Below are 258982 nucleotides of genomic sequence, written 5' to 3' on the forward strand. Positions count from 1 at the left end.
GGAGATCCAGAACATGCTACAGATGGGTATAATCCGCTCATCTACCAGTGCATGGGCATCTCCAGTGGTTCTGGTACCCAAACCAGATGGGGAAATACGCTTTTGCGTGGACTACCGTAAGCTAAATGCGGTAACTCGTCCGGACAACTATCCAATGCCTCGCACCGATGAGCTATTGGAAAAGTTGGGACGGGCCCAGTTCATCTCTACAATAGACTTAACCAAGAGGTACTGGCAAGTACCGCTAGATGAACCTGCCAAGGAGAGGTCAGCATTTGTCACCCATGCGGGGGTGTATAAATTTAATGTCCTTCCTTTTGGCCTTCAAAATGCACCCGCCACCTTCCAGAGGCTGGTAGATGGTCTACTAGCAGGACTGGGAAAATATACAGTTGCCTACCTCGATGATGTGGCCATTTTTTCAGACTCCTGGCCCGAACAGCTACTACACCTGGAAAAGGTCTTTGAGCGCATCAGGCAGGCCGGACTAACTGTTAAGGCCAAAAAGTGTCAAATAGGCCAAAACAGAGTGACTTACCTGGGGCACCAGGTGGGTCGAGGAACCATAAACCCCCTACAGGCCAAGGTGGATGCTATCCAAAAGTGGCCTGTCCCAAGGTCAAAGAAACAGGTCCAATCCTTCTTAGGCTTGGCCGGGTACTACAGGCGATTTGTACCACACTACAGCCAAATCGCTGCCCCACTGACCGACCTGACCAAAAAGACTCAGCCAAATGCAGTTAACTGGACTGATAAGTGTCAAAAGGCCTTTACCCAGCTTAAGGCGACGCTCACGTCTGACCCTGTGCTCAGGGCCCCGGACTTTGACAAGCTATTCCTAGTAACCACGAATGCATCTGAGCGTGGTATAGGAGCAGTACTCATGCAGGAAGCTACGGATCACAACTTCCGTCCTGTTGTGTTTCTCAGCAAGAAACTGTCTGAGAGGGAAAGTCACTGGTCAGTCAGTGAAAAGAAATGCTACGCCATTGTGTACGCCCTGGAAAAGCTACGCCCATATGTTTGGGGACGGCGGTTCCAGCTACAAACTGACCATGCTGCGCTAAAGTGGCTTCATACTGCCAAGGGAAACAACAAGAAACTTCTTCGTTGGAGTTTAGCTCTCCAAAATTTTGATTTTGAAATTCAGCACATCTCAGGAGCTTCTAACAAAGTAGCTGATGCACTATCCCGTGAGAGTTTCCCAGAATCCAGTAGTTAAAAAGTGTTCTTAAACTGTAGAAGTCTGTTAGTTATACACTTAGTGGTATATGTAACGGTGCATGTGTTGTATTAATCTGTTTAGTTTAAAGTTCTAGGAGGAAATCGCCGCCAGTGAGCTTCCCCACTGTCTGCAATTTGGGGGGCATGTCATAAACAGATAGCTAAGGGTTAATGTCTCTTTCACCTGAAAAAAAGTAACCTGAAGCATCTGACCAGAGGACCAATCAGGAAACCAGACTTTTTTCAGGTCTGGGTGGAGGGAAGTTTGTGTCTGAGTTCTTTGTCTTCTGCCTGTCCCTCTCGGCTATGGGAAGGATTTTTCTATTTCCTGCTTTCTAATCTTCTGTTTCCAAGTTGTGAGTACAAAGATAGGTTTGTTTTTTTGTATTTACACGTATGTAGTTGCTGGAATGTGTTAACTTGTATTCTTTTTAAATAAGGCTGTTTATTCATATTTCTTTTAAGCAATTGACCCTGTATTTGTCACCTTAATACAGAGAGACCATTTTTATGTAATTTTTTTTCTTTTTACATAAAGCTTTCTTTTTAAGACCTGTTGGAGTTTTTCTTTAGTGGGGAACTCCAGGGAATTGAGTCTGTGCTCACCAGGGAATTGGTGGGAGGAAGAAGTCAGGGGGAAATCTGTATGTGTGTTAGATTTACTAGCCTGACTTTGCATTCCCTCTGGGTGAGGGGGGAAGAGAGATTAGCTCTCGGTACTTCTGTTTTCCAAGGCTGGAAACGGGGAGGGTGGAATCCCTCTGTTTAGATTCATGGAGCTTGTTTCTGTGTATCTCTCTAGGAACACCTGGAGGGGGGAAGGGAAAAGGTTTATTTCCCTTTGTTGTGAGACTCAAGGGATTTGGGTCTCGAGGTCCCCAGGGAAGGTTTGGGGGGACCAAAGTGCCCCAAAACACTCTAATTTTTTGGGTGGTGGCAGCTTTACCAGGTCCAAGCTGGTAACTAAGCTTGGAGGTTTTCATGCTAACCCCCATATTTTGGACGCTAAGGTCCAAATCTGGGACTAGGTTATGACAGGAGCAGAACAAGAAAACTGAGGAAGTTAGCTTTCTGCTATATGTAACGAGGAAAGACTGAATATATTACGTGATGGTGGCCAGTAAAATAATATGATCATCTAATAAGGAAGTTTGACATAGAATCGTATTGTTAGAACACAACTGGGTCAGTATTACTCGAATCGGTAGAGAGGTGTTTGTTGGAACTTTGTATGAAGTCATTGAGCACTGTGATTCTGGGACAGACAAGGACATGTTAATTAGAAGAACATTTGTAATTGGCATTGCTAATGAAGTAGCCTTGCTAAAATTACAGATAAAGTCAGAGCTGGCACTGGAGAGAGCTATTTTAATAGTGTGGTCAGAAATTCCTTCTGGGACAAAGCTGACATTCGTACCACACGATATACTTCACAGCCCAAAAGATGAAGGAGATGCATTTGCACTTTCATGTGAACTTGAAGTTAATCCAAAGGTTTCTACCTTTTTGCCACCATCTCCCCTTCCATAGCTTTTATTAGTGTATTGGCAAATTATATGGGCTTCATCTACTAACCATATTCATGAGAGCAGCGCCTCACTACCCATTACTCCATTTGAGTATGGATGGCAGAATCAAGCCCCTGGTAATGCACATAGAAGAGCTCATGTTATACCTACTCAGGAAAGTCTGTGTAGGGGCCATGACACTCCATGTATTTCCTTACGGACATTTCCTTAAATAATACTCCGGGGGCACGGGAACAGGACTTAGTTCAGAAAGTTGTCCCTTTCTGTTAATATTACGCTGTGCTGCATACCAGATACTAAAGGGTGGCATACAACCTAGAGCTCTTCCATGTATTAGTCACGGTCAGTACACTCACATCCCATCTATGACAATGGCACTTTAGATAACTTTAATACCCTGTCTATTCTTTGTAACCAGTATAAGTTACTTTACTTGTATGTGGATGGATGTTCAAGACATACAATCAAGCAGAGTCTAAGCTTTTGAAAACCCATTGAGGTTCATCAGTTTCAGATTCACTTGGTAGGTTTGATTCATAGTTGTTTCTCCTCTTTCTTTGTAGTTTCACCAGGTGTTCAGCTCAGTTATTCATGCGCAAAGCTCTGTGCTGTAAAACAGGTTTTGAGCTTGTTGTGAGGGGTATCCTACCCATCTGGTACATGAGAGGCTTCCATATTCTTTGGCTGGGGCTGTCCAGGTAGGGCTTTCAGGATAGGAAACCAAAGCAGCATGGTTGAAAGGGCTGGAGAACTGATTCAGATGGGGCTTATCTAAACTACAGAGCTCAGCTGCCAGAGAAATAAAAAAAAAGAAGAGGATATGTATGGCTGATCATGGGAAAACTGTAATAGGGCAGTGGTTCTCAACCTGGTTATCATTGTTGGCTGCATATGCGGCCCACAATGTGTTAAGTGGGCCACAGGATGAGAACCACAGTGCTCCATACCCTAAAATAGCCCACTGTCCCCTATGCCTAGTGCCTCTGCCCAGAGCGGGGCCAGGAGTGGAGTCCAGGGCATAGGCCAGGCAGCCGGACCCCCAATCCAATATGCCATCTATTCCAGAGCCCCTCATAAAAGAAGGAAGGGGAAGAAATATTTCTAGTCTCTTACAATACATTTCCCTACCAAGAACATCCAGTTTTGGGGCTAATCATTCTAGATATCTGGGTTATTTAATTCCGATATCATTTCTTCCAAAGCAAGGATATTTTTGGTGCATCAGTAGTCTTCTCTGCTTTCTGCTCCTACCTTAGTCCAAATGACCTGTACCCTTGGACACTAATGCAATATTATAGTATATGTTCTATATTATCCTCAGTTACCTTTTCACCAGCACTATTTCTCTATATTAGTTTCCATGGCATACAGGTATATAACAAAACCAGTGAAGAGTGTTGTACTGAGCTTCCATTATGTTGCTGGCCATTGCTTTAACTTGGGTCTAATTTAAAATATTGGCCCAGTCCTCCAAATCATTGTAAATGTTGAATACTTTCCCCCCATTTATAAAAAAAAAGAGATCCTAGAATTGTTTTTTTTTTTGTTCTCCCACTGTTAAAATCATTCTTATGGGTATGTGAAAGGCAAATCATGCAAGGAGCCCTGTAAAAGTGGCTTATTGATATTCACGTCTCCTCCACTGTCAAGTCAGTGAAGTTCAGAGGAGTTTTCATTAAATCTGTCTTTCTCCCTTAAAAAAAAAAGGGGGTAGGGTGGGGGTAGAACAGATGGTTTAAATGCCCAGTGTTTAGTGGATGGGAGTAGAACAGATGGTTTAAATGCCCAGTGTTTAGTGAATGGGAGTAGAACAGATGGTTTAAATGCCCAGTGTTTAGTGGATACATTTTTACATCACAAAACCACGACCACAGTTTTAATTACTCAATTCCTCTTGTACACGTGGATGGTGGGATTTATGCTTTATCCAATAACTTCCACTAGCATTAACTGAAATGTGCTGTATAAATCTCCCATGCAACAAGGGGAGAGAGACTATTCTTCAGACTGACTTTTTATTAGAGCCATTACTTTATATATATGTAAGCTTGTAAAGTGACATCAAAAGGTTTTAGTTTAAACCACATCTTAGGAGAGCCAGCCATTAAGCATCTGGTGCCTCTAACGACAGAAGGTTCCCCATAAAGGGTCATAGATGTCAGAGTTTTACCTTGGACCACCTCTGACACTACAATATTTAATGCAAGTGTATAATTTTGATAGTCCCAAGGATCATACTGTGAATTTTAACAGTAGACGCTGAATTTAAAAAAATGAAACCACTAGAATTTTTAAGGGGGACCACCCTGTCAGAGGGTAGCTAGCCCTTTGAAGGAGTAGAGGCCAGTCTACCTCAGGCAGGCTCCACATAGAGGGAATGAGGCAGCTCAGGTTCACTTGGGAATAGTTAATGCACTGAGTAACCGAAAGGCAGTTAATTACCTGAGAAGAAAGGTAGCTACTAGAGAGAATGTAGAGGGAGAAGATCCCTCCCGCAGACTAGTGAGAAGCTGCCTGAGAAGTCAACCTTCCAAAGAGGAAGAAACAAAAAGGCTGCAAAAGCCCACAGAAGGGAGGTAGGAGGTATCTCAAGGAGTGGCCAGGGACTGAGAAGGATTGGTTCTGGCTGTTCCAAAGAAAGACCCTGAAACTGGAACCCAGTAGAGTGGATGGGCCTGGGTTCTCCTACCTCCTCCAGCCAAGGACTTTGGAGAAGAAGCCTCTAAACCCAGAAGACCTAGTGCTGTCTAGAGCCATGGAACTTCCAACTCCTCATTGTCCCGAGGGTCGGATGATGAACTTGACGAACACAGAATTGAGTGTGACAGCATACAGGCGATGGAGTCAGCTGGTATAGCTCCCCATCCTTTTGCAAGGCGGCACTAACAGATACAGGCTCCTTCCTATACCCACAAACATTTATGATCCAGTGGAGTAGGATTCCACCACTTTCCTGTTTCTTTTGTTTTTTGTTCCGTTATCTGCAATTTCTCAATGAAGGGACAGTGACAGTGAGATACACAAAAATGAGAGCAACCTGCAAACCACTTAAGAATATCCAGAAAGGTTTGCTTTAGAGTATGTGCTAATGAGGCTGCCAAATGCTTGCCAAATTTCAGATGTTTTTGTTGAAAACTCTGGTAATAAGTGCTGCCAACAGATTGTTAAAAATAAAACCAGGAACACACTCATTCTAGGTGATAGCTGACTGTCAGGCTGAGTGCACTGTAATTATAGTGCAGTCAACGAATTACAGTTTGAGCTAATAATACCCTACTGAGCTGAAGAGCTATAATTACACAGAGATATAATATAAAATTGGCAGGATTTTCTGTGGTGGTCAGACAGCATCTGTTAAAGTTAAAAGTCCAACTTGGTGGTCACTGCAAGCCAAGGCTCAGATGGGCCAGTTTAAAATTTAGTAGGTAAAACAAACCACATTCTGTGTTCATTGAAGAGCAAAACAATGGGATTTTCCCTGAAGGAGGAGCCCTCCATTGCTATGTTTGATGTAAAGAAAAGTCTAGATGGCAAGTGCATATTAAAATTTCTAACTAAAAAAAGTTTTTTTCAGCAAAGCTTTTAACAAGATCATTATTTAACAATAAATAAGTAAATAATAATCCATGGACCAGCTTTATGCCAGTAAAACACTCATTCAAATGGAGTTATACCAGTGCATAATAGGTATAACTGTATGGAGAATCCGACCCCTTACAGTTTTCTAGCAATGTGGCCACATTGCATCTTCTAGAGTTAAAGATGCCTAACCTTGAGTCTTGATAAGTTGAACTTGGCACAGGACTTGGGAAGGGTTTAGCACCTTTATACCCCGAGATTCTTTGGGGTGCCAAGGGCTGGTTCTCCCATGTAAGTGTGTAAATTTAGGTCACCTCTACCTGTGCTAGCATGTGTAGATATAACAGGCTGGGGCACAAGCAAAGCTTGTGAAGGAATCATTGAGCTGATCCTGAGGAAAGTCTTGGAGTAGGATTTGGTTGTTTTGTTAGAAAGCATGGTCTGTAGAAGAGCCAGATCTTGAGGATGAACATATATACTGTCAAGGAGCCAATTGGGCCCAGTGAGGCTGTTCCAAAAGAATCTACCACCTGCTGGGGTATATACTCATGAGGGAGGAAGAAGCCTATGTTATGAAGAGCTTAAGGAATTGTCTGGAAAGCAGGAAGACAGGTGAGTCTATTTATAAGGGATTGTCCCTCGTGATATTACTCAGACCCTCAGCATAAATGTTGCATTTTCTTAGCTGGGGTGATGTTGAAGGCAGTGGGGGATGCTGGAGATGTGCTTGAGGCCTGGAGAGGAAGAATATTTGCAAGGGGGTTGTGGCATAATTCCTGTTATGCCATAGTGTTACTAATATCATTCTTGACTCAGCAGCTGAATATGAAGGTAAGATCAAAGAAAATGTCTTCATAATAACCCAGTAAAGGAAAGAAAAGGTAAAGTGATCACCATAAGAATGAAAAAATGACATCCAGGCATAGGTGGCGAGTTCCATACCCATGTGGTGCTCAGGCACCAGCAATATTCAGAGTTAGGGGCCCAGCTCCACCAAAATTTGGGGCTGGGCCCCCCCCATCCCCACCTGCAGCCCCCTCAAGTGTCCCAAGGCCCCGACTTACTGCCCCCACTCCTAACTCGCCTTTCCCGGGCCCCAGAGCAGACCATCTCTGTCTTTGTCTCCTTTATGCTGCTTCCCTGCAGCAACTGCTGCCTCAGAGTCCTAGTGCCTCCCTCCTCCACTCCCAGGGCACACTGACTCTGAGCCTGCCCTTCCCCCTCAAACCCTTCCCTTTTCCGGCAGGACCCTCCAGCAGCACAGCCCCCCACCCCCCAGTCATTGCTCCTGCCCCATGCTGGGCAAGGAGGCAGCCCCATCCCTCACCCCCAGTGAGGCAACATCAGGGGAGGAGGCGCACGCACTCAGCACCCCCCGGCACCCCTGGAGGGAAGGGAGATTCCTAGTCTTAGGAGCAAATGCAGTGACAGTGGTGGAGGTGAGTGAGCTGCTGGGAGGGCAGGAAAGGGGGCTCCTCCCCCACAGTTTGCTGCTGCTAGCAGGGAAAGGGCTGGGGGGAGTCTTCCTCTCTGACCCCTGTCCCGGAGCAGCCTGCCTGCACCCCAAACTCATGCCCAGCCCTGTCCTATCCCAGAGCCCACACCCCTAGTCAGAGATTTCACCCCCCCACCACACCCTCAATCCCATGCCTGAGCCCTGAGCCTCTCCAGCACCCCAAACACCTTATCCCCAGTCCCAGCCAGAGCCCTCATCCCCCACACTCCCACTCTCGCCCTGATCCCCTCCCACACCCCAACCCCCCCACTGCCAGCCCCAAACTGAACCCTCATCCCCTACACCTCTACTCTTGCCCTGAGCCCCTCCCACACTCCAACCTGCTCATCTGAAGCCACACCCCACAGCCCTCACCCCTGCACTCCATCCCTCTGCACCCCTCCCTCACCCAAACTCCCTCACAGAGCCTTGGGCAGGTGGGGGGGGGGCGGTGTTGAGGGGGTGGAGTTTGGGCAGGGGTGGGTTCTGGACACCAACAAAATTTCTACAAACATGCCACCCCTGCATCCAGGAGGAAACTTATATGGGGGAAGAGGTTTCAAACTCAGAGGGAGGATTTGTCCTCAAGAAGGTGGATGCTTTACTTATTCCTCAGTAGAGAATATGAAAGTCAGCCCCCTAGGAGAGAGGCTTACAGCAGCTTCCTGCTAAGGGAGAGACATTAGTGTAAGCACAAACACCAATCAACAGTGGCAACCAACACATAGGCATCAAAACCAATGCAAACAGGCTGTGCCAATGAAGCACGCCTGCGTTGGCCCCACCAGTTCATGCTCAGTGACCCTGCATGTGGCCTCAACAGCTCATATCTAGTGACCCTGATAGGACAGTGGGGTGGAAGACAGTGACCATTTCTACCCAGCAGTCATGATACTATCTGCTCTACAAGGAACAGTAACCCCTAGGAAATGTCAACTACAAATGGACTCAGGTATCAGAGGGTAGCTGTGTTAGTCTGGATCTGTAAAAGCAGCAAAGAATCCTGTGGCACCTTATAGACTAACAGACGTTTTGGAGCATGAGCTTTCGTGGGTGAATACCCACTTCGTCAGATGCATGCATCTGAGGAAGTGGGTATTCACCCACGAAAGCTCATGCTCCAAAACGTCTGTTAGTCTATAAGGTGCCACAGGATTCTTTGCTACAAATGGACTGTGGTGCAGTAAATGTGGACGGTCACCTGATCTGTTTCTATCAACAATATTTAATATTTCTTGGGTAATTGTTTAATCTTCTCTCTGTACTTAACTTTTTATTTTTACTGGTGACATTGGTTCTTCAAGCTGCTAATGTTTATCACTTTCCCTTTGTGCCCCAATCTGGTTCATATTCAAAATATTCCTGACTGAAAAACCTGCACCTGAACACCCTCAAACATTGTGGAAATTCAGAACTGGATTCAGACCTGAATCTGTAGCTCAGATAATTCTCTAGTTCCTCTAGAGTAGCAGTCTCAACCAGCAGCCTGTGGGCCACATGCAGTGTTGCCAACCCTCCAGGATTGTCCTGGAGTCTATAGGAATTAAAGATTAATCTTTAATTCAAGATTATTTGAAACCTCCAGGAATACATCGAACCAAAGTTGGCAACCTTAGCTGCATGCAGCCCAATTAGCACATAGCTGTGCGCCAGCTCAGCTGCATGCTAAATGCCAGCCTGCATGGTAGGGTCCAGGTCCCTGGCTGTCCAGCATGGTGGGTGCCAGGCTGCCCCGCCACCCCATGCAGCGGGGTCAGGGCTGCCGGTCCACCCCATGTGTGGGGGAGTGTTTCAGGGGTGAGGCTCCCACCTGGCCCAGTGGGATTGAGAGTTGGGGGTTTAGGGTTGCCGGCCAGCCCCGCACTGTCTAGAGGTCTGGGGCTGCTGGCCAGCCCCGCGGGGTTGGTCTGGGGCTGCCAGCCGGCCCCACAAGCTCCTTTTTCGTGTTTTTTATCTTCACTCTTTGTACATTTCAGTCTTGGCAGCTAACTTGATGTAAAACTATCACACATAATACAGACCCAGAGAAGTGCTAAACGTCTTTGTTTCACAGACACAAGGTGGGTGAGAGTGACAAGATTCCAAGCCACACAGAGCTCTTCTTCAGGTCACAGTTTGTTTCACAGTTTGCTCTTGCTTGTGGTAGTTTGTTCTTGGAAGACTGACTTTACAATGGGCGGGCCAAAGTCTGATCTTTGTTACCTTAGTGGAAAGCCATCAATTGCACAAGTTTAAAGGAAAGTAAAATGTAACCCTGCCAAGTTAGGAAACTTTTGTTTCTTTCAAAATTCTTTATAGATCCATATTTTGGAGTCTCACGCCCTTATATCAGGGGAAAAACCACTTTGATTAACAGCAGCAAAGAATCCTGTGGCACTTTATAGACTAACAGAGGTTTTGGAGTATGAGCTTTCGTAGGTGAATACCTACTTCGTCAGATGCATGTCAACAGGTTATTCTTAAAACCCATCAGAATGATTCAGTTGTCATATTCTTTAAAGGGTACAGAAAGGACATCCTAGACTTCAATTGCAATTTTCTCTTTGAAGACACTGAAGGACCTTGCTTTGCTTTAATGTCCTCTAGTGCTGAGTGACAGACACTATTTAGAGTCAGTCCCTTCTTGTCACTGACAATGCTATTTAGTTTCCATTTTTGGGTGCTCGCTTTTCGCTGTGCTTTTTATAACTTCATTTGATATCAGTCTCTTAGGAATTCAGTCAGATGCTGGTACCCTGGCTCACACTAAATGATACTGTAATCATTGCGCCTCATGGGGAGGTAATCTGGCCATCAAACTCTGCCTTGAAACAGTCCCTAGTAGTGTGCCAGGTGTATCATGTTCCAGACGAACACTGTAGGCACTTCAGCTGCTAAAGCTCTAGCACCTGGTGGATCACATATAGCACCCAAACAGTCTGCAACCCCACACTTCTCCCAGGGGCCCCTGCCTGCCCGGACTCTGAGCCCCACTCCTCCCCAGCCCCTTTCCAACAGCCACAGAACCTTCCCTGATGGTGAGCTTTGTCCTCTCAGAACAGGATTAAGAGCGCACCAGCTGATTCACCCAGTGCAGATTCCTTGCAGTAACTTGTCCCATGAGTGGTCCCCATTGACTTCAGCAGGACTACTCATAGAGTAAGGTGCTTCTCATGGGGAGTAACATCAAATGCACAGAGGCCTCAACATCAGAGTAAAGGGAGGTGACTAAAAGATCTGCTAGCTTAGAGCTTTTGTAGTTCTCCCCTGGGGGTCCCCTACCAGCCTGTCTGCATAGGCACTTCAGGCAGCCACGGCTATCCCTGCATGGAATCTTGCCCACATTGATGTTGGTAGATTTGGTTCTCCCATGAGACAATGTTTCTCAGTGTTGGCATCTCTGTGTTTTTAGAAACCTATGTCCTGTAAGCCTCTTCGTGCCCCACTCAGTTCTTGATCCTGTTTAATGATACGTGTTCAGGGACAAGAGTCAAATCAATCAGGGATAGATGATCTCTTGGCCTATGTGCTATTGCCAGGGTGTAAGGGACAGTAAGACTGTCCTGAATCCATCAGCCCTTGCATGGGTTACCTTGGATTAGGTTGCACAGGGGTAAACAGGCACTGTGCATCTTCTACTCTCTCCTCTCCTCACAGAGTGGGTGAACTGGGAGTAGGCCGGATCATGGCTGTCCCACCTTGTAACATGCCAGCAAGCAGAGTGGAGCAAAGATAGAAATCTGCTCTGGAACAGGCAAACAGAAAACTGCACCCTTGGAGGAGGGGTGGAACAAGGCAGTGAACTAGTGCCACAAGCTAGCCCTGAGATGCAGCTTGAGAGTCTCTAGGCATTCCATTGCCTTAGAGTAAACTATAAAATGTTCTCCCCTCACCGTCCCACAAACCAAAACAGTTGCTGAATGTTTTGTTGACCTAATGTGCTGCTGACTGTTCTGCTTGCAGAGTAGTGCCACCCTGGCACAAGCTGGCATGTGTTGTAATGCAACAAAAGACACGAGTATGAAATTTACAAGAATCCAGATCTCCATGATGTTGTGTTCAGATTAATGACCATATGTTTCCATTTGCATGGAGTGTCTGAGTAGGTGGCAGAGATTTGTTTTTTGTTTGTCTGTTTTGTTTTAAAAAAAGACAAATTAGAAGTGCAACCTCATGCTTATACCACTGAGATACAAAGGAAACCAAACTGTAATAACGTATCACAGAATGAGAAACAAAATGATTGGAAGGAACACATTACAGGTTCAGGGAAAAGCATGAAATGCATCAGAATAAATACACAGCAGTGCAGTTAGAGTTGCCAGTTTTGGTTGGATATATTCCTGGAAGTTTCATCACATGACATAAAGATTAATCTCTAATTACAGATTAATTCCTGTAGACTCCAGGACAATCCTGGAAGGTTGGCAACCCCAGAGGGTTGGCAGTCTGAAGCATGAACTAGTAATGGGTAGGACACTGTTATGCTTCTGTCCACTTCAGACACATGTATGGGGCATTTGAAGCAGTACAACAAAAACAAAGAGAAATCTCACAAGCATATAGCCATTGGAACATCGCTATTTGCACCTACTCTATCTAGGTTTTTATACTGCACACATCCCCATAGTATTTGAGCACCTGCACTGTGCACTTACTGAGCCCTACATGTGGTTACTATACAAGTCCCTGCATTGTGGTCCCTTACATTTGCATTTAGTTGACCTGGTCTAACTGTATTTTTCTTTAAAAAGTCAGGGGGCCCTGATTTTTGCTGATGCTTGTCACTGCACTGTACTTTTGTTACTGTGCCTCTTCAACTGTGTCTGGGGTGCAACATTGCTTGGAGTTGATTGTATTCCTTCTGGGCTCTGTCTCTGATACTGACAAACTTCCTATTCTGGTTGTCACTTACTGTGCTGCTTTTAAGGAGATGATACCAAACTTTTGGTTTCTTGTCTGACTTCATGTAGTAGTCTTTTGGCTACACTCCCTTTTCCCACCCCTCCTGGACAAATGTGGCTCGACTGCTTAATGGCTCTTGCAATGCCATCTTGAACATGGTATTATATCCTCAGCCTGTTAGAAAATGTGGGGAGACTTGTTCCTTTGGTGCTACCTTGTTCCATTTGCCTCACAAGACACAGGAATATATGGCCCAAAGCTTCTAGAAAGTATTATGCAGTATGTATTCACCACACCCACTTCAAATGCATTGAACATGGGACGTTAATACAGCTGTTAATACAGCTGGTTAACATACCCTTTTACCTTGTCAAATTTTGTATGGAAGTGGTTGATTAGTAATTTGATCTACTTTACTAAAAACTTTTTCTTGTCAGTATGCCACAGGATTAATTAGCTAGATTTTAAGCTCTTTGAAGATGAACAGCACTATATAAATGCTTAGTGTAATTATTTACAAAACTGGCAATGCCTTTTCTAACATATGTTTTCGTTTTATAGGAAAAATGTGGAGGGAGGAGTGTCCTTTTTATTTAAAGATTTTAAGATCTTTTTAAAATCCGCCAGTGGTTTTATTAGTTTTTATATAATCTCACTCTATATAGAATCAGTTACAAATATCAGGCTCCATTCTTCTGGCTGGCTGAGCTCTGCTCAGTGCAGACCCCAAGGATGGAACAAAGGTGGCTTTACATCATATCTGCATTCCCCCAGTCCTGAGGCTTAGAGCAGCTCTAAAATGTGTTCAGTGACCCATAACCTCAATGATACCAGTCAGCTCTGTGTTCTTGGGGAATCGGCGCAGCATCCAGCCTGTCTGACTCATGAAGGACACCCTCTCCCCGCCCCCCCAGCCTCTGCTTGGACAAAAACCGATCAGAGGAAAGACTTACAGAAAGCAATGAAAAGGCAGTGAGAGACAAACCTAGACCCCTCCTGACAAGGGTGATAGGATTAAGGCAAGTTCCCTAGCCTCATCTGCATCAAAGATGGGACAGGGAGGCATCTCAATTAGCATACAGAATGGAAAACAGAGATTCCAAGGCAAGAACCGCACTGAAGTCTGGGACCAGAAAAGCAGAGAAGCACTGCATCATGGGGGATCTCTGCTCCAGATGTTAATGAACCTACGCCTGCACACATCCAGATCAGCAATTATCAGACCAATTCTAGTAATGAATCTTTGACGGATATCCAAAATACTGAAGCTGCCTAATTGCATTGTGAGCTCCCATGAAGGAACACCACCTATAGCCAGGAATGATCAGTTCCTATTGTCTAGACTAAAGAAAACCCATAAGTCATCAGCTTGCCATAATCAAATCTAGTGTTCTCCCTTGAACCATTGTTGTTTCCCTACAAAAACCCCTACCCATGCTCAAGTAAGTGTTCTGATGCCTGGATCTAAACTCTGCATCAGTTCCACTGGGACTTCAACTCCTGACTGATTGTGCTGGGGCTCTGCCTGTCTCCAGCACTCAGGACTCTGAGCTACCATCGTCACCTAGGAACCCTGACCAGTTCAAGCTTCATGGAGTGGTGACACCCCAGCACACTCGTGCGCTCTCTCTCCCTCTCTCTGTTTCCTTTTCTACCTCAGGTACAACTTTTTAACCCTGACTTGTTTGATCAGGCATAGTTTTCTATATATGACGTTTGTAACCTTTAATAATGTAACTGTTATGTTTGTTTAGGCTCTCCTTGTGTGGTTATCACTATTATTCAATAAATTACTTTTATGGTTAAGCTGGTTGCTTCCCTTCTTCTCTCTCTGAACTTTACTCTTTTGTATTTTTGGCTCCTAAATGGGACAACACTCCTCTTATCTAAGCTAAAGATCCCTGTAGCGCCCAAAAATACTGTGGGGTTTGCTCATCAAGTGAGCTGCTACCAGAACAATTGTAACATGAAAGTGGGGATACGGACGTGCCAAACCTGGGAGGGTGGCAGCTTGAAAGTGCTGCTTGACCCAGTCGACTGAGTCCAGGGGCATATAAGGATGGCAGCCTGGAAGTGCTGTTCGACCCAGCCTGCTCAGGCTTACTCTATCCCAGTGACCGCACTGTATTGTGTGTACTGTACTGTATCTGTGGCACATAAGGGTGGCAGCTTGGAAGTACTGTTTGGCCCAGCCTATTGAGTCCAGGGGCATATAAGGGGTCAGTTTGAGAGTGCTGGCTGACCTGATCCACTCAGACTTGCTCTGTTTGTGTGTGTGTGCGCGTGTGTGTGTGTGTGTGTGTATTCATCAGATTCTGGGGCTGGAGGAACCCAGTCCTGGGGAACCTAGGTCCTGCAGGATAGCTCCATTGCATTGGGAGGGGACTTGCAGAAGAGAAAAGGAGATGGAGACATAAGTGACATAAATAGTACATTGATGAAATTACAGAACCCCCATCCCTCCAGAAGAGTAACCCTAATAAATGAGCGTACCCCAAAGTAACAGGCAAATCTGGTAACACCAAAGGACTGTTCCAAAACAGAGCACTGCAGAGGAAGGGGGCATAGGACTTTAGAGTTAGATGTGCTGGCTCTACGTCAACTGAGGATTGTTCTGCGCTGGGGGAATCTTTAGGAAGCCATTTAAACTGGTTTTACAATCCCTTTGTGCTGCTAGAGTGGTGCAAAGGGGCTGTAATAAGCCAGAGAATCAGTCCCAGCATTTGAAAGGTCTGAGTTTGAGCTTTAAAATTACACTCTTCTTATCTTGATATTCCAAATAGGTAAATAGATTTAAATTATTGGTATATATTTAATAAGAGATCTTGTAAGTGTTTCATTATTTTGAAATACAAGTGAGCTCTGTACAATTCCACCCCCTAGAATTGCTGTTTGATGTGCTTGCATGATCAGTGCTTCATCTTTGGTACACTCAGTAGCAGTGGCTTGACTCAGCTCAGAATCAGTGACTGTGTAAACATGGCTTTGGTTAGAACACCAGGAAGAGATTTCTAATTCTTAGGGATGAATTTCACCCCTGTGCAGAGAGCCAAAATAGGGCTGAAGTGCGGCTCAAGAGGCACATTGGTTCTTAACACCAGGGTGAATTTCATTCTAAGAACAGGTGTAATTCTGTATTTTCAAGGATCGGTGTATTTTGTTTGACACTCCAATGGAAGTTTTACAGTGATGTCTACTTGGAAAACGTTCCTGTATTTGTACTAACTTAACCCTTTCACTGCAGATCCTCTACAGCATGGTGCCTGCTGCTCTGATATCATCCATTAGTATTTAATGGAAATCAGTGGGGTGTTTAGAGACCAGATATATTCAGCAGCACAGCAGACAGGTTCACAAGGAAATATCTAGAATATTCAACAGCAGCAGTCAAACGGATAATAAGATAAAGGATTCAGTGGAAAGGTTTTATCAATATACATAACATACAGTGTCTAGGATCAGTGTGACTCTCAGTTGTATAGCTTTAAAATCCTGTCTATAGTTTGAGCTCATATACTTTTTATATTAATCAAAATGATCTGTTTGCAATTGGTTCAAGTACAGGAAGAAAATTAGACCAGATTCTCTGTGCATTGATGTCAATTTGGCCCTCTGTCTTCTGCTGTCACGTGGGGAGTATACCAAAAACAATATCCCAATTAGGTATGCAGTATTAATGAGCTATGTTTTTGTTTAAAGGATTGTTCTACATTAATAAACCTGATTTTGTATTGCATGGTTAATGATTGTCAACACAATTACCATAACCGGGTTGGATGGGTGATTCTGAATTACAATGACAGTTTCCAAGAATTGACAGAATGGCCTTAATGGATCATTAAATCTTAATTCCAGTTTTCAATGAGTACATTTACACCCCTTCCCCTCAAGTGTGCAATTTAAGAGATCATAAATAGCAAACTGGAGGACTGGGAGACTCGAAATTGATTCAGGGGCTATTTCTAGTAGGCCCAATGTCTCTGCTTCATCATTACTGCACAAGTTAGGGCAAAACTCCTAACACTAGCAAGCTGTGTAAAAAGTGCTTTTTTATGTATAAAAGGTGAATAGTGTGACAAGTACATATGTAATTATATAGTTCAGCTAGGGTAAATCAGTGTAGCTGCATTGATGTAAAGGACCCCTACCCCTTTCTTTGGCCATGTCCATTGTGTCAGTGGCTGGGACAGTGGTCCCCAACGTGGTGCCCATGGGCACCATGGTGCCCACCGGGGCATTTATGTGTGCCCGCCTAGTGCCCAGCAGGGGAGAGAAGCTGTGGCCCTGCGCCTGCCGGGGACAGAGTGCTGCGGGCTCCAGTGTTCTCTGTCCTCAGGGCTTCTCTTCAGCTTCTCTCTGGATTCATATATTATGTAATATTAAATATGAGGTTTTTCATATTATTTAATGTACAAATACAAAATAAGCCTTAAAAAATTGTTGGTGCCCGCCACACTCTTCTGAAAACATGAATGTGCTACTGGCTACAAAAAGGTTGGGGACCACTGGGCTGGGAGGAGTAGCATAGGAGACACTACAGTAGAATTATGCCACCCACCAATTCCCCCATGTAGGGGGATGTTTCTATCAGCAAGACAGACTGGCATTTTGGCTGCCTGGTTGTGCCCTAGGAAGGGCCTTCAGATTACAGTATAAGAACCATTAGTGTCTGATACGTGTTGTGCTTAAAACTAGTTTAGAGGGAATAGGCTTTGGACACTTTTTCTTCTATAACTAGATTAATCACTTTTCTCATTAATTACATACAGAATTGCAGGAAGTATGTACATTTTCATAGCATTTATTTTGCCTTATAGACTAAGGTTTTATTGTTTTCTTATCTACCTACCAGAGGTTTAATTTATTGTTTATTGGGCCTATGTTGAACTAAGCTGTATTTTTTTTGTTTATTGTTCAACACTACCATCTAGGCATTTTAAACTCTCAGGGCGCAGTTTAATTTTCCATTTGCTCAAATTGATTTTTTGGATACTGAAAACTAGTTATATTTCTAATTTCTCCCCAACTTATTTTATAATTGGACAGAAAGCCACTTTTGTGACTAGCAGGAATGAGGTAGGAATGGTTTGTTGTAGTTTAGTCAACAGTATTAATGTGTCTACCAAGTGCTTTCACTCTGTGCACTGAATGTCCCTAATTTTGAATTCCTCAATTTGTAATGTCTATCAGCCTAATAATTGAACTTCCACAGTGATTTCCATCTGAGGATATCAAAGTGCTTCACATATATTAATCAAAGAAGCCCCCGAAAAGCTTTCCCTTAGGTCACACCCTGAGTCAGTATCAGAGCTAGGATTAGAGTCTCCTGACTCCCACCCCTATGATTTATTATTATTATTTGGTTTTTAAGCACCAAAGCATTCTCAAAACTGTACAAGCCTCAGAGGAAGACAGAGTGTTCCCAGGGGCTGGCAATCAGTAAAGCTGGACCACACAGATTGGACTCACAATACCCAGAAGATCGTTCTGTCTCATTTTTAAGAAAAAATATTATTATACTTAGTAGAAGTTTGATATTATTGGAGGAAACCAGTCTTGAATCTTACTCCAAAATAGGCTTGTTTGTTCGGGCTCAGCCTACTAGTATTATTAAAACATGGGCCAGTGGCTCTGCAATTATGTTGGCTCTCTAAATTTGTAGGGCTGGCAGCTGGGGGCCACCAATGAGCCTTTTGAGGCTTGCATTAGAGTAAAGGTTTGGGAAAGTTTCCAGTGATGTTCCTAAGGCTCACCAGAATAGCTGGAGGGGACCGTCATGAGGCAGGATTGAGCCCTATTGTGTACTGTTACATGTCGAGATTTAGGAATCTAGTATAAATCTAATCCAAGAGATATTATGGACAGTTCTGTTAACTAAAGGAACTAGACTTGCTCTTCCAATTATTTTATTGTTTAATATTTATACTGAGGTAGCACCTAAAGGCCACAACCAAATTGGGCCCCATTGTAGTAAGTGCCACAATAGTCATAAATTATAGTCCCTTTCCCAAACACCTTACAGTTTAAAAGGCAAGATATAAGAGGTGGATGAGATGAGGTAACAAGTATAATAGGTTGTGCAAATTCTTAGCCATTCAAAGGTAGTGATCACAATTCTCCACCTGCCTAGTCATTATCAGGTTGCACATTACCATAATCATTATATCCCAGGTGAGCTGTGAGGAAGGACTTGGAGGAGAAGGTAATGGCCCTATGGATTTTGTCTGGGAGCTTTTCCATCTTGTAAGTAGTGGCATGGAAGTAGGTATAGCCGTGCTTCTCAGAGATATGAAGGGTGATTGAGGCTGGTATCATTGGAATCTTATGATAAGATAATAGATAGGCAAAATTGTCCTTTCTTTCAAAGTCCTCCATGATAAGCTTGTGTTTTCTACATAGCAAGAAAGAGAGCCAATGGAGAGACTTAAAGAGCAGAGTGATGTAGTCAATGGTGACCCAAGAAGAGACTTTTAGCAGCAGCATTTTGAATGGATCTGATGGAGGGATGTGAGATTGCAGGGATTAAGGCCAAAGAGATGGAGATGACAGCAGGCAAGATAAGAGATGATCAGGACTTGGACAAGTTTAGTAGCATGGGTAAAGGGGATCGGTTGGCTCTTGAAGATGTTGGGCAGGAAGAAGCAACAGGATTTAGACACAGTCTGGTTCTTGGGGTCTGAGAAGAGGGATAAATCAAAGATGAACCCAAGATTACAAGCCTGAGTGACCGGGAGGATGGTTTTGTTGTCCAGCATGATAGAAATAGGTGAGGAGAGGGCTTGGGGAAAAATGAGTTAAGTTTCATTTGACACTCTATGAGGAGATGTCAGAAAGACAGGACAAGGTTTTAAATTTGGATGGAGAAGAGGTCCAGAGTAGAGCGGTAGATTTGTGATAACACAGATCAGCATAAAGATTGTATTTGAAACATATTTCTGCCAGAGATAGGATACAGAGAGAGAAGAGGAAGGTGCCAAGAATGGAGCTCTGAGAGATCATTCCCTGAAAGCAGGAAAGGGGAGGAAGATGACCCATTGAATGAGACAATAAAGGAGTGAATTGAGGAGAACCAAGAGAGGATGGAGTAACAAAAGCCCAGAGATGATAGACTTCTGAAAGAAGAATATGGTTGATGCTGTCAAAGGCAGCCAGTAGGTCAAAGAGGTTTTGAATGGAGTACCACCCCTGAAATTTGTCCAGAAAAAAGTCAAAAGGGGTTGTTTTGGTGGAGTTTAGGGAGCAGAATTTAAAGTGGTCTAGAAAGGAATTAGAGGAGAGGAATTTAAGACCCCAATTGTAGACTACACGCTCAGTAACTTTGGAAAAGAAGGGGAGAACAGAGATGAGGCAGACATTTGAGGGAGAGATGGAATTGAGGTTCATTATTTTTTAAGATGGGTAAAACCAAAGCATATTTGTATTGTGAGAAGAAGGAACATGATGAGAGTGAGAGATTAAGGAAAAAAATTAGGATGGGTGAGGCAGATTAAGATCCTTAGACAGAAACAAGAATTCTGTAACAGTTCCTGAAGCTCTTAAACATCTTGCCATAAAATAAAGAGACAGTTGATGTGTAAATGATTTTTATTTTGCAAGTCATGTTATTGTTCCCTAGAAAGTTGCAGGAAAGCATCATCTCTACCAAATTTAGGAGAAAGGGGAAGTGGCAGTATATGGAATTAAAAGCATCCTAACTTTATCCAGTCTATGTGGGCCACATTCTTCCCTGACCTGTAGTTGTCATGGGGTACAAGTCAGGATAGTATATGGCATATTATGTTTAATGGTAATCATTAAGAAGATGTAGCAATTATTTTATTCAGAAACGGCTAATACCCCATCCCACAGAGGATGGTGTTCCATGTAGAGTGGGTAGGATGAAATCCTTTTTAGGCTGCACAGCATGTGCTACTGCAGCACTAATACTTCCGTTCTCACTTGTAAGGACAATGGTTGATGGATCCAGAAACTAGTCCTACTCATTCCCCGACCTGCGTCTACCCCACAAACCCTATTGTGTAATAAGGACATACAGAGACATCCCTGTAGACTCCCTATGAGGGTTCTCTATATCTTTGACTCTCCTATCCCTCACTGTGAAGTAGAACCACACGTATTCTGCTACATGTAGGGCTTTCTGCACTGCAGAAAAAGAAGCAGGATTTGCTTCTTAGTAGTTTTCATTTAAATAAATGTTAGTGCAAGATGAAAATATCAGTGCTTTGTGTGCTCAATTTCAATGGGAAGGAGGAAAAGTGGACTGGAAAAGTATATTAATTTAAGCGCAAAGCTTCTGATTTTGTCTACTTCATTTGGTAACCAGTGATTTCAGAAAAGCTTTTATATAAACGAGAATATCTATGCAAAACTAATCCAGACTCTTCTCTCTCCTATTAAGAAATCATTGACATAAAGTGAAATGGGGATAAGTGACCTGAAAATTTTGTCAGAATCCAGTTAAATAACATTTGAACTGGCGTGTGCTTTTAAAAGGCATAAAAAGGCAACTTTGCTCCTCTCTGCTTTGGAAAGGAGTAGGATAACACACTAGCCTCCAAAATTATTTATCTCTGGGGAAATTCGGTACCAAGAAAAATAAAAATTCTGTGAACAATATTTAAAAATTCTGCAAAATTCTGCATATTTTAGTTGTCAAAAGAACACAGTATAGTCCTGACAGTTTCAATTATTTTGGTCATTTTTTAAAAACTTTCTGTCAGCAAATATGTCTGTAACAATATAGCCAACAACAAAAATTCAGGAAATGTTTTTTGACAAATAGATTCCTTACTAGGCATATTAATACAGAACTTTGAATAATAATTCATTTAAACTACAACACAGACATGTATTTCCTGCACCCCTCAGAAGCAGCGCAAAGACCAGGGGGAGTTGGGGGAACAGAGGAGCTGAGGGAGAGGGAAGTAATTGTTGGGAAGAAGCCCGGGAGTGAACTTGGAGGGTTGTTGGGTATGGAGAAATATGGACCAGGATTTTATGGGGGGAGGGGGAGAGGGATTGTTAGGGAACCTTCTCCATGCAGCCCCTGGCTCACCCCTAGCCTCTCTCATTCCCCTGTTCCCATGTGTCCCTGCACCCCTACTCAGCCAGCCTCCTCCCCACCCTCATGTGTCCCTGTGCCCCCACACCCATTCAGCCCCTGTCCCAGTCTGTCCCCCCAACTAGCTCTTCTGAACCCCAGTCTGTGATCCCCCAGCAGCCTCATGTGCCCCATGCTGTCTATCCCTCCATATCCCGTGCCTCCTGACCTGGCCCCAGACTCTTCTCTTCCCTATCCACAACTGGGGCTACTCCTGCCCAGGACTGGGTGCTTGCTGTTCTGGCACTACAGCAGACCCTGGTGGGCAAAAGGCATAACTGCAGCACCTGTCTGGCAGAATATATTTTCTGCAGAGAAAAAAAATTCTATGCAGGACATAAATGCTGTACATGCGCAGTTATGCAAAATTCCTCCAGGAGTAAAAATTAGGCATATGAAAGCGTAGACTGGAAGATAATCCCAACTGATGAAGAAAAATTTCAAACACACTAACTTTTCCAAACTGACCTTTGGAGTGGGAAAGAGGCAAAATCAAAGCCACTGGAGAGGAGACGTGAACACAAAAGAGATTTAGAAGTTTTTTTATTCTTTCTTTGCAGCCAAATTTATTGTATTTTACTAAAGAGATAAATTTTTCATTCATATAACTGCATTTTCTGCATAAGTACCCAATCAAGGCAATTTTAATGCTGCATCAAATGTACCTTAACTCTGTGTTTAAAAGTAAATTAGGGAATGTCTGTGGAACTCATTTTATGTTGAATAGAGTACTCTGTAATTATTTGCACAGAGCAAATTTATAATTCATTTGCTGGAGTGATATAATCAGCATGTGTGCAGAAAGAACTTTAACTGAACCAAAAAGATTAACCCCCTAAAACATGGCTGTTGGCAGGTCTAGATGGTTCACACTGGAGACCTTTTAATAAAGAGACATCACTGTACTTGTGTAGATAGCCGTAAATGTCAAGTGAAATACAAGCCAATAAGTAACTTCTACTTCTAGTTCTCCAGATTATATTTAAAATGGAGAACTTCACTTTCATACTACAACATATTAGAGCCTGCATGACACATTTTCCTGGCTCACTTTATATTCAGAAATGTTCTTTACTCTAAGTTTGCTGTATTTTCAAGAGACTTTATTCTTCTTCTTTGTTGCTTTATTTCATCATTCAATGGCAGGCCAAAAAAAGAATGTTAAGTGCAACTAGGAAAAGACTAACAGCAAACTTTTAAGTACTTCTGAAGCAGGAAGCCTGCCAAACAATCAGTGGGGCCACTGGACGATCGAGGTGCTGAAGGTAGACAAGGTTGTTGTGGAGAAGCTAAATGAATTCTTTGCATTTGTCTTCATTGCAGAAGATGGGAGGGAGATTCCCACACCTGAGTCATTCTTTTTTTTTATGACCAATCTGAGGAACTGTCCCAGGTTGAGGTGTTAATAGATGAGGTTTAGGAACAAGCTGATAAATTGAATAGAGCTGTTGATTAAACACAGTTATCTCATGCGATTAAAAAAAATTAATCACGGTTAAAAAAATTAATCACAATTAATTAATTGCAGTTTTAATTGCACTGTTAAATAGAATACCAATTGAAATTTATTAAATATTTTTGGATGTTCTACATTTTCAAATATATTGATTTCAATTACAACACAGAATACAAAGTGTACAGTGCTCACTTTATATTATTATATTATTATAAATATTTGCACTGTAAAATGATAAACAAAATAAATTGTATTTTTCAATTCACCTCCTACAAGTACTGTAATGCAATCTCTTTAACATGAAAGTGCAACTTACAATGTAGATTTTTGTTTTGTCACACAACTGCACTCAAAAACAAAACAATGTAAAACTTTAGAGACAATAAGTCCACTTAGTCCTACTTCTTGTTCAGCCAATCACTAAGACAAACAAGCTTGTTTACATTTATGGGAGATAATGCTGGTTGCTTCTTATTTACAATGTCAACTGAAATTGAGAACAGGCATTTGCATGGCACATTTGTAGACAGCGTTGCAAGCTATTTACATGCCAGATACGCTAAACATTCATATGCCCCTGAATGCTTCGGCCACCATGCCAGAGGACATGCTTCCATGCTGATGATGCTCAAAATGCATTAATTACATTTTGACTGAACTCCTTGGGGGAGAATAGTGTGTCTCCTGCTCCATTTTACCTGCATTCTGCCATATATTTCATATTATAGCAGTCTCGAATGATGACATAGCACATGTTTTTCGTTTTAAGATCACTTTCACTGCAGATTTGAGAACATGCAAAGAAGGTACCAACGTGAGATTTTTAAAGATAGCTACAGCACTCGACCCAAGGTTTAAGAATCTGTAGTGCCCTCCAAAATCTGAGAGGTACAAGGTGTGGAACATGTTTTCAGAATTCTTAAAAGAGCAACACTCTGATGCAGAAACTACAGAACTCGAGCCACCAAAAAAGAAAATCAACCTTCTGCTGGTGGCATCTGACTCGGATGATGAAAATAAACGGGTCCATCTGCACTGCTTTGGATCGTTATCAAGCAGAATCCATCATCAGCATGGAAGCGTGTCCTCTGGAATGGTGGATAAAGTATGAAGGGATATATGAATCTTTAGTGCATCTGGCACTTAAATACCTTGCAACATCAGCTACAACAGCGCCATACGAACACCTGTTCTCACTTTCAGGTGACACTGTAGACAAGAGGTGGGCAGAATTATCTCCTGAAAATGTAAACAAACTTGTTTGTCTGAGCGACTGGCTGAACAAGAGGTAGGACTGAGTGGATTTGTAAGCTCTGAAGTTTTACATTGTTTTATTATTGAATGCAGCTATTTTTTGTAGTAATTCTGCATTTGTAAATTCAACTTTCATGAGAAAGAGACTGCATTGCAGTACTTGTATGAGGTAAACTGAAAAATAGTATTTCTTTTGTTTTTACAGCACATTATTTGTAATGAAAAATATAAATTGAGCACTTTACACTTTGTATTCTGTGTTGTAATTGAAATCAATGTATTTGAAAATGTAGAAAACATCCAAAAATATTTAAATAATTGTTTAATTTTTGTAACTGTGCGATTAATCATGATTAATTTTTTCAATCACTTGACAGCCCCAAAATGAAACTGTAGTAAGTCACCAGGATCAGATGGTGTTCACCCAAGAGTTCTGCAGAAACTCAAATATGAAATTGCAGAACTAACTATGGAACATGTCCTATCACTTAAACAACCTCCGTACCACATGACTGATGGATAGCTAATGTAACCGTGTCTCTTTTAAAAGACTCTAAAGATGATGCTGGCCATTACAGGTACTAAGCCTAACTTCAGTACCAGCCAAATTGGCTGAAACTATAGTAAAGAACAGAATTATCAGACACATGGATATAATATGTTGGGGAAGAGTCAATACAGCTTTCGTAAAGGTAATTATGCCTTCCCAGTCTATTAGAATTCTTTGAGGGGGTCAACCAATGTGTAGACAAGGATGATCCAGGAGATGTACTATGCTTGGACTTTCAAAAAGCCTTTTGCTAGATCCCTCACCAAAGGCTTTTAAGCAAAGTAGTCAGTCATGGGATGAGAGGGAAGGTCCTCTCATAGATCAGTAACTGGTTAAAAGATAGGGTTGGAATAACCGGTCAGTTTTCACAGTGCAGAGATGTAAATAGCAGGATCTTCCAATGATCTGTAATGGTAATACATTATCTGGAAAAAGGAGTAGACTCCGAGGTGGCAAAGTTTGCAGATGATACCAAATTACTGAAGATAGTTAAGTCCAAAGCCAACTGTGAAGAGTTACAAAAGGATCTCACAAAACTGGATGACTGGGTAGATGAAATTCAATGCTTAAAAAATGCAAAGTAGTTCACAATGGGAAACATAATCCCAGCTATACATATAAAATGATGGGGTTTAAATTAGTTGTTACCACTCAACAAAGAGATCTTGGAGTCTTTGTGAATAGTTCTCTGAAAACATCTACTCCACGTACAGCAGCAGTAAAAAAGCTAACAATGTCTGAAACCATTAGGAAAAGGATAGATAATAAGGCAGAAAATATCATAATGCCACTATATAAATTCATAGGTGCTGACTCCATGGGTGCTCTGGGGCTGGAGTACTCACAAGGAAAAATTGGTGAGTGCTCTGCACCCACCGGCAGCTCCTGGTCCCTGCCCCAGCTTGCCTCCGCCTCCGCTCTGCCTCCTCCCCTGAGCACGCAGCAGCTCTGCTTCTCCCACTAGCTCCCGGCGCTTGCCACACAAAACAGCTGTTTCATGGTGGCAATCACTGGGGGGGAGGGGGAGAAGAGGGGGAACGCGGTGAGCTCAGGGAAGAGGTGGGACTGGGGCGGGAATTTGGGGAAGGGGTCCAATAGCAGTAGGGAGGGAGCAGAGTTGGAGTGGGGACTTTGGGGAAGGGGTTGGAATGGGGGCATGGCAGGAGTGGGAGGGGGCGTGGCAGGGTGGAGTCAGGGCGGGGTAGGGGTTGAGCTTCCCTGGCGCCGGGAAAAGTTGCTGCCGATGTATAAATCCATGGTACACTACACTTATAATACTGCGTGCAGTTCTGCTCTCCCCGTTTCAGAGATGCATTAGAACTGGAAAAAGTACTGAGAAGGGCAACAAGAATGTTTAGAGGTATGGAGAGGTTTAAAAGATTGGGACTGTTCATTTCAGAAAAGAGATGACTAAGGGAAGATATGAGAGAGAGCTCTATAAAATTATGACTGGTGTGGAGAAAGTGAATAAGGAAGTGTTATTTACCCCTTCACATAACACAAGAACCAGGGGTCACCCAGTGAAATTAATAGGCAGCTGTCTTAAAACAAACATAAGGAAGAACTTCTTCATACAACACACAGTTAACCTATGGAACTCATTGCCAGGGAATGTTGTGAGGGCCAAAAATATAACTGGATTCATAAAAGAATTAGGTAAGTTCATGTAGGATAGGCTTTTAGCTAAGATGGTCAGGGACATAACCCTATACTCTGGGAGTTCCAACACCTCTGACGGTCAGAAGCTAGGACTGGATGACAGAGGATGGATCACTCAATACATTGCCCTGTTCTGTTCATTCCCTCTGAAGCATCTGATTCTGACCATTGCCGGAAGACTGGATACTGGGCTAGATGGACCATAGATAAGGCTATGTTTTAGTCATGGAATTTTTAGTAAAAGTCATAGGTCACAGGCAGTAAACAAAAATTCTTCTTCAAGTGCTTGTTCATGTCCATTCCAATCAGGTATGTGCGTGTGCATGAGCATGGTAGCTGGAAGATTTTTCCCATAGCAACATCCATCGGATCGGCCTGGGTGCCCCCAGAAATCGTGCCTTCATGGCACGCAATATAGAGCCCTGCTGATCTGCCACCCTCAGTTCCTTCTTACCACCAGTGACGGTTAGATGGAACGTCCCATAGCCCTTGCTTAGCAAGTGCCTTTATCTCAGTTTTTTGTATATAGTTCTCTCTAGTTAGTTGTATAGTAGTTAGTTAGTTGGGGGTTTCCCCACCATTCCGACTCCCTGAACCAGGGTATGCCTTAGTCCCCGGCTTTCAAAACCTATGAGGTCTGCACTAAGCACATGCCAAAGTGTGACCCCCCCACACTTCTTGTCTAAGGTGCCTAGGGGAAAGTCACCAAAAGGACCAATGTAGGATCTGCCATGAGTTCCATCCCAGAACGATTAAAGAAAGGGAACAGCAGCTTAAGGTTTTCCTAATGGAGGCAACACTTCACCCCAACTCAGAACCCGGGGTGGGGAACCCCGCACCCAGCACATCTTCGTCGGTGCAAAGTGCCCCTGCACTGCCATCCTGGGGATCGGTGCCGAAAAAGGACTTTTACTGAGATGCTCGGCACCAGTGCAGCTCCTCCTGCGGCCAATCGGCCAGGCACCAGTCTCAGTCACCAGTGTCTCAGAAGAAGAAGCTGGAGAGGGAGCATTCTCCAATGGCTAAGTCTAGGAAGCCAACGGCTGTGAGACCCCAGTGAGGCCACAGCACCAGGTCCCTGGTCAGGGCCACGTCGACTCCTGCCTAGGCGAGGCAGTTGAGTCTGGGCCCACCATGATCACTGCACCCTTGATACCGGAGGCTTTTGACATGATTCAAGACTTGCTGTGTCTCATGGCGCTGTTCTTGCCCCCTAGCACAGAGATGGCTCCGGCCCTATCTGCGCCACCACAACCCCAGGTGCAAACAAGAGGGAAGCCGGCGATGATATCCCGACGCTCTCCTTCACAGCAACCTCCAGCACCGACACCTCCAGAGACCGATATCAACACCATTGGCTGCAGCACCATCACTTCAGTGGCACCGATAGCGACCCTGGCAATGACAGTGGCATCAACAGCAGCTCCGTCACCAATAGCACTGCCAGTGGCACCACCGATGCTGACACCGGCACCAAGTTTGGTGCTGACAGCCCCAGCACCAAACACGGCACTGTCCATGTCTGCTCCTGCATTGGACTCCTGAGAGTCACAGGATCCCTTGGGTGATGATGACAGGGAGCAGCTGCCATTATTTGGAGCTTTCTCCTTGTCATCGCTGGATAAGGCACTAGGTGGTAACGCCACGGCGCTCGAGGACAATTGGGTGTTGCAGCAGTTGCTGCACTAAGTTGCCCAGGGTCTGAGCATTAAGGCAGAGGAGGTAGTAGAGGACTCCGATCCCATGGTGCATATCCTCACGCCCTCTGGACCTTCCTGTATTGCTCTACTGCTCACAAAAACTATTATAAACACCAACAAAACACCCACTGCCAAGTGCAATGAACGGCGATACTTTGTGCCCTCTAAGGGTTATGAATACCTTCATTCTCACCCACAACCTGATTCCCTTGTTGTGAATGCTGCTAACCAGCGTGAGGAGCAAGGTTTCCAAGGTCCCTCCCCCAAAAACAAGGAGGCTAAAAAAATCGACCTTTTTGGGAGGAAGGTCTATTCCATGGGTGGGTTGCAGCTCTATATTTGCAACCAACAGGCCATTGTCAGTTGGTACTCTTTTAATACCTCTACTGTAATGGAAAAATTTGCGAAGCTGCTCCCTCTTGACTTCTGTGCCAAGGTTTTGGCTTTGGTTGAGTAGGGAAAGCTAATCTTCTGAGCTTCCCTCCAGGCGGTGCTGGATGCTTCTGATGCCACCAAAAGAGTCATGGCTACGGGGGTGGCTATTAGAAGGGGCTCCTGGCTCCAGGTCTCTGGCCTTCCATACAAGGTTCAGCAGACCATACAGGATTTCCCCTTTGAGGGTGTGACTCTGTTTTTGGAGAAGATATACAAAAGGCTACACAGCCTAAAAGACTCTAGAGCCACTCTCAAATCTTTGGGCCTACATACTCCTTCCACGCAGTGGAAACCTTTCAGGCTTCAACCTCCTCTGTGGTTCCACCAACAGGATGGCTCCCAGAGGAGGAATAGGAACGGCAGAAAAAGGCTGCACCTGTCCTCAAGCCAGGGCTCTGGCCAAACCAAAGCACCTTCCAGCCCCAAACCAGCCTTTTAAAGGTGCGGTCGAGGACGGCTCACCAGAACAAAAACTGGATCTACCCTGCCTTACCTTTTCCTCCCGACTGTTCCCTTTCCCTGTTCCTCCCATGCATGGTCCCGTATCACTTTGGACAGCTGGGTACTCCGCACAGTAGAGAGGGAATACTCCATCCAATTCTGTGCCCTCCATCATCCCGTCATTGGATCCAGGAGACTGGTATGCGACTTGAAGGACGCGTATTTTCACATAGCAATAACTCTGTCCCACAGGAAATACCTTAGTTTTGTGGTAAACAATACCCACTACCAGTTCACAGTGCCTCCCGTTCAGCCTGGCAACGGCACCTTGTGTCTTTACCAAGTGCATGGCAGTCATGGCTGCGTTCCTGCACAGACGGTGGGTACAGGTGTTCCCATACTTCGACGACTGGCTCGTCAAGGGTCGCTCCAGGTCTCAAGTGGAGGCACAAGTTGACTTCATAAGAGCGATGTTTGATGAACTGGGTCTTCTTCTGAACAAGGGGAAATCAACACAGTCCCCGGTTCAGAGGATAGAGTTTATAGGGGCAGAACTGGACTTGACACAAACCAGGGCATACCTCCCAGAAGCAAGGTTTTGGTCCCTCGGCGACATCATAGGAGGTCTCAGGCAGTTCCCCACCACCTCAGCAAGGAATTGCCTGAAACTCCTGGAATACATGGTGGCTTGTACCTAAGTAGTACAGCATGCCAGATTCAGACTTCAACGTCTTCAATTGTGGCTAGCTTTAGTGTATTGGCCAGTCCGGGACAGCTTGGACAGGATTGTAATCCTGCCTCACATGGTACGTGACTCCATCCCGTGGTGGCTTGACCCACAAATAGTATGTGCAGGGGTCCCCTTCACCAGCCCTCAGCCATCCCTCTTGCTAGTGAAGGATGCATCAGCTCTGGGCTGGGGAGCACATTTGGGTGAGCTCAGAGCACAAGGCCCCTGGTCTCAGGTGGAACTCACTTTCCACATCAATGTCAGAGAGCTGAGAGTGGTATGCCTTGCGTGCCAGACTTTCCGAGGTCACTTGATAGGGAGATGTGTATCAGTTATGGCAGACAATGTTCAGACAAAGAACCATAGCAATGTTCTATAACAACAGACAGAGGGGTGCACGTTCCTCTCCCCTATGCCAGGAAGCCCTCGTGTTGTGGGACTTCTGTGTAGAGCACTCCATATATCTGCAAGCATCATATCTTCCTGGAGTACAGAACAAGTTGGCGGACTATCTCAGCAGGTTGTTCCACAGCCACAAGTGGTCCCTTTGCCTCGATATGGTGACCTCAATCTTCCATCAGTGGGGCTTTCCCCAGATAGACCTGTTCGCCGCATGATGCAACAGGAAGTGCCAGCAGTTTTGCTCCTTCTGAATCACAGCACGGTCTCCATTGCATTCCTCCTCCCATGGGGAGGCCATCTCCTATCGCATTTCCACCTATCTCTCTTGTTCACAAGATACTCCTCAAGATACAGAGGGAACAAAATTCGGTGATATTGATAGCTCTAGCCTGCCAGCACTGGTATATATCACTCCGGGAAATGTCCATGGAAGTGCCAGTCACCTTGTTGCGCTTCCGGGATTTACTAACTCAAGATCATAGTCGTCTCCTACACCCGAACCTCAAATCTCTGTACCTCATGGAGTGGAAGCTCCATGGCTGAACCTGATGAAGCTTTCTTGCTTGGATCAGATTAGACAAGTCTTTCTTGGGAGCAGGAAATCCACCACCAGAGCCACCTATCTTGCCAAGTGGAAGAGATTTTCAGTCTGGTCGGCGCAGCACTGGTCGTCCCTGACAGTCGCCTCTGGGACATTTATATTAGACTATCTTCTCCATCTCAAGCTGCAGGGGCTGTCCATGTCATCAATAAGGCACCATCTCTGCCTTCCACCCAGGCGCAGAGGGTCACTTTGTAGAACTGATAAATGAAACTGTTTTTAATTGTTCACTTTATTAATGTAACTTCTGTTCACCATTCACTACACTTGCCTACACTGTAACTTCTGTTTCATATTGTAATTCAAACCCCATTTTAAAACACTCACTCCATTTTGTAAAAGCTTCCTCCAACCTTCATTTCTGCAAACCCTGCTGTAATCTTATTAGTTTAGTTTAGATGTGTAAATGAGGTATGTATGAATGACGGAATCAACCTCCAGCCCCAGCCTGTCCTGATGAGATAAAGTTCAAATACCAATGGCTGAAGACCTAGACAACAGCCCTAACCAAAGTAAGAAGCATCCACCCTAAAAAGAAAAGGACAACAGAACAACAGAAGGAAGATCAAAGCCAGGTTCAAGGCTGAAAGTCACGCTTGCAATTGATGGGTGATCAATCTAAACCCAGAGGCAGCGTGACACAGCAAGACCTATAGTCTTTGAATCCAAACTAAAAGCCTATAAAAAAAGAAGGGTGAGATGAGAGACTCTGGGTAACATTCTGCTGCCAACATGGAAGGACATCAGTGCCTGCCCAACAGAGATCCAGCTTGTCCTTGTGCCTGGCTTTCCTGGCCAGTTAGCCGCCACAAGCTACGAACCCAAGCTACAAAATCAAGCTATGAACTTAAGCTATCTTCAGGACTGGTAACTATGCAGCAGCTGCAGAACATCTGATGGATGTGTGTGTGTGTGTGTGTGTATGTGTGTGTGAATGTGTGTGTGTGTGTGTGTGTCGTATATAGGTATTAGGTATAATGTGTGTGTATAAGAATTAAGATATTAGTTATTAGTCATAAATCAAATTGTTATCATAATAAATGTGGCATCTTTGCCTTGTCCCCTTTAATAAAATCCTGCTGGTTTTCACTGGTCTAATATAATTGGTATAACAACTTGGTCTTTGCTAACCCTATGGTCAGTCGCTTCCTTAAAGGTCTCGACGGGCTAAGCCAAGATGTCCAACAGCATGTCCCAGCTTGGGACCTCAATCTGGTCCTTTCCAGACTCATGGGACTACCCTTTGAACCTTTGGTGATGTGCTCCCTGCTCTCTCTCTCATACAAGGTAGCAATAACCTCAGCCAGGAGGGTGTCTGAGCTCAAGGCACTGACATCAGAGCCCCCTTACACAGTGTTCTATAAGGACAAGGTTCAGCTCACGCCTCCCAAAGGTTGTCTCCCAGTTTCACATCAACCAGGACATCTTCCTCCCAGTGTTCTATTCTAAGCTTCACTCAAGCGGCAGGGTGCAGAGGCTTCACTCGTTGGATGTCCAGAAAGCACTAGCCTTCTACATCAGGAGAATGAAGCCATTCCAAAAGTCTGTCCAGTTATTCATGGAAGCAGTGGACAGAATGAAAGGTTTTCCTGTCTCCTCTCGATGTATCTCGTCATGGATCACATCCTACATCCATGAGTGCTACAACTTGGCAAAGGTACCTGCTCCTCCCATCACTGTGCACTCCACTAGGGCCCAGGCCTCTTCAGTGGCATTCCTGGCACAGGTTCCCGCCCAGGAAATCTGCAGACTGGCGACATGGTGCTCCATACACACATTCACCATGTGTTAGGTGATCACCCAGCAGGCCAGAGACAATGCGGCCTTTGGAAGGGAAGTGCTGCAGTCAGTGGAAGACTCCAACCCCACCTCCGGAACTTAGGTTTGTGATTCACCTGATTGGAATTGACATGAACAAATACTCAAAGAAGAAAGAACGGTTACTCACTTTGTCATAACTATTGTTCTTCGAGATGTATTGTTCATGTCCATTCCAATACTCACTCCCCTATCCCTCTGTTGGAGACGCCGGCAAGAAGAAACTGAGGGGGTGGCGGGTTTGCAGGGCTCTATATTGAGCACTATGAAGGTGCTACTCCAGTGGGCGCCCGGACCGACCCGACGGAGGCTACTATGGGATAAATCTTCCGGCTACCGTGCACGTGCGTGCGCACAAACTGATCGGAATGGACATGAACAACACATCTCAAAGAACAACAGTTACAAGAAGGTGAGTAACCGTTTTTTCACGGTCCATGACCTGTTCATGACTTGTACTGTATATCTTGACTAAATCTTGGGTTCTCTGTGGCAGGGGGTGGCCCAGGGGTGCTGTGGGTCCTCTGGGCAGGGCGGTGGCCCGGAACCCCAACTGGTGCTGAGGGGTGGGCGGTTGGCAGGGCTGGCAGGCTCCCTACTTGGTTCTGCACAGCTCCCTACAAGTGGCAACATGTCCCTTGGCTCCTAGGCTGAGGTGTGGCCAAGGCTCCATGCTCTGCCCTCACCCTGAGTGCCAGCTCCACAGCTTCTATTGGCCAGAAACCATGGGACTAGAAACTGGGAAACTGGGACTAAAAACAACCTGCCATATGTCTTTGGAAGACTGGGATTCTCAGTTTTCCCGTGGCCTTTAAGTAGTCAATGATCCGTCAGACTGGACAAAAGTACAGGTCTTTTACTAAACAGAGCATGAGGCTTTCAAACATCTTGTGCCAGTTACCTAATTCTATCCCAACCCTAGTGAAACGAGGATTAGCCAGAAGGAGCAAATAGACTCTTAAATTAATATATATTGTTTATGCAGATATGCATGAGATGTGTAAAGCTTTTTATGCACACACACACCCCTTCTTGGAACTGCAATAACCACACACTGTGCACACAGTCCTTGGATTTAATAACAGCTGCTTGGGTGAAATGGAGGCTCTGCTGTCTGCTTTTCTAATTCTATTTGCATTTCTTTGTAAAAGATCTTTTTTCCATCCCGAGCCATTTGGAAGAAGACCAGCTACTTTTCATTAGTGAGTGCTGTGAGTTTCTGGAGAGGATGGACAGACCAAAGCCACAGACACTATTCGTAGGATTTCAAAGTCAGTTAAGTTAAAACTCAAATATTGTGTAGCCAGCAAAAGAAAAAGGGATTCTGACTCATACTCCACATAAAATTAATGAGAACTCGTTATCTCCCCTGGATACATACATTTCTATGTGAGAAGATAGAAAGCGTATCAGAAAAATGGCAGTGGCTTTCTGACAGGAGAGCAACTGATGAAAATTAAAGGTTTGCATCATAACACATACTCTGACATGGAATATTTGTTTTCCTCTATGCACCACTGTGCTCTCTTTTAATTATTTCCTCTCCATATCTCTTTTACTGTCTGTCTTCTTTTCCTTTGGCTTTCTTTCACTTCATCTTTACTCATTTATTCCCTGTCTGACCACTGCTCTTCTGGTTTCTTCTCTGCTCACCTATAGCTCCGTCTCTTCCAGCTTACCTTATCCTTTTCTGGCTTTACTTCTTGGCAAATTCATTGAGACAGAGCCAATACAATGGCAGGCTATTAGCATAGTGCAAGATCTGACTCCACACCACAGGATGGACTCTTGAATGCTCTCAGCTCAGTACAGCTAGTAGACTTAAGTACTCTGCACTGTGCCCTTGTAGACAGAAAACTAGGCAAGTAACACAAGCATTTTGGACCTTATCACAGAATCATAAAATCATAGGACTGGAAGGGACCTCGCGAGGTCCTCTAGTCCAGTCCCCTGCACTCACGGTAGGACTAAGTATTATCTAAAACATGACCTATGAGGGAAGATTGAAAAAAATTGGCTTTGTTTAGTCTGGAAAAAGAAGACTGAGAGGGGACATGATAACAGTTTTCAAGTATGTAAAAGATTGTTACAAGAAGGAAGGAGAAAATTTGTTTTTCTTAACTGCTGAGAATAGGACAAGGTGCAATGGGCTTAAATTTCAGCAAGGGACGTTTAGGTTGGAAATTAGGAAAAACTTCCTAACTGTCAGGGAGATTAAGTACTAGGATAAATTGCCTAGTCCCAGGGCCGTCCTTAGGCATAGGCAACATAGGCAGCTGCGTAGGGCACCTGAAAATTTGGGGCACCACTGGGTCTTAGTGTCCACCCTCTTGTTTTCCTATCCCTCTTCTGACCCTTCCTGCAGGCTCCCACAGATGGCTGCTCTAGCCTGGTGAGTCTTCCTTGGGAGGTAATCTAGTAGTTAAAAGTGAAAAAACCTCCAGCCTGCCAGACCTATTAGCACAACATTGAAACTGTTAAAGAGACATTCAAGGGGTAATAAAGCCATTTAACAGGTATTTGCCAACCCCAAGGTATATACTGATAGGTTTCAGAGTGGTAGTCCTGTTAGTCTGTATCAGCAAAAACAAGGACTTGTGTCACCTCAAAGATTAACAAATTAGTTGGGCATAAGCTTTTGTGGGCTAGAACCCATTTCATCAGATGTCCACGAAAGCTTATTCCCAAATAAATTTTTATACTGTCAGTTTCTGACTTTACTGACAAAAACAGTTGTGCATTAATGTAATATTTACACAGAACATGTCAGTCTACAGGACCTTAGTTTAAAATTTGCTTTAAAAATATTTCATTAGTGAGCTGATGAAGATTATAAAATCACATTTCTAAAAAATGCTTGCATAGAGTTTTAGATGCACAATCATCTTTAGCCTTAAATGTGTGGATCTTCACACATAGTTTTTTAAATCAATCCTTCAAAAGACCTCCCTTATCTAAAATACACATTTTAATTACTATAGTTAAAAAAAAAGTGCTTCCAAGTCGTCCTGTCCTTTCTGTCCATCCCTTCACCACCTCTCCCCCCACTCCCCACTGAAGAGAGCCCTTAAAGGGACAACAGTCCTTCCCTTCCAGATAGCTGGATAAAGAGTTCCCTTTCTTTACTTTTGACTATCCGACAAACTAGTTTTAAAAGAACCCTCCAGTAAAATCAGTACCTTAGTAAGACAAAATCCTTGTTATACCTAAAATCTTTGAAAACATATTTTTTTAAAGTTGGTGAAATTTCATAACCATGTCTCTTGTTATGGAGATCACACAAAGTAAATTACTGTTCCCTTTTTCTAAAAGCAGTGAACATTGTTATGAACACACTAAATCTCTCTGATTAATTTAAAAGAATGTCTTTGTTTCAGTGAGTTAAATATGTAGTAATCTGTAATGCTGGCTTAAGATTTGAGTACATTTAAAATATAAATTCAATTTAGAAATACTGATGAAGAAAATGTAAAACAGAGAAGAGCTGCATCATCTATTCCATTATATGTAATGTTGTATTCAGCAGGAGAGCTGACTCACCCTTACTATGAAGTTTTTGCAAATAAATCTCTGACAAACTTCAGGGCATATCAAAAAACCTGTGACTGACATTTTTTATTCCCAAATTTTAGTGCTTTTAATTAGGTACTTTCTTCATGTCCATTCTGCATGAGGGAGAGTGCATGGAAGTCTCTGCGGGGAACTGTGACTCTCCGCCACCATGAGGCAGGCTGGGCATCTCATTATCCTTTGCTGTCAAGTCCCTCCTCCCCCTCCCCCACCAGGCTGTGAGCTTGGGCTGCCATCCGGCATAGAGGCACCAGTTTAATAATACTGCCTAGGACCCCATAAATCCTAAGGATGGCCCTGCCTAGTCCCCAATCTTTTTTGTCTGGTGAGTGCTGGACGATGAGCCACTGAGGACTGTGGCCGGCAGACGAGCATCCGCCGAAATGCTGAGAAGCGGCAACGTCAATAGGCATTGCTGCCAAAATGCTGCCGACAAACAGCGTCATCCAGAGGCGTCGCTGCCGAAATGCTGCCAAAAATCAGCGGCATTTCGGCTGTGACGCCTCTGGATGACGTTGCTTCTTGGTGGTATTTAGATGGATGCTCGTCCACCAAACAGTACGTGGGTGCACATAGATGCGCTGGTGGGCGCTATGGCACCCATGGGCACCACACTGGGGACCACTGAAATAGACCATTCCTGACAAGTGTTTGTCTAACCTGCTCTTTAAAACCTCCAATGATGGAGATTCTACAACCTCCCTAGGCAATTTATCCTAGTACTTAATCTCCCTGACAGTTAGGAAGTTTTTCCTAATTTCCAACCTAAACGTCCCTTGCTGAAATTTAAGCCCATTGCACCTTGTCCTATTCTCAGCGGTTAAGAAAAACAATTTTTCTCCTTCCTTCTTGTAACAATCTTTTACATACTTGAAAACTGTTATCATGTCCCCTCTCAGTCTTCTTTTTCCAGACTAAACAAAGCCAATTTTTTCAATCTTCCCTCATAGGTCATGTTTTCTATACCTTTAATAATTTTTGTTGCTTTTCTCTGGACTCTCTCTAATTTGTCCACATCCTTCCTGAAATGTGGCAACTACAACTGGACACAATACTCCAGTTGAGGTGTAATCACCTTGAGAATGTTCTCCTTCCCTCCCTTCCCCCAACCTGTTCAGAATCAGTCTTACACCATCATAGCTCTTAAGGTTGGAATTATTTATTAGTGTCTAATCTATTAAGCATAGATACCTAATAATGGTATTCCACTGGAGTGGAGGGGCAATAGGCAGCAGGTTCTGATCTCAGTACACCAATGTGAATCTGGAATAACTTCATTCATGCCAGGGGAGTCTCACTGGATTTGTAGTCCATCGTCATGTGGAATATTGGTGTAAAGAGCTTCTACATCCATGGTGGCCAGGATGGTGTTTTCTGGAAGATCACCAATGCATTGTAGTTTCCTCAGGAAGTCGGTGGTGTCTCAAAGATAGCTAGAAGTTCTGGTAGTGTAGGGTCTGAGGAGAGAGTCCAAATAACCAGACAATTCTGCTGTAAGAGTGCCAATGCCTGAGATGATGGGGCATCCAGGGTTTCCAGACTTATGGATCTTGGGTAGCAGATAGAATACCCCTATTCGGGACTCTAGGGGTGTGTCTGAGTAGATTTGTTCCTGTGCTATAGCAGGGAGTTTCTTGAGCAGATGGTGTAGTTTCTTTTGGTACTCCTCAGTGGGATCGTAGGATAGTGGCCTGTAGAATGTGGTCTTGGAGAGTTGCCTGGCAGCCTCCCGATCATAATCCGACCTGCTCATTATGACTACAACACCTCCTTTGTCAGCTCCTTTGATTATAATGTCAGAGTTGTTCCTGGGGCTGTGGATAGCATTACGTTCTGTACAGGTGAGGTTATGTGGCAAGTGATGCTGTTTGTTCACAACTTCAGCCTGTGCATGTCTGTGGAAGCACTTTACGTAGAGGTCTGTAGCAGAGTAGATCTCTGCTCCTGCCCTGAAGGGGTTAAAACAGCCCTGGCAAGGGGCCGTAGCTGGAGCCAGAAGCCTGGGCTGATGGCGGGAGTGGTTGCAGCTGGGGGCCATGCCCCAAACTGAGCCACAGGGCCTAATAAGAAGGCCAAGGAGCTAGAAGTAAAAAAGAGTCTCTCTCTGACTGGAGAGAGAGACAGGCCTGGCTGCTCGGGGACTCACCCAGGGGACCTAAAGGAAGACAGAGCTGGGGGAAAAGCCTTAGGAGCTGGGAAGCGCTAGGCCAGCAACTCCCCAGGCTGCAGGTCCTAATTCTAGGCCTCCAAGGTACTGGGCTTGCAGAGGGGCAGCTGGAGGGTGGGTAAAGGCAGCCAGGCCAAACCCCCTTTGCCTATGATGAGTGGCTGATACTGCAGTCTGCCCCAGGGTGTGGGGGCTAGACAATGACTGGGCAGTAGCCAATACGGAGGCAAAGTGGGGATAGTGGGGTGGGGTTCCCCTGGGAGAGGGGAGACCCAGTTAAAGGGGCACCAAGGTTCAAGGAGGGGCCCGTGGCCAGCAGAGGACAGGTGGCTCACCGGCCTGCAGAGGCGCTCCGTAGCTGGAATAGAGCTAATTCCCTGAAGTAACCAGCAGGAGGCACCGCGGGGGTGAGTCCACACATTTACAAAGTCCAGTCTGTTATTTGAACCATCAGGAGGAGTCCATGCAGAATTCTTCTTCTTGTAGTGTTGGTAGGGGGGTTCCTGTGGGTCAGTGCACTGTTCAGTGGTATGTTGAAAATATTCCTTGAGTCGCAGACGATGAAAGTAGGCTTCCAGATCACTGCAGAACCGTATCATGTTTGTGGGGATGATGGGGCTGAAAGAGAGTCCCCAAGATAGAACAGACTCTTCCGCTGGGCTAAGCGTGTGGTTGGATAGATTAACAATATTGTTGGGTGAGTTAAGGGTACCACTGTTGTAGCCCACTGTGGCATGTAGAAGTTTAGATAGTTTACTGTCCTTTTTCCCTCTGTAGAGAAGTGAAGTTACAGAAACACTAACCCAGGAACCAATCCCTGTAACAAACCTCGTTGCCTACTCTGTCCCCATATCTATTCTAGCGACACGATCAGAGAACCCAACCACATCAGTCACACCATCAGGGACTCATTCACCTGCACACCTACTGATATGATATATGCCATCATGTGCCAGCAATGCCCCTCTGCCATGTTGTAACGAGGAGGTGTGGCTCCCCTCCTCATCCGGGAGGGTCGAGCCCCGTCAATCATCCCTAGGGGCGGGGCCTCTAAGTGGAAGTCCCGCCTTCCAGAGGGTCAAGCGGCGACCGGGAAGAATAAAAGCCGGCCCTCAGCCCTCAATTGGAGCCCAGCCACCGTCAGGAGCAGACCTGTCCGTGGGAGCTCCTGACTGGGAAGCTGCTGAGGCTGCAGGCCGGTGTCTGGACTGGCCAGAACCTCCCCGCTACGACGAGGAGCTGCCGGAGCTGCCCCGCGCCCGCTACGACGAGGAGTTGCCGGAGCCGCCCCGCCTCTGTTGCGGCCCCGAGGACCCCCTGGAACAGGCCTGGCTGGACTTCCCAGAAGAGCTGCCGGACCTGCCGCCCAGCCCTGGCCGTGAGAAGCCGATGTGGTGGGACGTCCCTGAAGCTGATCCCACAAACCAGGTAGGTTTGGAGGGGGATACAGGAAGTAGCCCGGGGGAGCCTGACGCCAGTCAGGCTGTAGAGCTAACCTTGCCGATGTCGGTGTGTTTCGGTCAGGATCCCCACTGACCACCGGTAGCGGTGACGGCCGCTACCAGGGCCCTGGGCTGGAACGCAGAGGAGTGGGTGGGCCTGCGTTTCCCCTGCCACCTGTAACCAGGTGGCAGATTCCCCCTCTTCCCAGCCGAAGAGGCTAGAGCTGTTATCACTGTGTTTGGTGCCTCGCCCGAACCAAGGGCTGGGCCCCCTCTGACTTTGCCACTGCTCTGCCCTGCTCCAAAGGGCCAGAGCTGCTATAACTGTGTAACTGGTGCCCCGCCCGAACCAAGGGCCGGGCTCCCTTTGCCTGTGCCACTGCTCGGCCCTGTCCCAAAGGGCCTGAGCAACCCGCACTCCTGCCAGCCCGCCCTGAACCAAAGGGCTGGAGCTGGGATAACTGTGTATTGTTACTCAGCCCCGCAGCAGAGGGTCTGAGCCCCGAACTGACTGTATATTGTTGCTCAGCCTTGCAGCAGGCGGCCTGAGCTCCTAATTAACTGTTGGTGCCTGCCCGAACCAAGGGCCAGGCTCCCGTTTACTGTGCCACTGCCCGGTCCTATCCACAGGGACCGACTACCCGTGCGGTGGGCGACAGTCCCGAGAACTGAGACCCGCAGACGACAAGTCGAGGCCGGTGTGGCTCCCCTCCTCATCCGGGAGGGTCGAGCCCCGGCGAGTCTCGCTTACACATGTACATTGGCCAGATGGGACAGTTTCTACATAAAAGAATAAATGGATACAAGTCAGACATCAGGAATGGTAACATACAAAAGCCAGTAGGAGAAAACTTCAGTCGTCTTGGCCATTCTATAACACATTTCAAAGTAGGCATACTTGAACAAAAATACTTCAGAAACAGACTTCAAAGAGAAACTGCAGAATTAAAATTCATTTGCAAATTTAACACCATTAATTTGGGCTTGAATAGGGACTGAGTGTGGCTGACTCACTACAAAAGCAACTTTACCTCTCCTGGAATTGACACCTCCTCATCTATTATTGGGAGTGAACTACATCCACTCTGATTGTATTGACCCTGTCAACACTGGTTCTCCAATTCTGAGGTAACTCCCTTCTCTTCATGTGTCAGTATATTTATGCCTGCATCTGTAATTTTCACTCCATGCATCTGAAGTGGGTTTTTTACCCACGAAAACTTATGCCCAAATAGATCTGTTAGTCTTTAAGGTGCCACTGGACTCCTTGTTGTTTAAGTCACTTAGCTGCTTTTGAAAATTGTATCCTATATCTACAACGGTATTATAACAGCATTATTATTAATACTTGAAAGTTTGGTTCTAACGTGAACCTGTCAGCATCACTCAATGGTGCAGCTAAGCAGCCAAGCAACTTTGCTTTGCTTTAGGGAAAATGGCATCTTTAGAATGGTTTATGGTTATTTTATTAAAGAGATATAGATTATTCTAAAATAAACTGAATTGCAGTTTATTTTTATCTCAATTTAACTTTGGGTAACTTAAACATAACTGAATATTTTCCATGCACTTTGAGGAAGAAAAGTGGAGCATCAAGTGGACCCTGCAATATCCAGTCAGACTCATCAAGCCTGTCTGTTCATTTGCCAAGCAAGAAGAGAAGCTACAAGATTTAGGAACTGAAGATTCTAGTCATAGGGAGACTGAGATTATAGAGGAAAATGAAGATATTTCTAAGATCTAAGAACTTGAATAACATGGGACAGATGTTGGCCTTTCCTGAGATGGACATTGAAATTCTTCATACTGAGTATGTTTCATGGGGGAGTTTGTATCTGTATGAGACCTGTGTCATGGCTGACACTGGCCCTTTTAAGAGGCAACAGCGTCAATGCACCTGTGCCTAGTTAGCTGACCGCAATTAAGTTTAAAAGAGAGCACCTGGGCTTGGAAGAAAAGGGAAATCCAGTGAGTCAGAGATAGGAAGTTAGAGCACCAGAATTCCCTGGGAAGAGCTATCCTGAAAAGGGCCCTTACTGGAGAAAAGCAGGGAGTGCTGTTGCCATAAGAACACAGCATAGAAGCAGGATTACCAGAGTTGCCTGTGAGGGGAAGTAATGAGAGCCTGAGAGGTAAAGGGGTAATATCCTTTGGGGTTTGTAGCTTAGCTTAAACTGGTTTTGTTTAAGTTTGGACAATAAAACTGCTCAAAAGAGACTCTGGGTATGGCAGTGGGTTATTGGAAGCTGGGGAGAAGGCTGACCTTGTTACAACCTGGAGCATTTTAAATATGTTGATCTGCAGCTTTGTAAATGTCACTGATTGTTTTTGCTGTCAACCGTCTTCTCATTAACATTCAATTTTCCAGTGCAGCTTTCCTTGCAGACATTTTTGAAAGCATATGTATAAGCTACCAGAAATTGCTAAGCCTAAGATAAATAGGGAACAAACTAACAGGAGCAGGCTATGGTAGAAAATAATTGCACTGGTAGTTTATTATATTACTACACTATATATCCATTTGTAACAGCTAAAAGTGCAATTATACTTTCCTCTGTTCAATGCTTGTGCTCTATTCATTCAACATGCTAAACCTTCCAGTTACACTATATGAAAGCCTCAGTGGGGGAAGCAAGGCACAGGCTAAAAATAAAAGATTTAAAAGGTACCTACAACACAAAATGAGCGAGGGCCTGATCCTGCAAGATTGAGTGTTGTGAACTCCTATATCTACACTGCATTCTTCCTTCAGTGGCATGTAGAATACATACATGTCTAGCCCCCTTAGCCATGTAGACCATGAGGCATGGTTTAGGTGAGTAAAGAGACGCCTGAAGGGTGCAGGTATGAATTCAAGTACATACCCTACATGGCTTTTTACTCACCCACAGTGTGGCTCCCCATCTACACTGCTATTTTTAGCAGCATAATGTCCTGCTGCCTCCCTGCTTCTGGAGCCTTTCCCTGTCACAGGGTAAGACTCTCTGGTAGCGAGGAATCCAATGCCTTCCCCCCCACAGCCTTTCCTCACTGCAGTGAAAGGCTCCACAGCAGGGTACTGCTGAAGCCTTTGCCTGCTGCCTCCCCTCTGCCAAAGCCTTTCAGTGACACATGTAGCGACACATGCTGCTGCCAGTGGTGTGTAGTGTAGACATAGCCTTTGTGATCTGAGAACAGCTAGCACATCTCAGGGGGTGTTGACTTACAGCATTGGAACCTAAGAATATTAAACTTGCCAGTGGTGCAGATTCACTATTGAATAAAAACTTTCTTTCAAAATGTTTTGTTATAGTAGAATACAGAAATAGTACAAGACAGACACTTTATTCTAAGCATATTGTTGTAACACATAGGCACACTTTCAGAAAAGCAGTGAAAGATAAGACAATTTAAACGACTGGTATTTGTTTCTGGGATCCAATATTTTTTCTGCATAGCTTTTAATGTTTCTGATCATAGATATTGTCTTGTTATAATTTGAAACCTCAGTGATCCAGTCTTGGAACATGAAGTTTATGGATTTCCATCATCTTGTTGCACTGATCTTTGCCCTAAAGATTAGAATGTGGATATGTATTGTCAGCTGTAAAGTGATAGTCGAGTTTTCTTGTGTAATTCCAAAATGTGAGCCTGACGCAAAAGGTTCATTTTCTGCCATTTCTAGTATGGAGTTGATTATCCTATGTGCCAGCTAAACTTAACATTTTAGTGAATTCAGTCTTTAGAGATCCAGAATACATCATATGCACACTGTACTATTTTTGTTTGTTTTACAGATGACATATAGGAGTTGCATCATGCAAATATGCCATTTTGTATCATATGTTAATGGTAATTGATTATGTTAAAGAGCTTGGACTGAAGCATATGCTCTAACTGGAGATGCCTTTTAAAATAAGTTTTTTTTTTATTTATTTTTTCTTAATTTAGCATTTTATGCACTCTCCAAAGGGCAAAAAGATCATTTAGCTACCAACCTTCCCTGTTGAAGCACAGCCCCACTGACTGTGTTAGGGCCTACACATATTGTACTTGCCTGCATGCAAACATTTTAAAGAACAATTCTTTAAATAAACTGGGAATCTATGCGACACTTGGCTGCCCGTTCTTGAAAGGGTTTTGTAAGTAGTGTTGGCTTATTTTCTTTTTGTCCAGCAATCTAAATAATCCAGAAGTTTTAATATAACAAATGCTCAACATAGCCAGCCCATCACTTTTTCCAAAACTTAGGACATCTGAATGTAGGACATACTAATGGATGTACAAAATAAAAAGAAGAAACATAGCTATTTTAGTATATAATCTAAACTAAATTTTTTCTAATCCTTTTTTCCATTTCTTTATTTGTTTTTCCCTTTCCATGTGTGATGCATTCTATCCATGTTAATACTATTTTATATTTTTTCACGTTTATTTTTCACATTTATTTCCTTCGTCTCCTCTTCTCTGTGAAGCACACAGGAATTTCCATTCCCTGTCAGACCAGTGGTCCATCTTCTCCAGTAGCTGAGAGTCCATGGGCCATTTCATAGCAAGCCATTCCTTTTGTCATGGTGTTTGCCTGCTTGTGAGGAAACAGTATGCAACCCAAATATAGGGTGTTCCTCTTTATTTGGTTTCTTGGACAACACTGTGCCTACTCCCACTTCTAAGGTGTTGCTTTGCTAAATGAATTCTTTATACAAGTGGTCTTTCAACTTCTGAAACTCCTTTTTGCAGCCTCAGATCAGTAAACCTTGGGGCCACTATCCTTAATTAGGTCTGCAAGGCAGGAGCTGCTATCATTGAAAACCGTCACACAAATTGGCAATGGTAACTTTTGAGTCCCAAAACATTTTGGATTTCGTGGTTGGTGTAAGACACACTTGGAGAGTCTGGACTTCATACAGGAGGGGCTGGATTTGGTCCTTCCCCAAAGTATATCCCAGGTAAGTGATCTCTTCTTTCCCAAACCTACACTTTGCGGATTTGCAGTTATTCCAGCTCCCTCCCCGGTAGGGCCTGAAGTAACTTGTGCTAGATGTTTCTCCCACTCTCAACTGTAGATGACCACATCTAAATAGGCTGTATGTGATCCATACTGAAAGCAGAATGTTTAATTTCGTGCACATCTTGTTTTTTGACACCTTCAGACATCTCACATATTCTGTGTTTCACAGTATTCTTAGATATGGAAAGTTTATTCAGTTTTTTGGTAGTATCATTGCCAACCATAAGTGTCACAATATCTTTGCATGCTGGCTGAATAAGCTCCTTACCTACTGTATGTGGCATTTTGATACAGGCAATTTGTAGTGACACAACATAAGATGCCTCCACAACTGAGGATGTTTGCTGTTAGAAACTTCCATCAAGTTCCATTCCAAAATCCATGTTTCAATTTTTATGCTCAGGATGTTTAGTTTCAAGATGTCGCTGCAGACTGCATGGTTTCATTGATTCAGCAGACAAAACTTCACAGCAAATGACACATCGCAGTTTTTCAATACCGGGGTGATGATACTGGTAAAACCAAGTTTAATGTATCAGAGGGGTAGTTGTGTTAGTCTGGATCTGTAAAAAGTGACAGAGTCCTATGGCACCTTATAGACTAGCAGACGTATTGGAGCATAAGCTTTTGTGGGTGAATACCCACTTCGTCAGACACAATTCATTTTTAGCTGTTTTAGCAGTACAAGTGGCCATTATTTTCAGGAGAAAGTTTGCACTTGTGTGTCTGACTGTTTAATTAATAAAGTAGTTGTTCAGCGGTGAATCAAGCCCTCTAATGTTGTCTCAGTACCAGGACCAGCCATAGGAAAAATGGCACACTGGGCAAACTTCTGTTTGGGGTGCCTTTTCTTTGGAGGTAGAGTGGAGTTGGGGTGGAGCTGGGCTGGAAGAGCTTGGGGCTCTGAGGTCGGCACATGGTGATGATGGTGGATCACAACCAAGTGCCTGGCTGGGCTCACAGCGGGTGGCGGGGCTTGGGGTTGACAACCCTGTATGTAACAGGGCTGGGGGTTAACAACCTTGTGCCCGGCGGAGCTCCCGGCTGATAGCCCTCAACATGGCCGGGCTCTGCCTGACAACCCCAGTACAAGGGTTGGGGCTCACAGCATCCTGGATGCCCCAGCTCAGGGCTCACAGCCCCTCTCCTGGTTGGGGTCAGGACTCACAACCTCACGTGGTGGTTGGACTTGGGGATTGCAGTCCCGGGCCTGGCCAGAGCTCTTAGCCCCGCTCCTGGCCATGGTTGGGGTCTGGGCTCGCAGCCCCATAGGGGGTCGGAGTCGGGGCTCACTGCCCTGCACCTAGCTGGAGCTTGCCGCCCCATGCCTGGCTGGAGCTCACAGCCCTGCTCCTGGCCAGGGTTGGGGTCAGGCTCGCAGCCCCACATGGTGGTCGGGGCTCGCAGACACTCTTCCCTGTTTGGGGTCGGGGCTTACAGCCATGCACCAGGATCGGGGCTCACAGCCCAGCATCAGGGTTGGGGATCGCAGCTCACAGCCACGCGCCTGGGTTGGGGCTTGTAGCCCTGCAGCTCCACACAAGGGTTGGGGCTCACAGCCTGGCACAGGGGTTGGGGCTCGCAACCCCCCACATAACTGGGTCACAACCCCCAGTTTGAGAACCAATGTGATGGGGAACTTCTTGAAGAGCAAATAACTCAGGAGGGATCAGCTGACTCAATGACGGGGTGTGACCCAATGTGCCTGAGGCAGCCCTCACTGAAAATTCCAAGGTCAGGGCAGGCTGCAAAAGGGAGAGCAGATACTCCCCAAATTGGTTAACACTGAAGTTAAACTCACCAACCAGTCACAAACTGTGCTGCTGATCTCCCACACTGGTTATCAAGAAGCTAAAAAAGAAAGCAAATAGTCCCCTTTATTGCATTCCAGTTCTCTGGCTCCCGCTCAGCACCTAGGTCCAGGAGAGTGAGAAGTAATGTAAAAAACTCTGCTCACTATACAAAATGTTCCTTTAAACCCAAAAGGACCAGCCATGTTGATAGGCTAATATTAAGTTGGCTCTTACCCAAAATATCACACTGCTAGCCAGTCATTTCGCATGTAAAACTAAAGGTTTATTATAAAGAAAAAAAGAAAGAACAAGAAGAGAGTTGTTAAATGGTAAAGCAGTCGGATATATACAGAGACTTCAAAGTCCATATATCAGTTTCTTAGCAGTTTTGGTGAGTTTGCTGGCTTGAAAGTCCCTCTGGAACATATCCAAAGCTTGGATCGATCATTCAGTCCTTTGTCCAGAGCTTCAGTTTGTAGAAAAGTTACTCCAGAGGTAAGAAGCAGGATTTCTCTGTCCCTATGCTTGCCCCTACAAGTCTTGTTGACTCATAAGGTGTAGTCCCTGGCCTTTCAATGAGTTCATTGTACAGCTGATGACCCTTGATGTGCTATCGAACAGGCTAGGCTGTGCTGATGCCAATCTGTCTGGATGTGTCACCCAGAAACACAGCACAAGTTTGGAAATATGAGTGTTATGTATGATCTATCTATAATACAAAGGTGATACAAATATATAAAGAAGATTATCATATTTGGCAAATTATAACATTTTTGCAGATACCTCACACGGCATATCTGGTCAGGTTTCTTGCAATTTTATAATATTGGTATTAACAATATCATTAAGTATCCCAAGTATTCCATACAGCATCACATGGGGGTCCTCAGCAATAAACTTTAATATTCTTTTCTGGGTCTGGTTGAATAAGTCAACCATCTGTTTGTGGATGATGGACAGATGTATGTAAAGTCTTTATTTTAGTAGATCATATATCTCCTTCAGCAGCTGTGATGTAAATCCAGTGCCTTGATCAGTGAGGCTTTCCTTAGGTACCCGTAATCTGACAGACTTCTAGCAGTTCTGCTGCAATTGTCTTTGCATTGGTATTGCACAGAGGGATTGCCTCAGAATAGTGAGTGGTATAATCAGCTATAACTAATACGTTTGTACCCAGCTGCACATTTTTCCAAGGGCCTCCAACAGGTTGACTGTGGGGAATGGGACCAGAGGAGTGTTTGTCACTCATTTAGGTGCTACAAATTGACATTCAGGCCAGGAGCTACAATTGTCCCTAATTTCTTGGTGAATGCTAGGCCAGAAGAAGTGATCCAAAATCCTGGCCAGGGTCTTCTCATGACTGAAGTGATCTGCAGAGGGGATAGTGTGAGCTAGTTTCATGACTTCACATGCAGCTGGGGAATGATGAGCCATGACCAAAATTCCCCCATCAGTTGATCTTTCTCCAGCCAGTACAGTCGCTCTAGCTGGAGCTTAAACCTGGTGTACTGCTCTGCTCATTGTGGGTCTCTCATCTCCCTGTTAACCACTGGAAGTTGGTCATAAGCTTTGCTCAAGGTTTCATCCTCCCTCTGGTCCTCTTCTAGAGTCTGTCTCTCTAGTTAGGATGTCCCTCTCCTGTAGGGATGTGTGACGTTATTGACATAAACTGTGACCATATAGATCATTGTTGCAACCAAGGTCATATAGTGGCACCAAATCTTGTACATAGGAGGTTAAGTAAGGTGTCTATGACAAGGCTATGATTTGCTGGTTATGATTATGCTATCTATATGCATGCGTCATTTTTGTATTTAAAGCTATAACTATTGGCTCTATACTGTCTGTATTTCAAACTTGTGCTATGCTTCTAGGTGCCACCCCAGACAATTCGGCATCAGCACTGCCTAGCCTGCTTGATGGCCCATTCAGGACCATCAGCTATACAACTGACCCATTGAGAGAATGCAGATACACCTGGTGACTCAGCAAGGCATGCAGGGACATGCCTATTGGCAGAACTCTAAGGTTTTTCCATGCCATGTGCTGGGTAGCTTGTCTTTGGAACAAAGGAAGCACAGGCCGCATGGCAAGAGACTATAAATGGCAGCTGCATCGCCTCCATTTTGTCTTTAATCCTGCTTCTTACCGCTGGAGGAACTTTGCTACAAATTGAAGCTCTGAACTAAGGACTGAATGATCCATCCCAGTTGTGGATGTACTCCAGAGACTTGATTTGAACCTGCAGTTTATTCCATCACTGCTACAAGCCCGAACCAAGAATGTTGCCGTTACTGTATGTAATTGATTCCATTTAACCAATTTTAACTCTCATCTATATTTCTTTCTTTTATGAATAAACCTTTAGATTTTAGATTCTAAAAGATTGGGAACAGTGTGATTTGTGGGTAAGATCTGACTTGTATATTAATCTGGGTCTAGGGGTTGCTCCTTTGTGATTGGGAAAACCTTTTTTCTTTTACTGGGGTTTGGTTTTCATTTGTCTCCATAACAAGTGGCACAGGTGGTGATACTGAAAAACTGGAGTGTCTAAAGGAACCGCTTGTACGACTTGTGGTTAACCAGTAGGGTCCTCTCTGTTTGGCTGGTTTGGTGTGCCTTAATAGTAAAGGAAACCCAGCCTTGGGTGGTAACTGCCCTTCCCTAAGCAATTTGTCCTGAATTGATACTCTCAGTTGTGTCCCGCCAAAGGCAGCATCATTACAGAGGGAGGCAATATGGCTTTCTTAGGTGGCCCTTCTGGAAGAGCTTCCCTTTGGCTGGATCCCTCCTCTTCAGAGTCTGGTTCCTTACCTACACCTGCCAACGTTGCAGGTTTTTAGATCTTGTTTCCTAGGTCTCCTTAGTTACTCCCTCAGGAGCTGGTTTAAACCTCCTCTTAGAAATATTCCCAATCCCGACCCAAGATAATGGTGTAGGCTAATGGCAAAGCCAGTCCCACTTCAAGCTATTTTGTTATTTCACTACAGTCTACTACACATGTGGATAGTTTCCCTGGGGGCCTCAGGATTTGGGACCAAGCGCTCCCAGAGCAGGGTCTGCCTACCTCCGCAATCAACCAGCCCTGTTACTTCAGTTCTATTTATCTGAACAAGGACCATTACTTTAGGTGGGATTTGCTTATGGGCATGGTTTTCTTATGTCCATACCCACACTCCATATAGGGGAACTCATGGATAATGATGACCCAAGTGCCCTCATAAAAAGCAGGCCCCCACTGTGGGCCCAGTGGCTGCTGGCCCTGAGCCTAATGTCTGACGTATCCCTTCCATATGTGGCTTTTCTTCTCCCACCTCCTGACTTTCCACTGGAGAAGCCTGCAGGGATCACAGGGGCTTTTGGCCAGCCTGTGGCCTGAGATGCTGGGATTTCCCAGTGGCAGCCAGTTCAGGGCCTGGTGGCCTCCTGGGCCCCTTAGAGGCTGGCACTTCAGAGACCATACGTGTGATTGCTGATTCCCTTGGTTGGACTCTCCTTTGTGACATGACCAGAGCTGTTAGGCACATAAATACTTTTTCAATGATCTGGACATCACCTAGGGATTCTGGCTGGTGTTTGAACACCCGCTCCCTACCCCAAGCCGGAAGCATGGGGGTGTAACCCTTCTGCCCCTCTGAGCTGGCAGCAACAGGGGCTGGGTTCAGTATCCAAGGGTTCTGTTTCAATAACACAATTCATAACCGGCTCGAGCCCCCACCCAGTGACCTGGGACACTTACTTACCACCCCTCCGGGTGCCTCTAGGAGGCAATACTTCCCCTCTCGCAAGCATGGAGTCTGAGTGTAGGAAAATCCTTTTAATAAAGGAGGGAAACAATGCGGCATCACATTGGAGAAACACCACAAACAGGATTATAACACAAACCATAAGCAAAAAAACCCACCTCCAAGTACGTTTGGCAATGTCCTTTTCCCCCTTAGTGTCTTAAGTTCGATCACCCCAAAGTCCAACATCCCAAAAGTCTCTGGTCAGTGCCACCCCAGAGTTCAAAAGTTTATCTGCAGAGTTTTACCCCCCTCAGCCTGGGTGGAAATGGGGGGGGGGGCACACAAGGTGGTGGGGCCCACAAAGAGTGGTAAGGGGCACCTTAAGTGGGCCAAGGCCAACAGCTCCGCCTCTCCGTGGAGTTCTGCTGCAGCCTTCACCATTACCAACTCCACTTCACCAGCTGTGCTGCTCCTCCAGCGAACCCTGCAAACCGCTCCACTCCGCTCACTGTTCCATGGGCTGCTCCAACATGCTGCAAACTGCTCCGCTCTGCCAGCCACTTAGCGATAGGTCTTCAGGCTCCCCCACTAGTTAGCACAGCACTCAGTACTCTCAGCTCAGTAATTCCAGCTCTTTAGTGATTTCAACTCTTACCGATTTCAGCTCATAGTAGGGGAGCCCCGGTGCTGGTGCACCTTTGGCCCAACATGAACTCAGCTCAGCAGCCTTTACATGGACTCCTAATGGAATCAAAATTAGCTCTACTCTTTAACAGTGGAGAGAGGAGGATGTGCAATTGGTATTCCAGGCCCTCAAAAGGGGCCCATACCATCAGATACACACACCAGTCCCCAACCTCTCTCAATTCACTGGGTTTGGAACCCATGTCCCTTGTCTAGCAAGTGCTACTTAATTGAGGTTGAGTCATTTCTGTCATAAAGCAGTCTCATAGTTCCTCATTCACGTAGTCAGGGTAACACCACTTTATTCTTCCTGCCCCAATAACAAAGAAATTGGGGATCCCAGAGCTGTCAAAATAACCATCCCAGGCTGCCGTGGTCTATGCTAGGTGAGGTAGGTGTGCCAACGCAAATACTTGAAATTTCTTTCCACACTCCCTGAAATTCTTTCCACATTCCCCATAATTCACCACCAGATGTCAGGGTAGAGCTCATCCTGACCCTGCTTACATCCTCCCCCCAGCTGAGAATTTGTCGTCCCGACAAATCACGTTCCCTACTATACCAACTTACTGGTCCCCTTCAAAGGGCCTCGGATAGCCCACTTTAGCTTCCACAAACCTGTGTGCTAAATGTATTGGCTCCTCACTAGTCACCCCAGGTGCATCGTAAGTTAACTGTTTCACTTGTCTTATTACCCTGTCTTGCCTATTGAGAATCTCTGTTGCTCTGGTAGGGGGGACATCCTCTTGAGCGACGGATGGGGAGGTTTCCTGTGAGTTCCCCTCGGATACTGGCATAGGCCCCTGCATTTCTAGTTCTAACAGTGGAGGGCTGAAGGTGCTCAGGACATCCTCCATCTGTATGTCGCCACTGTCCAATAACCTGTGTATGTCCTCACACGGGGGTTCCACCAGTGGCTCAGGAGTGTCAGGAATGGGCCTAAATACTTCTGCCATAGGGTTTACGGTAGAAGAGGAGGTGCTCTCTTTTGATTCAGCTGATCGAGACTGAAATCTTGTCTTCATCCCAGGATACACCATGGTTGTGTCTTCCTCCTCAGACTCACTCTCAGATGTGCTGAGTCGGGGTAAGTTAGCTGCAGGAGGCCGGCTGTCCACGTTGGAAGGCGGTTTTGGTACAGCTCCTTCGTTCTGCCCAGTTGTCCTGTTGTGGCCCATCTCATAAGGGGTGCCTACCAATTTCCCCACAGGGAGAAAAAGGTTTCTATGCACAGTCTTTGTCTGCCCTGGACCCTCTTCTGGTTTGATCTTGTAGACTGGCAGGTCTCCTAGCTTTTCCATCACCAAGTAAGGTATTGCCTTCCATCTGTCAGCTATCTTGTGTTTGCCAGCAATACCCAAATTTCGCAGCAAGACGCTGTCCTCTGGCTGGAGCTCTTGCAGACGTACCCTAGTATCATATCGTTGTTTGTTGCGATCTGCGTTCCTCTGAGCTGCAGATGTAGCTAAGTGATAACATCCTGCAGCTTTTCTCGTAGTCGGGAAACATATTGCTGATGGGTTTCATAGCTATCGTCATCCTCGGATACACCAAAGCACAGGTCTATGGGTAATCTTGGTTCTCGCCCAAACATCAAGAGATATGGGGTGACTCCTGTAGTATCATTCTTTGTGGCGTTGTAGGTGTGCACCAGAAATGCAACATGTTGGCTCCAGCTTGCCTTCTGCTCTGGCTGAGGATCACCTTGCAGGTGATAAGGCGTTGTCCTCGACTTTTTAATTCTTGCTATCCTCAGCACCTCCTTCAGAAGGTGACTCTCAAAGTCTCGTCCCTGATCCAAGTGTATCCAGACTGGGAATCCATAAACTGAGAAATATTTTTCCCACAGTACTTGAGCGACAGTGGTGGCCCTCTGATCACGTGTGGGATATGCCTGCGCATATCACGTATAATGGTCGGTCACTACCAGAATGTTCCCAATATTCCTCTTGTCCACTTCTAAAGACAAGAAATCAATGCAAACCAGCTCCAGAGGTTTGTTGCTGGTGATGTTCTTCAGATATGCAGCCCTCGTGGGCAGAGTTTTCCTTTGAACACATCAAGCACAGGTCTCACATTTCCTGCGAACATCTTCAGCCATCTAGGGCCAATAGAACCTACTGCGGATAAGTTCCAGGGTCCTCTCCATCCCTAAATGTCCAAAGTCATCATGCAGGGCCCTCATGGCCAGGGTTCTGTTCTCTTTCGGCAGCACTAGTTGATTCCGTTGCTTTTGTAGAGAGTCTGTGGTCATGCGGCGTAGCACTCCCTGAATCAGTTTTAGTTTGGTCCATTCTCTCAATAGTAGTTTGCCCTCTGGGGTAGGTGGGAAAATCGCAGCTGGGCCTCGCCCCTCCCTTTTGGCAAGTAGCGTATCACGAATGTCAATATCTTGCAGCTGGGCTTTCTGCCAGTCAGCCGCATTGAGCATTGGCAAGGGAGATTGGTCCAAAGCAATATAGTTCACTGAAGCAGAAGGCACGCATTCAGGTGGCAGGCCCAAAGCTTCAGCAACACATCCATGAAGGCTCTCACGGGCCTCCGGCTCTCGGCGACTCACACTGCAAATAGCTCTCACTCCATCCGTGGTTATCACAGCAACTCCTGGTGCCTGTGGACGCCTGGACAATGCATCTGCATCTACATTGCTTCTCCCTGATCGGTATTGAATGCTGAAGTCATAGCTAGCCAAAGCGGCCACCCATCTTTGCCCTGTAGCATCCAGTTTAGCACTTGTTAACACATAAGTCAGTGGGTTGTTGTTTGTCCACACCTGGAACTGAGCCCCATACAAGTAGTCTCGAAATTTCTCAGTGATGGCCCATTTCAAGGCCAAGAACTCCAGCTTGTGGGTGGGATAGCAGGTTTCACTATCAGACAGTCCTCGGCTGGCAAAGGCTACAGGTTTACACTTGCCTCCCACCTCCTGGTACAGTACTGCTCCCAGACCCTCCAAACTGGCATCAGTATGCACGATAAATGTCTTGCTTGGGTCAGCAAAGATGAGGACTGGGGCATGAGTTAGGCAAGTAATGATTTCTCGAAAAGCCCTTTCACATTTCTCATTCCACCGTGGCCCAAAGGGTTCGAACGGGTCATAGTGTCTCTGCACGGAAGACCTCTTATTCTTGGTCTTAGATTTGTTCTTGCTGGACTGATATCCCCAGTAAGATCATTGAGGGGTTTTACAATTGTAGCATAGTTTGTCACAAATCTGCGGTAGTAGCCACTAAACCCAAGGAAGGTCTTGAGTTCTCTGTAGTTGCTTGGACGTGGCCATGTAGTGAGTAATTCTATTTTATCAGGATCAGTACTTGCACACTCTTGGGACATGATGTGACCCACATACTTCACCGAGGTCCTGCAGAACTGGCATTTGTCAACTGAAAGCTTCAAACCATAATCCTCCAACCTATCAAGCACTTTAAGAAGTCTTTCTTCATGCTCCTCCAAAATTCTTCCAAACACAATCAGGTCATCCAAATAAACTAACACTTGCAGTAAATTCATGTCTCCCACAACTTTCTCCATAAGACGCTGAAATGTGGCAGGTGCTCCAGAAATCCCCTGGGGCATGCGTTCGAACTGATAAAACCCTAATGGGCAGATGAAGGCTGTCTTCTCCTTATCTTCTTCACCCAGAGGGATCTGGTAGTATCCATTCCAAAGATCCAACACAGAGAACCACTGGCTTCCCAGCAAACAGTCTAAGGCATCTTGGACTCGAGGCATTGTGTACTGGTCAACCACAGTACAGCGGTTTAGGGTGCAGTAGTCAATACACATCCAGATTTTCCCATTCTTTTTACGGACCACCACAATGGGTGAGGCATATGAGCTGCGGGACTCTGTAATGATGCCATTTGCAGTCAGCTCTTGAAGATGTTGTTGCACATCTTCCATCTCAGAGAGAGCAAGCCTCCTAGATCTCTCTGAAAGGTCGAGAGTCATGTAGTCTGATGTTGTGCTCTACTCCTTTTGCACATCCCACTCATGCCATGAGAACACCTTGGATCTTTCAAAAAGTTTCCTCCACAGGCGATCTTTCCACTCCTTGGACAATGGTGAATCTCCAAAGTCAAACTTTGCTGGGTCTATTGTTGGAACTTGAGTCTCACACTGGGGTTTTACAATTGATTCAGGCTCGAAGAGGTCTGCTATCTTTTGTCCTTGCTTCACAACAACATATCTACTTGTTTCATTAGCAATCAGTATAGTCACCTTTTCCTGGGCTTCAGCAGGTAGGGTTATGACTCCACTAGGGACCAGCACTCCTTCCGGGAGATCTCCTTCAACCGGCTGCTCTATCATTGCTAAATGCCCCTTTACTGCCTTTCAGCCTGGTACTCATGACAAGTACTTCTTGCTCCGTCCTTGCAGGCACTACTAAGGGAGTTGTACCCATGTACTTCAGTGCCCCAATTGGTAGCTCAGATGTCTCCTTTTTAGCGCTCTCAATCTTCCTATAGGCTTCAGCACAAAGCATATGGATCATCAGGGTACTCAGGTACTGGTCCCCAGCCCGTCGTCTGTAGTAATCCGCGAGCACCTTGAAGAGACTGGAGTTGGTCCCTATCAGCATAGACACATTAGAGGTCCCTTTAGGGTCAGGACATATTAAGGCAGCTGTGTCTACCTCTTCCCTTACCCCAGCAACCTCCTCTGGAAATTCCAGGTGCACTATGACATACCCTTGATAGGGGTATTCATCCATGCTGAGGCCACACAGACCAATGCGTCAGTGGCTGTATAGGCAGGTGCTGAAGCATCTGTTGGTTAGAATGACTGAAATATAATAGTCACTTGAGATCCAGTGTCAAGTACGGCTTTACACTCCGCCCCTTCAAACCTCACCATGACCTGTGCTTGAGGCCCTATCAGTCCTGCAGGGATCCCAGCTGGACGGTCTCTTCTGAGGAAATCTTCAAATCCTGTAGGCCTAGGTGGGCTCCATCCCCGGAACTTCTGGCAGTTACTGGATCTCTCCCAGCTGATCCTCAGCTTTTCATACACTAAGGAGGGGGTCTCTTCCTTACTGCAGTTAGCAGCACTGTGCCCATCCTGACCACACTGGTCGCAAAAGAATTGTCCTTTCCCCCTTCGCCGGGGTGGGATAGTGGCTCTAGATACTGACTTCTCCATCATCACAGTCTGAGGCTCCTTATTCCTGGAAATCTTAGCTTGGTCAATGGTGCTTTGCAGCTCAGCTATCCATTCCATCAGGACCTGCATTTGTTGGGCAAGTTCCTCTGTGGTGCTCACCATCAGTACACTGGCCATTTGCAGTGGCGTTGTGCTGGCTGTTTCCAATGTTTGGGCATCCCAACACTCAATGGCAGCCTGCCTTTCTTCCTCTTCCCTGACCTCCTTTATCAGCTGGGAGTAACTTTGGGGATGTTCCTGCTGTTCTCTTAGTCGGAGATGAAGTAGGATCGGGTTCTGATACTGAGTTCCAGTGACAACTTGAGTCAGTCTGGTCTGATCCATTTGCTCAGCAGTAACTGCTCCCCTCATAACAGCTCTCTGAAGCACTCTCTCCAGCCTCTGTATATAGGCTGAAATTTTCTCACCCCTTTGCTGTCAAGAATTAAGAAATTTACAGTAACTGTCTTCAGGGCCCTCTACGCTCCCAAAGGTATTATCAAGGGCCTCTAGGCAGTCCTTCACACTGACCCCAGGATCAATGAGCTTCAGGGGGTGAATTACATCTAATGCTGGGCCACTAAGGCTCTCTATTAGACATCTTCACTTTTCTACATTGGGTACGGCCCACTCCTGCAGCATTTCAGTGGTATGCTCCAAACAGGGTTCAAACTCCTTTTCCCCAGCAAATAACCTTAACTTACGACAAGAATTTGACGTAGTATAGGCCAACACAGTCTTTTCCAATATATGCCCCAGTGCTTTTGCCCAATCATAGGCTGCGGCTGCAGCCCCTGAGCTAGAGGCTGCAGGACTGCGGCCCAACAAACCGGACATATTAGCCATTATACAAACAGTAATTTCCTCAAAATATAGACACAATTATTTCCCAATACAGTGGAACACTCAACAGGTGCTTGCGAGGGTTACTGACCCGGGGATCCCGGACGAGCCCCCAAAAATGTAACCCTTCTGCCCCTCTGAGTTGGCAGCAACAAGGGCCGGGTTCAGTATCCAAGGGTTCTGTTTCAATAACACAATTCATAACCGGCTCAAGCCCCCACCCAGTGACCTGGGACACTTACTTACCACCCCTCTGGGCGCCTCTAGGAGGCAATACTTCCCCTCTCGCAAGCACGGAGTCTGAGTGTAGCAAAATCCTTTTAATAAAGGAGGGAAACAATGCGGCATCACATTGGAGAAACACCACAAACAGGATTATAACACAAACCATAAGCAAAAAAACCCACCTCCAAGTACGTTTGGCAATGTCCTTTCCCCCTTAGGGTCTTAAGTCCAATCACCCCAAAGTCCAACACCCCAAAAGTCTCTGGTCAGTGCCACCCCAGAGTTCAAAAGTTTATCTGCAGAGTTTTACCCCCCTCAGCCTGGGTGGAAATGGGGGGGGGGCCCACACAAGGTGGTGGGGCCCACAAAGAGTGGTAAGGGGCACCTTAAGCGGGCCAAGGCAAACAGCTCCACCTCTCCGTGGAGTTCTGCTGCAGCCTTCAACACGACCAGCTCCACTTCACCAGCTGTGCCGCTCCTCCAGCCAACCCGCAAGCCACTCCAGCCATCCCCGCAAACCGCTCCTCTCCGCTCACTGTTCCATGGGCTGCTCCAACATGCTGCAAACTGCTCCGCTCTGCCAGCCACTTAGCGATAGGTCTTCAGGCTCCCCCACTAGTTAGCACAGCACTCAGTGCTCTCAGCTCAGTAATTCCAGCTCTTTAGTGATTTCAACTCTTACCGATTTCAGCTCATAGTAGGGGAGCCCCGGTGCTGGTGCACCATTGACCCAACATGAACTCAGCTCAGCAGCCTTTATATGGACTCCTAATGGAATCAAAATTAGCTCTACTCTTTAACAGTGGAGAGAGGAGGATGTGCAATTGGTGTTCCAGGCCCTCAAAAGGAGCCCATACCATCAGATATACACACACACACACCAGTCCCCAACCTCTCTCAATTCACTGGGTTTTGGAACCCATGTCCCTTGTCTAGCAAGTGCTACTTAATTGAGGTTGAGTCATTTCTGTCATAAAGCAGTCTCATAGTTCCTCATTCACATAGTCAGGGTAACACCACTTTATTCTTCCTGCCCCAATAACAAAGAAATTGGGGATCCCAGAGCTGTCAAAATAACCATCCCAGGCTGCTGTGGGCTATGCTAGGTGAGGTGGGTGTGCCAATGCAAATACTTGAAACTCCTTTCCACACTCCTCATAATTCACCACCAGATGTCAGGGTAGAGTTCATCCTGACTCTGCTTACAGGGGTGAACTACTCCACCACTGTGAACTTAGCCACCTCGACTCCACTCCAAATCTCTGGCTTTAGCCTCTTCCAGCATAGGTTTGTATACCCCATCATAGCCCTGATTCAGCAAAGCACTAAAGCACATGCCCAACTTTGAGTATGTGCTTAAATCCATCTCTTCTCAGCAAAGTACAGAAAATATAATATATAAATCCAATATATAAATCCATGGCAGCGCTTTAACATGGCTGTGCAGTCATGGCACCAGTGCTGGGAGAGAGCTCTCCCAGCATTGTAAAAAGAGCACCCCCACGAGGGGAGTAGCTACTAGCACCAGGAGCGTGACTCCCAGCGCTGGTACACTGTTTACATTGCATGACCAAGACAGTTTCAGCACTGTAAAGTGGCAGTGTAGACAAGGCCTAAGAGAACATCAAGTTTTCATAGTGAAACACTCTAAAGGCGGGAGTTTAATCCTTCACCCCTGTGTATTCACAGTACAGTAATAATTAATTACATATCAGAACAGGAGTACGTGTGGCACCTTAGGGCTGGTCTACACTGGGTGGGGAATTGATCTAAGATATGGAACTTCAGCTACGCTATTCACGTAGCTGAAGTCGAAGTATCTTAGTTCGACTTACCTGGCTGTCCTCATGGTGGCAAGTTGACCATCGCGGCTGCCCCGTCGACTCCGCTTACACCTCCTGCCGAGGTGGAGTATGGGTGTCGATTCGGGGATCGATTTATTGTGTCTAGACGAGACATGATAAATCGATCCCCGATAGATTGATTACTACCCGCTGATCCGGCGGGTAGTGTAGACATGGCCTTAGAGACTAACAACTTTATTTGAGCATAAGCTCCTGTGGGCTACAGCCCACTTCATCGGATGCATAGAATGGAACATATAGTAAGGAGATATATATGCATATACAGAGAACATGAAAAGGTAGGAGTTGCCCTACCAACACTTAGAGGCTAATTAATTAAGATAAGCAATTATTAGCAGGAGAAAAAACCTTTTGTAGTGATAATCAAGATGGCCCATTTCAGACAGTTTGAAAAGAAGGTGTGAGGATACTTAACATGGGGAAATAGATTCAATGTGTGTAATGGCTCAGCCCTGGCCCAAGACTCCTGCTACATGGAGAAGGCTGGCAGCCCCAGCCCCGACTCCGCCGTGCTGGGTGGCAGGACATCACAAACCCTTCCGTGCTGGGCAGCCGGAAACCTGGTAGACCCTGACACATGGACCAGCCTTTAGCACACAGCTGAGCTGGTCCACAGCTGTGTGATAATTGGGCCTCATGCGACCTGTGATCCTGTGGGCTGTGGGTTGAGAACCACTGTATTAGATGGATGCTTCAAAGGATGAATTTCAACTATGCATAATCAGAGACAGATGGTTGCCTGCTGCTGTATGTGTCCACAGTAGTTCAGCCGCTTGAGCAGAGCAGCATTACCTCTGAATAGGGGAGTTGACACTGCTCCCATCTAAGTCAAAGTTCCAAGAACTGAAATGCAATGAGGAAAAAAGTGTGTATATAATATATACTGATATGTACAAATGCATAGAAAAAGTATGAAACAATAAAACCTTGAGAACTGATATTGGTTTAATCATAAAGATAAAAAAACAAGGCCTATAGTTTTATTCAAATTCAGGGGTTTTGAGGATTTAATTCATACAGTATGTAACTTTCCCCACATTCAATAGTGCACTTATTCTGCTTTAGAGCCCTTTCACATCACACAGTGGGGTCATAAGGCTGTACGAAATACTTAAACCACTGGCAGTAAAGATGGGTTTGTCTGCTTCATGTTTACTGAGGGATGCAAAGCAGCCAGAACACAGAACATATGGGTGAATCTGTCCTGTGATAATTTAATCTGAATGGTATTAAAGAGAGTTACATGTGCAAAATAAGAGAAGAAACACCATGCGATTTGAAAATAATATATTTGCTCTTGTATACATTTTAATCTTCGCACCTATTTTGTATTTGTTTGCATTAACATCCGTTGTCATTTTAAGCTTTTTGACTGCTGAGACAGCAGAGCACAGACACTTAGCTTTAATTGCAGATTTTAATTGCAGGGTAAACAGTTTAATTGCACTTTTAGTTGTTCTGTGCTAATAAAAATATTGCAGTGACATTATAGATGTTAAAATTAGTATAAGCAGATCATGGACATGTTTATTATTTCACTGTCAAATTTCACAGCTCAAAAGGTATGAGCTGGAATTATCAAGCAGGTATTATTCATACTACGCTCTTTGCTTCAGTATGCATAATCTAAGTAAACTAGATCTTGATACCTCTGCAAAAGTTACTTTCATCTTAATAGTTTAATCTATTAATTAATAGTATATATTAATCATTTAGTAATTAATATTTAATATATTATTCTATTTAACTGTCAGAACAAATTAGTTATCTAATAATATCGATTAACTAATAGTTTGATTTATTAACTATTTTAATAATCAGCACAAAGCTTGTGCACTTCTTAAATTCCAGTCATGGTCTATTTTGAAATTTTAAGTGGGAATCAAATAATGTAAATCTTTTGTGTCCTTCTGCATAGGAGTGTATTTAATCCAAAAGGAGGAACAAATGGAAGACAATACTGTGAGTTCTTGATATTCATCAATAGTATCACTGGCTTTATCAGACTGCAATCTAACTTCATTTTGCAGTGGATGGCATGATTTGCCAATATTATAGACTTGCCCTACTTCGTCCTTAGTACATGCAGAACAAATAACATTTGATAAAATCTCTTATGCTTAGCCACCATGAATGATCAATAGCTGATGTGTGAAAGGTTTTCCATATTGACCAAAGAGATTTTATCTGGTCCAAGAGGTGAATACAGCTGCACAGCTCAGTAATAGTGAACATCATATAATTATATTTAACATCTTTGTAGGGAGAAAATTCAAAAGAAACCGACCATAGTAGCATTTAACTTCAAAAAGGGAAACTACACAAAAATGAGGAGGGTAGTTAAATAGAAAGTAAAAAGAACAGTCACAAGAGTGAAACGTCTGCAAATTGCCTGGACACTTTTTAAAAACATCATAATACAGGTTCAAACTGTATGTAAATGTTACCAGATTTGCCCATTACTTTGGGGTATGCTCATTTACTAGGTTTACTCTTCTGGGGGAGGGTCTGTAATTCTATCAATGTACTGCTTGTATCACTTGTGTTCTCATACGGAGCTCTACTTCTCCCTTCTGCAGGACCTAGGTTCTCCCTCCCAGTGGAGCTATCCTGCAGGAGCTAGGTTCCCTAGGGCTCAGTCCTTCCAGCCCCAGAATCAGATGAACACACACACATTAACAGAGCGCGTCTGAGAGGGCCAGGTTAATCAGCACTCTCAAGTTGATCCCTTATATGCCCCTGGACTCAGCAAGCTGGGTGGAACTGCACTTTCAAGCTGCCACCCTCATATGCCCCAGGTTCAGCACGTCTGTATCCCCACTTTCATGTTACAATTGTTCTGGTAGTAACCCACTTGATGAGCAAACCCCACAGGATTTTTGGGCGCTACAGGGATCTTTATCTTGGGGTGTTAGGGGGAAGCAACCAGCTTAACCATGAAAGTTATTTATTGCCAGGTAATAACTATTCATGGAGAGCCAAACAAACAAAACAGTTATAATATTACATCTAATTTAAATTTGATTACAAAGGTCAGGTTTAGAAAACTATAACTGATCACACAAGTCAGGGTCACTATTCTGACTCAATCACTTAAGATGGTTGAGTCACAAAAGGAACTAAGTAAAATAAAAGAGGAGTAGGAGAAGCTACTAGTAGAATTTGAAGAATGGAAATACGCAATCAATAGAGAAAATGTAATGAAATTGATTGTCTCAGATACAAAAAGGGAGAGAAAATTAAAACATGAAGCATGTAGAAGGAAAATTAGAGGAAGAATTGAAAACCAACAAGGGAGCAATAGGAGCAATAAAGTCCCTACGTGATGAAGAGGAGGAATCAGATGCAGAAGACATGGGTCCTCCTTTTTATAATGAGTATTCCAAATAATCTATTCCAGAATTTTACAGCTCATCCAGAGAAGCGATGGAAGAATATCAAAGGCCACCTCCCATAGCTCCAATTATTACCTCCACAGTAACCAAAACTACCGCAAAAGGTACAGAAGAGGGGTAGAAGAAAACCCTATACCCCTGAGCAAATTAGAGTGCAAGGAAACTCCATGGGTCCTTTGAACAAGAACGTAGTGATTGATTGGATGGTTAGCTAAGACCAGGGATAAGTGATCTTTCTGCATTAATAAAAGAATGCATGAAATCAGATGAATTTGCTGGACTTCCTTATGACATCCAGGGTGGAAGAGAAGGTGATACTGATTTAGTAGAAAGTGAAATTTTGAAGTTTTTCTTTCCTGGAGAAGAACCAGTGGTATGCTTTCATCAAGAGAAGCAAAAACCAAAAGAAAGACCTGAAGTATATATAGCCAGGAAGAAATTAATGTATAAGTATGCAGGAATTATTCCATTAGGATATCAACTAATATATGATTCCCCACAGTTTAAAAGAGCATTAATGCTAGGCTTTGATCCAACCATCAGAATGGCAATGGTCTCTGATGATCCTGCACAAACCCCTCTGCATATTATAGAAGATAAAGTAAGAAGACTGTATGAGTTACAGAGGGAGACCATGCCACCTTCAAAACCACCTCAGAAAGGAAAACTTGAAAATGTATCAGTAATAACTTTCTCTAATAATTGTCCCAAAGGGCAAGGAAATCAGCAGAACCAACGAAAAAAATAAGGGTTAAAGCAAGAAGAGGTTAGGAACAAAAAGTTTGTTCCTTATGAAAGGAAAGGTGATTCAAGAAGAAACTGGATATGGAGAAAATTGCTGCAGTATGAACCTTACAAACAAATTGATGGGTTACCTACAGAAGAACTAATTCAGAGATTGGCGGACCATGAAAATAGCCCATCTATGGCTCCATCACACCCTAGAAATCAGGCATAGGGAGGCCAACACCCCCATCTCCCCAATATTGGTAAAAGAAGATCAAGTTAATTTTGTGGCACATTTACAAACAGAGGACTGTATACATGGAATTTAATAGGAGAGCGTTAGGACAAAACATGTTGGTAGACACAGGTGCCACATTTTCTTTAGTTAGTACAAAGAATGGGGATTTATTTGGACCTCCTGTGATAATCAGAAAGTTGTAGGATTTAATGAAACAAGAAGTGGAGTACCATTTAGTGCTCCAATTCATTTTCAGTTAGGGAGAAAACAAGGTTTGATGAATTTAGATAGTGATGGAATAACTGGTATTGATGTATTAGGTAAACTTGAAGTGACAGTGGATTTGGTAAATAAAGTATTATGGGAAATACCTTTTAATAAGATCAGAACAGAAGATCAACCAATTGTTATCAAGGCAGGATATAAGTTAGCTGCTATCAAGGCTGCTGAAGAAATAAAATGACCTGATTGGCTGACAGAGGTTCTGGAAACAGCACAAAAGTATAAGGAAATCTGGACAACCAATAAGGCTGAATGTGGAAAAATAGAAGCAGACGTCTTGATCACTGGACCAGATCCCCCACCTCAAAGACAGTATAAGTATCCCAAGAAAGCAGAACCTAGTTTAATGAAAACTCTCCAAGGCTTTTTGGATCAAGGAGTTATTGTAGAGCAACAAAGCACAAATAATGCTGCTATTCACCAGTTTTAAAGGCAGATGGTAAAACTTGGAGAGTTACCATGGACCTGAGACCATTGAATAAAGTCACTCCAATGACTGCTACTGTGGTAGCAAAGTATCCTGAGGTAATTGCTTCTATTATGGGAGGAGCATGATGGTTCGCTGTCCTCGATTTAGCTAATGCATTCTTTGCAATCCCTTTGCACCCAGACTCTTGGTACAAATTTACCTTTACAGTTTTGTTTCACCAGAACCCCAAAGGGTTTCTATAACAGTCCTGCTATCTGCCACATGCACATGAACAAAATGTGGGATAACATGCTTAATAAGGGTAGCATAATATCACATGTAGATGATATCCTTATAAGCACAAAAACTAAGGAAGAAAATTTAGAAATATTTGATCAAGTGTTACAGAAAATAAAAGAAACAGGGTTTAAGGTAAGCCCAGAAAAGGCTTAAATATGCCCACAGCAAGTAAACTCCGCCGCCCAGTGGAATTCTGGGTTAAGCTCCCAATGCCTGATGGGGCAAAAACATTGTCGTGGGTGGTTTTGGGTACGTGTTGTCACTCTTCCCTCCCTCCCTTCCTTCCTCCCTCCACGAAAGCAAGGGCAGACAATCAATTTGTGCCAGACACCAGAGTGATTAAGTTAAGCTCCCAATCCCTGATGGGGCAAAAACATTGTCGCGGGTGGTTTTGGGTACATGTTGTCACTCTCCCTTCCCTCCCGTCTTTCCTCCCTCCATGAAATCAGGGGCAGACAATCAATTCGTGCCAGACACCAGGGTGATTAGAAGAGCACAGCAAGGTGCGCTACGCATCAGAGAGGCTTTGAAAACCAGTTTCATGACTGGCTAGGCTTCGGTGTGACAGTTGTGTGTGTTTCTCCTTGATGCAACCCCCCCCCGCCCTTTGTTGATTTTAATTCCCTGTAAGACAGCCACCCTCCCCTCTCCGAAATAAAGTAAATATTGTTTTGTAACCATGCATTCTTTCTTAATTAATTTAAAAAATGAGATAGCGGACAAGGTAGCCCGGGCAGGGTGGGGGAGGAGGGAAGGACAAGGCTACATTGCTTATTGTAGCCACACTAACAATCAAACTGCTTGAATGACAGCCTTCTATTGCTTAAGCCATCCTCTGCAGTGGAGTGGCTGGGTGCCCAGAGCTTCCCCCTCCTCTTATTGGGCATCTGGGTGAGGAGGTTCTGGAACATGGGGAGGAGGGTAGGTGGTTATACAGTGGATGCACTGGGAGTCTGTGCTCTTGTTGGCTTTCCTGCAGCTCCAACAGATGCTTCATCATGTCTGTTTGCTCCCCCAACAGATGCTTCATCATATCCATTTGCTCCCCCATTTGCCTCAGCATCGCATCCTGCCTCCACTCTTCGCGCTCACTTAATTCTTTCCTGGCCTCTGCCACTGAATGCCTCCATGCATTAAGCTGTGCCTTATCAGTGCGGGAGGACTGCATGAGCTCAGAAAACATGTCATCGCGAGTGCGTTTTTTTTTGCCTTTTAATCTGCACTAACCTCAGGGACAGAGATGATAGGGGGAGCATAGAAACATTCTAAGCTCTACGATTCTGGGGGGAATGCATGGTCACCTGTGCTGATGAGTTCGCCAAGCTGACCAAACAGGAAATGAAATTCAAAAGTTCCTGGGGATTTTCCTGTGTACCTGGCTAGTGCATCAGAGTTCAAAGTGCTGTCCAGAATGGTCACAATGGAGCACTCTGGGATAGCTCCCAGAGGTCAATACCATCGATTTGCATCTGCACTACTCCAAATTTGACCCAGCAAAGTCAATTTTTAGCTCTACTCCCTTTGCCGGGGAGGAATACAGAAATTGATTTTAAGAGCCCTTTAGGTCGACAGAATGGGGTTGGTTGTGTGGACGTATTCATTTTTAAATTAACCTAACGTGACTAAATTCGACCTAATCCTGTAGTATTAGCCTTGGTTTGGGCTGTGCAGCATTGGGAGTATTTTGTAGGACTATCCCCAGTGCTTCTTAAAACATCCCATTTTACCATAAAATATCTCTTAGCAGGAAAAATTAGTGATGGACACGTATCTAGTCCTAGATTCACAAAATGGACATTAGCCTTGCTGAATAAAAATGTAACAGTGGAAAAGGTTCCCAAGTCTATCACCAGTTCCTTATGGCCTCATAATTGAAGGGGAACAACATGAATGTCCCTTACCAGAAATTCCCTCTGAAGGACCTATATTATTCCAGGGTGGAGCAATTCTAAGTGAAATCATGGATAGAGTAAATGTAATTTGGTTCATGGACAGGTCGAAAGTTACGAGGAAGGCAAGATGTACAAGAGGTATGCAGCTGTAAGGATATTTGATGAGAAGATCTTCAAGGGACAATGTTTACATCATTCGGCACAGGCTGCTGAAACTGTAGCTGTAACCATTGCATTGGAAAAATACGCCAACAGATTAAACTGGCTATTTTCACAGATTCTGAATGGGTTGTAAGGGCTATCGTAAATTGGATGCCTCAATGGCAAAAGAGGAGCATGAAATCAGCAGATGGTAAATACATTGCTCACACTGAAAAATTGATATACTTGTGGAAATTGGCACAGCAAAGGACACAACCAGTATTAATAGGAAAAGTAAAAGCCCATAAAAAAATGTTGAAGGAGCTCAGTGAAATAAGAAGGCAGATGAACAAGCTAAAGAAGGACCCAAGGAGGGGATAGTATGGCAGCACAATTCCAATCGATCTCAGTAGCTAAGATAGAAGGAGAAAGGATAGAACAGATTGATTTAGTAGCTTTACAAAGAAAAGACCCTAAGGTACAAAAATTGGTGTCAAAAGAAAGACACCAAGGATGGAAAATCTGGCAACATGAAACAGGATTAGTATTAGCAACCAAAACAGAAGAGGATATGTCTGTATGGATAGTTCCAAAAGAAATTAGAACTGAAATGATCTCACTGGTACATGATAATGGACATATGGGAAGAGATAAAACCCTTGATAGACTGCAAATGGTAGGTTGGTGACCAAATATGAGGGCAGATGTAGAATAATATGTAAATAATTGTTTATCCTGTGCAGCAAATAACATAGATACGAAAATAACAAAAGGACCACTATGACATCAGAGAATAGACAGTCCATGGGCTAGGTTGCAAATTGACTTGACTGGTCCATTAGCAAAAACTGCAAAAGGAAACCAGTATTGTTTGGGAATAGTAGATCCTTTTACTAAATGGGTGGAGGCAATCCCCACTAGAAATAATACCGCATTAACTACAGCTAGAGTGCTGATGGATCAAGTTATTACTAGATGAGGTATCCCTAAAGAAATAGATTCAGATCAGGGACCTCACTTTATAGGAGAAATTACAAAAGGATTGTGCCAGGCTTTTGGCGATAAACAAAGTTTGCATATAGCTGGACATCCTGAGAGCTCAGGACAGGTAGAAAGGACCAACAGAACAATAAAAACTGCTCTAAGGAAAGTGATAAATCAACAGGGTAAAGATTGGGATCAGAAACTACCACTAATATTGATGGCCATTAGGGTAAACCATAGCGTCACATAGTGTAACTCCATTTAAAGCTATGACAGGAAGAGATATGAAGTTGTCTAACCAATGGTGGGTAATGGGTTCACCCCCAAATGGATTACAACCTAGAATATTAACAGACTATTGGATACAGAAATTACTAGAATCTGTTGCTGAAACGCATAAACAATTAGCGATAGCATTTAGAGCAAAATTTCAGCAAATGGATAGGAAAATGGGACCAATCCTGCACCCTCAGGAATGGCAGATCGGTGATATGTTTATGTATAAACACATACAAGAAAAAGGCCATGTTCTAAGCTCTATTTGGGAAGGACCAGTTAGAATAGTCAATAAGGCAAGCCCTAAAATATATCAACTGGATATTTGACAAGGAAAAAGAAAAGTGTCAAAATGCTTTCACTCAGGACAGTTGAAAAAGTAGAAGGGAGAACAAAATTAATTATAATATTTATCTTATTATAGGATCAGAAAAACATAAGATAGGAAAAATGTAGAAAGAAGGAGTCAAGTATCAGAGCCTGGACCAATCTACATGGGAGGTCCACTTCCTAGACACCACGGTGCAAATAAGTGATGGCACATTAACATCACCCTATACCGAAAACCTACTGACTGCTATGCCTACCTTCATGCCTCCAGCTTCCATCCTGTGCACATCACACGATCCACTGTCTACAGCCAAGCACTGAGGTACAACCGCATCTGCTCTAACCCCTCAGACAGAGACCAACACCTACAAAATCTCCACCAAGCATTCTCAAAACTACAATACTCGCATGAGGAAATAAGGAAACAGATCAACAGAGCCAGACATATACCCAGAAGCCTCCTACTGCAAGACAAACCCAAGAAAGAAACCAACAGGACTCCACTGGCCATCACATACAGTCCCCAGCTAAAACCCCTCCAACGCATCATCAGGGATCTACAACTCATCCTGGACAATGATTCCACACTTTTACAGGCTTTGGGTGGCAGGCCAGTCCTTGCCCACAGATAACCTGCCAACCTGAAACATATTCTCACCAGTAACTGCGCATCGCACCATAGTAACTCTAGCTCAGGAATCAATCCATGCAACAAACCTCGATGCTAACTCTGCCCACATATCTACACCAGCGACACCATCGCAGGACCTAACCAGATCAGCCACACCATCACCGGTTCATTCACCTGCACGTCCACCAATGTAATATACGCCATCATATGCCAGTAATGCCCCTCTGCTACGTACATCGGCCAAACTGGACAGTCTCTACGGAAAAGGATAAATGGACACAAATCAGATATTAGGAATGACAATATACAAAAACCTGTAGGAGAACACTGCAACCTCCCTGGCCACGCTATAGCAGATCTTAAGGTGGCCATCCTGCAGCAAAAAAACTTGAGGACCAGACTTCAAAGAGAAACTGCTGAGCTTCAGCTCATCTGCAAATTTGACACCATCAGCTCAGGATTAAACAAAGACTGTGAATGGCTTGCCAACTACAAAACCAGTTTCTCCTCCCTTGGTTTTCACACCTCAACTGCTAAAACAGGGCCTCATCCTCCCTGATTGAACTAACCTCGTTATCTCTAGCTTGCTTGCATATATATACCTGCCCCTGGAAACTTCCACTACATGTATCTGACGAAGTGGGTATTCACCCACGAAAGCTCATGCTCCAAAACGTCTGTTAGTCTACAAGGTGCCACAGGATTCTTTGCTGCTTTGAAAGAAGGAGTGTTGAACGAGATGTGGGGTGAGGAAGATTGGTACTCATCTGCAGCTTCCACTACCTGGACAAAGCAAGAGTTAGATGAGTTTCTGGAAAAATTGCTCATTCTTGAACCAGCTAGAAAGAAAGATAATCAGACAGAAAGGAGAACATCAAGTCAAGAATAGAAAGAGATAGGAAATGGCAGGAGAATGGCTTCATGATTTACCAGATTTAATTGAAATGATGGACCTAATAAACATGTCTGAGAAGTTAGAAGAGATAATCGTGGCTCTAGAAGGCATAAACAACATAGAAGAAGATAGTGATGAATTCAGTCCATGGATAGTGGCAGAAACAACTGAGGATGAGGAAGAAGCAGCTCACCCATTAATGATAACGAAATTAATAGTAGACGCTCAAAGGAGACTTTGGTCATAGTACTGTTAAATGACCCAGGGGTTAGAGTAGGGATACTCTACAGGGTCATCAATGTCCATACTCAATTTAGACCTGAATGTAGATCTCGGCCCTTATACTCATGAGACACTATGAGGTTAATGGAGTAGGGGGACAAATCCACATCCATATTAGCCAGCCCATGTCGATCAGCATAGGAAATCAGCTGATTTTGACTCACTTTGGGTTGATGCACAGGGACATGGGAAGGATTATTGGAGTAGACGTGATCAGAATTTTAAATGGTCTTGTAGATTTAAATCATTGAACTTTATAGATCCCAGTATAATTTTATTGAATGTGTTTTACTAAAGATTTAAATATTAAAATAAGTTATGGTTGATATAGTTGTGTTATTATTAGTATCAATTTTTTTAAAAACAATATACTGTTAGTGATCTAGGGAAAGTAAAGTTAATGTTATTTAAAAGTTTTTGTTAAAATAAATTATAAAATTGTTTTAAAAAGAAAAGAGTCTCTCATTCTTTATATCTTTCAGAAGGGGAAGTCATATGCGGTTCTATTAATCTTGGCTCTTCTGAGTATTTGTGTCTATGGGATTCTACTATGGTGGTGTGAATTCAGACACAACACCAGTGATCCAATGGGCCAAGTCTCATCCCAATCATAAGGTTTTGGCTAATAGTATAGAGGAATGTGTTTTCACAATTCCTAAATTAAGAAATACAGTAATAAAAGTAGTATTAGGACCAGTTTGAATTATAGAATTTATGGCACAAAATTATAGGGATAAGGTACTCATCACAGATGATGACCTCAAATTTAGTATTTTATTCAGAGAGCAGGAAAAGGGAGTATTGGCAAAGATCTGATGAGAAATCACCACAACCTTCAAATCGTACATAGAAATCAGATGAAGGAATAGGAATCATACGTGGTAAAGTAGTTATTGTAGGACCAGGGTAGTGTGCACTATTAAAAGGATTAAAAATAATTGCATCCTCACCAAATTTATTGGTAAGTGTGGAAGAGAGGGTGAATTCAGGTATAGAACTGACAATTAAACCCAAGAAGATAGCTATATAAAGAACAATGAAGGCAATCACAGAAACAGCAATACAGTGGATTAAACCAAAGACAGCAACTATTGTCAACAGTATTCAAGGATGCAAGTTCACAGTTTGAAAGAATGATAGGGCAAAAGCAATAACCATTATCATGGATCCTATAAAAGCCATATAAAAAAGTGTGGCAGATAGGAGATGGAAGTTTGTTACAACCTATTATGATGCTCATAAGTGTTCCATTGTGTATGCCTCTCAAGGATGGGGACACTTACTGACCCATCTGGATTATCATATCGTACCAAAGCCATCAAATTGTGATTGTGATGCTACTGATAATACAGGTAAAATATATGGGAAAGTAGCAAGAGTGGGACAATGGCAATGTGCCATAATAGAGGGACCAAATCTAATGGCATGATAAGATAATTTAATCATATATCCAAATAAGAATTCTTCCTATGCTGTCATAGCATTGTATGTTCCTACATGGAGTAAGGAGAGTACAAAAACAATACTCGTATAATGCTATCGTAATTTTGTTAATTTGATAGAAACTCAATTTCAGATTATAGACCTGCAAAGGGGTGTCAGCAGAATAGATGTTCGGTATGAATTACAAGTTGAAATTATATATAAAAATCAAATGAAATTACAGATATCATGGTATGCACAGATGATAGAAAGTGCGAATGAGGAAATTTGGGTCAAGTTTTATTTCATTATTGGTGTGAAGGTATTGTAAATATAACTAGAAGATGAGGAAGTGGGACCTGGAGAATTAATGGTCCTCACTTTAGTTATCCTTTCTCATTTACATGGATATAAAAACCAGAGTCAATGAGCATTGGTCCTTATGTTGGGAAAGAGGATATCAAGAAACAGTTGATAATAGATCCCACCTATTCTCTAAAGAAAATACTAATACATCTACACCATATAGACTCATAGACTCATAGGTCAGAAGGGACCAATATGATCATCTAGTCTGACCTCCTGCACAAGGCAGGCCACAGAACCCTACCCATCCACTTTTATAACAACCCCTAACCCAGGACTGAGTTATTGAAATCCTCAAAATTGGTTTGAAGACCTCAAGCTGCAGAGAATCCACCAGCAAGCGACCCATGCCCCACGCTGCAGGGGAAAGCGAAAAACCTCCAGGGCCCCTGCCAATCCGCCCTGGAGGAAAATTCCTTCCCGACCCCAAATATGGCGATCAACTAAACCCTGAGCATGTGGGCAAGACTCACCAGCCAGCACCCAAGAAGGAATTCTCTGCAGTAACTCAGTTCCCATCCCATCCAACATCCCTCCGCAGACCATTGAGCAGACTTATCTGGTGATAATCGAAGATCAATTGCCCAAATTAAACTATCCTATCATAACATCCCCTCCATATACTTATCAAGCTTAGTCTTAAAGCCAGATAAGTCTTTTGCCCCCGCTACTTCCCTCAGAAGGCTGTTCCAGAACTTCACTCCCCTAATGGTTAGAAACCTTCGTCTAATTTCAAGTCTAAACTTCCTAATATCCAGTTTGTACCCATTCGTCCTCGTGCCTACATTAGTACTAAACTTAAATAATTCCTCTCCCTCCCTAACGTTAACCCCCCTGATATATTTATATAGAGCAAGCATATCCCACCGCAGCCTTCTTTTGGCCAGGCTAAACAAGCCAAGCTCTTTGAGTCTCCTTTCATAAGGCAGGTTTTCCATTCCTCGGATCATCCTAGTAGCCCGTCTCTGGACCTGTTCCAGTTTGAATTCATCCTTCTTGAACATGGGACACCAGAACTGCACACAATATTCCAGATGAGGTTTCACCAGCGCCTTATATAACGATACTAACACCTCCTTATCCTTGCTGGAAATACCTCACCTGATGCATCCTAAAATCGCATTTGCTTTTTTAACAGCCGTATCACATTGGCAGCTCATAGTCATCCTGCTATCAACCAATACCCCAAGGTCCTTCTCCTCTTCTGTCGCTTCCAACTGATGCGTCCCCAATGTATATCTAAAATTCTTATTATTAATCCCTAAGTGCATGACCTTGCACTTTTCACTATTGTATTTCATCCTATTACTATTACTCCAGATTACAAAGTGGTCCAGATCTTCCTGAATAGAATCCCTGTCCTTCTCCGTGTTAGCAACACCCCCCAGCTTTGTGTCATCTGCAAACTTTATTAGCCCATTCCCGCTCTTTGTGCCAAGGTCAGTAATAAAAAGGTTAAATAAGATCGGTCCCAAAACCGATCCTTGAGGGACTCCACTAGTGACCTCCTTCCAGCCTGACAGTTCACCCTTCAATACGACCCGCTGGAGTCTCCCCTTTAACCTATTCACCTTACAACTTTCATATTCATCTCCATCTTTTCCAATTTAACTAACAGTTCCCCATGTGGAACCGTGTCAAACGCCTTACTGAAATCGAGGTAAATTAGATCTACCGCATTTCCTTTATCTAAGTAATCCGTCACCTTCTCAAAGAAGGAGATCAGATTGGTTTGGCACGATCTACCTTTAGTAAATCCATGTTGCAATTCGTCCCAATTACCATTGACCTCTATGTCCTTAACTACTTTCTCCCTTAAAATTTTTTCCAAGACCTTACATACTACAGACGTCAAGCTAACAGGCCTATAATTACCCGGATCACTTTTATTCCCTTTCTTAAAAATAGGAACTACGTTAGCAATTCTCCAGTCGTATGGCACAACCCTCGAGTTTATCGATTGCTTAAAAATTCTCGCTAACGGGCTCGCAATTTCACGCGCCAGTTCCTTTAATATCCTCGGATGGAGATTGTCCGGGCCCTCCGATTTTGTCCCATTAAGCTGTTCAAGTTTGGCCTCTACCTCAGTTGCGGTAATATCCACCTCCATATCCACATTCCCATTTATCATCCCTCCATCATCGCTAAACTCCTCACTAGTCTTATTAAATATTTCCCATCAAAATCCAGAATGCAAAAAAGTACACTAACTCATTATTTGAAGGCTGGAAAAAGTGGATGGAAACTCAACTTCATCTGAGAACTCCAACCAATAGAATGAAAAGAGATTTGATGGGTACAACAATATTAGCAGGAACAGGTACAGGCTTAGGTGTGTTGAACAGCCTAGATACCGAGGTATTGGCCAATAAATTAAATTCAGTGGGGAAACATTTGACTGCAATCTCAAAACCTTTAACAACATTTCTGAATGATATGAGTGTTAGTCACCATTTTATCATGAATTTGCTTCCCAACTGGGAAAAATTACAAAAAAAAAAAAGGATCATTTGACTATTCTAAAGACGATAGAGGTATTACAAGACAATGTATCCTTAGCGTTAGCATGTATACAGGTGAAAACTTGGACAAATGATGTGGTAAAGAATATTATAAGTCATTGAATGAGTGGTATTTTCCCTCTTGAAATAATTATTATGTGGTAATGTGCCTCAGAAGCTGAGAAGAGATTGTACTCTTGGTGGAGACTAGTAAACTTCACATACAATCCTCAATTAAGCCAAGCAACTATGTTCATAATTATGTCTAAAGCCCATATTGAATGGATATTTCCGGTTCTATCACTTTGGCTAAATATTAATGCAAGTGTAATGCAACCAATTGAACATAAACTTTGGGCAATAAAGCAGAATCAGACATGGAAAACTGTGGAACTTGAGGCTTGTATGAAAGAATGAGGGATTGGAGATATCTGCAGTAATGATGCGATTCAACCTTATGATGTGTTTAAATGAAGAAAGAGGAAAATGCCATTACCAATATGATCCTTTTCCATTTAATGGTTCAGTTGTATATGTTGGGGAAAATGTGTATGTTTAGAAGTTGGTGCACATTATTTGAAGTAAATTACATATACAATGTAACCCATAACCCTTTTGAAAACAAGTGCTTGTGTAATGTTACCTTGGTGATTGGTTGCAGTTTCCAGTTTGCATTACTCGAAATTGAGAATGAGGAAATTAAAGATCAATATCAAATATGAGAGAATTAACCCAGTCCCCTTTAGGACTGAACATAAGTTTAGTTAGGCAATTAATGAATCATCCTGAATTACAATAACAATTCAAAAAGGCACAGGAGAATACATAGAAAGTTATGATCACTGTCCGCCATTCCACTAAGAAAACTGAGCAAGTAATTGAGCGTATAAGAACTGATACTAAAAATAGATGGTGGTATGTATTTTTAGGATGGTCCCCCACAGCAACGGGATTCTTTAGTGTAGTTTTACATCCCATTGTGATAGTTTTTAGAATTCCAAGTTCTAATGATAATTATGTTTAAATAAAATAATAATAATAGGAGATAGACCCATCTCCTAGAACTGTAAGGGACCTTGAAAGGTCATTGAGTCCAGCCCCCTGCCTTCACTAGCAGGACTAAGTACTGATTTTTGCCCCAGATCTCTAAGTGGCTCCCTCAAGGATTGAGCTCTCAGCCCTGGGTTCAAGTAAGCCAATGCTCAAACCACTGAGCTATCCCTCCCTCCTGATATACTGGATCAAGATAAAATTCAAACAACTAAAGTACATGCAGATCCCCTACCTGGAAAGGATATATTATGACACACCAAGGAGTGTAACCAAAGTGAGAATCGAGAGTGATAGGGATTGTGCCAGTATGAAGATATGATGGCTTGGTTTCTGGCAAAGGAGAGCCTTGAGTCTGCTCGGGACAAGACTCCATGCCCATTGAACTCACTGGATTATGAAAATGCTGGATAGATAAATGAGTCTATCATACCAGCAAGAAGGGGAGTGTTATAAGAGGCTTTCTTTTTCACTTGCTTAACTTCTGTGTAGTTTGCAGCACCCTGGAAAGAGAGACCGATAACCAGAGAAGGGGGTGAGGGGTGGTGAAGTGAGAAACATTGTAACAATTCACCTCTCCCAATTAGCATTTCAAAGGTAGTGTTAGCATCAGAGTGCTTTAGAGTGCAAGAAATAGTTAGTTTTAAGCTAGATGCTTTAGGGAAATTATAATTAATGATAGCTTATAGTTAAAAATCCAACATGGCCACCGCTATTTTCTATTAGGATGGAGGACACAAACTAAATTGATGAATAGCACATCAGAAACAAGGGTCGAAGAAAGTTCAGGAGGATGACTCAAAACACCTGCAGGGAGGGGGCAGAAGGAGGAGTAGCTATGAGGTAAGGGTAAAGCTGATTGGTTGACCTTTCAAGCTGCCTGCTCCCTGAATGGGTGGCAACTCATTCATCCAGTCAGAAAAGGTCAGGGAATTAAATATAAGGAGACAGCTGACAAGCCTAAAGGTGAGCAGTAGGAGAAGACAATCATTGAGCAGCAGCAGCTGCCCCCCACCTAGAGAGATCAGAGGAAGAGGAAGCGGAAGCGAGAGGAGATGGAGAGTGTGACAGAGCAGAAGGACCTTAAAATGAATCAGAGAGATTGAGACAAGGAGTATAAATCTGATTTTTGATTAATTCAAAAGGACCACTTGTGTGTATGCATGTCAGTAAAGCTGGATGCCTGCTGCTGAGTGAGAACTGCCCTACCCCATTTTGTAGGTAGCCATCCACTGCTTGCAGAATGGTAATTGTTTCTTGTTTGTTTAATGCTGTATTCTAACACTGTTTTATGCACAGGGCCGAGCAACCACTAGGCAAACTAGGCGGCTGCTGCCAATCAAGACCCTGGCTGCAGACCGCAGACTGTAGGGAGGACATATATAATAAGAACCATACTCCTAATGAATTGCTCTCCTGCCATTTAGAAAGTCAGCAAAGTCCACCTAAACCTGGTCTGCTTCCCTTCCCCTTCCCAGCCAAATCCGATCCTCCCAGTGACCGAACCCAGTCTGCTCCCCGTGCACTCCCCAACCGAACCCTCACTGACCGAACCCAGTCTGCTTCCCTTCTCTACCTAACCTGATACCCCACTGACCCGAAGCCATTCTGCTTCCTTCTCCTCCCGGCCAACTCAAACCATCACTGACCAAATCCAGTCTGCTTCCCTTCACCTCCCCAGCTAAACCTGATCCTCCCAGTGACCAAATCTGGTCTGCTCCCCTTGCAATCCCCAGCCAACCCAAATCCCCACTGACTAAACCTAGTCTGCTTCCCTTCCCCACCAAACCTGATCCTCCAGTATCTGCCATTCTAATTTTATAAAAACAACAAGGAGTACGGTGGCACATTAAAGACTAACAGATTTATTTAGGCATTAGCTTTCGTGGGTAAAAAACCTCACTTCTTCAGATGCATGGAGTGAAAGTTACAGATGCAGGCATTGTATACTGACACATGAAGAGACGGGAATTACCTCACAAGTGGAGAACCAGTGTTGGCAGGACCAATTCAGTCAGGGTGGATGTAGTCCATTCCCAATAACAGATGAGGAGGTGTCAATTCCAGAAAAGGCAAAGCTGCTTTTGTAATGAGCCAGCCACTCCCAGTCCCTATTCAAGCCCAAATCAATGGTGTTAAATTTGCAAATGAATTTTAGTTCTGCTGTTTCTCTTTGAAGTCTGTTTCTGAATTTTTTGTTGTTGTTCAAGAAAAGTGACTTTTAAATCTGTTATAGAATGACCAGGGAGGTTGAAGTGTTGGCCTAATGGCTTTTGTCTGTTACCATTCCTGATATCCGATTTGTGTCCGTTTATTCTTTTGCATAGGGACTGTCCGGTTTGGCCAATGTACATGGCAGAGGGGCATTGCTGGCATATATCAGGTTGGTAGATGTGCAGGTGAATGAACCCTTGATAGTGTGGCTCGTGGTTGGGTCCTGGTGTCCCCAGAGTAGATAGGAGTCAATAACGTGTATTAATGCTAATGCCCAATGCCATATTACGCACTAGTCATTTCTGAAAGTGTCTAATAAGCGATGCTCCGGAGGTGCACAAGATGGGACTTTCACAGGCACACAATATCCTTGCACGGAGCCCGCCCGGGGCCCCTCCCACAGCGCAGCATCCCCTCTCGGGGCTGCCCCCTCCCCAGCGCGCTACCCAGCATGCAGCGGGCGGCGGGCTCGCACCAAGATGGCGGCGCCTCTGGATGAGTACGAGAAAGAAGCGGGCTGCGTCCCCATCCTGCACCCCGAGGTGAGGCCGCCGCGCCCCGGGCTCCCGCCACCCGCGGGGCGGGCTGTGGGTGGCGCGGCCGCCGCCCGTTGTCCGCTCCCAGCCGGCTGCTGTGCGGGTGGCGCGGCCGCCGGGGCGGGGGTGGAGGGCGCTGGCTGCGGCTGCCTTGGCCTGGGGGCCGGGCCGGGAGCAGGAGCGGGGGCGGCTGCGCCGACGGGAGAGGCCCGTTTCCCTTACCGCGGGGCCAAGGGTTGGCGGGGCTGCGCCCTGTCACCGCCTCGGGACGCAGAGGGGGTGGGTCCCGCCGGGGTGCAGCGCGGGGACCCGCCCCAGCTGCCTCCGGGGTGGCGAGCGGCCCTGCGAGCCGGGTGCGGGGACAGGTGCAGGCTGTGGCATCCCTGCCCGCTCCACAGGTGAACGCTCCGCTGTTCGGGCACAGCCCTGCGGGAGACTTCGCAATGCACATGGCTCCGTACAGCATCGCTCCCTGCCTGCCGGAGCTGCACCCTCCTCCCCACCATCCGTGGCACCGCAGGGCTTGTTTATACAGCACAGGAGGGTTACAGCTAAGCTACTGGTGTCAAATGGTTCAGACCTGGAATAAATGCTTCCTGCTGTTCTTGAGCTGTAGGTTGCTGTAAGAAATTGGACCTGGTCCAACTCAGTCCAGAAGTTGCTGGGCTGTATGTGTTTGTCTTTACTCCCCCCACCCCCCTCAGTATACTAGATAAATGCTGGAGTATTTGTGTAGACACTCTTTTCTTAACCTGTGTACTAATTTTTTAACATTCGCTTTAATAAAATTGTAAAATTACTTAATAACAGGTCACTTTTATTAATGTTTCACACCGAAACAGAGTCCTTGTTTGTGTGTCAGCCATTTATAAACATTATCCAGATCCCCTCTGATGGTTTTGAAGAACACTGTAAATAGTATACACAAAAGTTTTGTGTGTGAACTTTTACCCATCTAATATGGGGAGGATTGTAAGACTTGTTTTCTTAGCCTATGAAAAGGTACCAGGTTTTGTCAAACAGATGGTATTACATTTCCATAACACGTTTTAAAGATGCTTTTAGGTTTCTGGATATCTAAAGAGACACTGTAGTGCTAAATGTGACTGTCCTTCTCATTTTCATACAGGCTTTTGACACTTAGGAACCACTTATAGTCAACAGGAGTATGCTCCTAAATGCCTAAATATCACTTAGGAATGAGATCTAGACTCCAAAATCAGACAAGCAGTGCTCTGCCAACAGGTCCTTTGATTGTAGCTTGGGTGGAGTGCAAGTAAATATGCTGCATGTTGCTTGTTGTTGTCCACGCTAGGTGATCACCTCCTTTCTAACTTCAAATAAATACTCTTGGTATCTGAAGTTCTATGTCATCTCTTTTTATGAATGGAGTTTTCAAAATTGGCCTAAGGTATTTGTCTAACCTGTAGTAGATACTTTCTCCTTTGGAGTGAGATAGAAGGGAAAATATTGGTCAAATATTCTAAAACTGCAGAAAACATTAAGTCCCCAGAGAATTGCGAAGGTGCTGATCTCATTGCAAGGTCAGAACCCTAATTTACAGTTTGACAAATTATGACGGAACAAAACAATAAAGCATATACAAACTGTTAGGAGAATCATTGTGAGCTGAAGATATATTACTGAAAATTGTTTGCTAATTTGGAATAATTATATTTGCAGAGTTCATAGTAAACAAAGGTATTCTCAGCATCGCTTCCATGTTTGTTTTATATGCCAAGGTTATGGTGATAAGGCAGTAAAAGCAGATATTATTTCTTTGGTATCTGAAACTGAATACAGTAGTTTACAAAGTAATGCTAGAATAAGTAGTGTAAATTATAACTATGCTCTTCCTCCTAGCCTCTAGCCCTGTGGCTTTCAAACTTTTTTTCTGGTGACCCCTTTCACATAGCAATCCTCTGAGTGTGACTCTCCCTTATAAATTAAGAACACTTTTTTAATATATTTAATACCATTATAAATGCTGGAGGTAAAGCGAGGTTTGGGGTGGAAGCTGACAGCTCGCGACCCCCCTGTAATAACCTCATGAGCCCCTGTGGGGTCCAGACCTCCAGCTTAAGAACCACTGCTCTACCAAACCAAACTTAAAAATGTTACTGAAGGAGACTTCTTTTTACATCCAAAGAAGAAAATGACAGTCCAGTATTACTTTGTACAGTTAGATTTCAACCAGGCAACTTAGGCAGGGACCATCTTTTTGTTCTGTGTTTATACAGTGCATACATAGCACAATAGAATCCAGGTTTATGACTGAGGCTCCTGGGGGCTATAATACTAAAATAAAATCTGCATTTACGCTACTACACTGTGTCTGATAGGATATGTTAATCACATTCTTCTGTTACGCTTTTAGAGTTGACAGCATGCTCTGTTCTGCCCAAGACCACATAAAGTAAAGGCAGTTCCTGCCTCAAGGAGCTTACAGTATATGCAGTATAATAGATTTGTGTTTATTTACAGGATAGTATGTACTGCTTGACTGTAGAAATGTTGGGACTTCCCACTGGTGTGTTGCCACATCATTAGTGATGCAGCAGCAAATGGCAAAAAAAATGCCTTCAAATATTGAAGTACTGTTGTTTCTAACAATAAATACTTCCCCTCCGCACATACACCTTAAATTAGCTCAAGTTAGCAGTTGGATTTTTTTTATTTCTAAATGGTTTTTCAGTATTTGGCATTTTTAAAGAGTGGAATTTGTTGCCATTGCCTGTTACTTGAAACAATTCTTAATGGATTAGGTAACAAAATTACTTGAAGTACGGCAGTGATTTAATGGCTGTCCAGAATTGCATTGTTTCCAAAGGCTCCTGCTAGCCTCCTGAGTACATTCCCAGGAGGTCAGCATTTGAGCTGCTAGCTGAAGCTGCTGCCTTTGCTACGCTGGCTATAGCGGTATTTTTAACATGTTAGCTCAAGGAGAGCTATCATGGGTATGTCTGCATGAGCTGGGAATTGCACCTCCCAGCACATATGTAGAGGTTCACTGTGGTTGATTGTGATCTTTCTTGCAAATAAACAAAACGAAATGCAAAAGCAAAATACATGGTATATGAGAGAAATTCTCATGAGATAAAGAGTAAGATGTCTTGATTTTGAATTTTTTTGTAAAATGTGTAATATTTTATAGTGTTCCTCTGTCTTCCCAACAAAATAACATTACAGTACAAAATTTGACACAAATAAGTTTTAACAAGAGGTAGCCTTAAAGGGTAGGGATAGTACAGTGTTTTAAAAATTGCTGTTGGTTGAAAACTAGACACTGTTCTGTCATTGAAGTTGACAGATGTGAGAAGTAAACCTTGATGATGGATAATTTCATCATTGACATTTGCAGTGTCTTGGTCTACTTTTCAAACCCAAAAGAAACAGGATATGATAAAATTACTTTTCTTCTCACACATTCCCTTCAACTGCCCTCTGGCCTGAGGGGGGAGTTGCACAAGTCTGTTACAGATGAGTGTCTGAAGAACAGAAGGATAATTGTCCAAACACCTAAGGAAGTTTATGGAGGAGCTCTGAACAAACCTACACGTCTAATGCCCAAAAAACTTGGCTTAAGCATTATGCTACAGTGCTTCTCATGCAGTTTTGAGATCAAACTAATAATGCTTATGCACACTTGTAAAATGCCCTGAGCTCTTCAGATGTACTATGTATATGCAGAGTTGCTAAAACTTTTAGCCCTTTAAATCCGGCCCCAGCCTGGCCACCGGAGCCGCGGGCGGGATTCAAAGGGCTCTGGGCTGCCTGCAGCGTCGGGGAGCTCTGAGCCCTTTAAATCCCGGTCTCAGCCCGGCCGCCGGAGCTGCTGGCGAGATTTAAAGGGCTCTGGGCTGCCCGCAGCGTCGGGGAGCTCTGAGACCTTTAAATCCCGGCCCCAGCCCTTTAAATCCCTGCTGCGGACGCCGGTGCGGTCCGTCACGGCGCACTGGCTCTTAGTACTGGCTTACTTTCACCTCTGGCTGTAGCCCACAAAAGCTTATGCTCAAATTTTAGTTTCTACGGTGCCACAAGTACTCTTGTTCTTTTTGCAGATACAGACTAACATGGCTGCTACTCTGAAACCAGTGATATATATATTTTTGTCCTTAACTATTTATATCCTTGCTTTTAAGTGTTTGGGTTTTGTGTAAATCATAAGAAACTAAGTTGTTGTCACTTAGCAAGCTTTAAGGTTTGTGCATGGCTATTTTTTTGGGAGAGCGGAGAGAGTGTTGAATATACATATGTACCCTGCAGACACAAGTGTTGAAGAGCGAAGTCTTTAAATGGAGGATGTCAACAAAATTCATCTCAGTACTCTAGTCAAGCTAATTGAAAAAGCTGCATTGGTGTTGGCACTTGTGAAAAATGTTGTAAGTTGTTGCTATTGTAAAAGAAAATGCTGGGTTAGAATGGAATAGTCAGTTCATTTGCAGTATTTTTTGGTGCTGAGCAGATGATGCCTGCCATTTGTATAATTTAGTTTCAGTCCCAGGAGGGAAAGGGGAGAAATCAGGTGTACTGGGGGAATTTCTACAATTGTTCTCAGAACCTGTACAACCTGGCACAGCTTCACCATAGTATTTTGTTGTTTGCTAAAATTAACACACTGGTCACACTACCAATATCTTTCTGAAGAAGCTTCTACCTCTAGTTGACAAAGTTCCGTTTTTAGCACTGTGTGTTTTGTGTCAAGTACCATACATTGTAGAAGGGCACAGTATTTTAATAACTTAAACTAAAGTTTGGAGACATGTTGATACGAAATATTGCGTTACTTACTGCCATGGCAAAGGATTGATTCAGTTGCTAAGTATTGCTGTATAAGTAGATTCATGGTAAGTGAGGATTTGTGCATTGTTAAAATGATTTTAATAAAGTAGTAAATAGCATACAAAATACTTTTATTCAAACTCATTGGGAGTTATTTTTGTTTAAACATTTGAAAATGAATATATAAAGAACTGTTGGAAAAGAATTTTCAATCTTTTATATAGTTTATAAAACTCAATACTAATTTATTATAAAATACTATTTTAACCTTTTTGTCTTTATTCTTTAGCTTACTTCCTAATTTAAATAACTCAAACTTTGTACTCAATTTTTAAAAAAAATTGCCTTGCCTATGTTTGTAAAACTTCGATGTATGTATGTTTGTCTTAAATAATACCTCACGATTATAGTGTGTGCTCAAATATAGGATATTTTGGAAATGCCTTTTTAAAATGTCATTTAACTTTTTTATATATTAAAATGAATATTATTCTTTAATTTTGAGGTGCTTTTAAAAGCACTGAATGACTAAAAGTCAGCTAATCTGAGTAGTCCAATTTTGGACACTTAAGGCGTGTCTACATTACCGCTTAAGTCAATGTAGCTTATGTTGCTCAGAGGTGTGAAAAAGCCATCCCTCTGAGTGACGTAAATTGTATACACTTAAAGTGATGTCCACGCTACGGTATGTCAGCGGGAGACGCTCTCCTGCCAATATAGCATCTGCCTCTCACTGTGGTGGAGTAATTTTGCCGACGGAAGAGCATTCTCCCATGGTCATAGCCCATCTTCGCTAGATGCGCCACAGCAATATAGTACCATAATGTAGACTAGCCCTCAGACGTGGTCCACACTACAAACCTATATCGATATAACTGTGTTGCTCCGGGGTGTGGAAAATCCACACTCCTGAGTGATGAAAATATACCAGCCTAACTCCCGGTGTAGGTAGAGCTCTCTTGTTGGCATAGGTAGTGTTTTCACTAGGTGCTACAACAGCACAGCTGCGCCAGTGTAAGTGTAGACAAGCCCTCATTTGTGAACAAGCATAACTTACTCCTCCTCATCTGTGCATGAAATCCCATGATTTTTCTGACCTCCAAATACAGTGGTTGGATTAATGTCTCTAGTTGAGAATCTTTGTCCACCCTTTTGTAATGTAAAAATTTGCATCCGCATTGGGAAATGTGCAGGATTAATCATTGCGTTTGGTAGTTGACTTTGCTAAGAAGAATTCTTCCACTTTCAGTTTTTGCCTTCAGTGAAAGGATTATTTTGGAATGCTTGAAATTAAAATAACAGAAGGCTTTTTCAAATATGTTTTTCTGAGTTCTTTTGACTTTTTTGTTAAGGATACACTATCCACTTGAACTTTTGCCAATTTCCAAAAAAAGTTAAATCTTGTTTTGGGTACAAAACTTTCCTTTCAATTTTTTACAATCACACTTTCCAGCTTTTTATAAGTATTCTCCCTTATGCTGTGTGGAAGACCCCCCACACACACAATTAAGAGAAACTGATGTACAGGGGAAGTAGGTTATACCCAAGTGTTTTCAAATGCACAAAGTAAACAAACTGAATAATGACAATTGGAGAACAGAGGACTTATTTTTGTCATTTTTGCTACTCATCTTGTAGCAATAAAAATATTGTGATACAGTAGGGAAAAATTCACAGTGAAAGTAAGTGTCTCTGTGTGTGTATGTGTGCGCGCGCGCGTGCACATGTAAGTTCATGGTATCTCTTTAAACCAGAGTTTTATCTGTTTGCGTTTTAGCCGAGGCTACTCCATGACCAGCTAAAATCGTGCTAAATGTGTTATCTATGCTAGGAAAAAGGTTATGTTTAGCTCAGGCTTAGTTAATATGTGTTAGCTAAACCTGACCTATACTCAACCACTTTTCATAGACAAGATAGACCCTCAGTAGCTCTTAAGTACCTGTTATGCTGGCACATACTTGGTTTAATTCTTCATGGAGGCATCTAAGCTCTTTTATTGACAACAGCAATCCCATGGAGGTGGGTTGGCTTCTCTTCCTTCTAACATCAGCAGGTGTTTCTAGAGGCATTATGTGATTCTTCGGAGCTTTGCATTCCACAGTTTGAACTATAGTTTTAAACAATTAGGACATGATCATTTAATTGTACAGGAGCTTTGTTTCTCTAAAGGAAAAACAAAGGTCTACTGACTTATGAAGTGACTAGGAATAGATTGGACATCATAGACCTTGGCTAACCATGGGCAATGTCCTGAGTCTGAGATAGAATTAGAATGACTAATGATTCAGGCCTGGATTCACAAGGGATTTAGCATGCATCCGATGAAGTGGGTATTCACCCATGAAAGCTCGTGCTCCAAAACATCTGTTAGTCTATAAGGTGCCACAGGATTCTTTGCTGCTTTTACAGATCCAGACTAACACAGCCACCTCTCTGATACTTGACAAGGGATTTAGGCAGCTAAGTCCCAGTTTCAGGCTCCACTGCGATTCACAAAACTCCCACCGAACCCTGTAGGTGCCTAAACTCATTTAGCACTTCAGTTTTCGGAGTGAAAGTTCTCAAAACACCTAAGTTTCTGCGTCTGAGCACGTGCACTGCTGCCTCACTTTAGGCTGGAGATACTTGTTCAGTCTCCTAAACTCCAGAACTGTTTGCTAACCAGGGAAGATCAGTGTTTGGCTGCTTACTGGATTGGATCACATTCGAAATCTAGCTGGTGGAAGTGGTGTTGCCCACCTTATAACTTTTAACCCAGTTGGTAAAGCACTTGCCTGGGATGTTGAAGCCCCAGGTTCAATTTCCCTCATCTGCTGGAGAGGGAGAGAGGCTTTGAACTCAAGTCTCCCAACCACCTCAGGAAGGTGCTGTAACCACTGAGCTATGGGATATTCTGATATGAGGCTCCTTAAGGATATGTCTACATGGCAATAAAACACCTGTGACTAGCTCAGGTCAGCTGACCCAGGCTGCAGTGTAGCCATTCAGGCTCTAGCTGGAGCCTGGGCTCTGAGACCCGTGAGGGAGGAAGGTCCCAGAACCTGGGCTTCACCTGGAGCCCTACCATTTACATTTCAGTTTTATAGTCTGCAGCCCGAGTTCCGTAAGCCCAGTCAGCTGACCTTTGCCAGCCACGGCTGTTTCTATTGTAGTGTAGACAGACTCTTAATTTCTCCTGCTGCAGGTGTTTCACTCTCTGCAAATAGACTCGTCAGAGCAGGGGCAATGGCTCCTGGGTCTCCTGGGTGGATGCCCTAACTACTGGACTATAAAATTGTTCTCTCTCACCTCTTCCTCCCCAAGTATTTATAGACTGTGGAACATTTATTGGGCTAGAGAGTGGGATGGGTCAGGAAAGGATGAAAGATAAGATAAAAGTAATGGCTAATCAAAGCAAGCTGCAACATTAGGTGTGTCCTAAGTTTTCCTAAATTCTACCAAATTTGAGAGGAGGAACTCTTGTTTTTCAGAAGAAGATTGCAAGAGCTCCAATAGTTCACTCTACAATGCAGTTATTTGCTTTATGTACCCATTTTAGAGAGACTTTTACTGTGAGCATTCTTACCAGTAGCACTGGTCCATGATAAGCAAGTAAATTGAGAATTTGTAGAGTCTTAGCTCCGTCATTTGTTCTTATAGAACATATGATCTCCCCTCTGCCCCCACCTCCTCTTTTGGTAAAATCACTGCATCCAGCTTCTCTGTACTTCAGTGGTCCCTTAGCTTTGAGGATTTCTCCCTAGTGTAGGGTAAAATTGGGCACACTCCATATTAGGTAATGATCCACATTTTATGTTTTTCACTCTTTAGTCCTCTGAGATAACAATTTTGAAAAAGATTGATTGTAACAAACTAAACTACACTTCTTATCATTACTAGTTCTATTATTTAATTAAGTGGTTTTATATTTTATAATGGTTGTACCCAGAGAATCGGGTCATACAACGTTGTTGTATAAAACACATGTGTAGGCATAGTCCCTTCCCTGAAGAGCTGATAGTCTGAGGGCTTGTCTACATCACAAGTTGCAGCGCTGGTGAGGGGGTTACAGCGCTGCAACTTAGGAGGTGTACACATCTGCAGGGCATCACCAGCGCTGCAACTCCCTGTTTGCAGCGCTGGCCGTACTCCCGTTTTGTCTCGGGTGTAGAGGATCCAGCGCTGGTGATCCAGCGCTGGTAATCAAGTGTAGACACTTACCAGCGCTTTTCTTGACCCTCCGTGGAATAAGCAGTATCCCAGCATACCTGAGGAAGCCCTCTCTGGTAATCAAGCAGGTCTCCTTCCCGGTTTGCTCTCGCGTTCCCCGAACCCCCGAGCAAGCAGGTCTCCTTCCCTGCGGTTTGCAGGGGGGTTCGGGGAACGCGAGAGCAAACCGCGGGGAAGCAGGTCTCCTTCCCCGGTTTGCTCTCGCGTTCCCTGAACCCCCGTGCAAGCAGATCTCCTTCCCTGCCGTTTGCAGGGGGGTTCGGGGAACGCGAGAGCAAACCGCGGGGAAGCAGGTCTCCTTCCCCGGTTTGCTCTCGCGTTCCCCGAACCCCCGTGCAAGCAGGTCTCCTTCCCTGCGGTTTGCTCTCGCGTTCCCCGAACCCCCCCTTGAAGCCGTCCCAACAGCGCTGCAGTGTGGCCACATCTAACACCACTTGCAGCGCTGGTTGCTGTAAGTGTGGCCACTCTGCAGCGCTGGCCCTATACAGCTGTACTAATACAGCTGTAACAACCAGCGCTGCAAAATTGTAGATGTAGACATACCCTAAGCGTTACCACAATCTCTCCTGATTTCCTGGATTTCTTAAAGCTAATCTTCATCTGGTTACTGCATATCATGCCTTTATATGCAATTCTGCATTTTCACAGAAACTTTTAGTTCGTTCGTTCATCCTTTCTGTCTAGCTGTACAAGTTTGATCGCATTACCCCTTGGCAACACTATTACTTAACATTTTCAAGGAACAAGAGTCCTAGCCATCTGTTTTTTGTCCTCCACAATCATATGTAATAGCTGTAAACAACAGTATTTCACTTCACTCCTTATGTCCAAGCAGACATGTTGACCTGCTTGTTGCCTCTTCCTGTATATAATTTGGAGTTGCTACTGCTTCAGCACTCTGTTCTTAAACCACTTATTCACACAACCTTAAAACTTCTCTTTAAAAAAAACCATTTCCTATAGATCCTCTTCTATGTGTGCTTAGCAGACTTCTCCCCTTTCCTCGTCTACTTATTGGAAATTTGCATTTGTCGTTGGATGGAAGATGGGCAGGCAGGATTGTTTGTGCATTGTGTATTTTGTGGGAAAGTTGATTTATTTTTTTTAAATGCCAGTCACTTTTTTCTGTTTCCAAAACAAGAAAATGTGTTTACAAAACATTAATTCAAAGTTAAGATTGAAAACTTAAACCCACAGATGTCAGTAAATCTCCATTTTAGGCTACATCTACACTTGCCATTTAAAGCGCAAAATATCCCTTTTTTTGCACTAGAACCATGGGAGTGTCTACACTTGTTAATGACTTTTTGTGGTGAAACTCAGAAGTTTCACTGCGAAAGAAAACCACCTTCACGAGAAGCATACAGCTCTTACCACTGTTCTTTTTGCACTGTTGTGAAAGTGAAGACACGTTCTACCAGTGTAAACACCTTTTGGCCTCCGAAGGATATCCCACAGTTTCAAAAGTGACCACTCTGGCCAGCATCTCTGCTGCCAGGTAAAGGGACGTCTGCCCCTCCCCCTGCAAACCTCAGGAAGTTTGAAACTCCCTTTCCCTTTGCTTGTAGATGTGGCAGGGTAAGCAGCCAGACAGCAGGGGGTGTTAACCTCTCCCCCCGGGTCCCTGAGCCTGAATTTCTGTATCGCTACTGAAGAGCACTTTAGCCGGAACCCTGCAAGCCCAAGTCAGCTGAGATGGGCCAACTGTGGGTAGCTGCACTGTAGACATACCCTTAGAGGCTTAGACTAAGAATGAGACAGTTCACCTGAAGAAATTTTGTTATAAGGCACTTGGATAAGCTCTTGCAACTTGTTAATCCTAAGAGACTAATAAATTTATTGAAATAAATTTGTTAGTCTCTAAGGTGCCACAAGTACTCCTGTTCTTTTTGCAGATACAGACTAACATGGCTGCTACTCTGAAACTTGTTAATCCTAGTTTGCTCTGATCAAAGTTGAAATATTAAGTTACATCTATTTACTACCTCCTTCCTTCTTTGCTTGTACTTCCTCGCTTTTTCTGTCTCAATTGCAGTTTTTCTTTTTTCCTATATTATTAGATCATGTTGTATATATTCCTTTTGTCTTTCTACGCTCTTACTTATCCCTTTCTCTGCCTTGTGTGCTCACTTCTCTCATATTATTTTTGCTTTTCCTCCTGGTATCTATTTATACCATACTTCTTTTTCCCACTTTATCCCAAAAATCTTTTCCATCCACAGTCACCCATGCATCCACACATGAAGCTTTCAAATTTTATGAGACAATAAATGGTCAGAGTATAAAATCTGTTAGCCACAGATGGATGTGAATGATTGACATTGCGTCCACTGCCTGGAGAATCCATCTCCAGCCCCCTAGCGGCTCAGAAAGTGTTTGTACTGGGATTTCTAACACTATGCTATCCCTAAACAGTGCTCATGGCTCCATGTTTCATATCTGTGTCTGACTAATAAGTGTCTGATAAACTGGAAGCTCTCACCCCCACTTGTGTGGAAGGAAGGAGCTTCCTCCTCCCTTCTTCCCCCCTTTTCCCACCGAAGTTCAGAGCCACCTGGCTGGTACAAATTTGAGTGAGGTTCTCGATTCCTCTACCCTTCCTCCACATTTTTGAGTACTCCTCTGTAGGTCTAGATCTTGCACTAGTGAAGTCAGTGTGAGAATTTTGTCACTAATTCAGAGGGAGCAGGGTGCTGCTGAGTAGCAGCAATCCTTGCCTCTTCTTCTGCATCGTAGTCTTCCCAGTCTGCAGCAGAGTTCAGCTTTGCTCCTTCTTGACAGTTTCACTGCTGCCCTTCTGACTGTTAGAAATGAAAACAGACAAGAATCTGGTCAGTTTTAACTGTTGAAATTAGGAAAAGCTTTGAGCAGCAACGGATGGACTGGAGTTCTTCTGAGTTAGGAAGGCAATCCTGCATTGGTTGATGAATGTTTGGTGCTTTTTCTTTGCAGCCACAGGGTTAGAAATTGTTGGTTTCTTAATGGGTTTATGTTTCAAAGATGATTCTCAGAGAGAATATCTTTCTCACTAGATGTGGAAAAATACTGAGAATATCTCTTCTATTTAGGTTGGAAACCCCATCTGTGAAGAGAGAGTGACAAAATTTTGGGGTCAAAATTTACCATAAATATTGACTCACCATCAGTTTGAAATTAATTCAATTAAAAAAATAAGTCAAAAGTAGCTTCTGGTGATAAACCTGAACTGGCCAGTTTTGGGCGTTGCAGCCATATTTTCCATTTTTTAAAAATGTTTTTCTTTCCCATGCTATTGAGTAAGAGCCCACATAAAGCTGGAAAATGGTGACAATGAAATAATGAAACCAACTATATAAAGAGCTGTCCAGTGCACAAAGTAAGCCAAGCAGGGGAGGTGGGGGAATGAGAAGCTATTTTTTTGTTAATCTGTGTTACTGTTGTCTTTGTTACTTTAATAATGGTTGGGAAAACATTCTCAGAGTAGGATTTGTAATTTGATAGTTTCCTTTTAAATTAACTAGGCAGAAAGGAATCTGTATTTTCACATGCTCTAATCTTCCATTCCACCAGAAAATAGAAACAGCCAAACTCAACCCTCCTATAACTCCATTTAACTCAGCGACACCTGGGATGTATTTGGTTTATTATTCCCAAATCAGATTGACAGACCTCTTCATTTGGGTAGCCTCCTACTAACTTCCCTGGGGCTCCAGGCAGGTTGAGGGATCTGTCTGCATGGAGTGCTTGCAGGGTCAAGGTCATAATCCATCATGATGGTGCACAGTATTGTGTTTTGACATCCAGTGCTTTTAAAATTGGGGTAATTTAAAAAGCCATATTAAATTAATCTCTCAAAGTATAAGAAAATGGGAAATGAGAAAGGGATGTACTGACAGGGAAACAAATTTTCTAGCTTCTATGACTTTATTACCAAACCAAAAAAAAAAAAAAAGAAGGCAACCCTAAAAAGTAAATGTAAGTGACAATTAATTTTTATGTGATTTAATGGGTTTATAGTTTAAAACAGGGGTGGTCAACCTGAGCCTAAGAAGGAGCCAGAATTTACCAATGTACATTGCCAAAGAGCCACAGTATTACTTCCACATCCTGCATCAGCTCACACCCCCACCCCCAGGCTCCCAGCGCCTCCTGTCCACTGGCAGCCCAGCCGATCAGTGTCTCCCCCTCCCTCCTGCACCTCCCGATCAGCTGTTTTGTGGCATGCAGGAGGCTCGAGGTGAGGGGAACGAGGGGAGAAGCAAGGGTTCTTCAGGGGTGGGAAAGGGTGGAGTAGGGGTAGGGCCTGTGGCAGAGGCAGGAGTTGAACAGTGAGCACTGCCCGGTACATTGGAAAGTTGGCGCCTGTCGCTCCAGCCGCAGAGTCGGTGCCTGTACAAGGAGATGCATATTAACTTCTGAAGAGCTGCATGTGGCTTCGGAGCCACGGGTTGGCCACCCCTAGTTTAAAACAAGCCATTACAATGCCTTTTATTTAAGTAAACTTCTTTTTTTAGAGTGGGCGAGTTATGTATGAAGATGATGTAGTTACAGTTGATTGGATCTTATCAGTCTGTACAGAATCCTCTCCTTTCCCTAAAATCTTAGAGGGGGTCAGTGAGAAGTCTCTGTTGTACATATTTTTGTATACTTTATGCTAGAGAGATCTGTTTTTGAAGTATCATTAGTGTTCAGCAAAAATTTACTCATTTGGATATATAATTTGTTAATCCAATTAACTTTTTTTTTAATACAAAGAAAGTAGCTTTAAAAATTGCCTGCAAATGAAATAAAACTTTAAAGTAAGAGGGTCCTCAAGTACTTCTCTACTCCCCTTCTTACACATTTCTCCTCATATTGTGTTCCAACTATTTTGACATCAGAAGCAGGACCTAGCACAGATCCAGTTCAGAAAATGGTTAGAGGGGTAGAGGCATCTTAATGTTAGTGGCACTAGGTGCTGTACTGTACTGTAAGTGAAATATCTGTAACTGTAACTACAAAACAGGTAGGACTGTATACTTGAATGAGTGTGCTTTCTTATTACAGTTTTTTGGCTTGACATTTTTGGTGAAAATCTTCACCAGTATGTCCTTTCAGCATGCCTTTTGACAGAAGTATTAACATTTCAGATAGGGCTGTCGATTAATCGCAGTTAACTGTTGCAGTTATCTGAAAAAATTAATTGCAATTAATAGCAATTTACAATAGAATACCCATTGAAATTTAGTATTTTTGGATGTTTTTCTGCATTTTCAAATATATTGATTTAAATTACAACACAGAATACAAAGTGTACAGCACTCACTTTATATTATTTTTATTATAAGTAAAATGTAAAAATGATGAAAGAAATCGTATTTTTCAATACACCTTATACAAGTATCATAATGCAGTCACTTTATCGTGAAAGTGCAACTTACAAATGTAGATTTTTTTTTTGTTACAAAACTGCACTCAGAAACAAAACAATGTAAAACTTTAGAGCCTACAAGTCCACTCAGTCCTACTTCTTATTCAGCCAATCAAACAAGTTTGTTTACATTTATGGGAGATAATGCTGCCCTTTGCTTATTTACAATGTCATCCGAAAGTGAGAACAGACGTTCACATGGCACTTTTGTAGCTGGCATTGCAAGGTATTTACGTGCCACATTTGTAAGCCCCTTCAGGCTTTGGCCACCATTCCAGAGAACATGCTTTCATGCTGATGACGCTTGGTAAAAAAATAATGCGTTAATTAAATTTGTGACTGAACAAGTTGGAGGAGAATAGTATGTCTCCTGCTCTGTTTACCCGCATTCTGCCATATATTTCATGTTATAGCAGTCTCAGATGGTGACCCAGCACATGTTGTTCATTTTGAGAACACTTCAACTGCAGATTTGACAAAACACAAAGAAGGTACCAATGTGAGATTTCTAAAGATAGCTATAGCACTAGACCCAAGGTTTAAGAATCTGAAGTGCCTTCCAAAATCTGAGGCAGAAGAGATGTGGAACATGCTTTCAGAAGTCTTAAAAGAGCAGCACACTGACACGGAAACTGCAGAACCCAAACCTCCAAAAAATAAATTCAACCTTCTGCTGGTGGCATGTGATGAATGTGAACATGTGTCGGTTTGCACTGCTTTGGATCATTATCGAGCAGAGCCTGTCATCAGCATGGACTCATGTCCTCTGGAAAGGTGGTTGAAGCATGAAGGGACATATGAATCTACAGCGCATCTGGCATGTAAACATCTTGCAACACCGACCACAACAGCGCCATATGAATGTCTGTTCTCACTTTCAGGTGACGTAAACAAAAAGTGGGCAGCATTATCTCCTCCAAATGTAAACAAACTTGTTTATCTGAGTGACTGGATGAACAAGAAGTAGGATTGAATGGATTTGTAGGCTCTGAAGTTTTTCATTGTTTTAGTTTTGAATGCAGGGTTTTTTTTGTACATAATTCTACATTTGTAAGTCCAGCTTTCATGATAAAGAGATTGCATTACAGTACTTGTAAGAGGTGAATTGAGAAATATTTCTTTTTTGTAATCAAAAATATAAAATGAGCACTGTACACTTTGTGTTCTCTGTTTTAATTGAAATCAATATATTTTAAAATGTAGAAAACATCTAAAAATGTTTAAATAAATTCCATTCTATTGTTGTTTAACCATGTGATTAATCACATTTAATATTTTTATTGCACAATTAATTACAATTAATATTTTTAATTGCTTGACAGCCCTAATCTCAGGCATCTGAGAATCTAGCTGCCAATTCTATATATGTGTAATAGGTCAAAACACTTTCAAGTCATGATGATCAATGACATGCACTTCCTTCCCCTTTTAGGATTGAGGAAGGTTCTGGAGTAGTAACGCTCAGTGGGAGAATGTTGTTATAGAATATCCTATATAAAAAAGGGCTTGAAAAATTTACTAGACATCTAATAAGGACTCACCAGCAGAAGGTGGATATAAACAATGGTGTACTTATATATACCTTGTGAAGCATTTTCAGATCCCTTGGAATAAAATATACTTTTATATAGTGCCTTTTATTTCCATGACTGAATTTGAATCTTGGGATGATTATGCCATCTTTGTTGTAATTTCAGATTAATTTTAATGTCATCAGTCCTTGACTACTGAATGCTTGTTTCTGACTCTGCAGTAAGCTTATGTATGCTGGAGTCCTTGAGACCAATGGAGAGTTATTTTATGGTCATCATATTTGTGGTTCTTATTCATGTGCAGGTTTTAGTTGTGATAATCCAGTATATTCAGGTTAAAAGTAGACACTTCTGCAGCTTTCAGTTTTTTCTTTGAAATAGCTGTAGTACATACCAATATAACTCAGCTGCTGGCTAAATATTTACAGAAAAAGGAAATAATGTCTCAGTTAACTAGCTGAGTTATGCTGCAACATATTATGCGTTAGGAAAGAGACATTTGTGGTTTTTGTTTCCTTTTGGACAACAGATGTTTCAAAAAGCACCTACTTTGTTCAAAAGTATTTGTGTTCATATTGCAGTATGAACACTACACACCATTTTAAATTAAAGGATACAAAAAAAGGCTATTTTTTACAAAGGTGATTTAGGAATCTTCAGCAAAACACAACATTAGCTGTTGGATTCAAGTACTGCACCTTGGGTAGATCTGAAGAAATATTTCCACTCCAGTTTTAGAATGATTGCAGTAATGGAGCCAAATTCATAAATGGGCACAAATCCGTTGAAGTCAGTACAGAGGTTTATTTTGGCATTGGTGTGTAGACTGTTTTCACAAAGTTGTTCGGAGATGAGGCTGCAACCAGTGTGGGCCTTGGATGTGTTCCTTCTTAGCTGTCACTTAGCAGACATCCAATTTTAAAAGAAGGCTTTCGTGTTCTTTCCTCCTTTCTGTCTCCTGGGCATCAGCTCTCCAGTTTCTGGTTGAGATAGTGACAAGTGTCTCTGGATGTGATGAGCATTATGCCCAAATTTTCATGCAACTTGCCCTACATTTAGTAATTTGGAGAGGTCCACTGGGAGGAAAGATGCAACTTTTTTAATCAGTCCCACATTTTGGAGTGTCTGTATATAGTGCCTCAGACCATCACATCTCCTGCCTGTTGCAGCCTCTCTGCAGTCAGCTGTAGTTGGAGTTGAGTTGCTTAATACTTCAGCACATAGTGGACCAGGAGAGGAGGACCTGCAGGACAAGGTTGAAGAAGCAGTTTCTGTGATGAGGTATGGGTCTCTAGATTCTTTCACAGACATTCTCACACACACTTGAGAGGTGAAACGCTCTGCTTAGGGGCTAGCAATTAGATAAGTAAGGCCTGTGGTGAACAAGAAGAGCTCCTTGAACCCTTCTCAGAGCATCACCTCTCTGTGAGCTGACTGACACCTGGACAGTGGATTCTCCATGTTTTTTGAAAGGATTGAAACAAAAAAATTCATCATATAATCTTTCCAAAAACATCAAGGCTTGTTCTGCCAAGGCCCTGAGCTTCACAACAGCCTAGTTGTGCACTGACAAAGCCAAATATCCTTTCCCATAGCTGCAGAGTTCCTTTAGGAGGGGATTCAAGAAGGCCTCAGAGCGAGCATTATTGGGTGGGGGCTCAAAGGCTCCTGAGGCAGATACCCTCTTAGCAGCTCATGATTTAGTGGTTAGGTTCATCAAGGTGGTCTCCTACCTCAGGCCATCAGTGAAATCTTCAGTCCCTATTAACTGCAGATCTTTCTCCATCCATCCATCAAGAACATCCATTGTTTGTAAGACCTTAATAGAGTGACGAGCTATGAAGAGATTCATTTTGGATGGATAGCCATGAACACTTTCTCTGTTCTGTCTAACAGCTGACGAACACACACACAGTCTGCACTGCCCTGTCTGTGTCCTGGAAAATGATAGAGAAATTTATTTTTTTTCATACCTAGTTAATGCCTTGCTATGCTAAGATCCTGCGAATCTGAGGATCACCTATTTTTTTTAATGGCATAGCTTAGCTGTATTTAGGGTGGATTGATTAAATCACCGGTTTTAAGCATCATTATAAAATAAAATCAAATTAAAAATTTAATCATTTAAAACTGCAAGCAGGAAACTTTTTTTTGACGTAGTAGGTAGAGCATTAGACCTGCATTCTATTCTTGATTTTTTTCCCACGAACCTGTTTGGTGACTTAGGGCAAGTCACTTCATCTCTCTGTATCTCAGTTTCCCCATCTGTAAACGTGGGGTTAATGATGCTTGCCTCTTGTAAAGCAATTTGAGATCTATTGATAAAAAGTGATGTAGGACCGCAAAGTATTGTTGTTTTTTTATTTTAAATTATTTTCTTAGAGAAAGGTTGATTCTCTCTAGTTGGCAACCATTAAAAGTGTATTTGTAAAAAATATAGCCTTTACAGTACACTAAATTTTGTACTACTGTTTGATAATCAGGATGATTGACACTCTCTCTCTCTCTCTCTCTCTCTCTCTGTATATCTATCTATCTATACACACACACACACACACACACACACACACACACACACACTTTTAAGCTATTATATAGGTAAATATATATTTAGATTTTTAACTTTTACATTTTCTTATGTTACATTTACTAGATGATGATGGTGAATTACTTGTGAAATTGTGTCAAGCTGCATTTCTATGGAAATTGGAATTCAGTTAATGCATAAAAACAGCTTTTTAAAATTTTACTAGTTAAATAAAACTTCTTTAAATGTGTTGGATATATAAGAAAAGGTGAGTTTATCAAAACATATTTTGCATTTAAAACTGATTTGTTAAAGCTGAAGTTAGTGTATTAAACTGTTTCTGGTCCCCCTGACCTTCAAGATTTTGGCAAGATTTTAGATATTCTTTCTAGACCTGCAGAAGATGCTACTGACTGCTAAAAGATTATTTAGCACTGCAACTCTGTTCCAGGGCTTCCATAAGTCCAATGATTTGACTTTCTTTAAAACTTCAGCAAACATGTACCACTTAAAAAATATTAATGTTGTTTAAATGATTATAGAGAGTTTAGGTCCATAATCCTGACAGGCTTCATACAATAAGCAAAATTGGCGTAGTCATTATTTGAAGGAAAGGCTACCATGGAAAACTAAAGTGCTGTGGAAAGTGATATCTAAGTCAGGAAGACTCTTCCCTCTTATTTAATCCTTAACCTATGTAGTTATATGACTCCCACAACCAGCATCCAAGGGAAATAGTGAAGTTCTTCAGCCTTAACGTCTGCTTTACAGCAGTTAAGGGGCTTGAATAGGAAAAAGAGATGATCCATCTCTGAGCATCCGAGAAAGGGCAAGAAATAGGCTGAACTAGAGTACTGTGCTGGAATTCTCTAGTGTCCTCTTTTATACTAACCTCTCTCTACTTGATTTATCCTCTCACTAGTATATATCCAGTAGGCTTTTCAAGCTCTGATTACAGTGATTTTTGGTATGCAAAATTCTTCTTGTCTATTGTATGTATAGGTGAACAGTGCTGATACAGTTACTGGCACTGTGATAACTTCGCATGGCATCAGCTTTCAAATTCAAGGTAAAAAAGGGCAACATCCAGGCATTTAAGTTTGCACTTTGTCTCACTTTATTTTAGGTCTTGATGTGCATCTTACAATTCTCTTTCTATATTTGGCACTTTTCTTAGCACCGTTCCTCCATATGAGAGAGCCTGATTTATTCTGAGACTGCAAAGAGAGTTTCTGCAAAGCTGCCTCTTTCTTTGCGGACATAATGTGGCTCGCTTCCGAGACACCTAGAGCATCAACTGTAATATGCCTTGGCAGTAGATGCCCTTGTTGCAGGCACAGAGGGTGCCCGAGGCAAGCAACAGTGGTTCGTGCCCGGAGTGCCTAGCGCCAATGAACACACACCAGGGTGGAGAAGCAAGCAAAGTTTATTTGAGATCTCAAAGCGGTGCTGGGAGACTTAGCATGCCTCAGATCCAGCACCCCTACACAAGCGGCTTTTCCCTTTTTATAAGTTTTTTTTTTCTCTTTCTTCTTTCTTCCTCCCCCCCTCCTCCTCCTTCCTTCCCCTGTAGCAGTTATGTAAGCGCAGGTGCATTAAGTAATCTTGACCGCGGCAGCTCGTTAGTAAGTTTTCCTTCTGCAAGTTATCTTGTCCTTCTGCTAAAGGTGCACAGGCCTCATTATTTCTGCTTTAGACCAGTTAGAACTGTTGCAACTGATAAAGGCTGTTACCCCTGGCCTTTTAGGTCTATTAAAGTTCAAACATGGAGGGACTCTTGTCTGCTGAGGCCTAAAACCAGGAAGGCTCCATACCCTTGCGGCCTTCCACCCTTCCGAGTTACTTAGGGTTATGTTTAGTGACACCAACACCCTCCTACTGTTAAGTCAGGGCTCTTGCATAGATGGCAGCATGGCACTGGAATATAGATATTTTAACCAGTTTTCCTGCTTAACATTCCATTAGCCTGAAAGCTGAAAGGACTGAACTATGTGTGAAGTAGTGTGACGGTGAAATGGGAAAACATGCTCCATGTGTTGATGGTTTGCGTACCAGATGCGTTTGCTAACGAATACTGCCAGTGTAAGCATAAGATCAAGTTTATTTCATAGATTCTCTACAGGTTTACATCCTTTGTCTTCAGAATGGCATTGAGGAAGCAAAGATGTTGTATTCTTGTTATGTTGTCATTCTGACCAATCTGGAAAGTTTAACAACCGTTAGACATACAGTATAGTAACTGAGCTCTTACTCTTTTCCTATCTCCCCCATCCCCTTGCCCCAAAGCATTATGGACTGTTTGCGCTATGGAACAAGGAGGTTCTATAGAAACATAAATTTAGATCATCTCATATGGTTTGGTTTCTGAGTTACTCTTGAGTATAAGTTTTAAATATTGTCTTTTAGTGCCTTTTTATATGTCTTTTAGGGCCTTCTCCTGGCTGCTCTTGGGGATTAGCTCCTTCCAGGTGCTACTCTCTCTCCTCTGGATGTCTCTCCACCCAAATTCTCTCATCCTGCAGCCTCTCTCACTCTAGGAGCTATAGCTTCCTCTTGTCACTTCGCATTCTGGCCAGGTCACTGAGGTCTTCCCCTTCTTGGATATCAAAGCCTTCCAAGGAGAACTGTCTCAGGCAGTCTGCTCTCCACTGTCTGGTCTGCACCACTTCCCCAGTGACTGGTATGTTAACCTGGGACTGCCCTTTACTCTGGGTTCCAACTCTGGGGCCCTCTCAGCAGCCATGGTCTGCCATACCCCACACCTTGCTGCCTTTACCCTTTCCTGCCTTTCTGTTACTCTCCCTTCCTTGGGTTTGCTAGCCCAAGCTCTCTCCTCCCAAGCAGTAACTGTAGGCAACCTATCTCTAGCCCCAAACACACTTTCCCTTCCCCCAGGGAGTGACTGCAGACTAGTTCACTGCAGCCCCCTTCTGCTCTCAGATCCTCAGCTTTATACATATCCCTCCTGTTTTTGCCCAGCTGAGCTTCATTTAATCAATCCCTGCTCCCAGACTCCTCCTCCAGATGCAGCCTGAGGAGTTAATTGGCCTACCTGGCCCCTTCACGCCTTGTGTGGGTTGCACGATCCATCAAACTTATTATGTATTTGTCTTGTAAATTTTGGTACAATTACTCCCATATTAACCTTTATCGCCCAGAGTGGTTGCCAGGTGTCTAGTTTTTTACCAGAATGTCTTCAAAAAGGGACCCTGTGCTGACTGGGCTACTAAAAGTACAGTTGGTGGTGCAGTGGGGCGAAGGTTAGCTCCCTGTCTGCCCTGGCTCCACGCAGCTCCCAGAAGCGGCTGGCATGTCCGACTCTTAGGCGCAGGAGCCAGGGGGCTCTGTGCACTGCTCCTGCCCAAAGCGGCCAATGGGAGCTGTGTGGGCAGTGCCTCGTGGCACAGGCAGCACATATTGTCCCATGGCCCCTCTGCTTAGGAGCTGGAAATGCCGGATGCTTCTGGGAGCTGCTTGAAGTAAGTACCGCCTGGCCGGAGCCTGCATCCTGAACCTCCCCTCACCCCGTGCCACAATCCTGAGCCGCCTCCTGCACCCCAACCCCCTACCCCGGTTCTGAGCCCCATCCCGCACCCACACTCTTTCTTGGACCCTGCACCCCAACTCCCTGCCCCAGCCCTGAGCTCCCTCCCGCATCCAAACTCCCTCCCAGAGACCACACCCCCTCCTGCAAGCTCTTCATCCCTGGCTCCACCCCAGAGCCCACACCCTCAGCTGGAACCCATACCCCCTCCCACACCTGAACCCCCTGCTGCACTCCGAACCCCTTAGCCCGAAGCCCTCTCTTTCACCCTAAACCTTTCATACCCGGCCCCACCCCAGAGCCTGGACCCTCAGCCAGAGCCCTCACCCACTCCTGTATCCCTGCCCCAGCCCAGTGAAAGTGAGTGAGGGTGGGGGAGAGCGAGTGGGGATGGAGTGAGTAGGAGTTGGAGCAAGGGTGTTCCATTTTGTGTGAATAGAAAGTTGGCAATCCTAGCTCAGAGCTGGAGCAAGTTGATACTGATTTTTGTTTTCAACTTCATTGGTAACTTGCTAGATTGGAACACCGTCTGGCATTACCATGAAACTTTTGGAAATTGCCCTGGCAGTTTTGGAATAATTGAAGAAGTTAAGGAGTTCTGTTTATTCATCCTTTCTGAATATTCATGAACAAGTGTGGTAAAAGTAGTATGACTTGTACTGTACATGTGCAAAGTGCATTTTTTTTCCGGAGGCTTGTAACTAAACAATTCACTCAAAAGCATTTCTCTTTACAATGAAAATCCCTAAGTAAAATTTAATTTTCATATCTCCAGTCGTTCCAGTGCTAGATCCTTTTTTTTTTTAAAACCTTTCAGTAATTGTTGATGTGGAAAAAATAAGTTTTCCATCATGTTGAGATCAAAAATTTTTGCTCAGACTTTCCAAATCATTCACCTCCAGAAAGAGACCAAAACTGGAAAATTTCTGCCTGCAAGGTGAATTGACTCATGTTCTGTGATGTTTGATTTCTGAGTCTTGCTTCATGGGAATCCCAGGTAGTTGAGTAAAACAGGTGACTATGACCTCAGGTGGGACTCATTTCCTCCAAGGCAGAGCAGCAAACTTTGCTGCAGATATTATGATCCTGTGGTGGGACACATGGATACATTTTCACAGAAATGGGATCAGGAATTTGTTTTGTGTTTTCACTCCAGTTCTCCTGATAATTATCTCCTAAAAGATATGCTCTGTTTCAAGTCAAGGTTATTGGGCTTGATGCAGAAATTTCTGGGTGAAATTCTATTGACTGTGTTGCTAAGGAGACCAAGTGATAATATTAATAGAAAAATTGCTAAGTAAAACTGCGTTCATCTCAACAATCTGACATGTCACAAGTTAGAGAAGCACTTCACCATGAATAAACTGAGATGTTTAGTTTGTGTTAGAAGTTTAAAGATACAATATAAGTAATTGAGCCTGATGTTGGAGGTTACCATTTTGCTGAAGTATGGCATTTGCCATGTTGTCACATAAACTCAATGTAAGAGATTAGTAGTCCATTTATAATCTGCTTTATTAGATAATGGTTTAACAATGAGGAAAAAAATATTAACATTCAGTATTCAGAAATTGAGTCATTTCTGAAGATACTAGTTTCTTTTTATGGTTAAACTATTGTTAAAGCAGGTTGGACATGTGTTCTTTCTAACTTTGGTTCCCGTCTTTGTCACCTCATTAATTCATTTTGAGGGGGAAGGAGGGCTAGGAGTGACAATTTGTAGGCTGTATAGTTCTTCTCTTAATTTAACTGTCTGACTTCCAAAATGTTCAGTTAGCTGGGAAGAATAGAATGTCAGGACCTATTGAAGTGTGGTGAACGAGCAAACAATCATCCATTACAAACTGTGCCCCAGGAAGGGAGCAGCTGCAAAATTATTAATATAACATTCCTAAACTGCTGTAGGAAAAGGTAGTTTCTTCTCTGAATAGGGAATAGTTGAAGTTATTTCTGAAGCCTCTTTTCTGCTGCATTGGGCCCATTATACCTGCAGACTTGCTGAAAAGAATCACATCTTCTGTATTATCTAGCTGTTCAGTCAGTCTTTTACAACAGTGTAAGTTGTACTAAACTATATTTCTAAATGAAATAACTGACATTTAATCTTTCTTTTAAAATTTTATGTAAATTATAACTTAGGGTGGGGAAAGCAGTCTTTTTGTTTGGTTTGGGCTACTAAGTATGATTTTTTGCTTATCCGTATTTAATGTGATGATGATGAGAGTGAGTTCATACTCTCCAGGATAATACTATAGTGATGGAGAACAAAAAAACACATTTAAAGGGAGGCGGTATGATGTATCTAAAGTGATTAATGGTTGAGACACTCTGCAGCTGACAGTTATTAGCATGTTGACAATTTGAGCGCTATACCTCAAAGGAAAACGTGGTTCTTGACTTAGGAAATGTATGTGCTAAATCAGGGCTGTACAACATATGGACTAGGCCATTTTTTCTTTGAAGCCTAGACCACTTAACTCTTTTGGTAAGTCCAATTTTTGCAAGGTCATATGTTTATGTTCCTGAGAATAGCTGTCCACACACATTCTCATTCTCTCACTTTCATTCTAGGAAGGTAAAAGGTTAACCAGTAAGCATTAAGCTTACTGTTAACTGAGCTTAACTGTTAACTCCAGCGGTCCTGCGCTGGCTAGAGGGACTCCAGCCCCAGTGGCCAGGCTGGGCTGGTGGGCTGGAGCGACCCCCGCTGCGAAGCGCTGTCCAGGCCAGTGGGACCCCAGCCGCAGTCGTGCTGGTGGGACTCCAGCCCTGGCTGCATGGGCCCGGCCAGAGCGACCCTGGCCCTAGCTGTGCTGGCTGGAGCAACCCAGCCACGCTGCCCCGGTGGGACCCCAGCCAAGCCAGAGTAACCCCCAGCCCTGGCTGCGCCGGCCGGCGAAACCCCAGCGCCGGCTGTGCTGAAGCAGCCCCCAGAGTGACCCTGGCCCTGGCTGCGCTGGCCAGAGCAACCCCAGCTGCACCGGGCCAGCAGGACCGCCAGCCAGGCCCGAGCAGTTAACTGTGTTAACCAATATTTACATCCCTATTTCACTCTCCCTCCCTTTCCTCCCCCCCCAATTGAAGTAAGATGAGGAGATATCATGGTTTGTTTTTTTCTTTCCTTCCATTGGGTTTATAACAAAAGAAGGGAACTCAGTTCGTGTTAGTAGGGCATTTTGTGTGTCCCAGAGTCTTAAAACATGATTTCTGTTGCCCAGTTGATTAAGTTCCTAGTTATGATCAGAGAGCTACAACAGAATATAGAAACTAGGTTATAGTCATCATAGTGGTAATGATCTCAAAAGCGCTTTACTACTACACATATAATAGGCATCATCTGTGGGGTGTGTGCAGCTAATTAACAGCGTACAGTTATAGAATTCAAGTAAAAAAGTAAACAATCATACATTTGATACTCATTTTTGATTGTATTGATATATAATTAAAAAGCTATCAGGTGTCATATTTTACATACTTGTAAAGATGACCATTACTGTTGAGGGGGCACTCTGCCTTCTAAAACAATATCTGCTGAATGAATGCCTGTCGCTTGGGATTTGGTGATACTGCACTGCTGCAGGTGTGCCATCTCTTGGATGAGATATAAAACTAAGGTCTTGAAATGTATTTATTAAAGAATACCGTGGTACATTTCACAACCTTTAAAGAGTTTTGACCATGTATCCTAGCCAGATTTAAGTGATTTTTATTCTGTGTTCAACTGGATATAGTATTTTTGTATTGATATGGAAATATTTCAAAATAAATGCTGTGCAGTTACAAATATTTTAAGAATTCTAGCAGTAAACCTAAATCTTGTGCCCTAATAGCAGATTTCCATTTTGTAGGAAATCAAGTCCCAAAGCCATTATAACCATGGATACAGTGATTCTCTTGGACGGAAAAGCCACATTGATGATTACAGCACATGGGACATTGTCAAAGCTACACAGTAAGTGTATTTTTATTTTTTTTTTACAGTTTTAAATTTTTCAATATCTCCATTAGTGGAGTGACAGTAAAATGAAAATCTCTTTTTGTTACGTAAATTTTGAATCAATAATTTATTTTTTGTATCATCAGAAACCACAATCCTGGGCTGATGGATTATAGTACACGATTCAAAAATTGAATTAAAAAAATGCTTTTGAGAGAAATTTATGCCCACTGTATGAAAATATACGGAAGTACTTATGCAGAGTATTGAGATTTAGATTATTGCTCGGGTGGATGATGGAGAAAAGATTAAATGCTTTCTGAGATTAGTTTTTCTTTTTGTTTATGGTGTTTCCTTATGTTTTAAAATACAAATAAATTACTAGATGGGATGGATCATACACGGTTACAAATTTCTTATGTGATTTTAGGGTTTTAGACCATTGGAACACAGAATGCATAAGTAGCATTCCTCTGATCTCCTTTAAATCTACAATTTCAACACTGCCATAAAACTGTAAATTGGTTGCCAAGTAGTATAGTAGCAATTAAGCATTTTGACTATACTAATGAATCACTGGTTCGCATACAACATGGTAAAGCAGCGCTCCGGTGAATCAGCATGTTTGCTCCCAGTTGTGGCGCTCCACTTCCTGCTGCCGGTGAGTGCAGGGAGGTTGGGGAAAGGACATCCCCTGTACTCACCTGCAGTGGGAAGCAGAGTGCCGCGGCTGGGAGCTCGCCGAGTGGAGCGGGCTCGGGCCGGGCAGCTCCGCTTCCGCCACCAGCAGTGAGTGCGGGACCTTCCCTACCCCTGTCCCCACACGACACGGCTGGGGCCGAGGCAAGAAAAGCAGAGCGGGCTGGGGCCTCAGTGCTCTGCTTCCCGCCGCAGGTGAGTACAGGGGGCGTCCTTTCCCCAACTTCCCCGCACTCACCAGCAACGGGGGAAGTGGAGCAGCCCGGCCTCAGCCCGCTTCTTACAAGTGCTTCAGATGACACATTCTGAGATTTCCCTGAACAAAAAAGGCAGTAGTTGTGTCCATCCATGAGTAGAATGACTTTCCTGCAGGAAAGCAAGAACTGGAAGCCTGATCATTATTGTTCTGGTAAAATATGTGGCAACATTGCATGTAAAGTTGTAAGATTTGTCTGTATGACATGTTCTAAGTCTGGGGGGAGTGGCCACAAACGAGTTGCCCAGAGACAAAAGGCTAGGCAATGCCTCAGTCAGGTGTCAGCAAAATCAAATGAACTATCAGCTATTCTTTGGCAGGAAAGGCAATGTGGTTAAAATCTTGACAAAGAAACAGCTGAGGGTTCCCATCCACACAGACTTTCCATCTCCTGAACCTCAGCTGGAGATGATTCTCCAAGCAGAGAAAGAGCTATAAAGAGGAGAGAGGATACTCCCCAACTGGTCCCTCCTGTCTCTCTACCCGTGGCATCCACAACACCTGAAGAATAAAGAAAATAGCTTTGGGCTGGGGTAGGGATCCTGACTGAAAGAGTCAGCCAGTAAGACTGCTAAAAAGTCCTGAGAGAGACATTTGTTTTGAATTAATACTAGCTCGTTAAGTTAGGCATTAGTTGAAATTTACTTTTATTTTCTTGTAACCAGTGCTGACTTTTATGCTTCATTACTTGTAATAACTATAAAAGATATATTTTAAGTGAATAAACTCTTATTATTATTTTATTTAGACCAGTGTGTTTGGATTGAAATATTTGGGAAGCTCCATTTGAGGTAACAAGATTTATGTATATAATTTTTAATTAATAAAATGGACTTCTTATGAGCTTGTATTGTTCAGGAGAGTGCTGAGCAGTATAAGACACACTTCTGGGAGAAAGTCTGAGACTGGGGATTTGTTGGTGTTGCTCTGCACTGTAAATCAAGGGTGGATGGCTGTAGCAGTCTTGGGGTATAACTGGGAGTAATTGACATCCTGGAGGCTGTGTGTGAGCTGGCCAGCAGTGGTTGCTCTAACAGCAGAGCAGTGTAAAAGGCATCCCAGGTTGGAGAACTGAGAGGACACAGTTGTTATCGGTCCATATTTTACCCTAAGTAATGTCACAAAGGGTGAGGCTATAAAAGGGGGCATGGTGCTGTGGCTACTGTAGTTCTTCCAACCACTGCAGCTGGTGGATCAGGAACCACTCAGGGCCAGTGACCAAGATCCTTATCTTGAACAGTGTCTTGTTATGCTGTTATCATATAGATTAGATTAGATTATAGTGTAAATAGTTAGGTAGAGTTTTAGTGTTGGGTTTTTGTTTCTTAAAAAGTTTTGTAGTTAGTTGTTAAGTGGAGCTTCAGTTCTGCTGGTGGGATCAGATGCTGGATCTGAAAGTCAGGAGTCCTGGCTTCAAGAAGTGTGAACTTTCTATGGTTCTAAGCTCCAATAACCCTGTGGTATATAAAAAGGATCTCATATCTTTGTGCCTGAAATTGGAAAGCAGAGAGACTCTATCAGTGGCAGCCTCTGTAAGCAGAGCCATTTTGTAGGAGCAACCTCCCTCAAATCCAGGAACTCGAGTTGAGGGGAAACACTCAATATGTAAGAATCATCCAAAAGATACTTGGGGAAATTGGTGGATCCAGTATCTTTTAATCACAGATCATTGGATCCTAAACTGAGAGAGAAGGATCCTGAACATCTAGTGCAGCAGGCAGTTAATACTGTGGTCCCATGGATCAGACTCAGTTCAAGCCTGCTCAGCAATCTCCCATAAGAGTGGTAGATCAAATCCACTGTACAAATCCTTGGCCCTGTTTTATCTTGAATCTGGAGGGGATTGATAAAGACATAAGAGATAGAGGAGCTTCTTTGGATCCACGTACTACTACTTTCCCTCCAGAGAAGCCAAGGATAGAGGAGCTTTTGTCTCTCACCACCCTTCCTGCCACCTAATGCTCCCCTGTGTTCTTCCAAAATGCTCCTACTTCTAATCTCTCCTTTTCCATTGTGCTTGGATCAGAAATTGGATCTGCAGTCAAACTTGGAATCAGAGATTAACCCACTCAGTTGCCATATTGTCCATTTCTTAAGGGATGAGATATTGCTGAACAAACGTGGAAAAGATGCATGCTGTAGCAGGTAATGTGAGATTGAATAGGAATGGACAGTTGGCTGGATTGGCTCCCCCTGTTGGCCCTCTCCCAGGTGTTACCAAGAATGACAGCATACCCATTACAGAAGGAATTTTTCTCTTTTGAGAGCTTTGGGAAGATTTCATTCATTGAATCCAAAGGTCATGGATCTGTCTGCAATTCACAGGGAAAGAGAGCAGTCCCCAATTATTGCATCAGACATGCTCTCAGAAGAAGATGAACCTGGGGTGCTCGAAGAACATCAGGAAACAGATTCTAAACTGGAGGACCAGAAGTCTCTGGATAAAAATATGGGAATTGTGTCTTTGTTAGAGGATGCAGTATTTCATGAAATAGTTGACAACTACTCTGAAAATTCCCTTGGTAATAGTAGAGGAGATGTCTCTCATTGCATCTTTGATGTCCTGGGTTCTCCGTAGAAAAACAGAATTACACTTCCTATTTTAGAGGGGCTGCACTGAAAGCCATTATGGCTGGCTTGCCATTTACTGTATTCCATAAATATAAGGTTGTCCTGTGTCCCTGTCCCAGGTTCCTACCACAAGTATTGACTAAGTTTCACATGAATCAGTCAGCTAATCTGCTGGTATTGCTCCCTCCCTCTCCCCTCCCATAAGACTGCATAGAAATGCAAGTGAAAATAGGTTAGATATTTTAAATGCAAAAAAGGCTTTATTTTGTTGTTTGAATGGGACTAAACAATTCAGAAAGTCTCCAAATCTTTTCATATTTTATGCTGATTATAAAAAAGGTCAAAAATCTCTTTTCAAACATTATCAAAATGGTTGTGTACACAAGAGGCTTGTATATTGACATCTGTTCCTATCCCAGAAGGATTTTGGTCCCATTCTAGTAGGGCTAAGGTGACCTCAATGCATTACACTTACCACTCTCCCGATTTCTGTAACATGGAGCTCCAGACATACATTTACACAACACTGCTATTTGGACTTAGGGTTTGTCTACACACGAGGCTTAGTGCATGGAAAATCAGGGTGTAAATATACAGCACACTAACTGCCCATATGGACCCTGCTACCATATGCTAAAAGTTCTTGGGAAGGTGGTTTTAGCAATGGCTGGTAGCAGGATGTTCACTACTCAATAAAAATAAAGATCTCTCAAGAAGCCACAAAGCCTTCATAACCATAGTTTCTTCTTCCTGTGCCTGTGGTTCCCACTTATTTTGGGTCAGTTCGCCTGACACAGAGGTTTGGAAGCTCAAATAGCAGTGTCCAGTAGGGGTTATGCATGCACCTTTCATGCCGGCATGTCCAGGCAGAAAGGAGACAGTGCAACCTGTTCACCCTCAGTTCCTTCTAACTGAACTTCAGCAATAAGTGGGAAGACTTTGTGTCCTTTTTTCAGTTAGTTACTGTTACAAGTTATTAATCTTTTAATTTAGTTATTAGTTACTTTGTCATTAGCTACTTTTTTTTTTTTTAAAAGACAGCTAGTTTGTAGTGGTCAGTGAGACTAGTCAGTTACCTTGTCAGTTTTAGGCTGAGCCCTGTTTGCAGGCTTCAAATCCTGGGCTAGTCAATTTCAGATTTGATGCTGGGGCCTCCCTTATCAGTCTTCAAGTTCTTGCCTTCCTGCAGGAAAGTCATTCTGTTCATGGATGGACACAACCATTGCCTTTTTTGTTCAGGGGAGTCTCAGAGTGTGCCATCTGAAGCGCTTTTAAGAAGTGGACACAGAGGTCAAGAGAACATGGACTGAGCCTCTCTTTAATTGAATAATCTGAGACCTTAGTCAGATGCTGACCTACCACAGTAATAGGAAAATACTGAACCAATGTGTGGATGTGTATCTCCTCTCCCCCCTTTTGGTTCCCACCTTTCTTTCTTCAGGGATACATGGATCACAATAACATCAGACTTGTTAGGTCTTGCAAGTCATTCAATAAGGTTATGCCCTACAGTTCTATACCATACACCCTCCCCATCTCTCTTCAGGGATTAATTTCACATAAGTTTCATGCACCAAGAGATATAATCTCTGTTGGAGCTGAGTGCCATAGAGCTGGTACCACTTGCCTTTGGAGGAAAAGGATTTTAGTCTGCCTTCTTTATGATACCAAAGAAAAAGGGAGGGTGGCAACCTATACTAGATCTCAGGCTCCTCAACAGTTATAAGTCCAGTCCAAAGCTTTGCATGGTGACTCTGGCGTCCATCACACCCTCATTAGATCTTATGGACTTGTTTAGTACAGTCAACTTGCAAGATGCTTATTTTTATGTGGCGATTCACCTGTCATACGGAAAGTTTCTCTGCTTTGCAGTACTGAAGGACCATTGTCAGTTCAAGGTTTTCTTGTTTGGTCACTTGACTGCACCGTGAATTTTTACAAAGTGCCTGTAAGTGGTAATCGCTCATTTACATCGTCAAAGTATATGTGTGCCCATATCTTGACAATTGGTTAATCTGAGGTAAATCAGTCCGGCAGGTCTCCAACTCAGTAAGATTGATTTTGTGCCTGTTTTCAGATTTAGGGCTGAAAATCAATCTAAAGAAATCTCAGTTGATTTCATCCCAAACCATAAGGTTTATAGGTGCTATCATAGACTCCAAAACACTGAGTATGACCCAAGGACCTCTTGATGCTGGCAAGGGCACAAGGATTACAAAGGGGTACGATGACCCCTTTGGTTCACCAAAGGGGTAGTGCCACACTAGTGGTCCTTATCATTGTGAGATGTATGATCAGAAAATATGTGAGGAGTTGTGTGTGTGTGTGTGTGTGTGTGTATATATACTAAAAAAATATGTTCTCTAGGTCTGTAGTTAAAAGCAGGTCACTCAAAGTTAGCATGTCATGAGACATACTCCTCCAGATGTGGGTGGGAGATGCTTATCTCCATGGTGGACCATTGTGTATTGTATGATACAATAGCAGTCTGTTAGGATTTTAAGTTAAATGCTAATGAAGAGCTGTGGGAGACTTCAGAAAGGAATCACTAGGAAGGAGAAAACAGTGTATAGGTGGCATTATTCTGAGGTCAACATCAAAGGTCTGTTCTGGTATATTTGGGGAAGCAGAAAGACACCCTGACATCCTTCCTTTAGGAAGTTAAACTGACAGCGGGTTTGCTTCGTGAAAAAGGGATCTCAGCCAACCAGGCTTGCTGGAAATAACTTTGTGTGAGACATCCTTTTTTAGATAGAAGGATAACTTATTGTTAAGTTTAGAATGTGTTATGGTTTTGTTTGATATCTAACCATTCGTTCCCATCTCTTACACAGGTTTTTATTTTAATCTCTATTCTTTCTTAAATGAATTTCTTTTTGTTTTGTAATTTAATTCAATTGTTGTGTGTAATAAAGGACTGGTGGTCTAAGGTAAAACTGGTAAGCTGTGTTCCTTCAGGACCAGAGGATCTGGAATTTCTGTGGGTACCTGTGGGAATCCTGTGATCAGGGGCTGGATTCCACAGGGGGATACTTAGAAGGGACTCAGGGGCATCTATTGTCAACCCAAAAGGCAAAGAAAGGGCTTGTGTAGCCCAGAGAAGAGTGCTTGAGTATCTGACAGGCTGGTTGCGCTGAGGAGCTAACACCCAGCTAGCACAGGCAAGACTCCCTCGCACTGGAGGCAGGTGGTAACAAAAGACTCAACTCTGGGTGCCCTGAGAAGTGTCACATTGAGGGCTTGCCTATGGAGAGATTTCAGAATCTTTCCCATCTGATCTTGTTGCATCAGTCACTCCCTCAGACATGGATGAGAATTTGTTTGAGGCTGTAGGTCACATGGCTCTTGCACCCAGGTGACATCTTTTGTCAGATTGAGACTGAGACCTTTTCTGTCTTGGATCCAAGCATTCACAGGATGAACCAACAAATCATGACTCCTCAGTTGATACTGTTGTTCCTTCATTAGTGGTTAGAGTCGGATAATATTTGTTAGGAATGCCTTTCTCCCCTATATCTCCCACTCCGATATTAGATATTAGCAGGTGGGGTGCACATCTGGGTCAGTTCCAAACTCTCAGCCTATGGACCTCAGCAGCTCTATAAGCTTACATAAATGTGCTGGAGCTGAGAGCTTTTTCTTTTGCTTGCAGATTGTTCCTACTGCTGTGGAGAAATCAAGTTGTACAGATTTTAACAGACAGCACCACAATAATGTATGACAAACAGACAGGGAGGAACAAAATTCAGTCACCCTCTGTCAAGAAACCGTTCTACTCTGGGAATGGGGCATCAGTCACTGCATAGCCCTCCTAGCGGTATATCTCCCAAAGGAATCGAATGTTGTGACAGATGAACTAGGAGAAGTTGCTCCTTTCACTAATGGTCTCTGAAGGAGTCATTGCTAACACATATCTTCCAGCATGGGGATTTTCAGAAAATAGATATCTTTGCACTCAAGGATAAGAAAAAATGCCATCTTTTGCTCTCTAGGGGTCTCGGTTCTCTAGCAGATGAGTTTCTAATCTCTGGGTCACGTCCCACTGTCTGTGTGTTTCCCCCCCCACCCCCTTCCTGTAATTTCCAGGGTTTTAAGGAAAGCACAGCAGGACAGTGTTCAGATGATTCTTGTACCCCCAGCATGGCCTCATCAGTTTTGGTATCCAGATCTACTGTATCAGAGTGGTAGCCGTGTAAGTCTGTATCAGCAAAAAGAACGAGGAGTACTTGTGGCACCTTAGAGACTAACAAATTTATTTGAGCATAAACTTTCGTGGGCTAAAGCCCACTTCATCAGATGCATGCAGTGGAAAATATAGTAGAAAGATATATATACACAGAGGATATGAAAAAATGGGTGTTGCCATACTAACTATAATGAGAGTAATCAGTTAAGGTGGGCTGTTATCATCAGGAGGAAAAAAAGACGTTTGTAGTGATAATCGGGATAGCCCATTTCCAGCAGTTGACAAGAAGGTGTGAGTTCCAATCATTTTGTTCAATAACTCTCCCATTTCTACCAGATATAATCTTTCATGACTCAGAATGCATATGCTATATGGACCCACTGTGTCTTCACCTCACGGTCTGGAGACTTCTAAATTATACTCCTGGGAGAATTGTGCACCAAAAAATTAAAAATTCTGTGCACAATATTATAAAATTCAGCAAAATTCTCAAATTTTTAACAGTATATAATCATGCCAGGTTCAGTTATTTTGGTACACCACTACCTTGATATAACACCACCCGATATAAGACATATTTGGTTATAACATGGTAAAGCAGTGCTCCGGGGGGCGGGGAGGGAGGGCGCGGCTGCGCACTCTGGTGGATCAAAGCAAGTTCAGTATAACACAGTTTCACCTATAACGCGATAAGATTTTTTGGCTCCCCAGGACAGCGTTATATCAAGGTAGAAGTGTAATTTATTTCAGAATACCTGTCAGCAAGTATGTCTGTAACAATACAGACAGACTACAAAATTCCCACAGGAGTAGAGAGTGAAAGAAATCCCTATGACAACCCAATTCCTGTTTCTCTGCTCCCTCCCCCCAGAGCCCAGCCACGGGACCCTCCCCAGACACTTACGCCCCCTAGAGGGCCCAGCTGCACCCCCGCAACCCCCGGCCCAGACACGCACCCTCTGCCCCCCAGAGGCCAGCTGCGGCCTCCTTCAGCCCAGACATACCCCCTCCCCGCCTAGCTGCGGGGTTCCACTGCCAAAACAATCACACCTCTGCCCCCCAGAGCCCAGCCCAGCTGCAGCCCCGCCCCTGGCCCAGACACTCATGGACCCTACCCTCCTAGAGCCCAGGGATCTAGAGGGAGAAACTGCCTGATGCTGGGTCCCTGGGCTTGCATGGAGTTTTTTGCATTCTGCCATCTCCATCCTTCAGGGCGTGCTGGGAACTGCAGCTACTGGGAACCCTCCGGTTCCCTCTCCCTCCCCCTGGCCTTGTCTTCTATTTGGGAGCTGGGCTGTGCTGGTCCAGTGGCCCTTGGTGGCAGCCAACATCTCTGCAGCCCATTTCTGGGGGGAGAGGGGCGGAAATTTTGCATGCTCAATATTAATTTTTGAAAAATTCTGCATTTTGCAGTAGCGCAGAATTCCCCCAGGAAAAGTTACCATGATTGGATAAAGAATTTTCCAGTGAAGTCTAGAGAATTTTCATGGAAAGTTAGAAAACCTTTGACTAGGAAAACATACACAGCTAAATAAAAACATTTTCCCCTAAGGATATAGTCAAAATAATCTGATCCCCTTTGAGCATCTAGTCCAGGATTAATGGTATATCTTCTATTGCTTAAAGTCAGGACTTTAAGCAATAGAATCCCACATTTGGATTCCACACCCCCGTACTTGCAGCTCAGAAACTCCTCTTGAAACTCTTGAGTGGTGAAGGAACTGAGAAAACAGTGCACATTAATGGAGTACAGGCATTGTCATAATTTTCCCTGTAATTTTGCCCATGAAAAGGAGAATGGAGACAGGGTAGTAGCTAGCTGGGTTATGAGTGGCTAGTAGTACTCTTTTGAATTCTGCCCAAGCAGTTACATGCTTCTTAACATCAGTAAGTTTTCTTCCTGAAAGGAAGTGTTGATGATGGTCAACTTTGGTCCCAGGTAGTGTTGACTATCCATGAAGAACAGTTGGTTTTGTATGTGGTTGCACAGGGGTCACTATTTTCAGTGCTTCTGCTTGTGTGATTCTTCTATAAATTGAGATTATATTGTCTGGATTTTTCCAGGGAAGCGGGAAGAGAGCACTTCTTGGTGGAAAACTGTAGTCTCAGGTCGACCTAGATTGGTTAATTAGTTCACACATGAAATTCTATGGCAGAGGAGCCAAATCTTGATTTCTTTCACAGATGTGATATAGTCTTTCAAGAACTCCTTATGCAATTGACTGATTGTTTTGTCCTATTTGTGCACAAGTTTCCTGTCTTCATGCTTCTCCTATTAGCAGCAGGTGGAAAAAAGAAAACTTGGTTGTGATAATCCTTCTGCATAAGAAGTTTGCTGTTTCTTACTCACTTTTTGCTTCTTACCTCGAAGCAGGTGAGAACAATCTTGTAGTTGCTACAGTCTTTTGCATAGGTTCTTATATTGTGCTCATCTCTGTGGTATCTAGTGCCTAATTGTTTCCTACGTGTTGGTTTTTGCATAAGATAATAAGTTGGAATTTTTTTTCTTCTTCAAGGTATGGAATATATGAACGATGTAGAGAGTTGGTGGAAGCAGGTTATGATGTACGGCAACCAGACAAAGAAAACGTTACACTTCTCCACTGGGCTGCAATCAACAACAGAATAGATCTGGTGAAGTATGTATTAATATATAGCTAAACATCAGTGTTGTCTTTAAGCAATTTTTTTGTTTGTCTTGTAATGCTAAATAGACTTCATAGTTGCTTTTTAAGCCCACTGATTCTCAATTTTAAGGATAAAAAATAGGGTTATCAATTGCAGTTAACTCACGCGATTAACCCAAAAAAATGAATCGTGATTAATCACGCTGTTAAACAATAGAATCTCAATTAAAATGTATTCAATATTTTTGAATGTTTTTCTACAGTTTCAAATATATTGACTTCAATTACAACACAGAATACAAAGTGTACAGTGCTCACTTTATATTATTTTTATTACAAATATTTTCACTGTAAAAATGGTAAACAAAAGAAATATTATTTTTCAGTTCACCTCATACAAGTACTGTAGTGCAGTCTGTTTGTTGTGAAAGTGCAACTTAAAAATGTAAATTTTTTTTTTACATAACTGCACTCAAAAAACAAAATAATGTAAAACTTTAGCACTTACAAGTCCACCCAGTCCTACTGCTTGTTCAGCCAAGCACTAAGACAAACAAGTTTGTTTTTACATTTATGGGAGATAATGTTATTTACAGTGTCATCTGAAAGTGAGAACAGACGTTCACATGGCACTCTTGTAGCCAGCATCGCAAAGTATTTACTTGCCAGATATGCTAAACATTTGTATGCCCCTTCATTCTTCGGCCGCAATTCCACAGGACGTGCTTCCATGCTGATGATGCTCATTTAAAAAAAAAAGGTTAAGTAAATTTGTGACTGAACTCCTTGGGTGGGGGGGCGGGGAGAATAGTGTGCCTCCTGCTCTGTTTTACCCACATTCTGCTATATATTTCATGTTATAACAGTCTCAGATGATGACCCAACAGATGTTGTTCATTTTAAGAACCCTTTCACGCAGAGTGGACAAAATGTAAAGAAGGTACCAGTGTGAGATTTCTAAAGATAGCTACAGCACTTGACCCAAGGTTTAAGAATCTGAAGTGCCTTCCAAAATCTGAGAGGGATGAGGTATGGAGCGTGCTCCGTTGCGGAAACTACAGAACCTGAACCACCAAAAAGAAAATCAATCTTCTGCTGGTGGCATCTGACTCAGATGATGAAAATGAACATGCATTGGTCTGCACTTTTTGGATCATTATAAAGCAGAGCCCATCATCATCATGGACGCATGTCCTTTGGAATGGTGATTGAAGCATGAAGGGACATATGAGTCTTTAGCACATCTGGAACATAAATATTTTGCTATGCTGGTGCCATGCAAACACCTGTTCTCACTTTCAGGTCACATTGTAAACAAGAAGCAGGCAGTATTTTCTCCTGCACGTGTAAACAAACTTGTTTGTCTGAACGATTTGCTGAACATGAAGTAGGACTGAGTGGACTTGTAGGCTCTAAAGTTTTACATTGTTTTATTTTTGAATGCAGTTTTTTTTGGTAATAATTCTGCATTTGTAAGTTTCATGATAAAGAGGTTGCAGTACTTGTAATGGGGGAATTGAAAAATACTATTTCTTTTGTTTTTTTAACAGTGCAAATATGTGTAATCAAAAATAAATCTAAAATACATTTTGTATTCTGTGTTGTAACTGAAATCAATATATTTGAAAATGTAGAAAACATCCAAAAATATTTAAATAAATGATATTCTGTAATTGTTTAGCAGCACTATTAATCTTGATTAATTTTTTAATCGCTTGACAGCGCTAATAAAAAATAAAAGCCAGAAACCCCGGTCTAGATATTTTGCAGAATCTCTGTGATGCCATAATACCCAAGAATAAGACCGGTTAAATGCCCAGTAGCCAAGGCCTGTTCAGATCAGCTAAACTTTTCAGAGTAGCTGTTCAGCTGCAGTATTTGCAATGCAAGTATGCTACTGCAAAATTCTCAGGTCCAGTGAATGGCACTTCTAGTGACCTTGAAATATCTTGTTCTTTTTGTGACTTATCAATTTTCCCTCCCTGGGGAAAGGAAATCTTACGGAAAAAAGCAGTGAATTTTCTAGATGACTAAGGTTATAAGTGCCTTTGATCTAATGCAAAAAAGAACTCTAGTATTCCCTTATTTCATTTTTTTTCTCTTATACAATACAAGAAGTGATGACCAAAGAAAAAATCTTTTATATTTTTAGAACAACAAAGACTAAAGTAACTAATGTTATAACCTCTTTCAAATAATAGAAATTAAATCTTGATTTAAACTCTTGGAGTCTTAGAGTGGTGGGATTTGTTATAAACTCAGAAAAATGAAGAAAAGTAAAATCCTAAGTATAAGATCTACAAGGATACGTTTTATACCTTATTACTTCTCAGAACTTTTAGATTATAAATTCTGAAGGAATAATCTTTAGTGTTTGTTACTCTGCAAAATCATAGGTGTGTGAGTGGTACACGATTCCTTTTATATTACATTAAAAAAATGAGCTAAATGTATACATTAGGTAGGTAATCAATATAACATGGGAGTTGGCAGGATCCCAAGAGCACTTGACATGAAGTTGCTGACTCAGTGTGCAGGTTTCAAGATAGTTCTACTCTGTTAATGTGCGTGTGCAACTGCACACACAGCCAAATATGAAAAGCCAAAAATGGGGCATAAAGAGGTTCTCCAGGTAGTCTCTATGTCCCGTCTGTTGTTATAGGTTCTTTGGCCACCAGATCCTTCACCAAGCGACGGTTATCATCATGATTTGCTTTTTAAGGGCACTTTTTTCTTGTTGCAGTTCATTTTGCCTTCTGTTACGCAGAACCACTGAAGGAGAAATACAGACATGGAAGTACATTAGTCATTGGTTTGAAAGACAGGAAAACAAGTGTTATTGCAGCTCCTGTGGCAAAGGCAGCTAATCTCCTTTTACACTGTCATGGAAGAGTGTAAAAAGATAACACTGATTGTGGCTGTATCTCTAAATTCACGTTTATGTCCATCTTCTTTTAGATAAAAGGCAGACAGTCTTCTATCTCTCCCCATCATTTTGAGGGAGGGTCTATGTACATAATTGATAAAATGTAAGGCACTTGGATTCTTCAAGCAACTGGGACTCTCTTGTGAGAGAGATTTTTGTCTTTTTCCTGCTCTTCTTCCCTTTCTTGATAACCCCTTCTTATTTTCCTTCTCCTTCTGGCTTGTTTGACAACTACAGTGGCTGGAATGTCAGATAAGTGTTAAACAACTTAAACTACCAACCTATATGTATTTTTTTTTTGGTCTGGTATCTATATTACTTTATTTAAAAGGTACAGTAGCATCTGAAAGCCATTGTTAAAAAGTAATCATGTATTCTTTTATTCATTCAGGAAATCCAAGGGGTTGATCAGGATTGAGTTCTTGGATGACACGTGCTCGTATTACAAATACTCCCCTCTAAATTGACACTGTTCTTAATAGAGTCCTAAGGCTGAATGAGTGCTGAAACAGAACTATTCTCCTGTCCAAAAGTAGGGGTCATTCCCTTGTCAGGGATTTGCTGAAGTATAGAAGTGATGTAGGTGAGAATTGAGGTTAATGAGGAAGTTCTGGACAGTACCATGCCTGCATGATGGCTAGTTCTGACTAGTATAGTTATTCACTCACTTTCATAAGCACTAAATTCACCTGCAAAGTTATATATAAAAAATCTCCCTCCTGACTATTCACTTGCTCCTGTCTTTCTTGATTACAGGGTTTACATTTGCTTTTAAATTTAATTATGTCACTCCTAACTGGCTGCATGCAGACCTGCCTCACTGTGAAAGAGGCAAACAGTTAGTGATATATAACTTCTCTTTGTTGGCATCTAGAATTTAAAAAAGAGACCCAATATTCTCCGTTTCTTCTGTTGTAGATGTTCTTGTAACTAGATGTTTTGAGCCCTGTCATATGATTTCTTCATACATGATTTACTAGCAAAATAACTTATTGAAAATTGAGAGGGTAATGAATCAGAATGACAGATCTGAACATCCACCAGGTTGGGGATGGATTGGAGGGTTGTTTTGGAGTCCAGATCTGAATTTTATAGGTGGTTTCTTGCTTTATACTGGGCTGAACTAAAAACTTGGATCTGAACACCTCCAAATTTTAAAATGTCTGAAATCTGGATTTGAGACCAAATTTTGCATGTAAGATTCTGCTATAGCTGTTACAGAGGTTTCCATTGACCTGCATTGAAGAAACTATATTGTTAGAAATTTTAACAAGACTTGTGTTTAAAAACATATTTGCCTTTTTTGTTAGTTAGCTATGACTTGCATTGTCTTCCTCACTTTACCAATTTAATCTCTCAGGGAAAGCATACTTCAGTAGGGAAAATAATTAGCTCACAAAAACTGTGCATATGTTATAAATATGAATTTGCTACAGATTAAATGTGGATAATTGAATTTGTCCTACAGGTGGTTGATCTGCTTAAAAATATTTTTCAGAAAAATTAATTTCTGTCCAGTCATTTTTAAAGTATCTAATGTTTTTTGTCCTCTGTCTAATAACTGTAATTGAGAAGCATGTAAAATCTTTACACTTGGTTAAAAGCATAACAGAAACATTCATTCTTGGAACAGTGATTTCAGTAGGGGCATTCCAGTGATGATAACATGCTTCAAGTTTAATTGTCTAAAACTGTTTTATGTTCACTAAAATTCTGCAAATATTCCTGTCTGTTTTCCATAGTCAAACACAAAGATCTCTTTACTTTATCAAATTTACTTTAATTAGAACGTAGTTTAAAAAAAAATTGTAAATAACCTTCCCTCTATTTACAATAATGTAAATCTTTTTACATTAACACATATAGTGATAACTAAATTAGCAATCTTGCTGTTAATAAAAGTAATGTTACAATAAGACTAGACCAGCAAAAAGCTGTGTGTGTCAAAAATTCAAGACCGGCAATTTCAAGGAGGAGATCTGTTATAGGAAGACTGGGAATATTTTTTTAAACCTGCATTTTATGTCTCTTTTTACTTATATATTTGTCACTTATCTTTCATGTTTATGATTGTAATCAAAACAATCTACATTAAATGTATGTTTTTCATTCTGGTTTTAGATTCTACATATCAAAGGGTGCTATTGTTGATCAGCTGGGAGGAGATTTAAATTCCACCCCACTTCACTGGGCTACGAGGTGGGGAAAAATTGTTGGATATTCTTTACTCCCAGTTTAATTAGACAGTAATTTGTTCATTATCTGAATGACAGTTCCGTTATATGCTTCTATTGTGAGTATGTGTTATGCCTCCATGCATAAATGAACTTGAGAAACTGAGTTGATGGTAGTAACTGAGTACATTTATATGTTTATGTCTCTAAGGACATGGACATTCAGTCATCTATTGATCAGTTTGCTAGTTTCAGATGTAGAAGAGACTGATCATTATTATAAGAGAGGATATATATTGTTTAAAAATTGGAGTCAGTGGTTGCTTTGCAGCTCTCTTCACTGTTGCTTTGGGAATCTTGCTCTTGAGTATCTGGTGGGGTTTAGTAATACAGAAGTGAAGGATGACAGTTAGGAGACAGTTTGTCTGATGCTGTCCAGACCATTGCCTCATAAATTCCTGAGATTATTAAAGGTGCACTTTAAACACCAGGAGAGATCAGAATTATTATGTAGGACACTGTTAAAGAATAAAAGGGGTGGATAAACTCCTGTGTACAGTACTGGGCAGACAACTGTCTTCTAGTAGTTACTCCTGCAGATACAGTTGAGTAGAAATTAATGGGAAAGAAATTATATATGTACTAATATTCATAATTATGTAGTGCAAAAAGGAGGCCTGGGATATTGGGCTTTGGAACATTTAAAATATTAAATTATGTTGATACTAATGAGTGGAAAAATCCACTCATTAGGCTAATCTGTTAGGGTTAGTTTTAAATATTAAAACTAATTTATTCCTTTGAGGCTAAAGATCATATTTGACGATATATGTATTATAAGATGAACTTTTAAACAGATCCATTACTGTTCTAAATTCAGTCAGGTTCAGAGAATATTTGACTGTCACTTTTGAACGCCAATTGACCAAAGCCATATTCTGATTGACTGGAAGGGCCTATTTTTTGGTGTTGCAGCTGTGCACTGACAGCTGTGCATATTTGGCACCTTATCACAAAAATGGTGAGAATACTGATGGCTATTATGCTAAAAAAGATTTTATGGATGCTTTTAATGTGGTGCAGGGAAAGTGTTGGCCCCAAAGCAGCACTTGTTTTCCCTGTAATAGAAGGATACATTGCATCCCCTCCCTAAAAATAAAAATAAAAATCTGTTTATAGACTTTATTTTAAAAACAAAATTTAAAATTAATTAGTCTCATACTTGGTTGTTCACATGTTTGCAGAATCAGATGCATAATGATCATCATTTTCAAAGGAAAAGTTGTCCTAATCTTCAGTTCAGAGTGATATGATATAATTGTTTAATTAAAAATGCTTGAATTTAACATTTTTTCTATCCAAATATGTTACCAAATTTTATATATATAATTAACCAGGTGTGTTTGTGTTCACTGTTCTGTTTAGACAGGGTCACTTATCCATGGTTGTACAACTGATGAAGTATGGTGCAGATCCGTCACTGATTGATGGGGAAGGATGCAGTTGTATTCACTTGGCTGCCCAGTTCGGGCATACGTCTATTGTTGCTTACCTGATAGCAAAGGGACAGGTAAATTCAAATAAAATAACACATTTTAATAAATCGACTCCTAAAGAGAATATTTCAGTATTCAGAAAATAGTTAAAAACTATGCTTACAATTTGAGTAATAATGTTCTGTCATTTTGGAAACTGTTATGTCTTTTTATATTATTACTGCGTTGTACTTTCAGACTACTGCATTTTAAGTGAAGCATATACCATCTGTTAACAGTTGTGTGGGCACTTTGGCTTTTGTTCATATGTGTCTAATGCCAGTATAATATGTATAAATACTAGTGAATTTATATATTATTTTCCTTATTTTCATTGAATATCATTTTAATTAGGTATATTTTAATTATTCACAAATCTCCAAAACATTGAAACCTCATGTAAACAGCAAACAAGGCAGAAGAGGCATGATGATATCATGAGACTGAACATTTTTGTTTTAGCTCCCAGTACATCTTTGTGCATACAACCCAACAAAACAATCTGCCCATCCTTGCTGTGGGATATATCAGTACATCTGTAAAAAAATAATCTGCTTCTCAGATTAACTCATCTAATGTCCCTCCATCCCTCATTTTGTGTGTCTGAAAGGTATCATTAAACCAAAGTCACCATTAGTATTTTCAAAATAAATTATAGGTAAGGCTACGATTTTTTTTCATGGAGGTCATGGAATCTGTGGAATTCTGGATGCTTTGACCTTGTAAACATATACGATATACTCCCATTTATCCAAAACTCTATTATCCAAACTTCTGCCTTTTCTGAATCCCTTTCTTGTCCGCCATATAATCACATGCTGGGACACACAGAAGGGATTCAGATAATGTGAAGGTTTATATAATAGAACCGAGTCCCCCTTGAACAGGACTGTGAGGAAGAGGCAGAGCTCCCGGACACGAAGGAGGCCACCCTACACCCTGCTGCTGAATGGCTCTTGCAGCAGCACAGGGAACCCTCTGCATCCTGCTATCATGAGAGTGAGTGAATAGGACCCTGACATCAGAGACGCAGAGGGCTCCCTGCGCTGCTGCAGTGCCAGTGACACCTAATCCCTAAAGGCACAAGGTGTAGGGAAGGCTGCAGTCCTGGCAGGGCAGAGCAGAGTCCCAGCCCCAGAGTCTATGCTATGCCTCACACTTTGCCCCTGCAGAGGCTGGGTGTCATCAGCCCTTCGGAAGTTCCGTGAGCCCTCTGCAGCACTGCTGTCAGGGCGGGAGTGAGTGAAACAGGGCAGAGCAGAGACCTCTGGCCAGGACTGCAAAGAGGAAGAGGAGACTCCGGCTGCTGGGGAGGCTATCCCACAGTTGAATGGCTTTTACCCTCTTGATTATTCATAGTCTAATTTATCCAGATAAAATCCGTGTCCCTCATGCTATTTGGATAATTGGGAGTTATTATATTTGGTTCCTTTATAAAGTAGCTGAGATGGAACAGCAGATGGTGCTATAGCGTAGATTACCATCTTCAATCTCATATTGCTATATATCAGCCCTTACTTCATATTTACTTTCTGCTGTATACTGACAACACTAGCAGAAAATGGTCTTGGTTTATTCTTTTTAACTTTTAAAATATTTTTTCAAAGCTATTGCTTTCAGTAATCAATTTTTTCGGCTGTCAGATAATTAAAAAAATTAATCGCGATTAATCACACTGTTCAACAACAACAGAATACCTTTTATTTTAAATATTTTTGAATGTTTATTACATTTTCAAATATATTAATTTCAATTACAACGCAGACTACAAAGTGTATAGTGCTCACTTTATCTTTATTTTGATTACAAGTATTTGTACTGTAAAAAAAGTATTTTCCAATTCACCTCATACAAGTACTGTAGTGCAATTTCCTTATCATGAAAGTTGAATTTACAATGTAGAATTATGTACAAAAAACCTGCATTAAAAACAAAACAATGGAAAACTTTAGAGCCTACAAGTCCACTCAGTCCTACAGCTTGGTCAGTCAGTCACTCAGACGAACAAGGTTGGCTACAATTTGCAGGAGATAATGGCACTGTTGTAGCTGGTGTTGCAAGATATTTAAGTGTAAGGTGCACTAAAGATTCATATATCCCTTCATGCTTCAACCACCATTCCAGAGGACATGCTTCCATGCTGATGACGGGTTCTGCTTGATAATGATCCAAAGCAGTGCAAACTGATGCATGTTCAGTTTCATTATCTGAGTCAGATGCTATCAGCAGAAGGTTGATTTTCTCTTTTGGTGGTTTGGGTTCTGTAGTTTCCGCATCAGAGTGTTGCTGTATTACGACTTCTGAAAGCATGCTCCACACCTCTTCCCTCTTAGATTTTGGGACAGCACTTCAGATTCTTAAACCTTGGGTCAAGTGTTGTAGCTATTTTTAGAAATCTCACATTGGTACTTCGTTTGCATTTTGTCAAATCTCCTGTGAAAGTGTTCTTAAAACGAACATGTGCTGGGTCATCATCTGAGACTGCTATAACATGAAATATATGACAGAATGTGGGTAAAACAGAGCAGGAGACATACAGTTCTCCCCCCAAGAAGTACACTCACAAATTTAATTGACACTTTTTCTTTTTTAATGAGCACCATCAGCATTGAAGCATGTCCTCTGGAATAGTGGCTGAAGCATGAAGGGGCATATAAATGTTTAGCATATCTGGCATGTAAATACCTTACAACGCCATATACAAAAATGCCATGCAAACACCTGTTCTCACTTTCAGGTGACATTGTAAATAAGAAGTAGACAGCAGTATCTCCCATCAGTGTAAAGAACCTTGTTTGTCTTAGCGATTGGCAGAATAAGTGGTAGGACTGAGTGGACTTGTAGGCTCTAAAGTTTTACACTGTTTTGTTTTTGAGTACAGTTATGTAACCAAAAAAAAATCTGCATTTGTAAGTTACACTTTCACAATAAAGAGATTGTACTTCACTACTTGTATTAGGTGAACTGAAAAAATACTATTTCTTTTGTTTATCATTTTTACAGTGCATATATTTGTAATAAAAAATAATAATACAAAGTGAGCACTGTGCACTTTGTATTCTGTGTTGTAATTGAAATCAATATTGAAAATGTAGAAAAAAATCCGAAAATATTTGATAAATTTCAATTTGTATTCTATTGTTATAAGTGCGATTAATCACAATTAATTTTTTTGAGTTGATCGAGTGAGTTAAGTGTGATTGACAGCCCTACAATTTTTATTAAACCGTTTCTGTGTAGTCAAACAGATTAAAAAGTTTGTTATACTGTTCAGTATGCAATAAGATATTCATGAAGATGTTGACCATACATAGTAGATAAACATATGTGTTAGAACAGCATAGACAGTGTAGACAGAAATCAGTAGAAGTTTTAATAAGGATCTCACCCGGTGGAATAAGTTTTAAGCATCAGCAAATTCCATAATCATGCATTTTGCTAATGATTTATGTGTGTTTAAAACAGTGACTTTTGGTAAGGCTTTTTGTGTGTGTTTAGTACATACACAATGTTTTTTCTTTCAAAAGCAATTGGTTAAAGAAGCACTGTTGAGTTTAAAATATATTGAAAACAAAATACAAATTTATAAATAAATAAAAATGGATATATTGGTTGCAAAACCACCAAAGTAATGTTTCTTTATAATTATTACATACTATATAAATAATACTTATATGACATATATAATATATGTATAAATATATAACTTTATTTCAGACGAAACTGTGAGGGTGGTGGGGGGGCTGTAGGTGTATTTTGTTTCTTTTGGAATTAAAAATCCTCATGGAAACATTTCTCTTGGTCATGAGTTTTGTAACAGCTTATTACTACTAAACCTAAAAATTGTGTCAATTTTGCCTTCACAATGTCTGTTTAATCTTACATGTTGAATCAATAATCTGTATTAATTACTCTGGCTATTTTGGAAAATAACTGAGAAAATGAAGTTGAAAAATTATACATTGAGTCTGCATATGTTATCAAAATCCATAGTAATTTAATTGATAAATATTGTAGTGCTATGTATTTAGGTATGTTTTTACATATTTATGAAAACAGTAAAGATCCTGTGGCACCTTATAGACTAACAGACGTTTTGGAGCATGAGCTATCCTTGGTGAATATCCACTTCGTCAAATGCATCTGACGAAGTGGGTATTCACCCACGAAAGCTCATGCTCCAAAACGTCTGTTAGTCCATAAGGTGCCACAGGATTCTTTGCTGCTTTTACAGATCCAGACTAACACGGGCTACCCCTCTGATACTCTACATATTTATGGTTATTGAAGTTAGAAGTACTGTTTCATGTTTTGTAAAAGAGAAAGATAATGGAAAATTTACAAAACCACACTTTTATGTGTATTTAAAAGCAAATCTTTTACACAACATTTTATGAAAATATTCTGCCATTGCACTTGTAAACTCCGATCCTGTAAATGGAGGCAAGTAACTACTCATATGACTAGCCCCACTGAGTGAGTTCAATAGGAATACTCAGATGCAGGAAGTTACTCATTTGCAGAAGTGTTTGCAGGATTGATGCCCTAAAGTCACTCAGCTCTCCCTGTGTTAACTCTGGCTCCCACCTGCTTCTTTATGGCACTGCTTGGGAATGGAAATCACAATGACTGTTGCCCAGATAGGATCCTTATGCTGTTACTTGTGAATTTTGACCTTCTACTACCAAGTGCTCGGTGTCTCTCCAAGGCTCCTGTCACTAGCTGTCCACAAATATCAGAATCCACAACCCAGTTCAGGTTGTCATAGATAAAAACAGATTCTTTCTACAGATCAATTAAATAGAGGGAGAAACTTGAAACAAGGTGGTTTTAAAACCCCCCCACTGTACTTGTTTATCTCGTCACTACATAAAGTGATACTAACCAATTTCAGAGGTTGCTAACATATATTGTTGAAAAATCATAAAGACCTTGCCAAACACCAAGTCATTTTTTGACACTCGTAGCTGCAGTACTGTGTGTCTTGCCTCCAGTTCCAAATTCTGATTCTGAGCAGTGGCCAAGGACTACTTGACGGGGTATTTGTGCAAAAGTGACCTTAAGTAACCTTTGCACTTATGAATCTTGGGTCCTATGTTTCTGGGCTTTTCCCTCTTGCACAACTAAAGTAGTTGTGAGACTGCTCTAAGCATTACTGAACGTCTCTGGCTCCAAGGACCATTCTGGCAGTCAGGGATCAATGGGATAAAAGGACATCCCACCCTCATCCCTTTTCCCCAGTTCCCACTGCGCCATTAGGAGTAGAGATGTCTGGGAACTGAAATTTTTTCTTTGAGCAATTATCCACACAGATTGCACTCTGGGTGCACATGTACCTCAGGCATGTGAGGTTGGATTCTTTTGAATAGCAGTGTCCAATGGGTTCATGTTTGCACCCTGACTGCACTTTTGCTCCTTGAATCTGAAAGGATAAAGTGTGGACCAGCCGCAACCTGCACTTAGTTCCTTTTTACTGATTGTGGCTGTTATACAGACCTTGTAGTATCCACATTCTTTGATCTTAGCAAGTAGCTAGCACAATTATTTCTCTCACTAGGAAAAGTTTATTGTTAGCCTTAGTTCTTGTTGATAAATTTTCTTTGCCCATTGCTTTGAAGTACTTAGTTTTAGATAAAGTGGTGATAGTTCCCACTTCCTTTCCGTACAAGAGATCTCTGCTTTGTGCAGACCCCCCCTTGTACAACGGCTAACCCTAAGTCACCGTGGTTAAAGAGCTCCTCCTCCTCCGACATTGCTATGCCCATGAACAAGAGACACTCCTTGTGCCTGCTGTCCTTTGAAGAAGGCCACTCCTCTGGAGTGCTGCTTAATCTGCATGTCATACTTCAAGAGGACTCAGACTACAGAGGCAAAGCTGAAACTCTTCATCTTGGAAAGGTGCAAACCTCATTGGATCCGAGTAGACTTTCAGAGACCCTCCAGGTGTCTGGTTAGCTCCATGCTGCCAATGCCCTCATGAATTGAGATGCCACGCTTGGTGGCTTTTCATAAGACCCACTTATCAGCCGCACAGATGACATGTTCAGAAATGGGCCCTAAAAAGCACCGCTTCAGGGACCAGGGCAGGTACCAATCCTCCTCTCCAAGAATGGGATGAAGAAAGCCTCTCCTAAGGCTCACTCCTCCAAAAGCCTTGAAGTGCAATCCTGTACCAGTACCCCGGCACCAAACCCAAAGTTGCTGTAGATGGCCTCTTTCCATACCAAAGACAGTGCTGCCTCCAGGTTTGATAGAACTCACCTTTCATTGGGAAGCTATGGGGAGAAATTTCCAAACACGCTAAGGTACTTTCCCACAAGATGGAGTACACCTGATAGGTCTGCCCCATTGTTGGAAGAGGTTTGTCTTTTCTTTTTCCCCAGAGGTACATAGCAGAGCTTTTTCTCCGGAGTGGCTCCCGCACCTCTGTGAGTGTCACAGTGGGAATCAGGCAGAGACTACAAGGAAGAATACTGGAGGGGCACCAGAAGATCATCATGGACCCACAGAGCACACCCCACCTGCTACCCACTCATGAACCATCCTTATTATCCCTATCAACTGAGGCTGTACTGGTACCCCTAGAGGGGTGAATCCCTGTTCCAGGAAGCTGGCTTTATTCACAGTCTTGAGAGCCAGGTCCCTCTTGCCAAAGAAGCAGCTCCAGTCATCCTGGGTTCCACTTCAGTATTGAATTCAGCTTCTGGAGGATGAGGAAGAATACTATGGAGCTCACTACTCTCCAACAGTATACGAGCCTCCAGTCAGCTCATTCTGTCCTGACAAAGTGGTTAAGCCTCCAACACAGCTTCTGAGTTAGAAGGACTTGCTAAAAAGGTTGGTGGAGATGCTGCTTATCCTGTTGCAGGTTATCCAGGATAAGCAACACAGACTTCTGGTGCAGCCTTCCTCTGTGGGGCAATCAGCCGTGCCCATTAATAACAGACTGCTTGAAATGTCCAAAGTGATTTGACATAGGCTGGCCTTGGTCACATCAACATCAAAAAGTGCCGAGAGGAGTTTGCTGTAGGGTTGGAGTATTTTTACCAACATGCTAGTCCTCATGAGAAGTCACGCTGGCTGTGCTGCTTTAAGACCATCCCTTGGGACAAAGACCAGAAGTTAGACCTCTTTGGGAGGAAGGTGTACCCCACAGCAGGCCTGCAGATGAGAGTAACGAATTATCAGGAGCTGTTCCCCAAATACAATTTATTTTATATGGGACAAACTTTGCAATTTTATGGACAGACTCGTGAAAAACCAGCATGAGGAAGTGAAGTCCCCTTTGACAGAAGGCCAGCTCGCAGCCTGAATGACTCTCCAAGGGACACTCAATGTATCAGACACAACAGCCAGAACAATGGTCAATGCCATGGTGATGAGGAAGTCTGCTTAGTTTTAAGGCATTGGAAATTCCAAGGGAGGTCCAGGTTACCACTGAGGACCTCCTATTCAAAGGCAATTACCTCTTTAATAGTGGTACTTATGAAGTGCTCCATATACTTTAAAGACTCCAGAACAATCTTAAGATTCTTGGGCCTGTATGTACCAGCCTCCAAGGAGGAAGAATCCAAAACAACAGCAGATGTTCTACCGATAGGGATCACAGTCTCAGTATGGTACTAAGCAACAGTCCGAGGAGATCCCGAGGAGGAAGCAGTGATTTTACGAGAGGCAACCCTCTGCTTCTTCCTTGACTGCTCCACAACTTGAGGCTGCAGGAAAGAACCAGTTTTGACGTGTGTGTGTGTGTTGAGACTCTGGCTGGATCCCTCCAACACTCCTTTTGGCAACTGGCTGGCATGGGATAACCTCAAATCTGTGGATCCTGCAGATAATCAGCAATCCAATTTCAAAATGTTTCTGTCCTCTCCTCACCTATCCTGTCCATCTTAAGGAACCTTTCTCATGGGAGATTGTTTAAACAAGATGCGGACTCCTTCATTCAACTGGGATGGGTAGAGGAAATGCCACAGAGTTCAGAGGCAGAGGATTTTATTCTGTTTCTTAAAAAGAAGAAAGGGGTTGGAGACCCATCCTTGATCTTTATCTCAAACTTCACTGGTTGTTTCAAATTCCATATGGCTACCCTTGCTTCTGTGATCCCCTCTTTGGTCCCATGGATTGGTTCATGGTGCTCTGTACCTCCTAGGCTCTAGAACAAACTGGCGGAGTGACTCATCAGAGATTTATCTGAGAACCATGAGTCATGCCACAAGATTGCAGACCTACATAAGCCTCTTGCACAAATAGGGATTTACAAAAGTGCCTGAGCTTCTATTCCAGGGAGACATGAAACATGAGTGCGGGTTCCCTTTTGGATGCCCTCCTTATTCTGTGGGCTCCTGGTCTATTATGTACCTGTACATCAATGCCCACGATACCCAGGTTCTTCAGGAAATGGAGACAGTACACAGTTCAGGTCATTTATGATAGCACGAACATGGGCCAGACAATTTGGTACTCAACTCTTATTAACCTGTCAGTATGGAGGAGACTCATGACTTTGCTGGTCCTACTGACTCTTGTCTCGCAGAACAATGGCCCAATCCTGAATCCAAATCAGACATCCCTGAATCTGGCATCTTGGATGCTAGCTGATTGACATCTGTAGTAAAAGCTGCTCTGCTGCATGTTCAAGACATCTTGGTCCAAAGAAAAATCCTGGACCAGAGTGGCAAAAAAAGCCCAATGGAAGAGATTTTCTATGTGGACAAGGCAGCATGGATTTCTCCAGTAGCAGCTCCAATTACAGTTGTACTGGACTATTTACTTCCTTTAAAATTATAAAGTGTATACCTCAGTTCAGTAAGAACACACATAGATTCATAGATTCATAGACTCTAGGACTGGAAGGGACCTCGAGAGGTCATCGAGTCCAGTCCCCTGCCCTCATGGCAGGACCAAATATTGTCTAGACCATCCCTAATAGACATTTATCTAACCTACTCTTAAATATCTCCAGAGATGGAGATTCCACAGCTTCCCTAGGCAATCTATTCCAGTGTTTAACTACATGGCAGTGATCTGTGTGAGCCATCCTCCTGGACAAGGCTACACCTCTCATGGTGGCAGAATTCCTCATGTTTTCCTGTCATCAGATCTCTCTGCCTCTCCAGCTCCCAGAGCTGGCTGGGATAGGGGCAGAGGTGCGGGAGGGGGGAGGGAGTGGAGAGAGCAGGCAACAGGCAAGCAGGGCTCTGTGCTTCACTAGTACTGTGGGAAAGCTTTTATCAGTTTCGCTAGCAGAAAGTGAAATTGACAAGAGCCTTTTGGACAAGCAGCCAAGGTGCCAACATTATGATTTTCCTGTTGAAAAATCAAAATTTTCATGTGCAAAACGTCAGTTTTGCAAAAAGGGCATTTTTAACCAGAAATTTTTGACCATTTCTAGCTGACTGGTATATATTAATCCAGTTCATGGCCTTCAGACCCTTTTAGAATGCTTTGTTGCCATGCAAATTGAGATATACCCTCTTTGCAGTTAACCTAGAAAGCATAGCTGATCATAAACATAACTATAGAATACTAGGTATTAAAATTGCCAGGATTTACTGAGGAGCCACCGTGCGTACTGGACAAGTTGGACACCATCTGTCACAGATACAAAAAGGGAAATTAGGTTATTTGAATAACACGTTTCTTATGGTGCAGTTTTAATGAATTTAAGGCAGCCCACGTTCAAGAATTGAAGGAAAATTAGTTTCAATAATGTCAAACAGCCCCAGTGGCTCAAAACCAATAGTATAATTTATTTGGTGATGTTACAAAACCAAAAATATTACAGGAATTGGGCTGGGGATCAAGTAACTAGTTAGCCGTGATGCTTAAACTTTTTTTTAAGTATCAGCCAGGCTCCAGACATTGCAGAAAGTCAGTCATTCTTCTAAGCATATAGCTTGTTCAAATTTACATGAGAGAATATAACCAGTGGTCTATGATATATATTCCAAGAGTTATATGTGTGGGCATATGTACACATAATATCTATTGTGTTTAAAAAGGTTATTTTTTGTTGTTGGATATAACATCCTTTTCCTACCAATAAAGTTATTAAAAGCAGAATGAGGAGAAAAATAAGGTATTTTAAGTATTCAGAAAATAAAATAAAAGGCTGCTAATACTGAAAATGAAAAAGAATGAAAACATGTTTTTACTATCCATTAAATGGTTGTCCACAAATAATTGAGTGCAAATACTTTACACTTATTCATAGATGCATAGATGGTAGGGCTGGAAGGGACCTTGAGAGGCCATCGAGTCCAGTTCCCTGCCCTCATGGCAGGACCATATACTGTCTAGACAATCCTGATAGACATTTATCTAACCTACTCTTAAATATCTCCAGAGATGGAGATTCCACAACCTCCCTAGGCAATTTATTCCAGGGTTTAACCACCCTGACGGTTAGGAACTTCTTCCTAATGTCCAATCTAAACCTCCCTTGCAACAGTTTTAAGCCCATTGCTTCTTGTTCTATCCTTAGAGGCTAAGATGAACAGGTTTTCTCCCTCCTCCTTATGACACCCTTTTAGATGCCGAAAAACTGCTGTCATGTCCCCTCTCAGTCTTCTCGTTTCCAAACTAAACAAACCCAATTCTTTCAGCCTTCCTTCAAAGGTCATGTTCTCTAGACCTTTAATCATTCTTGTTGCTCTTCTCTGGACCCTCTCCAATTTCTCCACATCTTTCTTGAAATGCAGTGCCCAGAACTGGACACAATACTCCAGATGAGGCCTACCTAGCGCAGAGTAGAGTGGAAGAATGACTTCTCATATCTTGCTCACAACACACCTGTTAATGCATCTCAGAATCACATTTGCTTTTTTTGCAACAGCATCACACTGTTGACTCATGTTTAGCTTGTGATCCACTATAACCCCTAGATTCCTTTTTGCCGTACTCCTTCGTAGACAGTCTCTTCCCATTCTGTTTGTGTGAAATTGATTGTTCCTTCCTAAGTCTAGCACTTTGCATTTGTCTTTATTAAACTTCATCCTGTTTACCTCAGATCATTTCTCCAATTTGTCCAGATCATTTTGAATTATGACCCTATCCTTCAAAGCAGTTATAATCCCTCTGTCTGATATCATCTGCAAACTTAATAAGCTTACTTTCTATGCCAATATCAAAGTCGTTGATGAAGATGTTGAACAGAGACCGTCCCAGAACAGATTCCTACAGAACCCCACTTGTTATACCTTTCCAGCAGGATTGGGAACCATTAATAACTACTCTCTGAGTACGGTTATCCAGCCAGTTATGCACTCACCTTATAGTAGCCCCATCTAAGTTGTATTTGCCTAGTTTATTGATAAGAATATCATGCAAGACCATATCAAATGCCTTACTAAAATCTAAGTATACCACATCCATCGCTTCTACCTTATCCACAAGACTTTGTTATCCTATCAAAGAAAGATATCAGATTGGTTTGACATGATTTGTTCTTTGCAAATCCATGCTGGCTATTCCCTATCATCTTACCACCTTCCAAGTGTTTGCAGATGATTTCCTTAATTACTTGCTCCATTATCTTCCCTGGCACAGAAGTTAAACTAACTGGTCTGTAGTTCCCTGGGTTGTTTTTATTTCCCTTTTTATAGATGGGCACTATATTTGCCCTTTTCCAGTCTTCTGGAATCTCTCCCGTCTCCCATGATTTTCCAAAGATAATAGCTAGAGGCTGAGATACCTTCTCTATTAGCTCCTTGAGTATTCTAGGATGCATTTCATCAGGCCCTGGTGACTTGCAGGCATCTAACTTTTCTAAGTGATTTTTAAGTTGTTCTTTTTGTATTTTATCTTCCAAATCTACCCCCATCCCATTAGCATTCACTATATTAGGAATTCCTTCAGACTTCTTGGTGAAGACTGAAACAAAGAAGTCATTGAGTATCTCTGCCATTTCCAAGTTTCCTGTTTCGTTTCTCCCTCCTCACTGAGGGCTTGGCTACACTTGCAGGTGTACAGCGCTGGGAGTTATAGCTGTCTTCATACAGCTGTGTAGGGAAAGCGCTGCAGTGTGGCCACACTGACAGCTACCAGCACTGCAGTGTGGCCACATTTGCAGTGCTGTTGGGAGTGGTGCATTATGGGCAGCTATCCCTCAGACCACCTTGTCCCATTTTGGCGCTGTGGGTTTTGGAAAGGGGGCAGAGGGTGCGGGTCATTCTGCTTCCTGTCCCAATGGCCCGTGATGCATCGCTTCACATCCCAGCAATCCCTGTTTTTCCGTCCACGTTTGGCACCATCTTGACTCTCTCAACGGTTTCTGTGAAGCGCGATTTCTGTGGGAAATGGAGCCTGAACTGCTGAGGAATATGCTGATGAGTCTCGCCAGCACATCACGTTTGGCAGTTGAGCTATTCCTTATGATCCAAAGTGATGAGGAGTCCGACGATGATAGCGAGTCGCCTGACGCGTACGACACAAAATTGCTGCTGGCATTCACGGAAGTGCTCAGCACCGTGGAACGCTGCTCTTGGGCTCGGGAAACAAGCACTGAGTGGTGGGATCACATCTTCATGGAAGTCTGGGATGGCGAGCAGTGGCTGCAGAACTTTCGGATGAGAAAAGCCACTTTCATGGGACTGTGTGCTGAGCTCACCCCCGCCCTGTGGCACAAGGACACGAGATTGAGAGCTGCCCTGCCGGTGGAGAAGCGGGTGGCTATTGCAATCTGGAAACTGGCAACTCCAGACAGCTACCGATCGGTCGAGAACCAGTTTGGAGTGGGAAAGTCGACCGTTGGGATCGTTTTGATGCAAGCTTGCAGGGCCATTAATTGCATCCTGCTAAGAAGATCCGTGACTCTGGGGAACGTGCAGGACATTGTGGATGGCTTTGCACAAATGGGTTTCCCTAACTGTGGAGGGGCGATAGATGGGACGCACATTCTTATTCTGGCACCATCCCACCTAGCATCCGAGTACGTTAATCGGAAAGGGTATTTCTCTGTGGTTCTCCAGGCGCTTGTGGATCACCGTGAGTATTTCATTGACATTAACACAGGCTGGCCTGGAAGGGTGCAGGATGCACGCATCTTTCGGAACACTGGCCTGTTCAGGAAGCTGCAGGCAGGGACTTTTTTCCCAGACCGGAAGATTGCAGTCAGGGACATTGAAATGCCCATTGTGATCCTTGGAGACCCCGCTTACCCGTTAATGCCTTGGCTCGTGAAATCGTATATAGGGAAGCTTGACAGAAGCAAGGAACGGTTCAACTACAGGCTGAGCTGGTGCAGAATGACTGTGGAGTGTGCTTTTGGCCGTTTTAAGGGGCGCTGGAGATCTATGTATTTGAAGTTAGACTTGGGGGAAAGCAGCATCCCTGCGGTTATATCCATGTGCTGTACCCTCCATAATATTTGTGAAGGGAAGGGTGAAACATTTAGTCAGGCATGGACCTCAGGTTCAACGCCTGGAGGTTGAATTTGCACAGCCAGAGAGCAGGGCTACTAGAAAGGCCCAGCACAGGGTTTCAAGGATTAGGGATGCCTTGAAGGAGGAATTTGAGGCTGAAAACCAACAGTAATGTTTGGTGCCTTGCACAGGAGTGAAGTGCAGTGGTTACAATGTTAGTAGGAATCTGTTTTTCCTCAGCTGACTTGCAGTGCCTGTTTCTTTCCTGGGCTAAGGTATCACTTTACTTTCTGCAATAATAAAGACTGTTTTCAAAGCCAAGAATTCATTTATTGAAAAGAAAATAACTTTACTGACAGACACACAACATTTTGGGAACCTAAAAGGGCAGGGGGACTGGGGTGGTGAACTGTACAGTCACAGGTTTGAATATGTCCTGTCTGGAGTGCTGTGCAATGACTGCTGCACTTCAGGATGCCTATACTGCGTGGTCAGTGCAGAGGGTAAGAGTCTTAGTTCTCAGGGCTGGTTGGTGAACGTACAGGTGTTGGAGGCAGCTGGTGGTGGTGGTAAGAACCTGGATGCTGGGGAAGGGGTTTTGAGCTGACATTGGGGCACAAGTGAAAGAGCTTTGGCACGGGGGATGGGGAGAGGGTGCATGGTAGTGCTCTGCCTGAATGTCTACTAGCGCCTGGGTAGAGTCCGCTTGGCGCGCCAGGATACTTATCAGCTGCTTTGTGCTTTTCTTCCTGGCCACTGTGTTTCTCTGGCGGATCCTGCTTTCCTTTTCCCTCCAGTCCTGCAGTTTTTGATTCTCTCTGGCATAGTGATCCATAACTGCTTGCAGCAGGTTGTCTTTGCTTTTTCGCGGCTTCTTCCAGAGGTTTTGGAGTCTTTCAGCTGTTGATAATACAGGCATCCGAGAATTCAAGGTTGCTTGTAGAAAGGCAAAAAAGGCAACAGTTAACAGAGGCAGCATTGTTTATATCTCACATAGTTATTCCCACACAGTGAAGGAGTTTACAGTCTTCACAATAGCATAATTTTCCCATGCCAGAGAGAGCGCACATAACCCACAGGAGCCCCGAAATGGTGAGTAAGGGGGTCTGATTGCTTTTGGGCTGTACTGGGGTTTTTGTGCATTGAGGAAAGCAAACAGCTGCAGGGGGCACCTACACTGAACAGTCTCCCAACATTTTCCACAGGAGTTTATGCTGCAAGATATTTCACTGCTGCGGGTCACCTGGGAAGAGGGAATGATTGTTTCTGGGCTGTACTGGGGTTTCTGTGCGTTGGGGAAAGCAAACAGCTGCAGGGAGCACCTACGCTGAACAATCTCCCAACATTTTCCACAGAAGTTGATCCTGGAAGATATCTCGCTGCTGCGGGTCACCTGGGAAGAGCGGGAGGGTCTTCTACAGCAATGCGGATTCTGCCCTGGCCCCTATGCAGTTTGCTTGTGTGCAGCAATGGTCCCCCCACCCTTCGCGGTACAGTGGCGTGGACGCGTTAGCCTGACTGGGACAAGGACCACAGTGGCTCTCCCAATAAACTTGCGCAAGCGCATTGCCCACGCCCTGGCTGAAACTTTTGAAGAGATTACTGAGACCGATTACTGCGACATGATAGACCACGTCAATGGGCTATTCCACATCTAGGCATGCATGCATGCAGCTCTAACCCTCCTTCCTCTCCCAAAACATTTCCATCCTGAAAATACAAGCCGCTTACCGGGAACCCGTTCCTCTGCTTGTCCTTCACCAAGTACCGGCTGCTGCAACTGGCTACCTTCCTTCTGTCTTGAGAAGAGCTCCTGGCTGCATGCTTCCTGGGACTCTTGGGTGTCTCCTCCCATCCCAGTACCCTCAGTCTCGGTTTTCTCCTCCCTTCCCCCCTCTGCGCCCCCCCCCCCCGCTCTGAAGTGTCCATCATGGTCCTCGGATTGGTGGTGGGGTCACCCCCAGTATCACATCCAGCTCTTCGTAAAAACGGCAGGTCGTGGGGGCAGCACCAGAGCAGCTGTTTCCCTCATGGGCTTTGCAATAGGCACTCCACAGCTCCTTCACTTTAACCCTGCACTGCAGCGCGTCCCGGTCATGGCCTCTTTCCATCATATCCCTTGATATCTGCCCATAGGTATCGTAATTCCTGCGGCTGGAGCACAGCTGGGACTGCACAGCTTCCTCTCCCAAAAGACTGACGAAGTCCAGCAACTCGCCATTGCTCCAAGCTGGGGCTCGTTTAGCACGTGGAGGCATGGTCTCCTGGAAAGATTCACTGATTGCACTCCACACCTGGCTGAGCAAACAGGAAGGGGTTTTTTAAAATTCCTGGGGCATTTAAATGGCGGGTCACCTGAGGCCAGGGTAGTAGAGTTCGAACTGATGAGCAGAGTGGCTGAACAGGCATTCTGGGATACTTCCGAATACCTCTGGAGGCCAATAACAGCGCTTTTGGTGGCCACACTGGCAGAGCAGCACTGCATCACCAGCACTGCAGTCGTTATTCCCCAGGCAGAGTTAGAGTACAGCCAGCGCTGTATCCAGGGAGTTACAGTGCTGGATGTGCCTTGCAAGTGTGGACGGTGTGTTAATTGCAGTGCTGTAAAGCCGTCACCAGCGCTGCAACTCTCCAGTGTAGCCAAGCCCTGAGCAGTGGGCCTACCCTGTCCTTGGTCTTCCTTTTGCTTTTAATGTATTGATTAAAAGTCTTATTGTTTCACTAAGCCAGCATTTATCATTCTGAGAACCTAACAGAGTCACTAGCTACCTTCTGTTGCCTCATTCATTTAATCTAGCTAAAATATGTTATAACATGGTAATGTTTAGAATTGTCATATTTAAAAATTTCCTTACAAGGATTCTTTCTGCCAGTTAAAACCATTCTCAAGTGCACTTTAGTGCAATATCACTTTTTTATGGACTTGCTCGCTAATTTTACAGTTAAATATGTTACTTGTGCCAGTATTCCTCTACACTAGTTAATACAAATATCCTGGAGGAGAGAAGGTTAATTCAATACTGATTTTTGTAGACACAAAACCTGGAGTTGTAAATACGAACGATGTATTAAAATGCAGAAGTGCTTGATTATGCTTCCTGCAAGCGTTCGTCAAATCTTAAATATTAGGGCATTATCTTATTTATGCAGGCACAAAGGGGAAAAAGGGTCTCTTGCTCCCAGGTTTCACATTGCACAACTTCATTATATTTTGTTTTCTTGTGAAGCATCAGTTTGGCTATGTCTGTACTGCACTGCAGTATGGACTGTGGGGCTGTGAATTGCAGCACCTGCCAAAGAGTTGTGCTGTAATTCACCCATGTGGTCACTGTTGGCATAAACTAAAAGGTACCTGGTTTGCATTAATGATGGCCTTTCCAGACCAGTGTTATGTTAATGCAAACTAGGTGTCTTTTTGTTTGCACCAGCAAAGTTTGTGGGGCAGTTACAGCACAGCACTTTGGTGCACTCCTCAGTTCATACCTCTGTAGTCCTAGTTGTTGGGCTGTGTAAACAAGCCCTCAGTGTCTACACTGAAGATTGGATACCAGACTTAAATGACCAATATCTGATCCAACATGGCAAATTCTGTGTTCCTATAGTATGCTGAAATGTTAGCATTTTTTGCTTACCTCACTAATGCTTTTCTTTTTATCAGGATGTAGATATGATGGATCAAAATGGAATGACACCTTTAATGTGGGCAGCTTACAGAACACATAGGTAATAAACTCATTATAATACAGACCTGTTCAAAGCACTCTGCCTTAGTCAGGCAATATAAAATACAAAAACAAAACTCACAGTCCTTTTAGCTAGCTAAATTAGTCTCACAATGCCATCAAACCTACTATAATTTGCCTGATTTATGACCATTAGTGAAGAAGAGAGGACGTTGTTTGACATTATTACTGTTTTCTTCCTTCTCCCTCCTCTTCTCCTTCTTCTATAGGAGTTTTGTGATGATGAGAAACGAGAAAAGTTTTGTACCCTCACTGCTATGCATCAAATATGTAGATATTTGCATGGTATTACATGTTTGTAATGATGCTGTCACTTTTCTGTGTTACATGGGAAAATAAGAATTTATATGAAAATATGTGCTCTACTACCATCTAGAAGAAACTTTGTTACACTTATTGATTAATTTATAGCCCTGTGCCGATTCCATTGGATTCAAAAGTAGTTTTATAATTTATTTCAGTGGGAGCAGAATTGGCCATTAGTACATAACACTATAGAAAAGAGGTGTTCTGATTAATATTGTCTGAGTTGATACACTAAGATACTTAAGTAGATCAAACTCATGGACAAACAAAGTCCATTGTGATTTTTTAATTCTTTATAGATCTAATCAAGCTTTTATTTTTCTAGTGTGGATCCAACTCGATTGCTGCTTACTTTTAATGTTTCCATTAATCTTGGGGACAAATATCACAAAAATACAGCACTACACTGGGCTGTGCTAGCAGGAAATACTACAGTAATTAGTCTTCTACTAGAAGCTGGAGCTAATGTTGATGCCCAAAATATCAAGGTAAACATTTTAATCTTTTATTATAAGTGATGTACAGTAATACAGAAATAAAGTAAAATCTATGACTCTTGAGTATTACTAGAAGTTAAATAATTGCTAGGAGGTGAGGTGGGTCATGATGATACTGAGCAAACTATGCAACTATATTACATAAATTTGGGACCCATTTTTCAGCAAGAGTAGCCCGTACCCTCTAATTCTGCATCTGCAAAAATACATTTGTGAGGATGTGTATCTGCAAAAACACATAAGCAGTTGTTTTGTGCATTCAAAAATGTGCACCTCAGTTTTTGTGGGAGCATATGCTTCTGAGTATAAAATTGGAAGACTGTGATTGAAAATGTAATCTTGCTAAAAGTCTTGGGGTGATTTGAGGTGTGGGATATTTGCTATTTTCTGGAAAGAGGACAGAAGCTCCAATTTGCCACCATCTCATAAGGCAGTCAGAATGTTCCATAACTACAGAATATTGGTTAAAGGAAAATAATTGTCTCACTTCTCCCATGTGGCTAAGTTTTGCTTGATGGTAGGGTTGGGGTGGAGTCTTCAGGGAACCAATTACAGTTCTGTGGTATAGTGTTAGAACAGCCAAGTAGCTGCGCCAACTTATGCAACTAGCACAAAGTCCCCATGTCTACACTGAAATAAAAGACCCATGGCACAGCCATGGTTGGCTGGGGTAGCTGGCTTAGGCTGCAGGGCTATAAAACTGTAATGTAGATGTTTGGGCTGAGACTGGAGCCTGGGATCCGAGACCCCCTTGAGGGGGGTGGGTCTCAGAGCCCAGGCTCCAGCCTGAACCTGAACATCTACACTGCTATTTTCAGTCCCCCAACCTGAGCTGTGCAAACCAGAGTCAGCTAACCTGGGCTCTGAGACTGCGCCACTGTGTTTTTATTGCAACGTACCCTAAGGAATCAGTAGATAATTGGAATAATGGAGCTGCAACGCCTCAGCCATTTACCAGCACGCCCTATATGCTAGAGTTGTGTCTGTTGGCATAAAAGCAGGCTCTGCTGCTTGTGCATGCCAGAGATGTGTTCATCTCCTCAAGGGAGATTCTCCAGTGGCCATTTTTAGCTTGAATTTTGGGTGGCACAATAAGGATGGACAGACTGGAAAACCCAGCCGGATATTTGCGGTTATAACATACGCCACGTGGTATAGGTCAGTTAATTTGTTATATGGGTTCATTCAAGGTGATCAAGGCATTTATCTTATGTTGTCAGCCACAGAGGCAATCAACTTATGAACTTTAAGTAATGTACATGTTTTTTTTGAATTCACACAGTATTGTTAAGAGTATCCATTTTCTTGGCCAGTGTGGGTCAGACCCACAAACAAGTGCAATATAAGTTTATAGCAATTGAAGCTGTGTTATTGCATTCTAGATGGTCACAAATCTTGGTGATCTTGAATGAAGATTCATCACAAAGTCTACATTGCTTTTTTGTGCTTTGAGCCAAAGCAGCTAGCCCAGGGGCAGGCAAACTTTTTGGTCTGAGGGCCGCATCAGGTTTCTGAAATTGTCTGGATGGCCAGTTAGGGGAGGCTGTGCCTCCCCAAACAGCCAGATGTGGCCCGGCCCCTGCCCCCTATCCAACCTCCACTCTGCTTCTTGCCTCCTGACGGCCCCCCCGGGGACCCCTGCCCCATCCACCCCCCCTCTCTGTCCCCTTCCTTCTCCTGGACCCCCCACCCCATCCACCCCCCCCTTCCTGACTGCCCCCTCAGGACCTCTGCCCCTTCCAGCCACCCTTTCTCCATGACCGCCCCTGGACCCCCTGTCCCTAACTGCCCTCACCCCTAACTGCCCCCCAACACCCCATCCAACCCATCTCTCCTTCTTGACTGCCCCACCCCCCGAAACCCCTGCGCCATTCAACCACCCCTTTTCCCTGACTGCTCCCAGACACCACTCCCTAACTGCCCCCCCACTGCCCCATCCAACCCCTCCTCTCCTTCCTGACTGCCCCTCCAGGACCCCTGTTTCCATTCAACCCCCCTGTTCCCTGCCCTCTGACTGCCCCGACCCCTATCCACACCCCCGCCTCCTGACTACCTCCCCCAACTCCCCTGCCCCCTATCCAACCCCCTCTCTGCCCCCTTACTGCGCTGCCTGGAGCACCGGTGGCTGGTGGCGTGGCTGCACCAGGACCTGCAGCTGTGCAGCACAGAGCACCGAGTCAGGCCCTGACTCTGTAGCTGCGCTGCCCCAGGAGCTTGCTGCTCCGCCGCCCAGAGCATTTCGCCAGCAGTGCAGTGAGCTGAGACTGTGGGGGAGGAAGAACAACAGGGGAGGGGCCAGGGACTAGCCTCCCTGGCCAGGAGCTCAGGGCTGGACAGGACAGTCCCGCAGGCTGCGTGTGACCTGCGGGCCGTGATTTGCCCACCTCTGAGCTAGCCTCACTCATTTGCTTGCATGACTATGCTGTAATACTCTCCTCGTTACCTGTATAGTTAACCACGGATATGTTATATTTTCAGCCTCAACTCTTACAAGCTGACATATGCGGCTACTTTCTGTGTCATCTCTTCAACTATTAATTATAAAATGACCTATATGTGCAGTATATATATAAAAATAATAAATCACTTCACCAAAAATATTGCTTATCATAAAGGGATATCCTTTATTCTGGAACAGTATATTGTATCCTCTCCTCAGTTATTGGGAGGCAGCAGCAGTCAGATAGAAAATAGGCTTTTAACCTGCTGGATCATGGTATGTTCTCCACAGACATTCTTTCTCTGTCACAGGTGCTTACTCCCTAGTCCATGATTTTCAAAGTCAAAGAAAGAAAGGAACTACAAATGAATAGAAGAAAATGTGTAACCACTGACCTAAAAAGCTGGATAAACTATTGTGTAATGAAGTAACCAGATAGATCTTACTGAATAGAGAATAAGATAATTGTGGGTGATTCATAAAACAAATGATGACGACTCTTATTGCATACTTGGTTGACTAATGTGAAGTCATGTGGTCTCTGTAGACAGTGTGGGTAAATTCTGAACAGACACAGTAGATGTCCAAGTCTTGCAGGAAAAGCTCCTATTCTGTATTACTTAATAAAATATTGGAGTGAGAGAGACCATACTATGGCCATGTACATATCTTATGTACAGAAGTGTCTCTTCTTTCTACCTGGGACAAATCCATAACTTTGCCATAATGAATTTTAATAGAAATCAGACAAGGAACTTTTTTTGTCATAAATAGTCCTTACTAATACATTACAGAACTAATCAGGCAATTTGAGTTTTGGAAATGATAGCTCCATTTTGTGACTCCTGCAAAGTACAAACAGTCTTAAAGCCTAAATATTCAACTTTAACACTCACTCCAGGTATAAAGCTGTGTGTTCTTTTTTGGGGGGAAGAGGCATGGGCATGTTCTAATTTAAATGAAAAGCTTAGTAAACTCTCAGAGTGAATATAAAGGCAGGCCTTTGAACAACTTTTTCATGCGAGAGCGCTATAAAAGGAAATTTGCAAGGAAGGGCCCGCAGTTTATCCCCCTTCAGGCTGGGAAAACAATTTAAGAAAAATGCTTTCAATGGTAAGAAAAACTGAGATCTTCTTGAATGTCTAATCTAGAGTGACAGAACTTTCTCAGGGGAAAGTTAAAACTCCAGATAAGAACAATAGATTTAGGGGAGTTTTAAATTCAGTCTGTTCTGTAAAGGTGAGTCAAAAAAGGATCACAACTACATATCTAGTGTAAAGACAGATAGTAGTAAATTTTGAACCCAAAGAGTGCTTGTAGCAACTTATTACCTAGTGTCCCCTTTTAAGAACAATAAAATTGTATGTAATGCAGTACATGTTGGGAATAATACTCTTAATATGCCCCCATGTGATAAATCATCAGACTCAGTAATTTTTAGAGCTAGACTTTGAGAGTCTGTCTAACTTTGCTAGGCTGGTCTAATGGACTAACTTAATCCTTATGCTATCTCTCTGTAAGCTTTGGTAGTTCTTGTAAAAGGGGCATGGTTTTCAGGAGTAGAATTATAGAAGATCTCTGCTGATTAGATATCATAAATATGCATATCAAATGGTTGGCAATTCTGTAACCACTAATAGTGGCTCAGGCGCTGTCTTAAGTTAATTTCTTATTGAATTGTGCATGAGAGTTAGAGGGAGAGGTGGGGCTCGAAAACTTTACTAGATTGCCACTAGCTGAAAAACTAAACCTACTAGTAAATATCAGAGACAGGAGGAAAAGAATTTATCATCAAGGTCCAGGGGTAACATCCCAGTTAGATTCCCAAACCTGAGCACTTGGAAGTGGGTAACTGCTGAAATTTTGCCATGTTGCTGTCTCTAAAGAGATGGAGACTTTTGTCTTTCATAACAATCTTTGTTGATAGTAGCAGCACATCTCAGAAAGAAGGACATTCAAATCTATTCTTATATCAAGAAGTGATTGTTCAAGGGCAGATCCTAGAAGGAGATGGCAGTTAGCCTGGCATATAGGGGTTCACGAGGAGGCATAGCTGAGAGAATTATGAAAAATAGTTTCTTATTCCGTCAGACACAAGATTTCATAGTAACCTTGGTCAATTCTAGGTCGGTGAGAGCATAACTTCCTGACAACAGATTTCTGTGGGTGCAGTTGCTGTTACTCAGAATAAAAATGAACCTGACTGCGACAGTATGGCTGTGTCTGTGGTTGCTAGGCCATATATCAGTGTGCATGTACAGAATGCCACTTGCCAGGCTTCACCTGTGGCCACCCCAGCTCTGGCTCAGGTCTTTCTATTCCTTGTTGAGACACCAGCCGAACAAGAATATTTTGGTTCCTGCTTATGTCATCACAGAACTGAGGTATGGTGGAAGAAAACCAAGAATGTTCATGGTGAGAGGATTCCATTCTCTTCCACCTCCCCAACAAGAACTTTAATGTCCATGTATCAGGCATGTATGGGAAACTCATCTGTACCATCTTCAAATTCAGGGGACCTGTTCTTCAGAAGACATAGGTCTCCACATTGTAGGAGAAAGAGAGCCTAGAGCACTGAGCCTGGTGAAAAATCTGAGAACTGAACCATAGTCAGCAAATTTAGGCCACGAACCAAAGTCAGGCCATGTATTAAAGCAGATCATTATAAGTTTTACTGTCCGATACATGACCTTGGCAAAGGTATTGTTAGTGTTGCTAAAACACGGGTATTCCAAAAGAGCAACAAATAGTGGGTATGTTTGTAAACACACTCCAAAAGTTAGCCCAGGTACCTCGTGACCTGACCAGGTAAGAGAGTTTGACAGAAATGATGAATAGGGATGTTTTGCCTGAGACATCTGGAAGCAAGGTACAAGGGAATGTAATAAGCGGATGTTATGAAACATGCAAGTTGTTTGTCTTAGTCTATAAATGTTGGGATACCTTGCCTTAACCCTTTGTGTGGCCTTGGGGACAGTAGAGACTCCTGCTGCTGACTGAACTGCTCCTTACCACAGGGCACTCACATTTTAGCATACCTGAAACCACAGAGTCAGGGCCCTGGGACTGTGCCTTAAGGACAACAAACCTCGCCAAGTGCCTTTGTCACTGAACGATGCCTGGAGTTTTTTCTGAATAACATCAAGGTTTGCTGAATTAGCAAGCCGCATTCCATGCTTGTGTTAATAACATTGGCGTTCCATGAGCAGAAACACTGAGCAGCTGTAACAGCTGGATGGTGTTACCGCGGCAATGACATTCCAGCCTTCAGCACTTAACAACATACATCATTATCCTGGAGCTTAGAGCCATCAAGCCATCAAGCTACCCTACATGGTCTCCCTCCATGTTCTTCAAAATTCCACAGTGCAGATTCTGATACACAGCATGTCTGCAATGCACTATATCAAAAAGCAAAGAGGTGCATGCGTATCTCCTCTCTTTCTAGGGGCCATCAAGTTCTGAACATGGTACCACTGAAATGGGTTACCCCAACGGGTATGTTTACACTGCAAATAGACACCTGTGGCTGGTCCATGGCAGCCAACTTGAGCTTGCAGGGCTTGGGGGTTGGGTCTGTTTCATTGCAGTGTAGCCTTCGTGGTTTCCGCAGCAGCCTAAGCTCTGGGACCCTCCCACCTTGCAGTTGTCCTAGAGCCTGAGCTCCAGCCTGAGCCTGGAAGTCTGAATAACAATGAAACAGTTCCACAGCCTGAGCCCGACTCAGCTGACATGGGCCAGCCATGGGTTTTTCATTGCAGTATAGGCATACCCAATGGCTCTACACCTCCTGGGAGTGAGCAGTGACCTGACAGACTTCCGGAACAGATAGTCTATTGCTAATCACGGGTGGTCCCTGTGGAGATCCATCACAAAGCATATATTCCATCATTAGAGGTTCCCATAATACAGAGTTTCTCAAACAGGGGTCACCGCTTGTGTAGCGAAAGCCCCTGGCGGGCCAGGCTAGTGTGTTTACCTGCCCCATCTGCAGGTCCGGCTGATCGCGGCTCCCACTGGGTGCGGATTGCTGGTCCGGGCCAATGGGAGCTACTGGAAGGGCGACCAGCAAGTCCCGCAGCCCGTGCTGTTTCCAGCAGGTCCTATTGGCCCGCAGCAACGATCTGCGGCCAGTGGGAGCCGCGATCGGCCGAACCTGCAGACGGTAGGTAAACGCACTGGCTTGGCCCGCCAGGGGCTTTCCCTACACAAGCGGTGACCCCTGTTTGAGAAACCCTGCCACAATAGATCTTTGTGTCATGCAGGACAACACTAAACATCAGAATTTCTGCTCCAGAGGGGGCATGAGCTCATTTTCATTGCCTGATGCCTTCTTTCAGCAGTGGAATCCAAGTCTCCTTTATGCCTTTCCACCTATTTTTCTGATCCCTAGAGTGTCTTCCAAAAGCAAAAGAAAGAACCACAATCTTTCATGTAGCTCTGTACTGGCTGAGGTAGTTTTGGCTGACAGACCTGCTGCAGATGTACATTCAGTCCCCAGTCCAGCTCCGAGACTGCCTGGATCTGATCTCACAGCACCATGGTCAGTTTCACCATCCAGTCCTGAAGACTCTGCACCTGATGGCCTAGATGCTGATCAGTTATGTACGACGGACAGGGACTACTTTGAACATGTCCAAGAAATTCTGATACAGAGCAGAAAGAAGACATCCACCAGAAGGACTTATTTGTCAAAATGGAAAAGGTTCTCAATTTGGATGGCCCAGCCCTGGTCCCTTTGCAGGCTTCCGTTCCGATCTTTGACTACTTAATGCATTTATAATGCCTCTAGCCTTTCATTCAGCTCTATTAAGGCCCACCTTGCAGCAGTCTCAACTGTCCATTCTCTTGGATGATTGTGTTCAGTTTTCTCTCACCCAGAGATATTAAAGTTTCTCAAAGGCCTGTTATATACTTACCCTCCAGTCAGAGAACCTTAACATTGAGACTTGAGACTCATGGGTCCTTCCTTGAAGCCCCTTTCAGAATGCCCCTTAGTTCATCTCACTCTGAAGATTGTCTTCCTAGTTGCAGTCACTTCATCCAGAAGAGTGAGCGAGCTCCAAGCACTTAGGGCTGATTGTCCCAACGTGACGTTTCATAGGGACAATGGGAACCTCACCCTGGTTCATCCCTAGTGTAGTCTCAAAATTCCATCTGGATCAGTCAGTCATCCTACCTGTCTTCTTCCCCAAACCCCTCTTTTCACTGAGAGAGAAGATGTTAAACTTCAATGGAAATTTCCAGAACCTTAATTAATTACATTGACAGACCATCCAGGCTGTCTCCCTGTTTATTTTTGGCTGTAGACAATCAGTCTAAATGTCAGGCCATCTCATCATAGAAAATAGAGGTCTAAGTGGATAACACTGTATCTCGCTGTGTTACCATTTAGTTGGGATATCTCTCCCACTGAACATTGAGGATCAAGCCTGCTTCAGGAATGTGCCAGTTTCCAATATCTGCAAAGCAACAGTGTGGACCCACTGACCTTTAACAAGCAATATGCATTGGACTTAACTGCTAGAGCAGATGCCAAATTTGGCAGACCAATGGACTGATGCAGCTGATAATTCTCATCCTGCCAACCAAAAAGGGTACTGCTTGCCAATCTCGTACAGTGGATCTATGCTGACTCATATTCCAGGAAGAAAGAATGGTTACTTAACCCCATAGTAATTGTGGTTCTTAGAGATGGCAGTTCGGACTCCACAACCCTCCTTCCTGCCCCACTCTGAGTCCTCAGCTACCACAGGCTTTGAATTGCAAGGGAACTTAAAGAGGGTTTCAGCCACTTCTCCCTTGATTCCCTTGCCTGGGAACAAAAGGAGGCATACGCTCATGCATGGTTCCAACAGATACTGCTATTCTGTAGAATCCAGTCTTGCACGCAAGCCATGTACACATCTACATGAGGATCCACACCAACTACACCATCTCAAAGAACAACAGTTAATGTAAAGTAAATAACTGTTCTTTCTCTTTTATATTTGTAGATTCCCCTTAGTGAGTTTGAGGAGGCCTGGTCACAAAAACCTGGTTCTCTGTTACAGGAACATTTTCAAAATAAAAATTTGTTTAGAAATGTAGGTTTAAACTAAGTTGATGCTGTCCATAATAGGAGAAAATTTGTCCACAGACAGCCTCCACTTGTTTCCATTTTTTCTGTTCACTAATGCTCTGACTTTAGATTTTCCTGCCTTTTTAATCATAGCTAATTATCTGTAAATCAGATTTTGATTTTTTTTCAGACCTTCTGTCAATTCTCAACTGTTCATATGGAACAGATGGTGATTTGGACATATCTATAACCTTGCCTTATAAAAAGTCCTTTCCTCAGAGAGCTTCTTTAATTGACTGAAAATATTGTTTAGCTTAAGTATTTCTTGAATCCTCTGGATGGAAAACCCATCTTATTTCCCGATTAATTAGAGAATGAAATGTGACAAGTGAGCTCAAGCTTTTTGAAAAGTTTGCAATCAGCTCCAGGCACTAAAAATGTTAGTAAATGACATTGCACTATCCTCTAAGCTTCTTTGAGGGAGTTGACCCAGGTCAGAACCAGTCATCCAAGTAAGGCACTGGTTTTATTTTGAACAGAAAGATTACCTCCAGTATTTTGGTTAATGATCAAGAGACAATAGGAAAAAAAATTAGTGTGCTATACTGAAATGGAAAAGCTTCTAGAATGAATCTGATCAGCTTGATATTTAGGGTATGTCCACACTATCCACCAGATCAGCGGTTAGCGATCTATCTATCTGGGATCGATTTATTGCATCTCTTCTAGATGCGATGAATTGATCCCCAATCGCGCTCCCGTCAACTCAGGAACTCCACCAGGGTGAGAAGTGGAAGCAGAGTCGACAGGGGAGCTGCAGCCATCGATCCCATGCCATGAGGATGGGAGGTAAGTCGAAATAAGATATGTCAACTTCAGCTACGCTATTCCCGTAGCTGAAGTTGCATATCTTACATCGACACCTCACCCCAAGTGTAGACCAGCCCTTAGAAACATGAAGACACACATCTTGGAGATCTGATGACACTACGCAGTATCCTGGATTGATATCATAGCATCAATTTTCCAGTTCTAATTTAATTAATATGGGGTTGTCAGTTTCGACTTTTTTTTTTGACAATAAAAATAAGAAGATAAATAACTCTTCCTGGTGGTAAGATCATATTCTTTGCCTTTGAGGATTGGAATGGAATGGAGATGGAATGACTTTCATTACTGAGAGAAAAGACTGAATCTTAGGCAGTAACTCCATGTTATAATGATTCTCTCACAGTTATCCAATATTTTTATCCATAATTTATTGAACGGACTGGGTAGTCTCATAAATGAGGGAACTATTTCGTCAGTTAGAACAAATCAGTGGAAATCTTGTGTACTTGTGATGTCTTCCATTTCCAAAGGAAGAATGAAAATAATAATTATGCTATCTAATCATGAATTTCTAAAATAAGGAGAGCATTTACTGAAAGAGGAATTAACTGAATCTACTAGTGAATCTTGGAGTGGATCTTTGATGTGTTTTCTTGCTCTGAGAAATCATGTCTTTTAAAGGCTTGACTATGAATGTCCCATTAATGTGCCCTTAGACTACTATTTTCTTCTGATCATTAAGATCACACATGGTGAGACACATCAAACTAAATAGTTATTACTTGCTGGCACAGAGATAGGTATATTGATAGACTAGAATTGAGATCCCTGATGTTGATTATAAATATTAAAATGTATTTAATAAATCAGTCATGCCTCCATATTAATAAAAGGAATACACTAAAATGGCCAGTTGATTAGAAATATAGTCAAAAGATTTCTTTAAAGCTCTTGCAATTTTTTTATCTAGGCAGTCACTAGGTGTCATATGGTCCTCTAGTAGAAGGGATGCTCAGCTGGACCCTGAGGCAATCACAGGATTTACTTAGGAGAACAACTCCTAGAGGGGATTACTTGTCCACAGGTAATTTTTATAGTTTGGGTACGTAAAATGACACCAAAAAATTAGTGATTCAGGGTTTTCCAGAGATTAGTGATCCAAGAAACTAGTAGATCTGTGACTAGACAGGGTATTCACCATGGTTGGACCCCAAACTTTTCTGTTTCTTCAGAGGGTTGAGCTAGTTTAACCTATATTTTAATGCTCTGATTGAATAACAATAAGGATAAGGATAACTTTTGGTGTAAGTTTTCTGATGGGCTTGGCTGGCTCAACAACTCATACATAGGAAGTGGAAGGAAACTCTCCAGAGGAGCCACAGAAATCCACTTCAGGGTTTCCATTATGTACTACGTAATCCCTTAACGGAGACTCAGGATGAGACTTTCAAAGGCTCAAATGGCAGTTAGGTGCCCAACTCCAGTTGACTTTCAGTGGTAGTTAGGTGACTGTCCTATGTGCCTTTGAAAATCTCCTCCTCAGTTGCTGGTACACTTTGCCCTTTCTGGGTAACTTCAGTTTCTGGTACCTGTCTCATTTTTTTTTAGGCATGGCCGAGTGATGGAGGATTCAGCTATTTTTCAAGCCTCCATGAATGCTTTGTTTAGGAGGGGAGTTAACTCCAATAGAAGAAAGGAGGAGTCAAATGCGAAACTGGAGCTGGAGGTACCTGCAATTGGTTGTCTCTTGCCTCCGCTATAACATCAGACCCTAGTCATGAATTTTCACTTAGCTCTTTTTCTTGGAGTAGAAAACAGATGTCAATCTCTGTGGATGGAAATCCATTTAGTTCTCTCTCTCTCTCTCTAACTCCACTCCTGAGTGTGCAGTGAGAGAGAAACTAAAACAATGCCATTGCTGCCTTGGGAGCCTTCAAGATAAGTGAAGAACCTGGCACAAGCCAAGCATAAGGACCTCATAATGGTAGGATAAACTGGATGCTAGCAATCAATATACTTTTTGTCCTTTTCCATTTTCTTCCCAGGACCACAAAGGCTGGGGCTGACCTACTAACATTTAAATTGTAAGAAACTTTTCTCACAGAAAACAAATTGTAGTACTGGTGACTCTGATGGTGATGTCTTCCTTGAGATAGAGGAGTAATCGTATGCAGTGGAGAGTTTCCATGATCCAATGGGCAACAAATGCATATTTTTTGGTTTAGTTTCTGCTGCCTGTCAATAGTTGAAGGGGAAACACAGATAAGGGGACTGAGTGTTCAGGACATTTAAACACAGATTTGTTATGCCAGAGGATTCCTAAAGGCAACAGTTGTTGCTGCATTTGAGGCATAGAAATTATGTCATGAGCATGGATTTAGCATTGTGTTCATCACTCCTGCAGTTATAAGGGAAGTAAAAAGAAAAAGACTGGAGAGAATAAATGGCCTATTTGATGTTAAAGTAAGCATCGGAGTGAAATAATACTAGAATATTATTTAATGTCTTTTCAATATGATGATAATTTTATGTGTGTGATTTTCTATTTTAAAAGTAAAACTGTTCTGAGTACTTTTTATTTTTAAATTAAAATTCTCCCATTTTTCCAACTCCTGGCAGGGAGAATCACCACTTGATTTGGCAAAACAGAGAAAAAATGTTTGGATGATCAACCACTTACAGGAGGCAAGACAAGCAAAGGGATATGACAATCCATCCTTTCTCAGAAAGCTAAAGGCTGATAAGGTGAGAAGAAACAGCACATTTTTCATGTAAAACCATATTTGTGGCATATTCCTCCCTTTAAAAAAAACAGTGCTTCCAATACTACAGTGGCCAGCATGGCAGGAGAGCTCGTGTAGATAGATAATAACAAGAACTTTTTCCCATGGTTCAGTTCTGGGATTATCTCGTATTGTCTTCTTCTGTCTATCTTCTATATCACTGCTATAGCAACCTTGTAGTTTTTTCCAGTGGTCAACGACAATGCTATTGCACTGACTGAGCAGCAGGGAAAGTGCCTTAGGAGCAGTGCAGTACTCTTCCTATGGAGAATCAAGATACTTTAACAAATCTGATATTCAATCACTCTCAGATAATTGAAGTTTCAGGCTATTTCCTAAACTTTGCTCTCCTGTATAACTGCTGGTGAGTGTTATATGACAAAGTGAAGCAACATGGAGGCTGACCGCAATAGTATAATTGTGGTGTATGAAGCTCCCTAATTTTCAAAGGCTTTTTATTTGATTTTAAGGTAGAATCCTAATTAGAATATTTAACCTTGGCAGTGGTATTAGTTTGATGGATAAGCAATTCATCTGTCAGCTTTAAAAATAAGCAGCTCAATTTAACAAAAACATCCATTTTCTACAAAAATAAAGTGCTTTTAAAAATTGTTTATAGTGCACTGGCCTGGTGGGCTAATGACATTTTAATCTTTTGTTATCTAGGGAATGACAGTTTAGAACCTAGGCTCATTTTTTAAATCTGTGCACAGGAAGAGTATTGGAGCACTACACATGACCTGAGCTGAGTGGTGTTTACTGCCTTAAAATCTTTCAAAGGGAGAATGGATGGAATACATTATAGGACAGGAGTGGGCAAACTATGGCCCGTGGGCTGGATCCAGCCCCTCAGTGCTTTGGATCCGGCCCACGTGATTGTCCCCTGTGGCACTGTGGGCCCCATGCCACTCTCAGCAGTGGCTGGCCCAACGTCCCTGCGGCCCTCGGGCCCTTGCTTCCAGTCACCGCCCCCCGTAGTTCCCATTGGCCGGGAACAGGGATCCATGGCCAATGGGAGCTTCAGGGGAGGTACCTAGAGGTGTGGCAAGGGCAGCACACATGGAGCCCTCCAGTCCCCCTCCCCCTGGGGCTGTGGCACTTCCTGAGGCGGTGCAGGGCCGGGGACAGGGCAGGCATGCAGGGAGCCTGCCCTAACTCCGTGCGTGCTGCTACCACCCTGGAGCCCAAACCCCACCTGTCCCCCAACTCCCTGTCCTAAGCCCCCTGCCTGCACCGAGCACCCATCCTGCACCCCAACTCTCTGCCCTGAGTCCCCTCATACACCTCGCATCCCTCCTGCACCCCAACCCCCTGCCCAGAGCTCCCTGCTGCACCCTGTACCCTAACCCCCTGCCCTCAGCCTCCTCCTGTACTCCGCACCCCCACATCCTCAGCCCCCTCATACAGCCCCCACAACTACTCTGCCCCAATCCCTTGCCCTGAGCCCCTCCCACACCCTGGCCTCCCTCCCACACCCAAACCCCCTGCCCCGGCCCTGCATACAATTTCCTCACCCAGATGTGGCCCTCTGCCCAAAAAGTTTGCCCATCCCTGCTCTAGGGTAAGGATAGTGAGCTGGATTTTGTTCCCACTCGAGCATAATCAGCAGAATTGTTAGCTAAATTCCAACTGGCGAATGTTTACCTCAAGATGTGTAGAGGTATACATCTCAGTAGCTCCTGTGCTACATATAAAATATATTTTAGTTCGGTAAAGGTTACTGGAGATAATGTGCTAGTCGGAAAGAACATAACTTGACTTTATATCCCAGAGTGAGTTTGCAACTATGGTAAGTATAAAATCTTTTTAGTTCTAAACTTAGCACTTTTGATATGAAGGTCATTGAAAGACAAATGTGGAACCTCATGGTACTATTTTTAGCCATTTTCCACTCCACTTTACTATAGTTGCTTTTTCCCCTTATTTATCAATCTACTCGTAACTAGATTTCAGTATGCAATGCTGCAAATGATTTTACAATCTTCCATGTTTTAAATAAATTACTTTCTTAATTCATCTCTAACTTCCAACCTACTTGCATTTTGGCATTTGTATTTGTTTTTCTTAGTGTGTAAAACATACTTGAGTTGTTCAAATTAGCAACTGTCTACAGAGATCAACCGTGTTACTTGATTTATTAAAAAATTATGAATTATGAACTGTGTCTAACTAGTCTAATTGAATATAACAGCATTTTATACATGAAAATTGTTTGACTAATCACTGATGCTAGATGAGAAATCAAGGCATCTTTTAGTAGGAAATCTCTTGTTTCCATTTAGGAAAGAAATTGCTTCCATAGTATGAGCATGCTAAAAAGAAGAAAAATACATTTAGAAAAGTACCTTTTTTTCCTCCCTTACCATACTAAGGCTCTTAGACTTAAATGAGTTGTTATTACTGTTTTAGTTAATTATGTAACCATTTCCTTACAAGAACTGTAAATTGCTTTCTGAAATATTTGTTTCTGTGCAGGAATTTCGTCAGAAGGTGATGCTAGGAACTCCATTCCTAGTTATTTGGCTGGTTGGGTTTATAGCAGACTTAGATGTTGATTCGTGGCTCATTAAAGGGCTAATGTATGGTGGTGTATGGGCTATGGTACAGTTTCTTTCAAAGTAAGTATTTTATAAGACTGCATGTTCAATCTAGTACACCCAGACAAATGTTTAATATATGTCTTGTTCGTTTACTTAATAAAATTTGTACTAGTTTTCTTTGACAGATCTAGATGCGTCTTTTGGATATATAGCATTCTTTGCAAGAACTTCTGTTTTATCACTGTTACATTTCAGAAAAATGTCTGTGTGATTTGGCTTTCTAATGCTCTGTCATCTCAGAAATATAGCCTTTGAATTAATTTTAGATGAAAGGTGCTGAGCTAATAAGGCTAGGAGCAGAGAAACATTCAGTCTCCAGAGGGAAGGTACTGGATGTCTGTTAAACCATTGGTGTAAACTGTAAATGGAACAGTCAAGAGGACAGTTATTCGAGAGGGATAGGAGAAGCAAGGTAGAATTGTAAATAGGTTAATAAAAATTAATTACTGTTTAGAATTAAAATTCTGAGACATTTAGAAAGTCATTCAGAAACTGATACAAAGTGGGATACAACATCAGGAATTATTGCTGTGGCCAGAAGAGGTTATTTTTATTAGTTATTTTAAATCAGTTGTTTTAAATCTGTCATCCAGTCACTAAAAGAATGATATACTATGTTTTGAATAATTACTGTAAATATCAGTATTCTCCATAGCTCTCCAGAGGACTTGCAAAGTATATGGACTGTTTGACCTTTAATCTACTTCTCAGTACTACACATTATATTCTTTGAGTAGCCTCTGCATATTCCCACATATGAGCTTGGTGCTCCCTGGCACTGGGTGACCCAGTGTCCTCTGCAGCCACTTTCTTCTTCCTCTTTCTCTCCATGTGGAGGATTTCAAAGGTATAAAACTGTCCCTCAGTTCCTTCTTAACTGCCAAAGAGGTTGTGAGTTTGGGTCACATGTAGCATCCTCACTTCTTTTCTCAGAGCTTTTCTTCTGCTCTTTTAGGGCTTTTTGTTTTTAGTTAAATTGTCACTATGGGTTTCCTACTGCTAAAGGAGATTCCTCAGGCCTGGTCAGCTAAGTCTGGCCATGTTCTAGACTAAGTGACTCTGTGTCTGGCTTACATATTATTCAAGTCCTCAGTCTTAATTGGCTGACAGAGTCATTTCCAAGATTCTTAAACCATCAACCGGGCACCTAGACCCCGGATTCCTCCAGATTGATCTAATTCAGTGCCTTGGTCTCAGTCTCTTAGATATGGCTCTGGCTGGATTGGCATAATTCGGTACCAAGGTTCTGGCACCTTCACAGTACCAGAGTCCATAGATCTGGACTGGTCTTGCTAATTTGGTGCTTAAGTCTTGGTGCTGGCACCAAAATTTTGGCATCATGGACTAGAGAACTAAGAGTGGTTCAGTGCATATTCAGATCTCTGGATCCATCCATGTCGACCGAGTCCAGTGCCTAAAATCCAGCATCCTGGACTCTGGTGAACTTCTCAGTGAAGTGATCCAGTACCAGTATAAGTGACATTAGGTCCTTAGCAGGGCTGGCCCTAGATATTTTTCCTCTCAGGACAGTAAATGTTTTTGGTGCCCCCTGAGCAGCTATGGGGGGAAAAAACAGGCATAGTGATGAGGTGCCCCCAAAAGTTGGCACTCAGGGCAACCATCCTGCTTGTCCTCCCCTAAGATCTACCTAGTCTTTAGGTCCATTTAGGTTGACTGAGTTTGGTGTTGAGGTTTCAGCAGATTGACTCTGATAAGCCACTTGCCTGAAGTGATTTGGTATATAGTGTAAGTGGCAATGAGTCTCTGATTCCACTAGTATCTAGACTTTGATCTTCAGACGTGTTCCGTAACAATGTAACTGGGTGATACTGCTATCCAGGCTATGTCTCTGCCCCCATAAGACTGATAGCAAAGGTACTGCTGCTGCTTCTACTTACACCTGACCCATTTATGTCTCTGTTCATAGAAAATACAAAAGGTGACAGTAGCACAAGCTTATTAGGGGATTTTCTTCTCACCTCCTTTACCTTTAGTGTGTTGTTTTCCACATAGTGGACTAGCATGTTTTTCAGTCTTTTCAAGGTTTGTGGACTCTCCAGGAGTTGTCTACACATCATGGTTCTGGAGTTGAAAGCTAGTTGCCTAACCTGCAAGACTCTCTCCCTTTGTTCACGACCAAAATTTATTTGCCAGAGAATAACTATGTCCAGGTAGATGATTTGAACAGAATTTTTGTACAGCAGCACAAATGTCTAGGGTATAAGTCTGGCAGTATTTGTTATACAAGGGGAGTAAATCCCAACTAGGTCTCATTATTACCAAGAACAGCACCCATTATTTCCAGTTCTGCTTCAGGGTCAGCAAAGACCCAGTGACATTGGTAGGCTCCCCTATCTTGGACTGGAAGTGCCAATCCCACAAGTGTGAATACACAGAGGCGACTCTCTCAAAGAACAGCAGTTACTGGTAAGTAACCTCTTTTTTTAAAAACAAATTTCAATAACAGTAAGGATATGATCCATTGTTGTTTGCAGTATTGTTGTAGCCATATTGGTGCCAGGATATTAGAGAAACAAGGGTGAGTGAGGTAATATCTTTTATTGGACCAACTTCTGTTGGTGAAAGAGAAAGTTTGTCTCTTAATAAAAGATATTGCCTCACCTACTTTGTCTTTCTAGTGAGAATCTGAGACAAACTGGGAAGAAAAGCAAGATAATGCATGGATAACAGTTGACTGGAAGAGAAACATAATTGTGTAAGTCAAGGATGTAGTACAAGTTTCTTTCTCCCATTCTGGGTAAAGGAGAAGTAATAAAGAATATTCTCTTAGCCATTGGAGGTTGGGTATTAGCAGCTGACAGAAATGTTTTGGTGATAAAGTGGTGATGGTCCGAAAGCAATATAGTGGAACAGACCCTGGGATTGTTCTTACTGGGTGTCTTGGTAAACAGGTGAGTGAGCTTGTGAGAGTAGGCTGGTGGAAATGTGAATGACTTAGGTTGAAAGGATGTGAGAATTGATGATTGGGTTAAAGTTCAAACCAGGTATATGCCAAGTTATTATTGTTACATTTTACTTTGCCTTTTTATATAATTATCAGTGGTTATTATATGCTGTAAGAAGAGGAGTTAATGTGTTCTGTAATATTAATGCTGCCATACTATATGTTTTACAGGCACTTAAAATGATGGGAAATTACAACTAAAATTAATTAATTCTAATAATTATGAGGGTTTTTTTCTTTAGACTTAAATTATTTTGTTAGTTTTCAGGTTAAATACAGGTTTGATGCACCAATTTTGTCTCAACACCATAGAGCAAACAGGTTACCAAATTACAACAGAAAACTCTCAGTGTAAATTTTGGGTACAGAATACCTTTACATTTTAAGTCCTTACTTTCTATTGATTCATTATAATTGTAATGTTATTAAATTAACCTGTTTGTATTTAGCTTCCTTGTTTATTTTTGTAAGGAAATAATATTTTATTGGATGGCTGCAATTTAATATTACTGCTACAATATTTATCTGAATCCTGTGGTGGTGATTTCTTTGTGTCTAGATAAGCTTACATAGCATTCTAAATTCTTAACTTAAAAACAAACTCCCAGATCAATCTGTAAGTAACTATTCAGGAAAGTTTAGCAATACATGTGTAGCTGGTTGTCCTAAGAAAGATGTTTGGAAGCCCTTTCAGTCTATCCTGTAGGTAGTTTGTAGGACATGTACTGTGCTAGATATATTTAGCATTCATATAATAATTACTTATGAAAAAGTGGTTTTTACTTTTCACAGTTGCCACATCAATAAACTTCTCATTCTCTCCAAAGTTGCCTTTGAGAGTTATAGGGTTCATCAGTCTAGTTTCTGTTTTATTTCTGTGTCAGAACTCTGATTGAAGCATGCTAATTTCAAGAGAGAAACCTCAGAGCAGTCTACAAACTGATTATAAAGCACCCCAGAAGTAAATTTTTTTTGGGGGGGACAACCCTAATTTTCCTTTTCCCTTTTAATCATAAATCAAGATTTTTCTAAAGATGGGTATCCCTACCAGGGAATCCCCTTGGTGTAAATGTGTGATATGGATGAGAGCTAAGTTCCCTCTAAGCTGCGTGGCCGTTCAGCAGTCTATCAAGTGTCACACACTTCAGGTGCCTCTCCCCCGACTGCTGCGCTGCTCCTGCCCTCTGCATTGGAGCCCCTGGCCAACTGCTCCCAGGAACCTCTTTCTTGCTGTCCAGAGTGGGGAGTAGGAAGAGGGTGCTGATATCAGGGTGTCCCCCCACCCCGTACCCCATCTCCACAGAGCTGGGGGTCAGGACACGACAGGTCTTAGGAGTGGGACGGAGAGAGCTTGCTGGCAGCTGCTGCTTTATCTGAACAAGCAGGCTTCAGCCTGGTGAGTGCCAATCTACTTAAAAGGGCAGCATATTTAAAGGGGCAATGCATGTCTGTCTGTCTCTCACACACAGTATGTCTGTCTCACACACACTGTATGTGTCTCTCTCTCGCTCACTCTCACACACACCTCTCTCTCTCTTTCCCTCCCCCCTCACACTCACAGAGAAACAGTATGTCTATCTCTCACTCACCTCCCAACACACACTTGTATTGTTGTTGTTACTTCTTGATACTTCTTTCAAAGTGTGTTCTTTTAATTAATTGGCTCTGTGTATTTCATAATTTTTATTTCTCTTACACTTAAATTTAATTGTTTGAGTAGTGAGTTCTAAAATGCCTAATCTGTCCTGGCAGGAGTAATTATCCCTATGGTGACTTTTTAAAAATATATATTATAGCTAGGTTTTTTGTTTCTGCTGGTGGCACACATCCGCATATTACCTTGATATGGTGCACATAGCAAAATTCATTCTGCACGTGGATGGAAAAAATTAGAGGGAACATTGGAGGAGGGTGACTATTTTATGTGGGTGTGATGGAAGGCAGGATGTGGGAAGGTTGTTTAAGTTGTTCAGGATTGTGGCGAGGAACCTTGAGGTGAGTCCTGGAACGGCCCACTTCCCAGTGACTGACCAATTCTGTGACAGGTAGGCTAAATTTTTTTCATAAGACAATAAGAATGGTCATACTGGGTCAGACCAAAGGTCCATCTTGCCCAGTATCCTGTCATTCAATAGTGGCCCATGCCAGGTGCAGCAAAGGGAATGAACAGAACAGGTAATTATCAAGTGATCTATCCCGTCACCTATTCGCATCTTCTGGCAAAAGAGGCTAGGGATACCATCCCTGCCCATGCCGGCTAATAGCCATTGATGGACCTGTCGTCCATGAATTTATCTAGTTTTTTTGAACCCTGTTTATAGTCTTGGCCTTCACAATGTCCTCTGGCAAAGAGTTCCAAAGGTTGACTGTGTGTTGTGTGAAGAAATACTTCCTTTTATTTGTTTTAAACCTACTGCTTATTGTTGTGGAAAAGACCACCACCCAGTTGATTTGAATCAGACAGCCTGAGGCAACCTTTATTGATAAAACAAGACTACAAGATTACAAGTATGCATACAGGGAAAGACAGCATAACCTTCACAATTTTCACCAAGCTTATAAAGGTTAAAACCGCAAAACGTCATATTGATTACACAAGTTATTTGCCTTTTTTTGGTAATTAATATTGCAAATCAACAGGTTATTTACTGTAAGTTTAGCTTGGGGTATTTCCGGTTATTGTTAATTATGCTGACTGTTCTATGATCCCTTGGTTGCAATTACATATTGCAAAAGCATTACCATATAGAATATTGCAAATTAGCAAGCTATTTTAACAGATATCCTGTGTTTTGGGCAGTGTTGAGCTGGTTATCTTGTGACCCCACCTTGTGATCTACCTTATGCAAGCAAAGCTACTATGTTTGCCTATAGCTGAACTGGCCTCCAAGGGACCCCTTGTCCCCTCCTAGTTCCTCTTTTGTTAGTGTTCCGTACCCCGCTTTCCTCATATCTAGTTTCTCCACGCCCAGTGCACACCCAGTGCCACAGTAATACAAGTTTCTTTGAGAACTAAAACCATGGCTTTTATTTTGCATTTATTTAGCTTGCATAGGCCTGTAAACTAATAAAGCTAAAAGCATATAATTGTTGCAATATTATATGTTAAAATCACAGATGCTTATATCAATGGCAGGGCTCTGCAGCAGGGACTGACAGTTTACTATTTCAATCAAGGCCCTGGTACAGTATCCGACCAGTGACAACAACCTCCAAAAGGCTTTGATGACAAGACAGGATCCCATATAAACAGTTGCAAAGCTCTATCCAACAAAACGGGAGGAGGGGTTATGTTTCCTTACATTATTAATTTCATTTGGTGGCCCCTAGTTCTTGTGTTATGAGAGGGAATAAATAACACTTCCTTATTTACTTTCTGCACACCAGCCATGATTTTATAGACCTCTATCAAATCCCCTTTAGTCAGCTCTTTTGCAAGCTGAAAAGTCTCAGTTTTATTAATCTCTCCTCATATGGAAGCTGTTCCAGGCCCCTCATAATTTTTGTTGTCCTTTTCTGAACCTTTTCCAATTCCAATGTATCTTTTTTGAGATGGGGCAACCACATCTGCACACAGTATTCAAAATGTGGGCGTTCCATGGATTTATATAGAGGCAATATGATATTTTTGGTCTTACTAGCTATCCCTTTCTTAATGATTCCCAACATTCTGTTAGCTTTTTTGACTGCCGCTGCACATTCAGAGGATGTTTTCAGAGAATCATCCACAGTGACTCCAAGCTCTCTTTCTTGAGTGGTAACAGCTAATTTAGACTCCGTCATTTTATATTGTGATAAAGTTCCTCCTCTACCTTGGTGAGTCCTGCACTTATTGGCGAATTTTGCTTGCCTCAGAGATTCACAGTAGCCCTCAGTTTGCCCACTTTTGTGGCTCAAACCTGCTGTTCTCTTAGATAACCTCATCACTGGCCAGTATGAGGAAAAAGAATAAGAAGAATCCCAGCAGTTTCTGCTGATCCACCATGTGGGTCGAGGAACAGTCCAGAGACCTTCCCCTCTGGTGGAACCTCTGTGTTGGATCAGGAGTTGGGAGGTTTGGGGGGAACCCAGGCCCGCCCTCTACCTTGGGTTCCAGCCCAGAGCCCTGTGGACTGCAGCTGTCTTCTGGAACAGCTGCACAACAGCTACAACTTCCTGGGCTACTTCCCCATGGCCTCCTCCCAACACCTTCTTTTTCCTCACTACAGGACCTTCCTCCTGATGTCTGTTAACGATTGTACTCCTCAGTCCTCGAGGAGCATGTCCTCTCACTCCCAGCTCCTTACGCACCTCAGTAACTGGAGTGAGAGCCTTTTTAAACCAGGTGTCCTGATTAGCTTTAATTAATTCTAGCAGGTTCCCAATTGACTACAGTTGTCCTAGTTAGCCTGCCTTAATTAGTTCTAGAAAATTCCTGAGTGTTCTGGAATAGTCCCTGCCAGGAACAAGGGACCTGTTTAACCTGGAACTAAGGTATCTACCTTCGACCACTCTCTTGTAGCCATCTGGCCTGACCCTGTCACAATATGTATAGTTGAGATTGTTTTCCAATAGTAAATGTTTTCATAGATATTCTTAACTGGAACTCAGGACAGCTCTTGAGAATTAGCTGGTTTATGTGCAGTGTTTAAATTTCTTTTTGGCTTAATTGAAGAACTAGCTTCCTGTCATAGAAATAAGTGAATTAAATGAAATGGAAAACTGACTTAACTGTTTTCCTTCTGATAATATTTCCGTTAAGAAGCTCTGCCTGAAGTTGTAATGAGAGAAAAGCAAGAGAGAGAAGAAAACAGACGTTTTTGTTATAACTATAGACTGAGGAAAACAGGGCATATATGTTTCCTTTTTTAGATATATGGGTTTCTTGAATACCTCTGACATTGGAATCTCTTGTGTAAATGTAATTCACAACTGCTATTCATGCTCTTGGCTAAGAATTCACTTCAAACTGTTAAAATAACTGTAATGTAAATATTGCTGAGTGAGCTCTTTAGCAATGATTTCTAACTGCTGTCAGCATGTGGCTTTAGAGTATACATTTGTTAAGACTTCTCCATTTCATCAGCAGTTCTAAAATGGTGTGTTAGTGTCATATGAAGTATTGTATTATCTAAGCATGTTATCCTACTAAAAATATTTTGAGTCACTGATTAAGGCAACATGACATTTGTGTGAGCAACTTCAAAATAATTGTCAAAGATTTCTGTTGATTATACAGAAGACTGAATACCTCTTTATTTTTTTTAATTGATGTTTATATGGTAAAAAGTGAAGAGCCTAATCACTGATTACACGTGTAATTTATAAAATTCAGGTGGCTAACTCATAAGTCTCAAAATATAATTGTAAATGGGGAATCATCATGGAGCGGGTATGTTTTCTAGTGGGGTCCCACGGGGATCAGTTTTTGGCCATATGTTGTTTAACATTTTTAGCAGTGACCTAGAAGAAAACATGAAATCATCACTGTTAAAGTTTGCAGATGACACAAAAATTGTGGGAGTGTAGACGCGCAGACTCACCCTTGGGTGCCTCCTGCTGGTCTGTTTTGGGAATTAGCTTGTTCTAGCTCTGGAGCGCCCTCTGCAGACTGGTGATCCGCTTGTCCTCTTGGCCCCCGTGTCTCTCCCTGGACCCCGGTGCCCTTTTAACTGGGGTGCTGCCCCCTGGCAGTATCCCACCAATCTGGGTCTCCCCTCCCTGGGGAACCCCAACCCACTATCCCCACTTTGCCTCAGTTTTTGGCTACTGCCCAGTCTCCATCTAGCCCCCGTTCACTGGGGAAGACTGCGGTATCAGCCACTCATCACAGGCAAAGGGGTTTGGACCTGCTGCCTTTGCCTACCCCTAGGCTGCCCCCTTCAACCTCCAGTACCTCTTGGCCTTATGCTAGGCCGCAGCCTGGTGCTTTCCAGGCAGGAGCACCCCAACTCCTCTGCCTTTCCTCAGCCCTGCTTCATCCTGTGTCTAGCTCCCTGCAGCCAGGCCCTTCTCCCTCTATAGGCAGAGAGAGGCTCTCTGGGCTCCTGGCTCACTGCCTCTTATAGGGGCCAGCTGGGCCAGACTGGGGCATGGCCACAGCTGAGCCTGCTTTCTCCAATCAGCCCAGGCTTTCCTTCCCAGCCGCAGCCCTCTCCCAGGGCTGTTCCAAGCCCCGAAGGGCAGGAGCAGGGGACCACCCTGCTACAGGGAGTGGTAAATAATGAAAACAGGTCATTGGTAAGATGGGCACAAGCAAACAATGTGTTTTTTAATATGTCTAAATGTAAATATCTCTCTCTAGAAACAAAGAATACAGGCCATACTTACATGATAGGGGACTCCCTCCTTGAAATCAGTGATTCTGAAAAAGATTAGGGGTTTGTGGTGGATAATCAGTTGAACATGAGCTCACATCCAATCCTTGCATCCATAAACGGGAATCTCAAGTAGGAGCAGAGGTTATTTTACCTTTGTATTTGTCATTGGTGGGACACCTGCTGGAATATTGTGTCCAATTCTGGTACCCACAATTCAAGGAGGATGTTGATAAATTGGAGAGGGTTGAGAGAGGAGGCATGAGAATGATTAAAGAATTAGAAAACATGTCTTATAGTAATAGATTCCAAGAGCTTTATCTGTTTAGTTTAACAGTGAGAAGATTAAGAGGTGACTTGGTCATAGTCTATCAATACCTACATGGGGAAAAAATATTTGATAATGAGCGCTTGTATCTAGTAGAGAAAGATATAGCACAATCCAATAGCTGGAACTTCAGATTGGAAATAAGGCATAATTTTTGAACAGTGTGGATAATTAACCATTGGAACAATTTAAGGATTGTCGTGGATTCTCCGTCACTGGCAATTTTTTAAATCAAGATTGGATGTTTTTCTAAAAGATATGCCCCAAAATTATTTTGGAGAAGTTCTATGACCTCTGTTATGTAGAAGGTCAGACTAAATTATCACAGTGGTCTATTCTGGTCTTGGAATTTATGAATAGGAAATGATATGATGTCTATAAACATTGAGGACAATGGGGACCAGTCATTTGAGTCAAGATTTACTCTGCAGATTGAGTCCAACTGTTAACATCTTATTTTAGACTCGGTTTAAAATTGGTTTTGTAAGAGTTTATGTATTGACCTAGGGATAGCATAAAACGTTAACGTTATGTTTGATTAAAGATTCATATCAGCCCTGCTTCCCTTGTGTCTTATATTACATCGTAGTTGCCACTTTGACCATCGAGGAGTGACATTAACTGCCTCTCATCCAACCTTCTGCATCAGGGTGACTTGAAAAATGGGACTTCTACAGGCTCTGAAGACCTCCAGAAGCAAAATCTGTTACTAACAGTATATGGAGATATAATTGTTATTTAATGTGGTACATAAAAGGAGGTTTTTCATGTGTACTGATACTGAATTTAAATGACATATGAAAGAACATACTGTGTGATGACATCACTTCTGTTGTTTTACAGATCATTCTTTGATCACTCAATGCATAGTGCACTGCCTCTTGGAATATACCTGGCAACTAAATTCTGGATGTATGTGACATGGTTTTTCTGGTTTTGGAATGATATCCTTTTTCTTGTTTTCAGTAGTATAACCTTTTCATTTTAGTGATTTGTATCTGTTTAACATCACTGCTGAATTCTAAATATGACCTCAAAAGTAAAGAATGAATTGTAATTTAAAAATAGCTACAACCATGTAAAATTCTTAATGCTTAATTGGTTTTGTTAAAATCGAACTTTACTATACCATAGTAATCCAAAATCTTAATGGTTATTTTTGTACTGCTTTAAAATTACATTGTTGCTTAGTGCCAGTAACAATGTTTTCCTCAAACTTTTTCCTTGAAAATGTCTATCCAAACTTTTTCTGGGGGTTTTTGAGGTTTTTTTTTCCTTCATTTCTTTAGCAGAGAAATTCAAGTGGTTGCATAGACATGTCAAGGCCATACGTTGCCAAAAAGATTATAATTACGTGAACTCACCATGATCTATAGTCTTTAAACTTAAGTAGCATATATGCTTTTCCTAGGATAAATAGATAACTTCATTTTCCCTAGTCACTCATATTTATCACTTCTGGTATCATTTTTACAGGCAGTTCAGCCATAACTAGCTATCCCTAACTAGTTTGCAAGTTCCATTTTATATGGACTTCAAAAATATGTTAAATAAAATATTACATACAGCTGATGAAACTAAACAAAATACATTCTGTGAACATAATTAGAATTGCTGGGATTTGCCAACATCACATCTTTATAAATATTAGCCACTGGACAGAATGTATAACTAGATCTGCCTAGATAAACGTACCATGTTCAGAAAGAAAGTAGAAATTGAGTCAGATTTTGTCAAAAATTCACTTTACCATATTAATCGAGTAAAACTTCTGTTCTACTTTCTCTGGGTTGCACATTTTAATAATATTTTATCATTTGACCAAAGAATCAACAAACACATTTTATTAACAACTGTTTAATTTTTACTTAATGCTTTCAGTTTTAAGTATTTTTAAGTGAATGTAATGCTTATGAAAGATACTGGCTGGACAATCTAATATTACTGCAGTCACTGATATACCTTTGATTGCCACTGTTTTTTCGTGCTTAAAGAATGATCTGTTATTCCTAGATATTATTTAAGCCAAACTTTGAGGTTAAAAAGCAGTGTTGCAAATTTTGTTTTTCTTTTTGAGTCTTTCATGTCTCTTAGGATGTAAGCGTACATTTTGAGTGCCACTGTGCCTAAAATCTCTGAGAATCTTGTTTTAAAAGTGTTAAAATATTGTCTAACATAATCAGTCAAAGATATATAACATTAAATTCTTCCTTCAGTTAGGGTCTCTATTGTATTCCACTAAGGATTTTACACATCTGCATCACTCATTCAGAGCTAGAGATTTTTTAAGCGTTAGTGTCTGTTAGTCTGTGCATGTACCCTTGGCTCACCTCATGGTTTCATCCAAGGTGATAAAGGGCAAGGCGGATCAACTGCATCTCCAGTTCCTCCTCACCGTCGCATCATCTGGGTTGGAACTATTAGTGTCCTCTTACATGTGAGGCACTTAAAAAATATACAGTTGTTCATAATTAGTTTTACATTTTTTTTTACCATTTTTATTGTTTTTATAGTGATCTTTAGTAGAGCAGGATTGGTGCTCCTTTTTTGGAGAGTTTTAACAAGGAAGATGCCTCTACTGCTTGGGAGAAGCCCACATTTCATCCACGTGCAGTATCTGCCAGTCCTTTCCAAGTCATATCTGAGAATGCCAGGCTCTCAGCTGTGGAAGCACCTCATGGAAGTCACTATGAGACCTCATTCAGACCCTGGCCAAGCAACACCCCTTCCTTCCCCCATACCAGGAGTGCACCTCTGATTCCAAAATCCGAGGCAGGCACTGGCAGTACCACCATTGTGATCTCTGTGCCAGGCCCTAGTCGTGAGGTAAGGTTATAAGTCTTCCTCTATGCCTAAAAAGGGAAAGACTCCTTCCATGAGTTCCAGTCATGGGGACGGACTGCACTAAAGCACACAAGCACAAAAAGGAGCCACATAAATCAATGGATCCAGTGGTATCAAGTGCAAACCCGCACACATAGTCAACATCAGCATCTCTCAGAGCCAGAGAATCATCCGCACTGGGTAGGACTGTTGCTCCAGTTCCGGAGACTTTACTCTGGGGAGGTTGGGAAAAGTGCCAGAGCTCCAATAAGTGTTTGCCCTGGGAAAGCCAAGGTCTTCACACCTTCTGGGTCCCTCTACTTACAGGAAGACATTATCTCTGGTGCCAAATGTGCCACATTTGAGCCACTGCTCACCACTCCTCCCTTGATAGTGTACACAACTCTGCCGATTTCACCAGTGAACCAGTCTCCGAGTTTTCATACTTGGAAGACTTGATTGAAAGTCGAGGGACCACTCATCTTTTCCTGCCACTTTGAGTACCAATGGAATCCTTCTACATCATGGCAGTATCCTCCACTCCAGCTGCTGCAGAGCCAGTGGTTTCCTGCACCATGAGGCCCTCCTCAGCACCCTCCAGATCCATCCTGCTGGCCCTGTTGGGGATCCCAGTGAATACTCCTTCTTGCTCCACTACCGTACCCACGTGCGGGTACTGGACTATGCCAAAAACCCAGGATTTAAAATCTGTGCCTCCTGCCCACATTCCTTCTCGGTCAGTGAGCAAGATCAATACTGCATCTACTGCTTCGACCATGGCTGTCCTCCGTTACATGCTGCTTCAGGATATATGTAGAGTGGCCACATGGAGTTCAGTACATACCTTTGCCACACATTGTGCCTTGGTGCAGGACTCTGCAACAGATGCCTTATTCAGCACGCCTGTCCTCCACTCAACCATTCTCATCCTTGCACCCTCTTCCGACTTAGATACTGCTTGTTAATCACCCTCAGTGGAATACATTAGGGGCCATCACTCGAAGAAGAAGAGGAGGTTACGTACCTGTAGCTGGAGGTTCTTCGACATGTGTAGTCCTTATCTATATACCACTTCTCACCCTCCTTCCCCTCTGCTGTGGATCTGTTGGATTTGCGGTGCAGAAGGAACTGGAGCTACGGTCAGTCTGCCCCAGCTTTTATCACCTTGGACGGAAACATGAGGTGAGCCAAGGACACATGTGCGGATCAATGGACACTACGACAAGAAAAATCTCCAGCTCTGGATGCACGGTGCACATCCGTAAAGCTTCAGTGGAATACAGAGAAGGACCACGCATCTCGAAGAACCTCCAATTACATATAAGTAACCTCCTCATCTTTAAGTGTAAAAATTAAACATCTACTATAAAAAGTAGAGAGAAGAATGAATGCTGGATATTAGACTGTTTTTGGCAAATTATTTTACCTCAGAACATACTGAGAATCTGCAATGGATGAACTATACAACATAAAACAGTGTGAACCAAATAGAAAATGTTTGTGCAACTCAAGAGAGAGAGAATTTCAAGTCTATTTTATCTGATTATTGTACTAAGTAACTGGCTGTAGTATTATGTGGCTTTGTTGTGAAAATGGAAGCAGACGTGTAAATCAGATCCTCTTTAAAACAATGAATACAGATCAGCTGGATAATGTTGCTTTTTGCAATTTGATGACTATTATTTCCAGATACAGTATGGAAAAGAATGGAGGATACACAGTAAAAATTTTAAGCACAATGCACATTCTGTAAAGCTATAGAAGGCTCTTTGATTTGTATCTGAAAAGCATAATGAACTACTTTGCATTCAGCACTGTTACTAAAAAATCACCTTTATGAAATAATGTGTTGCATGCAGTATCTTTGTTCCCCTTTCCCCTTCAAAATCTATCAATTTAAAAAGAAATTTCAGCTCCCTTTCTTTGTCAGGTTAAAATATACAAACGGGAATGCCTTTTCATATCAGTGGAGAAATTTAACTACAAACTTCTTTTGGCCTGGAATTAACTTGGCTCACATTCTGTAAGCTGCTTTAAGTTATAAATCTTGCTTTGTATAAAAGAGAGGCTAGAAAATATTTAAAATCAGTTGCATGCTATGGCTAAACAGAAAAATGATACTGTGAATCTTTAGTATATGAAATGCAGATATCCTGGAAAAATATTACTATAAAAGAGCATTCTGACATTTGTTAGGGATTATTTGCAAACCTCTTGCTCAGCTGTATTTGAGAAGAGATTGCACAAACAGCTTTATTATTCATACGCTACTGTATGTCCTGTATTTTTACAACAGATATGGCATGAAATTCCACTTGTAAACACAGTGGGACACATGGAGCCATTACTACGGGGGGATATACGTCTCCCCCTTATCCGTTTCGCATATCCATTGCTCCTCAATAGAGGAGCGTGTTCCGATACACATCTGTCCCAATCCGCATATCCGTCGTTTGCAGTACTGTAAGTTTCAAGCGACGGATATGCGGATTGGGAACGACGTGAATCAGAACACGTTCTCCTATTGATGAGTGACAGCTATGTGTAACCACAGGTGGGCCGCAGCCCACCCACTTAACATCCAGGCCCACCCCTCCCCAGTCCAGGCTCTGCTCCCGCCCCAGCGCTTGCCCCACACCCCCCACCCAGTGCTCCAGCTGGAGAATGTGGTCAGGGCACCGGGGCTTGCCTAGCTCTGGCACTCCAGTCGTGGAGCGGGGTTGAGGGATTGACCCACTCCACTCATCCGGCTCTCCTGCCAGGGAGTGGGGTCAGGTTACAGAGGCTTCAAAGCCCCTGACCTCTGCACCCTGGCTGGAGTGCCAGAGCAGAGCAAGCCCCCACACCTTGACTCTGCTCCCCTCTTGGTAGGAGTACCTGGCGGAGTGGGGCAAGCCCCGAGCACCGGGCAGGGGCGGAGTGGGTGGTGGTGCAGGGACACATTTTTCCGGGAACCCCTGGCCAGATCACTCCTACCTCTCTGCTGCTCACCCAAGTGTCCCCTCCTGCCTATGCCACTGCTCTACCAGTGGGTCCGTGGTATATGTCGTTTTGGTATCCCTCACGCTTCTCAAGAACACAAGCCCAATGTATACTGGGGACCCTGCTGTATCACATATTACTATAATAATGTACTTTCAGGTAAATTTTTTTTTAATTATTTTAGTTCATTCCCACAAAAATAAACACAGATTTTGTTTGCATGGTGTGATCACTCCCATCACTTAGAGCCACATCAGACAGAGATTGTAACAAACCAATCAGTTTTAACAGTTTAAGATACAACAGAAAGCCTAAAGTGTGAAACCTAGTGGTTTAGCTAAATTGCTTCACTTTTCATGTGACTGCTTTGAAATTGCAGAAAATCAGCTTTTAATCTTAAAGTTTTTTAATATTTGTCATGATATCCAGTTTCTGTCCTCTTACTTGACTCACTTGGCTTCTGAAGTAGGAAGTATTACTTTAACTGGACATTGAATTGTATATACTGAATTGCTATCTATATAAATAAGAGTGCTTATAAATCATATCTGGAATATTAAATATTACTTTATAACACTTCCAGCAATGAACTTAAATTTAAAATAGAACAGATAATGAAACTAAACAGATTTTAAGATCCTTAGAAGGCAATATGGAAGTGCAAAGTTTTATTTTTACTTAATATTATTGCATTGAAGGTCCCCATAAAGGAGGACATTGCTATGTAATGAATCCTTTTGGAAGTATTTTTGAGTAAAATAACTTGCCAGATTCATTTAATGAAAACTGCCACAACGAGGAATTTCATCAGATGTCACTTTACCCACACTACAGAGAATAAAGAAGTACTGTGCTCTGCACTAAGTAATCAGGTAAAGCTGTAAAAATATAAAGATTCTTACTCTGACCACAGTTCTATGTCTTATGCTACAAAAATAAAGCAGGCATGTAATTTCTTTTTTTCAATAAAGCTACAGGGCAATTTGCCAGAAGAGCTAGGATGAATTTGGCATCTTATTACAATGACTTCTAACTTAAAATTATCAATTAAAGTATGACAGCTTACAGAACTCAGTCTCTCAACTAGCTTATCACAAAACACTGTCATCCCCAATGAAAGAACACTAATAGTACCTTTGTTTTCACCGTGTCTCTTTTGAATACAATGAGGTTGTTGCAAAGGCTTATGGGCACTTACCTTTAAATGTCAAAATGACTGTTAATGATCTGCAACATTGATTTTTTAAAAATCAATATAATTCTATCTAGTTTCTTGTGTTTACCACTTTTATTTGCCAGTGAACGTTATTAATCAGCATGTAATTCCCAAGTGAAGATCTAACAAGTAAACAACTAAAGGAAAACCAAAGAAAACCTGTAAGGAGAGGAAAACAAATCTGAGATGGTTTAGTTCATCTTCAGTGTCTAAGGGTTCTGCATTTGGGCACTTATTTGCCAAAAATTGAACATGATGCTATCTGGCTTCTGAACAACAGATAGGTTTCATTTTCCACCATATATTGATCTTACGCTTTATGCTTGCACCCTACGACAACAGTTGGCCTGGCTTCACCATTCTGAAATATTTAGGAACAATATGAAGTCGATTTCAAGAAATGCTTCTTGAAAAACCCTTTTGTTTATACAGCAGACCTGCCTTTCTAGTCCAATTTTTACTGGTAAATAAAAAAAAAAAATCAATGGCAATCACTAGTTCAATTAAAAACTGACTATGTCAGTTTTATGCCTTTCTGCACCTTTGATATCCTCTCATGTTATAATGACCAAATATGGGATTTTGAAAAGCAGCTAAGGGAGTTAGACACCAACTTCCGTTCACTTTCAAAGGGAGTTAAGCCCCTAGCTCCCTTAGATGCTTTTGAAAATCCCTCCCCAAATTTCTACTAGTTGGCCAGTTAATGCTGATAGCTGAACAGAGAAGATGATCATACTTTTTTAAAATAAAACTTTACAGAATGAAGGCATCATATGTACATACAGTCAAAAATATAGAGACAAATACAAGAAGAGAACAAAGGAAGACTTACATTCAGAAAGACAAAGAGGCTACTAGTTGTGGAGGTGTAGCTTTGAGACCTATTGAGTAAATAGATTTGTTCAGAATGCTCTGGGGGAGTGTCCTGATATGTCTGTGTATATATACATACACACACTCTCTTGCTCGCCCCCCTTATCAATTTATAGCTTTGGTTCCAACCAATATTTTGCTTGATATGTACACCTCTACCCCGATATAACGCTGTCCTCGGGAGCCAAAAAATCTTACCACATTATAGGTGAAACCGTGTTATATCAAACTTGCTTTGATCCGCTGGAATGTGCAGCTCCGCCTCCCTGGAGCGCTGCTTTACCACGTTATATCTGAATTCATGTTATATTGGGTCACATTATATCAGGGTAGAGGTGTAGTTGTAAATTAACAGCAATTTGTATGTAATTGAAGCCACTAGATAGGTTGCAGTTTTGGATCAAACTTAGCTAACCAAATATTCACATCACCTTTTATGCATTTTGTCACTTTAATGGGACAGTCATTATTGCTCAAACTGCTCTGATAATTACAGTGAAAGGTGTTACTTTGTAGAAGGGTAATAAACGGGTCATGGATTTTTGCACTCTTGTCTCACACAATGAAAACCGGGAAGTGTCGTGGTTAAGTTCATTTTAGTATTTTGCTTTAGGATTAAGACCTAAATATTTCTGGAACCCTTTACTGCATAGAAAGTTGCCGAGTGTGAAATCTGCAGAGGGGGAATTACTGCCAACATTATTCTTCAGCTTTGCAGCCATGTATACAGGTGTGTACCTCTCTCTACTTGGGTCTGAGTGAGGAAAATGTTAGGACTGAAAAGATGTTAGGACACAACTGGAGTTGGGCAGATAATGGAGTTGTGAGTTCACTGGGAGTTTTGTAAAATAAATAAAATAGTTTCAGCTTGATCCAAAAACAGTTGTTTAAATTTTTCAGTGTGTAGAAATTAAAAAACAAATTAATCACAATGTTTTAATATTAGTGAAATGAAAAATTTCAACACAAAACATTCTGATAACCCCAAAAGGAAATGTTTACTTTTAACCTGAAAAATTCATTTAGACTTTCATGCGTTTTGACGAAAACAAGCAAACAAAAGTGGCAGCGGGGAAGAGGTGGATGGGGCCTCCCTTATAAGGTCCTTTTAAAAAAAAAAGTAAAACAGCTTCCAGAGGGGAGAGTGAAAAAGCCCCATCTCACAATATCCCTTGGCACAGTAGCTTTGATACTCCAGTGATGTGAGAATCCCAAGTTTCAATTCTTTTTACTTATAAGTTAGTGTGTGGACTTGAACCTGAGTCTCCCCACCTCCCAGAAGAGCATGTTAACCGCTGGGTTAACACTTTGGGGGGGAAAGACGCCATCTTTGTGAAACCTTTGCTTGCTGTTGTGAAAATGTCAGTCTAAAAGTCCAAGCAAAAAGTTTCATTTTGACATTAACAAAGCATTTTTTTGTTTCCATCAAAATTAGTCCATGAACTTGACTTGAATTCACCAATAGTTTGTAGACCTGAAACTGCATTTTCTGATAATTTTTTGGATGAATAGTTTATTTTCATCCCACTCCAGCCATTAGTGCTTTGCCTCCAGGTAGAATGTCACCTATACTGTAAATGTTTTAAAGCTTCATGTGTTTTTCCACATACACTGCTGGTGTCCGTAAAAGCTCTGTAAGTTGCCATAGGTTTTCCTTGAAGCAAGTTACTCTACTGGCTAGGGTGTGCCTGCCCTTTTCCTCATAAGGCTTCTGAATTCCCTCTGTCAGCGCAACCTTCCCTCACTTGGATTCTTGTTCGTTCACCTCACTTCTTTGCCCCTTGTTTTCATTTTCCTGAAATTCTCTGCTGAGATTTGACCCACTCCCACCCTCTTATCATTCATCCATAATCTTTCTTTCCCATTCAGCCTTCCTTTCAGTTTCAGTATGCACGTGGCCAATTTTCTGTCTTCCTGAGGATGGTTTCCCTATCAATGCTGCACTTATCTTCGGGAGTTCTACTAATAAAAGATAGCAAGGGAGGGGCTGAATTTTGCCATTTTATCTGGAGACTCTTAGGCCTGGTCTATACTACAGAGTTAGGTTGAGATAAGGCAACTTAACGTCAACTTAATTCTGTAAGCGTCTACATTAAAATGTTGCTCCCACTGATGTAACTTGCCCACTACACTGACTTAACTCCACTTCCGCAAGAGGCATAGAGTCAGTGTTGATATAGTTAGGTCGATGCAGTGTCAGTGTAGATACTGCATTGCTTACATCAACTGTTGATGCCTTTCAGAAGCTGTCCCACAATGCCAAACACTGACAGTTAAATTGGTGCAAGTGCTCCTGGTGAGGATGCACACCACGACCCAAGGAGCATAGTGAGGACATGCCCAAGCAATTTAATTACTGTGGTGGTTGTATGTTGCCGTAACTTAGGTTGACATAATTTTGTAGTGTAGACGTATCCTTAAATTCTGTCCATACAGTCTGTGTGAGTGAAGGGTGAGAGGAACATGCAGAAAAAAGTCTCTGGGTTACTACCTGTGGGGCCTGGGTGCATGAGCAGTTTTTTGGTCATAGGAACATATTGTCCAAATTTTATGCAGTAGATTTAATACAGTGGATTAAAAGTAAGGCCACAAACTGAAGGTTATAAAACCATTTTACTGGACAGAAAATAAATTGTCGTCCTGCCTATTTCTTTTTAGCAGTCCAGACATGACGTTTAGTAATTTGGAGTGATTTATGTAATTTTTTTCAATTGTACCTTATTGTTCATAGCAGATGTCTGTTTAAAGGATTTTAAATAGAAGATGTTTCACATATTTTTCTGCTTTTTTTATTGTCGTGACACAAATATCAGTGAAAATAGTAAGTATTTTAGAGAAAATGTAAACCCTTAAAGCTGTATAAATAAAATGAACTTATTTTTGGCAGGAGCTAATTTCAAAAAATGCATTTAGCAAGAAATTGAGTTATTAAAAAAAAAGATTAAACTCAACTTTTAATCAGTAGAGATCAAATGTAGCAGGGCATATAGTAAGTTATGATGTATATGGGGGTACATGAGTTATAATTTACTGAAAAGAGCTCGTTATAGTCAAGCTTAATAAGTCTTTATAGTGAGCTAACATGCTAAGAGGCTACTGTATAGAGCACATTATTAAAAATTAAAATTAGCTTATCAGACATTTTCAGTTACAGTTCAAATCTACAACTAGTTTCTTCCTTCAGAGAACGGAATCAGAGCAAGGACTTTTTTTAGGGTACGATAGGATACAAAACATACAGAATTTATCAAATATACTTCATTTCGGCAAACAATTGTTTAAATACTGTGAGGTTGATTCTCAGGGTACATCTACACTGCCATCAAAACTGTGATTGCAGCTCAGATAGGCATACCCACCCTGTCTTTAATCTAACTAGTATAGCTAAAAATAGCAGTGAAGACACAGAGCCTGGCCTCCATTGCAGGCAACATAAGTACGTGCCCAGGGTTCTGGCAGACCTGTACAGCCCATGCCACCACCTCTTGACAGCTGTTTTTTAGCTGTGTTGCTAGATTCAAGCTAGCACACTTCAGCCTGCTATTGCAGTGTTAGACTGTTAGACATGGCAGTTTAGCATGTCCAGCAGTGTAAAGAGGCCTTAATTACATTTACACTCTAAGGCCCCTGTACACTACCAGCATGGTGTAAAGGCATCATAGGATAAATGAGAATTGGACCTTATATCATTTTTTCATGTTTTTATTTTGAATATTTTTGTCTGTATATTGATGTAGAATGTTTTAGATAATGCTACTTGTTTGCTGATTATCTTCTGAAATATCAGTGTCTGGCTCAGCATTCATAATTCACTATACACTGTGCAGTTGCAAAATCTCATTTTCCATGCCATTAAAAACAACAACAAATGAAACTCAGTTTTCCATAAAATTAGTTACATAAAATGTTATAGATTATCAATGTAATATAAAATATTCAGATGCCAATTTTAGTATATACAGCCATGTAAAACACTATAGTTATCAATCTATATTCAGGGTTTGATGCTGCAAAAATGTACATAAATAGCAAACTTTACTCACTTGGGTAGTCCCAATGACTACTGAAGTCAGTGACTTTACTTACGTACATGTTAGTAGGATTGGTACACTAACATGCCAGATTTTTGGGTCCCTCAGAAGTGCTGTACTTCATGCTCATTATTGGCTATTACTAGGAAATCTATTAATTCGATGATTTAAACCACTATAAAGCTGTGTATATCCTAGCATAGGAAAAAATGTTAAACTAGTGGTCATTCCTTGTATTTATATTGCTCTTGAATTTATAAACACTTTCAGGAATACTAAGAATTCTTATTTTATAGGTATTAGATTATATATTTTTAAATGGCTTTCATTGGTCCGAAATATGAGTTTTCGCTTATAAGAGGATCATATTTCAAATAGCTCCCAAAAAACCCAATAATTTTACTTTTTCAGTTATTTGCTTTACACTGAGAGAGCTTTCAAATGAGTGTATAAACTCTGAGTTGAGTATCTTGGAAATGAGCATAGGTTGAGGGATTACTGCCATCTAACATCATTCTCTGTTAGACAATCCCTTATATGATTAAAAGCATTCCTTTGGGTGATTTAACTGGAATTTTAAGACAGTGAAGACATAAGCAGTCAAATGAGCATCTTATAAATAGAACTTCTGGATATTTACTGTGAAATCAGGAAATACTTTAAGGAGATAATACTATATGGAATTTAAATTAAAAACAACAATGAACAGATAGGAATAACTGAATTATGAGAATTCCTATTTTAACACAATGTAAATAATTATAAAGAGTTAGGCAATCAAACTGCCTTAAGAGAATTTCTACAGAATATAGAGTACAATAGAAGTCCTTAAGACACAATATTTTCTGCTTATTTTAAGTATCATTGATTCTGGCAACTTTTTAGAACAAAGTGATTCTTGGTCATCTTATTTCAAGTTGACAGATGTTAATAATTCAGCCCAGTTTGGTCTTTCTGTAATTTTTTTCATTTTGAACTTCTTTAGATTCCTTGACTTTAAACACATCTCAGTTTTCTCTTTATACATCTTCCATTCCTTGCCAATAGTGTTGCACTTTTCTACAATTTTGGAAAATCCTGGAAATCAGACCCAGGAATCATTAAAGCCACAGAAGAACAAAAGAAAAAGGTAAAAATACTACAAACTTTTTTAGGAGGATGGGGAGAAAATGCTATGTCCTTTTTCAAGGATGAGTTACCTGTGTGTTTCCAAATGTTGAGTCACTTGCTGTTTAGCACAGGGAAATAAGAGTAAATTCTTGTGAAATAAATGCATAGCAATATCAAAAGGTTATTTTGCATTTATTTTATATATTCCCTTGTCTTTATTTGCAAGTAGTGTGCAGGTCTTGCTTTCTAAATTTAACATTCATGATGTTTTAATTAACAAAATAAAATTGTAGTTTAAATTTAATGAGGTGGTAGTGTGTGTAAATCTTGATATTAGGTTCAAAAAGTGATGAGTTTGAAAGTGATGATAAATTAGGTAATCCAGATTCATTTATGGAAACATAAAAATCTACTCTATTCTGCATAGGTTCTTGTACCTCTCTCGTAGCGGTAGTACCTGAATGCCAAATGTACTTAACTATGGGACTAACTTAATATTAGCTGTATACAATGTTGTTGTAGCCATGTTGGTCCCAGGATATTAAAGAGAGAAGTTGGGTGAGGAAATATCTTTTATTGAACCAACTTCTATTGGTGAAAGAGACAAATTTTCAAGCTTACACAGCTCTTCTGTCCTAGGAAATGTTCTCAGTGTCACAGCTAAATATAAAGTGGAATAGGTTGTTTAGCATAAGTAGTTAACATATATTTCAAGAGACCATTCAAGGTGAAGTGTCCAGTGAACACCTCTCCAGAAGAAAGGAGGGGGGAAAAAAGCTAGGGGTAGGGGGAGTTGATAAACACCACCACAACATACATTTCAAGATCCATGTATCTTATACATGCTAATCACAACATGTGGTATACCTCACAATGCACTAAATGCACCAATAGCAACTATGTGGGTAAGACCCAGACAGTCACTATGCTCTTGAATGAACTCTCACAGAAAAATGACAAAAACACTATATCCCTTGTGGATGACCAGTTTTCACAAAGAGATCACTCTATATCAGATCTCTCAGTCCCTATCCTCAAAGAAGCTCGCACAGCACCTCTAAAAGACCAGCCTGGGAGCTTAAATTCATAACTTTGCTAGACACTAAAAATCATGGACTGAATAGAGACACTGGATTTATGACTTATTACAACAATCTATAACAGGAGTGGGCAATAATTTTTGCTGGAGGGCCACTCAACAAATTTTGATAAGTCGTCACAGCCCACACATTTCTACTATATTAATGGAAGGAGTGCGGGGTCTGGGAGGGAATTTGAGGGCAGGAGGGAGCTCCGAACTGGTGCAGAGTGTTGGGATGCGGGGGAGGGTCTCTGGGAGGGAATTTGGTGCAGGAGGGGGCACCAGTTGGGGGCAAGGGATTGGGGTGCAGGAGGAGGGGCAGGGTTTGAGAGGGAGTTTAGGTGCAAGAGGAGTTCTGATCTGGGGCAGGAGCTAGGGGTGCGGGAGGCGGTGCGAGGTGTAGGGTATGACTGGGAGGTGCTTACCACAGGCAGCTCCTGGCCAGGGTTCCAGCAGGGCTCAGGCAGGCTGCGTGCTGTGGTCTCATACTGCTCCTGGAAGCAGCTGCAGCCAGCTGCTGCTGGCACATCTCTGCTTGCCCCTTGGGAGGAGGAAGGCAGCGGGTCTCTATGCACTGGCCATGCCTGCAGGCACCACCCCCTGCAGCTCTCATTGGCCAGTTTCCAGCCGATGGGAGCTATGAGGATGGTGTGAGGGGTTGGGGCAGCATGCGGAGACACCTCCAGCTCCCCATCCACCCCACCCCACCCCACCCCCGCCGCTAGGGGCACGCCGAGGCATGCCAACAGCAGCCGGCAACTTCCAAGAATGGCATGGGGCCACTGCAGGCAAGCAGACTGCCTGAGCACCCCACTGCACTGTAGGACTTTTAGCGGCCCGGAGATCGCGAGGTGGCAGCCAAAGAGCCTGGCAGGCTGGACAGAAATGTTACATGGGCCAGATCTGGCCTGCAGGCCATATTTTACTCACCCCTGATCTATAACCCATTAACACCCACCCCAGCTTTCCCCCTACTGGGCACTTCACCTTGAATAATCCCATGAAATATGTTTTAACTGCTTATGCTAAACAATCTGTTCCACCTTGTATTTAGTTGTGACACATGTCTACGCTGCAGACAGACACCCACTGCTGACCTGAGCCAGCTGACTCAGGCTAGGGCCCTATCTACAGTACCACTTATCTTGGCAAAACTGATGTTGCTCAGGGATGTGGGGAAAAAAATGCCCCTGAGCTGCAAGTTTCTCCAACCTAAGTGGTAGTGTGCACAGCGCTGTGTCAGCAAGAGAGCTCCTCCCGCCGACATACGCACCGCCATTTGTTGAAGACGGTTTAATTATGTTGACAGGAGAGCTCTGTGCTCTCAAGAGAGCAGCATAGAGCAGATGTACTGCTGTAAGGTCTCTTGTGTAGACATAGCCTAAGTAGCTGTTTAATTGTGGTGTAGTTTGGGTTTGGGCTGCAGCCCAATCTCTTATATTCTCCCACCTTGCAGGGTCCTAGAGCCAGGCTCCAGCCCATCCACAGATGTCTACACCCCAATTAAATAGACCCTTAGCTCAAGCCCAAAGAGCCTGAGTCAGCTGATAAGGGCCAGCCATGCGTGTCTAATTGCATTGTAGACATTCTCTCTTTGTACAGTTCCCAGACCTGAAGAAGAGTTTTGTGTCAGCTTAAAAGCTTGTATCTCTCACAACAGAAGCTGGTTGAATAAAATATATTACCTCACTCATCTTGTCTCCAATACTAGTGTAACCCACACACCTTCTGGGTGTGGTATTCTGTCCCGTCGAGTGGTAATGGGACCACTTAGGGTATGTCTATACTACCTGCCAGATCGGCGGGCAGCGATCGATCCAGCGGGAGTAGATTTATCGCATCTAGTCTACATGCAATAAATCGACCCTCGAGCGCTCTTCCGTCGACTCCTGTACTCCATCACCGCGAGAGGTGCAGACGGAGTCGACGAGAGTGGCAGCAGTCACCTCACTGCAGTGAAGACACCACAGTGAGTAGATCAAAGTATGTCAACTTCAGCTACGTTATTCATGTAGCTGAAGTTGCATAACTTAGATTGATCCCTCCCCCCACCCCCAGTGTAGACCAGGCCTTAGAGAGAGTTAGATGAGTCTGCTCTACAGCCTTAGTTAAAAGGCAGTTAGCTTTTAGCTCGTGCTGTAGAAGCTCATGCACTGAGTTCCAGAAGTCCCCGGTTTGATCCTGCCTGACCACAACCGGAGTCTGTCAGCGTTACAAGTGGGGGCTCTTCTGGGATTTCAGCTGGGAAGTCTCTGAAGCTCAGGACATGCTTCCTCAGCTAAACGAAGTATGTAACCTCCACTCCTCCTGTCTATGGTGTTCTGACCCATCGAGTGGCACCGAGACCACTTAAACAGAGAGTTAAATGAGTCTGCTCTACAGCCTTAGCTAAAAAGCAGTTGACTTTTAGCTCATGCTGTAAAGGCTCATACACTAAGCTCCAGAAGTCCCAGGTTCAGTCCTGCCCACCGACGACCGGAGTCTGTCATTGTTACACTAGCTGTCACTTTTAATGTCATTGCTTAAAGCTTTTGTAAATTCTGTTTTAAAAATAAATCAAACTTACAAGTTACTGTAATTTAAATATACTATACCAACAAAGCTAGAACTTCTACTGACAAAATATTGAATTCTGTTTGAGTCAAGTTTCTTCTTCGGTTCTGATGTTGAGATAGACATCTGTGATTAGCTTTCATTGGCATTTGAGAGTAATTCATCTTGGCATATAATTTATGACCAGATGCATTTATAATCTTTTACCATGATCATTTTCTGATACTCAAGCCCATTACTGTTAGCAGTTCTAATGTGCCCTTTATTGAAATGAAGTTTTTGAGTAATCAAACCTAGCAATCACAAATTCTCAAAATGAGAGCAGCAGTAACCTCTTCCGTTAGTTTATGGGAGAGATTTTCAAAAGCCCCTAACGGAGTTAGGCGTACAAATCCCATTGAAAATCAGTGAGATTTGTGCTCCTGACTCACTTAAGTTCTTTCGGAAATCCCACTCTTAAGCATGCTGTGCTACTCACTGCAAATCAAAGTGGAATGACATCAGGCTGCCTGGTATTATATATTTGTCCATGTGCAGAGTAGTAATCTCTGATGAGGTTGTGATTGGTTAGATTATTTTTGTTTACAGGATAGATCAGTTGTTTTTTTAATATCAGTGAATGTGCATACAGAACTGCTTTTCTGTTACTGCGCATCTACCAAGTTGGATGCTGGGCTAGTCCAATCTAAGTACCATTCCTTCAGCAAGGCTACATAATTAAGTAGAATTTTAACACTTTGTGGAGCAGTAAGTAAGCCCCACATAAACACAGGAGTCTCATTGAAGTCAATGGGACTGCTCACCTACTTCAAATAAAGCACATGCTTCAGTGTTTTGCAAAATCAGAGTCTAAATAAAAAAATAGCCAGTTTTCAGTCTTCTTCCATCAGGATTTTGTCACTGTGCTGACAAAAAAAAAAAAAAAGACAAAATGGTCATAAGTACCTTCTGTTCCTTTTCTAATCAGGAGAGGTGAAGAAAGACTTTAAATCATATGGATCCAAAGACACCAACATGACAGGGCACTTAAAACCCAGAACCATGGTAAAAATATATTTCGTGTACTATGGCTGAAGGTACACATTAGACAAGCGTTTTGGTCCTTAATTTTATTCCTTAACTATTCATGCTAATCAGAATTAATTCTTCCTGGGCCAAGAAAAGTAGCTTTGGCAAAAGACATTTTCAGGACAATTCCTTTGAAATCTGTGAATGTATATTTTCCAGACACTGCAGACTTTATATAAAAGCCTCTTGTGGCACAGTCTTCAGCTGCTGAAATATAAAAGTTGTTGGAAATATAGACTGTTTTCATTTCCTTGAGTAATAAGTCACCACTATTCCAATAACAAAATAGACGCTGGAAGGACACACAAAATGAAAGGATCTAATTCAATGTAAGGAAATTGGGATGTTGTAACTGAAATCCACCATTGTATATCACTTGATCCATAAGCATAGCATGATGCATAGTGGGTTGGAGGTTTGGCTTTTATTACTGCTTTTGTGGTTATGAGATGAACATTCTATGGAGTAAGTAATTGCAGCCTTGAGACATTGGACTGTATACCACTGAACTTAAATTTCTCCTTCTTGACTGATAGGTCCTGACTGGAAGGTAATCTCTGTGGATTTATCAAAATGCAAAATAGTTTGAGTTTAAATCTGTGATTTTAAAATCAATTTAGTTAAACCTGTGTGCTAAATTCTGTGTGGTTGTGCTAAGTCAGTCTAAACCTGCTTTATATCTATTTAGCTTAAATCAACTAAGAATAGGTTTAAGATAAACTATATAAGCCACTTTTAATTGGAAATTAATGTCTACGTAGAGTTTTGTACCAGTTTAAATAGGTTTAAAACTTATTTAAATTAAATATTCTGTTGTAGGCAAAGCCTGAGATAGTCTGAGCATACAGGCCTGAATATGAGCTACAGAAATCATTTAGCATTGGAGATTAGATGGGTATGTGTTTAAAAGTTCAAATACTAATTTTATTTCTTGTTTGTTTCTTCCAAAGACAATAGTTGAACTTGCAGAGACAGGAAGTCTGGACCTCAGTATATTCTGCAGTACCTGTTTGGTAGTATGCTTTTTATTTTTATTTATTTATTTGTATTTCCACTTAATTGAAATGTAAATATCAGTGTTGGAAGGGAGAGGTTGCGTGTAGTGGGCAAAACTGGATATTTATATAGTAAATAAATGAGACTTCCTCCCCCCCCTCACATTTTCTCCATGTTATTTCAGAGATGGATGTTATTTTAAAAAAGTAGCACTGACCTTCAGTTCATGGTACTGGCAAATGTATTTTGTACTTCCATGCTTGCTGATGACTTTATAAGCATTATTGTTTTCTTAATACCTGTATACTTTTAAACCTGTCAAGGTTCCTTCCCCACTCTGAACTTTAGGGTACAGATGTGGGGACCTGCATGAGAACCCCTAAGCTTAATTACCAGCTTAGATCTCATTGCTGCCACCACCCAAATTGTTAATGAGTCATTTGGGAAACTCTGTGTACCGCCCCCTACCTCCCCCCCCCCCACCTCCAGTATATCTCCCTCCCAAATACTATAACCTTTCCTTGGGTAGCCTTGAGACACTCCTCTGCCAATTCCCTGGTGAACACCGATCCAAACCCTTGGATCTTAAAACGAGGAGAAATTAACCATTCCCCCTCCTTTCCCCCCACCAATTCCTGCTGAGTCCAGATCCAACCCCCTTGGATCTTAAAACAAGGAAAAATCAATCCGGTTCTTAAAAAGAAAGCTTTTAATTAAAGAAAGAAAAGTAAAAATCATCTCTGTAAAATCAGGATGGAAAATAACTTTACAGGGTAATCAGATTCATAGAACCCAGAGGAACCCCCTCTAGCCTTAGGTTCAAAGTTACAGCAAACAGAGGTAAACTTTTTAGCAAAAGGAACATTTACAAGTTGAGAAAACAAAGATAAAACTAACACACCTTGTCTGACTGTTACTTACAAATTTGAAATATGAGAGATTGGTTCAGAAAGGTTTTGAGAGCATGGATTGATGTCTGGTCCCTCTTAGTCCCAAGAGCGAACAACCCCCAAAACAAAGAGCGCACAAACAAAAGCCTTCCCCCTACCAAGATTTGAAAGCATCTTGTCCCCTTATTGGTCCTTTGGGTCAGGTATCAGTCAGGTTACCTGAGCTTCTTAACCCTTTACAGGTAAAAGGATTTTGGTGTCTCTGGCCAGGAAGGATTTTATAGTATTGTACACAGGAGGGCTGTTACCCTTCCCTTTATAGTTATGACAAAACCCTTTTGTGTTTTGATACTTTTTCATCAACAATATTAAAAGAGTGCTTTGATTAGCAGTTTCCATATGGCATGCAATCATTTTTCTTTAGATAATTATCTGACCATAAAAAAGATGACAACTTTAAATTATGCCTTTGTATAATGTAAAGTTGTTTTTCTTATTAATGAGGTGTTAGCTATTTCTATAGATCAAATGATAGTTTCTATATCAGCAGGTAAAATCCAGGAATGGCATGGCGGAAAAATTGTGATGGAGAACACCCTATGGATTGAGTTTTGCTAACTTTGACACAATCCTGCAACTGATAGTGTGTAAATAGATTACTGCATCCATGCAGAGCCCGCTGGAAATCAGTTAGCCTCCATGCAGGCTCAACGGTACACCCCTGTGTTCTTAGTTGGAGGATCAGGGTCTTTGTTTTAACTTCATGTTTACTAGGGGACAAAATTCATGCTAAATCTTGTATCTTTGTGAACACCTTATTTTAACTTTGAAGGATATCTAAACCAAACCAAACCAAATGTAATTGATTCCGTTTTGGAAAACTGGTGAACCGTTCCTAGCTATTCACATTTCTAGGACTTTCAAATTGTTAGGCAAACTAGAAAGAACGTAGGGTTAAGGGAAATATGTAGGTTAAATTGTTTTATTAAGAAGAGAATTGGATAACTAATTTTATACAATTTTTAAATACACTATTCAATCCTGTTTTTTAAATAATATTTTACATTGATGATGCATTTTAAATGCACTATTCAATCCTATTTTTTAAATAATATTTTACATTGATGTGTCAATTTTTTTCTGGTGTTGGGCTTTACAGCATTCTGTCTGGCATTGACATAACTAAAATAATCTCTTTAGAGCATGAAAATAGTTTCTTTCAAAATCGAGCTGGACTTTTTAAATTTGGCTATCATCTTAAAAAGAAAAAATATAAATTTTCACACCCCTCCACAAAACATTTTAAAAAGGAAATCAGCTCGAAGAGAACAAGGCAGCTATCCAGTTCCACAAGAAAACATGATATGCACATTCCTTTTAAAATGTGATTAGCAAATATAAAAGACTGTAAAGTCTACTCATAGTACATTCTCATGCTTTGCATGAGATGGAATACTAATAACAAAATGCCAACTTATTAAACAATGGTCAATTTTTCTTAAATATGCACATATACAGTACAGTTTTATTAATCCAGATAGCCAAGCATTGGCCTTTTGCTGCTATTAAGAGGAAACACTTAACTAATAATCTTAGCCCCATTTTAATAGTAATGGTTCTATCTGAGCTGCAGAACCCATCTTGTTACCTAAGGTGCCATGCAGTTGGGAGTAGGAGCTATCTGCTATATAAGAAAAGGCCTGCTGCCTCCCTAGTCCCAACAGAAGGGACAGCTGCATAATGTCCTTTGTAGAAGTCTGTTACGGGGCATTGACATGGAAAAAGCAAATCAAGATCCAAGAATATGCTAAATTGTATTATTGGGATTGAAAATTATTTTCTAAATAAGTTTATTATGGTTTACCATGACTCAGTTTCCGCACAAGCATTCCTTCATTAATTCAGTGGCCACTTAGTGATAAATGTACAAGCGTAAGCAATATACTCTTGTATTATGTACCCAACAGCAATACAGTTATAAATGCTGGCCAAAATACTCTCAACAGGATCAGGCCTGGGAGGGACCTTCCCATCATGGCGTGACTCCAGAGGAATAAGGAAAGGCACTGACAAAGTACCCCTAGAAACCTTTCTTTTTAATTCACTATAAGAAACAGGTGATGTCATTGTTTGCTGTCAGACCGTACTAACTCCAGATGAAGCAGCTAAGTTTGAACCTTGACCTCTGCCCCAGTCAATACAAGATTAATGACTGGGCCTCTTTCTTTAAGGTTTGCATCTTATCTTGTTTGGCTTTATTTCTCTTTGACTATCAAACTACACATTTCTTTATACTAAACTAAACAAACCAATTATTTACCATGCCTGGTGCCCAATTAACAATATTTTCTTTATTTCTATTACCTCATCCCAAACCTTAAATGAGATAATACTGGTATTTTTTAGGGTCACTACAAGTTTAACACAAATAACTTGTGTTTTCTCATAATCTTTATCCTTTTACATGCTTCAGTCCTACCGTTCATGCTAAAAATCCAAACTCAGTTTGAAACCATAGCCTGCTTAAACCTAACGTGGGCCCATGTTACTACAGTTGGCAACCTTTTCAAAGTTGGCTGCCTTAATGTTGGACATCAGAATCCATATTTAGGCAGATGATACAAAAACTGGGGGAGCTGTAAATAATGAAGAGCAATTTGGATCTCTTGGTAATCTGGGTGTGAACAAACTACATATAGTATTTTAATACAGCTAAATGTAAACACATAGGAACAAAGAATGTAGGCCATACTTAGCAGGATGGGGGAGACTATCATGAGAAGCAGTGACTCTGAAAGAGCTGTGTTCTGAATGTGTGCTTCCAGCATGATGCTGTGGTTAAAGGAGACGGGACTGTCAAGTAGAAGTAGAGAGGTTCTTTTACCTTTGTGTTTGGCGCTTGTGTGACCCCTGCTGGAATACTGTGTTCAGTTTTGGTGCTCACAAGTTAAGAAGGATGTTGATAAATTGGAGAGGGTTGAGAGAAGAGCCATGAGAGTGGGGAAGTTCTGTGGCCTGTGTTATACGAAAGTCAGACTAGATGATCACAGTGTCCCCTTCTGGCCTTTATTCAGGACACATCTTGTGAGATGCTGCAAAGTTTTAACAAATAGAAATAACTTTTTATAAAATGTTTATTGAAATAAACCAATGTGATTGGTTGTCGCATCCTTACAGCAACTTCAAGCGATGTAGCAAAACTCTTATATTTTGAACAAGCATTCAGTTTCTCCCAAGAATCCTAGCTGAAGAAGTTTTGTATTATAAAAAAGAAAAGTATGTGGAGAAGTTTATGTACCTTTGTATTCTGTGATTTTTTGGGGATGGGGAAAAAGGGAGAATTATGAATATTTGCAGTAAACATTTCAGTTTGACTCAGAATTGCCTTCTTTGCTGGTTTAACAAAATGTTTAGGCCTTTTTCTACTGAAATCTTGAGAATTGTAATGTTTTTTTTTTAAATTTAATACTTTGAGGTTCTGTGAAACTGAAGTACTTTCATTGATTTTTTTTGATGTAATGTAACGTGATGTACCTACGTACCTATGTGTGTGTGTGTCTGCATACACATGTAATTTAGTCTTTTGTTGATCTGTATAGGCAGCATCACAAAATCATATTTAGTTATTGTGAGAGCTTCTTGAAATATTGTATTATACTCCCTTTTACCATACAAAGGAAAACCCCTTTTGGTATATGCATTGCAGATTAGTTGTTTCAGGACCTATGTAAAATAAAATCTATTTGAGGAAGGCTCTTAAGAGATAAGTAAACTTCACAAAACCTTCCAAAAGAGAATTATTTTATTTTAAAATGGGTTAGAACAAACTTTGGGTTAAATGACATATTGAGCCTGAAAAATAAGTATCTTTTGCTTTGTGTCAAAACTGTCTGGATATTTTCCAGGTTAACTGGAAAGTTTCTTTAAATCCTGAAGTGATTTAACATTTCCTAATTGTCTGTGGATTAGTTGCTTAGACTTGCAAGTTATGTTTACATTTTAAAACACAGTGTTTAAAAATAATTTCTTCCTGCACTTACCTACTGAGACCTGAAGTGTACATTTTATTTCCCATGGAAGAATTAATAACATGACAAACACCTGATGGAAATACTTCTGTCATGTTTGTGGTGTCATTCATTTTTGTATAGTAAATGTAGAACTTTAAAGTCAGATTTGAAGGGATAAGTAAAAATGAAGTTGTTTTTTAAATATTTAATTTTAAAGTTTAAATGTATTTTAATTTCAAGGTTTGTACATATATTTTGTATTTCAAGGTTTGTTCATGTATTTTGTTCTTGATTTATCATCATAATCATTTAATATTTAATTTTACAAAATATATTCAGTTTGGGAGTGGTTTTCAAAACTGTCAAAGTGAACACTGAAGCAAAAGTCCTATTGGAAGTTCTCTTTAAGTCCATATTTTTGAATTAGTAAATAAGCTTAATTAACAGTGTTCTGTTTACGTTACAGTTCATTTATGAATAATGCCCAAAGAATCCTCTCAATCATAATGTAATACTCTGTCAATATTAAATAGCTGAAATGAAACAAATTTGCACCCAAAACTTAGTTACCTAGAGGATTTAGAGGGGTTTGGGGTGGATGGAAAGAGAAATAAATATTTGATACTTTTTAAGATGCAACATTTTCATTTAAGGGAAAATATTTTAAATAGATTTTTGTACCATACGTACCATAGCTGACGTATGATGAAATTTCAAGACACTAATTGTTTAATGGAATCTGAATTAGCCATTAGGCTTTTAAATTCCTGTTGACCTTGATCAAAGGGATTAACAGCAGCAAAGTATTTTAACATGCATTAAAATTCATTTTTTTCATCAGTGTAAATCTGTCAGACTTTTCCTTTCGCTTTGCTATAAAGCTTTTTGTAATTATATGTCCATAAATATCTGTCAAACAGATACGGAAGCCAGTGAGGTCCAAACATTGTGGCGTGTGCAATCGATGTATAGCAAAGTTTGACCACCACTGCCCATGGGTGGGTAACTGTGTAGGTAAGTGATTGCTCAAATATGGAATCTTAACAAATAGAGATGGGAAAAATACAGTTAGATCAGTTTGTCCACCCCTTTCTCAATGCAAGATCGTTCTCTACAGTATATTCCTCTGTATTTTGTAAATTCCTGTTTTAAATGACCACAGTAACATGGTTTCTGACAACTTCCTGCGAAAGACTAGTCTAGTCTTCAGTATTACCAAAAGCATCTCGATGTTCAGCCTGAATTTTCGTTTTTTCTGATTCATTGTATTATTCACAGTTCCCTTCTCTGTTACCAGTCCACACATAAGTACTTATAGCTTTGTTTCTAAGGGCTTATCTATATGGAGCAGAAGTGTGCAGTAGAGGGGTGTGATTTCTAAAATGCACCAATATGCACTAACTGACCATGGTGTTCCTCCTGACATGAACTAAAAAGATTGCCCCAATAGACTCTACACGGGCCAGTTCACATGCGACACAAGTGTGCTTTAGAAAGCAAACCCCTCTGGTTCATATTTCTGCTCTGTGTAGACAAGTACTAAGTAAACTGATTTCATCCCTATTAATTTTTAAACGTTTTATTTCAGCAATAATTATAACACCACATAAACAATATGTAAGTATGTTTTTGTCAAATATGAACTCTAATGCAAATCATTAATCACATTTTCAGTTACTTATCAATACAGCATCTTTTTCATTTCCTACAAAAACAAGAGTGCATATACTGACTACAGTGGTGATTAGTCTCTTTAATATATATGAGATGAAGCATGGAGTGCTAGGAAATTAAAGTCTGGGTAACAGGTAAACTCACAAACAAGTATTTTCCATTAGAGAACTGTAGCCAAGTGCTCAATTAATTCATTGCTATGTGTCAGTAGATTCAAGATGGCTTGCCATCTAGGTGGATTTTCTACTCCCGGGGAATTTCTGCGCAAAAAAATTAAAAATTCTGTGCATAATATTTTAAAATTCTGCAAAATTCTGAATATTTTATTTGTCAAAATAACACAGTATAATCATGCCAGTTTCAATTATTTTGGTAAATTATTTCAAGATACCTGTCAGAAAGCAAGTCTGAAATAATACAGACAACAAAAAAGATTCAGGAAATGTTTTTTGACAAATAGATAACTTACTAGGCATATTAATACATAACTTTGAGTAATGATTCATGTAAACTACAGTACAGAACTGTGTTTCCTGTACCCCTCAGAAGCAGTGCAAAGGCTTGGGGGAGTCAGAGGAGCTGAGGGAGAGGAAAGTAATTGCTGGGAAGGAGCTTGGCAGTGAACCTGGAAGGTTGTTGGGTGTGGGTGAGAGAAGTATGGAACAGTTCTTTTGACTCTCATTCAGTCAAGCATATCTGCCCCATCCCAGTTTGTCCCTGTACCCCCACCCTAAGCCCGTCTCCATGTGTCCCTGCACCAACCTGACCCCATGTGTCCCTGAAACTGTTCCCTGTAAGCTGCTCGCTTGGGCGGCTGCACAGGAGAGATTCAAGTGCCACCTAGCTGATTAGCAGAGTGCGCACAGCCAGCAGCATGTGTTTATGTACCCCTTCTCTCTCTCTCTCTCTCTCTCTCTCTCTCTCACACACACACACACACACACAACACACACACAGTCTCTGTCTCACACTCACCTCCCAACATATACTTCCAACATCATTCCTCATATATTCGTTGCTTATAAAAGCAACATTGCAACATGTTCACAGATGAAGGAAGCTCTTTGATTTTGGAGAAAGGAAGTGCCTTGTGTGCTTGTTCTAACTTGTATGTTTGGGTTTTCTGCTTTTGTCTTATTTATTTGTTCATTTCACTTGTTAAAAGCAATTGATTATTTTTTGCCTCTGGAGGAAGCTCGTGGTTTAATAGGCAAAATATTTGACAAAAATGACCAATTAAGTTCTCTGCTGCTTGCATACAGAGGGACACATCTTTTGTAGCCTATTATCATCTGTGAAGTGTCTGTGTGGTTAGTGCGCGTCCTAGGGTCATTGGAGTACTGTATTAGTGAATGTATTTTACAAATTGAGGGGAAGTTGAGAAGTTCCGAATAGTATATATACAAATAAATGTATCACAATATTAGAAATGCATCTATCAGGTATATTAACGCATGGCAAAAGTGGTTCTTCGAGTGATTGCTCATGTGTATTACACAGTAAGTGTACGTGCTTGCAACGTGCACCAGTGCTGGAAGTTTTTCCCCTAGCAGTACCCACAGGGGGAGAGCACCCTTCTTGACCCTTGGAGTGGTGCCTGCCTGGTGCGATATAAGGGAAGCTGCGTGTTCCCCCCACCCTCAGTTCCTTCTTGCCGCCAGTGAAGGTGCGTCAGAACTGCTCAGCTCCAGCTCCGTTCAGTAGTACCTGTAGTCAGTTTAGTTTTCAGTGGAGTTTTGTTAGGGAGCTCGGGCCGGGGCATGCCCCATGCCCCAGGATTTAAGTTGTGCGGCTCCTGTAGGCGTTCTGTGCCAAGGAGTGACCCGCACACAGACTGTGTGGGAGAAACTCATATCAGCGAAAGGTGTAAGATCTGCAAGTCATTCAAACTCTGGGCTAAAAAAGAAAGGGACATTAGACTCCAGGCCATCCTGATGGAATTGACGCTGGCCCCGACCCTGGCATGCTGCTCCGATCTGGTACCCAGCACCGCGCCTTAAAGCCCTCCAGGCGGCTAAGGATGTCATATCCATGCCAGTGCTGGGAACGCCTCCAATGTTGGCCCCATGATCCAGAGGCAAGCCGCTGCTAGGATCACTGCAGTCATTGCCAGCCTGGTACCGGTCTCAGTCAAGGGAACGTTCCCGATACTGCTCATGGCCTAGTGACCGTTCAGGGCTCAGTCCATGTGGATCGCCCTCGACGCCGGCCAGACTGTCTAGAGGGGTGCCATCTGATCGAGACTTCCAGCACCGCTCGTCTTCACAAAGCGAGTTCAGACGGGACTGCGGCGGACATCGCCAATGGTCCTCTCCTCAAAGGGAGTACCACAGTCCGTCGCGGCATGACCATCGATGCCGTTCCCACTTGGCATCCTGCTTGAAGTCTCCACCAAGGCATCATAGCTCAGGGCATCAATTGCTGGCTCCTCACCATCACTGGTCCATTTGTTGAGATCACTCGCAGAGCATTTACTAACATCAGTGCCGTTCACCCGCCTCAAGGTCACGGTCCTGCAGTCGATGTAGATCCCAGCACCGTTGCCGCTTCCTGTCCTGAGGAGCAGCAGCGTGCTGTATGCCAGCCCCACCTCCGCTCACAGTCGCCTGTCTACAGGCCACAGTAGCAAGCCTGATCGGACACCCCCTCCGGTGCCTCAGCAAGTGCAATGGCACTGTGCGTCGTGGCTGGCCCAGTGGTACCAGTGGGCAGCGTGGCCTTCAGTGCAGACCCTGGTGAGGACTTGCTTGGTGCCTGGGGCATCGGAAGCATCATCAGCCTCTATACCTAGACCGCCGAGAAAGGAGTTGACGGGCTCTGCTTCCTCGGTGCCTTTCCCGGAATCTGACCAGGTGATGGATCCTCCGGTGCCGGACAACACCCAAAGCACCGCACCGGCTTCCTCGGCCCGTCCGGAGGAGCTGATTGCAGCTCCGTCCCCCTCCATCCAACAGGAGGACTACCGGGTCGATCAAGACTTACTAAAAAGGGTGGCAGCAAGCCTCCATCTCTAGGCTGAGGAAATGGAAGAGCCCTCAGACTCCCTGTTCAATGTGCTGTCCCCCTCGGCACCGGACAGGGTGGCCTTGCCGCTCCATGAAGGGGTGGCTAAAATTTCAAATGCCCTGTGGCAAACGCCAGCCTCATTGGCTCCCATCTCTAAGAAGGCGGAGCACAAGTACTTCGTACCCACTAAGGGGCACGAGTGTCTGTATACCCACATGGCACCCAAGTCCTTGGTGGTTGAGTTGGTCAGCCACAGGGAGTGACAGGGGTAGCCAGCCCTGACCCCAAAGAACAAAGACTCTCAGAGGCTGGATGCTTTTGGGAGAAAAATTTATTCACCGTCAAGCTTCCAACTGAGGGTAGCAAACCATCAGGCTCTCCTGGGTTGCTATGAGTTTAAACTCTGAGGATCCCTCCCCAAGTTCAAGGACTCCCTCCAGGAGCATGATAGACAGGAGTTTAAGGCACTCATGGAGGAAGGGGCAGCCACCACAAGGGCATCTCTGCAGGCCATTTTGGATGCAGCAGACATGGCCACACCTTTCATGGCCTCGGTGGTGTCCATGAGACAGGTGTCCTAGCTTCTGCTCTCTGGGTTATCCAGCAAGGCACAGTCATCAATGCAGGATCTCGCTTTTAATGAGAAGGCACCATTTGTGGAGGAAATGGACACAAGCCTGCACAGCATGAAAGACTCCCATACGACCCTCCAGACCCTGGGCCTCTATGTCCCTGCTCCGGCAAAACCCAAGTTCAAGCCACAGCAGGCTCCCACCTGGGCTGCTCTCCCAAAATACGAGGTCGCACATAAGAAGCAATGGGACTATAAGAAACGTCTGCAAAGACAATACCACTCTGCCCCACAGCCTGGAACCTCTAATGGCAAGCAGGCTGGTAAAAGGCGTTTTTAACAGGATGCTCAGGGGTACCCCGCCATTTTCAGCCCCAATAAATCTCCCTTTTTCCAATCAATTGTGTGCATTCCTACCAGAATGGTTGCAGCTCACCTCGGACTGCTGGTTCTTTAACTCCATCTCCCGAGGTTTCACCCTCCAGTTTACCTCCTACCTGCCCAACCACCACCTCCCGCCCCTGTCCCTCTTGGGGGACCCATCGCACAAGGTTCTGCTCGAGCAGGAGGTCGGGAGACTCCTGGAACTAGGAGTGATAAGAGGCGGTGCCCAAGGAGTTCCTGGGCAAGGGGTATTACTCCCGGTATTTCCTTATCCCGAGGGCCAAAGGGGGGCTCAGACCTGCGAAGTCTGAACCTGTACTTGGTAAAACTTGAGTTTCACATGGCTTCCCTGGCCTCCATCATCCCCTCCCTGGAGCCCGGGGATTGGTAAGTGGCCCTCGATCTACAGGATGCGTACTTCCATATCTATATATTCGAGGGGTACAGGCGCTTCCTCTGTTTTGTGGTGGGACAGAATCACTACCAATTCATGGTCCTCCCGTTTGGTCTGTCCATTGCCTCCAGGGTCTTTACAAAGTGCATGTCGGTAGTAGCGGCCTACCTCAGGTGCCTGGGGGTCCAGATATTCCCCTATCTGGATGACTGGCTGGTCAAGGACACCTCCCGGTCGCAGGTGAGGGATCATATGGCACTCCTCCTGTCCACATGCACCACTCTGGGCCTGTTGGTAAACAACACCAAGTCCACGTTAGTCCCAGTGCAATGCATAGAGTTTATCGAGGTGCTCCTGGATACAATGTTGGCCAGGGCCTCTCTCCCCGCAGACAGGTTCGAGACCCTGAAAGTGCTCATCAACTCGATCGTAAGTTCCTGGTGACGATAGTCAGGTCCTGCCTACAGCTGCTAGGTCACATGTTGGCGTGTACGTATGGGGTCCACCACGCCAGGCCCAGGATGAGGCCCCTACAACTCTGGCTGGCCTCGCAGTTCTCCCAAGCCACGAACAGGTTGGACAAGTCCTCACCATGCCAAACTCGGTGACCGCCTCCTTACGGTGGTGGTCCACACTGAGCAATATGCTCCGAGGAGTGCCGTTCAGGGACAGGGCCTTGTCAGTGGAGCTGGTATCCAATGCATCGAACCTGGGCTGGGGAGCCCATGTGGGGAGTTTTCAGACCCAAGGCCTGTGGTCTCTGCAAGACCTGACCCTTTACATAAATGTCAAGGAACTCAGGGCGGTGTGGCTGGCATGTACGGCCTTCCACTTGCACGTGAAAGGCAAGGTAGTCAGGGTTCTCACAGACAACACGGCCTCGATGTTCTGTATCAACAGGCAAGGCTGGGCCCGATCCTCCGCCCTCTGCCACGAAGCCCTCAGCCTGTGGGACTTCTATATAGTTCACGACATCCACCTAAAAGCTTTTCACCTACCTGGTGCCTGGAACATGAGGGCAGATCGCTTGAGCAGGGACTTTTCCTTTCAGCACGAGTGGTCCCTACAACTGGAAGTGGCCTTCCAGGTTTTCTGGAGATGCGGAACTCCCCAGGTGGACCTGTTCGCGACCTGACAGAACCGACGATGCCCCCGGTTCTGCTCTGAAGGGGACTGGGGAGGGGCGCTATCTTTGATGCTTTCAATCTGCCCTGGTCAGGCCAACTCCTATATGCCTTCCCCACATTCCCGCTGATCAGCAGGGTCCTAGAGAAAATAAAGATGGACAAAGACAGGGTCCTCCTCATTGCCCTGGTGTGGCCCAGGCAGCACTGGTAGGGGACCCTCTTTGGCCTGGCGGTGGCTCCGCCGTGGCCATTGCTGCTCCACCCAGACCTGCTCTCTCAGGACCATGGCCGTCTCCTCCACCCCAACCTGGCAGCTCTTCACTTCACGGCATGGCTGCTCAGTGACTAGGTGGCGAGGCAAGGACATGCTCAGCTCCAGTTCAGCGCGTCCTCCTTGAGAGTAGATGGCCCTCCACTTGGCACTCTTACATGGCGAAGTGGTCACATTTTGCTAGGTGAGCGACAGATCAAGGTGTATCCCCAACAGCCGCCCCGATCCAGCTTATCCTCAATTATGTCCTCCATCTGAGGGCCCAGGGCCTGGCACCCTCGTCAGTCAGGGTGCATCTGGCAACCATATCTGCCTTCCATCCCCCAGTGCAAGGACATACGGTGTTCTCCCATACTATGACCAGCCGGTTCCTTAAGGAGTTGGACCAGCTTTACCCATATTCTAAGCCCCTGGTCCCGCAGTGGGACCTGAATCTAGTGCTGGCTCAGCTTATAGGCCCACGTTTGAGAGGCTGGCCACGTGTTCCTGGTCTCACCTCTCGTGGAAGTTGGCCTTCCTGGTTGCTATCACATCGGCTGGGCGGGTCTCTGAGCTCAGGGCCCTGATCTCTGAGCCACCGTATACGGTGTTTCATAAGGACAAGGTCCAGCTCTGCCCACACCCCGCTTTCCTCCCAAAGATGGTCTCCCCACCTACCACATGGGTCAAAATGTTTTCCTACCAGTCCTTTGCCCCAAACCTCACGCGACTAATGAGGAATGCTGCCTTCACACTCCCGATGTGAGGCGGGCTCTGGCTTTCTACCTCGAGCTAACCAAGCCATTCCGAAAGTCCTCGCAGCTGTTTGTTGCCTCAGCTGAGTGCATGAGAGGCCAGTTGATTTCCACTCAGCGACTGTTATGTGCTGGCGGGTGTTCCCCCGCTGCCTATTCTTAGGGTGTGCTCGACGCGGGCGCAGGCCTTGTCAGCTGCCTTTGTGGCCCACTCCCTATTCAGGACGTTTGTATGGCTGCCATGTGGTCTTCAGTTCACACGTTCACCTCGCACTGTGCGATAGTCTCCCAAACCAGAGATGACACCAGGTTCGGCAGGGCGGTACTGCGTCCCGAGAACTTGTGAACTGCCCACCTCCAGCAGACCCAGCTTGGAATCATCTCCCGCCCTCCTTCCCCTCTGTCAGAGTTGTCTGGCAAGAAGGAACTGAGGGTGGGGGGAGCGCACAGCTCTCCTTACACCGTGCCAGGCAGGCTCCACTCCAGGGGTCGCTCTCCTCCTATGGGTACTGCTAGGGGAAAAACTTCCAGCACCACTACACATGGCGAGCATGCACACCTACTGTGGAATAGACATGAGCCACACATCTCGAAGAACACCAAGTTACGAAAAAGGTAACTGTCTTTTTCACTTTGAGCAAATGCTGTTACATTATGTGTCATTCACTTCATTTTAAATTTAATTACACGTAGAATTTTTAAGTTTCATTCATTAATTTAACCAATTTTTTTTAACATCTTGTTTACTTAAATTGTTGTCTATCCATCTTTTTGTTGAATGTTTTCTTTTCAGTTGGCTGTCAAACAGTTTAAGGTCAACTCGTCCTATACCTTTAATTGTCAAAAGAGGATGTGGATTTTTGTCCAGATTTCTATTTTCTGTACGTCTTATTAAATATACCTGCCCTCTGTTGCCAAGAAACAAAAATAATTCAGTATTTTTTAGACACACCAAAACAGTTTTTGAGCTCTTCTTGGCTCTGCAACAGCTGTTAACTAACCAATTCCCAAAGCTGTGTTGATATCAATAAAGCAGATTGTTTTATTTTTCTGTGCTCCTACCATATTGCAGCTGAAATTCACATGCGCTTGTTTAATTTACAATGTTTGGCCTTATTGAAAGGGCAAAATTGTAAGGGAGAAAAACACCTATTTTCGAGCTTCTAAGAAGTCTTATAGATATTACAGACTAATGTAATGTTTCCAGAGAGTAATGTTTCCATATAAAGTAATGAGCAGTGTTGTCCTAAAATAATTTAAATTTAAATCACATGTAAATCAGCCATCAAGCGTATTACTGACTTTTCTCAAGGCGGAAAAAATTAATTCATGTTGTTTGTGTTCATCTTTAGGAGCAGGGAACCATCGCTATTTCATGGGATATCTGTTCTTTTTGCTTTTTATGATCTGTTGGATGATTTATGGCTGTATCTCTTGTGAGTACATTTTTTCTTAATTGTTTTTAAGTACAATGTTTCATTTAGTTCCTCATATGAGTATTTGCACTATCAGAGTTATACTCTGATACTATTTGTATTGGAATTGAGATATGCTTTAGTATCTGCCCTGTTCAGGTGTTCTAGAATAGAAGAATACTTAGTTATTATAGAAAAATATCTCATTAAGAATTCTATACAGTCCTTGTTACTATTATTCCATGCCCTTCATTAAGTTACTATCATCTCTGTGACTTTAAATACAGCTGGTTAGAAAAGGAGGAACAAATTGTGAAGGTTTTTGAAAATTATTTCCATATTTCATAAAAAAAATGCATTTTGTCAAAGTTTTCTGACTAGTTCAAATTTAAATACTACATTGATATATAGAAAAAATGTGTGATCTGAGGATTTTATATGACTTTTAAATCTATAATTTTTTTTCTTCTTCCAGACTGGGGAATCCATTGTGAGACTACTTACACAAAGGATGGATTGTGGACATACATTACACAAATTGCCACCTGTTCACCTTGGATGTTTTGGATGTTTCTAAATAGTGTGTTTCATTTCATGTGGGTGGCTGTGTTACTCATGTGTCAGATGTATCAGGTATGACAAGGCACTTTGTTACTTATTATAGTCAACCTTGAATATTGAAAGTAAATTTGCATTCCCGTTACATCAAATATTCCTTTTTCAGTTTACTCAACATGGTTATAAACAAGGCTCAGTGATCACAGAAACAAGGTTTGCAGAGGAAATAGAAAGCTGATTGTGTTGTCAGTCATAGGGGTTGCCTCATTTAGAATAGGGAGGGAATCTGGGGTCACCAGGCAAAAGGGAGATTGTCTTATTAGGAGTTGAAAGAGTGTGAAGGTCTTTGTGCAAATGATCATTTTATTAAGAGTGAAAGGGATCAGAAGTCTCTATTCAGTAGCTCCCTTGACAGCCATACAAGTGAAGATAGTTTGAATAAGATAGTCATTGAATTAGGTTAGAAGGCTTTCTTCAATCACTTTTGGCTAACATTTTCTTGGTTTGAAACCTTGGATAATTTTTTTCAAAAGTGCCTAAGTCCCATTTTTAAGAGCAATTCAGGCACTTAGGCTCCTGAGTCTCATTGACTTTCAGTGAGACTTATCCTCCTAAGTCACTTTTCAAAATGGGACTTAGGCTCTTCAGTCACTTAAGTGCTTTTGAAAACTGTACCCTTATTTCATAGTACATGGTTGAAGCCTGTTGCAAATTATTAGTGCTTCTTAATGGCACTCAAAGAGATTTAAATGCTGATACTCTTTCACCTATCACCTTCATGACACTCCTAGCTTTTAGTGGAGCAGTCATCAGGAACTCGAGACTGCTTGGCTTGTCTACATGGCACGGCACAGCTCTCTAGAGGGGTCTGATTTATAAAGCACTGTAACATGTTGTGGTTTAATTGCCCCACATAGACCCTGCTAGCATGCTCTAAAAGGTATCTAATTTGCATATGCATAGTCTTGTTTCAAAAATTCAGTGCAATGGTTTATATGTGAAAAGTAACTGTTCATTGTTAATGATTTTAGCAGACGCTTCCAGCTTAATTGACTCCCACTGGGCTCCTCCCAGGTGCTGAGGTCCCCAACTTACCAAACTTCCAGCTTTTTCCTCTTACAACATTTTCCATGCAGTTCTTTGTCATAAAAAAAACTAGGGATGTCACGCGATTAAAAAAATTAATCACGATTAATTGTGCAATTAAAAAATTAATCACAAGTAATCGCACTGTTAATAATAGAATACCACTTATTTATATATTTCTGGATGTTTTCTACATTTTCAGATATATTGATTTCAATTACAACACAGAATAAGAGTGTACAGTGCTCACTTTATATTTATTTTTATTACAAATATTTGCACTCTAAAAAAACAAAAGAAATAATCTTTTTCAACTCACCTATACAAATAAATACTGTAGTGCAGTCTCTTTATCATGAAAGTTGAACTTACAAATGTAGAATTATGTGCAAAAAAAAACCTGTTCAAAAATAGAACCATGTAAAATTTTAGAGCCTACAAGTCCTATTCAGTCCTACTTCTTGTTCAGCCAATCACTCAGACAAACAAGTTTGGTTACCATTTGCAGGAGATAATGCTGCCAACTTCTTGTTTACAATGTCACCTGAAAGTGAGAACAAGTGTTCGCATGGCACTGTTATAGCCGACGTCACAAGATATTTACATGCCAGATGCACTAAAGGTTCATATGCCCCTTCATGCTTCAACCGCCAGGAGAAGGTTGATTTTCTTTTTTGGTGGTTCAGGTTCTACAGTTTCTGCATTGGAGTGTTGCTCTTTTAATATTTCTGAAAGCGTGCCCCACACCTCGTCCCTCTCAGATTTTGGAAGGCACTTCAGGATCTTAAAACTTGGGTCGAGTGCTGTAGCTATTTTTAGAAATCTTACATTAGTACCTTCTTTGCGTTTTGTCAGATCTGCTGTGAAAGTATTCTTAAAATGAACATGTGCTGGATCATCATCCGAGACTGCTATAACATGAAATGTATGGCAGAATGTGGGTAAAACAGAGCAGGAGACATACAGTTCTCCCCTAAGGAGTTCAGTCACAAATTTAACAAATGCATTATTTTTTTAACGAGCATCATCGGCATTGATGCATGTCTTCTGGAATGGTGCCCAAAGCATGAAGGGTTATACGAATGTTTAGCATATCTGGCATGTAAATACCTCTAGCAACAAAAGTGCCGCATGAATGCCTGTTCTCACTTTCAGGTGACATTGTAAATAAGAAGCCGGCAGCAGTATCTCCTGTAAATAAAAATAAACTAGTTTGTCTTAACGATTGGCTGAACTTGAAGTAGGACTGAGTGGATTTGTAGGCGCTAAAGTTTTACATTGTTTTGTTTTTGAGTGCAGTTATATAGCAAAAAAATTCTACATTTGTAAGTTACAATTTCACAGTAAAGAGATTACACTATAGCACTTGTATGAGGTGAATTGAAAAAATACTATTTATTTTGTTTATCACTTTTACAGTGCAAATATTTGTAATCAAAAATAATAATTTAAAGTGAGCACTGTACACTTTGTATTCTGTGTTGCAATAGAAATCAAAATATTGGAAACTGTAGAAAAACATCCAAAAATATTTAATAAATTTCAATTGGTATTCTGTTTAAAATTTTTTTTAATCACGATTAATTTTTTTTAGTTAATCGTGTGAGTTAACTATGATGAATCAACAGCCCTAAAAAAACCTGTGGCACAGGGAAAATACAGAGGAGTAAAGTGAATTTAATTTGATATCAAAATAAATTATAGATGCAATACTGTACTAATTGTATTATTCAATTTCATCTTAATTTAGTAAAAACATTCATCCTTAGTTTATCAGAAACTGCCACAGAATTTTGAGTTTCTCCTACTGGAGCATGCAGATATGAATGGCTTTGCCACAGAAGTTGCATTTAGCTTGCAGCAGAGTATGTGGTGCCTAGCCCTAGACTATAGGTTTGTCTATATTGGGAAACTAATCCATTGCTGATAGTGGTTGTCAGTAGTAGGTCTTCACTGTCTCTTTTTCAACTCGTGTTTGTAAACTGTTTAATTGCTTGGGTAATGGTACAAAAATATTTAACACCATTGGAGAAGGCATGAGTGAAACATGATTAAAACAGTTCAGTGACTGAGTACATACAAGTTGTGTAAATCTGGTCTCAGTTATGCATTGTATAATTAACTGGACAAAATCTTTTCAGTGGAATCTAGACTAGTAGTTAAACAGTTTCCAGCTGAGGGGACCTGTTGTTGTTAACTGTTGTCAGCAGTGGTCATTTTCCTAGTACATATATAGCTTAAAAATAGTAAGTTGGGTCTACATATTGTTAGCTCAGTGTAAAATGAGTTCAGGTCTTGGCTGTTACATAAAATAAAAGTAATAGAACTACAAATGCATATAATAAAGAAATTGTGTGTATTTGCTGTAGATCAGAGTAGTTACAGATGAGACTCAGTTTTGTAAATATAACTTTACTCTTCGGGAAAAAAAGTCTATGTATACATCTCTGTAAAGTACAATACAAAACATCAAAGTTGATATTATGCAGGTAATATTTCTCATACTAAGAACTATATTAATTTTTCAAAGTCAATAGGTTATTTACATGTATTTTGGTATAGTTTGTGGAAAGGATGGTGGCAGTTATAAATCCATTCTTAAAGCTCTCAGAAATGATAATGGAAGGCATACTCATGCCTGGGAGAGTTGAACAAACATCTAGACAAGGAAATAGCAATGCAGCTGTTCCATTGCGAAAAAAGTACTCATGGGGGGATTCTGCACCAAAAAATTAATTATCCTGCAAAATTTTCTGCATACTTATTTGTCAAAGTAATGCAGTATAATCAGTTTTAATTGTTTTGGTAATTTATTTAAACTACAATGCAGAAAAAAGTCACAATTAACTATTCAGCATTACCTGAACACATGAAAGATAAGTTACAAACACTTGGTAACCAATACCCTGTATTCCAGTTATAATCCTGGATTTTTATTTAAATTACATTACAGAACACCAAACAGAAAAAAAAACAACAACAAAAAAACCTTAAAAAAGTAGAATGTCATTTTAAATTGCTCAGACTTTCACACACGAAAGTCGTACAGTTTTGCTGATCATTGTCCTGAACCTGGCTGGGTACTTTGGGAAGTGCTTGGTTCTGATTGCCCTGACATTGTATTGACTGCTTGGTAAATGTTTTATTTGCCCTCAAAGTCTTCTTTTTTTTTAAATGGGTAGGTAAAATAAATTCTGAGCTGTAATCTAACTTGATTGTGTCACTTTGGCACAGGAAAAAGATGAGAAAGCACACTGATCTTCCTAGCAGATTCTCTTACTGTCATTTATAAGACTTTACATCACTCTAGTAATGTAGGAGCCTTAAAACTTCTACAGGTTTTATACTCCTTGAGGAATTGTCTGAGAATGGGAACAGTTAACTAACAATAGGAACATTAATAACATTACTGTGTAGGCAGGCTGCTACATTTCTGCCTCGGGGACAAAGTCTGCCTCATGCATAATAAAAAGCCCTACCCCTCCCCGCCAGGCAAGCTGTAGTAGCAAGTGAGAGGGACAGAGTCTCTCTTGCTTGTTGGCAGGCACACACGCCTAGCCCCACCCCTTGATGGTGATCAACGTCTCCCATGCAGGCACACACACCCAGCCCTCCTCCCCCAGTGATTTGTGTGTCTGAGGCTGCTCCAGGCTCGCTTGAACACATGTGTTGTTAGAGAAGAGGCTTTTGTCTCCCCCGCAGATTTCTCTTGCATTTTTCTCTGCGGGGGGATGCACAGAGGTGCAGAATTCTGTCAGGAGTAAAAGATGCACTATACTGAAACAATTTTCATGCATTTTGTGCCTTTTCCTCACTAAGAATCACTGAGCATTCACATATCCCACTGAAATTAATGAATATGTTCACATAACAGGTAATTCTATATGCTAAAATATAAATAGATTCTTTGAATTTTCTCACGCTAAAGATCTCTTGTGATCAGACATTTAGCTTTTCCCTTGAATGTAATTGTCAGTCTTCCTTCCCAGACACCTCATTACCATGTCTGACCAGCAATCTTGTAACACAGACTGAAATTCTAACCAATAATCAAAACAGTAGCCTGGATGAACAATCTGTCTAAGTAGTCTTGGAATGAGCCAGAGAGTTCAATATGTTCTGTGGGGCTGGGATCTGTATTTCAGATGTTCCTATGTCTGCCCATCTAATGAGACCATTGTGTGTTTTGCATTATCTGTCAGTACAAAAGCCAAAGGAGGAAAATTTATTCAAATATCTTAACAAAATCATAGGCCAACTATTGGAATTATCAATTACAGGTTTAGACAGGAAAATAATATTCAAATACATCACATTAGCCATATTGAAAAAGGAATACTTTTCCTTATCTATCCTAACAGTAAAGAACAAAGTCTTATCACAAGTCTCTTCACAAGGGCTTAGTTACCACTTCAGTGTTTCCAGTTATATCAGAAATAAGATCCACACTCCGAAGTTTGAAATAAACTGTCAGACATCTCAGCTTTTTCCTTCTCTCCTGTAACGATGATTTAGAGCAACCACCAATATAGATTCCAAGTTTATACGTGTGATCCAGGGCCACCACACTACCTTCCAGTGGGATTTCCTGCCCAAGATAAATGAGCCAGGGTGACCACATGTATTCAATGTGGCTTCCAAACCAATATAAAGCACCAGAGTACTAAAGAAATGTGAATATGCAACTTTCCAGTGTGCCTTCCAATCCCTAACTATCCCAGGATCCATTAAACTCCATATGTAAGTTACTTTAGAACAGTGGCTCTCAAAACTGTTTTACTTGTGACCCTTTCACATAGCAAGCCTCTGAGTGCAACCCCCCCCTATAAATTAAAAACACATTTTTATATATTTAATGTTATTATAAATGCTGGAGGCAATGCGGGGTTTGGGGTGGAAGTTGACAGCTTGCGACCCCCAATATGTAATAACCCTGCAACCCCCTGAGGGGTCCCAACCCCCCAGTTTGAGAACCCCTGCTTTAGAATGGGATATGTTGGTAGATATTTCTTCAAATTCTATGGAACCTGGAAGAACACTTTCCTCACGGTGCCTCGTGAAATGCTTTGCACCCTTAAATGTGATGAAGGCAAAATTACTATAATTGTATTTAATACTGTTTACAAGGCAGAAAACATGCAGTGTAGGAAATATGAAAAATGAAATGTGAAATAACTACAGTATTTAATGTGGCCAAATCATTATTTATACTATTGTGTGCAGAAAGATAAAAGGTAACTTAAAAGAACTTGTCAAAACCTGTTCCTAGAGATTCTAACTTGGCCTTTCTCTTAGGAGCTTTGTTCTTTGCTTTTTTAACTCCACAGCCCCTCTCTTGATTCCTCTCTGATGGCTTGAAAGTAAAGTTGACTGATCCCTTGACTGATCATTCTGATGGGTTCACTCTCTGGTATTGTTCCTTGCCACTCTCTGTTCTGTCTTCCAGGCAGCTTCCTTGTTCCCTGGAGAAGATTAAAAGACCTAGCCAAGATTTTCAAAAATGGTTTCCTAAAGTTAAACTCCTAAATAGGTGGCTTGATTTTTTTCAAAAGAGAATATGAGTACTCAAGAGTTCTCATTCATTTTGAAGATCAGGCCTCTTCTTACAAAACCTAGCAATAGGTGCCTAACTTAAGGCTCTCATTTTTTTTGAAATTGTGTCCTCTTTCTTTAGATACCTCTCTGTTAAAGGGACAAAACTTCAGTACATCCAGAAAAGGCAAGTAAACCTGAGTGTAATTTCCTGAATGCTCAGGATTATCAGACATGGCTTCTTGATCCCATGACATGGGGCTGAGTTACCATATGACACTAAGAATTCTAAAGCTTTAGCTTACAATAGTGCCCAATTGTTAAGGGAGTTCTTCTACTTTTGTTTCCAGTGTTGCACATGCAATATACTACAGTAAATCCAGGCCTTGCATAATTTAAAACTTCTTCAGACTCCCCCTTTTTAGGTCAAAACAATTTTGGAGTAGTTGCTGTAAACTGTTCACACTTCTTGAGTCAAATGACCCATGCAGAAGGTGTTTTCATCCCAATGAATTATTCTTCTTCGAGTGATTGCTCACATCCATTCCAGGTAGGTATGTGCGCGCCGCGCGTGCACGTTCGTCGGAAACTTTTTACCCTAGCAACTCCAGTGGGCCGGCAGGTCGCCCCCTGGAGTGGCGCCGCCATGGCGCTCGATATATACCCCTGCCGGCCCACCCGCTCCTCAGTTCCTTCTTACCGCCGTGTCAGTCGTTGGAACTGTGGAGCGCGGCATAGCTGTCCTTCACGTCCCTAGCTCTCCTTGTTAACTACCGTTATTGTTACAGTTGTTAGTTAGATCGTTAAGTATAGTTAGTTAATTAATTAGGTGTAAATAGTATTGTATATAGTTGTTCGCCGGTCTGGGCTGTAGCCCTTCCCGGCACCCGGCACCGGGCTCATGCCTTGCCTGGTTCGCCGGGCTTTAAGCAGTGTGCGGCCTGTAAAAAGCCTATGCCAACCAGCGACCCCCACGACGCGTGTCTGAAGTGCCTGGGGGAATCGCACAGGTCGGACAAGTGCCGCATCTGCAAGGCTTTTAAGCCCAGGACAAAGAAGGAGAGAGACCAGAGACTCAGGACTCTACTCATGGAGGTGGCACTTGACCCGGCAGCTTCACAGGCCGTGATCTCGACGCCGGCACCGGATCGCACTGGCACCGGGAAGACTCCCCGGCACCGACCTTCCCCGGCACCGGGTGCAGAGGCGAGACTGTCAACGTCTGCTACTCTAGCCAGGCAAACCCGAATGGAGCGCCCGGCATCGACATCGGCCGCGGCACTACCGGCACCGTCGACTCCGGGCCCGGTGGGTCCGTCGAGTCCGGTGCCGCCAAGCTCCCCCATAAGATCTGGGGTTGAGCTATTGGTCCCATCCACACCGGAGACCTTCGCCTCGGCACGGGACCTTATCGCCCTAACTGAGTCTACTCAGCCGCCACCCCCGGTACCTCCGGTGCAGGTCGCATCTAGAGGCAAGCCCATGATGACGGCACCGTCTCGGGACTCGCGGTCGCGATCCAGGTCCTGACGCCTCGGTCGCTCGAGATCCCGCCGCCGCTCGCAGTCCCGGCACCGCTCCCCTCGGCGGTACCGGTCGCACTCGCGGCACCGATCGACCTCCAGACGGTCGCGGTCTGACTCCAGCCGTCGATACCGGCACCGTGACTCTAGGAGCCAGTCTCGCCGTCACTCGCCGCGCCGGTCGACCTCCCGGCACCGAGCTGGTGGCAGGTCCCGGTCCCGGTCGACCTCCCGGCACCGCGTCGGTGGCAGGTCCCGGTCTCGATCCCGGCACCGAAGCAGCGGCCGGTACCGTTCCAGATCCCGGCACCGAGACAGAACCCGGTCCCGATCCCGGCGCCGCTATGACTCCCGGTACCGATCCCCGGCACCGAGAAGATCTTCAGTGCCGACCCGCGCAGACCCTTACCAGCCGGGGTCGGCCCCGCCATGGCCTTCTAGGCAGCCGTCGGTGTCTTCCCAAGCAGACAGCGTGTATGCACTGGGCACCGACAGGCAGGCGGCATTGTTTCAAGATCCTCCGCAACAGGACCAGGGTCTGCAGCAGTGGGGGTTCTGGACCCCCTGGGCATACCATCAAGCCCAGGGCCCCCAACAGCTTCCGGCTAGGCCTGCAACGGTGGAGCACAGGGTGCCAGAGGCTTCGTTGTCTCACCCCCCTTCCTCCCCGGATGGAGAGGAAGAATCCAAGCAGCAAGACCCTGCTCTTGCTCCTGAGACAGAGGCGAGGGCTGAGGGGGACCCCCCACTGGACACTTTCTTGCCGGGGGTCTCCTCATCCTCCTCCCCCGATGAAGCGGTGGCTGGCACCTCCTCCAGTAGCCCTCCCCTGCTGGATCTCAGGGCGCACCAAGACCTCCTTAGGCGAGTAGCTCAGAATCTGAGCCTGCAAGCCGAGGAGGTCTCTGAGATCGAGGACCCTATCGTCACCATCCTCTCATCTGATGCTCCCACCAGGGTCGCCCTACCCTTCATTAGGACGATCCAGGCCAACGCCAATACAATCTGGCAGTCACCGGCCTCCATTCCCCCTACGGCGAGGGGCGTCGAGAGGAAGTACATGGCCCCCTCCAAGGGCTACGAGTACCTCCACGTCCACCCGACACCGTGTTCCCTGGTGGTGCAGTCGGTGAACGAGAGGGAGCGCCATGGACAGGAAGCTCCAGCCCCCAAATCCAAGGAGGCCAGACATATGGACCTCCTCGGCCGCAAGGTCTATTCAGCTGGGGCCCTTCAGCTCAGGGTTTCAAATCAACAAGCCCTGCTCAGCAGATATGCTTTTAACTCGTGGGTGGCAGCGGACAAATTCAAAGAGCTGCTGCCACAGGAGGCCCGCCAAGAATTTGCGGCCATTTTGGACGAGGGCAAGAAGGTTGCACGAACCTCGTTGCAAGCTTCTTTGGACGCTGCAGACTCGGCTGCCCGCACCCTCGCCTCGGGGGTAACGATGCGCCGTATCTCCTGGCTTCAGGTCTCTGGCCTTCCACCGGAGCTCCAATACACCATCCAGGACCTCCCGTTTGAAGGCCAGGGCCTGTTTTCAGAAAAGACAGACCTCAGACTTAAGAGTCTCAAAGACAATCGGGTCATTATGCGCTCCCTCGGGATGCACACGCCGGGAACGCAGCGCAGACCCTTCCGGCCACAGCAGCAACAACAGCGCAGGCCATACCCCCAGTTCCGCCAACGGCAGGACCTCAATAGGCGCCGTGGCAGGAATGGAAGGCGTAGGCATTCAGGGAACCAGGGGGGACAGAATCAAAGCTCCTCTAAGCCCCCGCCTGGGCCCAAGCCTTCGTTTTGAAGGTGCGCCCGAGGGCGCAGTAACAGTTTTCCCCACGGATCCTTCCCCCCGTTTTCCAACCGCCTTTCGTTGTTCCTCCCGGCGTGGACCCAAATAACATCGGATCGCTGGGTCTTACGCACGGTGCAGACGGGATACCGCCTGCAGTTTATATCATTTCCTCCTTCCCGCCCCCCTTCCTCGTCCCTCTTCAGGGACCCCTCTCACGAGCAATTCCTTCGACAGGAGGTACAGACGCTCCTCATCAAAGGAGCTATAGAGGCGGTTCCGGAAAACGAGAAAGGCAAGGGGTTTTATTCCCGCTACTTTCTGATCCCCAAGGCCAAGGGAGGCCTCAGGCCTATCCTCGACCTGCGAGAGCTCAACAAATACCTAGTGAAGCTGAAGTTCCGCATGGTATCCCTGGGGACCATTATCCCATCCCTGGATCCGGGAGACTGGTACGCCACCCTCGGCATGCAGGACGCTTATTTTCACATTGCCATTTGGCCACACCACAGACGTTTCCTTCGATTCGTGGTGGGCCGCCTTCACTACCAATTTGCAGTCCTCCTATTTGGCCTTTCTACGGCCCCGAGGGTATTTACAAAATGCATGGCAGTCGTTGTGGCACATCTTCGGCGCAGTCGTATCCACGTGTTCCCTTACCTAGACGATTGGTTAATTCGGGGCACGTCGGAACTATAGGTTTGCAGCCACGTCCGCAGGATCACCGGCCTGTTTGCTACCTTGGGCCTCATGATCAACATAGACAAGTCCACCCTGCTCCCCACGCAGAGGGTGGAGTTCATCGGGGCCATCCTGGACTCCACCGTGGCCAGGGCTCTTCTGCCGTTACCGAGGTTCCAGGCGTTGTCGGCGATCGTTCAGCGATTGCGGGCAGCCCCCTTGACATCAATACGGACATGTCTAACCCTGTTAGGCCACATGGCAGCATGCACATTTGTGACCGGTTACGCTCGGCTCCGCATGAGGCCCCTCCAGTTGTGGCTCATCGCACATTACCGGCCGGCAAGGCAACCGCTAGACATGCTGATCACAATCCCCCAGGGGGTGTTAGATTCTCTCGGCTGGTGGCTAGACCAGTCCGTAGTGTGTGCGGGGCTCCCTTTCCACCCACCTCAGCCTTCGGTGTCCCTAACAACGGATGCCTCAGATCTCAGCTGGGGGGCCCACCTGGGAACCCTGAGAACACAGGGCCTTTGGTCCCCGCAGGAGGTGAAGCTGCACATCAACATGCGGGAGTTGAGAGCGGTCCGCCTTGCTTGTCAAACGTTCTGTCACCAGCTTCGAGGTCGTTGTGTTGCGGTGTTTACCGACAACACGACGACCATGTACTATATCAACAAGCAGGGCGGCACCAGATCCTCTCCCCTATGTCACGAGGCGATGCGACTCTGGGACTTTTGTGTAGCCCACTCCATTCACCTCACGGCTTCCTTCCTCCCCGGAGTACGGAACACGCTGGCAGATCGCCTGAGCAGATCCTTCCTATCACACGAGTGGTCCCTTCGCCCGGACGTCGCCCTCTCAATCTTCCAGAGGTGGGGTTATCCCCGTGTGGACCTCTTCGCGTCCGGGGGGAACAAGAAGTGCCAGGCGTTCTGCTCCTTTCAGGGCAGGGAGCCCGGGTCTATAGCGGATGCCTTCCTTATTCCGTGGACGACCCACTTGTACTACGCGTTTCCCTCGTTCCCACTGGTCCACAGGGTCCTTCTGAAGGTGCGCAGGGACAGGGCTCGCGTGATCATGGTAGCCCCGGCGTGGCCCAGGCAACATTGGTACCCCATGCTGCTGGACCTGGCCATAGCCGACCCAGTTCCCCTGCCCCTTCACCCGGACCTGATTACCCAGGAACACGGGACTCTCTGTCACCCGGACCTACAGTCGCTGCACCTAGCGGCGTGGTTCCTGCGTGGCTGACCGGTTCTGAACTGCGCTGCTCCACCCCGGTACGGGAGGTACTTTTGGGCAGCAGGAAGCCTTCCACTAGAGCGACATACTCGGCCAAGTGGAACCGTTTCTCCTGTTGGTGCGTGGAGAAAGGTCTCCGCCCTATGGAAGTTTCGGTGGCCGATATCTTAGACTATGTTTGGTCCCTCAAACAACAGGGCCTGGCGATATCGTCTTTGCGGGTCCACCTGGCAGCTATCTCCACCTTTCACCCGGGTGGGGATGGCCGCTCCGTTTTTTCTCACCCGACGGTGACTAGATTCCTAAAGGGGCTGGAACGTTTATACCCTAACGTCCGACTCCCTGCTCCAACCTGGGATCTTAACCTGGTGTTGTCTCGGCTCATGGGGCCCCCCTTTGAGCCGTTAGCTACTTGCTCCCTACTCTATCTCTCTTGGAAGACTGCCTTTCTAGTAGCTATCACCTCAGCTAGGCGGGTGTCGGAACTCCGGGCTCTCGTGGTAGACCCCCCATATACAGTCTTCCACAAAGATAAGGTGCAGCTGAGGCCACACCCTGCCTTTCTCCCCAAGGTGGTCTCGACCTTCCACATCAACCAAGAGATATTCCTCCCGGTTTTTTTCCCGAAACCTCACTCTTCAGGCAGGGAGCAACAGCTCCACTCGCTTGATGTCCGTAGGGCTCTCGCGTTCTATGTGGAGAGGACCAAACCGTTTCCGCAAATCCCCCCAACTTTTCGTGGCAGTAGCGGACCGCATGAAGGGGCTTCCTATCTCCTCGCAGAGGTTATCCTCATGGGTAACGTCCTGTATCAGGACCTGCTATGAGCTGGCCCACGTTCCTACGGGCCGTGTGACTGCGCATTCTACCAGGGCGCAGGCGTCGTCGCTGGCTTTCCTCGCCCGTGTGCCCATCCAGGAAATCTGTCGGGCAGCGACCTGGTCATCGGTCCACACCTTCGCGTCCCACTACGCCCTGGTCCAGCAGTCAAGAGAGGATGCGGCCTTCGGATCTGCAGTGCTCCATGCCGCTACTTCTCACTCCGACCCCACCGCCTAGGTATGGCTTGGGATTCACCTACCTGGAATGGATGTGAGCAATCACTCGAAGAAGAAAAGACGGTTACTCACCTTTGTAACTGTTGTTCTTCGAGATGTGTTGCTCACATCCATTCCACACCCGCCCTCCTTCCCCACTGTCGGAGTAGCCGGCAAGAAGGAACTGAGGAGCGGGTGGGCCGGCAGGGGTATATATCGAGTGCCATGGCGGCGCCACTCCAGGGGGCGACCTGCCGGCCCACTGGAGTTGCTAGGGTAAAAAGTTTCCGACGAACGTGCACGCGCGGCGCGCACACACCTACCTGGAATGGATGTGAGCAACATATCTCGAAGAACAACAGTTACAAAGGTGAGTAACCGTCTTTTTCTTAGAACTTCTTGTTATTGAGACAAAATTTTACAAGTGAAAAAATTACAAAAATATCATCTCATAGTTACTTTAAGTATCAATGCCAAGAAGGAAGAAAAATTGTTTCAAAATTGTTCAAGATAATGCCTAAATATCTACTATAATAAAAATAATTGCTTATCTTATTTATTATCTCCAGTATAGATTATTAGGGATTTTTCTTCTGGATATCAGGATTTATTAAAACAGAAAACTAGTGCACAATTTGATACAGCTGGTTCTGTTCACTCAAGAAAGAAAGACTCAGATAACGCAGATGTACAGGCAGAGTGATGCAGCTTGCATTGTGCCTGGTCCTAAACTAAACAGCCTCTGACTTTCACAAGCACCAAATAGTCCTGCACAATTACAACCATAAAGTAGCAAATAAATGTGGGTTTTTTTCCCCAGCTTCTCTCTCTGCTGGTTTGCTTTTAATTTTGGAAATTCTAAGTGTTTGTTTGCTTTATCTCTCATCTTTTCTAGATATCTTGTTTAGGTATCACTACAAATGAGAGGATGAATGCAAGACGATACAAGCACTTTAAAGTCACAACAACATCTATTGAAAGCCCATTCAAGTAAGTTTATAAAAAATGTCTCATTTAGGTAGCCAACCCACAAATGAACTTCACAACTGAATGCAACAAAACAGAGCTGAATGCTGAAAACTATCTTCCAGATGCTGATAGGATCCCAGAATTTCAGTTTTTTGAACAGCTATTTTTACCGTAAGCCAATGTATCTGATTATGGAAAGTGATTTATAATTACTGTTAATATTCCTAAATGAATCTCGCCATTGATGATTTAACATAAAAAAAAAAAATTATGCTCCCAGGAAGGTAATAGTCTTTTTGTTGGTAAAGAAATGGAAAGCACCTTCCTTGTAGGGGATGTTGCCATTTCACTAAGTTTGTTTTTGTGCTAGTAAAAGGACTTGCCTTCAACATTTCTTCTCAAGTTCCACCATGCAAAAGAAATTAGCAAGTGAGACTAGTAACATGGCTTCATGTGGTCATGACCTTTCTAGAGATGCACAACAGCCACAATCAGATTTCTTTTTGTCTGTGGAACACAAGCCTGTGCCCAGAGCAGATGCAATGTATTGCTTTCCTCACTGATTTCAAATTCCACATCCTGTAGCCATTTCCATCAGGTTAGGAGCTTTTAGAAGATCTGTTCCTTAAAATCATGAAACAAGTGTTTGAGCTGACTAAATAAGCACTGCCTACAAGATGGAGCAAAAGTGTCAACCACGGTTTGTTTACTTAATGTCCTTTCAGGAATTCAGATGTTCTCGTTGTTGCTTCTCATCTTTCTAGTCTACATCCTATTACCTAAGTTTTGATTTCCAGAAAATCAAGGCCTATTCATCTTTCAGTGTAATTACAAGGCTTCACTGCCCTCAAGCAAACAGAAACTTTCGGATTAAAAATAAGTTGCCTTCCTGAGATTTTTTTACATATTAGAGACTGTAAAACTTTAAGAAATTGACAATGAGCTCTATGATTTAACAGCTGCTGGACTCGGAAGCTATCAGTCTTGTCCTCTAGGTCCACGGAGATGTGTATACTCTATATTTTGTAGTGTTCAAGGATTCACACTGATCTTTAGCCTATGAACCACCATGTAATCTGAAGACCAGTATTAATTAAATTGATGGTGATCCTGGAAAAACAATCACTTCATATTCATGTCTGGCCCTTTTAAATGGTGCAACGATTCCTTTTGAATCCATGCCTTTGCCACTTCCAGAACGGTATGCTCCAATACACTGTGTGGGACTAGCTTTCAAAATCACTCTGAAACTTCAGCTAGCATAGAATGTGGCCACCCAGTTAGCGGTGTTTGTGGCATGGAATATATTACACCCATGCGCTACAGATTACCTTGGCTTCCAGTTCATCACTGGGTGCAGTTTAAGGTGTTGATTTTCATCTATAAATCCCTAGGTATTTTGTGTCTTAGCTATCCTAAATACCACTTCTTCTCATACTCCGTACTTCGGAAGCTCTTGTTCTTGTATTTCCCTAAATTTCAATGTTATTTTTGGTCTTAGTTGATGGCACTCAGCTCTGAACTTTGCTTTCCTGTTGGTCCAACAGAGCATGTCCTCAGGATGCATTGTAATGCCTGTTTAATGGTTCAAACTATTGCCTGCGGTGGGATAGAAATTGGTTCATGGTTCAGGGATTTCTCTTGAGCTTATTCAGTTTTGTTATTTTTTAGTTCATGTAATTTTGCAGTCTATGCTTAAGTTGTAATATTCACATATTACAAAATGGGAAAAATAAAATAGCATCGTCTGAAATCAAAGGCAGGATAATGCTGCAATAGTTTTTATATAATGTTCTATTGGTGCTATTGTTTGCTTTTTCTATCCAATATATTTTGGCAAGTCATTTTTTCTTAACTTTAAGGTGGGATGATGGGTTGTTATATAACCCTTGCATACTATTTGGGGAATAGCTGATTTAAGGTTAAAGAGTCAGCTGTGGTCTCAGAATTTGTGTTTTCTACATTTGGGGAACTTTTTGGACAGCAAGCAGACATGGTAAATTTGGAAGCAGACAAACTTGTGCTATGTTCAGTGAATTGAGATGTTACTTACTAACGTATGTCTTCTTGGTTGTTTTTTTTTTAGCCATGGATGTATAAGGAATATTATAGACTTCTTTGAATTCAGATGCTGTGGTCTTTTTCGTCCTGTTATTGTGGACTGGACAAGGCAGTATACAATAGAATATGACCAAACTTCAGGAGCAGGCTACCAGCTAGTGTAGCACCATCTTCATCCTGTGAGCATATCAGATCTGAGTGGTGCCTGAAAATTTCTCTCTCTCTCGAATCCACATCCTTTGAACCGTAGCATGCTATGTGTAGGGCTAACGATGAATCTTACAGTACCTTCTCTTTATCAGAGTTTTATTAACGAAGGTAAAAATGGACAGAATAAACTGCCAATCCTGATAAGGAAGAGGAGGAAGATCAAAAAGGGATTTTAACCATTCTTAACATGAGAATTATTCACAACAACATATTCACTGCATTTGTTGTTGGATTTTTTATTTAACACCTTTTACAAAGGAGCATGAGATTATTAAAGTATTGACATACCTAGTCATGTTGTGCTGAACAGAAATATTCATTTCTCAATTTGAATAATTCCATTGGAGTAAGAATCTGGAGTCTAAAACTAAATTTCACAGTGCAGTCAGACTTCATTAAGATTGCTACATTTAGTTCAGGTAATGTGATTTTATATTGATTTTTCTATAGTATTATGTACATGGGAAAACGTGCGTTTCAATACTGTGATTAAAATTATGTGGTTTTATTGGGGATCGACTGTAATGTGTTAAGTTGCTGAAGCAGGGCACATGAGAATGATGTTCACAAATAAGTGTGTTACCTATATTTTATGGCTGTCAGCAGTTATGGCCATCTGTTTCTGGTACAATGAAATACACATAATAACCTTGTTTCGAGGTTGTATAGTCTGAAAATAAACAGTTGCACTAGTAAGTAAAGCTCGTCTGTCGAAGTTAAAGCCCTACTTAAGTGCATGATATACCTTTTAAAAATAGACCACAATATATACTATATGATATTCAGCAAAAAATAAAACAGAATTTAATTTGATATCTTTGAACAAATGATATAAACAATTTAATACTAGGAGTAATCCAGTGTAATCTATTGCATAGTGACTGGAAAAGTTTAAAGAGAAGTTGCATAGGGGGACCAAAGATATGAATGCAAAATCTCAGTAATAGAAAAGAAAGGTTTATAACAGTTTTAAATCCCATGTGATTGCAAAACAAATCGTGAAAACTGACTAAAACATTCATGTTGTTTGCATATAAAATGATTGAATCCAAGCTTAAGTAAAGTGTGATCTCTGTTAATAGCACATATGAATGGAAAATTTAATAGGACATTCTGAAGAAGATGGTATGTCAGCAAATGGAAATCACCCTTGAGATTTTTTTCTGTTTAGTTCTCTCACTGCAAATATGTTTGAAAGGTAAGGAATGATCTGAAATCTCATTCCAAATGGGCTTTTTGTTGTTGAATGTGATGCACTGATTTTCTGTTATGGCGTTTTCCTATACTCATGGTGAATTATTCACTGTTTCCTTAACTATTTGTTTACAGAGAGACTTGGATTAGTTCTCTTTTAAGTGCTGTAGCAACCTAGTGGTTCGAGAAATCTGTGAAGGGAGTTTTCAGAGGGGACCTGGAAGCAGTTGATAGAGACCACTGTAAAGAATGTGTATCTGTATATAAATAATTTATCAAATAGTTTTCTCCTTGTGAGTGTGTGTTAGTATATTTAAGGTTGCTCATTTCATTTTATCAACCAAAAAGTGTAGGAAGATATTTAACGAGCTTTTAGTGATGTTCAATACTGCTGTTAATAGGCATTATACTCTGCAAATTCACTGCATGTTTGATGCTTGGCAAAATTAGCATTCCCTGTAATATGCAGATTACAAGTATAAAAGCAATCTAGTGGTATTCCCGCCCCTTGCCTTAGTAAGAGGAGCAGTGAAACTCTAAATAGGTGATGTTCAGTATTTGCAAGTAGACATTTTTTTTTCTTTAGCTGTTTCTTTGATCACAAGACACTCACATAGTTTGCAGGTACCAGATATCAAGATTTACAGAAATGTAACATTAGTGTACTTGAATGTTTAAGAATGGGGGGAAAAAATCAACATTATCTTTGATACAGTGTTTGGGGGGAGTTGGTTACAGGGGTGGCAAGACGTTTGTGCCATTTTGTCAGAATTTAGAATTATAACAATAATTCTGTTAACATGAACAAGAACAAATAACACCCTTATTCATATTTTTAATTTCTAAATGGAAAACATGAATAAGCCTTCAAAATGTCTTTACTTATTTTACAATTAAAGGTAATGTTCTGCACCTCCAGGAAAAACTTTTTTCCCCATTTCTATTGGGTTGACTGACATAAAGAACTTCAATCAGTTGAAAATTTTTAGTAAATACATTTCATAGCATCAGTAAACTAATGCAGGGGTCCCCAACGCAGTGCCCGTGAGTACCATGGCGCCTGCCAGGGCATCTAAGTGCACCCGCGTACTGGCCAGCGGACGAGCCTCCGCCGAAATGCCGCTGACAAGCTACATCATCCAGAGGCACCACTGCCGAAATGCTGCTCTGGATGACGCTGCTTGTCGGCAGCATTTTGGCAGCGACGCCTATTGACATTGCCGCTTGTCGGTGGAATTTCGGCGGATGCTCCGCCGCCGCCACAGTCCTCCGTGGCTCGTCGTTTGGCACCCGCCAGACGAAAAAGGTTGGGGACCACTGATTTACTGTGTAAAGTACATTATTATTTTAGTTGTCCAATTAACTAACAAAGTCTGTGTACCAGAATGTTTGCAAAACAAGAGTGGACTTTGGTGGTAATATGAGGTTAATTTTGCAGTCTTTAATTGAGCATCGCTCCCTAGTGGGAGTTTTGCTTCATTATGGACTGCAAAATTTGGCCAATAGAAAATACAATAGGTTTAGAATCAACTTGCAAATGTCCCGGATTTAGGGCATATAAATCTAATACAAAGAGTTAATTATCTTGAGGAATACTGAGACCTGTGACCTGAAACCATCAGAATGGGAAAAGCCATCTACGCAGCATTTTTCTGTCAAGTAAACTATTAAACTTACAATTTGCGTATTACAGCAAAACTGCATCGCTTCCAAAATTTCGTGAAGCTGATTCAGAGTGAAATCAGATCAGCTTTATCTGATATAGGTTGGGTAAATGGAAATTTTGTCTCAGCCCTAAACATGTGCTGTTTCTTTGCGGGTTTCTATGTTCTTTGATGTCCACCAGATTTTGTTTTTGAAAATTAATATGCATAAAACAGCATCATTACATTTTAAGCTATGGATACATTGTTTTTGTATTTTCTTTATTTATAACTGTGCCAAGTATTATTTTACTACTGTCAGGATCTTGATGTATTACATGGTGAACAAAAATCTGTAAAATGTTTAATAAATTAGCTCTCCTTACATAAATTAAATCTGTGAAAATTTTTGTAAGTTATTAATCAAATAAATATTGACTCTTACTTGCAGTGTTTGTCTTGACTTTTTGTGTCACACTAAATTTATTCAGTAAGCTGTCTAGCTCCATCAGCAATAATATCGGAGAACAGTTGTCTCATGACAGGGTCTAAATAAACCTATTGTGCAGCACAACACATTTCCAGATGTTATTTTGTCCAGTGTAATTCTGAAGAGAGGATAATATAATTGGGGGGGGGGGATGAGGAGCCAGATGGGCAGTGACAGGGGGGCAGGTGAGCTGGCTGGGGGGGAAGGGGAGCTGAGGAGGCAAGCAGGCAGCGGGGGGTGAGTAGGCGAGCTGGTAGGATGGGGGGATGATGAGCCAAGCAGGCAGGCAGTGGCGGGGGGGCAGGTGAGCTGGCAGTGGGGGAGGGAGGCTGAGGAGGCGAGTGGGCGCTGGGGGGGGTGAGTAGGCAAGCCGGGCAGGCAGTGGCGGGGGGGCTTTATATTTCGGGGGGGGGGTGAGGAGAGCGGCGAGTCGGTGGCTGACCTGTTCTACTGATCTTGTGTCTCATAAAAATCGGTCCTTTTTGCTGCTTTTCTCTGGCCTGGGGGTTGTCCCAATGCTGCAAAGAGGGTGTTCCCAGAGGAAGATGCTTGCTTCTAAGCCCTGGGGTCATCAGTATGTCTGCTCTTCTCTAGTCAGCCTACTTGACAAGTTTAATTGTCCTTGGTCTGACTCCCATCCCCTCTCCAAGGGTTGCAGCTGTCTGGAGGTGCCTGCCTTCCATGCCTTCCTCATTCACACCTCATTCATTCAACAGGGCAACTGATTACAAAGTGAGGGAAAAGATCTTATTCTACTTCTAGCAAAAAGACATTTTTCATTTATCTTAATTATACCATCTTAGGGGCCTATTATAACATATTACCAAGGTTCAATATGGCTGTTTCGGCGGGACGGCGCTGGGGAAGGAGAGTTTGTTTCCATGGGGTGGGCAGCGCTGGGGGGGAGGAGTTGTTTCTGTGGGGCCAGGCGGTACTGAGGTGTGGGGGGGTGCTTTGGGGGGGGCTGGGCAGCACTGGGGAGCGGGGTTCGGCCCTCAACTGTTTTCTTTGGAGTAATATGGCCCTCACTGCTTTACGAGTTGTGCAAGCCTGCCCTAGAGACTTCCTAACACCAGGCTGAATTTAGTTCTTGGAATTAAATTACTTTAACTCTTGTCCTGTAATTATGCCACCCAAACTCCTAAATACTGTTAAGAGCCTTTTAGACCACAAACCAATGTCATGTTAATAACTGCTCTTGAGTCTAAATTCTTCTTAATTTACACCAGTATAAATCCAGAGTAACTCCACTGAAGTAAACGGGATTACTCCAGATGTAAGATGGGGTGACAGAGCAGATTTTCATGAAGAGATTTTGTTGCTGCTGAAACGTTTGGAATAACTGTGAAAGAGGGATGAAGTCACTTCAATGGTTGTCTAACTGTATTATATTGAGAGGCATAATTTCGATCATTACGGTTATAGTTTGCTTCCTTGCTTTTCTGTGGTTTAAATAACACAATGCCCTGAGGATTAGGAGCAAAATGGAGCCATGACTAATCATTGTGATTTGCCATAAGGCATGTCAAGAAAACCCCCAATTTTAGTGATGTAAATCACTTCTGATTTCCTTTCCAAGACTTAAGTAGTTTTATTTATGGTGAAATGAACAATGCACAATACGCCAAACTGCAGCTATAGACCAAGCATCCCCTCATTTTGCTGATGCTGTTGTCTGTGAGTATTTGTGTCTACTTACTGTAGCTACAACAAATAATGAAAAGCAGTTGATAAGGAATGTTTGAACTAGGCTCTGTTTAGTCTATATCTTATAGGTTTAAGTATATTGTTTTGACTCCTTTGCAGCGTCAGCATTTCAGCGTGCACTTGAGAAGGTGAAGGGCTTCACTCCATGTATGGGGGTAAAGAATGAATGTACTGTTAATAAATGTAGTCTATGTACTCGTGCACTCTGGAATACAGATTATGTGGAGAGCAAGAATTAATCCAACCTAGGAACCATACTAATGCGTTCTCAGTCAAGTTCATGTTTAAATAAATACATTCCTGGCAAGGCAGCTTCATGGGTTTTCCGCTCAGTGGGGCTATTTTATAGTGCAAGGGTGCTTACCATTCAGCCTGCCAAATCTATCTCACTTAGGTCTGCTAATGAGGTGAATTTCCCAAGTTGTTCATGTACCTTGGGAAACTGAGAATGATGCCCTAGTTAACCCATATCCTCGGTCATACTAAAGCTGCTTCATGTAACTCTAGTAGCACAAAGCAGCCATAATGCAGATTGACCAGCTAAAGTAGGATCGCCAAACCCACTTCAAGTAGCTTTTAGTGTAGCTGGGGAAAGGGGTACTAACATGCCCTCGCACTCCCCAGCTGTTGGATTGGCTCCTTGTGGGAACTGGCAGCCAGGCGTTAAGTGAGAGCAACCCTAAAGCTGTCCACTCGTATGTTGAGGACCAGGTTGGTGCTTGGCCTGTCCCAGGATTGGGGGTGTAAAGGACCTGTCTCCCAAAGGACTGTGCATCTTGGGTACAGCCCAGGATGGGACCATGGTCTGGTCACAATGCTTTTTCTCTCTCTTTCAGGCAACTTGCAGGCAACCCTTGACATACATTTACGAGTATCATTGGTTGGATTCTGCCTTGCTGTTTACATTCACGATTGGCAATACTGGCATTACAGAAGCTGCATGTGGAGCTGGTGCAGAAAGTTGAAGAAAGAAGGGAGAATGTTTCTGACCTGTTAAGTTTTTCCTTGGGGTCCCCTATACCAGTCATATAGCCCAGTTTTTCAGATTAGCAGTTTTGATTTCAGGCAGGGAGTGAGTTCTGTTTTGTAGACAATTTTTCCTGAATTGCTGTTGGCATTTCAACTGAGCCAGCCTGAGATATATAAGAGGCTTGTGTCATAAAATTGAAAGGTGCTGTTGCCATCTTCTGGGATGGTGGAATTATGTCCAAGCATGTGGACTAATATAGGAAATCTCAAAAAATTCAACAGGTGTGGAAATAGCATATGTGCACACACAATTCATTGTAGGTTTCGAGTTCTGTATTAAAGGAATTCATGAGGTGGTAAGATTAACTTTTAAATTCTTTTCTGATTTGAAGACTGCACCCCATAACTTCATACTGTCCATTACAGTAGCTCTCTGAGTCTCAAATGAAACATGCTTTTGTGCAACTGTCAGAATATTTTGATTTGTTAGACTAGATTATACTTCCACATGAGCGTGAACATCACTGAGTTCAATTTATCAATGTCATTGGAAGCATTAGGTACAGGGGACCAGAGCCCCAAGAAATGTGGGCACCTACCTCCCATTGTAATCAGTGTGAAGTAGGTGCATAAATAGTAGAGCTAGAAAAGGTAAGGAAACTGACTGGTGCTATGGAAAAATTAGCACTAATATTTCAGGGAGAGGTGACAGCTTAGCAATATGTAACAATAGCAGCACCCATGTCCTATTTCTTACAGTGCTAGAGCTGGGCCACACCCAGTGAAATTGTCAATAATTTAGAAAGGGGTACACAGAATGCATAATTTATGGTACTGCTACCAGCTCTTATTGAGGCCATGAGCTAAGCAAGATTCAAAAGGGTTAGACACTGCTAAACAGCATCATCCACAGGTCTATTTTCAGTGACTAAGCGTTAGAGGGAATGTGAATCCTCCTACATAAACCACCCACTACCTGCCTTGTAGTAGGAGGAAACTTTGCGTCAGTTGGCACGTTACTCCATGATTGTCCATTTTTCTTAGAGCACTTTCAGCTGGGCTGTGGTCAGAGGTTGACCTTTGCTTTGAGCTGCTATAGAACTACCTCCTACATTCTAGCTTGTAAATGCTGTTTCTCCTCACCCTACTCACTCTCAATGGGGAGATGAATATGGCTGGGTCCAAGGGCAACAAACCCATGAGTCCTGTTGTGGCTAGCTTTAAAAAAAAAAGATGGGTGAAGAGTAAAAAAAACAAGCTAGCTCTAGTATCAGAGGGGTAGCCGTGTTAGTCTGGATCTGTAAAAGCAGCAAAGAGTCCTGTGGCACCTTTTAGACTAACAGACGTATTGGAGCATGAGCTTTCGTGGGTGAATACCCACTTCGTCAGATATGGGTGGGTATTCACCCACGAAAGCTCATGCTCCAATACGTCTGTTAGTCTATAAGGTGCGACAGGACTCTTTGCTGCTTTAATCTAGCTTTATGAATCTACTTTATGCTTCCATCTGGCACTGATGCCTGGACTTGGGGGTCTGAATAATTTATTTCTGAAAACAAGCCATGACCACTGTGCATCTTACGCCAACTACCTTTGACTGCTATTCAGGCCAGTCTAGAAATTGTCAAATTAAATTCTCCTGCTGGTGGCATGGCCAGGATAAAGAGGTGTGTGCCTAATAGAAATGACCATGCTCGGGCTCAGATGTACTTGTGGCAGGGGTGTACTACAGAGCTGTGGGCTTGCTCCTAAACAGCCTGTCCTCAGCTATGGATTAGTCATCTATTGTGTGCTGGCTGAACAGGGCCTAGAAGAGGAGAATTTGGCCCAGGCATCAGTTTGCTCCTTGAGAGTTTTGAGTCATATGCATTCCTTGCATATTACTTCATGTGAAATGGTCAGATGAGCCCAGTGGAACTGTCAGCAGTATGCCCCTACTCAGTGTAGGAGCCTAGCTCCTGTTGTTGGAGCTTGCCAGGGAGCAGGTGTTGGCATTGGCTAGCCTTGATGTTAAACACTCTTGCTTAGCTATGGTTCTTTTTGAACTACAGCAGTCCCTAGGAAAGAATAGTGATAGTATTAAAAAATAACCACTAGTCAGGGGCTTTGTAAGCCTCTTTAAAAATTCCAAATCATGAGTCCTCTCTGCTGGCTTCACCCAAGCAGTTAATAACTAAACCTTGGTCTGAAAGCTGGCCTGACATCAGAGGTTTCCCCTAGGGCTGGTGTGTGTTTCAGTTTATGTACAAGTCACCGTGGAAGGCCCAGTGTAGAACCAGCACGTAGTGTTAAACGGTGCAGTTCTGTGTTGAAAACACTTTTCTTTGTTAACAAACATGCTGAGACCCCACTCCTGGTGTTACTGTTCCTTACGCAGAGGGCTTAGCAAACCAAAGACCATTTTCCAATAAGAAAAAGGACAAAGAAGCATTAGTACAGGCTTCTTTTCCAGCTGTGTGGCTGCTGGATCTTGCCTACATGCTCATTGATTTTTGGAAGGGGTAAGGTTATGAGGGAATTTGCCCCCAGGACAGACCCCATATGAGTATTACACCTTCTTTGGCAGGGTGGGGCATAGGTCATGTGCTGGTTTGAACTAGTGTAAATTGTGGATTCCCTGTAATGTGACATCTTTTAATCAGGAGTTGAGGACTTCAGTAACTCAGTCACTGGTTAGGAGGTCTAATACAGGAGGAGGTGGGGGATGTTCTGTGGCCTGCAATGAGCAGGTGGTCTCACTAGATGAACTAACTACTTGGCTACATATAGGTAGCTAGAAGCCAGAAACAGCAATGTGCACATGGACTTGAAGAAATGGCTTTAATCACATAGTGTTTTCACACAGCAGGAGTGGGAGCCACTACCATAGGTACCCCAGACTCTAAAGTAAGGGACAACAGTAGTGTGTAAGACTGAAAATATTAGTGGTCATTACATGTAGAGATTGGTGAAAAGTCCTTGATAAGATGTGATTGAGTGATGCCCTTTTAAGACTGTCAGTAGCAGCCGAGGGCATTCAGTGTTTTGGATGTCTGCACAAACAACATGCCTGCCTATCTTCTCTATACTTTTAAGAAGGTCCAGCATTAATGCTTGTTACTTTCTTCCCCATTCTACAGAACTAGCCCTCCTCTGCAACCTTGGGGGTTGTAATAGTTGATTACAGAGCTGCAGGATTTCAAGGACTACATACTTTAATAATAATAAATAAAAAATGGTGATGAGGCAGTTAAGGAAGGGATTGTTGTTTGAAAGGCTTACTTTCCCACTTGGTCAATTCAGGCCTAGGCCATTTCTATTAACCCAGTATCTGTTTTTCAAGCATTAGAACAAGACTGCTAACAGCAATTTGTTTGAACTTGAAGTGTTAGTTTGTGCAAGTAGCTGGGGGTTTTAGCTTTCATTACTCCTGCAGAAGAGACAGGCAGCCTTGCTTTCTTTCCCCCATACACACTATAGTACTGAAGTAACTCTGCTGACAACACTAAGGGTATTAACATCGATTTTAGATATGCAACTTCAGCTACGTGAATAACGTAACTGAAGTCGAATTTCTAAAAGCGAGGTACTCACCTGTCCAGACGGCGCAGCATCGATGTCCGCGGCTCTCCGTGTCGATTCCAGAACTCCGTTCGGGTTGATGGAGTTCTGGAATCGATGTAAGCGCGCTCGGGGATTGATACATCGCGTCCAGACTAGATGCGATATATCGATCCCCGAGCAATCGATTTTAACCCGCCGATGCCGCGGGTTAGTCTGGACGTGGGCTAAGTCACAACTGTCCCTTTCACTGCCTTACAGAAATATTTTCAATTTGATAATAGCAAGCAGCTTGAACTACTCTATTTATGCTGATACCTTGGTGTAACCTCACTGCTTTGGAGATGGTAGTTATGTCAAAGCTAGTGGAGGAAGTGCTAGCTAGCACTTTTCTGGGTCACAACTGCCCCTCCCCCAGATGTTCTCTATCAAAGGAAAAAGCCTTTGACTAGAGTAAATACTTTAAAAAAAAATCCAGGACTGTAACATTGCACACAAACCTAACCTATGCACAAAGACTGGGATCAATATGGGCTTTTGCTTGGATGATAAATTAGGCTCCTCTGGTTTCTCTTGAGCCCACCCCCAAGTGCCAGGAGATGGGTCTCTTTCCCCCCCAAAAAAGGATTAAGTTCAGAAGGAAAAACTACCATGCCTGCATCAAACTGGAACAGGTTCAGAGACTGGCTACTAGGATGATCTGAGGAATGGAAAACCTGTCTTATGAAAGGAGACTCAAAGAGCTTGGCTTGTTTAGCCTAACCAAAAGAAGGTTGAGGGGGGGATGAGATTGCTCTTTATAAATATATCAGAGGGATTAATATCAAGGAGGGAGAGGAATTATTTAAGCTTAGTATCAATGTGGACACAAAAACAAATGGATATAAACTGGACCCCAGGAAGTTTAGACTTGAAGTTAGATGAAGGTTTCTAACCATTAGAGGAGTGAAGTTCTGGAACAGCCTTCCAAGGGGAGTAGTGGGGGCAAGAGACATATCTGGCTTTAAAGACTAAGCTTGATAAGTTTGTGGAGGGAGATGGTATAATGGGATAGCCTAATTTTGGCAATTGATCTTTGATTATCTGCAGGTAAGTATGCCCAGTGGTCTGTGATGAGATGTTAGATGGGATGGGATCTGAGTTACTACAGAGAATTCTTTCCTGGGTGCTGGCTGGTGAGTCTTGCCCACATGCTCAGGGTTTAACTGATCACCATATTTGGGGTCAGAAAGGAATTTTCCTCCAGGGCAGATTGGCAGCAGCCCTGGAGGTTTTTCACCTTCCTATGGGGCATGGGTCACTAGCTGGAGGATTCTCTGCAGCTTGAGGTCTTCAAACCACAATCTGAGGCCTTCAATAACTCAGACATAGGTTAGTGGTTTTTTACAGGAGTGGGTGGGTGAAAGTTGGTGGCCTGCATTGTGCAAGAGGTCAGACTAGATGATCATAATGGTCCCTTCTGACCTTAAAGTTTAAGGTCAAGTGTTTTAAGTTACTTTACTTGGAGACTAGCATCTTCCTGTCAATCACCTTTAAGAAAGAAGCTGAGTTTATTTGGATGTATAAAGGAAGCCTTGATGGTTCTCTTCCCTGCTCCCGCCTGGACGGTGGGGAGGAGCAGGAAATTTACTCATTTTTACTTTAGGGAAAGATGGTCCTTTTGTACCCCCCCCCTTTTTTTTTTTGATCAAAGAGTAAGTTTGGAAAGGGGGCTGGTTGACCCACAGTTGGGGTGGACAGAGGTGCTTATGTATCCTACTAGTAGGTGTGGGCTGTGTTCTTTTCCGTGCTTGAGCCATGGAGGCTATCAGTCTAACAGCCTGGCTCTTGAGCTCAAAGTGTGGAGACCTATGCTTTCAGCTCAGGAAATCAGTGACAAGTTTGTGACATTGTTTAAGGGGTCTGGAGTTTTTTTTTTTTTTTAGAACTTTGGCAGAGGAAAATGGTCACTTCTTAAGGTTTTTAGTTCTGATGCAGTGTCACTAGTTCTCCAGGAATTCTTCAGGTCTAGCACTGTACACCCTATTGGTGAAATCCTGAACCACTGACCTTACCTGGTGTTCTGTCATTGACTTCAAAGGAGACAGGAAGTCACCTAATATTTCTACAGTGGGCAGCAAAGTAGACAGAAACACGACTAAATTAAGGCAAACCCAAGGCTCTAAGCACTCACAATGCTCCTCCCAGCTCTGTCCCCATCTGGAATACCTAGTAATACCCCTCCCCACACACACTCCCCCAAGCAGATGCATTCTAGTTGTGGGATAAGTTCTCATGCCAGTGTCCTCTGCTAAGATGTTGCTGCCAAGGGTGCTCCTATTCAGGTCTCTGAATTAACATCCCTATTGGCATACATAGGGCAACTCACACCTGTTTCAGGCTCTCCTCCCTCCCCTAGTCACAAGGGCTAGAAGCCTTTTGGGTTAAGCAGAAACTGGTGTAAACACATGGCTCTAGGTGCTGGGGAGCTAGGTCCAAGTGCCTTAATCCAGCACTGCGCTCAAGCTCTTTATACTGGTGAGACAGAGGGGAAGCAGTTTACACTTGATAATTTAAAGATAAGCTAAACAAAAACAAAGTCACAATATGCAAAGCTTTATTGAAGTGGAATGACAGTGCTAATATAGTGTTCATTAACATGTGGTGCATGAGAAAACTGAGAAATATGTAGTGCTGTAGTATTTGTTAAAAGCTCGATCTAAGCAATATTATAGTACACTAGTGTCAGTTTCACAGTAACTAGTAACACTTAAGCTGTGCCTTGTTGCAGAGAAGGCGTCTCAGTGAATCATGATCAGCCTTGGATGTTACTCCTTCACTGAGCATGAACAAGGGCCCCTGCTCCCTGGCCATATCCAAATCCTTTGGGGCCAAAGTTCTTTGCATAGCAGCCTGAAAGGGAAAAAAAGCCACATGTTTTCAGAAAGACATGTTTGGATGCCTGCAAGTTACTTGACTTCTATTGCTCAGGACTGCTCAGCAGTCCATGTGCTCTAAAGCAATATTCATGGAAGGATGCTGGAGAATAAAGCCTTTAACTATGCCTCAAACAGAACAGCATCATTAAGTAATATTGCACAGCTGCAGAATTGAGCCATACTGCAGTGCTACGTGTCCCAACCCTATCAAAATGAAGGAATCCTTATCAGATGTCAGCACAGGATTCCCAGCCCAGAGTGACTCTAGATCTGAACTGAACATCTCTGCTGTTTAGAGCATGTTACTCTAAACTGTAAGCAGCTGGGATCATGCATGTTACTTCCTTACCTTTACAATAAATTTCACCTTCTTTCTCTGTCAGGGTTGTGGATTCTAGACTCTTCCCACACTTAGCACATCGGAAACAGTTTTTGTGCCAAGGCTAAGAGAAGCAAAGAGTACAAGTCATTGTATTTACTGGACACATTAGGTACGAGAGACTCTTGAAAGTAACATTTCAATAGAGATAGGTACAGACTCCTGAAGCCTAAAGCAGACAAGGATCCTACTTGGGGAGTTTTTGGTTTCTCACTTAGATAATGAAATGACATGACTGGTGATAAAGACCAGCTCTTTTAACAGATTGTTTCAGATGCAAGTTAGCAAAGAAATATGATTTAGTGTTCTACCTAAATACATCTAGGTTTTGCCAGAATCTAACATGACTGCAGCCCTAACCACAGCCACATGCATTTCTCTTTAAAAACCTCACTCATCTCTATCTTGGTTTAAATGACACTGAACCAGTTTGATTAAATGGCGTTTTCCATGCTGGGAAGCTGCTATACTAAGGGAATTTTGCATCACAATTGGCCTACCTGACTCTTTCTGCCTAAATATGCTCAAAACAGTTCTGTTTTGAGCCAACTCTTGCTTTGATTGCATCTCCCCCTGTCCCCCACAGGCTATTTAGCAAAGAACTTTATCGAAATCCTACTTTACCTTTCCAGCTCCTATTACTTTCTCAGCAGCATAAACAGAATCACCACATCGAGAGCATTTCTCTGCACCTCCAAATTTCTGAGCAAACTTTGAAGTATTTGGACTTGTTGTAGGTCGGTGAGGAGATGGTGTGCTAGAAGGAACAGTTATATAGTAGGTCAGTCTTGTGCTCCTATTTACCCTCTAAATCAGTGGTCCCCAAACTTTTCATGTCACCCCCACCCCTTGCCCTTGTCTGCCCCCCCCTCCCTTGAGAAGCAGTTGGGAACCATGGCCAGGAGTGTGGCTGCAGCTCCTGGGGAGGGGAGAGGAGGGGTGGACAGGGGTAAGGAGGCCAAGGCTGTGTCCACAGCTATGGTCAGAGCTAGGAGCCAAGAGCAGAATGGGGCTGGGTGGCCCTCCTTCCCAGCCCCCTGCCATATCCCCTGAATATTCCTCCATGCCTCCCTACAAGGGCACATTGTTCTAAGAAGGGAGGAGAGCAGGGAGATAACTGAATACATGATAAATACACAAATAATCATTTGCAACTAAATACACCTAGGTTTTGCCAGAATCCATAATGACTGCAGCCCCAGACACATGCATGTATCTTTAAAATCCACCCTCACCTTATCTTGATTTAAAAGGTCACCACATCAACACTGAACTGGTTTGATTAATGGTGTTTCCATGCTGAGAAGCTGCTATTTTAAGGGAATTTTGCATAATAAAAATAGGCCTACTTGACCCTTGTATTTAGTTAATGACTGCATGATGTTAAGTTTCCTCCATGTCATAATACTTCCCAGTTATCCAGAAGGTGTAAAACACTGCAAAGTAGTATCTAATACTGGATACTGACTTGATGAGCTATTGCCCAGGTCAGTATGCCAGTTTCTAAATTAAATTTGGAGATACTGTAAGTTCATAAGAATTTACATCTCAACTGTTAAGATCTAGAAGCTGGAATTTTAGAAACACTGAGCTACTAGCACAGTTGAACTTTAATGGAACTAGATGTCCACGTTAAGCCTTTCATGAAGTCATCAGAATTGTCTACTAGTTATGGCATTTGTGTTTAGATAGCAAACGCCAACTCTGAGCAGGTTTTGATACATCTTTAAGTACTTTGACCTGGCCTGCTGTAAGAACCCATTCTATCACACTTTTGCTACTAGCTAGCCTACTAGTTGCTATACCCAAGACTGAAATGCAGTGAGGCACTTCAATTTAGTGAGAGCAGGATTAAGTTTTCCATATAGACATTAACTCTATACAACCTCAAATCCTCCTTTATTTTAATTCATAACTAGAATACAACCTTGTCAAAGCTTAGTGTATGAGCCTATCAGCCAGTAAGTAGGATATGAATACTAAACAAGCCATGTTTAGTAATCTTTACACTTTCATAAAGCCAGTAACCAGCACAATATAATTTTTAATAATCCAGAAAGATTAAAAGCTTGATCCTGAAGTCCTTGCCTACAGGTAACTCCCACTGATATCACTGGAAGTTGCATGCAGCAGGACTGCAGGAACAGGCATCATGGGTTCAGTGCACCTCTGACTTCAATATTCTGCTCTGGGATACGCTGGCATTTTGGTGTGCATTTAGAACACAGCCACATTATACATCTGTAAAAGCATTTGGCCTTTAACTCCTGCATGAAGAACCTTCGGCACAACATGAAGATCACAAGCCAACTGTACATCTTGCAGTTAGATACAGTGAAGAGTTGAACTTACTTGTCATGCTTAATGCCCAGTCTCTCGCCTCTGTCCATGTTGAGCGTTCCTGCTCCTTGGCCATAGCCATAGCCTTTAGGACCATACTTTTTTCCATAGCAGGACTTGCAGTAAACCTCATCATCATGAATTGCTACAGTTGTGCTGTCTAAGTTTTTCCGACAAACCACTGGAAAAAAAGTTTCAGGTTGTCAGAAGGGGCCATTTTCAGCCATAGCACATGAAGTAAACCAAAAAATGTCAGATGACGGATGTCACGGGTTCCCCTGTCCACAGTTCTTCTTAATGAACTGTGGAACCACTGAGAATTAGAAGAGGCAGCTTCTCTTTTGAATTGGTGAATTATGTTTAGCTTCATAAAGAGGCTAAGTTCCCTCGCACCCTCATGGTCTGATATTTAAAGAATGGAGACTTGCCCTAGTTTGATTAATGAGGTTACACAGAAAACCAGATACTACAGTCAATTTCCTCTCTTGCTTCAAAAGTTACATGGAAATAAGCATCTGTATCAGAGCAGAAGCATTTAATTGTCTGACAGTTCACAGCCCTCTGTTCACATGGTTCTGTTTACTTTCTATGGATACCAGACTGGAACTGTAAAAGCAGTGAAGAGTCCTGTGGCACCTTATAGACTAAGACATTTTGGAGCATGAGCTTTCGTGGGTGAATACCCACTTTGTCGGATGCATGTAGTGGAAATTTCCAGGGGCAGGTATATATATGCAAGCAAGCTAGAGATACCAAGGTTAGTTCAATCAGGGAGGATGAGACCCTGTTCTAGCAGTTGAGGTGTGAAAACCAAGGGAGGAGATACTGGTTTTGTAGTTGGCAAGCCATTCACAGTCTCTTTAATCCTGAGCTGATGGTGTCAAATTTGCAGATGAACTGAAGCTCAGTTTCTCTTTGAAGTCTGGTCCTAAAGTTTTTTGCTGCAGGATGGCCACCTTAAGGTCTGCTATTGTGAGGCCAGGGAGGTTGAAGTGTTCTCCTACAGGTTTTTGTATATTGGCTTTCCTAATATCTGATTTGTGTCCATTTATCCTTTTCCGTAGAGACTGTCCAGTCTGGCCGATGTACGTAGCAGAGGGGCATTGCTGGCCGATGTACGTAGCAGAGGGGCATTGCTGGGAACTATAAACCCAGGAACCAGATTACATCATAGGCTACTGAAAGCAATTATTGGGTATCTTTCTATTGCAAGTGGCTGATCCTCCTTTTCTGAGGAATGCAGAGCTTCAGGAAGAATGAAACCAGGTGTGAACAGCAACATTTTAGCAGGCAAGAAAGAACTGGATGTATTATACAGATTGACCAGAGAACAGAAGTTAAGAGACTTGCCCAAGGTCACAGCAGTAAGGAATTAAGCTATTTCTGCTTCCCTCTTCTAAACACTGCTCTTGTAACTACCTTCAGTTATAGCATTTTGCTGTCTGTACAGGATACAGGTTGGACTGAAAGCCCAACTACAACCCAGTTTTAAGACTTAGCTTTAAAAAAAGCTGTAAGCTTCAAAATACACAGAAACCTTTGTTTATTGCATTGATTCAGTAGACCAGTGGTTCTCAAACTGTGGGTAGATGTAGACTTGCTGAGGCCTGTGGCCAAAGCCTGAGCCTGAGCCCCACCACCTGAGGGCTTCAGCCTTGGGCAGCAGGGCTCAGGTTACAGGCCCCCTTGCCTGGTGCTGAAGCCTTTGGGCTTTGGCCCCCCCAACCCAGGGTGGCAGGACTCAGGCTTCAGTCCCCCACCCTCCTGGGGTCATGTAATAATTTGTTGTCAGAAGGGGGTAAAATGAAGTTTGAGAACCACTGCTGTAGACAGATGATACATTTTATAATTAAGAGCAATTAATCAGTTTTAAAATACACTAAGTCTTTATGTTTTAAGCTCAGCAAAAGAAACATGACCTTGGCTTTACTCAGAGTGAAACATACTAAACCAACAGTCTGACTGCATGTTCCAAGTTTCTAACAGGAGAAACTTCTATAAAATATGAACTTAAGCCAACTGAGCCACAGCCAAATAATTTGTTGTAATTGCTGTAGAGTACCAGGAAAAGGAACATAAACACACCTATCTCCCATCATCACACATAGATGGGATGTTGCATCTATTAGTGGCAAGCTAGTTTTGAAAGTCTTCCCATCTGTAACGGAAGTTTCCTTTAAACCAAGGCTGAACCCTAATTCTGGTCCCCAGAGGGTCAAGGCCAGAATGCTGGACAAAGTGACACTGCATACTTGCAGTAAGTTGAAGTACTTTGATTGTGTTAGACAGGCAGTTGGTGAATTTATAAGATTAGCTTTTTCTGCTGTAAAGATTGTTGACTAGTTGTAAAAAAGGTAGTTTTGATGCCTCAATGAGTTGGTTAGACCGAAATAGTGACTTGGACTCTGCTCATGTGAAATAACCCACAGCCTCCTATGCCAAGGAGAGCTAGGATTTTGGCTCTGCTACATGTATTAGTTAGAAATTCAGCCAAACTACTGATGCTTTAATATCCTACACAATCTACATGGACCTGGGAGAAAGGGAAAGGGAGGGCTCATTTAAATTATTCCTTCAGCCCTATCTACTTTCCAACAGATTCAGAGGCAGAAGCTTGGCTCTACAAAACTGTATCTAAACAAATCCAGACTTCTTGTGGTGCTATTATCTATTGGACAGAATTCAAATATAGGTTTCTCACTCCAAAACATGTTCCTTGCCTTTTACAGACATAAGTTGTGAAGGAGAGATCTAGACGCAGTTTAACAAGTCTCTTTATGAGCTCTCCCACACCAGAGGAGAGTGATACTCTGTGGTTCTGGATGAGCTCTCCCTCTGACACGGAGATCCTTATCAGGTGTAAGGGAAAGGGTGGCAAGTTAATCTAAGTCTGACAGCATTCATAGCTTTGAGTGCCTTCCAAAACTAGACCACTCAGTCAACTTGCACTGCCATTCAGTTTCCCAAGTGCCAACTCAGAGCCTTTATTATGTAACTCCTATGGATACTTTTGTAGAAGAGCATCTTGCTCAGACACCATTCAGTTTGACGTACAATAGAGCCACTGAAGCTTTCACTGAAGAGAGGTGGCACGACACAAAGCAGTGTGCGAGGAATACTTACTGCAGAGAAAGCAGCATCTGTGGAAACTCCTCCCATCACACTGAACCTCTTCAGCATGGTAGACTGTTCGTCCACAGGCACCGCACTTGTTACCGCCTCCCCAGTTCGGCATCCTGACTCTGTGGAAGATGCACTAGCCATTAGAGACAGAGCAGCAAGATTGAGATTGTTCACTGAATTGTTTCACAGATACAGTTCTCAGAGTCAATACAAAAGAGTCTGAACTGTTGTTGTTTAACACAATGCTGCCAGTCTGCCAGATTTTTGGCTGCTTTGAGCCTACTTCTATAAGAAAGTGTCTATAGTAGTCAGACTGAGTACTAAACACCTTCTACATCCCAGATAGTACTCATAGGGTCAAATAGCCTTTGTGGGCTTCTCTGTAATGCTGCAGGAGCCTCCATGTAAGCTTAGGGAACAAATCTTTAAACATCAAAGTTCCCACTGTTGTATGCAATATTGCTTGGTGCATTCAACAGAAGACCTGGAAACAGAAGATACTGCCTCCCAAAAACCACATTTTACATTCCCTGTTCAGGATTTTGAAAGTTACATGAATTGAATATGCACAAAGTTGCATGCATAATGGCTTCACTGTACCTTGAATGAACACCCTCCCAGATGGATGTAATTTCAGTTTCTATGCTTCATTAATCCTGTTTCTCTTTTCTGATGGAAGCCAACCAATTGTGCCAACAAAGGGATTTTGTTTTTCTGTAGAGTCTGCGCCTTGGAAAATGGCATAAGCCATAAGGTTTGCCTCACTGGAGAGCAATTCACTATGCAAAGACTTGTTTTTTTCTGAAAAAGAATCTGATATTTGGTGGCTAATGGGGATTATTTCTGAGGCATCCTCATGCTAGTGACATAAAAACCTCACCTTCACTAGGCAAGTATGTGCTAGAGCCTAAATATACAAAGTAGAATTTTGTGAAAGAAAATGTCTGACAGCCACAAGCATGTAGTACTATTTGTCACATACTAAGCTGTAGTAAATTTTAGGAATGTAGTTATTGCACTTACTGGTTTGATACTTCAATATTTGATAGCGGACAGACCCCACCCCCTACAGCCATAAGAGGAAAACTGGTGCTGCTAGGATGGCACTTCTATGAATGCCAAAAGCTAACTGCTGAAAAAAATTCCAGTTTAAACAGAAGAGCACTACAGTTAAGGTGAACAATGGGAGGCCCTTGGGACAACTGGATTTTGTTTCTCAAATGAAGCTATTCGTTAGATGCAATTTTCCAGACAATCAAGATACTTGTAATAAAGACATTGTTAGTTCTCACTGCAACAGCACTCCTCTATAAAGCAAATTTAAGGTCAGGATTTTAATAAGAAAATAACTGAGTTCAGCTGCTGTTTCCTCATGCCCCCTTCCTCCCCCCTTTTTCCCCTCATTTGTTGGCTCTTGTTCAAAGTTAGATTGTGAACTCTTTGGGGCAGGGGCCATGACTGTAAACTGAACAACAGTTGAGGCCCAGTTGTTAGTTTTTTTAAATGCAGAGCCAGAATTCCACTGATGTTGTAGTTTTAAGACAAGTATTTCATCTATGTGTAAATATTGCAGCACCAGTATGGTATTGACATAGGGAAAGTTTTCAAAGGCACCAGGGGCTGCTAGGCAGGCCTTGTGGCCCTGTAAAGTTCTCCTATGCGAACCAGAGATAGATATTGGTGGGGTGGGGGGAAGAGGTGGAGGCTTCCCTGGCACAGCTCAGCCTCCCTTGATACTGCCAATTACTGAAAAGGCAGACCTGCCCCTGATCAGTGCTTTGGACACCATCTTATTAGTCAGAGGGCTGATAGGCATGACATCTGAAGTGTCGTCTCCCCTCTAACTGCTGGAAGTAGGACTCACACACCTACCCATCCAGGACCTTCTGTTCCGGGAGGATGTGAAGAAAAAGTGGAGAAATATCCCCCTGCCAACTTTCAGACCTGTCTTTGCTGTTCCTAGTTGTTTTCCCCAAAGGGCAGTAGCAAGTAGTCAGTATGACTCTTGACCATGGGCAGTGGGTATAATAGGCCAGGGGAGGCTGCAGCTGGTGCTTCCTAGACTCCGGAGAGATTACTGATGAACCCAAGATGCAGAATGGCAAATACCACCTCCTCAGAACCTGCATGGAACATATGAAAAGCTTCTTCTGATGAGCGAGACCCTTGATTGGGATCTGGGGAAGGGAGGCATGGTGCAGGTGGCCCTGGACTCCTCTGGTCAAGGGGAGAGCACTTGGGCCTCCAACCAAAGGGGGGAGTGCATCCTCCAGGTGGGAGGGCTTGTGGTTCTGGCTGCAGGGGCTAGCCTCCCCAAAGGGGGGCTCCTCCTACCACCCATGCTCTTGATAGTTTCACTGCTGTCTGCAGGGTTTTGAATTGGAGTTGTAAGACTGACTAGTATTTTAATTGCATTTTGCAGCTTGGCAAACCAATAAGCAGAGGAACAACTGCTGTCTGCCTATACACTCAAAAATCCCACAAACAAAAACCACACAAAAACAAAAAGCCACTACTGGTTGATGTTCAGTTTACATTTGAAAAGGTTCTGAAAAGACCTTAGCAGCTAAAATTTTAAAAAGGTGTAGCAAGAGACATGAATACACCATGACCAACTCCTACCTCAGCAGACCTCTAGGGTTTCTTCCTGAGCACCACAGTTGGCACTATGGTGTCTAAAGAGAAGCTAGGCTAAGCACCATTCATTTAGTCTTTTATATTCTTCCTTTTCCCATGCACTTGTTTTACAAGCCAGATAGGGTTGCCAACTTTCTAATTGCACAAAACCGAATACCCCTGCCCCACCCCTTCTCCAAGGCCCTGCCTCCTCCATCCCCTGCTCTCCCTCACCCTCCACTCACTTTCACCAGGCTGGGGCAAGGGGCTGAGGTGCAGGAGGGAGGCGAGGACTTGGCTAGGAGTGCAGGCTCTGGGGTGGGGCTTGGAATGAGGGATTTGGGGTCAAGGAAGGTGCTCTGGGCTGGGGCACGGGAGAGGGTTTAGGGTGCATGGTCCCAGTAACACTTGGTGGCAACTTCCTGGGAGCTGCCACCAAGTCCCTACAGCTCCTACACACATGGATGGCCAGGGAGGCTCTGCACACTGTCCTTGCATCTGCATGTGCCACCTCAACAGCTTCATTAGCCAATGGGAGCCACAGAGCCAGCCCATAGGGCTGGAGCAGTTCTTGGAGCCTCCCATGTGTGGTGGTGCTGCAGGGACCTGGCAGCTGCTCCCAGGAGCCACATGGAGCTAGGGCAGGCAACGAGCCCTGCCTTAGCCCTAGTCCCCCACTGTGCTGCCAACTGGACTTCTAACAGCTTGGTTGGCAGTGCCAACTGGAGCCGCCAGGATCCCTTTTTGACTGGCTGTTCTGGTCAAAAACTAGATATCTGGCAACTCTAAAGCCAGAGCAACACTCCTCCTACTTACATCATCTTCCCCTTTGCCCATCTTTTTGCTTCCAACACCATCCTTAACCTCCAGACTTGAGCATCTCAAGTCATTATTTTCCCATTGTGCAGCCCTTACTCAAAATTAGGAGCTCTGTTCAAGTAGCTCCATCTATCTTAGAGTTAAATTGAGTTTCAGATACCTGTGGAGGGGTATCTGTGGTGTGTCCTACAAAGGAATGCTTCTGAGTCACTATCTTTGGGACACCGTACTGTATTAAGCATATGAATAGTTTATGCATCTTTGTAGGCCAAGGACTATATCCACTCCATGGGGCCAGGGTTTTCAGTTTCTCAAGGAGCTGTGGTAACAATGGGGGGGGGGATGATTAAGGCAAAGCACTGAGGTTATAAACCCCTCCAGAGAAGTACCACCTGCTTGGGAGGCTCTCAAAACCAGATTCTCCAGAGACCAACAGACCAAGGACTTTCGAACAAATGGACTGACCTTAAACTTACTTGGGGCCCTTCATTCTGGTTCCTGATCAAGAGACCAATCAAAACTTTAGCCACAGGGGAAACCCAACAGTGGGATTTGAAGGGCTGACACTACTAGAACCTGAGACTGGCATTGGGGTGACCTTTGGTGTTTTTATTGTTATTCTATGCTGTCTCTAATGTTTTTCCCTCAAGAGTAAACATGCTTGCTTAGAAGGAGCTGTGTGGTAACTTATCACAACTAGCAATACACTGTTCATAGCCCTTGCAGAGAAAGCCAAGCATAGGCACTGGCCTTTAGGCAGACTGGCTTGCTGGGGATATCATAGTGTAGATCAGGGAACTGTGCAGCCTGAAAAAAAAAAAATCCAGTCAGAAGCAAGTGAGATGCAGGGCTCTGCCTCGGAGAGGGAAGGGCTGGGAGATGGAAACCTTTAAGTGGGTGCCCTTGGGGGGAATCACAGAAGGGAAAATACAGGTGCCCTTGTCCTGAAACTGTGACAGCATGCCCTACAAAAGCAATGTTACTAAGTAACTGCTAAGAGACCTTTGCTCAATGGGGAAAAAAAAAAGCAGCCACTAGTGGAATGTGGGAAAACAAGATTAACTCAAATTGGGATATCTTAAGCAAATTTTAAAGCAGAGGTTTACGGGGCTGTTCTGTTTAATACAGAAGTGGTTTAGTAGCTGTTCCATTTATGGTGGTGACATTAATTTAATTACTGTCATATTTGTGCAGCCTTTCCAAGAGCTTAGCACTGTTGCTTCTCAATGGGTTGGTAATAACAAATACTCTAAGTAGGCTAGTAAGATTTGTTTTATGACACCACTATGTGTCATTCTTGGCATCACTGTAGAATCTAAAAATTAAGATTCCATTTCTTTTATTCAAGTGTTTGGCTGTGCTACCACACAGCAGCTGACATCAATCATGGCAAACAGGGTCCTCTGAAAGAGGGATACAGGCTGCATTCTTCTTCCAAACCCTTGTACATTAACAGCAGAATGGAGGAGAGATTCCTTCCCACTTTGTACGCGTCTCAGAGAACATGCCAAGTCAAAATTTTATTAAATAAGCTTCTTTCTTGGGCCTCACAGGGCTTTGGCACTGTTAAAAAGGCAGGTCAGTGCCTTGTGTTTTTGATTTTCACATTTGAACCTCTCTATGTATGTTTACACACACAATTGCATCTTCTTTCTTACAAGAATATTTAATAAGAAGGATAGTCCCAGTGATGGGGTACAGGGACTGAGACCCAGGTTTGCAGCTCAGTCACAGCCTTCCTGGGACAGTCAATTAATCTACCCTGGGTCTCTGGTCCCCATCTGTAAAATAGGGAAAGCACTGCCATACCCCAGAGAAGCATTGAGAAGATGTAATTCATAATGGATTCTAAGATGTATTGATACTACTGTGATAAAGGCCATGCAAGTACTAGACAGAATTTAAAGGAAGTCAGAATTTGATGTTCTTAAGGCTTCTGATTTTCAAACTTCAACAAAGGTTAGTGCTTCAAGAAGGTGGGTATCTTTGAGGAGACCAAGGCCAACTATCCTCCCCTTCAACATTCCCATAGGAGCTTCTATAGCAGCAATAAAAGTATTCCTTGAGCTATCAGCACAAATCCCCAAGCAGTCGAGATTAGGAGAGACTTCAGTGAGAAGCAGTCTGTTAATCTGTTCCACATACAGCACCTCAGAGTGGCCAGATAGCTAGAAAACTATACCTAGTCCTGCCCTAAAAATCAATTCTTTCCATTAAAAGCTAGATAGCATGTATTCTGTCTACTTTATTCCAACATGAGCTATGCTATACATTACAGCCCAACAGACAGATTAATAACTTTCTGATTTCAGTTCTCAGAAGGGTAGTGAGGATGCTGTAGCTCATGAAAGCTGCTTGCAGAACTTGATAAGCCTTCTGCTAGTTCAGGCAGGCTTTTAATGAATTTAAGAGTCATTGACGTGGTACTAAGTTTTCCAGATGTTTGTACCAATGGTACCCTATAAAAATGAAAGTTCAGAATTATGAGTTCTTGGCAGCCACCCTCCTCTTCAGAGGAGAGTATATCTGGACTTCCAGTATGTGCCTGCCAAGAGGTACTTAATTCTATCCCCTGCACCCCTTCTCAGAATGGTTCTCTTATTTACTCCACATTGAACGCCATGACTATACTACCCCCCTCCTCCCATTCCTCAGTTCAGTGCTGTTCGCTGATGAGAATATAGGGTTAAATTAGCAGTCACTAGTATTTCGGCAATTTTTTAAAAACAAACAGTGTTTGAGATGTTTCATACTACATTAAAAAAACAACATCTTAAAAAAGTATTTCCTTGCCCTTGCTTGGTGACTGTCTAGGAACTCACATTTCATACTATGTTAAGTAAAGCATTTGTTGGAGAGTTTGGCAAAAATTCTACAGGTGGTTGACCTTAAAGCTTTGATTCTTATTGAAAATCAGACTCGTGTTTTTTGCATTTAAACATGCAGTGTGTAGAGTCACAAGTAGAACATCTTGCCTAAGGGGCAGTCCGGAAAAGAAGCCAACTTTAACCCTTCTTAAGTTTTAACCATGATGACAGAGGGCTCAATGTATTAGTGAAGGACATAAGAGCCAAAATTGATCAAGGTACTTCATCTAGAATGGTGAATAGGCAATATGCTAAACAGAAGCATGTGGGGAAAAGCACTAAGCTACACTCCCATGCAATGCAAAGGGATCAAGGCAGTGAGGCTGCCTCAAGAACACCTAGAGGCAGCTACTGTGCCCTGCAATTAGGTGCCCAACCCTGTTTGCTACCAAAAGAGATGCATACACACAATAGGAGGTGCATGGGTAGAGCTATGCCTTCCAGGCAGCTCCCAATCCAGAAGCCTTCTACATTAGCTACATGTTAAAAATGATACCTGGGTCTGAGTTTCCACTGGATGCAATCAAAAGACTAGAGTTTTGTAAGAGCCAGCCAGGAGCAGAAGAGCTATACAATTAAAGCAACAGGAACCTAAAGAGTGAGGCTACTCCCATGCACATAATGTACATAGAGCTGCATGAAACATTCCCATAGCTGAACAGTTCATGACCAAGTTGTTTTTCACAAGCTAACTGCAAACAACTAACTATTCCTGGGTTTTGGAGTCCTGGCCCATGGGAAAATGCAATATTTCTATATTTAATTTCTCCTGCTCAGCTGTACCCCCCAAACTGACACTTTCCCTTTTCCACTTCAATATTTGTCCCACTTCTACAACTAGTTGGGAGCAACAAGTATGCAGACACTAACATTATCACTACAACACTTCCATACAAGAGCATGCACTAGTACAATCTCCCCATGGCACATAAGAGCCCAGTGAGCCACCTTCGATACTAAAATAAAAACCACCGCAAACACTTACTACTGATTGGAGAGGTCATGGGGCAGTGAGCTGTTTGGAGTCCTGTTCGGAAAAGCATGGCAAAACTAGGATGCTTTGAGCCAATGGAGATTCCCCCCATGCCCTCAACACAAGATGACTGTTGCTTCACATTCCACTGGATGAGAGGACTATCTCCTGCAGAAGCCCTGCAAGTTTGTTTACTGAGCACAAGGAGCTGGTTCAACCATTCAGTCATGGAACCTGACAAAATAGCAAGGGTCCTCACCCCAAGTGTCCAATCTACAAAAAACTGCCTCTAAAAAACCTCACTTTAGTGCAACATTTTCCAGACTCTACTTTCACTTTTCCCCGATGCAGTTTTTTTTTAAAAAAAAAGCTATGATGCTTTCATAAAATGGCAACCTAGAAAAAGGGAAGTGTGGAGTGTTTACTATTTAGTGTTTAGCAATATTTACTATTTAGTTTCTATTGACAGACTGATGTAGCATGAGATTCTTTCCCCTCAAAAAAAAACTACACACTAGCATGCAAGTGTCTTAGGACAGGAACTGTCTTGTACAACACTGTCAGCACTCAATAGTTAGATAACTGCTGTGTACTTGAGCTTCCAGAAGGAAATCCTGCTTCAGAGCCCTTGCTTATGAAGTTCTGTGAAGAATGCTATTTGGGGGAAGGAGGAAATCTTTCAAGCTACTAACCTTGCATCAAGTCAATTTTAGATGTACAAGAGACCACACCAAGCCTTTCTAGTCATGTACTACACAGTAAGACTTGTTGAAAATGGAATTGTTTTGGCCAGGAACTTAAGTAATCAGCTTGGCAGGCTAATATGCTATGTGTACACATATCTACTATAGTGGAACCTCAGAGTTATGAACACCAGAGTTACCACTACACACCTTATTTGGAACAGGAAGTACACAATCAGGCACCAGCAGACACAAACAAAAAACCCACAAAATGCAAATACAGTACCATACTGAATGTAAACAAAAAAACAGTGAAAATTTAAAAAATTGGACAAGATGAAGAAACTCTTCTGTGCTAGTTTCATTTAAATTAAGATGGTTAAAAGCAGCGTTTTTCTTCTGCATAAAGAAGTTTCCCAGCTGTATTAAGTCAATGCTCAGTTGTCAACTTTTCAAAGACCAATCATAACATTAGGAACATTTCAGTTACCAACAACCTCTATTCCTTAAGTGTTCATTACTCTGAGGTTCTACTGTACAGGCTTCTTTTCCACAGGTATCAGATAACAAGAGAATTCAGATTGTTTCACAAACTGATGTTTTGAGTTTACGCATGTTAGTCCATGCACACCTTCCTGCCTTCAGTCAAATCAAACTGAAATGCAAACCCTCTAGACCCACTCTTCTTAAGTGATTTTGCAGTAACTCTTCCCTCTCTTCCCCCTGCAATATCCAAATGATACTGAAGACTCATAGACAGAAGAAAATACAGTTGATCTCATTACCCCACAAGAAGTTGGGCCACTAATTCTATACTACCAGTACCCAACAGAAACTGCTGGTTAGTTAGCATAGTTTTAGGAGACTAAGTTATTGCAAGTATCAGTTTAGTATATCCAAACATATATATGCACATCAGGCTCAAGGTATTTCTAGCAAACTAGCAAAATACTAATTAATCAAGCGCCCCCAGATATCAGCATGATGTAACCATCCAATATCCAGATATTTAATTTGGCCCAGGAGAAAGGCAGGGCCAGATTTCCAATTAGGCACATGCCCAGGGGCACCAGCGATCTAGGGGCACCTTACCTCTCTAAAAGTGTGCTATACAAACACCAGGTGTAGGCAGGATGGACACTGAAGATGCTGTGCCTAAGGGCATGTATGGTGTAAATCCAGCCCTTAGCCTAATGAAGCCAATATATTTTAGCAAAAGTGTCCAGAACTGGGGAACACTTAAGCTGACTAGGAGACAACAAAACCCACACAGGTGGTATTTTGTTCCCATCAGGTAGCAAAGCCATTTTAAATCACTGCCTACTGGCCGAAGCACGTCCGCCCCATTGCTGGCTGGGCCCGCTTCGGGCTCCCACAGGAGCGCACCGCCCCAAGGAGTCACTGCACTCGGGAGGCGAGCCGTGCGCGGGGACAGTGGAATCCCCACGCTAGGAACTCGCGGACAGTCGCTCGGCTTCAGAGGCCCTACACGGGGTCACGACCCCTGAAGCTTTTGGAAGCCACCTGTAATGCCGCCAGGCAGGCCCCGCACGGCAAGACCCCTGGCTGGGGGCGCTGAAAGGCGGCACGAGGAACTCCAGCTGCAGCAGCGGCGGCGTGTTTTGCACTAGCCCCACACGCGGGCCCCTGCTCGCCACCCAGGGAGTCCCGGGGGGTCCCGCCTCTGACCCACGCCGCAAGCCGGCCGGCGGAGCGCCCTGCGGCGGGGCGCGCGGGCTGGTGAGCGGCCCTGGGAGGGGGTGTCCGGGGCACCTCGCAGCCAAGCAGCGCCCAGCAGCCCCCCGCGGGGGCTGCACCCGGCCTCGGACCGGCCGGACCCCCCGTCACAAGGCGGGACGCCGCCGGCCCCGGGGCAGAGCTCCAGCCCGCTCCCGGGCAGCGCGGCCCGCCGGATACTCACCGCAGGGGAACGCGGCCGGACTCACTGTCGGCAGACAGGGCTGGGGCGGCCCCGGCGCCTCTTTAAAGGGTCCTGGCGCGGCCAGGGCGGAGCTAGAGCAGGGAGCGTGGCCCCGCCTCCCCGGCCACTCCCCAGCCCCCACCCCTCGTCCTCTGGCCGGCCCCACTCCCCAGCCGTCGCTGACCTTTAACGGCGGTCTCAGCTTCAACCCCCCCGCCCCGGACGTGGGGCAGAGGCAGAGGCCTGCGGGAAGGTTGGGGGCGCAGTTTGCAGGCGCTGAGCCCCGCGTGCGGGCCGCTCCGGGAGTGCTCGGCTGGGGAGCTGGACTGCAACACTCAGCAGCCGTACGGGTGTGTATTAATCTAGGTAGTTTGGCTATGGGGATTTATTCCCGGCCCTCGCTCTCTGCTCTCCCCGCTCCCACCCCATAGCTGTGTCAGACAGCTGAGCATCGCTAGCTGGTCCGAGACTCAATGTCGCCTACCACTGCAATCCGGGGAGACCACAATAAACCAGTTTCAGACTGCACCTTTCACTCTGCTTTCTTCCTCCAAAGCAGCCCATGGCAAGCATCTGGAGTAAGTGTTCAGGCTCCGTTAGCACGGGTCCTTCGGCACCCGCTTGAGAGGATGGTGGTAATCAGATGGTAGACATCTTTAAAAAAAACGCTGTAAAGCAGAAAATCTGTCTAGCAGAAAACCCTTATTTTGGGATAAATGTGTATTCTTAGCAAATAATTGTGTGAGCCGCACTTCTGCGCTCTTGAAAGTTAGTAACCTATAACCTTTTGTTACTGAAGGGAGGGATTTGCTAATAAGACAAAGCTGCTTACATTTCTACAGCACCTTCATCCAAGAGGATCCGAAGGTGTTTTACAAAAGGCATATATGGCCATGAATCACTTCACCCATCCATCTTTTGAAATGCAGCCATTTCTGGAGCAGAAACAACCAGGAGTCCTTGTGGCACCTTAGGCCACGTCCAGACTAGGGTATTAAAATCGATTTTAGATACGCAACTTCAGCTACGTGAATAACGTAGCTGAAGTCGAATTTCTAAAATCGAGGTACTCACCCGTCCAGACAGCGCGGGATCGATGTCCGCGGCTCTCCGTGTCGATTCCGGAACTCCGTTCGGGTTGATGGAGTTCCGGAATTGATGTAAGCGCACTCGGGGATCGATACATCGCGTCCAGACTAGACGCGATATATCGATCCCCGAGCAATCGATTTTAACCCGCCGATGCCGCGGGTTAGTCTGGACGTGGGCTTAGAGACTAACCAATTTAATTAGGCATAAACGTTCATAGGCTATAACCCACTTCAGTGTAGCATCTGAGTTACAGGATAGATGGATAGGAAGTGAAAAATCCTATATGCAATAATGATATAGAAAAGTACCTATCCAAATTACAAATTAACCATGGCTAGAACCCCCTTATTCTTGTACAAACGCTGAGGGATCTGTATTGTCCACAGATGGACACAGCCTCCTATTTATATCTGATCAGAAGGATGGCACCTCCATCAGTGCAGCACCTCAAGATATCATGCAGAATTGTTAGTTCCATATTGAGTAGTGGTGACCTTGGGTTTTGAATATTGTTTTAACAGTGTTTGATTCTGTGCACACCACCCAGTTAAACTGGTTCTCTGGGAGCCATACTTGAATTGTGTTTTAATGTCATTTTAAACATGGCTCCTTCTTTAGTATAACACAGGGGTAAGAAACCTATGGCACGTGTGCCGAAAGCAGCATGCAAGCTGTTTTTCAGTGACATTCACACTGCCCGGGTCCTGGCCACCAGTCTGGGGGGCTCTGCATTTTAATTTAATTTTAAATGAAGCTTCTTAAACATTTTAAAAACCTTATTTACTTTACATACAACAATAGTTTAGTTATATATTATAGACTTAGAGAAAGACACCTTCTAAAAACGTTCAAATGTATTACTGGCACGCGAAACCTTAAATTAGAGTGAATAAAATGAAGACTCGGCACACCACTTCTGAAAGGTTGCTGACCCCTGGTATAGCAGGACCTAGTGTGTTGATTGCTTTTGATTCCTCTCTGTCTACAGCAGGGGTCGGCAACTTTTGGCATGTAGCTCACCAGGATAAGCACCCTGGTGGGCCGGGCCGGTTTGTTTACCTGCCATGTTGGCAGGTTTGGCCGATCTCGGCTCCCACTGGCCGCGGTTCACCACTCTAGGCCAATGGGGATGGCAGGAAGCAACGTGGGCCAAAGGACTGTGGCTAGTGGCAGCTGCAATTGGCCAAACCTGCAAACGCAGCAGGTAAACAAACCGTCCCAGCCTGCCAGGGTGCTTACCCTGGTAAGCCACGTGCCAGAGTTTGCCGACCCCTGGTCTACAGTGTTTTCTCTGATCAGGAAGAAGCCCAGGTTTACCTCCCCCTGTTTATTAACCGAACACTAAATCAGCAGAGTGTTCAGACAAAGGTGCTTTTTATCTTATTTCAGCACAGGGAGTATTTTCTCTGCAAACTCTTATGTGCAAACTCTTATGTGTTTTTTTCTTACAAAACACTTTAATTATTCTAAAGTGAAATGGCATTTTTTGATACTGGCATTAACCCAGATAGCACCATTTTGTGTAAGCCCTGAAGCACAACACCTGCTTTACGTTCAGAGACCACAAATTGTCCGTATTATAAGATTAAAAATTACATGCACAACAGGCATGTGAATAACAACAAATGCTAGTTGGCCTCTCCTATTAGAATGAGATAATAGGAGCTCTTCGTGTTCAGAAGTTTCTGCCTGTGTTTGTGATGGTTACTTGAGGATATTTTCCTTCACGGTTATTATTATTTTTCTTTCTCACTGCAATGAATGATGAAGGGCCACATTGTGCTGCCTTACTTATGCACTCCTTAGAACTTTACTTCATGATGAAACTCACTGCTTACTCCCTTGTGGAGTAAGGTAGTACTCACTGTAAGTAACCATGGCAGTCTGCCCCAAAGTGATTTTCTACAGCGATGCAGCACAAAAAAATGCTAGCATGTATGTTATGAGAGGCATTGCAGGCTTTGGGGAGAAAAGTAAAACAAAAAGAAGCAGTTTGTTAGCTGACTTTCATGTCCTTCCTTTGAAACTGCAATAAGAGAAAGGATCTCCACCAAAAGAATAGAAGAGGGGTGGGACAGAGCCAGAAGTTTGGTTACTGCAGATTCTGTTTATCATGTCTAATGCACATTTCCTCTAGTCTGACCAATCTCACTCCCAGCCCCACAGTGAACTAGCTTGGAGTTAGGATATTTATCACTTCTCCATGGGTTGCCTCCAGATGCTAAGAAGTTGTTTCTTTTGATAAAGTGTTCTAAAGACTATTATAAATATAAACACAGGAAATCTAAATTAGAATCAAATGACTTGACAGTTCTGTTAAGAGTCTGAAACTACCAAACACAAGGAAATTCAGAAACCAACTGGCACTGTTTTTAATAACTTGTCTTACTGTAACTAGATGCTGAGGTCTGTACAATAGCTAGGCATTGCGGAGTGAGTTAAGATAAATTAGCTGACGGTCTTAATTCCAAGACTAAATTTGCCCACTTTTGATCTTTTGTCAGTCTAATATAGGGACATAACTACAGGGCAAAGGGAGACAATCATAAGTTCGTTGACACATCAATGAGTGTGTTGATACACCGCAATATCCTCCAATCACAAAAGAAAAAAAATTAAGAGTATTGCATATCTGAGAATTTTGTATAGGTCTGTATTCACTATACTTTGTAGAATCGCTGTCTGAAAACAAGAATCAGGACCCATTTTGCCTGTGTTTTGCTTCTCTCCACATAATATATTTGTGTTGATTCTGGCTTTTCCTGTTGATACACATACACTTTCCAGTCAAGGGAGCAAAAATGGAGATTTTCTGTACTTTCAAAGGTCATATAAACGGAGGAAATTGTATAATTCAGAAGTTTTACAGATAAAATCTGCATCTGGTCCCCTAGCACCTTGTCTCATTACCTATCCCTCCTTGTTTAATCTGCAACCCTGGATCAGGTCTCCCAATCTTCATTGCTGAATTCTCTGTCCACCTCCACCCTGCCTCCTTCACCATTGCTCATCTACCCCCTCTTCCAGTCCTTCTGTCATTTCCAGTCTCTCAATGGCCATGACTTCTCTTCTGCTTTAAGACCCTCTCCCTTCCCTCCATTGTCTCAGTCATTGACACCTCCTTTGACCCTCACAAGGTCTGCCCAGCCAGGCTCAGGGTGGCTCATTCCCTCCAATCACCGCTTATTTGAATAAACATGGTTGTTTTGCTGCTACTTGTTCTCCTCCCTGTTTGTTTGTTAGTTACACCCTATGCTAAGATGTAAATTTTTTGTGGGTGAAAACTTTTTAAAGAAGAAACTGTCTTTTTAATTATACAGTATATGTGTACAACACCTGACACTTGGGTGGGGGAGGCTACTCCCTGTTTGAGGCCTCCAGGCACCACAGTAATATAAATAGTGATAAAAGCATAATTGGCTCCTGTGCTGTTTTGGGAGCTTGTGATCAGGATCTCCTATTTCAGACAGGGGCAGTGACTGGGAAAATGAAACTGGCAGCCACTGGAAGCTGGGGCAGGAAAGAGGAGGAGAAGTTGTTGGGCTAGAAGCTCGACTGACAAACCTGGAACAGCCAACCCCATCTCCGCAATAGCCTTCACAAACGTGGTTAGAGCCATCCTGACATATACAGCCAGGCCAAACCAATGTTTGGAGAAAGATTTTACTTCCCAGCAGCAGGAACCCAAAAAACACCCAACTTCACAGGGAGTGTCCCCAACCCAGCTAGCTATCCCGTAAAGTCTCAGCTACCATAAACATCGGGCATCAAGAGAAGTCAGATCCGCCAGCCAAGCAATCACCACCCCCACTAACTAGAGAGGTTAGTTAGCCAGCCTGCCCGCCCAAGTCTGGACATAGGAGAAGAAAGAAGGAGACTCCAGATTCCAATGTCCAGGGTGTGAGGCCTGGCTGTCAGGCTGGAATTCAAGAGTAGGCCAAGATTTAGACCAGCTCTACTGCAGAGCGATGTGTTCGCCTTGCAGTGGAATATCACAACTGTGAGCATTGTTAGCTAGGAAAGAACTCTGGGGTGAGTTAAAACCTGGCCTGAGTGTGCCCAAGGCTTCATGTGGATTTAAAGGGGAGTGTCATTGTAAATACACCTTTCTTCAATCAATCAAGCATCTTGTACTATTAATAAAAGTATTCTTGTGAATGCTGAAATATTGTAGTCAGTAAAACAACAATAAAAAGATTTGTAAGTCATTCCCTCTCCCCCTTAATACGAAAGATTATTTTAAAGCCAAAGGTAGCACTTCTCATTGCTATTAACCTTAAAGGCCAAGTATTTCTCAGTGAGATCCTCAGTATCTTAATTAATTTCTCAAAACCTGTTCATAGCAAAGTGGGATTGTAAAGTAAGCTTTGCACAGTATTAGTGGGAAAGAGGAGAGAAAGCAGTTCATGCTGTGTCACCTTTATTTGCCCCCCACCAGAAATGCTTTTTCCTTGTCTAAATTTGCGTACATTTTAATACTGCTTTTTCCTCTTACATAGTGCTTTTCAGTCATAAGTCCCAACCAACTGTTTAATTTATTGAACAAAAATATAAACTAATGATAAATCAACAAACTTGAACAAATGCACAAAGAAGGAAGCATAGGTGACATAATTATAGAGTTTACTGTACAAAGACCTATGACTGTGACTTTCGAATGAGCTGTTAAGTTCCAAAATATAGAGTTAGTTAAAGATATACGTCCAAGGAAGCTTCTATATAAGTAAGTTACATTTTTAAACATAATTCCCCCAACCGGGAGGTTCTCTTTGTAAATTCATAAAACTCTAGCTAATTTAAAAGGCCCAGTTTGTTTACATGTGTTTCACCTGTATGGAAATCATTATCACCTAGGACAATTACATTTATTTTTATAATGTGATTACGAATTACATTCTCTCCTCCTAATGATACAATTCATTCATCTAACAGACATTGTTCTTTGTTGTCCTGTATATTACCTACATGTAGATCATTGATGCTACTCACCATCAAGGTCATAGCTCAGATTTGTGACCTTATTTCAAATCTATGCAGAGCGATCTTGCAACTGATACATGGCATGACATTCAACGCCTAATAGTTTCAGAGTAGTTTGTTATTCACGCATTGGCTCTCATTGAAGATTTGCCTGATTTTAAGATTAGAAAAGGTTATTTTTAAGGATAAGCTTTGTTCTAAATAATAACTAATGCTGAACTGCATCTGTACGTAGGGCAGAGGTGGGCAAACTACTTCCTGGGGGCTGCATCCGGTCCTTCGGGTGTTTTAATCTGGCCCTCGATCCTGCCAGGGATTGGGGCCAGGGGCTTGTCCCGCTCTGCGCATTCCGTGGCTCTGCACCGCTCCCAGAAGCAGCGGCATGTCCCCCCTCCGGCTCCTACGCATATGGGCAGCCAGGGGGTTCCGCATGGTGCCCCAAGCATCACTCCTGCAGCTCCCATTGGCCAGCAAATGGGGCCAATGGGAGCTGCAGGGGTGGCAACTGCAGATGGAGCAGCACACAGAGCCGCCTGGCTGTGCCTCCGCATAGGCGCCAGAAGGGGGACATGCCGCTGCCTTCTCTGGAAGCTGCTTGAAGTAAGCACCGCCCGGAGCCTGCATCTCGACCCCCTCTCACACCTCACCCCCTTGCCCCAGCCCTGATCCCTCTCCCACCCTCTTAACCCCTCGGTCCCATCCTTCTGCACCCCAGAGCCCACATCCCCAACCAGAGCCCTCACCACCCCACCCACACCCCTGGCCCAGCCTGGAGCCCTATCCCACATCCTGAACTCCTCATTTCTGGCCCCACCCCAGAGCCCCCACCCCCAGCCGGAGCCCTCACCCCCTCCCACACCCAAACCCCCAATTTTGTGAGCATTCATGGCCCATCATACAATTTCCATACCCAGATATGGCCCTCAGGCCAAAAAGTTTGCCCACCCCTGACTTAGGGCCAGATCTAAAGCCCATGGAAATCAAGGGGAATCTTTCAACTTTGGCTCAGATTCTCAGAATCCAATTCGGCAAACTGTTCTGCTCAGTGGTCCTCATGCCCTGGTGGAATCCCATTGACTTAAATGGGATCCTGATATGTGCAGGGCTCTACACACGCAGTCACAAGACCTTTTTCTGAAACATGCCTGCAAATAGGCTGTACTGTTTTGCAGTCCTTAGATGTGGGCTTTCAAAACATTTTCAGCTACGTTGGATCAAGGCTGTAAAGGAATCACATTCTTGTAAATGGCTCAGCTCCTCATTAAAGAAGCATGAGTGGAGTGAAATTCCTTGTTTAAGCAACTCTTTATAATACATTGCTTGGAGAGCCAGATGTCTTATATTTATTCTGTTTTTTTCTACCCCATATTTAAATCCTGGATGAGGTTTCTATAGGCTTATCAAAAACCCACAAAGAAGATGAAAGAAACATACAATTTGTATTTAATCCTAAATACATCTAGTGAAGTAATGTGCAATGCAGACCGCTGGTGCTGATGCTATCAGGCTCATTGAGCTTTAGAAGCTGAGCAAAATATTGAAGTTATTATATTCAAGTTCTGAGGTTTTCAGAAGAGATCTCAGAAAAGCTTCTCAGAATTTGAACTCCATTTAAGGTTCCAGCTCAGCAGAATGCTAATACCTGTATTAGTAATGACGTCACTCTCCTGGCAGGGAACATAATTTTGGTTGAAAGCATTGGTTTCCTTAATAAAGGTTGACTTACTCAGTGTGCTCACAGGGCCAGATTGTGCCATGGAAAAATCTGTGAGTGAGGCTTAACTGGTCTCAGAGATTTACAGGAGCTGTCACTGTCTGACAGAATTTCATTAGTGCAGAACTAAAGCTGAGGTCCCAAACAGTTTGTTTCAATAATGCTGTGATTCCCTTTGAAGACAGCAAGGAAATGCTTTTAATATTTGATAGCAGACACAGAGTGGCTATCAAGGTGAAATGGTCTGACTTTGCCACAATGTGGCATGACTGCTGAGAGATTTGCTGGGGATGAGCCCAGACTGGTGCCACAGCAGTGTCTGATATGGGACCATCTGATTAGCAGATGGCAGTATTGCCATGATATGAAAAATCAGAAGACAAATCAATGACATTTATTTCCAGTCTCATATTTACACAAAATCTGTTCCCAGTGTGAGCACCCTATGGCCTGTCCAAGCACTGCAGCACCATTGCATTAGCTTCATATCCTGCAAGAGCGGAAAACATAAAAGAAAATACCCCAGAGTAGGGGATCATTGTTGAATTCTCTGTTTGCCAGCTAGAGAGCATCACTTCAGGCTTGGTTGTGTCACCCCTCCTTTGCTGGCAACCAATCCCTCTCCTACCCCTTCAGATCTAATTTTCTTGGCTGACTGTGAGATCCTAGGTGACTCAATCCACTGTAAGCTTTTGTAGGAAAGGTGAGAAGGGACCCAAGGACCCCACTGGTGCCAGCTGGCAGAGGGCAAAGGGAGTGCATAGGGTTTTACAGGGATACCCTGGGTCAGATATCTGCATAATAGTTCACCAAAGGGAGGCATGTGAGGTCTCTACTGAGAGCCAGTAGCCCACAGGTCATCATAATCATTGTGAAATGTATGGGTGGATAATATTTAAGGAGTTATGTAGCTATATGTAGCTTATTTTGTTAACGTCTTGGAGTTAAGGCTGGTCGCCAGGAGGTGACATGTCTTGGAAATGTTCCTTTCAGGCAGAAGGTAACAGACACCTATCTCCCTATCTGGCCATTTGTATATTGTATATCTCACACTGTGTACCTATTTACATACTGAGCCAGGGGCTGAATGAATGAAATACTGAGAGATCTGCAAGAGAAGAAGTCTACAGGATTAAATGAACAACAGGGAGTGCCCTGTTCATGAATAAAGATAAAGGATTAGTCTGGTATATCTGGAAATACAAGAAGACACATGGAATACTTCACCTGGCAGACATACTGACAGTATGCTTATCTCATGAAAGAAGGGTCACAGTCAGCCTGGCTGTAAAGCACTGAAGGATTTTGGGTGAGCAATACTCTACAGACATGAGAGTATCTTGTTAATTAAGTCTAGGCTCTAGGAGGCATGTTATTATTTTATTTTATATGTATCCATTTGTTCCCAACACTTGTATTTGCTACTACTTGAATCTCTATGCTTTGTTTGTTCAATTTATACTGAATTTCACTACAAACATATCTAAGTGCTGTGTGTGTTAAGTAGAGCAGTGATCTGAGGTGGATCTGGTAAACTGGGGTGCACTGTCTCTCTGGAAGCAGTGATTCTGAGTGTCCAGTGGACCAGGGGCTGGATACTCCAGACAGAACCTCGGAGGGCTTGAGGGTTGGGGTGTGTCAACTGCTAAACTGTATTGTGACAGTGGGGCCTGTGAGGCCTAGAGGGGAATGAATGGTGTCATGGTTGCCAGTGGAGTTGAGGAGCTGACCCACAGCAGGCACAGACAAGGCTTCCTCATGCTAAGGGCAGATGGTAGTGAAGTGCTTCACAACCCTAGGTGCTCCTGGGAAGCGTCACAAGTTTCATTCAAAATTCCATGAGATTTTCCTAGTGGAATTTCCTTTGCATCTTTCCATAAAAGGAGAGGGACTCTTGACCTCACAGAAGAAGCCAGGGGGTTGTAATCTATAAACTCAGCAGCATGCTAAACTTCACTGGAAAATCATACCTCATCTCTGTGGATTCTGGCCTCTCCACACTGTTCCTTTGGCCTCCCTCCTTTGGCAGCATGGCTTGCTTACGATCCATTACTGTCTTTTCCCCACAACGACCACACCCTTACCTCTCCCCTCCAAGGAAGGTAGATGCAATGGAAAGGGAGGGGCACTAACTCCCTGAATAGATTTCTGGCAGGAAATCTGCCAGGTCCTAAGGGGAGTAAACTGAAGTGAGTGGTTGCTCTGTAACTTCTTTCTCCCCAGCATATCTCCTCATAATTATGAGGTTTTCATGACAGGGAGTTTCTGTAAAGGAGCTTGGTGAGATTAAATACTATTTTGTCTCTCCCACCTGTGATAGGGAGCATCAGAGGTACACCAGAGACATCCTTCATTTTCAGTTTGCAGTAACAAAATATTGAAGGGTGGATGTTCTCCATTCTGTGCAAAACCTACTGAAAGAGAACACTAATGCTTAAAGATACAAGGGCTGCTGATGAGCCAGTATTGTGCTGCCTTAATCACTTGGCAATGCAGAAAGCTGAATAGGTGGCAATGTAGAAAGAACTTTATTGTGCTTCTTATTACAGCATAGGGAGCTTGTATTTAACAATTCAGTTATTTTTATTTAAACTTTACCTAACAGCAACCAGAACCTTCAGCCTACCATTGTCTGTTCTGTCCCCTAACGTCTGGGATGAACTAAAAATGGAGGATGACCTTTGGTCTCTGCAGCCATACCCTGCATCCATATATAAAAATAGCAGCTTCTCCCCACAAGGGCAGCGGGCACGGTCTCCAGTTCATATTGATTGAGGATGTGTGGTTAAGAATTGCTCAAATTTAGGGGAGCTCAGTCTTTATATGCACAGCAGCTGTACCTCTGCTTCTCTCTGGTTTCCTGCTGGTACCGCAGGCTCAGTAGCCATGCTCCTGTTGGTCCCCCAGTGCCACTGCATTCACAGGAAGCCAATTTGGCATAAATCCCACTGCTTTGGGAGAAGAATATACTAGAGGAGTTGTGCTCCTTTTCTGCCGGTGCTGTCTGAGCTGTACAGTTGGTGTGCAGGGTTAGTGGTAGCTACCATAGGATGATTCCATTGAGCTGTATTTTCCCAGGTTTAACTTAAATGCAGCGGCTCCCATCAGTGCTGTATAACGGAATGAAGCAGATGTTCCTCAAGCCTTAAGTCCATGTTACAATTACTATCATTGGTCCAGGTATTTTAATGGCTTCTTTTACCAATTAATTATCTACTTTTACTGGTGCAAATAATTAAATGTACCCTGGAAACATTGATTGTGTGTGTGTGCAACAGGGGGGAGGGAGGTTTCAAGAGGAAAAGTATGTCAAGACTGAATGCTTGCAGATGTCACTGTGTGGTAATTAGCTAATGTTGACATATAGGCCAACATAATCTACAGTGCGCCCTCATTATTGTCAACGGGACACCTAATCCGAGGCATGCAGCACCGATTGTGTACCACTGAGTAACCAGGCACCATAATGCACTCCTCTCTTGTGTGCTTTCTTTGAATCATAATTTATACCACTCAGTACCTCACGTATCGCGAAAAACTAGCTGTGCATCAAAGAAGAGTACTAAGAGCTATGGTCTCTCAGCACTGCACCCCCTTGGCAATGATCTTCCTATCCTGGCACAAGACCACAGCAGGCAGTACAGCTACAAAGGGCATTCAGGGTCACTTCTCCAGGCTGTTGATGGTTTGTTTTCAAGCCTTTGCTTATTAATTGTCTTTAGCAATGCTATCCACTTTGAATGGACCCGGTTACATAACACACACTGTGTAACAGCGCACAAACCTAGTTTTTCAAGACAAAGCAGAACATGTCCAGTACACTTGTCTCTAGGTACAAAACACTTGTAGAAAAGAGATGAAAGCACTAAAGAGATTTCTATAGAATGTTGTTTTCTTTTTTTCAAGTAATATAAAGAATCTTCAGATAAGGGAAAATTCCTCAGATAAAAACCACACAACCTACAAGGTTTTCCTTACCTGTCTTCTGACAACAACTTTGATTATTGAGATTGAAATAGTTTTTTAATCAATTATTCTTTTATGTCATTAGTTTGCTTTTGACGTTTCACTGGGCCTGGAGAGTAAGCCTAGGCTGTTCTGCTTCTGATCGATTTCACTCTCTGTTGAAAGTCAATTTGTCATTTTGGTTGACGTGCATCAGCACAAGGCTGTAGTATCTGCTTTTCCAGAACTGCAGGGGAATGTTTAGTTTAGCAGACTGAATTTTGTTTGTATTTGCTTACAGTGAAAATAATTAATTAATAGCAATTTCTCGCACGATGGGGCATTAATCTTGTTTGGGGCCTCTACGTTCAATTGTAAATAAAAATAATTTTAAAAGTGTATTGCCCCATAAAGTTGATGGCCTTTTACACATGTAGAAAGACACTCTCTCTTCCCCCAAAAATTTGCAGTGTAAATAAAACAAGACACAAGGACAGGAGTTCAGGAGAGGGTGATTATAGGGATTATTGCTTGGGATTTAAGGGGGGGACTCAAAGGTGATGAGGGAGGTGCTTGGTGGATGAGAAAGGGAGAAATTATAGGCACTGTGACAGGTTGCCCCCCTTTAAGGTGCTACCTGACATACTGGAATACCACTGACCTCGCCTCTTCTGCCAGTCTGGGCCCCCTTTACCCTGTCTTACTGAGACAGGCTCTAAGCCTCCTCTAGCACACAGACAGGCAGGGCCACACCCCAGCTGCAGAAAGACACAGACACTGAGATCAGCTGTGGGAGACGACTCAACTTAAGGACTTGCCCCGGCACTGAGGTGCCCACCTCCCTTGCAGACCCAAAGGTGTATTGTCTTGTGCTGTATAGAAAAATCTGCACAGCGCAAGCTCATAAAAATTTGCCCTCTCCCTCATGTGAAGAGAGATGTGCACAGCTTCTTCTCCCCCCTCCACCCGCAGATATGGATTGCAAAGACTGGGTTATGTTATAAAACGAGAAATAAGTTTATTAACTACGACACCAGATTTTAGGTGATTATAAGGGATAGCAAACAGAAACAAGCAGATTACTAGCAAGCAAATAAAACAAAAACTCAGACTGGCTTGATTCACTAAAGACAGGTACAAAATGTAATTTCTCCCTTAAATGTTGAAAGGCAGGATGCAGAGTTTTCTGTAGCTTAGAGTTATAGTTCTCTCTTCTTACAGATGGACCCCCGCTCAGTCTGGATCCCCTTACCTTTCCTCTTCAGGTACTTTCAGCAGTCCTTCTTCTTGGGTAGGCAATGGAGGAGAGTCCAGATTAATCCCCTCCCAGCCTTGAAAAGGGTTTACCTAAGCGGAAACCTTTGTTTGATCCCCTCCCCTAAAGAGTAAAGTACCAGCAGGTTCAAGGTGGTATTTTGTATCAAGTGATCTTATCGCCTGATTTAGTAGTGTCCACAGCTATGTCCCCCGTCGCCTCTCAGGAAGGAGAGAGATTAGTATTTTCACAGTCTTACTGTTTCTACGTAATGGCTCATCAAGGCTGTGATTGCCCGTTGTTTGGTGTGTGTTTCCTGAATACACACACAGTTGTAATTGTTACATAGTCAATATTCCTAACTTTAAAATAGAAAGATACATGCATACAAATTGGATCATCACATTCAGTGAATATAACCTTCCAATGATACCTTACAAGACCCATCTTGCATAAAATATATCTTATTTAGGCCACAGTCATGTCATAACCATATTTCTATGAAGAATATGGGATGTAACATCACAGGAACAATAGAAGGTATGAAGAAGGCAAGCGTGGCAACAGGAGACAAAGCAAAAAATGTAAGAGGACTGGATAAGAGCATATGCAGAAAGAAGCAAGATGGGGAGTAGCGGGGAAATAAGATAGAGAGTATATAATGGAAAGGGTATGTAGGGCCTTGTAGATGTGGACAAGGAGCCTACAGTTGATACGTAAGAAGCAGAAGGCTGAACGGGGAAGGTTTTCAATGGAAGAGATGACCAGACCACTGACAAGGGCTTTTAGTAGTAAGAACAATAGATATGGTAGATATTTGTAAAACGTTTCTGTAGAAAATGAAACTTAATTTTATAGACTCAGCTGCCTGGCCTCAGTAAGTAGAAACATTTTCTGTAAAGCAGACCGGCATTGTTCTATAATTGCTCCTGAGTGCTGGGTGCCGTTTATGTACTCTGATGCTTCTCTTTACGCATCCTAGAAGTGCATACCTGTATTCTTAATGAACAGCCCTTTGATTATATTCTATTACTATCAACACTGATTTTTATTACTCCCTACCCCCCCCCAAAAAAGTATATCTCCTGAATGCAAAAGTAATTTGTTTAAAAATAAAGTTTATAGAGACTGACTTAGCAGGTAGAATTTTAGTAGGATTTGGTATTCCATAATGAAGTCTCATTCACCAAAGTCACATACAATTATTTATTCTGCCCACCAACTTTAGTGGAAACAGATGTGGGCGATTGATAGTAAAACTGTCTTTTTCTAACCCATCCAATGGAAATATGACTAGTGCCCTGAAAATCTCTTTTCTGAGATTTTATCTATTGTTCCTTGATCCTTTCTTCTCTAAATTGCAGTCCTTTTTGGTCTAAAGTATAAATATATGGCCGGCAACTTTCCCCTTGAGTCTTCTGTACCTTTAATAGTGTTTTCTTTCCTAAAGTAAAACATCTTCCCGCTTTTTTACTGATTCATGACACTCCAATTATAATTCTAGATTCCCAAATTTCTTCCCATGTTTTTCTGCTTGTTTCTTTCTCCTTATTTCCTTCTGTCTGCTTTGAACAGAGTGTTTAAAACATATACAACCAGGTTTTCCAGCTAAATCTATTCTAAGCAGCTTGTGCTGTACTAGATGTGGGCTATAGAAGTTAGAATCATAAAAGTGGTTTTACAAAAGTAGATCATGCCAAACCAGCCTGATCTCTTTTTCTGAAGAGAGAACTGATTATTTTTTTTTTAGACAAAGGAATGCAGTAGAATCTAATCTACCTGGATTTCAGTAAGGCATTTGATACATTTCCCATTGGGAATTATTAGTTAATTGGAGAAGATGGGAAGTTACTATGAGAAGTGAAAGGTGGATAAGGAACCAGTAAAATGGAGACTACATTGGGTTATTCAGAAAGATGAACTCTCCAGCTAGAGGGAAGTTACTAGCAGAGTTCACCAGGGATCATTTTGGGACCAATTTTATTTAACATTTTTATTAATGACCTTGTGTGACTGGAGTCCCAGGGGAGGCGCACTGAGGTCACTCAATTAGGGTGAACTGCAAAGAATGGGGCAGACAATCCCCAAAGCTGGTGGATTTTCCAATACATAGATTTACCAAGCCAGCACAGAACAGCTTGTATAATATCTCACTGGTTACCCAGAAGCCAACAACACAGTTCCTTTAAAGCAACCCAGCCTCAGATCTCCACCCAGACTCCCAAGTCAAATATGACGAGGATTACTGACCATCTTATTCATCAGATAAGAAAGTTCTACCTATCCCAAAAGATCGGACACGTTACCCAGATCTTACCCAAATACACATTTACAGCCAATTCTTATTAACTAAACTAAAATTTATTAAAAAAGAAAGAGAGCGAGAGTATTGGTTAAAAGTATTGGTTAGTCCAATGTCTATGTTCAGGGCAATCCAGTTAGGACTGGAGATCTCAGCTTTATGATTTATGCTTCCCTGCATGAAGCATCAAGTGGATCTGAGATAAAAATGATCCGGATCCAAGGGGTTTTTTATACAGTTCTAGGCCTTCTCTTGACAGGTCGGAGTCGTTAGGCGAACAATACACATCATGGAGATTTTGAAGTAGACCTATTTCCTAAGCATCACGCATAATTAGCGACAGGATTAGCATAAGGCAATGCCTGGTTTTTCCACATTTGCAGGTGATTTCTGTACATTTCAAAGAGAGATGAATACAGTGATATTACTATGTTTACAGTTCATTTAAATGTTAAGATGTCTTTTGATCTCTGATTAAACAGAATACAGCCTAGAAAGGGACTGTTTGATTACATTGTTAACCTCTAAACACACACAAAAAACACAAACATTATCTACCAATAATGTTCCTAAAAGTTGAATCTGGGTCAATTAGCCTGCAAGCTGCCTAACCCATTCTGGCCATGGTCACATTTTGTAGAAGATTCGTTGCAATATGTAACAGTGGTAGCAACCATGATTTGCACAGTCATACTGCAATCAGATAACGTCATACCTTGGCACAAAAAATGGGAGCATGCTAATAAAAATTTGCAGATGACACAAAGTGGGAGGTATTGCCAATATGGAGGAGGACCAGAATAGCATGCAATAAGATCTGGAGGACCTTGAAAAACTTGGAGTAATAGAAATTTAATAGTGCAAAGTGCAAGGTCATACACTTAGAAACTATAAACAATAATTTTTGCTATAAGCTGGGATGTGTCAGTGGAAGTGACAGAGGAGGAGAAAGACTTGAGTGTATTGGTTGATTACAGGATGACTATGAACTGCCAATTTCACACAGCTCATGAAAAAGGCTAATGCAAACCCTAGGATGTATCAGGCACGTATTTCCATTAGAGATAGGGAAGTGTTATTGCCATTATAGAAGACACTGGTGAGACACATCTGGAATACTGTGTGCAGTTCTGGTTTCCATGTTTAAGAAAGCTTAATTCAAACTGGAACAGGTGCAAAGAAGGATGATAGAGGAATGGAAAACCTACCTTACGAGAGGAGACTTAAGGAGGTTGCTTGTTTAGACCTAACCACATGAACTGAAGGGGAAATGATGCTCTCTATAAATGTACAGAAGGATAAATACAGGAAGGAGTGGAGTTATTTAAGTTAAGAGCCAATGCGGATGCAAGAACAAAAATGGAGTGTAAACTGGCCATCAAAAGTTGAGGTTGAAATTAGACAAAGGTTTCTAACTATCAGAGGAGTGAAGTTCTAGACTAGCCTTCAAGGGGAGAATTGGGGCAAAAAACCTAACTGGCTTCAAGACTGAGCTTGATAAGTTTATGGAGGGGATGATATGATGAGAACTGCCTACAGTGGCATGGTGGGATCATTGGCAACTGCTAGTAGCAAAACCCCCCAATGGCAGAGATGGGGCTGTAGATGGAGGACTCTAAGTTACTACTATTTTCCCAGGTGTCTGGCTGTGCGTCTTGCTGAAATGTTCAGGGTTCAAATGATCACCATATTTGGAGTTGGGAAGGAATTTCCCTTCAGGTCAGATTGGCAGAGTACTGGGAGTTTTTCACCTTCCTTCTGCAGCATGGAAGCACGGTCACTTGCATGTTTAAAACAAGTGTAAATGGTGGATTCTCTTGTAACCCTGAAGTCTTTATAACATGATTTGAGGTCTTCAGTAACTCAGCCAGATGGATCTATTACAGGAGTGGGTCGTCATGGTTCTGTGGCGTGCAATGTGCAGAAGGTCAGATAGATGATCACGATGGTGCCATTGTCTATGAGTTTATGAGTCTAAGTGCCTGTGTGACCATTCTGCAGCATACTATTGTTTAGAAAAGCAGTGTGGTGCTGGGAACACACACGGTCTGGGAGCAGGAGATAGGAGTATAGGATTTCTCCACCTAGCTTGCCTGCAGGGCCTGACCAATAGGCCTACATAGAGGCCACCTAACTCTACACAAAACAGCTGGTGGAGAGGGGGAAAAGACTTTCCCTTTTATAATTTTTAGCCCAGTTAGACTGTTCACTCCTGGGCTGTGGGAGGACCACTGGTTTCAAGCCCCACTCTATCAGAACGGGGGCAACAGAGACTTGAACTTGGATCTGCTATTTCTCGGATGAGAGCCTGCCACTGGGATAGTG

The 258982-nt window shown here is 42.9% G+C and overlaps 2 protein-coding genes across 3 annotated transcripts; one reads left to right on the plus strand and one right to left on the minus strand.

The window, feature by feature from the left end:
• The first annotated feature begins 78099 nt into the window (after positions 1 to 78099).
• ZDHHC17 (zinc finger DHHC-type palmitoyltransferase 17) lies at positions 78100 to 216468 on the plus strand. Its single transcript, XM_050935455.1, has 17 exons — positions 78100 to 78182; positions 104008 to 104111; positions 114325 to 114447; positions 119483 to 119560; positions 120961 to 121105; positions 138093 to 138157; positions 138809 to 138971; positions 150932 to 151057; positions 153571 to 153713; positions 164128 to 164228; positions 176214 to 176338; positions 181972 to 182034; positions 187838 to 187931; positions 196431 to 196514; positions 196969 to 197126; positions 210843 to 210937; positions 213003 to 216468. The coding sequence occupies exons 1-17, from the start codon at positions 78120 to 78122 to the stop codon at positions 213139 to 213141; spliced, it is 1869 nt and encodes a 622-aa protein (XP_050791412.1). The 5' UTR covers positions 78100 to 78119; the 3' UTR covers positions 213142 to 216468.
• Positions 216469 to 225309: 8841 nt separating this feature from the next.
• On the minus strand, positions 225310 to 241466 carry CSRP2 (cysteine and glycine rich protein 2). Of its 2 annotated transcripts, none has more exons than XM_050935942.1 (6): positions 241370 to 241466; positions 231491 to 231609; positions 228380 to 228548; positions 226652 to 226784; positions 225998 to 226091; positions 225310 to 225622 (listed from the first exon to the last, which is right to left on the minus strand). In XM_050935942.1, the coding sequence occupies exons 2-6, from the start codon at positions 231600 to 231602 to the stop codon at positions 225546 to 225548; spliced, it is 585 nt and encodes a 194-aa protein (XP_050791899.1). In that variant the 5' UTR covers positions 231603 to 231609; positions 241370 to 241466; the 3' UTR covers positions 225310 to 225545. The 2 variants fall into 2 exon arrangements, with proteins under 2 accessions (XP_050791899.1, XP_050791900.1); XM_050935943.1 differs by lacking the exon at positions 241370 to 241466 and adding an exon at positions 240541 to 240684.
• Between the last annotated feature and the right edge of the window lie 17516 nt (positions 241467 to 258982).

This window comes from Gopherus flavomarginatus, chromosome 1 (genome assembly GCF_025201925.1).
Source record: "Gopherus flavomarginatus isolate rGopFla2 chromosome 1, rGopFla2.mat.asm, whole genome shotgun sequence".
In the NCBI taxonomy this organism is placed as follows: domain Eukaryota; kingdom Metazoa; phylum Chordata; order Testudines; family Testudinidae; genus Gopherus; species Gopherus flavomarginatus.

Coding starts and splice junctions, on each gene's coding strand:
- ZDHHC17 (XM_050935455.1), top strand. CDS start 78,120: ATGGCGGCGCCTCTGGATGAGTACGAGAAAGAAGCGGGCTGCGTCCCC. Junction 182,035..187,837: donor TATTCTGCAGTACCTGTTTG/GTAGTATGCTTT, acceptor TCTGTCAAACAG/ATACGGAAGCCAGTGAGGTC. Junction 196,515..196,968: donor GATTTATGGCTGTATCTCTT/GTGAGTACATTT, acceptor TTCTTCTTCCAG/ACTGGGGAATCCATTGTGAG.
- CSRP2 (XM_050935942.1), bottom strand. CDS start 231,602: ATGCCGAACTGGGGAGGCGGTAACAAGTGCGGTGCCTGTGGACGAACA. Junction 228,549..231,490: donor CAGATGCTGCTTTCTCTGCA/GTAAGTATTCCT, acceptor CTTTTTTTCCAG/TGGTTTGTCGGAAAAACTTA. Junction 225,623..225,997: donor AGGTGAAATTTATTGTAAAG/GTAAGGAAGTAA, acceptor TTTCCCTTTCAG/GCTGCTATGCAAAGAACTTT.